The sequence below is a fragment of the Mchenga conophoros genome, linkage group LG13, assembly GCF_057382185.1.
Source record: "Mchenga conophoros isolate Kocher_MC1m ecotype Shallow Benthic linkage group LG13, M_conophoros_male_GT1.1, whole genome shotgun sequence".
NCBI classification, from domain to species: domain Eukaryota; kingdom Metazoa; phylum Chordata; class Actinopteri; order Cichliformes; family Cichlidae; genus Mchenga; species Mchenga conophoros.
In genome coordinates, this window is record NC_140538.1 from 27,612,032 (window position 1) to 27,900,389 (window position 288,358).

Here is a 288,358-nt window from a genome sequence, read left to right on the forward strand (position 1 = left end):
ACTGATGTGGTCCACTTTTTTGGTCTTAGTGAGGACTCGAGCAGCACAGTTCTGAATGAGCTGTAGCTGTCTGACTGATTTTTTAGGTAGACCTGTAAAGATGCTGTTACACTAATCAAGCCTACTAAAGATGAATGCATGGACTAGTTTTTCCAGGTCCTGTTGAGACATCAGAACTTTTATTCTTGAAATATTCTTGAGTCTTAATGAGTTTTTCTAAGTTTAGGTCTGCATCCATCACTACACCCAAATTTCTCGCCTGGTTTGTGGTTTTTAGATGTATAGATTGAAGTTCTCTGGTGACCTGTAATCGTTTTTCTTTGGGACCAAAGACTATTACTTCAGTTTTGTTTTTGTTTAGCTGGAGAAAATTGTGGCACAACCAGTCATTAATTTCCTCAATGCATTTACCAAGAGCCTGTACAGGGCCTCGGTCTCCTGGTGACATTGTGATATATATTTGTGTGTCATCTGCATAGCTATGATAGTTTATTTTGTTGTTCTTTATAATCTGTGAAAGTGGGAGCATGTAAATGTTAAACAGAAGGGGTCCCAAGATGGAACCTTGGGGAACTCCACATGTGATACTTGTCTGCTCAGATGTGAAGTTACGTATTGATACAAAGTATTTCCTGTTTTCTACGTATGTTTTGAACCAGTTTAGTACAGTTCCTGAAAGACCTTCCCAGTTCTCCAGTCGTTTGAGTAATATGTTGTGGTCAACTGTATCAAATGCTGCACTGAGATCCAGCAAAACTAAGACTGACATTTTTCCACTGTCTGTATTCAGACATATGTCATTAAACACTTTGGTCAGAGTGGTTTCAGTGCTGTGGTTCTGTCTAAAACCTGACTGGAAGGCATCGTAGCAATTATTCTGTTTTAAGAAGTAACTGAGCTGTTGAGAAACTGCTTTTTCAATGATCTTACCATACAGCTCCCTGACTGGTGATGTAACATTTGACTCCAATCATCCTGAACTAGGCATGCATTTCCTTTTTGGCAGAGAGGATGAGGAAGGTTCAGGCATGTCAGGCTACTCTCAAACCACAAACCAGGTGTAACTAACATGTAACTAACAGATCCATTAACATGCAGTATATTGTTGGAATTTTCATTGCTACTTCTAATCTGCAGAGTTATTTTTTTAGTTGCTATATCATAATATCATTAAAAAAAACTTTATTGGCACATTTGCAAACATATAGCCTACTTAGTTCATCACAGTTTCACAGGCTAGAGTTGCACTGGTTCATGAGGCCAGTCAAGCCTGTTTGAAACAGCTGCTGGCAGTTTACTCTCTAAAAAGAGTTTGCGATGCCTAATAAACTAAGAGTTGGACAACAAGAACACACAACCTGGCAATCTAACAGAATTAAAATTTTAACTGTTGGGTGGCAATAATATACTCATAGCTATAAATAAGTTTAAAGTAACTTTGAGAGATTTTTGGCCACTAGAGGGCAAAAACGCAAATTAAACCAAGTTACTGAACTCTTGACCATGTTTGTGCCGTGATGTCCTTTGGAGCATTTTTAATCAGATTATCTATGCTAATTTGATAACTAATCACTCCACCGTCTCATTTAAATATAGTCACTCTAAAAATTATGCTAAAATAATGCTATTCATTGCTAATATCAACATTTGTGGTTGTCTTCAACCTTAGCAGTGGCGATGTGCTGGTTGAGAGATGAGGTCTGGCAGGAGTCTCTCGGCTATGATGTTTGCAGATGACATAGTGATCTGTAGTGAGAGCATGGAGCAGGTGGAGGTATACAGTGGAGAGAAGACTAATGAAAATCATTAGAAGCAGCAACACATGTATATGAATGAGAAGAGGACAGGTGGAAAGGTGAAGTTGGAAGGAGTAGAAGTAGTGCAAGCGGATGAGTTTAAATACCTATATCTGTACAGGTATGTTTATACCTGTACCTAAAGAGAGCAGCTAAAAGAAGAAGGAGATGACAATGATGATGATGATTATCTTTGATCATAGGTCTCTAAGCTGAGCATATGGAGCATGGTTTCTTGTATAGTAAATGACTGAAAGCTGGTCTCGAAGCTGAAATCAAGACCATTAAAATGAATGATTTTAGTAAACAATCTAAATAACTGTTATTTGTAGTTTGCTTGACTGTAATTAAACATCCAACATTAAGTGTACTCTGCTCTGCTAGCAGCCACAGTCAGGCACCAAATTTTTTTCTAACCTGTCATGTTCTAACATGTTGTGTTACACAATTGAAACTATAATTACTCTTTCCATTGTGTGTGTGATCTTTCCACAAACAGAGACAACCCTTGCCAAATGCGGATACTCACTCTTTGATCTAAAGATTTCGTATTTGGGTTTTGGCAGAAAGAGTTTGGAAAATTTCACATTAACAGACTGCCGACCAGATCAGTGTGTATCACCCTTTTGCCAAGGGGTCCTAGACACACAGCCAAACCCACATATAACAGATTTTTGCGAATGAGAACAGTTTATATTAGTTTGCTTTTTTCCTCCCTGGAATCACAAAAAAAATGTTTGTTGACCACATATTGGGATTCATACAGCATTAGCTCTCCTGAAAAGTCACTTATGACTGCTACTTTGGGTTGAAAAGCACCCCCCAATTCAAGTCAGCAAAAGTCAAACAAAATTAGTGTAGATGACAGGGTCGTGCACGCGTGTTTGCATGCACCATGCTGGCAGCTCAATTCATCATCCAAAATTGGAGACAGAGAAATTCTTTCTGTCACCTTTTAGCTTCTGAAACATCTGGCAGAAACACAGAAAGCAGACTCCTTTGCATCACTCACAGATCATCATGTATTAATTACACGCTTTCTTTTCACGCAGCATGATGTGATCTCCCCTGATGGGTTTGAGGGAGCCCAGGACCATAAATAGCCCACCCTACTCAAAGGTAGTTTGAGGTCAACAGCTTAGAGCAGGCACATGACATGCTGGATAACAGCTCAATGAGCTCCTGTTCTCTAAGAAGTAGAGTAAGATCTAACCTCACTGAGTAAGCTAAAAAATCACATACAATGCTATGTTGCATCTGATTGCAATTACTGAGCATCTAGCTGTGCAGCGATAACACAAGGGAACTGGGGCAATCCTCAAATGATGAAAGGATGGCTCATAAGTTATTATGTTAACAGCATCAAGCTAGTGTGGCTGTGTGTTTGGGAAGGGGGACCGTGGTCACGGATCACTAATGGTCTTTAAAAGAGAGGAGAGAGGTTATTGCCAAAACGAGAGAGCTCACAGCTGTGTTTGGCATGGGAGAGTGCGTGGGTGTGTGTGTATGTGTGTGTGTCTCTGTTGTGTGTGTGCTTTTGCGATTCCCCTGTTGTCATTTACTTGCATGATTGTATGTTTATTTTTATGGAGTCTCGCCATGTTCTGTATTCGTGAACATGATATGCCACAAAATAACCATAATCAGTCATTCAGACACACAGAAGGATAATGATAACATTCAAAAGGAAGAAATTAGTACCAGTATTATTGTGTGTGTGCGTATTCTGAAGTGTGTGTGTGTGTGTGTGTATGTGTGTGTGTGTGTTCACACGGCTTTAATTAAAAATAATGGCTCAGAGCACCCTTGAAAACAATCCGAACTTTTGCACAAAAATATAACCACACTACTGCAGACAGCTAAGTAGCATTTTGGGCATTTAAACTATGTCGACTGCTGGAACATTCACAGTCTGACTGGCTAATGTTTATCATAAAGTTCACATTTTTTCTCCAGTATGTGTTTAGAAGACGTAATGCTGGGCTTGGTTGACTGAAAGTTAATAGTTTTTTATCAGGGGAAGCCTTAAAGAACACAAAGCTTTTTTTTAAAAAAAGTTAGTGGCTCCCTTAATAGGTAGAAAAAAAAGAAAAAAGGAGACAAACCAAGGTAGAAAGCTGTAGAACTAGAAAATTAAGTGAAAATCTTCCTACAAGCAGAGCTAAGCAGGTTTATTATGATATGACAAATTAGGCCAATGCTATAAGAAGCTTTTTGATTTTTGTGGAACTAGCAAATTACATTAGCCTGTGAGGTCACCACTGACATACTAGCCAGCCAGAACATGCTAGCATTGATGCATCACAATTATAGACAGATGGACATAGCTTTCAGGCTGGAAAAATAAATTCCAATGCAGAAGTGGCCACTTCTCTGGTTGGCGATAGCAGTAGTTCCAAAAAAAACGACCAATCCTATTGAGGTTTTGCAATCACATAACTGTTAATCACATAATGTTAACTTGTCTGCCATTTTTGACACGTTAAAGGGCTGGAGATTGGTCCACAACCATCTGGAAACCACTGAGGAAAGAAAGGAAAATGTGAGGAAAAAAAATGTGTATTTCCCAACAGGTTGGCAGAAACCTCCTTATAAGATAAGATAAGATAAGATAAGATAGAACTTTATTAATCCCTCGGGTGGGTTCCTCTGGGAAATTCGATTTCCAAAAAAGCACAGCACCGACAGAAGTTACAGAGTTATACACACACACATATATATAAATACAGAGACAATATAAATAAAATATACGAAGGGGATAAATAGAATAAATAGGAATAAAAATAAAAATACAAGTGAATTGCACATTTCAAGTATTGAGTCTATGATTGCTTTGATTGCTAACAGATTGCCAAAGTTGCCCATAGTAGCATCAAAGATGTTGACTTGCACTTTTTCATGTTTTGGTATAATGGTTAACAAGTAGTTGCAGCAACCACAGCAGTCTGCTAAGGAACAACACAAACACGTGAAGGTTTTTGATGCACCATCTTTGCGACTGATTTCACCCAGCAACACCAAAATCTCCAGCAACCATTCGCCAACCCTTTGGGACTTACATATTTTTCCCTAGTGAGTCGAGGAGTGTGCATGTGGCATCATTTGAGGAACCTCCACAGAGATATATGGGAAAATGGCTTCCTAACTTGACCTCGATGAACACTTTCCTGCTCAGTTTATGGTATCAGCCACGTATAATCCTCCTTGTTAAACGAGAATTATCCACGGTATGATCATCGGTAACGATTTGTGATTGTTAGCCAGTGAGTGAGCGGGTTTCACAGTCAGACCTAGCCCTTTTTGGCACATCCAGCTTTTTAAAACCAAGATGGTGACAAGTGGATGACATAACAGTAAGTACGTCCATGCTTTATACTGTTTATAGTTGAAAGGCTCCCCCCCCATAATTCCATTACACTAAGGATTCAGTTTTATTATTAAATTCAAGAGTAGCAAAAAAAAAAAAAAACCCAAAACCCTCAAAAGCTGGTAAGTGTTGCTACCTTCCTCATTCTAACTTCCAAAGTGTGGAAATATGAACGTCACTTTCATTTTAAATGCATGAAAGGACAAGAGTAAACAAAATACAAACTGTACTCAGGTCACAAACCAGCATCTGCTGTTGCTAACACACTGCACATGCAAAGAGCAGGCTCATTTTGTTCCCAGGAGCCGGAGAGATGTAAAGGCTGAGGGAAATCTCATACATTTGCAGAGTCAGACTTGTAGCACCAGAGGCTCCATTTCTACCAATAAATGTTTTTATAGTAGACTCACTGTAGCCACAACACTTAAATTTCTTTCTTTAGTGGGTTGTAAGGGACTAAATTATGTTGTGAAAAAAGTGACGGTACTTTCAGCTGCTCTCTTATTTCCCAAGGGATCATTACATTTTACACCAGATGGCCTTCCCACTGCAACCCTCCCATTTGTGTGGGCCTGGGACTGGCGCTTGGTTACGCTAGCTTGTGACTCCTTAAGTCTGGGTTTACATCTCCTCCCTGTATTTAATCAGGGATCTTTCACATGTAAGGGGAATATGTTAACCAGTAAGCCATGGAGCATCTTTCAGAAGACCGTCCCTTCAAAAGTATTTCTGCTAATACATGAAAGAGCCAGTTGTCATCATGCTCTATCGGACTATTTCTGCTAAAGTTTGCAGCAGTTTTCTCACAGCTAGTCAACGAGTAGAAATGGGCATAAAAATAACAGAACAAATATGTGTGGAGATCTGTGTGCACAAAGATAACAGCACAGGTAATGTGTTCCATGAGGGTCAGTAAATACTACACCACGTTAGCTCCAGGCAGGTTTACCCCAAGGGGAGAATGTAAGGAGGGGTTAATAAAAATTTGTGTGCGTGTGTTTTGCCCGTTGCTGATAAAGAAGTTCTACACGCCGGCCAAAAGCCCCTCCTTCTGCGCTCTGGGTAATGGAAAAAATTATGTTGGAATTCCAGACTGCAAGCAAGTATGCGCACTTTGACCCTGAGCTCTCTGCGGCTTCAATTCACTTATCTAAAAATAGGCAAACCTGGAAATAATCAGTGTTTTTTTACATGTCTCTAAAGGAGCAGGGATTTGGCCTTGTAATAATGGATTAACACTCAATCAACATGACGTTTTGTCTCCAGTGGACTTTGAAAGCAGTCATGCACACTGTATGTATGTATCCCAAGAGAGTCTGCTTTGTGACTATGGGAATTTAGCATGAGAAAGCTGTTTCATTTGGTGGGTGGGTGGGTGGGGGTGGGGGTGGGGTGTCTGTGTGGTGTTTTGTGCCAGAGACAGAGAGGGACGCAGAGATTGAGTGTGTATGCGGCGTTATCTCTGACTCATTCCTGGGACAGTTTATGTCTCTCTGATATATTTCCATATGATTTGCATAAAACATCTGACTACAGGGCTCTCAGGTTGTTTGAGCAAGCCTGTTATATGTTTCATTTACCGAACCATAATTTGTATTGACTGGGGATAAAGTTCATTTACATGTTATAACTAAGCCTGTAAGCTTTATGCAAAAGTATTTGAAAAACTCAAATGAGTGAAAAATTAAAAAACAAAACACTGAACACACTGCTGCCAACTTTTAAGAATATCTGTCACCAAATGTTTGATTGTACTCAATAATTGTAAGTACATTTATTGGGAGTAATGACATTTATTGGGGAGAGTTTGCAAAAATTAATATCCCTTCATCTGCTTTACAAGGAAGTTTGTTTTCTCATCAACTTCTCACATATTTTTTTGACTCTGTCATTGGCCTCTAAGGTGTCCAGATGCTTGAACCACCTCAGCTGGCTCTTTCTGATGCGGAGAAGCAGTCGTTCTACTCTGATTGCCTTCAGAAGGACCAAACTCTTCACCCCGTTTCTACAGAAGAGCCCAGAGGAAGCTCATTTCTGCTGCTTACATTCTTTTGGTCCCTGTCCAGAACTTGTGGCCATAGATGAGCATATGAACGTGAAGTACTGTGCAGAATCCGTATGCCTTAAGAAATCCTTAACTAATAGGAAGAAATCCAGCAACCACATAGGACCCACGACATGCACCTGATACTTAATGTACTTGGAGTTGGACCAACTTAATTAATGAATTAATGATGATTCAACTTATTTACTAGTTAATTTAACTGAGGTGATCCAACCCATGCAAATTACATTAGTCCAACAAAAATGCTGATAGAAAACCATTTATTAATCTTTTCCATGATTATTTGAAGTTCATATAAAGAGTTGATTTAAAGAGTTAAGTCTAACATAAATGTTTAATTTATAACAACTTTCACATAGTTGTCACTCCATCTCCTATCTTTATCAGGGTTATGGGGGGATGTCATGGGCTGAGAGGCAGGGTACACCTACACCTCTAAAGTCTGACCTAACCCCACTATCTGCCTTTGGACTGCAGAATTCAATTCAATTTTATTTATATAGCGCCAAGTCACAACAAAAGTCGCTTTATATTGTACAGTAGATCGTACAATAATAGATACAGAGAAAAACCCAACAATCATATGACCCCCTATGAGCAAGCACTTTGGCGACAGTGGGAAGGAAAAACTCCCTTTTAACAGGAAGAAACCTCCAGCAGAACCAGGCTCAGGGAGGGGTGGGGCCATCTGCTGCGACCGGTTGGGGTGAGAGAAGGAAGACAGGATAAAGACATGCTGTGGAAGAGAGACAGAGGTTAATAACAGATATGATTCAATGCAGAGAGGTCTGTTAATACATAGTGAGTGAGAAAGGTGACTGGAAAGGAAAAACTCAGCAGCCTACGTCTATTGCAGCATAACTAAGGGAGGATTCAGGGTCACCTGGTCCAGAACTAACTATGTGCTTTAGCAAAAAGGAAAGTTTGAAGCCGAATCTTAAAAGTAGAGATAGTGTCTGTCTCCCGAATCCAAACTGAAGAAACAGAAGAAAGCTGGAGTACAAGGAGAGAACCCACTCAAACACAGGGAGAACATGCAAACTCCACACAGAAAGGCTGATGGTGCATCAGGTTGGGGCCTACTATGCATACTATTCATACTACCTGATGCTCAGGCCCTTCTTGCTGTCAGGTAACAGAGATAACCACCGCACCACGAGCTGATTTTCCTGTGGTTTGAAATCTCGTGTGATCTTGTGAATTTCACGTGTCCAGGCAACTAACCACTCTTATGGCATTTTATCACGTCATCTCAATAACAATAAATTGAGTTGTTGAATTTCATGCAGATCGTAGGTGACTTAATTAATTTAATTAAGTTAGACTCTTGTAAATGTAATAACCACCCAATTTATTTATTTTAATGCAATTGATCAGTTTATTGAAGCCTCATCAGAAATGGATAAAAAAACACACACAATAGAATACTATCAGTCATGGACTGGCCTCCCCAGAGCCCAGACCCCAACATTACTGAAGCAGTGTGGGATCATCTTGACAGAGAATAGAAAAAAAGGAAGCCAAAATCCAAAGAAAAACTTTAAAAGTTCTTCAAGAAGCCTGTAGAACTATTCCTAAAGATTAAAAATATGAACAAGAAAGTGTATCTAAGAGAGTTCAGGTTATGTTGAAGAATATTAGTGACCATATAGCAGATGCTGGCTGAAGCTGAAAGATTGTTTTTGCCCTATTTACTCTAATTATATGTAGGTCTGCACATTTATGTCTAATTAATGTTTTTGCACATGTTTTTCCATTTTCCAAGTAAAACCAAGAATTAGTGGTTGCCTGAGACTTTTGAACACTACCGGGAAATCAAGAACTTCACTTTTACGCTCAGCTCTTCAACAAGGAACTGAAAAAAAAAAAATCAAAACTAAAAATGTAACTCTATTACCTGAACCTCTTCTATTGAAAACACACTGAAACTCATCATAAAAATATACTTCATACTGTGCATACTACCTTTTTGATGTACTAAACAAAACATGGTTGTGAAATCCCTAGAATCCACGTTCCTTCCTCATCTGGAAATTCTCTGCTTTAATGGGCAGACGTAAGTATATGTTCTGTGTATTTTTTATTGTGTGTCATCATAGACAAAACAAACTATGAATTCCAACCTTTCCAGTTCATCTCACCTGGTTTGGCCACTTGACAAGCCAAAAGAGTTCCAGTTTAACATCAGGGTCAAACGGCAACTGATTATCTGTTATTCTAGGATAGTAAACAGTGTGTAAGCTGTACTTAAATAACAAATAATTTAACCACAGACAGGATATATAGGATCTTTTTTTGCTTTGCCTCTTGTATCCAGATCAATAAGAGTTTAAATCAGAGAGCAACAAGACTACACTGACTCCTCTTTGGTGTAGTCTGTGACTGGAGCAAAATAAATAAATGATGTTTTAATGGATTGCATTCACTACCTAACTTTGTCAGGCTGCTGTGTGGTGCTGGGTAGGTAAAGTAGAGGGAGTTTGTCAGACGTTTCAGTGTAAATAGCTGCGTGCTGCTGAAAATAAGTATTAAGGGCACAGAGAGAGGGAAAAAATACAGCAACAATGTAAAAACACTGATCAAAGCAGCTTTAAAATTGCAATAATTGATATTTCTAAAATGCACAATGGATTCAGTTACATGCATAATGAAAAAAGTTACCCAAGGAGACAAAAGACCCTACTGATGGATTCTATCATTTAACTCTTTGACAGTTATTATGTAGAAAAGAAAGTTTAGCATTTAATTGTATTGTGTCATCATGTTTTTGTTCCATACAGCTTTGCACCCTATCCCAATATGTACTAATTCATTAGGTGTGTAAGTATTAGGTTGCTAGTACTGGATTGGACCTCCTTTTGACTTTACAACTGCCTTAAATCTTTGTGATGTAGATTCAATAATGTGTTGGAAACATTCCTTAAGATTTTGCTCCATATTGATGTGATAGCATAATGTGACAGCACACATCCATGATGTCCATCTCCCACAGCAGCTTTATTTGATTGCTTTAGCAGAAATCTGGTGACTGTGGAGCTGTGAACTCATTGTCAGGTTCAAGAGACCAGTTTGGGATAACCTAAGTTTTGAGATATGGTGCATTAACTTGCTGGAAGCAGGTATAAAAAGATGAGTACAGCGTGGTCATATAGAGATAGACATGGTCAACAGTAATACACAGGTAGGCTGTGGTGTTTAAGTGATGCCTAGCCCTAGAAAGGGGCCCAAAGTGGTCGAAGAAAATATCCCTGACATCATCAAGACTCATCAAACCAGGCAACCACGTTTCAATCTTTTCATGTCCAATTTTGATGTGTCTGCGCGAGTTGTAGCCCGAGTTTCCTGTTCTTAGCTGACAGGAGCAGTATGTGGTCTTCTGCTGCTGTAGGCCATGTGCTTAAAGGCTGGACATGTTGTGCATTATGAGATGCTCTTCTGCGTGGTTTGGCTGCTTATTTGAGTTATTGTTGTTATTTTCACCCAGAAAACTGCTGCTCATGGGATATTTTTTGATTATTCTCTGCAAACTCTAGAGATGTTTGTGTGGGAAAATCCCACCAGATCAGCAGTTCCTGAAATACTCACACCAGCCCATCTGTTACCAACAAACATGGCACGCTCAAAGTCACTTAAATCAGCATTCTGATACTCGTTTGAACTTCAGCAGCTTCTCTTGACCATCTCTACATGACTTGATTTGCTTTGTAATGGGCTGATTGGAGATTTGCAATAACAAGAAGTTGAATAGGTATACCTAATGAAATGGCCAGTGAATGTTTACTGGGGAAAGTACATATAATTAAAATAGAAAACATGATATTAAGCAGATTCTTGGATCTTCCTCCCAGTTGTGTCAGAAAGGTCATCTGGCGTGAGAATCTGCCAAATCAAACATGCGGAGCTACCTGCTGTGGTGACCCCCTGTGAATAAGGGAGCATCTGAAAGCTTATATCATTTGTTTTATTTGTGTCCCCTCATTTCATCCTGTACATCCTCACTTGTAAAGCCAAGTGTGAGTAAGTGAATAGACTGAAATGTGGGGAAAACACGGCCACGTTCTGAACATAAGAACATACAGGGCAGAAAAGCTAGCTGGGGGTGGCTTCAAGTAACCCTCTCACATTATTTCAGTTGGGTCAGTACATAAAATTAGCTTTTTCAATTTATTTTTCTTCTGGTTTTTTTATATCCTGCCTGGACTGTGCCCTGGCATATTTCTCCACCTCCTCTTGGCCAGAGTGGATCCCACTGCGAGGAAGCCTATTTTGGAGCTCCCAGTGGGTGCATTATAATATCGCCCCATACCAATTTATCTTCCCTGAGCAATTAATTTGGAGCATGTTATTCTGCTGGGACAAAGGTCAGTTATTTTCTGAAAGAGGCCTGAAAGATGGCCTAAATCATTTTTAGTTTAAAGCGGGACTGATTGATATACGTCTCCCTGCTCTGGCATATTGCTCTGGATTCTAAATATGTAGCTTCAAACTAGATAGATATATTCTGAAAAGATGCAGCTGTATTAGAAGGTTTGTAGCTACTTCAGGGCAGAAAAGCAGATAAAAAAAGAGTCCTGAGATATAAACTTTTTAGAGCTTTAAAATCGAAACATAATATTTCATATTAGCAGAGGTTCAAACTATTTGTGCTATTTGAAAGGTGCTGCTTGTAGCAATCAGTGAACATAGTGTAGTCTCCACTCTGCAGGACGTTTTTGTGTCCTTCATCCTGTTGTTTTGGTTTTGCTTCCTGTTTTATTTCTCTCTTTGTACTCATGACATCTGCATTTCATCTGCAGCAGTGGCAAAGTTTTGATTATCAAAGTGTACACTAACTGCAGAGAGTTAGAACAAGGACTCCACACTTAGAGCCAAAGGAACTCAAGGTGATGTAGCCTTACTGTGATTGGTCTAGACCCAAGTATAGGTTAAGTGGTCAAAACTATGGAAATATAGGGGTCCTCCATACAGCAGAGAAATGTCAGTCCACCCATTTCATTCTGTTTATCCAGTTCAGCATCATAAAGAGGCAGGGTGTCGCTGGGCTAACACACAAAAACAACATTTTACCCCTACAGCCAAATTAGAAACGCCAGTTAATCTAACCCCACTAACTGCATGTCTCTGGACTGTAGTGAGAAGCTGGAGTACCCAGGGAGAGCCAAGGCAGTCTCCAGACAGAAAGGCTGCCGTCCTGATGGTGGATTCAAACTGTGAGGTAACAGTGCTAACCACAGCACCACCGTGCCGCCACGTGCTAAGATACATCAAGGCTGTGAAAAGTGATTACAAGAAAGTGAGACAAAAACAAGAAGTGGAATTGCATTATCAACCACTTACCAGTTATTTCATCATCTATTAGCTGGAAACTGGAAAAAACAAAACAAAATGTCTTTGAAGTAAATAGTTCCAAGTGACCTCGCAGTAGTTCCCAAAACTGCTAGCAGCAACCAGACATGCTCTTTAGGAACTGGAGGAGACCAAAACAGAGCTCAAAGGAGAGTGCATAACGAGCTGAAGTTATGAGGCAATAAAAGGTTTACCAACATGTTCACCACAGGATGATATCACAGCATTGTCTTTGTATGTTTGGCCCAAATGGACATAATGGGGCTTTAAATGATCATTTTCCAGGCGATCTCTCTGCACGAGCCTTCGGGAACCATTTGTTATTGAAGAAACCAATAAATATTTTCGAGTGATCTTTTTACCCTTGATGAAAGATCAAACATGAAACTGAATCTCTTCTCTTCTCCTGGCCAAGGTGGAAGCACTTGCCAAACCAGATCTTTGATATTCCTCAACAGGGTAAGTTTCACGGTGTCATCTCACGCCTCGCTTTTACTCGTAACATCATAATTGTGATGATGGCTTATGTCACAAAACCGCCGTGTTAGAGGCATGCTTTTCTCCCCTCCCTAAATAGTGTCTACTCATAAGTACTTCTGCGTCACAGGCTCGGGGCCATTCACCTCACTAAAACAACTGCCGTTTAGCAACAGCAGCCCATCCAAAACACCGAGGGGGTTGCTCTCAGGGCCAAGTTCACCTTTCTTACTCATTCCAGCATTAATTCAAACTAAAATTGGCAATATGTCAAGCAAACAACCCCGTGATTCAGACTTGTAATGAGACAACTGTACTAAATATAAACCGCTGGGATTAGGCCCTTTTTTTATGCTGCTTGTCAAACACAAAGCTCCTGAAGGTGCTGAAAACAGGCCTGTGTGTTCCTAGGAAACGGCTGCTGCCAAAACGGGAAACAAACCATGCTCTGTGCTGCTCTCCAGAGCCTTATGTAAATGTCCCGGCAGAGCGGGGCTTAATTGACATCAACCGGTGGCCTCGGCCCAACTGGAAAAGATCACACTTCCACGCTGTGACCAACAGGTGTTTGCTTTCCAAGGACATTTTGGGAGTTGCTTGTGTGAAAAGGTTGCTAATGTAAACTATTCAGCAGAAATGGAAATTGCAAATGTACTTTGGGCTGCCCCTCGTTGCACAACTGGGCATTGAGAGGAGGAGCTGAAACTGTCCATTATATTACCACAGAATCGGGAAAGGTAAGGCAAGAGGTACACAGGCTTAAAACAAAGCTGATGCTTGCATTCTTGTCTACTCCCAGCAGATGGCGGTAGAGATCAAGGCTCTCTACAAGGTGTGGGAGAATTCCCCCCGATTCCAAATGATTCTGTCGTTCACTGTTAAGCAGGCTATATAGGGGAAAAGAGCACGAATCCACATGAGGTCTGATTATCTTCCTACACTGATGATATTTGTAATCCAACCTTTAAACAGAGCCGTCTCTGTATGCAAGAGACGAGGCTGAACATTTAACTAACAGCTGTGATCTTCAGGCCCTCGGGCATTCTGAACAGCACGACCTCAGGTGCTAATCTGGATTGCAGTGCAAACCTGTCATTATTCATATATATTTGTCACATTATGATGTGAACAATATCAAAAACGGAGGACTTCAAGAGCAGCTGAAATCAGGGAACAACTGATAAACCTACTTTAAAAACAAGAGCATCATTGAGCCCTTGTCGAATATAATGTCCCAGTTTTTTCACTTTTTTACAGTTATATATTGTGTGAAAGAGTTGTGAATAACCTCACTATTGTTTTATTTAAACATTACACAGTATATCAGCTTTCTTTAAAATGTTGTTTGCTCAAAATTATTAAAGGAACACTTTGTAAACACATCAGATCTCTTTTGGGGGGGAATCACGCTGGACAACTATTCTGATATGGATATTGTGCTAGGAACAAAAGATGCCACATCATTTGATGGGAATGGAAGTGATCAACTGAGAGAGGGCTGAATTTAAAGTGAAAAAATGATCCAGCGGACTAGTTCATCGTAACCTTCAGAGGTCTGTGTGTCTCTCTGACCCAACAATGAACGGTGATGTTCTAACATTATCTTCGGCTTCTCCAGACCCCTTCACGTCTGTCGCACATGCTCAGGGTGAACCTGATCTCATCTGTGAAAAGCACAGCACAGCGGTGATGGACCTGCTGATGCTGGTATTCTATTGCAAATGCCAGCTGGGCTCTACGGTGCTGGGCAGTGAGGATAGCCCTCAGGCCATCCTCATGAAGTCTCTTTTTGATTGTTTGGTCAGAAACATTCACACCAGTGACCTGCTGGAGGTCATTTTGTAGCTCTGGCAGGGCTCATCCTGTTCGTCCTTGCACAAAGGAGCAGATACGAGTCCTGCTGATGGGTTAAAGACCTTCCATGGCCCTGTCCAGCTCTCCTAGAGTAACTGTCTCCTGGAATCTCCTCCATGTTCTTCAGACTGTGCTTGGAAACACAGCAAACCTTCTGGCAGTGGCACGTATTGATTTGCTATCCTGGAGGAGCTGGACCAGCTGTGCAACCTCTGCAGGGTCCAGGAATCTATCCAAAAGCAAAACTGGAGAAACAAACAGAAAAGATGAAGAGAGAAATAAATGTCAGTAAACTCCACCTGTGAAACCATTTCTGTTTTGAGGTTGTCTCACTGTGGTCCCTCTTCTGCACCTGTTAATAATTTCACTAACACCAAAGCAGCTCCAGATCAATATCCCAGAAGTTTAACCGACCTAATGCTAAATTCTGATTAAATAATGTTCCTTCAATTTCTTGAGCAGTGCAGATTTCAACACATATTTATGTCTGCTGCTACTTGTGAGTGGACGCTGTGAAAGGCTTTTTTTATATATATATATCATGCTGAAGGCCTTTAGTGAAAGTAAAATTTGGCTTTTTAGTGTTATGATACTAAAGTGATGTTTCACCAAGTGTTTACTTTTTCTCCTATTTTGTTACCCCTCCACACGTTGAAGGACTCAACTTTAAAATGAGCACTGAATTAAAAGGAGAGAAAAAAAACAGCATCTTTTAGTAACTGGTCACATAGCACAACACTGATCCCAGGCACAGCAGCAAATCTAGAGCAGAATAGCTCAAAGGAGTGAAAGTGTTGCAGTGGCTGCACCTGTAGAGAGCTGTGCATAAACGAATTTCCACCAACATCACTGAACAGAAGCAAAACTGTAAAGAAGAGTGCGCCGAGACTCCTCTACAATGATGTAAAATATTAATAAAGTCATTCAGAAAACTAATGCTTCATGTTATTGGTGCTAATGTTGTTCCACAAGCTGCTGAATCATTTGGTGTACTTATTATTTTAGATGACTGCAGAGTGCCCTGTGAAAGCTCTTATTCACATATTTGACTTGAGTCAGAGTCAGTGTACACAGCTCCTTCTATTTACCATGTGAGTTGACTATAGTCGTTAATCTAAAGACTGGACTGTTACGTGGATGTCTTGCACGTGCAAAACTCAAAAAAGGGTTAGTTCAAAGTGAACAATATTCCTGCAGATAACACATCTGGTGAGGAAAGTCTCAGGTTTGATATCCAAGTAAAGCAAAGCATCAGCATCAGGCAGGCAGTGGGTTTTTTGCTCTCCTGTAATTTGCAGATTGGCTTCTGAAGATTGGGATCTAAGTATTTCAAACACCTTTGGGTTTTTGTGGTGGGACACACTGGTGGGAGCTGGAGAGTGCCACTTCTGTGGCGGTGCTATGAAGGTATTTGAACTGCGTGGTACGTGTCAAAGTAACGCCAAGACCCAACATTTCCCAGCAGAACTGTGCTGTGACGGCGAGGCCAGTGCTGTGAGCTGGTTTTAATGTCGCGCTAATTATCACACTAAACTCATATTTAGTGCTGTGCACGGTGTGCTCATGTGCTTTTGAAGTTGACTGATCGAGTTAAATATTGAACCTGTCAGTTGTCCCTGTGGTACCACTGGGTGGCAGTGTTGGACCTACTCAGAACCATCCACTGGCTGATGAAAGACCTGTGGTTTGCTGTGAAGACTTTCATTTAATTGGGTGCAACTGCGCCACTGCATGCATTGATTGTATTGATTGAATTCAGTCAGTCTACTATTAGCTGTCCTTGTGAACCTAAAGTCAAGACAAATGGACCACTGTGCGGTTATAAATTATTCACTCGTTAGTAAGGACTGAGAAGTTCTTTCAGGAAGTATGATTCATGGTAACTTAAACAGCTTTTGAGGGGCATCACTGAGAAGTAATGGCTGGTGTCCAGGAGTCACTGCAGAGATGTGTGGCTAATGCCCACACTGACCAGAAGCCCATTATCCAGACCAGAGGAGGGGGCGAGATAACATCCTGAGTGACAGGTCTGTGGCAGCTGTGCAGTGAAGGAGCCCCCCTACCCCAACCCCAACGCACACACCACCCCATCCTCCTCACCCACCCCCACCCACTCCTCATCTCTGAGTGTCCATTCACAGAGGGAGGCGTTTGTTACTGCGTGACAGCTGTCACGGCCCCCTCTCGCCCTCGCCACTTCCTCCAACACGGCTTTCCACATCATTACCTCTCACCATAACCTGCTGTCCTTCCAAACCTGGAGACTTGTCAATGGAAGCGGAAATATCTGCATATCAAGAAGGACTTCAGGAGCAGCGAATAAAGGCGCTCACTTTGCAACTCTGCAGCTATTCACAGCAACGAAATAGGAAAATCATAAGTGGAAACGCAAACACACAAAAAAGGCTGGATAAACATAAGCCTTGATCGGTGCCGGAGGCAAAGAAAAACAAAAGAAAATCCAGCGACTTGAGAAGTTCGTACCTTCTCCAAAGAAAATCCAAAGAAAGGAAAATGTCACAGTGCACACATTTAGTTTGACTGACAGATGACATTTGGGAAGTGCCGTGCAACTAGACTGCAGCAATGAACAGTTAGCAGCAAATGTGTGACTAGGAAAAGTGAAGGTGTGCAGTCAAACGCCAAAACAAGCGGATGTGGCTGCAGATGTGACACTTGCTCGAGTTTGTAGTCATAAAAACGATTAACATGATTATGTTTAGTGGGCATCACCACCAGCAGTATTTGTGCCAATCAAAGCAGTGCAGCTTGTGATCATTCATTCCTTGACAAACACCCACAATAAAAGTATACAGTTATAATTCTTATGCTTGAGTTGTTTATACCGTTCAGATTGAGGATTGTGGAGCAAGCATCACAAAGTTTCATCCTTGTTAAGTAAATTGACAAAAAAAAAAGTCAAAATCATTTTTTTATCTTGTGGCCAGAAGGAAAAAAAAATAGTAATAGTTAAAAAATTTTTAGAAGCTATATATATATATATATATATATATATATATATATATATATATATATATATATATATACAAAATCGACATCACTTCTGGGTGTGATGTGGAGGTGCCTTAAACCTGTAATCTTTCTAATCGCCAGCAGGGGGCAACTCCTCTGCTTTCAAAACAATTGTGTGAAAGTTTATGGGAAAATGGCCACCGACCGCTTTACTCTCTGACCCCAGAAATCACAGAGTTTTCTCTACTTTCAAGTTCTGCTGAATAAAACTCTCAAATGATGTTTCTCATGAAATCAGACAATATAAAGGATGTTCTTTACTCTCTTTTTCTGAGCCTGGTTGCTCCTGAGATTTCTTCCTGTTAAAAGAGAGTTTTTTCTTCCCACTGTTACCAAGTGCTCCCTCAGAGGGGGGTCACCTGATTGTTGGGGTATATAAATAAAATAACTGAAATGAATTAAATAGATGAGAGGGTGGTACATCGACACATTTGCAGTGAGGAAGCAGTTGTTGCCATGCGGAGTTTTGAATTTGTAGTTTCCTTGTTTGAGGTCTTTATGAGTTCTTTATTCAACTTAAAGCTTTGCTGCTTTAAGTTGATTTCCATGATATTCCTTTAGATGCTGCCTGTTTGTCTTCCAGTGTTCCCTGAGTGAAGGTAACCTTGTTCCCTTGTATAGTTGTATTTAGTGTCTAGTTTCACTTCCTTTGTCATTTTACTTAATTAGCTCTTAATAAGCTCACTTTCAGCTCTGTCAGCCAGAGTATTTAAGCCCTCTCTTTCCTTTTACTTCTTGACAGAGCATCTGTTTTCCATCCACTGTGGTCTGTCTGTTTTAAATTCTGGTTTCCTTTGCCTGTGGACTTTTGTATTCTGTGGATTTTTCACCAGCTTTAATAAAGGACTCGCTTTTAGTTATTCTGTCTGTCAGAGTCTGCATTTGGGTCCTAATCCTGCAACCCTTGACAGTGGTGGTGAGAAAGCACAGATAGAGTTGTCGGGCAGCTTTAAGAAAGCAGATGTGGTATTTTTATTACAGGATGAGTCAAACCCTGAGCTGCATACAGCACTGCTGTGTTTCACAACATAGTTATTCAGGGTTGGACCATATGGGTCTTGGCATTTTATTAAAAACGGAATATCTTTCCTGTTTCTGTCATACATCCTTAATGTGACCACAGCTGGATCTTGTAATATTATACGAGGAGCTTTTATTACCTTATGAAAAATATTTGGTCACGCCTGCATTTTTATTTTTTCCATTGGAGAAAACATACTAAAAAATAGCATCACAGAATAACCTGATTTAGAGGCTTCAAGTATTGGGATTAGCCTTTGATAACACAGAGGTTAATCTTTAATTGAAAAGGAATCCGTGCAGTTTTATTAGGTGATAAACGCCTCCACCCAAGGCTGTAAATGTTCTGTGGGACGGCCAGCGCAGACCACTCCTGTCCTGTGCCTACCACTGTATTGTTCTGTATGATGCAGAGCAAACTAATAGAATAAAGAATAAACTGTGAATCACAGCATGATTCAACATGGCTTTTAAACAGACACTAAATCCTCTTTTTCAATAACCTAGTGCGTGTTGCTGAAGCCTGAGGTCAGTATTCAGTAAGCGAGAACCTTTACGGTGAAACTCACAAACTTCAGGAATTTAAAGACGTTTCTTTCACTGAATAAAATTATCCTGGTTACTATGCAACAGTTCATCCTGTCTCAGCCACAGGTTGAGCCACTATTTCACGGATGGCCACAATGACACAGTCACAGTCTATTAGTCACGGCATGCTTCCCGCAAACTCTGAGACACCTCATGCCACACCTAGCATGGGTTAAAAACGGGATGTGTGTGTGTAACCCATTACTTACAGTCTTTGTGCTTTGTAAAATGATAATGTGTAAAAAGAAGAAAGAAGCCTGGAAGGTTAATCAAAAACTACAGTACACGAGTAGGTGAGGATACTAGAGCCACAGTTCATATTGAGATTTTCTGATATGAAATGTTGTTGTGGATGCTGGTTTATACCTGCTTTCCTTGAACACATATTTTTTTATTCATTTATGACGCAAGAAAGAGCTGTAAAAGTGGCACAACAACAACTAAACAAAGGCAAATGAAGTGTCAACAGCTGATTCAATAGCCTGTCGCTTGTAAGACTACCTTTAGCTGAAATAACTTGAAGTCATTCTTTTCTGTGTGACCTTATCAGCCTCTCACATCACCGTGGATGAATTTTGGCCCACATCCCTTGTGTTGTCCTCGGGTCAAAAATGACCCCTAGGTGAATGGCAAACAAGTATATGGGAATCCCGAGGACAACACAAGGGTTAAATCATTACTTCCATTCATTGAAATTTGCAGGCATTCACTTATGCATAGCTCTCTCAAACTTTGACAGTAAGACAGCCTCACATTTGACTCCACGTTTGTGTACAGAGATGTTCGTGGTTGACTGAGTGACTGTAAGGTACCCTGTGACTGTAAAACAAGCTCAGATCATCCCTCCTACACCACCGTGCTCGACAGTTGGTATCATTTTGTGCTAATATGCTGTATTTGGTTTGGGTCAGATATCGCTTCTTTGGTCTCGTCTGTCCAAAAGGACCTTATTCTAGAAGTTTTGTGGTTGTTTGCAAACCTAAAACATGCTGCCATGTTCAGACTTTCTTTTGGCAGCCCTTCCTACAAGGCATATTTGTTCAGTCTTTTTCTAAATGTACTGTCCTGAACATTTAACATTTAGCATGCTAACTGAAGCCTGTGGAGTATGAGATGTAGTTCTTGGGTTTTCTCTAAACATTGTGTGGTCTAAAATTGGGGTGAATTTGCCGGGTAGATGTAGCATGAACCCGAATGCTCCAAACGAGAAAACTCTCAAATCATCTGCTTTAATAGAAATGGCCACACTCGCTGATGATCAGATAATCAAGTGCATTTGATTAGCAGCAGCTCTGTGCTACTTAGCTCCTTAATTAATTAGGAGACAAGGATGTACAGGTTTTTCAAAGGAATGCAAAGAGTCGTGTGCCAATTTTTTCAACCTTACTCACAATAATATAGAAAGAAGGAATGAGTTTACAGCAAATACAAATATGATTCTTGTCAAGTTTATTGTTATTCAAAGTCAGGATTCAAACTTAATGAATACTAAATCAAAACATGGCAACAAGTAGCCTTGTAACACTGTAGCAAGACATTTTTATGTTGTTAAAAGTTGCTGTAATTACACAAATGGTCACCAAGAAGTGTATTTTAGATGAGCTGTGTTATTTCTATTATTTCTGCCTTTTTTTTTTCTTTTTTTCTTCTTTTATTTCCTACACCAGGTGTTTCTGGTAGCTTCTGCCTGCATGCACGTCCTTATTCTGTCTGTAAATACGATACCTCATGTTTACATTAACAGTTGGCTCACATCCACGTACACAGTCTTTAAGGTCAACAATAACATAATAGCTTTTGGTTGAAAATCAACAAAAAAGTTGTATAACTTTGAAATTATGACTCTTACAAGTGTAGTGAGTATAACCAACACATGGAAAACACCATATAAAGATTTAACATATATCACATTTGACCGCTGAGCTCTCCGTCACGGTCACCAGACTGTTCTGAAGGTCAAAGTGATAATAATGCTATATAAAGCTATTTAAAACCATGTTGTATTGTTTGTACTGGCAACATTTAGGCAATGATGCAGGTATATGGGGATTCTAAATGTCACATTATAGTTTGCATCCAAATAACGAGTCACATTTTACCTGATTTCACATATTTTTTTCCAAAAATGTGTCGAGAGAAAGAGCACGAGGTGCCTAGTTAGTTAGAAACATACTGTAGTACAACATTTTATAATACACTCAAGTTATTTATGTCCACTTATTTATTTATCAGTACCTTTTATTCATTATCTACTCCTACATAATATTTATATAGAAAAAAATAATACTATCCCTCAAAAGTAAGAATGAGCTGCCTGGGCGGAGGTTTGCGCTCCTGGAGTGCTTCTTGTTTTTGTGTTTTCATTTTATCTTGTAAAGCTCCTTGAATGACTGCGGTGTTTGAAAGGTGCTATTATAAATAAACTTGTCCTGTCTTGCCTGCAATCAACTTTTATTTAAGCAGACTTTATTGTTGTGAGTGTAAACTAAAACGCCACAGGAATGTTTGCTTGTTTTAACTGCCCAGCACTACACTGCATGTTTCTTTACATTTAGGGAACAATAGTTCCCATATGATTGGATAATTTCACTTTAAATTAAGTTCCTTCTTAGCTTAGACTAACGTTAAAGCCTGAACCGTTCCAGCGACTATAGCAATTTTGAGGCTCGCCGAACAACAAAACCCTGCTAACATACACTAATATCTGGCTTTTATCCTCAGCAGGAAAGGGTACAGTCACAATTCTTTCCTGTCTAAAGTGACTCCACAGCCTCTGTATTTCTACAGAAATTGGTAAATGGCCTGTATTTATATAGCGCTTTACTTAGTCCCTAAGGACCCCAAAGTGCTTTACATATCCAGTCATCCACACACTGGTGATGGCAGCTACATTGTAGCCACAGCCACCCTGGAGCGCACTGACAGAGGCGAGGCTGCCGGACACTGGCGCCACCGGACCCTCTGACTAACACCAGTAGGCAACGGGTGAAGTGTCTTGCCCAAGGACACAACGACCGAGACTGTCCGACCCGCGCCTCGAACCGGCAACCTTCCGATTACAAGACAAACTGCCAACTCTTGAGCCACGATCAAAATTGTACGTAGGGGCGGCTGTTGCCTCCATCAGTACCTTCTACAACCCTCTATGATCCCAGCCACAAATTCCATATGTCCTTGTTAAAGCAGTGCTCAAACATTGTTGGGTCTGAGTGAGGCTGAAGGAAAACACAGTGAGAATATCTCCTGTAACATGGTCACTGACCTTCATGCTGTATTGTGTCATTTACTGACCCTGCATAAGGACATGGCTAGAAAATAAACAAGAAGCTGGTGGAAAAAGGAGTCATTCACCTAGGAAGTGTGTTTAAGAAAGCATGTACATGCCCATCTGAGGGTTAAAGGGGGCACTGGCATATTTAAAAAAACAACAGCACTCCCTTCAAAATGTTTAATCCTTCCATTCTTAAACCACGCTTACCATGTATATAACTGACGGTGTTAATAATGAAAGACTGGCTACAAAACAGAGAAAAACTGACTTGATTCTTCAGGATGTTGCTGCTTCATTTTTTCCCCTTTGTTCACCATCCTGTCCTATAAAATTCCACTCTGAATAAGCTCACAATCACCAGGTGCATGCATATGGTATGTTTGCTGTTGCATGAGCATTCGTTTGCACATTCTTGTGTGCGTTGAGAAGAGCAGCCTGTGCACCGGGGGGTGAATTTCATTAAGATATTCCATTTCACCTCAGCTGTAGAGGGAAGCAATGATGGTAATTAATTCAGATCTGCTATCGAATTAAACACAGATTGCTCCAGATTTAATTGGGGGGTAATTAATTGCTGCTCTGATTAAGGGTGAATCAAAGATACAGTGCGTGCATTCTGCTGGATTCATTTAAACATGTGAAAGATGGCTGTAGCTGATATGCAGCGCCAAGTGCTCTGTGCTGTCAGCGACAGCCATCGATTTCTTCCCTGCCGATAAAATGTGCGTGTGCGAGTCACTCTTCTGGGGGCTGGAGCTGTCAATGAGATGAGTGGAAAACCTGTCAGGCAGCGAGGTGTCACTTAGATACCGCCATGGCCCGAGGTAATTCTGAGTGAGAAATGGGCTATGTCTCTGCTGGATTTCACCGCCGTCCTTCAGCCATTAGAGATGAAAGAGACTTCCCTTTGTGTGTTTCACTGCCCTCCAACAGTGAATTTTCCTCTTCAGGTTTTCATACACGTGCACGCCACTGGGAAACATTTAAACTTGATTAATTCCCGTGAATTTGTTAGCTTCCAAATGGTATGGCTTCCATGAATATTCAAACAATCCTTTATTTCTTTTTAATTTAAAGATGTATCGCTAGAATGTAAAATTCATATTCAAGGTGAGAATTAGTCACATGTAAACTAGCAGAACACAGATGAGCTTAGAAAGTAAAATGTGGTAGCTTAATTCGAGTGTGTCTGCCACAGCGCAGAGCCCAGGGGCCGTCACACTCAAATTAATAAAACAAAATAGTGGGTTGTGCATTTCAACCAAGCTACCAAATCAACAAATTGCGTGCACAAATTTTCTGAAGAAATAAGCATTTCGAAGGCTCTGTTTTGATCATTGTCTCCAAGAAAGTAGCATCCTGTATCCTGATATCTGGACATGAATGTGCAGAATTTGTAGGAAAAGCAATGTAAAAGAGAAAGCTTTCACAGGGCTCTATAAGAATTAAGAGGGTGCGTATGAACTATTAGCCGCTAATTGAACACACTGGATTACCAAATCATCATTAAGTGAGAAAAAAGACTGAAGAAGTATGACTTGTTTAGAAGGGTGGCGAGGAGATGCCTATTTCCTCTTAAGAGAACATGGCAGCACAGCTTATCTTTGCAAAGCTCTGTATGAACAAACCATAGGACTTCTGGAACAATGTTCTTTGGACAGATGAGAGCAAAGGTGAGGTTTTTGGCCTGCATCATGTTTGGAGGCAACCAAATACAGCATATAACAAACACCTCACTGTAATTTTTTTGGCTCAATAGTGTATGTTTTTCTTGAATCCACTCAGGTCACAGTTCAAAAATCACTGTAAACGTTTCCTGAAAAGCACCAGACTGAGTGAAAAGCACTAACTGAACCTCATCTGACATCTCAAAGCTCAAAGCAGCAATTACAGGTAAAAATGGCAATCGTTATCAGCAAGGTACACTTCGTTCATGTTGATTTTCACCTTTGTGAAAGAGACTCGTTGATGAGTGATACTGATCCCTGTTTAAAATCTCTGTGTTTTTCACATGGACAGGCAGAGATAATGACTGTGCAGCTATGGGTATGAACACGCATGTTGGCATTTCCGGGAAAAACAGCCCGCAATCAAGCCCGAAACACTGACTCATCAGCATACTGTAGGGAGAGAAAGACAACGAGAGAGTAAGGAGGAAAGCTTAAACTTGTGCTTTCTTCTGCACATTTATCATTTCTTCATGTCAGGTATTATCCCAGTGAAAGCATGCAGAACTTTTCAAAGGGTTTACCACAGTCCCCAGTGTAGATGTCGGCATGCTTTTCCAGCTGTGGAGGCTGGATATTTAGCTACAGTTGTGGAATAAGTTGAGCTGCTTCTTTTACCCGCTGCGGGGAGGGCGGTGGCGCACAGAAGACTTACCGAGCTGTCGTTATTCTTCTCCTTAGGAGCAGCATCTGATGCTGATCTGCCATACAAGGCCAAAGAATGTCAGATATTGGGGGAGGGGGCAGGGAGTGTATAAAGAAAGCTCTCTTGCCTTCAGGATGCACGCATTTACTCTGCACGATTTTGAGCTGACAACCACATGCGCGCGCAGATACACACACACACGGAAATATTGAAGAATCAACAGTTCCCAGGCCACAGGAGGTGGAAGCTATGCAAACTCAGCTGCTTTGACTTACAATAAGAAAGTAAGCTCCTTGGCTTAACCACAGCCTGAGCAAAGATCCAGTTTCTTTTCTTGCAGAAAGCTGAGTTGAGACCTTAAAGTGCCGGAGGTAAATACATGGCTGCTTGTACTTTGCCTTATTATGTAATTTAAAAATAAATAAATAAATCTGCACCAAGGCTGCAGAAGTGCTATAAACCTCGAGGGCTTTAGGGACTTTTTTATATTAATAATGACGAGAAGTGAGAGTTAAGTAAATCTGTCCAGCCTAATGACAGGCCAGTTTGTGCTTTTGGACAGTGTTGACCTTTGTGAGAATCAAAACTGCAGCTTCCTGCCAAAACGCAGGAAGCTATCGTTTTAGCTGTGCACTAATTTAGACTGACACACTGACTCAACATGGTTTGCAACTGTGAGAAAAGTATGGACTGTACACTTGATCTAATTGAAGTTCCCTCTAATCTGACCTTATTTAGAAGGAAGCGTAAGCCCGACACAGATGCTAGAGCTGATTGAACTCACTCAAACAGGCCCTTGTGATTCTACCAGATGCATTGCAGATGTATTACATTGTATTTTGAAAGCCTCCCAGAAGCAGCTCTCTGCTCCCGTTTTGCTAAAAATATCCTACAAATCTGGGAATGTTTTCAAGTGCTTTAGACCGGCATGCAGGGTAAAGGGTGACTAATTTTTTTAAAAAGAGAGAGACCTTACCCTCAGGCCAACTAAGCCTGAGGCATGATGTTAACACTGTGACAATCAGTGACACCCAACAACAAAGAGAAACCTCCTGACTCGTGAATTACTACAAAAAACCCCAAAAACATTTATTACATGTTTCAGATTTTGTTGAAAGGGTGTCAGCAACGTCCTCTTAAACTGTATCATTCAGTCATTAGCCAGCTTCATCCTGTTGATTTTTCCATGTACCCTCTTCAGGTTCTCGACGTACATTTTCTGCCTGGATACAGCTGAGCGGCTGGCTAAAGTCTTAATTTACCCGTTAGCTGTACTATAGTCACACTTACAACAGTCAGGGTTTGAAGGGTGTTGTGCAATAAGATGGCTTTAAACATCAACCTGAAGTGTGGCTATTTGTGTTATCTAATCCAAACTATGACCAGTTTCAGTTTTGCTCATAGATCATGTAAATTGAGCTGTTTAACAAGGAAAAGAAACAGTAACACTTTATAATACGTCACGCAACTCAAGGCAATTTCCCTGTAATTGAATGGAATGTTAGCATTAGCATTAGCATTATTTAAAATTGCAGTGTAATTACATTTACATACAAATACTTGAAGTTAGGTACACTAGAATAAGAAAGATTTTTACAGGAAGTAAAGAAGAAATTAAACCGTAAGTAAACCTAAATAGTACATAAGTAATTTTAAGCAAACTTCTAACATATTCAGTACTTTTCCAGGTGTGGACCATAATATGGAAAAGAGCCAAGCGTCACACTCACTGCCATAATTTTAAGAACAGTGTAAGTAAAAAAGGACAAGCCAGTAATAGAAATCCATCGTGCACATCAACATAATGAATATTAAAGATCGATGTAAAAAAATTATAGCATGCTGTTGATGTAAGATGGAAAAATACAGTTTTTCTGCAAGATTACCAGGTAATTGCGCACTACTTACAATGAGTTACACCATAGTTAGATACGGTCTGCTTTCCTGTAAAATATCTGGACGTTAGGCAAGGTTAAAGCACTCGATATTACGGCTCAGGCCCTAAAACAATCAGCATACTTATGATGTAAAAACGTGAAGTATTGTTTGTTTTCTTCTAAATAACCAGGAAATTATGCATTATTTAAAATTACTTACGCACCACTAACATGTACATGCAGTATAATTATTTCTTTATTCCTGTAAAAACCTGAGTTGTAACCCTTTTTTTAAATCTTACACTGTTTGCTGAATTTTCTCCTCATTACCTCTGAATTCTTTCAAAGACACTTTCTGCCGCAGTACACAGAGCAGAGGTGTTCAATACGCCTGGTCAGCCATTCTTCTTAATATTCTCAGAATTTGTCGTATGGAAGTCCACCTTAAGAGTCAATGATTAAGCTGATTCGTGCAACAGATGGATTATTGGATTTATCTGCAGTCCGACCATTTGGTTTATCTAAGCCACAGTCAAACACCGTCTTACTGAAACAGGCTCTGGTCAATTTTCTAAATAAAAGACTCGAACAGACGAAACAGTCAGCTTGTGAAACTCTCCCAGTGTGATATGAAGCCATGCAAAGGATGGAACAAAACACACACACACACACACACACACACACACACACACACACACACACACACACACACACACACACACACACACACACACACACACACACACACACACACACACACACAGACTAGTCCAAATGTTAATGATTTCCTTATGTATAGACTGAAGCTCTTTTGTTTGCTGCAAACAGTCTTTTTGTTCATGCAGGTTTTAGATAAGCGGTCCACCTAGACCTCGTGAGACTGGACTGGATGCTTCAGTGCTGTTGTGTTATAATTCTGAAGAGGCTCTCTATTTTTAAATTTTGATTTGATAAGACCTTTTCCTGCCATTTCTCAGATCTCTATCTGAGGACGGAGAGATTTACTCTTTGTGAAAGCTCAGCCAAGTGTCTCCTGAGCAAAGAGCTTAACGTTGTTTAGTTTGGCTTTACACTTGTGGGTCTGCTATGGACAGAATTTGGAGATGTTTGAGGCCGAAGTAAAAATAGCCAAGAGCTAAAGGGGTCAAATTAGAACCAGATTAAAACAATACTTCGAACCCAGTTCTTTCAAAGGGTTCTTGCACACCATAAAGTTTGTGATGGTCATGTAGGAGCTAGCACTGCCATAACTGGTACTAGCACCAGTCTGCTAAAGAGTGTGCATAGAGCTCACCGTGAAACATGGAGCACATGAAGGCAAAATGTGGGATTTATATAAATAAATCTCATACTGGATGAAAAGATACAGCAACAATCACATGAGAGCTTTAAAGAAGAAAACAGGGATAGCTGTGATCTGAACGGGCATGTTCCCTAATGTGATTTAAATCAAAGATGATGGGAGTATGTTAAAGCGGAAGGCAGCGCAACAAAAAAAAACCCTCCAGGAAATAACAGCTGAAAAGCATCATCTGCTCAAAGACATGCAAAACATCTCAACATCATGCCCAAGAGGCTCCAATCTGTCCTCCAAAATATGAACTAAATATGTCAAATGTAAGGTTTCATTTGATGTACTTTTATTGCAGTTCTTTCTTAAATCTGGACTTATTCAAATTAACTGGCTTAATTAGTTTTCTGCTTTGGCCAGAGCATTTAAATTGGACACGGCAGATATGCAATCCCTTAAAATCTTGCACATTTGTAGATGTTTATTGTCATTATCTTATTCTCATTGTGATGACAAGCCACACATGGTGATCTCCACACCTCACCACCAGCTGATTCACTTTAGTTTAGTCAGAAATACAAGTCAGAACATCACACCTTCCAATGTTTATATGGCGTGCACACATATTAACACTGCAAGTTCAAATTTCTGTTTTATGTGATATTAACAGAGGTGGGACCAAGTCATTATTTTGCAAGTCTCAAGTAAGTCTCAAGTCTTTATCCTCAAGTCTCAAGTCAAGTCTCAAGTAATGTCAGGCAAGTCAGAGTCGAGTCTCAAGTCACTGGTGTAAAAGTCCGAGTCAAGTCACAAGTCTGAAACTTTGAATTTCAAGTCCTTTCGAGTCTTTAAAAAACAAACGAAAAAATAATGTTGCAGTTATATGCTAAATGTAAATATTAGACCATGTAATTTTAAAATCTGTGTTTTTCTCAACACATGACAAAATAGTGAACTTAGAAAATATACACAAATTGTGAAATTGCACCTCTTTAAAATGCAGCTCAATTAAACCTAGCTCCAAGTATAATTGTCACCGACAGTTCTGAGATAAGCTGCATGTTATTCTTGGATGCGGTTGTAGGACCGGCTTTGAAATTGCATGACAAAAATATCATACATAAATAAATGATTTTTTTTTTTTTAAATATCATTTAAAAAAAAAAACTGCATCACCAACGTAGCCTGGACAACATTTGCTAGTTAGATGAAGTCAGCTATCTCATCTTAGCATATTTATATGCATATTTATAATCATACGGTTCTTGGAGTGAGTGCATACACTCATGAAGTTTAGTAACTTCAGGTCACTGCAACAAGCCCAGGTACAGTTTACCGACGGATGGGTGCAGGACCTTGAAATGCACCGTGTAGAACGAAAGACCATCGTACGTATCATAAGTTTACCAGTCTCACAAATCGTCTTCATAAATACACATTCCTTAACCGTTTATTAATAGGACCTTTGAGCTCAACGGTAATTAATTAGTAGTGGAAATAATTTCTGGTAGCGTTACAGAAATGTAGCAGTGACAATAATACTGTATGCTGTAATCGTACTGGGCAATTAGTGATACAAAAAACCTGTTTTATCCTGTGAATAAAAGTATATGTTTTTGTCAATGTACCATAATAACAGAAGCGAAACGCAATATTGTGTCAGGACAATTCATTATTTATGCACAATAAATAAAGGAGCATAGCGCGACCATTTCTGTTCAGCGCCAGACTTGCTTGTAACCTATATCACCAATTATGTTATGAAAATGACGTATTAACTACTAAAAAACACTGACCTTCGTGTAAATGCTTGGAGCAGACTAACCTGTGAGCTGGAGTGTTCTGGGATGTTATATTTGATCTTTGAATGGCTGCAATCCAGACCATCCGTCGCGTCTTTGTTACTTCGGAAACATGGCTCGAACAATTTCTCTTCAACGACATAATCCGATAACAACCGATCTCTTTACCCGTCGGCTTCCCGTGGCTGTCATGCGACCGGCTATTGCAGTTAATAATACAACGGCTTCTTGACATTTTTGTGTTTCTTTTTATCGCTGTGTGACTGATTTTAATTGAAAGCCTGCGTGCGCTAGTACCGCTTGCCACGAGTTCCCAGAATCCTTTGTGGTTCTACCCGTGAATGACGTCACATTTTCAATCTCTATATAATATGCATGTTAAATTTTATATTTGGGGTAAAATATCAAGTCTTTTCAAGTAAATCGGTTCAAGTCCAATTCAAGTCCCAAGTCATTGGTGTAAAAGTCCAAGTCAAGTCACAAGTCTTAGAACATTTTTTCAAGTCAAGTCTAAAGTCATAAAATTAATGACTCGAGTCTGACTCGAGTCCAAGTCATGTGACTCGAGTCCACACCTCTGGATATTAATACATCTTTCTTTGTTTGAGTTACCTGGGGTTTGGCATCTCCTCCTGTCTGGCAAAAGGTGTGTCAAAGGGCTGGGAGAGCTGAAGTGCCACTACAGCCTAATCGGATGAAACCACATGCTTCATTGCTGTGGGGGGTATCTTGAGTTTAGTCTATTGAGTTGACCTCTTTTATTGGTCTGCCTGTTTAAGTTTTGGTTTCGTTAAATATCTTTTCATACTTTTGGGTCAATAAAACCCCTTTTTGAATTAAACACCTGTGTCCTTTATGCTTCACTGCTTGGTCCCTGACACTCATCTTTCACCTCCTCCAGCACTTCCTCCTCACCTCAAGCCTCATCTTGTAAACTCAAGTCAGGGCTCAAACGTGCATAAACATGCTTGTTTATTCCCGATATTGTCGCAGTTACTAATTGTCAGCAGATCAGACATGTCTCTGGATAGCTAACAACGAGCCGGCTACACAACAATAGCTGGCTACAAGCTAACAACATGCAAATCTGTTGCAGTCCACAAACACAGAAATTCACAGCCACTGCTTATACATTGTTTTGTAAACAGTGGCTGTGAGTCCAGTCAGGATAACTAGTGCTTAAAGTATATTAAGGCGCTGTATGAATGTATTATTAAATGTAGCCTGCAGCTTAGCTTCGATTGCCCAGTGGAAACAGAAAAGCACTGTATAAATGTCATTCCAAATGGCCAGTCCACTTACACATCTGACCAATAAAGGTTTGGCCGAGCCAGTAAACCCTGAGATTACAACCCTTTATTGCAAAATGAATTGAAGTGTAATCTGTAATCCTTGGTGGCTCCGTTGTGTAGTGGTTTACACATCTAGCTTCCCAGTTTGATTCTGGGACGGACATCCAGTGTGAAAATCTGCCAAACCAAACACGCCACACGCTGTGGCGAATGCTTGTGAATAAGCTGAAAGTAGCTCTACTCTGTCATTCTTAAATTCACTAAAGGTGATCTAATGATGGGTTTTCTTTAATAATGTGGCCCGATCAAGTATAAGATCACAATCATTACCTGGATAACAGGGACTGCTTGAGGGTGGGATTTTCACACCAACACTCTCATACTTGAGGTCTCATTTGGTGGTACTGTTTCCTGTCATTCATCACACATCAAAGCATCAATCTGACAGTCAATGAGATCATACAAAGAAGCTGTGGGCCACCTGAATCAGTGACTGATATTACACATTAATGCAGTCGATCCTGACTGCAGCCATTTTCATATTAACACCTGTAGCAGCACAGGCTTACCCGATAATCGAAAGGCAGTTAATCCCAGTGGATCCTGTTAACCTTACTCCCACACACACACATACACATACGCCCCCACCCATCCTGAACCCCTGGCCATGTTAATTAGATTGCAGTCTGTTTAGTGGAGAGAGTTTTTAAGAGCCATCCGGAGCTCCAGTAAGCGCCTGTTGTGGCGCTGCAATGTTAACAGTCCTGGATTAGTGAGACAATGGAGGTGGTGCTGGTATCAAGCTGTGAGGAGGCAGAGTTCACAGATGGGATCAGCATAGCTGCGGGGCTGGGCTGCACACACACCGATGCACTCACAAAGGACACGAGTTCAGTCTCAATGCTAGATATGAAAAATCTACACCCACAGCACACACTGCTGTTTCTGTTTTTGCACATTTAAGCTAGCATCAATCACAGCGCCACGTTGCTGAATCACAGATAAAACTGTTATAGGCTCTGACACACACCCAGACTGTACACACGTATGTTATCTAATCCATTCTTTACAGACACCAGCTCCATTGTCAGGTATCGCATTATCACGTTGCGCAATCGCAGACAGAAACCGTTCTTGATGTAACATCCTTAAGCTAAACTCCAACCCTCAATCTGTACAGTTCACTGAGAACATTCTGTGTGTGTGTGTGTGTGTGTGTGTGTGTGTGTGTGTGTGTGTGTGTGTGTGTGTGTGTGTGTGTGTGTGTGTGTGTGCCTGACTCACTGCGGGTGAGTCGATGATCTTGGAATGTCCTTTTCTATGGTGCCAGATGCTTTGGATGTTGGCAACACGCTGTGGTTCAAAATAATCGACAGATAAAGTAGGACTAGAGCAGCCTGAGGGCACACAACTATTGAAGGATAAACTTTGAAAAGCCAAACAGAAAGAGATACCAGCAGATAAGCAATGCTGTAAATACTAGCACATGCAAGGAATGTGTGACCATGGACCAGAAAAATGACAGATGAACGATGGGGAGATATTATTACAATGCTGATCATGCTGCGTGCCAAAAAAAGAAAGAAATCCACCACCCTCAACCCACAACGTACACGACACCTTCTCACGCATTTCTGTCTAATATGTGTCAGCCCGTTTCATCGCTGGCACAGCTTTCTAGAGGGTAATTTGATTGGCGCACAGGCTTTAATCATGAGTTACCTTGCACCCAGCAGCTGGTGAATTTATAATCAAATGCGGTTAAAATTTATTTACAAATGAGCCTTTGGGGTTTTATTAGGCTGCATAAGCAGCCGGGTTAGGTGTGCCTCATTATAAAATGACACAAACAGAGGAGGTCAGATCATTTCACAAAGGAATTGTGATCATATTTCTGTCATTGGCTGCTCTTGCCGTATTCATAGGCGTGCCTGACAGCCAGTAAAACCAACAAAGTAATAGCTTTGACGCTCGTAGAATATAGTTAAAGCCATATATCATGTACCGTAGTATTTAAATTAGAATATACAGAGGCTTAAAAGCTTAAACCAGCAAACTGAAAGCAGATTTGTCCTTCCCACGGTGTCAAATACTGTTGCTGGTGTATCAAAGGTGTCCTTGGGCGCAGGTGCTTTGAGCACAGTGCCTCACTCCCTGTTTCTCACATACTGACACACTAATGTACCCCTGGGCGTCACATTTAGGCTACGTCCACACTAGCCCGGATAGATTTGAAAACGGTGTTTCCGACTGAAAACGCTCCGCGCCCACACTAGCGTTTTCAGTCGTTTTCACAAAGTTGTGCGTCCACATTGAAATGGCCCAAAACGCTTACGTTCCAGTCCTGCACATGCGCAAAGCAAGTGAGAATTAAAGAATTAGAAGAAAAGCTATCTGGAGCATGTACAAACTGATATTAATCTTTTTTTTAGGGCTGTCAAAATTGAGAGCAATCAAAACAACTGCTGCCCTTCGCTATCTTTGTTTAATTGGTCACATGACTGCATCACATGACTAAAATGCGTCATCGTTTAGAAAGTCTGCATTTTTGAGTGTCCACACTGCGCCGGGGCAGCTCCTTTTTGAAATGTATTCGTTTTCAAGAGCGTTTCTCCTTGAGGAAAACGCCGTCTCAGTGTGGACGGGAGGCCAAAACGGAGAGAAAACGATGCGTTTTCAAACTGCATTAGTGTGGACGTAACCTTAAATGCACTGGGTAAGCTTTGTTTTTCAGTGATCAGGAGGAATGTGATGAGAATCACAATCGTCTGTCAGTTTTAATCAGTTTGTTTTTAGAGCCTAACCAGCAACAAGTAAAAAACCTAACCCATGATATGAGCCAGTAAAAACCTAAAATATGTTTTTAAAAAACAAAGCACCTTTACATAGGACACCAATTATGGCCTCCTGGCTGACAAATTTGTGATCACCCTCCCACCCCTCTGGAGAACAAGACCCTCGGTGAGTGTGGCGGGGAATACAGGATATTGCTGAGTACAGGGGCTGCAATACAACATTTGTGGACTTGGGAAGTTGGGGCGGCACACTGGTAGAGGAAGTAAATTGCTTCTTTGTACACATTCAGCTCTTTCCTACTAGTACCTACTCAACTCGACTGGTTTGCCACAGACTAAATGCCAACGATTGGCTAGTCAGTGGTGTCACTTGATAAGTCATGAGAGCGACTCCTTCACGAAAATTAAAACTGCCCTTATTGAAACTCGATAACGGTAATCCCCCCGAGACTAGGGATGGGTACCGGTATCGGTTCTGACATAAATGGTAGTAACCAGACCGAAAAGCAGCGCACATTTCGGTGCTTTTTTTCCCTGAGATGTCATACACTTTGGATTCTAGCCAATCGTTTTACCTTTGCAAGCGTAGTAGGCAGGCCCAGGTACGTATGTTCTTTTAGAGCAGAGCTACAGATTAAAAATGCCCAAAGCGAAGCGGTAAAAAGTCTGGCTGTACTTCACAGCAAAAGATGCAAACTCAGCAGCCTGCAACAAGTGCTTTAAGGTGATACTGTGCAAAGGAGGTAACACCTTGAATCTGATGAAACACCTAGCGATGTATAGCATTTTGTTAAAAGCCGAGAAATGCGAGACCTCACACCGAGCACATCTACTGCGGGTGTGGTGCCTGTTATCGGACCCGGAGTTAGCAACATCCCCCAAAAACCCGAAGAGTAAAGTCCTGGCCCGTAGCCCTGCCAGTGTAGCAGAAATGATGAGGATGATGATGCAGCAGCAGCCACCGTTCTTCTCTGGGCGAGTAGCTTAATGTTGTCCGTGTGTAATTTACGTTGAGGCTAACCACGTTATTAAATTAATGCATGTAAAGTGAACTAGCAAACACCATCGTAGTTACATGCGGCTGTCTTCTTGTTTGATGGCAGATGCTCCCTTCACCCTGGCCAAAAAGGCTAAAATGACCAAAGAAAAAGTGGGAAACAGCTAAACATGAGAGGTTTCTAGACAAAATTGGTGTTTTAAGCACTGCTTCCAGCCAAGAGTGAGACCATATATGCCCTATAGCTGCAGAAAAGGCTAACATTGTTATCTTTTTACAAAAAAACAGCTGAACATGAGTGTTCTCCATTCTTTAAGCACCGGTTTGAGCACCGTTTAAGCACCGGCACAGTTTCAAAAGTACCGGTTTGGTACTGGTATCGGATAAAACCTAAACGATACCCATCCCTACCCGAGACTCCAGAGCCCACACACTAAAACTACAAATACACGAAGACGGGTCTGACAGGATTCCAGGCAAGGTTCTAAAAGCGTGTGCAGACCAGTCATCACATGTCTTCACCAGTATATTCAACTACTCTGTCGCAGGCCTTCATCCCACCCTGTCTGAAATCTGCAGCCCATGTAGCTGCAATTGCTATAGGCAAAGCTTTCATGTGAGGGCCATGAGCAGGGTTTTTGTAGAGTGGAAAACTGTTCTTTTCCAGGCTCAAATGAATGCACAGCATGCATCTTCAATGGCTTTAGAAAAAACCAATTGGATGCACAAGGTTGAATTTAATTTAGATTTTCCAGCGTAAACAGGATTTAGTTGACAGCATTCATTGGATTGACCAATACTCAACATAATGAAAAAGTCAAAGGAACTCAGTTTATTTATTAACGTAAGCTGTGAAGGTCTCTTGGAGCCATTTCTTCTAAACAACTGTAGACTCATCAGTTTAAACTGTATGTAAGTACAAGTCATGGATGTTCTGGAAGGAGACACAAAATGTCACTATCTGAGGAAAGAAAATTAGTTAGGATGGGACCACCAAGCCTCAAGTCTGCCATGAACTGGAAACTACTGGAATCCTAACAGTAAAACTCCAGTAAAACAACTCAATTTGTGTCCACAGTAAAGTGAGTTTTATATCGCTATGGACTGAGAGAGTTCCAACCAAGAAAGTAGGCCCTGCTCCAACATCGACACCTTCAAGCTCGACTGAAATTTGCAGCTGCCCGCGTGGACAAGCCAAATGGCCTGTGGAGAAAAGTTTTATGGTCAGACAAATGAGATATTTAGCCAGTGGTACTGATGCATTGCACAAAAGTGTGTGGAATAATGAGATAATAAAGAGAAAAGACTCCAAATGCTTCAAATTCACATCGGTTCAACAGATAGACGGTTGAAACATGGACACAATTGCGTATTTCAACAGAACAATGATCTTAAACACGTCTTAAAACCAAAGCAAGCTGGCTTCCGGGATGACCTGCCCAAAGCACCAACCTCAACCCAATCGAAATATTGTGGAATCTGCTTAAACACCACATCAGTGCCAGGTAACCAACTAATTTAAATGAATATCAATTCTGGTCAAATATATATCCAGAATTATCCATCCAGAGTTTTTTACCCTGAGTGGATCAGAGATGATCCAACCTGGAAAAAGGACTTTCTCACAAATCACCCTCAGACAGTGACACTAACTGAGAATGTGTTCTTTGCAAGGCTGTGTGCTGAATCCACTGCTATTGGCCTTTACACCCATGACAGCAACTCGGGCCATCCCAGTAACACCATCATCAAATTTCAAATGACACCATGGCCACTGTACTCATCAGCAGAAGGGGATGAGTCTGCCTACAGAGAAGAAATCCTGAAAGTGTCAGCCTGAAGTTCAACAAACAACCTCACACTGAAGAGAAAAGAAATCATCTTTGACTTCAGGTAGAACAGCGAAACCCCGGCCTCTCGCTACATCAATTGCAATTATATGGAGAGGGTTCAAGCCCTCGAATTCCTGGGTACCTTCACCTCCGTTGACCTATCCTGGACTGTGACCTCAGCGGTCACTACATAGGCACAGCAGTGACTTCACTTCCTGAGTGCTCAGGAAGAACAAGCTGGGTTGAAAGCTGCTGGTGACCCTTTACTGCTGACATATTGCATCACAGTGTGAGGAGCAGCGCTAAGACAGAGAAGAGGGAGTGTGTGATCATCAACACACCAGCAATTTCTGGCTTGTGCAATATCCCAGAAAAATGCAATACTCCCTTAATGAGCAACATTGATCTCATATTACTAGAAACTCCGTGCAGTGTTGTCTATTACTGATAAAGTCGCTCAGTGGCCATGCTACTCCCTAGCATGGCTGTGATTTGTTACCTCACTTCTATCATATTTAGCAGTTTTAATTACTTTTTATAATTACTGTGCAAATCTTCTTAGTTTTACCTGCTCTGCTATGTATGCTGATATAAACTGTATAATGGCAACAAAAGGTTTCTAACTCTAATTCTCTGCTGCCTCTGCACCTCTGCTGCAGAAGACGCCAGCGCCATCTGACAAACAGAAAGGAAGCATTTGATGTCCTGACATGACAACACCCCTGATTTGCATGATAAAGCGTCACGCAAAACGCAAGTGAGGCTGATGGGAACGGTACGCTTTGAGCTGACGTGTCCGTAAAGCAAACTGATGAGCAAAGGTATTGACCAAACGGGGCTGGAAAAAAAATCTCAGAGGACTCAAACGAGATGGAGGGGGTTGGGGAGAGGAAAAGCGCGTGCAAAGATTAATGGCAGTGCATATTATTTTCTGCCAGTCAGTCAGTCGGACCTAATGACGAGTTCTGTGACCACTGATGTGACCGTGTTCTGGCTCTTGGGAGGCAGGAGAGTTTTATTTAGCAAACACAGGGGTGTGGTAGATTCGGTGTCTCGTTGAATTTCCTGTTTGCAGAGCACGCTCGCTCACATGATGGTGTTCCAGTGCTGAAAAAGGGACAACTTTTACTTACTGTGCAAAAGACAGGCAGAAAATTTCCATCTGGGTTTAAAAAAATCAGAGTTCTCAGTATCACAATGACTTCTTCAAAACATATTCTGTATTATTATGCTACATATGGACATAAAAGACAGAAACACTAGACCAGAGTGCTTTAGAATTACTTTTTCTACATGTGGACGATCAGAAAAACAAAACAGAAGAATTACCTCAGTAATCACTGTCACGTATACATTGTAAGTGCTATTTAATTTCACTGTAGACCACAGTGTTAGTTCTGACCTTTAGCTAGATCTTACACTGGACCCTTGAACCACCTCTAACAGAAGAGTTACATTACAACTAGGTTACTGATTTTACAGCGAGAGGACATAATCATTCATTCTATTAACTTGACTCTGCATAATGCCCTTTTCCTTATCTTATAGTACTGATAAATGGCAAGTTATTGTAATTAGAAACTTGTTTCCCCCCTATCCACACTCACATTGTGTTCTGTATTTGCTGTGGTACAGATGCTCAGTAAGTGCCCCAGTTATTCAGTTTTAATATACCGAGGAACAGCTTTTCCCCCCCGAGCTGTGGCCTCCATCCCCTCTCACACTAACTAGCTTGCACTGATAACAACTTTCATGACTGCTATTGCACCCTATCTAATCACTCTCATCTCTGCTTTTCGCGGATGATGTGGTTCTGTTGGCTTCGTTGGGTGATGGCCTCCAGCTCGGTGGGAATGAGGATCAGCACCTCCAAATCTGAGGCTTGGTCCTCAGCTTGAAAAAGGTGAAGTGCCCTCTCAGGGTCAGGGACGAGTTTCTGACCCAAGTGGAGGACTTTAAGTATCTCGGGGTCTTGTGTAGGAGTGACAGGAGAAGGGAGCGGGAGATCGACAGATGGATTGGTGCTACGGCTGCAGTGATGCGGACGCTCTGTTGTGGTGAAGAGAGAGCTGAGCGTAAAAGCGAAGCTCTCAATTTACCGGTCGATCTACGTCCCTACCCTCACCTGTGGTCGCAAGCTGTGGGTAGTGACCGAAAGAACGAGATCGCGGATACAATTGGCAGAAATGAGCTTCCTCCAAAGGGTGGCTGGACTCAGGAGGGGCTGAGAGTAGAGGCACTGCTCCTCCACATCGAAAGGAGCCAGTTGAGGTGGTTCGGGAATCTGACGAGGATGCTTCCTGGGCGCCTCTTGGATTAGGTGTTCTGAGCATGTTCCACCTGCTCATTCCTCCTTCATTTTAAAAAACGTTGAGTCTTTTTGCACCAACAGCAAATAAAAAACACTTTCCGAAAGAGGTCTAAAGCAACAAATCAGACTCAGATTTCTGACTTCAAATGGCAAAGCGTACTGATTAAACCCACCAAATGTGTGATCAGAAGCCCGAGCTTGTGCTTGCTACCACTCAGGTTGCACGCCGCTCACGCCCAATGCTTTTAACATTTAAGATCCAGCTTTAGCTATTCGTGAATCAGGCGTGACCTTTTCACTGTTCTATATTTTTAGCTGCATTTCCTTGATAAAGCATTCTTGATAAAGCATTCTCAGCTGCCCCCAGAGGGCTGTTATGCAATCATTAGTCATCGTATAGTCTAGATTATCCTGTCATTTTGTTTTTCACACAGATGCCACAGACTCTCTTCCTTCCTACGGTGACACTGGCACGCCAGTGGTTTAAGCCCCCTGAGGATGTTTGCCCGGCTGTGGTTTCAGTACAGAAAACCAGTACAGTCTGAGGACAATGGAGGAGGTGATTAACAGGAGGTTGAGAAAGAAAAGACAGACAAGGCCAGACGGGAAAAACAGAAGGCCGAGTGCAGGGAACAAGACATGTGAATCATCGGGATGATTGTGATTAATAATTAAGTCAACGTCCTTTAAGCAGAATTATGTAGAGATGCTAAAGTATGCTTCAGGATTTCTCCATGTTTTATCTCTCCGTATGAATGCCCATCCCCCTCTTTTAGTTCCCTGCAGTGAGAGAAGGCAGGCTGGTGAAGTTGGGGGCAGGGCGACTCCCTCTCCCTTCCTTTCTGTCTCTGGAGCCCGTCGACAGCTGCTCAGGGAGGCCTGGAGCTGCTGCCCATGGCTGAGCAGAGCAGAGCCCCGGCCGTATCCTGGAAGACTCAGTGAAGAAGTCATGCGTGCTCACGGCCGCGAACTGGGTGAACCTGAAATTTAAAAAAAGAGGCCTGGACAAAAGAAGTCCTGGTGTTTACTCAGTCTGTCTGCCTGTGTTAATATTTGAGGAAACCCTGTGCGTCTGACGGAACGGGAGGGAGACGTGACACCGCTGTTTAAAGTCCATCATAAGTGACGGCCGCTTCCTGCCAAGGCCTGAGCAGTGATTACCCAGGTCGCACGGTTTGACCCTCGGGCTGTAATGGAAATCATCAAGTGGAACCGCACCCAGATCCTTGAGTAATGTATCTAGTGTCTTCCTGGAACTGCATTAGGCAAGTTTTGGGAACGGCTGCATATCTGGCAACCGCAAGCTGAGAGAAATTCAAAAATTGCGTAACGGTGCTATTGTTAAAGAAAATGTTAATTATTTTCATAGCCAGCACTGAAATTTCAATCCTCCCTTTCACCTTTGAGTTAAATAAGCACAAATAAATTGCAGAAAATTACCCATATGTGCGGTTTATTATTCCATTTATTGAAGGCAGAGGAGGAGGTCCGAGTGGGGGGGCGGAGTGAGGGGCAAGCTGCTACCGAATGCAAATAAGACACTGAAGTGATCAAAGCCCAAATGATTAAGCTGGATCAATAAAAACGACTCAATTTAAAGAAGGTAGAGGGGGGGAAAAAGCCTGGCCAGCAAACTTTCCGGGCCATCGATACGGATGACAGAAGTGAGAAATGACTCCGGGGCATCAAGGACAAAGGAGGCGACAGCTCTCCTGTGCATTGCTCTGGAGACGTGCCAAGGCCTGTTTTTGAAACCACCATGCCATTTGCCTCGCAGCACCAGGGACAGGTGGGACGTGTCAAATAAACACCGAAGACATGTCAGGCAGGATGGTTATCATTTTTTCAAGGGTGTAAATTTAGAAGAACACATCTGCATCTGTGCTGAGAGCAAAGGTGTGTTCTGTGTTACATAAAATGTCGACATTTTATTTGTGTAATCAGTCCAAGGGAAGGTAAAATACATATGGATTGTTTCATAGGTCCCCTTTCTATGGAAGCCTTAGCATGATTTTTGTTTTAGTGGTAGTAGTATAAGGACTGCTTTTACTTTACCCCCCCTTGTTTGCTGTCAAGGATATCTACGTTAGACAACATCCACTTCCACTGCTCCTTGCTGACCACGCCTTGCCACAATCTCTCCTGAGTAAGCCCAAGTTTTCACTAAGTTCCGGAGGACAATTCCATTAACATCCGCATCATGTTACCGAGCACGAGACCACCCAGCGTGCCTAATCTGCGGTAGCAGACATGTTGTCTGAACAATGTCAAAGCAGGTTTGCTTTCTTAGGCTTGCCTCTAAGTTCTGGGTCTGCTCCTGCGAACATCCCCTCACACACAGCTCTGACAGGCCAGCCTTTCTCCAAAGTTAATTATGGCCACAGCTTGCATGGAGGCATATCATTAGCAGTAATTGCACCCAGCATCCCACTGCCATGTGCCTTGCGTTTTTTTTTTTTTTTGTCCCAGATTTACATCGCACTGATGCATGAATGAGCAGCACACCGTTCCACAAACTGGGAATGAGTGCACGGAGAGGGCAAAAAGGATGCGACTGGAGATCACTCTGTGCACAAGCATGTGCTCACTGTTGGCTCACGCTAGTCAAAGGAGGAAATCAGGGTCTAAAGCTGGGTTTCAAATAGGCTGTGGTAAAATGGCACATGTAGATGGATTGTGCAGTTTTATGTAAAGTCTAGGAAATACAGAGGATTACTGAGAGGCAGCATTTGTTGTGTAAGCACACACATGTGTGTAGGTATACGTGTTTCCATAATAACAGGGGGAACGCTGTTCCCAACTGCTCTGGTTGTGAAACTGCTTGGAACATAATAAGCAAATCTAAATGCAATTAGCCTATTTCATCTGTGCAGTCAGCGCAGGGAGATGACTGAGGCTCATGTGCCCGTGTGCTGCCATGCTCCATCTGAATAGAGATGAGGTCCTGGGGTTATGTTAAACCTGCTATTGTATCACACAGGATAGTTCACAATAGACTCTAGAAATACACAGAGTGCTGCTTCAGAGATATGTAAATATGCACAAGGATGTAAAGAAGTTTGATACCAATTTGCGATGTGTTGACACCTGCTGTGGTCCCAACAGATTCTTGGATTATAATCATCTTCAAATGTATTGAACAGTAAGATACCTCATCTCTGGAATTTGAAATACATTAAAAATGAAAAACAATCTGCAGCCAAGGAGTGAGGACTCAGTGGGCCCATCTGGCTTTACTTCTGACACTCTTTACTGCTGTTTAATGCTTATTCGAGTGCTCATTGATTGGACCACACCAATTTCAGGCTTAACATTCAGTCTGACCTTACGTACGTTTGATTTGGCAGATTTTGTCATTTCTCCCTCCACTCACCCCCAACCGGTGGTTGCACCTCCCTGAGTGTGGTTCAGCCAGAGGTTTCTATCTGTTAAAGTAGTTTTTCCTTCCCACTGTCGCCAAGTGTTTGCTCATGGGTGTAGGGGGAGACATTTGATTGTTGGGGTTTTCTCGTGAGGTGACTGTCGTAACTCGAAACTTCTTTCTCCTAGCGTTTTTCCCGCTCTGAGGGGTTCGCTTTTCTGCAAGGCCGCCTCCATTCAGAATGATCAAGGGCGTCATTCAGGTTGACGCTGATCTTCTTCACCTCGTCTTTGACTCGGTTCATCCATCGCCTTTTTGGTCTGCCAGCCTTGGGGGCTGAGTCGCAGTGCTTCTTGCCACCGAGTTTTCGTCACTTCTGACCACGTGCCCATACCATTGCAGTCGCGCTCCTTGCATCTTCTCCGTGATTGGCGCGATGCCCAGCCGCTTTCGGATGTCGGTGTTCATGACGTGGTCCCATCGTGTCAGGCCCAGGCACCATCACAGCATTCGCATTTCCATTGTGTGAAGGGTCTGTTCGTGCTTTGTGGTGGCCAGCCAACACTCTGATCATAAAGGGTCACAGGGCGCACTACGGTCTTGTACATCTTTAACTATATAAATGAAACTGAATTTAATTTTTATTCTTGATATCGGTCTCGGTGCAACCCTAGAGGGGCTTGTGACCTAGCACTTCTTGGGTGAATGTGTAAACTACTACACACTATGGAGCCACTCAGTCTGACCTTAAATACACTCAAACTGGAGAATAAAGACGGACCACTCTGTATCCCACTGATTTATGGTCTGTTGTTTTGAAGCTTTGAGTCTGGCACTTTGGCCATTTTGTCTTTTTGAAATAAAGTATGACCACATATGGACAAGAGGGGAGGAGGGTCAGGGGGTGTGGTGGGTTATCAGCTAATCTAACCATAGCTGGCTAGCTCGGTTAGCAATATATATCACAGTGAAAAATGAATTACTAATGCTGGTTAGTGAAAAACAGGCATTAAACGCAGTGGTTAGGGCAGTCACACCTTCATAACCTAAGCCTGTAAAGTTGCGTAATTTTGTGTGCTTTTTAACACAGCTTGACATTAAAAAGGTGTGACAGAAAAGCATTCACTAAATCAGACAACATAGACAGCATGACAAGAATATACTTCGAACTCAAAAGTGAGAATCAAATATAGAAACATGCAAATACTAAAGATTAGCACCCAAATAAGCATTAAACAGGAGCTATTTTAACATCTAGCACTACTGCAGTTATTTGTTGCATGTCAGCAAGTACACAGAGTACACATGCTCACACAGTATGTGTACTCTGATTAGTCATCAGGGCGTGAGTAATGGTATGAATCACATGCATTTTCAGGCATGTTCATTACTGCTGCGCAGCAGTTCTTTATCTGGTTTAGTTAGGGTTAGATGCCCATGTGCAAAGTTGCACACATGCACGTTTGTGCTGATTGCTTTTGTTTTTCCTTTGAGTTCTCAGGGCCACAGGTACAGTTTTAACTCTGGTTAGGCATGTTGGATGTGTTTATATACATGGATTTTCCTGAACAGTCAAATCCTGGAGAAAAAGGATTCCTATAATATTGGAAGATGCATGCCAAACTGCTAATTGTGAATATATTAGAGGAGATATATTCCCATTCAGATCTATGTGATCCACACTGAAAGGCGATATTGGCTGCACATCAATGAAAACCACCCCCACCCTGTCAAATCTCTCCACAGTGGTCACTGCTGCTCTGTCTGCAGGTTCCACCTGGCAAACAGACACATCTTTGTTAGACACGTTTTGCAGAGAGAAATGTGTGTGTAGCTAAGGCTCAGAAAAATGCCTGCATGCATTTGTCGCTAGTGCCTCACCTGCACAGAGTTCAACAATAAGCAACTGCCACTGAGCCAAAGGCAGCCTCAGACCTGCCTGCAGGAAAAAGCAGACTTAAGACAAACTTGAAAAGCCAGCAGAGATGCCGCAGCTATAATAAACAGAGTTTCCTCTGTTTTACCCCACGGGGTTTTGGGTAAAGGGTTTTATGGGTTCTGTTTTAGGGGTTCTATGTTTTTGTTTCATGTTGCTAAAAAAGAAATCGATGGATTTTGATTATCAACCAACCCTTTGTTTTTGCATGACAACAGCAGCGAGCGATCTCACTGAATGTCAGACAGAAAGTGAGAAACACTATAATGACACAGTTTCTGTAATGTTGCCTGTTTACACCAACTCAGTGGATTTGTGAGTGAAATTAAGGCTTTCAGTTTCAATTCAATTCCTTAATTTAATTTAACAGAAACATAGCAGTAACTAACCCTAGCTGTTTCCATTTCAGAACTCTGCAGGCCCTTTTTGATGTTTTCTGGCAACTCTAATCTTGTTCTTAACCTCCGATTTCCACCTTGCTGAAACCCCTCTGCATTTCCATTCATGAAACGGTCTCTTGATTGTAGACTTTGATAATAGCACGAGAGAGTTCTTGACTTGGCTGGATATTGTTTTCCTTAACCATGGAAATAATTCTGCGATCATTCTGTAGCTTTTCAAGAATGTACCAGACTGTAGATTTGACCCGTCCTGGGTTTTAGGGTTTTTTTTCCCCCAGCCTAATGATGTGTTCCTTCACTTGCATCAGTAAAAAGCAACCAAATAGTTCTACACTGGTAATCAACTGAACTGAATCACCTTTACCTGCTGACTTTAGAATAAAAATAATGGGGGACCAGTCCTCAACTGGTCATGAAACCTCTTGTTAGTCCAATTACTTTTATAATAATTCTCTCAAACCATTTTGCCTGATTTAAAATCCATTTCTTGTTATTTTTTTAAACAAAAAACAAATAGAATAAACTTTTAATTTTCCAAATAGCAATGGACCTAACCGTATGTTCATTAAGAAATGTTGCAATATACATTTTCTATAAAATATATTACAAAGGTAAATGGACTGTTCATTGTCAGGTGAGACTGACATCAACTTTTAAATATGGAGCTGAGAGAGGGGTCTCTAAAACTCACAAATTACCAAATATTGGTTTGATTTTCACAATGCCTCAAAAAAAATAAAATAAAAACCCCTCATCTATCACCAGCAGCCAACTGGGTCAGTGCATGTGGGACTGACCAACATCCCCCAACAGGATATGATGCATTACTTTGTGATTTTTAGAGTTACAAATACAAACGGGGTAGTGGACTGTGGTCGATATGATAAAGTAATTCAAATGTCCATTAACTGTATATTTAAAGGAACAGGTACGAGTCAAAATCCTGGTCAAAAGCAGATCTGTGGGACTCTGTCAGGCACTTGTGCAATTTTCCGTCTCGTGGCAGCTAATGACCTTTAACACCCATCAGTCTGCTTCTTGAATTGAAGTTTCATACCTCCCACCATTTTTTTCTGGCCTCTTCTTGTTCAGTCAGTGAGTTTACTTGGAGGGTGCTTAGGTCCCGGGGAATAGAGTTATGAAATGTTTGGCAATAGACACAGCAAGTTTAGAGGTATGAAATAAGAGCAGGCGTGGGGGGGAAGGGACATGTACAGCTGATCCTCTATAGTAAAATGATCTGATCAGGAGATAGGCTGGTCAATGTGAGGTGACCCGCCCGCACTAGTTATGCAACAAACATACTTAAATCCTCCTATTTATGACATGGAGGCTCTAAATTAAACAGGCATCATATGATAATAACTGAGGAGGGCAGACAGGAAGGAAGACTGAGGACAGCGCAGAGAGAGCCCATCAATAAGACAGTGTTTAAAGTTTAACCATCCAGGCATTACATGTCTTTCCACTCAAACCTTACACAAGCCTCAGTTTATTTTCAGGGGTTTGAAATTACTCCTATGTTACACGAGGAGAAAAACAAGAACAAACCAAAGGCTGTAAAACCAATTTTAGCAGCGCAAGGTGTTGCCAAACCTGAGCAGAGACCACAGAGGAATCTACAGATAGGCTGTCGAGTTCCAACCTGAAACAGAACTGAGGCCTTGTTGAGGCTGACAGCTCAGAAATATTAAGAGCAGCAGCTGGACATAGATGTAGTTATGAATCTTCTGATTTCACACAATGTCAAGCTATTCTTTGAAACATGTAAATCTGACACACTGAACAATGGATGCCAGGGGATAGAAGCCATAACCCATCCATCCACTTACTTCTGCTTCCTATTCACTGTATACTGGTTACAGTTGTGCTGATGAATATATTACTATATAGAACAGAAGCAATACATTCACCTTTTGCCCTTCACATACCAGCAGTATATGCACCATGAAAGGTCATATAGGAACTGTGTTGATTAGTCATTACTTATTAAATGTATTCTTAATTTTCAGACTGCTGCAAATTTTCAACTTTGCTGAACTAAATGAATAAACTGCACAGTTCCTTCAACCCACAAAACTGAGCTTTAAAGGAAAAGATCAAATTACTAGCAGGCCTCTCAGGAGGTGTGAAATTGGACGAAAGAACATGACGGAAACCCGCTGGTTCTGTTTAATACGTGTTAAGACAAATCATCGATTCTGCTTTTCATAATAAGGAAATCCGCGTGAACCCTGTGAACCCTCACGCGTGAATATTGAAATTTAGTCTCTGCCTCTGTGCACGTTTAACTTCATCGGTGCAGTTTTGGACTCCACTTTGTAACAAACTGAAAGCAAATCATTTTATAAATCAATAAAAACTTAAAACACTTTTATTGAACTTTGTGTTTTTTCCTCGAGACAACAAGCTGGTTGATGCACACTGGATTTGAGCCAGCTTAAAACAAAACAAAACAACAACAACAAAGGACTGAAATATAGGACCAATCCCGCGAGATATAAAAAGACTCTAGCATCCGACTTAACAAGAGTCACACACTTTCCCACAAAACACTTATCAGATCAAGGGAATTTTGTCTAAACTTTCAAGCCTCAAGCTGAAATAACTCTGATAATATTGCTACAATATCATCAGACGTCACTCCTGCACTTCTGAAGTCAATTAATGGACTGCAATAACATGAGGTACCACAAAAACAGGAGCCCTTTTGATCATCAATGACAAAGTGACAAGTATTGCTTGTATATTTTATTTTATGTACAGTACATGTAAAAAAAAAAAAAAAAGTAGCTAATATTATTGACCAACGTGGGCAACAGTAGACAGCCATGTTGCTCATATGTGGGGAAAAATCCTGTCGACCACTTCCCCTCTCAGGCATACGTACGTATAGACTCTTAAACTGTAAGGCTGCCTGGGACCTAGCTGCGCTTGACTACAAACCGTCAAACTGCAGATTATCAAAAAAAAAAAAGAAAAAGAAAGAAGAGTGCATTAAACTGCTCCCCTTTAAAAATACGCTTCGCTGACAGCAAGCCTCGATGGGAACGAACAGTTTCCAGGCGGACAGAAAGCAGACGGACCGGTCTGCTGAGTGTGACTGCGCGCAACGTTAAGTTACGTTTTTAAACACCGACAGGGCTGCCTCGCCTTTCCCTCCCTTCCCCTCTAAATCCAACTGTGCTGCTTTCAACACAAAAGGTCACTAAAGGTCAGCGGCGCAGTCGGTCTGCTTTTGCCTGATGTCTCAATATAACTGCTCCAACTAGTAGCAAGCAGGTTTTTTTCCTTTTATCTTCAGCACACTCAGCAGTTGAATTCACAGTATTCTTACAGCATGTTATTTTTTCTTCTTCTCCCAAAGTCACTCATAAAGCTTTAACTGATAATGCATAGGGGACTTCTGACGCGCTTGTTCGTCCATGTTTATCCAGTGGATAATGTTAAAACATGGAGAATTTTTTTTGTAGTGAGAGAGAAACGCACCCAAGTCAAAATGCGAGAATACAGTGTACACAACCATCTGTGTCTGGTGTCCCCGAAATTGTACGACTAAAAAGACAAAAAAAAAAAAAAAAAAAAGTTGTTTTGTATCTCCAAGGCCATGGATAGTCAACCACAAAGACTTTTGAATTCCCCTGCAGCCTAACAGGGCTGTATCTCGCAATAGTGTTTCAGACAGTGAGCTTACAGCAGGCCACCAAGGTACAGATAAAGTGCTTTTTTTTTTTCTTAAACGTGACACTTTTAAATAATTAATAATGATTCTCAGGGAAAAAAAACAAGCAAAAAAAACAAAAGCGTTGGGAGGGGTAGAGTACGCCGACATGACACTCGTAACGTTAGAAAATGAAATGGAAAAGAGACACGACATGAATCAGGAGAGGAACAGAGTTCAGTATAAATACATCCACAAATCCAACTAATGTCGCGGAAGGCTACGAGGATGAAACACTGTGATCGCTAGCTGGAAACAGTCACTACTGTCTCTGGATGGAGCTGTTCACATTTTCAGAGGAAAAGAGGTTTTGGGGTAAGACTTTTTTTCCTTTTTAAACTTGTGTCCGAGGGATGAAGGAGGAAGAGGAGGGGGAGCCTTCTTGGCTGGAGGAGGGGAACCTTGGAGCCAAACGACGACGGCGGCAAGGCCCGCGATAATGACAGCAGCAGATTGGGAGGTTTTTGCGAGACTGTAGTAGAAAGGGTGAACTTACTGGATCATAATAAAACATTACAGACAATAAATACATTCAGGTCCTTGTAGTGTTGTTATTCGGCTCTATTGAAATATGATTAAATCTAGGAAAGGGGAAAAAAAAAAAAAAAAAAGGAGGAATAGTTTATAGTTCAAAGAAGACCATGAGATGCCAGGCCTTTATATTTTTTGCTCCCTTATCCGGTCTCAAGAACACTCCACCTTGGCGGCCATTTTCCACCAGCCTTGTGAGAAAAAAGAAAATAAAATAAAAAATGAGAGGGCGTATAAATAGTAGCCGTGGCAACCACACGTACTCCCTCCTGGGTCTTGATGACATAGTCTGAGAATTCAGAAAAACCTCGGAGACTTGTCTTCAGTCCTCAGGCTCTATGCAAAAAAAGAGAGAGAGGCAAAAGGGGGATAGACAATGAGCAAACAAGGCAGGTCATGCATCCGGTGCAGGTCATTTTTAACTGAGTCTGCAAGAATCAGCAGTGCGTTTGGTGTTGTGCTCAACATGTTATATCAGTCATGTGAAACCTCTGTGTAGCTGACAGAGGAAGAAAAACGCTTCCTTTATGAGGTCTGGAAAAGGCACCAAATATAGGCTTGCCTTAACCCCTTACTGTTTATCCTCTGCTATAACCAATTCCCTCTTGGCTGCTGTGCTCGTAACAGAGTAAACAGTGGGGTTGGAAATGGTCTGTTTGCCCCTTCTATCACTCAGAGACAATATTTAACATTTGAGTGTATGTTGAGGAACCTGCTGCTTGGCTACCCAGGCTAGGTCACCACACTTGGACGACAACCAAATAAGAGATGACTTTAAAAAAAGAAACAACTTATGGTCATGCACTCTGATTGCTTGAATTGAAGCAGTACAGCCTGATGCGAGTCCTTTTCTGAAATGAGCCTTTTAAACAAACCATCCCTGTTGACAGGCAGCCGCACAGCCTGTGCCTTCATTAGAGCTTGTGTTAATGTTTGCTCTGCTGCCTCAAACACAGCACCTGTTTCAGGACGTGAATGCAGCGAGGCTGGCACGACACAGCTCAAAGTGTTTGGTACTAGAGCGGGTTGGAGCACAAGCTCTTTTTCTTTTAGCTCAGCATTCTGCCCTAAAGTTTAACATGCTCATCAAATTACAGGTTTCACAGATATTTGAGGGAAGAGCTGGTGAATACAGCCGGAGAGGCACAGGGAATATTTAACAATTGTCATTGCACGTGTACTACAAAATTGTGGGGCTCTATACTAACTGCTCCAGCATAAAATATAAAGGAATAAATAGCAAACAGGAGAAATATATACAATCAAGAGGGACACAATTGAAATAAATTAAAAACATACACTTTTAGCTTGGCTGTACATTCTTTCTGGTGTGTGCGCTTTTTTTGGGGGGGGGGGGTCAAATCATAGAATCAATGCAAATATCAAAGTTACTCAATTTCTAATAGTTTAAGAAAGAAAAGGTTCATATTAAAAAAAACAAAACAAAACAGAAAATGCCAAAAACTGAGAAACGTGCCGACTTACTGTCAATCAACTGACTCATGCATGCAGCCCGTATTGTGTCTGCACAGCCAACATTTCTACACTGGCAGCTCTTGCTCATCTGCACCAGCTCTGTGCTGTAATTTGTTCTTGCTGAGTCAGACTTGTTTCTCATAGTCAATCATTGTGATTAAAACTACCAGTTGGGCCACTGATGACTAGACCGAGTTTTTTTTTGTCATCTAAAAAAATAAAATACAATCTAAAATACAAGCAGCCAGTTGGTGTTGGTCCGTGTGTTTGTGTGGGCCTTGTTTTTTTGTTTTGTTTTTTTGTGGGGGAGCACACAACGACAACACCAACTGGCTGCTTGTATTATCTTCTTAGGTTCACTTAAAGCATTTCCTTCATCTACCATGTAGACATTGTTTGAAAAAAATGCAGGTGATCGGTAACGATTTCTGTAATATTCTATGTTTATAGTAGAGCTGGGCGATAGAACGATAACGATATGTATCGCGATATAACTTTTACTCGATAGAGAAATTAAGCTATCGCGATAGACCTCGCCGCTCTTGTCCTCTTAAGAAAAAAGAAAAAAAAAAAAAAAGGTCAGCCAATCCAAATTAAGTAGCGCAGAGCCGAACCAATCACAGCCGCAGCGTCACGTCGCGTGACTTGTTACGTACAGCACAAGTGCCAAGCCGCACGTGTGTTTGTTTGGGAAGCAGCCAGCGGGTAATGGAGCCAGCGGGTAATGGAGGAAATGAGTGTGCCGACTAGAAAAATCAACCGAGCGTGACCGAAGAGAAAACAGATGATGGTTCCAATGCCGGAGAGATTGTTGAACGGAAGAGCCATAGAAGTTCCGTAGTGTGAAGGTATTTTGGCTATTTCAAGTCTGACAAAAAACAGAGTAGCGTGCACTGTAAATTATGCCGAAAGCAAGTCTGGAAATACAATAAACTGGTGCATGCGTCACACTGTGCGCCACGTTATTGTTTCGGTGAAATGAATTTCTACAATACTGTTAATTCTACTCTCTGCAGTGTTTAAATGCTTACATATACACACAGTTACTGTCCCTCCACACATACGACTCTGTTCTGCTTCTATGCCCCAGCTTTGTTTACTTTTTCCCACCGAGGCTTCTAGACTTCTGATTGGCCAACATTTCTGCACGGTTAGGAATCTAGCGCCACCTGCTGCTTTGGCATGTTCATAGCAGCGTTTTCCTTCATTTCTCCCTTTATGTGTGGACGGGATTATTTTTTAAAACGAAAACGGAAAATCTCCGTTTTCAAAAATACCCGTGCACGTGTGGACGTAGCCTCAGTCTCTGACTGGAAGCGCTAATTCGTCATTCGGCTTTTGTCAGACTAAAGTAACTGTTAAAACTGTTTGAAAAGCTAAACTATACAACAAGGAGAGATTGAGAATTTCCTTTTAGTTCTCAGTTTATTTGATATTGACAAAAGTTAGTCAGTTTTGTCTGTTCTTCTGTAAAACAAACTAAGATTTATTTTTAGAATTAATATTTTGTTTCTAAGTGGAATTGACAATTTAGTCTGTTTCATTTGTTCTATTTTGAAACTTAAACGCTTTAGCGGCTGCCTTTTGTGTAGTTTACAATATTTGCCTTTATTTATCTGAAAAAGTCTCATGTTCCTTAAGTACATCTACCCTGTTGAACTTATTATGGGAAATAAATACTTAAATAAAAACAAGCTGCTGATTATTTCACATTTTACTTGTGAGCAACGGCACATTTAAATCTTACAAATATAGTTATTTGGCTTATATCGTGATAGATATCGTTATCGCCTGAAATGAAAAAAAACATATCGTGATATGAAAAAATCTCATATCGCCCAGCTCTAGTTTATAGTATACCCCTTTGCCCAACATAGTTATAGAAGTGATACAGGCACATGTAAGTGCTATGAACTCACCTACGTGTCGCAGTGAGAAAGCAGTGACGTAATCTCCGGGCTCATGTGACCCACGGCCTTGGCTGCCTCCAGGATAGCTCTCCGGTACATCCCTTTCTTCTTCCGGTTGAAGCGGGACCTGAAGAGCTCTCTGAAGGGCGACAGTTTGGCAACAGAAAGCTGGGAGGTTGTGGGTGAACCGAACCACGCCACCTTGGCTTGGGGCCACTGGGCCTCGCAACTGGCTGTCTCCTGCTTGCGAGTGCCGCTGATGCTCAGGACGCGTGCGGGCCACCAGGGGAAGCCGTGGATTTTCCCCCACACGATATCACCCACCGCTATGGCGTGACCTTCTTCTGTCACACACTTTGTCATGCTGCGGGTGTGAAGCCGCACTGTGAGAGGCGGCACCGTCTTGCAGTCGTCCCGTGAAGGTACAGAAGATGAGGTTACAGAGAGGTCTTCACCAGGCGCCAGATCGCACAGCTCTGGTGAGGTGCCGTCCGAGCTGAAGGACTTTGACTCGTCCAGGCTGTCGCTACTGCACACCGACAAACTAGAAGAATCCGCTTTACGTTTACGGAAGTTAATGAGAAGGGTGAGGTCGCTGTGGCCGCGATCCACCTCCTCACCTGAACTCCCTGACCACAATTCCAGAGAGTTCTTGCCTTCTCCTGAGTCTTCGGAGTGTGGGAGGCACGGCCCGGGCCCCCTAGGGCTCCGTCTCCTGGTGCCTCCAAGAAGTTCCGCATCATACTCAACCACGCTCTCCTCAGTGTCCCTCTGAGGGGGTCTCAAACGGATCTTTGGAGAAGGTGTGTCCTGACCTACATTTGCAAAAGGTCTTGTTAGTTTGAGTTTGGGAATGGACACAGTGAGGCCAGACCTTGTGGCATCTAGAATGTGCCGCTGTTCCTTGGTGGCATCAGAAGTTGCCTTGTCGTTTTCCCCCACGCCATTCTGCACCAGCTGTTTGGGGCAGAATGGTTTGACTGAACCGTGGACTCGCGCCGGGATCTTCATAACCTCCCCCTTGCCCTGTGGAGTGCTGTAGGAGATCTTTATGACGGGACTGTGTGGAATAACATCAGTTCCAGGGTACTTCTCCCCATCAGCCTCGCACCTTTTGTCCTTTCTGAGACGCTTACTATCAAGGCTGGTGCCATTTTCCCGTCTTTTAGTGTCCTTGGCTGTGACTGTGTCCTCTTTTCTTGACAACTTATTAGGAGTATCCTTGTCGTAGCCGTCATCGTCACTTTGTAGTGAATTTTCTTTTCTAGAGGTCTTGGTGTTGCTCATGCCATCTTTGCTGTCCTCGTCACTATTTAGCGTGTTCTTGCACTTTTCACACAGTACCTGCCGAGGCCGCAGACGGATAGTACTTATGGTCATACGGCCGGGCTCTCGCGTTCGCCTCTTCTTTCTCTTGATTGGTCGTGGAGGGGGTTGAGGTACCCATTGGCTGTAGGTGTGGCGCACCCATAAGGGCTGGGGGAAGGGGGCTCCTTCAAAATAAGGAGGATAAGGAGTCTGTCCAGCTGGCACTGGTGTGGGAACGGGGCAGGGTAGAGGAGGTGTAGGTATGCTGCTTTCAGGGAGAGTGTTTTCATCCTTTGGTCTGTGTGAAACCTGGCTGGGAGATTTGGAAACCGAGTCCTCGCTCAGAACTTCTTGGATTTCAGAAGCAGGTTTAGATTCTTGGCAGTCCCCGAGTTTTGTTGTGAAGTCTGGTAGACAAAATAGCCCGGTCCTAAAATAAACGAGAGAAAAAAGAAACAGTGTATAAATAGCTGTGGATCTTGTTAAGCTTTATACAGCAAAGATGATACAGTCGTGCTAAACCCTGAGAATTTTTACTTCAACAATCCCCTCCATTAGAACAATATGCCTCAACATGTGACACAACCTGAGGCAAGTAGGACAGCACTGAAACAATAAAAGAACAATGTTCACATTGTCGAAAAAAAAACAAACATATATAACTAGTTTTGGTTTTACTTTGACGCGAGACATTGATGTCACTCTCCCTGTCACCTGGGTGCTGAAGGTTCTTAACATGTGGGGGTTGGGGTTTGTTGTGCAAGCAGACAGACAGTTATCTGTGCCTCAGCCTCAGGCCACAGAAGCAACAGTGCTGCTGAATTTTCCCTAAGTGATTTTTATGTGATTTTTGCGTGTGTGTGTGTGCTTTTTTTTTTTTTATTTTTTTTTTTTATAAACACACTGGGATCAGCAAACATGTCCAGTGAGGTCCTAACTGCCAAGAAAGTCTTTGAGAGGTGGCTGGCAAGCAACAGTAACATAGCTGTGCTGCCTTAGTCAGGAGACAACAGACAAAGAGACTACAGGATGCCCGAGACCACCCCCTCCTCCCCAACATCTGACTGAACAAAAACAATCCCATGAATCACTCGGGATTCAGAGAGGTAGGGAAGGAGCCAGGAGATTTCAGTTTGTTTTTGCATCCGTGTCTACTTGGGGCTTATGTGCGGCAAGATTATTAATTAGTGCACATTTGGGGAGCCTGCTTTCCTCCCCAAGAGAAGTAGTTGGCAGGCATCTCCAAATAATAGTCTCCTGGTGAGGCTTGTTACTCTTAGCTTTAGGCTCCCATAACAAAATATGCGCCCCTATAGCTGTTGAATATCACTCTTTACTCTGATTGACGCAGCACAAACAAGGCTGTATGTAGTAGGGAACACACAGTAATAGTTAAGCGCAGTACAAGGACGCAGAATATGGCCAGGCATGATTCACCACACTGTTGTCTTTTCATGCTGTGGTGGAGATCTGTCAGAATGATAGGGCAAGACAATAAGATTAAAAAAAAAATAATGCAACAATCTGTTTGCATCGGACAATGACAGGAAGTGTATTGCCATGAGCTGAAAAGGAGGAATTAGTCAAATTTTGTCAGTGACAAGGCCTAAAATATAGGCCTATTTTAAGTTATTCCAAGGCCGACCTTTTCCCATTTGGGTGGGTTATTTTCAGTACAGCATGAGCTCTTGCACGAAAAACCATCTAAGCATACTAAGGGGAAAAGCTGGTCAGGTTCTGATTCTGCTCGTCTATAAATAGCCTAAAGCCAGTGGCTTTTAAGGTGCACAGCACCAGGAGGAACACAAGGCTTATACATGTGACACACAACAAGAGGGCCTGATAAGACATGACACTGGTACATGTCAAATTATACTTGTATGGTTCTCTTTTGAACAGACTGTGCTTTCTATCAATAGCCCCATTTTTTATGTTTTGCTTTGTCAGAGGCTAAGATGGACACAGATAAGACCAAAGCTTGATTTACCGAAAATGAGACACAGTTGTGATCATTCAAATGTATTTTAATAATTTTCTATTGTTTCTGCTAGTCAGAAATGACAGGTTATAATGTTGCTGCCTTTGAATAAATTTCAGCTTACTGTACTCAGACATTTGCCTACAAAACTAGTGCACATTCACATTTCTGTACAATTGCATGATAATAAAACAGATAAAAATAAATAGTGTGTAGCTAAGGCCTGGCTATTTTACTGGATTCGCTTTAGCTGCTCTTCCCTTGATTAGGCTAACAATAAGCTATAGCTGAACCCACTGACAGTAGATATTTTTCAACAGAAGTCACTAACAGTCTCTACAGGCTGGGCTAATGCCTTTATATAGTTTTCCTCCATCGTAAAATCGAGTATTTCGCCGTCTTATTATAGGCAAAAATGACATCACTTTAACATTAGCCGAGAAGCTAGCAGATAGCCACCTTGTCAGCTACAATAACCTGCAAGCCTTTTGTATAAAGGCCTAGGTCGCTAATAGTTAGCTTTGACTTAGCATCCAAGGTAAATTAGCCGTTAGCAGTATTTAGCAAATAATTTTTAGACGATAATATATAAAAGAAGTTTAGAAAAAATAGTGCTCACTTTTTGTTGCAATCGAGTAAAATCCCCGTGTAGATCCTTTCTCGATAGGTCAGCGTCACCACCAGTGTATCGTTAACTATTTGATCGATAGTGACAGGTACCCGAGAGCCGGCCCGCAGCTCCTCGGCCACAGCCTCCATGTTTCCCGGGGTGAGTTGTCCGGCTCGGCGGTGCTCGATCCCGGCCAAGGGAGCCACGGTCGCGTCGGCCAAAGATCCGTCTCCCCTTCGCTATTGGAGCAGGAGGCTACACCAGGGCATAAAATGACGCCATCACCCCCACCAAGTCAATTACAACAGTACTGCCACCGCTGACATCACGCTCTCTGTGCTACAGGAGCAGAAAATCTCTCAAGACAAGGCCTACCCTTTCTCTGTCTCACTTTGTACTGCTTGATGCCATTCATTACCCCGGCACTTTTCGCTTTTTTCCCCCCTCTTTTAAACTCAGCAGCAGGTTTATGGCGTCCGTCTTCAAAACAAATACCACAATTACACATGAAAACTGAAAACGCATACAAGCATTTTAAAATAATATGTAATCAAAAATTAAAACTGATGATGACAAAAATGGCAATTAAATAATAATCACAAGATGCAGAGCCAGCTGACAACGATTATATATAATGTCACACACGCACACAAATAAATAAAACATTTAATGTGCTATTTGACAAAAACCTGCCACTTTACTTTAATGTATCTTGTTGTAAATTACATTAATGAGGATATTATTATCTATTTGGAGCTAAAAACGTCGAGTTCCCCTTTAAAATGATCTATTTTAAGACTGGCTTAATTTACTCTGCATGTAGGTAATACATGCCCGGTGAGCCAATAACGCTTTTTCTGAAAAGCTTATTTTGACACAATAAAGTATTTATTTTATGTAAGTTAAAGTTAACATGATTACTTTGCTTAGTGGAGAGAGCATCTTGCAGAAGTTAAAAGAAAAATAGAAACACACCAGCTGTGAACTGGAAACTTTCTAAACACTCCCTTGCCAAGTTAGGATTTGAAATGTTTACCTTATAGACTTGTGCAAACACAATATGATTCAAAAGGATTTAGTCGCTTTATTGATTTATTTCCATATCAATTAAATATCACAAAAACTCAAACAGCAGGTGTGTAGTCTCTGTCACTTATCAAGGAAACCAGGCCAGGTGTCCCCAGTAAAGATCATGAAAGTTTTTTCAAGATCTCGTCCTTGAGTTCTCTTCCTCTCCAGGAGCTGCATCTGTAACTTCCTCATCTGTCAGTCAGAAAAGTGGAGTTTAGATCAATAATCTATATTAACCTATATAATGAGTTGCACAATGAATGGGAATTATACGTCAGACCTCTTCCACATCCTCCATCGCTGCTGCCATCTGCTCGCTTCTTGTGCCCCTGGGATTCCTGCACCTCTCCTGTATCTTCTCGGCACGGGCACAAATCTGCCGTTCCAGGTCCCGGGCCGATCTTTAGGGCCGTGCAGTTCAAAGGTCAAAATCTATATATACAACACTATACAGGTGTTTAAGTATTATAGCCTTTACAGATATAACCCAAAGGGTTACTTTCTCTGTTTCCTTGTATCAGTAAAAATAAAATAAGAAAAGTGGCACTGTCTTACCTGGTTTATCTGTTTTTGCAAAAACATAACATTGTTTAAAAGGAACAAAGAAATCTGCTTATGTTCTATAATGTGTGCAGTCTGTCTTTGTCCACTAGGTGTCTCTAGCTTTACATCTTTAGTAGCAGAACTCGCATCTGCTAAACCATGCAAAATGCCATTTAGTGGGTACTTGTGGAGTTCTCGTTAGGCTCATTGATGAGATGATTATAAGTTTAAACCACAAGTAGGACAAGTACTCTTCACAGAGACAAATGCAGTCACTGTTAAAGCTTAGAGGTATACTGGCAGAACTAACAGCAGACCCAGAGCTTGTCATTACCTGTCCCCTTCACACCTGCCAGATGTCCGAGGAGCACCACTGCTGTCCTCAAAACCAGGTTTTGAATCTACTTCTGCTTCCTGAAACAGGGTAAGGAAGTACTTGTTACATTTACCTGTGAAGCGATACAACTCTTGCAATGCATCATACAAAGATGTAGCCTGTGGCTGCACTGTGTTCAGTTAAAAAAAAGAAAAAAGACTTTTTTCCTTTACAATAAATTTTCCCTTATGTCGGGCTGATCCCATGCAAACATAATGGGCACCCTTTCTCCACTATATATATATGTATGAAAATGGAGCTGAAAGTCAAATGATAGATTTATAATGTGTCTCCCTGTGTATATCAGCACTGATGGCTCCTCCAGCATGCTCCATTACCGCCAGTGGAAACTGTTGCTGTCTCATCACCACCATGGTGGTGCTACTGTCTGAAAACCCATTCACTCACATCAAAATGATTCATTTAATGGCAATATATCTATGCCTCTCTCCTTTAACCAGTGTGTCAGAGGTGGTGCTCTAGTGCCCTCTGGTGGTGGGCAGGATGACAGCTGAAAACCCAAGCACACACAAACCTCACGCCTTTTTTGTCTTTCATGCTTCTTCTCTTTGTGCTCAGACATTTTCTTGTCTTGTGAGATTCTGGCTTGTGTGCAGCACTTCCGAAGAGACACTTGGCTTCTACAGGAGAGTCAGATAACAATACACTCTGTAACAGATCAGAGACAAAAAACCCAAAACAACTCTTGTTCTCCAGGCCGAAATCTGCTCACTTTCTCTTCTGCTCGAGAATAGCCTTCTTCTCGTTCAACTCCTTCATTGCAGCCTGCTTCCTTTCCTCTGGCCTCTTCCAAGGAGGCGAGTCAAAAAGGGGGAGCTGGGGAATCATGCCGGCCTTGGTGGCTGTCTTTTTTCTGAAGAATAAATTCAAACAAACTGCTTCATATTTATGGCTCGTCTGAGCTCTGGGCTCTCAGCTTAGATTTTTATCACCTGGTTTCCTCCACAGACAATGATATTAAAAAGTTGTTTTGCCATAATTTTACAAAGCACACGGCCACAAACTCTGCCCTCCACTCCACGGAGGGTCAAGGAGTAAAATAATGTTATAATGGTAACTGAGATTAAGTGATTATTAAAGATGCTCTCAGTTTTACAGCAGTTGCTCCCTTAAAGCCTCAACTTCACATTAGTTTTCCAGCTCAACTGTTTCCAAAGTCTATGAATAATCTCGTTTAAAAAAAAACCCTCAGTATTGACCATAATAATTCAGATTTAAATTTTACCTTTGATAATTGAGTAGTTGAAAATGACTTGGCCCCAACAGATATTTGCTATCTGGGTACATTATACAAAAACAAAGGTACAATTAATTAGATGCATGAAGTTTTAAAATCTCAATGAAAATATTTAACAAATGCATGTCCAATGCATATGTTTCATCCCTCTTATGAAACAACAGTGTGACATTTTGCATGTGTTTAGTTTCTAGTGTATGGAGTTGGAGGGAAATATCAATACTCCTGTCTTATTTGACAATTAAATTGAACCCTGGTATGTTTTATTAAACTGTTTAAGTGGTAGATGTTCATTTTAAACATGGCCAAATTTTCAAATAATGAGGTCAGTGCATATGTAATTCATTCCTGTGAACCAGACTGTTCTGAACAATCTGTTTCAGGATGTTTTTCTACTCTGATGTCATTGAGTGGGCATGGCTGTTTTTGGGGAGCAGCCAATTAGAAGAAAAGGGAGGGAGAAGAGAGCTAAAAAAGTTTTGTTTTCAGAGGATAAACTAAGATAAACAAGGATTACTTTGAGTTGCGAATGATAAAAGGCTACTTGAGTTCAGTCTGAGAATAAACATAGAAAGAGAAATGTGCCTAATGGATTCATTACATGGATACATGGATGAACACATCAGCCAGTTAACATCAGGAGTAGTATAAAGACTGGAAACAGCTAAGTTAGCAATGTCCTGCACTAATACATGGAGCAGCAGGACCAAAGTCCACTAGTTATCATGTTATATCTGTTTAAAAACTATAGCGTAATGAGACAATAAGCTATTTTACAAGCCGGTTGTATGTGACTATTATCGTGCAACCAGAGAAGAATGCAGAAGGTTATAGGGCTTAAGAGCCAAGAGAGACATCTCTGAAACCTATCCCAGCTTTCAAGAGGCATGGTGCTCCCTGGACAGAGTATATGACTTCTACAGAACTAATCCAAGAGATATTTAAGAGTAAATAACCAGAAAAATGTGAATTTCTATCAATTAGTTCATGAGCTAATTGTGGAAGGCCGAGATTTAAACCTTTGGAGAGAACCATTGTGATTCCGTCTGTTTCTTGCTCTTTGCTAGAAGAAACTCTCTGTTGGCTCTAGCCTCATAGGTAATTTACAAATCTTACACAGGTACCGACCTTCTCTGCTAACTCTTTGAAAAAAATAAATAAATAAGCACATACAATGCACCCAGAAAGATTTACAGCCTTGTTCAACATGTTTTCATGTTACAGCCTTATTCCAAAATTAATTTAATTCATTTTCACTCCATATGACAAAGTGAAAAACATTTTCTTCAAATTCTTGCGAATGTATTAAAAATAAAAAACCCCACACAAATATAACATGCACTTAAGTATTCACAGGCTTTGCCATGACAGTCAACATCGAGCTCAGGTGCACCCTGTTTACACTGCTCATCTGTCAGATGCTTCTACAGCTGGAGTCCACCTGTGGTAAATTCAGTTGTCTGGACATGATTTGGAAAGGCACACACCTGTCTGTGCAAGGTCCCATAACTGACAGTGCATGTCAAAGCACAAACCAAGCCATACCCAGTACCAAGGAACTGTCTATAGGCCAAGACGGCATTGTATTGAGGTACAGATGTGGGGAAGGGTCCATAAAAATGTGCTCAGCATTGAAGGTTCCAGTGAGAATAGTTGCCTACATCATCTGTAAATGGAAGGTTTGGAACCACCAGGACTCTTCCTAGAGCTGGCCACCTGACCAATCTGAGCTATCAGGGTAGAAGAGCCTTAGTCAGGGAGGCTACTCTGACAGAGCTCCTCAGTAAAAGGCACATGACAGCCCACTTGGAGTTTGCTGAAAGGCACATGAAGGACTCTCAGACCAAGAGAAACAAAACAACAACTGGTACTGAACTCTTTGGCCTCAATGTCAAACATGATTTCTAGAGGAAACCAGGCAGTGATCATCAACTGGCCAATACCATCCCTACAGTGACGTGTGGTCGTGGCAGCATCGTGCTGCAGGAATGTTTTTCAGCATCAGAATATGGGAGACTAGTCAGGGACAAGGGAAAGATGAATGCAGTAATCTACAGAGACATCCTTGAAGACAACCTGGGGGCGAAGGTTCATCTTCCATGAGGACAACGAACCTAAGCACAGAGCCAAGATAACAAAGGACCACTTCAGGACCATTCCTTGAGTGCCTTTGAGTGGCCAAGCCACAGACCAAACTCAAACCTGATTGAACATCTTTATAGCAATCTGAAAATGACTGTGCACTGACGCTCCCCATCCAACCTGATCCACTCTGATCGAGCCTAAGAGAGTGCAAAGAATAATGGGGGAAACTTCCCAAAAATAGGTGTACCAAGCTTTCAGCATCATACTCAAAAAGACTTGAGGATGTAATCACTACAAAAGGTGCTTCAACAAAGTTTTGAGAAAAGTCTGGTAATACTTATTTACATTTTCATTTCTTCATTTTAAATAAATTTGCAAGAATTTCAAGCACATTTTTTCTCTGTGTCATTATGGGGCATTTTTTCCCACCCAAACATCTTTTCTTACCTCCTGCCAGAAAGGAGAAGTTTGGGGTTTAGGTTTTTATCACGTTGTGGTATTGAGCCCAGCTCAGCTCTGTCCAGTAGGATCAACTGATGCTTGAGTTCCTTGAACCTCTGCAGCTCCTCCACATCCCCTGACTCTTCCTGCTCCTCCATACCCCTCAGCTCTAACAGCTGGAGTTTCTCCACTGCTGGCAACTCTAGGAATGAAACAACAATGGCAGCTACTAGTGCGGTGTGGGGGCAACAGATACTGCAACATTCGATACTGTCTGCAGCTGCAGTGGCTGGCAGGAGGCATTTAAGAAGCTAATTCACACAGGTAAATCCACTCCTTTAAATATCTGTGTGGAATGTGGAGGAGAATGTAACCAACAAATTTTTATTCATTTTATAGTAAAGTAACTTCTAACAAGAATAAATGTTCAGTTTTAACACAGCTAAAGGTGGATAACAATACAGCGTGGAAATTCAAACCCACTACACTCCTTCTCTTGGCCAATTAAATGAGAAGAGATTTACATCTGAAACTCGGGACCCTATCTTTGTTAATAACCTTGTAAGCAGGGAGATAAATAATTTGATTGAGGGTTCTGTCTCTGCTTATTGTGCAGTAGCAGCAGCCTCTCCTGTTTCAGCCTTCTCACAGTGATTATCTCCAGACAGGGCTTAGTGACAGAGAGCTCCTGATTAGAGCCAACAGGTTATCGATCATTTCCATCGGGCTAAAAATATTACAGAGCTGGAACAGTGAAAAGGGAGGAGGCGCATGATGGTGGTGGTGGTGGTGGTGGTGGTGGGGAGTCGGCTGAGCTGCACGCGCCGTCTCCAAGGGAACAGGAGTCACACTAGAGAAGCGGTACCAGGGCAAGGAGCTATTTTTGTGAACGCGCTGTCCTGCCTTTGACAAAAAGAGCAGATGGCTAGGATGCACGTGCATGCTGCTTGTGTTGTTCAAAGGTAAAGTGCCTTTGACTCACCTGGAGGGTTCTTCCTTGTGCTGACTGGCCGGTGAGCCAGAGCACTCCTCAGGTACTGGAGGATGGACTGGAGTCCCTGCTGCACAATCTCTTGTGGAGGAAAGTGGATTGGGCAGTCCCTTAGGTTCAGACCTTTGAGGCTAATCACATTTCCTGCAAAAAGGCAAATAATGACTCATTCATAAAGACGTACACTGAATAATGAAGAGGCTTACATTACTCATAATGTACCAGCTACCTGTTAAAAGAGATCCATTATGTGTGTCTTTATTTTCTGTCATGTCCATGAATTTTTATGTCCATGAATTTTTATGTTCATTGAAATACTTATTCTTTGAGTGTAAGTGGACGATAACACGCCCCAAAACAAACAAACAAACAAAAAAACTGTTTATTTAGGACAAATGATCAACAAAGAGCTGTTCAGTGACCCAGTGTAAAATAAATAATGATTACTTTGAACTGTGAATCATGCAAAACGACACTAGTGGAGTCCAAGGAATTAAACTGCGTAGCTTTAAACAAGCAAAACCGGTCCCCTTTAAAATCCTGTAGTTACTGCATACATGTAATTCACATGTCAATATGTATAACTTCCTTTCTGAAAATTACAACTTTTTTTTGATAAGGAGGGACCACTCACCCAGTTCAGGTGGAAGTTCAGAGATAGGATTCCCTTCTAAGAGCAGTGTTTTCAAGCACCTACATCCATAAAAAGACAGATTATGAACTGTTTGAAGGGGTTAGGCCTTCGTCAGAAAGCATCTTTGCTCTTAAACTTGAATACACGGACAGGAGGAAAGTGTACAGGCCACTCTACAGTCATATTGTATAAATATCCTGAAATGCTTTTTAGGGCCTGGGAATCTCATTTCGCTACATTTAGATTTACAACTGTAGCACTTGTGTGCTTATCATAAAGTGTTCAACTTATGTTAATAGCTTTGAAATGTTAACAGTGATCAGAAAATGTTCTAAAACATGACATTCTTATAGTCCCATAGAGGCCTATGCCTTGGTTTAAGAGTAAATTGTAAGATCAAAGTTGTCCAGATAAGTTCAAATGAACACGTGCACATTAGACTGGTCTATAATTTTTTTGTTTTTTTAAATGTTGCATACAGTACCTGTGCAAGCCAATTTCAGGTGGGAGTGACTCAATTAGGTTTTTCCTGAGATCTAACCACAGTAGGTTGGGCAAGCTGATAAACACGGAGCCTGGAATACTGCATATCTGGTTGCCTTCAAGACTCAAATACTGAAGATGACAGAGGGAGCAGTTAGTAATGATGCAGTGGTAGAAACGTTTTTTCTTCTGCTTGAAAGCCACTGGAGCATACATCATGTAGCTGGTGTGTGTTTAGAGTCCACACTGACCTTTAGCTTGCTATTTCTCAAAGGACTGTCTGGAACATGTTTCAGCTGAGATCTGCTCAGACATAGCGTCTCTGTTGAATAACATTCAGCGGGCTCCTGTGGATCGGCATCCTTGGGAGGAGTGCGGGGGATCGGCGCTCTGACAACACTGCTCCCAAAGACAAAGCTAAGCTGCGCACCAGGAAGCTCAGCCTCCTTCTCCGGGGAAGTCATTGCACAAAGGAGGCCGAGACGCTTTACTGGTATACTCAAAATACACGAGTGTCTTTTTGGCAGAGAAATTTCTTGTTGTTTGTCTGTAAAAGACAAAACCGTCAAAGTTTTAAATAAATGAAGAGACGTCGTCTAACTTGGGTACGAGCTAACTAACTAACTAACTAACTAACTAACTAAAGGACAACATTAGCCCACCATTATGTAACTGTTCAATAACTGTGTTAGCTTACCTGCTATTTCAGCACTACTACCAATGTGAACACGGCTCAGTGTTATCTAAAAACAAACACTTTATAGGTCGGAAAAAACTACGAAACTGAAAAATGTTATGCTAACTTTTAGACACGTCTCGCGACCTGACGCTGTAACCATAGCAACGTGGTCAACACAAGCTGGCAGCTGTCCACGTGCAAAACAAGAACAAGGCGACTAACTTGATATTTCTTCAGTAAAATTTTTGTATATATTTTTAAGTTAAATGTTTATATACTTTATTTTATGCAGAGAAAAAAAGAAGAGCAAATGATCTAATGTGCACACTGTGTAGATAACGTGTTAATCCCGTTCCACAGTCAGTGAACCGACTCCACCCATCCATTTTCTAATGAGATTGTGGAATAATTCACTGAGGTTCATTTGGGCGGCAGGATAAACACGGCTTCCCTCTGTTGTGAACGCGAGCCGGGAAGCCTCCACTCTGTCCTGAGCCATCCTGGCTTTACGTCCACACACCGCTCCTAATGTATTGATTTGCACGACAGTCCGTGATACAGAGTTACGTCGACTATACTCACTAGCCAACAACTGTCACACTACTCTCGCAAGAGTCAAGTTAGTGAGGATACTAATTAGTAGTTTCCGGTTATTGCTTTCAATATAAAAGTCTAATGGACAAGCGGCAAAAATCAAGTGGTATCCCATTATTAACGTATAAATAATTTTTTTTTATCGAGATTTTGTTCAGTAGGCTACTTTTGATGGCCATTGTGACACATTTACCTACACTTGCGATCTAAATTTGCTGAGTCGAACTGGATGAAAAATTTTTATGTATTAATGCCACTTCAGTTTCTGTATGCAATTTAAAATCTCAAATTAGAGGGATTTGACACTACCATTACTACATTATTATTCTGGCTAATTATAATAAACTACATAAAAGAAAAAATGGGTGTGAAAATGTGTTTATCTCAAATAAAAGTAGAAACTTAACCCCCGAAAAGAATAAAGATAAGTGAAATGATTTAATGTACTTAGAAATCTACCTAAATGAGATAACAAATGTATATTTGTGCTTATGTTTTTTTAGACTGGGAAAAAACAATAAAAATAAAAATAACGGAAAACAATTAAACTTACTTGAAAACTAACTGAAACTAATTCCAATTTAAAAGAAAAAATAAAACACTAAATTAAAACAAAATAAGTGAGGATTATAAAACCATAAATACATCGTCTAATAATTTTGAGGCGATTGAAAAGTCCTTTTGAGCTTTTATTTTTTACAGTTAACTGACTCACTTCCGGTTAGGGCTTCTCCAACTGAGTCCCTCTCCGCGTAGTCTGTACTCTTCAAGCCCCATCAAACACGAGTCCGTCGGTCTGGCTGCGCAAGGCAACTGAACACTACGAGCACCGAGTGGTTATTCCAGCCCAAACCTCCAACTTAGCAAACAGTGTTAGCTCTAAATATCATCCCTGTCCGTCGGTAAGCGCTGCACTTTGCTTTCCGCTTCCTTCTGAGGACTTCAACTCGCGCTGGTCAAATTGTCGGCAGACCAAATACGGGAGAAATAAAACGAAATAACGGACACGTCTCGGCTGAAATGCACGGCTGTTGTTACTGTCTTTTAAGGAGGAGGGTGTCCGACACAGAGCTGTAGTTTCTCTTCCAAGAAGGCGAGGAATGCAAGCTGAGCATCAATGTTTCACTGGGGCAAGTGGAAGAAGAGGATGGGAGCCAACAGTTCTTCAAAGAGACCCGTTTTTGACGAAAAGGAAGATGGTAAGTGAAGGTGTCACCAAATCTCTAGCAAATAGTGGCACTAACAACTTTGGAACTTATTATTGTGTATGTTTCACTTACGATGGCATTTTTTTTTCACGGTATCCCTCCGCTTGGCACAGGCTCAGTTATCAAAGTTCCTGTTAGGAAATTAAACGCTGTCAAAGGAGTTTAGACGGAGTTTGGCTGCTCACGGCGAACAGACAGTGTTCATGTGGGAAATTTTCAAGGCTTGAAGTCAAACTTTCTACTACAGGAGGCAGCAGCAACAATAATCATGACAATAATAATAATAATGATTAAATGTACATTTTCATCACATGACCTGATGCTGAGTGCATATACATGGAAAGACCCCGAGCAGGTGAAATGAATCTTACCAGTACTATCAAACTATAACTTGGACTGGGCGTTTCACTCTTTTAATATTGTGGACTATCTGTGTTTGTTGTTTATAGCTCACAGTGTCGGCATTTTAACCTCGCTTAAATTGTATTATCGCGATATTTGGCGTGGAACTTTTAAATAATGAAATATTAATCAGATTCTTCTGAATTGTCTTTTTTTCCGTGTCATTTTCGCTTTCTTTTTTCTTTTTTGGGTAATTAATTTTCACTCTGAATACAAGTTAAGAACAGTTACAGTTATTTAAGACATTAAGCCGTATGTCATTTCATCACCTTTAACTTCAGCACTGGTCGAGAGTGGCATCCTTAGTGTGGAAGTTTGTCCACTATGATCATCAAAGAAAAATGTCAGACCTTAAAAAATCCCTCACTAGTATTCCAGCAATCATAATGCCCACTTGAAAAAAACAAAACAAACCTACAGATTTAAACGAATGTCTTTATATTTTAGCACCAGTGTCCAAAAAAATGAAAACGCACATTCACCGAACTCGATATGAAGCTGTAAAAATCCAAATCTCAGACCAAATGTATGTGCTTTAGTATTTTACGCTGACCTGGCCCTTAACTTGCATTTATTTTCCAGCTGCATCTCTCCTCTCTCTCCTTATACCTCCACCTTTTTGTCTTCATCGTCCATTTCAAAGGGCAGACGTTAACGTTGGAGAGGCTGGGAGAGGGAGACGCGTGTCTGTAGCTATATGTGGCGAGATCATAAAGGCAAAAGGCGAGAGCGACAGATATGGAGAGTCCGTTGTCTCGCTAAAGCCACAGTCCTCAAAGCACAACCCCCCCCCCCCCCCCCCCCACCCCACCCCACCCCAAAAAACACAGCTCTTGCCACTGAAGCGCAGTATATACCTCCATGCTCACGCTGCGGGGAAACACTTTAATGCCTGAACGAGCTCTTTGGAAATATTGTGTGTTCAAAGACGGAGAACTAATTGCATAATCAAGACAAGATTATAGTGTCATGCGTGGAAAGTAATGTTAAGTAATGTCTTGTCAGTGTATGGGGATATAAGCCTCTTGGAAATGAGCCCAATAAGCTCAGCACTGGATTGCTGAATCTCTGATGATGGACTGCAGGAGGGGGGAAAAAATCCACTGTTGCTGCAGAACTATTTGGCCGGAAAACTTGAGTAAATGAGGTCATTTCACTGCAGGGATATGGTCATATGCTCTGTGTGTGTGTGTGTGTGTGTGTGTGTATGTGTGTGTTAGTACTCCCCTTTTGCACACAAGGGTAACCCAATTAAGTCTACAGCTCTTGCCTTTAGGAAAAGTGTCCAGCTGTAGTTCAGATCACTATCAAGGGGAGTGGTTACTGGAGTGGCCCTACGGCATTTGCACTCGCAGCAGTTAATCAAAGCCAGGAGAGATGTTCTTGAGCGGGCTGTGCACATTTGGCTTTCTTTAGCTTTTCTGTGCGATTAAAGGGAAACTTTAAGGCTGAGGTCAGAACCTCTTCAAGACTGTGTCGCTGTGTTAATGTGTGATTTGTTTATGCCGAGTGTGAAAAAAGGGGGAAAAACTAGAGATCAGCTTCGTCTTTATCCTCCCATCATCAGTGTAACGCAGGTGTCACTTAGGCTTGACCTACAAAACACCAGCAGTGAAAAATTCAGTTGATGGTCTTAATCACCGGCTGTGTCACCACCGCTGTGATTATGCGTAGAAGCGTAGACCGAGGCCTGATCTTAGGTGGCAAAGATGCATTCGATGTTAATTATGCAATGTTGTCATTACGGGGATCTGCTTGAGAGCGCGCTCGCTTTTCATGCAGCAATGAAAATACTCGTCTGCTGAGCACAAAGGGAGCAGTAGGCATCGTGGGTGGAGGGCACATATGCATTAAAGAGAGACAACTGTTAATGTGAAACTGATCACCTTGAACATTTGGGGAGCGCTGATTCGGCACCGCCTTCGTGAAGCAGCTGGCTCTCTTTTTTTTTTTTTTTTTTACCCCGAGCCTCGATAACAAACGGAGCAAAAGATGCGCTGCCTTCTGGATGCTGACTTAGGCTCTAGATGTATGGAATCAGAACGATGCCACCTTGAAACGAAACCGAAAAATGGATTGAAACCGAAAAAAAATATTGTAACTGAAATAAATGTACTGAAAAATCTTGTATTGAAACCGAAAAAAAAATTGATAGTGAAAAACAATTAATTGAAACTGTAATTTTTTTGTTTTCGCTTACAAATTTTTTTTTTCGGTTTCAATCCACTTTTCGGTTTCAAACATTTTTCAGTTTCACTCTGCTGGCACTGTTTTGGCGTACGGGGGCGCGCTGGGGGGCGGGGATTCCGGCCCGCATGTATTTGCATATATTATAATGCTGACCAATGACTGGAGAAAACACTGACGACGCGGCTGCGGTCACGGACAAACTCGCACGTGTCTGTTCGGGAATGGCAGATTCCGAGAGGTCCAGTGTTTACATTACCGACTATTTCAAAGTGACAGCCTGAGGTGTTCTTCAGTAAATTGGACTACCGGACAGGAGGACCTGAGGCCCCACCGCATTAATTTTGGTAAGTTAAATGTGTTTGTAAGCTAATCCGTAATTTAGGTCCTTAGCTAGCTACCTAAGGACCTAGCTAGCTAAAATGAGCACTCGGCTGTCGGGGAAACTAGTTTTGTAAAGTTCGTTTAGCTACCCCGTGCAGGTGAATGAATTTACCCTGACTAAAGAAATCAAGAGAAACGCACCGGGCTGCTCAGTGACTAACCACGGTTACTGTACTTTTATTATGAGTATTATACTGTAAGAGCAACAGGCTGGACTCTGCTTCTGCTCCTGTGCAGAGCTGATTATTAAATATGTGCAAACAGCAGCATGTTTTCTGTCGCTTTCCACATGTGGAAGGACATTAAAGCCAACTTTTAAATTCCCCTCATTAGTCAATAGCTACGGATTAAATAGCAAAGCCCGATACTTATGTACTGAAACCAACTACTTCCGCTTGTCAGCTTAACTTAAAATGTTACATTTTTCCCCTGATTATTTTTTCTACTGAGTTTGTTACAAATATTCAGGTTAAAAAACTGTCCAAATTATTTTTAATGAATTATGTTCACAAAGTCACATGTTCAGTACTCTGTACAGCTTGCATCCTTTAGGACAAATAATTTGAAACATTAATATTTCTTGTTCAATACTGAGCTGATAACAGTATGTCTGTATGTTGTGACCAGGATGCAGCAGCAGACTGAACCTCGACTGAAACCTGCTCCATCATCTCATCTTTGCAGATGTCCATTTATAAAGCATCAACAACTCAAAGGTAAACATGATATTAGAAAATGTGTTAGTATATAAGGCCTTTAAAACAAATAAAAAAATAAACAGCTGTCGGCAGAACTGTAGGACTGAACAACTTCAGATCCCGAGTGTGTGAGGCCGGAGAAGGATCAGCTGTATTTCAGATTTGAGAGATAAACTTTATATTTCAGTTTGTGATGATTCTGTTCTGTTTGTGATTACAGGAGCTGTCCTCAGATTCAGACCTCAGCACCACCCAGTGACAGCAGACAGATCATCCTATGTCTTCAATCTTTGTAGTAACTCCAAAATTAACTGAAGAAAACAGTACAAAGGTTAAAGTACCACATGTGCTGTCAGTGAAAGCTGCAGCTGTTTTTTTGATAAATTTAAAGACAAAAAGTCAAAAGGATTAATCACCCCTGTAACTGTGTCACTATACATCAGCATTAACAGGACCTCAGTTTGGTGTTTCAGAAAACTGCTGATCTCAGACCTGCACAACTTCTGTTTTAAACACTGAATGTACTCAGCTACATGAAAAGCACGTGATGTTTTCTCTGACACAATTAAATAAAACCTGATTAAAGTCAAAGGTTGTTACTTGTATTTGAACTAAAAACTTGTGATCTGGAATTCTTTCACTGTTTTTTGACAATAGTGTTATTTATCATAAAGTAATTCAGAGTCATTCATACCAGAGTAACCAGTGAGCACAACATATATTTAACTTTCTACAGGACTTAAAGATATTACTATAGCTTATAGCTATTACTTAACTGCACTACTGTATAGTTCTGTGTAAATAATCATTCTGTACATATGATTTTTAATCCTACAACTGTTTATAATTTGCATAGTTCACATTTCTGTATAACTGTATATCTCAGATTTCTGTAGTTTTTCATATTTATATCCTGTACATAGCTTGTACTCACTACAGCCTGTACATACTTATAGTTATAGAATATTCACAACATACTTCATACCGTGTACATTGTAACACACCATAATAGACCCATTTCTGTAATATACTTACATATCTATACTATTGCTAATATATCTATATCATGGCTAAAGCACTTCTGGATGGATGCAAACTGCATTTCGTTGCCCTGTACCTGTGCATGTGCAATGACAACAAAGTTGAATTCTATTCTATTATATTATGTAAAAGTCCAGACCCTCTGAGGATTATCTGAGTACTTCTAACATTACACAAAGCAAAGGTCTCCATCAGTGTTCATGAAATGCTGGGTTTATCCTTCTTGTGAGGGAGCTGCTGGTGAAGATCACGAGCCCTGCTTGATCCTGGCGATGAGTTTCAGTCTTCCTGGTGTTTCTGAAATGATGCCTCTCACTGTGGGTCAACAGAACTTCTGGCACAGGACAGCTGTAATGAAAGAAATTGAAGTTTTGGAAATGCCCTATATGTGAGAAGCAGATTTTGTATTTACTTTTCTTTTGCCAATCAAGATAAAGTATAATTTTCACCATACAATTACTAACCTTGTCATCTCCTGCACTGTCTGTTTTGGGCTCTGGGCTCCTCCTTCCCAGCGCTCATGAGACTGCTTTGCTGCACTGTGGTATGAGGTGCTAACCTGTTGACAGTGTTGGGAAGGTTAATTTTAAAATGTATTCCACCAAAGATTATAGAAGTAATGTATTCTGAATACTTTACAACTACATGAATGTACTATTGCTGTGTGATTTATTACTATTACTGAAGGCTACTCGCCATACCAACACCAACTAGATGTTAAAATCTTAATATAAATGAGTAACAGTAGGTGGACATTAGGTAAGGCTGCAGCGATCTCGTGTAGAAAACTATTCAGCGCGTATATAAAACAGGTCAGCGGCTCCGAACCGTAGTAAAGGGACCTCTGGCTAATACGTCCGGTTCGTGTCGGGCTCATAGCGGAAAACTAGCTTTACTTTGTTGTCTGGGTCAAGTTTGCTAGCGAGAGACAGAGAGAGGCGTTGAAAGGCTGCTTATTGTTTCGGAGGAAAACACGAACACAGTGTACAGTCGAGTCCTAATAGCTTACTTACAGCTGGGCTCGTCAGGCACTCTTTTTGGCTTTAGTGGTTATTATTATATTTACATGCTTCCAGCTCCCGTTTCTGCTCCGTGACAGCTGTACTTCTCCTTTTTCTCCCTCCTCGCTCACAGACACATAACGGGTATGGCAGTCCATTCTCCCTGCAGCACGGACTACACTGCCCGTGAGGCTACATTGTTTAGGGCGATGCCTGTAACACTCTGCTATTGCCTTCATATTAAATCATTTTTGTATAATAATTTTTAGAGGCTCTTATTGCGTGTTTTGTTTGGGTTTCCACCGGCGTGGAATTACCAAAAATAGAGAGACCATAGCCTAACATATGAAACAGGTAAATACCGCCATGTAATCCATTTATTTCAACAAACTAACTGTATTCTCAATATCACCTATTGAACAGTAATTGTAACGGATACATTTACTCATATTTTGTATTTTAAATACGTAACGCCGGTGCATGTATTATGTTACATGTAACCAAAATTGGATTTTATCATCTAAAAAAATATAGCCAGAGTCCGCCCTATTCTCTCTCGGGCCAACACGGAGATGCTGATGCATGCTTTTATTACCAGTCGCATTGATTACTGTAATGCCCTGCTCTCTGGTCTTCCTAAAAAGAATATTTCAACTTTACAACTTTTGCAAAACTCGGCAGCTCGTGTGCTGACGAAGACCAGAGGGCGGGCCCACATTACACCAGTTTTAGAATCGCTGCACTGGCTCCCCGTGTGTTTCAGGATCGATTTTAAAGTTCTTTTATTGGTTTTTAAATGTCTTAATGGTCTTGGGCCTTCTTATCTCTCAGATCTGCTTTTACCATACGAACCCTCGCGGACCCTGAGGTCCTCTGGTACTGGCCTTTTAATCGTTCCTAAAGTCAGGACACATACTCACGGAGAGGCAGCTTTTCAGTGGTATGGTCCTCGTCTGTGGAACAGCCTGCCGGAGGAGCTCAGGGCCGCAGAGAACGTACATGTTTTTAAGAACAGGCTCAAGACCCACCTTTTTAATTTAGCTTTTACTTAGCGTTTATTTATTTTATGCTTATTTATTCTATCCTGTTATTCTATTATTAATTTAGACTTTACCTAATATTTATTGATTTTATTCTTATTCATTTTTTAACCTTCTTACTCTATTTATATTTATATTTATATTGTATCCTGTTCTTATTTATTTTATCATTTTATCCTGTATATAGCCTATTGTGTCATATCTCCAGTGTTTCCTCAGAGGGCGCTCTCTGCACCGGGGCTGTGATCGACTGTGGCTGCTGGGTCTCTGGGGGTCCTCTCAGCCTGGCTGGGGGGCTCCTTTGCCTCCCTCCTGCTGTGTGCCCAGCCTGGAGGCTGCGGTCTGTGACCGGCTCCCGGCTCCCTGTTATAGTGTTTCCTCACTTGGCTCATGCGAGCCCAGCCCAATTTTTACTCTTTAAGTGTGCGCGTGTGTGTATGTGTGTGTGTGTGTGTGTGGGGGGGGGATATGTGTGTATTCACATCATTTATGTTAATGAGAGTGTGGGGAGTGAGTTGGAGGGTGGGGTGGGCTGCTTTTAACTATGTAAAGCACTTTGTGCTACATTTTTTTTGTATGAAAAGTGCTTTATAAATAAAGATTGATTGATTGATTACTGCCCAACACTGCCTGTTGAGATCCTGAGATCCGCTCCTAGAACACCGGCCTCCAACTCCTGAAGAGACACGGGTGTCCCTAAATTTAGCAAATATTAGCTTCAGGCTAGCTTGCTACGACGAATAGGCTAATACCAGCATTTTACCACAACTTCACCAGATGTAGCTAAAAAAACTAAACTAATGTCCAGCCCAGTGGGACAGCAAGAAAAGATGACAAAAAATGATTACTTACTTTCGGTTTGGAGGTTCAAGCTGAAATTGAAGCAGCCATTGAAAGACGGGAAGAGAGAAAGATGGCAGCTTGGTCAGCACTAGTGGCCTCTATAATATATGCAAATACATGCGGGCCGGAAACCCCGTCCCCCCAGCGCGCCCCCGGACGCCAAAACAGTGCCAGCAGATTGAAACTGAAAAATGGTTTGAAACCGAAAAATGGTTTGAAACCGAAAAAAAATGGATTGAAACCGAAAAATGGTTTGAAACCGAAAAAAAATGGTTTGAAACTGAAAAATGGTTTGAAACCAAAAAAAAATGGATTGAAACCGAAAAAAAAATTGTAAGCGAAAACAAAAAAATTACAGTTTCAATTAATTGTTTTTCACTATCAATTTTTTTTTCGGTTTCAATACAAGATTTTTCAGTACATTTATTTCAGTTACAATATTTTTTTTTCGGTTTCAATCCATTTTTCGGTTTCGTTTCAAGGTGGCATCGTTCTGATTCCATATAGATGTCTCTTGCTGCCTGTCAGGTCTCTTAGAAACAGTATCCCTTTGGCTTCTTGGAAAACAGCATATGGCATACATTAGGCAGTAATATTAGAGCAGCTTTTGGCTCAGAAGGCTGCAAACATAATCAGGCGGTCAGGTTGATGTCGAAGCGTAGCTGCCAGAAGGGCTTTTCTGGCAGGTAGTTTGATTAGCAAAGGGAGCCTGTGGAATTGATTGAGGTGCACATCCTGCTAGTTTGCGACTCGCTCGAATGCTCTTTAACAACAGCAGAGAGTGTGAGGAAAAAATAAGAGAAGTCGATGTTTGGAGAAATGGTGATGGAGTCTGCTCCGTCAGACATTTAATCATGCATTTTATCACCATTTGAGAGCAGTCTTTCTTATTCATGAGCATGCAGAACTTGTTAAATTCGAAACTTGTCCTTGCCAACCTGCTAGGCTCGTGAAGTTGTAAAGTAAAAGTTTGACATTTTGGAAAATGGCGATAATTTGGTTTCTTGCCAAGAGTTAGATGAGAAGATTGATACCGCCCTCAGCCCAGTTATCTCTGCTTGGCATAAAGCTTGGGGAATTGCTGAGCCTGCCTCAGACACGGGATTTCTCACAGATTTATATTCTGTGGAGATGTGTGTGAAAGTGTGCCATGAAAGGAGGTGCACATGCTTTTTTAAATCAACCATAAATAACTGAGCAGTTTCATGAGCTCTCTCTTCAGTGAGTCTCTCATGCTCTGGTTGAATGCCGGCTCCACTGTAGCTGAAATGTAGCTGGTAGTCCTCGTGCTCTTCATCTTTGGTAAGCTGGGCGAGGCGGTACTCCTCACCTCCTGCTGCAGGGTCTGCTTAGAGTGTCTCTCCAGCCAGCTGAACATCATCGCTATAAATAAGATAAGATAACCTTTATTAGTCCCACACGTGGGAAATTTGTTTTGTCACAGCAGGAAGTGGACAGTGCAAAAGTTATGAGGCAAAAATTAGAATACAATAAGAATAAATACAGTACACAACTGTACAGAATAGAATAAAATAAAATACTATATACAGTAGAATAAAATAAAATAAATATACAATAAGATAAAAATAGAATACAAATACAAATACTATATACAACTGAGTAAAAATACAACGATGACAGAAAGGATTATTGCACTTAGTATTATTGCATATGTATGGATGTGTGTGCTTGATCAGTTAAAGTCTTTATTATGGAGTCTGACAGCAGTGGGGAGGAAAGACCTGCGAAATCTCTCCGTCCCACACCGTGGGTGCCGCAGTCTCCCACTGAAGGAGCTGCTCAGTGCTGTCACAGTCTGCTGCATGGGGTGGGAGATGTTGTCCATCAGGGATGACAGCTTAGCCGCCGTTCTCCTGTCACTCACCACCTCCACTGGGTCCAGAGGGCATCCTAGAACAGAGCTGGCCCTTCGGATCACCCTGTTCAGTCTCTTCCTGTCCCCAGCAGAGATGCTGCCGCCCCAGCAGACCACGCCATAAAAGATAGCAGAAGCCACAACAGAGTCATAGAATTTCTTCAGGAGTGGGCCCTCCACTCCAAACGACCTGAGTCTCCGCAGCAGGTACAGCCTGCTCTGCCCTTTCCTGAGTTATGAGTCCAGTCCAGTCTATTGTTCAGATGAACACCAAGGTACCTTGAACACCAAATAGCCCGAGACAGTGGAGTCTCTCAGATCCTGTTGAATGTTTGGGACTAACTGGTTTAACAGCTACTGAACTTTCAAAATGGGATGTAATAAGATGTAAACAGATTGCTGAAAGTTGTTTTGGAGAGATGAAAACATAAAGTACTCAAAGGAGTTGTTAAATATATTTAGGTACCCAATAATACCCAAATCCACAGCAGATGGCTGCAGGTTGTTTCTGCTCAAGGTTTCTTCCTGTTAAAGGGGATTTTTTTCTTTCCCACTCTCTGTGTTTTTGCACACAGGGGGTGGTCTGATTGTCGGGGTTTTCTCTCTATTATTTTAGGGTATTTATTTATAATATAAAGCACCTTGAGATGACTATTGTTGTGTTTTGACACTATATAAATAAAATTGAACTGAATTGAATTAATATAACTGGGCGGCTTGGCTAAGTAAAGTCTGCATGTGGAAAAAACTGCAACACCTCAAGCATTAAAATCGCAGCTTTAGATTTGGCCAAGACGTAGACATTCACACAAACATGCTGGTGTTATATATTTTTTGTATTGTTTACTGGATTTAAAAAAAATGTGTCAGTTATTCAGAATCCAAATATGACAGTTTGAAGCCATTGTTTATCAGAAAAACAAAGACTTTAAGTAGAATAAGCTACTTTTGGCTGAATCCTTATTCACAATTGTCACCACAGCAGATAACTCCACATATGTGATTTGGCAGGTTTTTACTAGAGATATTTTTGTATTAGGTGAATGCGTTACCCACTACACCATGGGAATATTAAAGATTTTAAGTCAATTAATGAAGCAAATCAGATTGAAACAATAATAGCTGAATGAACCAACAGCATCTAGAATGGGTAATTGCTGTAAAAGTTGTTGAGTCAGTAGGAGCTGACAGCTGGCCAGGCTCTAGACAACGACTCAATTCACTCTCTCCAAGTCCTCGTGTGAACTGGGAGCATTCAACTAGTCTGAGTAGCTTTGAAAGAGGACACTTGTTGTGAATGCGCTACAGTACTCGGGGAAAAAGTGCAGAACTGGCAAATGCCTGTTTCAGTTCAGCGTCAGCACGGAGTTGGTGAACTTGTTATTTTCGCTCCGGAGCATCTACAAAGTCTTTAAACTGCGTTCGTGATTATGACTGCAGAACATGCTGTTAATTGTGTTGTCTGTTTGTGGTGGTGTTATATTGTTGTATCCGTTTGATCATTCATGTAAAGCCACAGGCAAATTTCCACTTCTGTGGACACTGAACTTTTTTTGATGCGCGTGTGTGTGTGTGTGTGTGTGTGTGTGTGTGTGCACGTGCACGCTCGCACGTCTGTAGCTTCTTTTTCCATCAAGGATAAATGCACGAGGCACTGAAAGCAGATTTGGTTTAGGATAAAGATAGATGCAGGGAGGGATGGCTGATTATTTGCGCTGAATACTGAGGCGCTCACTTTGTTTCATCTCTGTTGCAGACTCTCAATTTCTCTCACTGTCTTTTTATTCCACTCAACTTCATGGCTGCCTGCAGCTACTGGCCTCTTGCCACAGTGGCAGTCCACTGTAATTGGCCTCAGCAGTAAGTTACGCAAGATGTGGGAAGACTGTCCTGGTCATATTGCAGTGTCTTCTGACTGCTGAGCACGGACATTGTTCAGCATGTAGTATTCAGACTGAATTAATCTCTTGGCTGGCCATCATTAAATGCATACATCAGTTTATTTCCAAACTACTACTATGTATTCACAAGGAAACGTGGAATGAAGGGATCACACAGGTGCCAACATAACTCATTGTAGCATTTATTTAAAAACAAAAACAAAAAAAAATCCTGAGAGACTGATGCCATCTAACATAAGTTTACTTATCAACAATCGCCTTGCTCTTATTTTGAAAGTCCAGTCGCGGCTGACTAGCTTTTCACTGTTTTTCCTTGCTGTGGCTGTCCTGCATCTCATTTAGCTGCCCCTCCAGTGAATGTCTTGTCCCAGGCTTAGATGGACTCAAACTCCAGCATCTTGGATTGCAGTTGGATGGTTAATCTAATCAGAACTCACTGAGGCTGCAGAGCAGAGCGAGCATTACCATCAGCAGTCTGCAAGACTCTGTTGCAAGAGCCTCACAGCTCTGCTATGTATTTGTCACAAACTAGCTGTACTTGCAGTGTTTAACAAATTCATCACACCACCACCTTGTGTAAGGGTTTATGCCACAGCTGCCTAAAATTAACACTACTGGTAATTCCCAAAATAATTTTTTATGTATCTGTAATGGTTAATCCAGCAGAGAGTGCAAGCTCCGTAAAATAAATGTAAAAATATAAAACTGCTGTTATCCACGAATTCCTGAACAAAAATTTAGGTTTAGTGGTCGAATGTTACGCTTGATTAATTTCTTGAAGCTGATCTCTAAAAATTAGTCGAGTGTATTCAGGAACCACAGCAGCTCAGCTACAAAGTGTCAGACCATGTAAAGGTACAGAGCACTGATGGTAAGTCGCCAGCTCTCTCTCTGAATTAATAATTGCCTATTACTAAACCCGGCATTAACATCAGCATAATAACTGTGTTCCAGGGCCTTCATGGCATTCACGGCCGATGCAGGATGACTCTGTTCCAGAGTAAAGACACAGTTTGATGAGTTTGGTAAAGTAACTAAAACTAGAGATCGCAAGCCAAGTCTACATCATCGTCTGACCTCGTAAATGCTATCTGGATGAATGGACAAAAATTCCCACAAACGCACTCGGGAATCTTGTATAAAGACTTTCCAAGAAGAGTGAGAGCTGCTATTGCAATAGGGAACCAGCTCCATATTGATAACTGTGGATTTAGGATGGGATGTCATAAAAGCTTCTGTGGGTGTAATGTACACACGGCCCAGTATTTTGTCCATTAAGTGTAGAAAAAAATGACCAATTTAGACCACATTTATTGCCATTACGTGATTATATTATTACACTATATGAATAGAATCTGTCACATTAAGATGTGGTTATATATATATATATACGGTCACGGTTCGATATTTTTTCGATACAAAAAAAATGTTCATGCCTTTTTAATTTGTCATTTATTAAAATTATAAATATATATTTTAACTCAAAAGTACAGTTTTTAAATTTAACCCTAACCCTTGTGCGTGTTTTTTATTTTGACAGTGAATGCGCACCTGCGGACCACTTATGTGCAGCCCTGGTTATTTAGCTCGTCATATTGCAGCCACAGAAATTCTTTTGTCCATGAAACCATAAAGCTGCACTTTCTTTTTGCCTTATAGTCTCATTTGTCATAACTTCTCCGTTTTGTGGTAAGCTTTTCTTTGGCTGTCACTTCTTCACCCTGACCTGTCTTATTTGGCTCAGCAGAACTAAAATATATATTCTGCTGCTTTTACACACACACGCACATAAGTTCAGCGATTCTCTGCGCGATCAACCTCTCACATGTTTAAGCTGCGGGAGATTTCACTTGTCATGTTTGCATAGTAAGCTAACGATTGATAAGACGATGTCAGAGGAATTGGTGCACAAATTATCATCACTCACAGATCAGTGCTGTCGCTCTCTATACACAGTTCGCGCGATTGCAAAGTGAAAGCAAAAAAACAAGCGCAAATTCAAACGCGATTTCAATATGTCACATATTGACAGTGGCTCACCGATGCCAATGACATAATTACCCAGCTACATTTCTGAAAGAATGCAAAAGCATTGACATATATTTTTCCTTCCTACAATAGCCCGACGGGCAGGGAAGAGATAGATTTTGGTAACCCGACTGAAAAAATCGCTAGCTCCAGGACGTCGGGCTAGCGATATTGCAAGCCCTGTATCTGATTGAGGAATCACTCATCTTTGGAAAAGAGAGTTTATTACAGAGAAATGTCTCTTTCCAAAATAAAAGCTATACTATCCGCTTCTTCTGGGCTATATTCTCAGCAGCATAAGGAGAATCATGTGCTAACAGCTGTCTAAATGACTCGGCTAAAGTTAGTAGCATGCTTGTTGTTTTTGTCTTTGCACTAGGATGATGTCGGCGTAAATGTGCAGTCATATTCGTTGTGTTCCCACTAGTGCTTTCAGGTTAATCTCGTTGAAATGACCTGAACGCCACAACACGGCAAATCTCCGTTAACGAGCTACCGCCGATCGCCCCGTGCATGGGGCTAGACGGCCAACACGTTAACGAGCTAACTGCGCTAACACACTAGTTCCCACCCATGTAATTGAGCATTGCGTGGCACATCCAACATACTGTTTTACTTTAGTCCATGACTCGCTTACCTTCAGGGTCATACGTCACATGAAAACCAAAATAATTCCAAACACCAGATCTGAATGAGGGTGAGAGAGGTCCATGTTGCAAAGAGAGCTTAACTTCTGTCTCGCTAGCTTGCCCTGCGCTCTTCCTTCTGACTATGCTGTCTGTGTTGAGCGCTCAGTGGATCTGCGCTCGACAGTGCAGCCTAGGCGGAGTAGTCGAACGCAGATATACTGAGCGCTCAACACAGACAGCATCTTCAGAAGGAAAGTTGATAAAATAAATTACAAATGTTGTATTGTTCGATACATATGCGTACCGAACCGAAAGCACTGTATCGAACGGTTCAATATCGATACGAATATCGTTGCACCCCTAAAATATATGTATATATATATATATATATATATATATATATATATATATATATATATATATATATATATATATATATATATATATATATATGTATATGTATATATATATATAACACCCAGCACGCCCCTGCGGGCGGTTTATCCTTCAAGCTCGGGTCCTCTACCAGAGGCCTGGGAGCTTGAGGGTCCTGCGCAGTATCTTAGCTGTTCCCAGGACTGCGCTCTTCTGGACAGAGATCTCCGATGTTGTTCCCGGGATCTGCTGGAGCCACTCGCCTAGCTTGGGAGTCACCGCACCTAGTGCTCCGATTACCACGGGGACCACCGTTACCTTCACCCTCCACATCCTCTCGAGCTCTTCTCTGAGCCCTTGGTATTTCTCCAGCTTCTCGTGTTCCTTCTTCCTGATATTGCTGTCATTGGGAACCGCTACATCGATCACTACGGCCGTCTGCTTCTGTTTGTCTACCACCACTATGTCCGGTTGGTTAGCCACCACCATTTTGTCCGTCTGTATCTGGAAGTCCCACAGGATCTTAGCTCAGTCATTCTCCACCACCCTTGGGGGCATCTCCCATTTTGACCTCGGGACTTCCAGTTTATACTCGGCACAGATGTTCCTGTACACTATGCCGGCCACTTGGTTATGGCGTTCCATGTATGCCTTGCCTGCTAGCATCTTGCACCCTGCTGTTATGTGCTGGATTGTCTCTGGGGCATCTTTACACAGCCTGCACCTGGGGTCTTGCCTGGTGCGATAGACCCCAGCCTCTATGGATCTTGTACTCAGAGCTTGTTCTTGTGCTGCCATGATATATATATATATATATATATTTTTTTTTGATTGTTTGTTTTCTGTGTTTTTTAGTTGCAGTTGCATAGCTGGCTCCACTTATGTTAACAACGACGGACTGCTTGTGCGTGTCACATCTAACAGTGTTTTTACGTGCGGCTGTCTGCACCTGATGTTCGCGTTGACAGCTCTCAGTCGACCTTTTTCGCAGCGTTTTGACTCATCATAGTAGGAAAATTGCTGGTGTTACTAATACCTTTAGCAGTAGCTTTGGCGTCTTTAATCGTCTCGCCAGGCCGGGACGCTGTTAACAATGAGCCGGCATGAACGATATCTGGACTTCAGCTCTCATTTATTGACACTTGCACTTTTCCCAAAATAGGCTCCACCAAGAAGGATTTCTAAGCTCATACTGTAACGTTACATGTCACCTTTTCCCAGACGGTTGCTTTTTCATTAAAGATGAGACCTCTTTGCTGGAGACGGGCTCATAAAAGCAGCCTTGTTTTGTCCCTTGCTCTGGTCTTATGTAATCTTGTTTGCTTCAGGTGATGCGCAGGCGATGACAGTTGTAGCAGCCCGGTTGCCTGAGCCAAGGAGTCATCAAAGAGATGAGCTCAGCTTGATGCTGAGGTGGCAACAGGGGGAATAAAGGTCTCTCTTCCTTGTCGAGGTGTGTGTATGTGTCTGTGCGGGGAGGACGGATTAGGACAAGAGGAATGCAACGGGCTGTCAAAGCGGCTGACAGTTTTGTCTTTTCGTTCTGTTTTTCTTCTCTGTCTTTTTAAACACTGAATTTGCTCTTTCCCGACCTGTACAAGGAGAGCGAGTACACAGAGCTGTGTTGTTGACCCCGAAGTCGCTCTTCTTTGTCACAGGGAGATGAAAGACGAGAATTGATAAAAGGAGCATGTAATAAAGTCAAGAAAGTGTTACCTCTGGGCACCCTTGCAGGAGTCTGTGGAGTTCAATATTTGACTTCAGCTCAATATTCAGCTCATTCCCACCGCTTCGATTGCTGTGCTAAATTCATGAAAGACGGGACAGAAACGGGACTCTCCCGCCCAATTCTGGGGGAAACCTTATTGAAACTCTAAGTACATTTCCACGGTGCCCTTGCTCATGCAACCGCACACCAAATCGCAAATCACAAAGTCGCCTGACAGACTGACTGATGTAAACTCTCTGTAGTTTGTAATCCCATTATTTAATTCATTACTTAGACAGTGTGTGTGTGTGTGTGTGTGTGTGTGTGTGTGTGTGTGTGCTATATTTGACTGTGTCTGTTGTGAGGCATCTGTGCAGTGACTAAGTTCCAGCATACTGTTTAGCAGCCAGCTCAAATGTTATTGCCCATGGAAACCAATTAAAACCAGTTTTCCGATAATCTGAGCATTGTTTCTATGTCAGGTGTATGTCAGGTGTATGTCCATTGTTTTAAGGAGGAAAAGTGGTTGGATGTGTGCAAAAAAACTCTTAAAGTGTGTACGTGTTTTCCTTTTTGTTAAGTACTTTAAAAAACTCCCAACAACAACAGCAGGGGGTTGCCGACTGTTCATGAAGTGCCTCCATTACTGTTGCTGTGCTTGTAAAGCTTTTCATTCTGTTGAGGCACAAATGCAGTTTGCAAGAATCACCGTGGAAGATTTAACACTTAAAACTCAATGGCTCCTTGATTTTTAGGAAGAGGTAGATATTTTCCAGTTTTCCAATTTTTTTGTTTTAGCTGTAACTATTGGAACTAAGACAGGATCTCATTCTTGTTTTCTTTGAAGGATTTCCACTTGGAGCTTTTTGATGGCTGTAGCTATCTTTGACTTTGCATGCTACTCCTGTTTGTACAGTGGATCTGCTCTCACAGCAACACATACCCCCTCCAGCTCGGATGCTTGGTAGTTGGTAGCAAAAAGCTTTATTGTTTTGGTAGTTTAATGATGGCTGGTAAGGATTTTAGCAGAATTCATACTTATAGTACCTTTCAATTTCTTTGTCATTACAGTAGGCAGCATATGTCCTCAGTAGACCTGTGAAAAAACTGATAACCTTACTTAAATACTCATTTGCAACACTACTGATGCCGACATTGTCGCCTCCTCCAGATGACACACAACTTCAAACATTAGTGCTGCAGACAGACAGGAGCACAGCTCCTGCCCTTCACCAGTAGCTGAACTCGTGACCAGTAGCACCAACTTGGCAAAGCATCTTAAATACTTTTGTGAGATCAGTAAAGCTCATCTTTCAGTGACTTGAAATATTTTTGATTAAAGCCGTTTTTGAAAGGCTTTTTTAAAAAGCTCCATATGAAGTTCAAAAGCACAGACGCAACCTGTTTCACGGTAGAAATGTCAGTGCCAGTGGCATTCATTTCATCTTGGCCTAAGATGATATCATTTAACATTTTTTGACAAAACGATTACCATATTAATTTTCACAATTCAGTTCTATCATGCAGAGGTTGCTGCTGTGACTTTTGTGCTCACTGTTAATGTTTCCATTTCAAGCTCTCATCTGTTAGCTTTGACCATAGTTTCCTATTTTGGCCATGATTACAACGGTGATCAGCTCTACTAACAACAGCACTTGGAAACAACAAGCTTACCATCTTGTTGTTTTTTTTTTTTATATCATCATCATCATCATCATCATGAAGAGCAGAAAATAACATAAAATCAGACCTCCAACATTACCCGTTACCTCAACGATCACCTTTTATCAGCCTTGTGGACACATGAGTATCAGAGTGCAGAAAAAAAGCATGAACTGTGGTAAAATTGCCGTTTCCTGGCTTGGTTTCAGAATTTATAACCCCTGCTCATCAATAGGTCAGCAGATATTTGTTATAGCAGAGAATAACTTTCCATCAGTTATAGGGCTGGGCCATATTATACCATTCACGGTAATACCGGTATAATGTTAGGCAACGATAGGAAAATGAAATATCGCGATAGAATGGGAGTAAAACGCGCATGCGCAGTGCCTTTGTTTTCATACGCACATGGCCGATTGTTGAGTGAAACAGATGAACCAGAATTGGTTTGTAAAAATGGTGCAACTTCCGTGATGTGGAACTGGTTTGGTGTTTGTCCATCAGATACACAACAAAGCACATTTTTTTGCAGAACATGCAAGCGGCCGTTGTTATTGTCATATTTGTCGGACTAAGATGCTCTTAAATCTGGGAGTAATCTGGGTCCTAAACTCCGTATCTTCAGGTCAAACAACACTGCAGCATCACTTAGAGTTAAAAACTGTCTAAATTCTTTCATCTTTAATAAAACGATCAGCATTGCTGCTTTACCAGGTGTAACTATAAAGTTTAACTTCCAGGCATCCATGAAAACAAAAGTTATTACATTTAACGGAGTTAGAAGTTCGCAGGAAGCTAGCGGAAGTTAGCTCGCTAGTTTCGCTAGTTACCTAAGCATGATATTGCATGTTCTGACTGAGAGATTTCTGAAAAAAATCAAACGTACAGCTCTGCTATCACTTCCAACATAAATGAAGACAGGAAACTAAACAGCAGCGACGTTTGCAGGGTTACTGAAGTTGGGCTAGCTGGTATATAATGATGTGCTACGTGATCGCTAGCGACACAGCTATGTTAGCATAACATAAACAGTGAAGCTGGAGGACGAACACTAACACTTTTCCACTTATAAAAGTTAACGTGAAGGTTCTTCATGGTTAGAGACAAATGCAATCGCATGGCAGGATGCTGTAAACGGACCAAACTTCAGTCAGGAGAACAACTGAGATAATCCATCCACAATACGAGGTTAGTCATTACTATACTGCAACAACATGGGAATAGAGCAGCTGCCAGAGAATTCAACATTAATGAATCAATGGTACAGAAGTGGAGGAAGCAAGAAGAATGAGTTTAATAAAGTTTGATTTATCTGACTGCTAATGTGCCTTATAATCCCGTGCACCTTATGGTCCGAAAAATACGTACTGCACACTGCAGTTTAATGTTGCAAAGCACCTCTTTTTAACTTCAGTGGATATTATACATGGTTATGCTCAGTATATGTCAGCCTATTTCTACTGGAAATGCCTTTTGGTTAAACTTTCAGCAAGGAATTTGCATTTGCACTGTTACATTTTTATAAAGCTTTAATGTACATAAAAACCAGCTTCTTGTTTAAGTGAAAATAAATGGAAGGTTGTCTTTTTGCGCTAGTAATGTTGTGGAGTTGTATTTTGTCTCGCATCAATTATATCGTCGGTTATATCGTTATCGCAAATTTTCAAATATATATCGTGATAAATATTTTTGGCCATATCGCCCTGCTCTAATCAGTTATTCTGCTACACACCATACAAATACCTAAAAATCTAAATCCACATTAGTGCAGTTAAGCTTCTGAATCTTCTTTAAGCATCACACTACATTTTCACTGTCTGTCCTAAGTGTACAAGGAGTAATACGTCACACTAAGTCCAGTTCAGCAGATGTCCCAGCCTCAGGCGCACACAGTCCTCACGGCAGTAAGCTTTTTTTGACATCCACAGACCCAGCAGGAACCCTGGGCTTGCACATCTCAGAAAAACATAGCATTTCTTCCTGTAATAATTGAAATAACCATTTAAAAACGGCATTTTCTGTTTCCTCAGGTTATCATTCTATAATATCAGAATGCTTTGATGATATCCAACATTTCAGTGTGAGAAATATGCAAAAGGAAAATCAGAACATCAGAAATCACATTTTGTTGTGGAAATGTCATCATGTGTCCTCATTAATGACATTGTAGCTCATAGTAATGAAACAAATAAAAGTACCTTATTATATAATAATAATAATAATATTATTGAAAAGCACCCCAGTACTGATATTCCAGAGAGTGAAAACAACTTAGCAGACATGTACACTTTGGAAAAGGATGTTTCCTAAGTGGTAAAAACTATGAAAATGTGCCTAAGGCCATTAACAATACAGAGTTGTACGAAAATGCAGAAAATAATAGATTGAACACAGGTTCAGTGAGAATACACACAGCTGGGAATCTACTGAAATCCACTGTATAATCTTTGTTCCAGAGTTTGAGCTTCGCTTTCACTGATGTCTTATATGAGACTTAAGATTTTAACAGGAAGAAACCTCAGACAGAACCAGGCTCTGGGAGGGGCAGCCAAGTGCCGAGAAGGGTTTGAGGGCAGGAGGACAGGACAAAAGGAATCAAGGAGCTGTATGGATCAGCTCTCTGGAACGAATTAATTTGGTTTCGTGATGTTTAAAGATGTGTTTACTGTGCATGGTGAATTTGAGTTTCATAGTTGTGAAGTAAATTTAGAAATGACAATGAAACATTTGAAGTTTGTCTGCATGCATCAAAAAAAAATATTCACAAATGCCAGTGAAACACTTTCACTTGAGTCCTTTATTTCTGATATGCAATTAATTAAATTTCAATTTCAGTTACAATTTTGGCCTCCAGTAGTTGTTAAACCAGGATATTTAAGATCTGATGATTGTGCTGTGTTCTGTCTTGTAATCGCTGACTCGTTTTGCCTTCTGGCACGTTCCTTTTCATTACGTTTGCATCTCCATAAAAGCTCACTTTTTTCCAGACTGTGGTGCATTTAGTTCAGTTCACATTTATTTATTTGTTTGCTTTTTTCATTTTGGATGGTAATTCAAATTCAAAGAAATCTGCTTAAATAAAAAAGACCATTTGTTTTTGTCTTCAAATTGAATGAATCCATTATTTTGTTCAGTGTGTGTGAAAAATTATTTTACTTAATGTGAAATAATTGATTAGGGAGAGCTGCTTAAGCCAGTTTGCTTCATAGGTCAGCTTGTAGCTGTGATTAGTGGAAGCACACCAAACGGGCCAGTTACTGGCCTGTCAGCTCGCCTAAAATAACCCTTTTTACTGGGGCCATCATGCCATTGCTTATTTCAAACCCTAGATATCTAAAAACATAAACCATCTGCTAAACTCTTAGCAGGAAGTGGTTGTGGTACAGAGGACACAACTGCTGAAGACAGACACCAGCGTTAGAATTCAGTCCTGTCTGTGGCTGGGTTTCGACACCAAAAGCACTTTGATTAAGGTTTGGAAAGATCCTTGTTTTGGTGAAACCTGAAAGCCATTGGTGCTCAAGAAAATAGGGTTTTTCTGTGTATTAAAGATGAATACAACTTTAAAAGCCAAATACAGGGAGTGCAGAATTATTAGGCAAGTTGTATTTTTGAGGAATAATTTTATTATTGAACAACAACCATGTTCTCAATGAACCCAAAAAACTCATTAATATCAAAGCTGAATGTTTTTGGAAGTAGTTTTTAGTTTTAGCTATTTTAGGGGGATATCTGTGTGTGCAGGTGACTATTACTGTGCATAATTATTAGGCAACTTAACAAAAAACAAATATATACCCATTTCAATTATTTATTTTTACCAGTGAAACCAATATAACATCTCCACATTCACAAATATACATTTCTGACATTCAAAAACAAAACAAAAACAAATCCACGACCAATATAGCCACCTTTCTTTGCAAGGACACTCAAAAGCCTGCCATCCATGGATTCTGTCAGTGTTTTGATCTGTTCACCATCAACATTGCGTGCAGCAGCAACCACAGCCTCCCAGACACTGTTCAGAGAGGTGTACTGTTTTCCCTCCTTGTAAATCTCACATTTGATGATGGACCTTCTTCAAGCAGTGGTACAGGAAGAAGTCCTGTACCACTGCTTGAAGAAGGTGTCTTCCAGAAACTGGCAGTAGGACTGGGAGTTGAGCTTGACTCCATCCTCAACCCGAAAAGGCCCCACAAGCTCATCTTTGATGATACCAGCCCAAACCAGTACTCCACCTCCACCTTGCTGGCGTCTGAGTCGGACTGGAGCTCTCTGCCCTTTACCAATCCAGCCACGGGCCCATCCATCTGGCCCATCAAGACTCACTCTCATTTCATCAGTCCATAAAACCTTAGAAAAACCAGTCTTGAGATATTTCTTGGCCCAGTCTTGACGTTTCAGCTTGTGTGTCTTGTTCAGTGGTGGTCGTCTTTCAGCCTTTCTTACCTTGGCCATGTCTCTGAGTATTGCACACCTTGTGCTTTTGGGCACTCCAGTGATGTTGCAGCTCTGAAATATGGCCAAACTGGTGGCAAGTGGCATCTTGGCAGCTGCACGCTTGACTTTTCTCAGTTCATGGGCAGTTATTTTGCGCCTTGGTTTTTCCACACGCTTCTTGCGACCCTGTTGACTATTTTGAATGAAACGCTTGATTGTTCGATGATCACGCTTCAGAAGCTTTGCAATTTTGAGACTGCTGCATCCCTCTGCAAGATATCTCACTATTTTTGACTTTTCTGAGCCTGTCAAGTCCTTCTTTTGACCCATTTTGCCAAAGGAAAGGAAGTTGCCTAATAATTATGCACACCTGATATAGGGTGTTGATGTCATTAGACCACACCCCTTCTCATTACAGAGATGCACATCACCTAATATGCTTAATTGGTAGTAGGCTTTCGAGCCTATACAGCTTGGAGTAAGACAACATGCATGAAGAGGATGATGTGGACAAAATACTCATTTGCCTAATAATGCTGCACTCCCTGTAATACTGCCACCACTACAATGAGATATTACAAGATTAGTACAACATAAAGGCTATTGTTAACAGAAGCATAAACCTCATCAATTCATTGTCAGCATGTTTTACAAAGTCTGTGAAGGCAACCTGTTTCTTACAGACTGAGTTTTTTAGGTAGCTGATTGAGATCAGAGGAAGTGACACCGTTTTTAATATCACTGACAAGGGACAGGATGGGCATGGTGGTTTGGTGTGCCTCTTTGTTGTCAAACCACCCAGAGTCACTCTTCTTCTTTGTGTTGCTGTTTTGGGATCAGTTGTGTTGGCAGAGAGTTTGTCACACTGCATGCATACACATAATACACTTACTGAGGGAAATTGGGGCAGAAAATCTAATCTTGTTTATGTCTCTAAAACCCAGGTTTACTTGCAGTTTGTCAGTAATCAGATTTCTGCCCAAGCCCAAGGGCTTTGGGTTTAATTATTTTGGACACTAAACATAATAATCTTCCCTTTCATCCAGCTGCACAAAGCAGTACTTTGCGTGTCTTAAGTCTGTCATGCCACGTGCTCTTATAAAAGCTCACTAAGAAACACTTTTACACAACACATGGCTGAAAATCAGGTTTCTCCTTCACTGATCCACATATTTAACCATTTTTCCCTTAATCTCTTATCCCTAATTAATAAGTTTCTCATTTACTAGTGCTTGTTTCCACACATGCAGATTTACCGATTTGCTATAGTGGCACCCAAAAACACACATCCCTTTTCTCATTCTCACCGAATTGTGACACTATTAAATCTGACACAGGCTCCTCCCTTCCAGCTGCCCCACATACCCCAGGGGGAGGATTTATGCAAACAAACCTGCTTCACTTCACAAATCAGAGGTTTGCATAAACAGCCACAGTGCTACTTACAGGTGTAGGCGTTTATTTGAAGTTAGAAAATCTGGTTTGGGCATCACCTGACTGTTGAACTGAATACACAGCTCTGTCCTATATACCTGTAAAGACTTACAGAAGTCAGGTGTATCTGGGGCAAAGCATGAAGTGTCGTGCCACAACCTCAAATCAGAGCTGCTAAGGTGAAAAAAAAAAAAAAAAAACCCTAAAAACTGGGCCACAGTGTCCGTGTCCTTAAATACGGCGCTATGCATGTCACGAGTCACCTCAAGCACCGTTTGGCATTAGTTGGTCTGTGCTTGGCTGTTTCTTTTCTTTCTTTCCTTTATAAGATCTCATTGCCTTCTGTTGTTTCACTGTAAGTTATACTTATACGGGTTCTTTCTTTAAGTTAATACACGCAGGCAACATATGTCTGCATATTAAATAGTTCCTGAAATCACACCATCCCACTGAAGCACATACATTTCTGTGTTAATGTGAGGACAGCTGGCATAGGAAGTGAACATGCGTTTTTCAGCCCTTTGTGTACTTTTCACCTTTCAGGGGTTAAAAGTAAAGAGTGTAGTTATCTTTTTTCCTACATCAGTACCTCTACCTTAAATATATCACACTGCTGGACAGTATAGAGCTCTATTTATAGTACATATCTCATTTTTTTTGTCCTTTATCTTAGAGGCTCTTTGTGACTGCTCTTCCTATCCCTCCACTACATTCCATTTCCCACTGTGCTTTAAATAGATCTCTAATGTATCCCTCTGCTAACAGTCGAAAGGTTAGTATGGCATTTTAACCCCAGAGCGCGGTCCATTTCTTCACCACAATGTGTCACGGCCCAGTGGTTTGTGAAACTAGGTCCCACTGAAAAAGCACGGAGATGGTGGTTGGGGTTGGCTGTTGAGACACGGCTCTTAATAGGGACTGGTTACAAGAAGCAGGGAGCAGCTGTCTACACACTGACTCACACATCAGCTTTTGTAAAGTGTTAACAATATAGTGGAAACTCTCTCAAAAGTGTAGGCAAGTTTAACATTTCCTGAAGTGTTATGTAAAAATACTAAGAAAAAAAGTTGTTGTTTTTTTAAAATAATGAAGTTGGTGTTAACATATCCAGATCAGTTACAAATAAGAGGAGAAAGTTGGCGATTTCTGTTGTGTCAACGATCCCTGGCCCTAAGGAGCCAATCAGCAGCCACACAGGCAAACGTGACCTAGTCATATTGCTCCTCTGACAATGTAACACTAGTTATAATGTCACTGCTGAGGTTCATATAGTAGAGGCTCATGACACTTTCATCTGTGAAATACCCTAAAATCTGTTGTAATCAGGGTGCTGCACTAAATCCACATTGTGCTTACTTTGGTTACTTGCTAGGTCACTAGATTTCTGCAGTGGCAGTTTGCATGGAAGATGCTGATTTGCCAGAAAACCTTCTCCAGCTTTGCCAATAAGTATGTGACTCGAGCAACCTACTAGCAACTAAAGCAACTGTAGTGCAGCAACCCCAGTGCGTAAAGACTAGTCAGTGGCCCTCCACTAACAAGTGCAGGTATAACATGTTACTATACTCTTCGGCAATCACAAAGTCCCAGGTTTATATTGTTAACCGGTAAGTGACAATGGGTTTTGTTTTACAGAGTAATGCAGAATTGATGTAGTAACTAGTGTAATGAATTACTTTCTAAACCGTGAACCACCGGTTGCTATCAAAAAGTGTGAATTCTGTGACTGGTGGTTACCATGGGGTCTCTGACGGTCTTTAGGCCTGCGTGAATGCGGCTTTAGCGATCATTTTCACTACTGCTGGTCTGAGGCGTAATTGTAAATTGCATATATAATTGGCATGGCATTTGTTCAGTGCTTTGGGAGAATCAGCTAGAGATATTAATAATACATGTCAGAACTACAACCTGCTGTGATTTTTATCCTAAATGAAGCATTTTAAACCTTTATTTGGGACTAAATCCCCTAACTATTGATTTGAATGGTTATTCTGAACATGTTGTTTTCATGTCTCACTGATTATTGTATGGGAACTTGTGATAAATAACTGCCTTAATGCATTGCTCCAGGGGCTGTTGGGTAGCAAGTCTTACTCTTAGGATTGTGATGCAAGAGAACCTTTGCTAAGAAATGCTGGTTTCCTTATTGCTCAGTCGCAATGCAAAGAATCCCAACCACAGTAACATTTTATGTCAGTCACTTAATAGAACCTGAATTATCTAGTTGTTGTTTTTTAAATGTCAAGGTTAAAACTGAGTGTTTTCATTATTAATCCATCTGCAAATTTCTGTAAAAATGCTTGTCCTTCATGGTTTTCAGAACTGAAAAAACTTCAGAAAATCCCAATAATGTCGTTTATAGAATAGTTTAAGCTTTAAAAGGCATCCAGCTGTAGAAGCAGTGGTTGTAGTTTTGCAGTAACTTCACTTTAAGCGGTTATACAGAGGCCTACCTGGTTTCATGATGACCTTTGAGGAGTCATGCAGGGCTTTTCAGTAAATCCATTTTCCTGTCACAGTAGAAACTTGACTCCATGCTGCAGGAGAACACTAACATTGACTTAAAGTGTAGACAATCTATATTTGTGGTCTGGCTCCAGATAATCATAATTATTGGATATAGATAGTAAACCTAACACAATGCCTTCCCTGTGTTTTATTAATGAGAGAAGACGAGATGAATGCACAACGTGCAGATTCTGGCCCAGGAGTTGTGAATCACACAGAATTAATTATGCCAATGCAGGGACTACATGATGTGCCACCACCGTAACGTAACAGACACACACACACACACACACAAAAGGCTTGATTGCCATGGTAACCTCAGAAGTTTTCACACGGTCCAGATGATGTTTCTTTGTGACAGTGCCGTGCATGCGAGAGTCCCCATGCTGCAGTGCAGAATTATCATCTGAAGTGTTCTCATCTTGCATCCTCTTCGTCTTGACTGCCTTAAGATGTATGATACAGCCTCCTGCAGGGAGTCCAAATTCACGTCTCCTTTTTCATTCGCTGCAGCATGGCTCTCGGTTTACAAAGATTTACTCGACATCTGTGCGAGTTCTTCATATCACATTCAAAGTATACTCTTGTAGATGCACCTTTGTATAAGAGAAGTAGCCTAAATGCTACAGTTGCATTATCACTGCATTGTCTTTGATAATAGAGCTGGATCTGTATCGGTACAGAACAGTGACCTAATTTGCTGGCTGCAGGTTAAATACAGTTTTCTGTCCTGTTCTGTAACCTGTAACTATTTGTAGCGATTGTTCCCTGTGTGGTTTGCTCAAGTTGTCCAGGATTTTATTAATTTGCTGTAATTAAAATTTTCTTTTTTAAAAACTATAATTTTTTTTCTCTCTGACTGTCCTTCACAGATTTGAGTAAATTTATTCTTCTTTCTTTTGATGGACTTTCTTTTGCGGTCATATTTAAATGACACTTCTGAGGCTACAGGCCAGAACCAGTACTTCCAACAAACAGTCCAACACTGGAGACTGTCTCCACCAACAAAACTTACTAGAGCGGCAGCTGATACCCACTAATACTACAAATAGCCCATAAATCTGTGGGAAACACTGATGTCACTTTCAAACTTTCCACAGTCAAAATCAATGGAGAAAAACTTGAATCACAGCATCCCTACTGGTAAACGGGATATTGATTGGACTGTTCTGCAAAAAGCAGGCTAGACAGAAACAATTTACCAGATTATTGTATTTTTCCCTCTTCAGAGGAAAATGTGAATAAGATGCGCAGGTTCTGGAGTAATTGCCTCATTCACGTGAAGGCAATCAAAGAAAGCAAAAAAAAAAAAAGGAGAAGCAGAATGAACAGAAGTCTGGACACATCCAGGAGGTAGACGTGGTACACCAGATGTACGGACCAGTCTCTCCAGTCAGGGAGAAGAATGTAGGAGGTGAATAATGGTTGTAGAAGTAAGCGGGCATGTCTGCTTAGGGAGGGACACAGTAGTTCCTAGCAGCTGATAATGAAACACTTAGTGAAACTTTGGCAATTGACAGGCACATCCCTGACCTTTCCCTCCATTGATCTTCTTTAGCGTACCAGCTGGTCAATTCCATTTTAATTTGATGAGTAACCTTAGGAACTAGGTATGGTGTGTGAGTCACATGCTCTAGGAGTTGTTTTTGAATAGAGGTTCATCACATTAGCGAGGCGTGCATATGCACAGAGCTATAAAAAAAAAAGCCTTAATGGCTGCATTCATTTTCTAGCAGTGTGACTCTTTTGTGTTGTCATAAAAGCTGTTCAGCAGATGAAGATCAGAAAAGCATGACAAATTAATGCACATGCGAGGAGACTCAAATGATAAGCAAACGCGGGCATTAAGTGCATGGTTGCACGGACACGCCCTCTGCATGTACCTCCATATCCTTGTCCAATTATCAGTTGAGACCCATGGCTAAAATTGTCACGCCTGTAAAGACAATGAGCTCCTTTGTGCTTGTGAATATTCATAAGGTGCTCTGTTTAGAGAGCCTCCAATTAGGCTGTATTAGCACTCCAGTGTACAAGGAGAAAATGATGATGATGGCTGCTCAGTGATGATAGTGATTTAAGTAAACAGATTCATCAAATGTGGCCTTCAGCAGGCTGCGGATGCACTTCCCTGTCGTGTCAGTTTGAAATTGAAGGAGGCGATCACTTGCTTTTTGTGTCAGTAGTTTTAGAGTAAACTTTTGCTGCATACAAGTCTCCTAAGTAAACAGGAAAACACCGAGCTTTAAGGAGCTCCTTTCAGAGGCGGTAGTCTCATCTGTATAAACAAGTAATGTATCTGTGACCCATATTTCTCACAGACTACCAAATACGCTTCAAGTTGTGCAAAGGCGTCTTTTGAGCACGGTCTAATAACTGGAACTCCTTGAAATGAATCGCGCAGCAAACTTTAACGATCGCCCTTTCACAACATGCAGCTTTTCCTCTGCTGTTCAAAAGAGTCCCATCCATCAATAAAGATCAAAGAAAATCAGTGGAAGATCAAGATCGCTCGAGAAATCCTGGATTCAAAATGTGCTGAAATTGTGTAGTACAGTCTTCTCCTGTGGCCTCTCAATTCCATTCAATTTGATGCTCAATATCAAAGAGTGTAGGGTTGTCCCAGCAGCAGCTTCTACTACTACAGACCGTGAAATATGGCTTACTACTGCCATAAAATATTCAGTAATCATGTGGGAGAAGAAGCTGCTGTGAAGCAAGCAGGTCTTACTTGGTTGCGCTGTGTAGTGTCACATGCACAGCGAAGAGTCACATGCACTCACACTCTGATTCTTCTACCACAATGACAAGTCGCACAAAGCACGTAGCCCTCATCATCCAACAGTGCGTGCTGCAGATGCAATAAACCTGGCATATTGGTTCTGTGCACTGTCTATGCAAATGGAAACCTGTCTGCAAAGCGCTGAGAAATGGCTTGTACATGCACTGATAACATAGCACAGAGCAGACAGCATAGGATTGGATTAGGAGCAGAAGCATATTCTCAAAAGACGTAACAGGAAGGGATCGATGCTAGGAGGTTTTTTGATCCCACTCCAATGGGCTCGTCCACACAGCGTGCATTCACTCAGTGTGATTTGATGGCTGGGTCGTACTCTAAATGCGCTCTGCATTAACATTTCAGGGTTCACTTTCTGCAGCGAGCTGCTTTACATCCTAAAAGGGACTCGGCCGTACCTTGATATTTGTTCATTATTACAGATATTTCACAACTCATTTTCCCATTTTGATTTATGTGTTTGCACGAACCCAGGGGCAACTGCAAACTTTTCATCGGTGTATTGCATTATTAAACAGAGAGCATGTCTGGTACATCGGCACGCAAACTGGGCAGTCATTTATCACAACGTGAATCACCTCTATGAGGTTTCCTGCTTGATTACAAACACAATGGTATCCTAAATGAGAAATTGGTATTAAATCCTGGTGAGAGCATTCCTCAACACTATGTAATGTGGGATGTTTAAAAGGCTTTTAATGAACAACATTCCCAATCCTAAGAGTTTGTGAGCAACAATTGGCAACAAAACGCCCACAAAAACAGGCAACTACCCAACTCCGACCCCAACCCTAGTTGTCCTAAATAACTAATAAGTAGTAGTTTAGAAAGGGAATGATGCCTCCTGATACAGATTCTAAATGACTGACTCTTAGTGAGATCTAGTATTACCAGCTCAGCATCTTTGCATTAAGTGGCGGTACATAGACGAGTCTAGAGTTGGATAGTCTTCTCCACAGTTTTATCGTGAAACTATAGTAAGGCTAATTCAATTAAATTTGAATCTGATAATATTTGATAGCAGCGATTCGATGAATTAATGGGCAAACGTTCTGAAAAGCTTGATCGCCAGGCTGTTGGCGATCACTCTGACCATTGTAAATCCCTGAGATCTTCCTTCATTGGTGTTCATATATTCAAGTTTTACTGATATCAGCAATATTATGTTGCATCCCCATTAGTGTAGTGCTTCGCCTCCTTCACAGTTCTACCCCAGCTGGATCCATGATAGTCGAACAGTATCACAGTCCAGTTTATTGATTATGTGATAATTCTCCTCCACTTTGGTATATCCTCTTTGGGGAAGTCGTGGTGAAATCTGAGGCCTCATAGTAGAAGATGAGATCTCGTGTTTATATGTGCAGATGAATGTACTGTATCTACTCAAGGAATGCAGTAGTTGTGAAATTGTAGTGGATACTGATACAGATTTTTAAAATACCCATTTTGACCAAAGTTGATACCAATTTTTAAAAAACATTTATTCCCTGTACGGAGCAGGGGGAAAAGGTCTGAACAGTCTTTTAAAAAGTAAAAATTTACAACTTCAATTCCAGAAAAGTTCTGATGCTTTGTAAAATGCACTATGAGAGTTACAAATTCACAATGAAACCTAAAAAACACGTGAAATCTTTAAGCAGACAAAATCTAGCAATTTAAGAAAAAAAAAATGATTTGATGGCACTAACAAAAAAAAACAAACCAAAAAGTTAGGGCCTTCCCTGACCTGTTGCTCTAAAACCTGTAGATATTGTTCAGCACTGATGGTGCAAGCTGTCAGTTCCTTAGGCATTAATAGGCATGTCCACACCAACCGAGATGTAGGCTTTTGAACTGAGTGCTGATAACAAACTGGATGGTCCCTCTTCTCTTTAGCCTAGAATGACCTCATTGTTTTGTTAAAATGATACATTGTCTCAGTTTAAACATTTGATAGGTCTTCTATGTTCTACCTTCACAATTCATTGCGTTCAACTTTTATTTACATTTTTACCAGAGTCTCAACTTTTTGGGGCTACTGGGGTTATATTGAACACCATCCAAGACACAAATGATGGGACACACAAACCCTAACAGTCCTCTCAGTGGTTGTACCTTGAGCCTAACTGGTGTTTAGTTATTCTCTCCACTATCTAATAGTGCTTCTCAGAAGAAAGCTTGGGGTGTAAGGTTAGAGGAGATAATCATTTCTTCAACATTTTCATAATTACAGACATGAAACAAAAGGAATTTTTGACTAAAGTATGGGAGGTCTTCCCATTCTTAACATTTTAAATACACTTCTATGCCAGGATGAAACTACGACGCCGTAAACCAGCCCAGCTAATGTTTCTCAAGTAGACGATATTTCATAAATAACGCAAACTTGCGTCCCTCGTGATAAACAGCCCCCAGCATCTGTTTATACTTGATTCTGTCAAACCTCTCTTATCTGTGGTTACTTACATATGAGTGGAACTCATAATTCATCACTCTGGATCGATTGCCACCACTCCTTCTCTCAACAACTTTTTTTTCTTTCTTTCTTTCATGCAGGGAGCAGCAGCTGTGATGGTGAATAAATAAAGTATATAATAAAATAATAAATAAAGAATAATGAACCTCTGTGAAGATTACATTATCTCAGGGTTTATAATTAATGTCCAAATATGACTATAAAACCTTTGTGCTGCACATTAAAGTCATATTAGCTCTTATATATTACTGAAATGTTTGCATGCCTCAGCATATTCCTCCTCCTCTCCTGTGTTAAATACAAACTATGCATTTAACTGAGCTTCAGTTTGCTTTGGATTTTCCTTTAATAAAACCCTAGTTAAAGAAAATGGCTTTGAAAGTTGTCTCTCTAACTCATTATCTCCTGGTGTGTTATTAGCAAGGTTAATGATCGAATTGCATAATGTATTTTTCATCATGGTCAGGAAGGTGCCCTCCTCGTTTTCACCTTTTTCACCTTCCCTGTTTTTGCTTTAATCATCCTCTGTGTTACAGTTGATTCTATTGAGTGCAACCATCATAGAAACAAGTGGAGTTTTTCATGAGCTCCCCGAGCTACTACCATCAAGGTTATTGGATTTTATTTTTGTTCATTTTTGTTTTGAAGTTGCTCCGGAGCAACAAAGGTGCGAGAACAGATCCACGCTCCGTGTTGCAGAGTAGTAAGCGATACAGCGTTTCTCTGAATGTCATCAGTAGTGACGGAAAGGCAAAGACACGCTGACGGACGATTAGATGGTGTTTGTGGACTGAGATGAGCTATATGGAGCAGCTCTGGTTCTGGAGGCTGAAATCATATTCATTTTCTCCTTATATAGCTTGAGGTGATGGAGCACTTTCACAGCTCGGGCTAAGATGAAAACAAGCAAAGAAAACGGCGTTAGAAAATGTCTGCTTCAAGCTTAGATGCATTAAAGCATAAGAGTCAGGGTGCATTTGCCAAAAACATCCATTAGCAGAGTTTAGAGTTATATTAGGTGCACCGCTAACAGGTGGTGGAAGCTGGGTTTAACTGTGACATTAAACTCAACATCTGCATCTTAAAGTGCTTCTATAATGCTGCTTCTTATTTTCTGTCATAGATGCAGTTAGGTCCATAAGTATTTGGACAGTGACGCGTTTTTGGTATTTTGCCTCCGTACGTACCGACAGTGAATTTGAGATCAAACAATTAGGATGTGATTGACGTGCAGGCTTTCAGCTTTAACTCCAGGGATTTAACAAAAGTGCTACATTAACTGTTTAGAGAATTACAGCCATTTTTGTACACGCAAACCCTTCATCCTGCTACTTCTATCAGCAGCCACATCATCAAAAAACACTAGTGATAAACTAAGACTGGCAGCCATATGTGCTCATGCCATAGCATTTCATCCACCGTCTTTGACAGATCATGATCTGTTTTCCCTCCTCCAGACTCATCCCTCAATTGTAGTACAAGTTTTTCTTGGTTTCATCTGTTCAAATAATATTTTTTTCCAGGCTTTTAGATTAATCTAGCCTTTCTTTTCACGGGTAGCTTCTCTTTCATTGGCAGTGCTTTCTTTCTTTTTTGAAATGTATCAGATTAATAATTTAGGAAACACTTGAGAGTTTTTAAGAGTTTGCCGAGCAACTACATTTACCTGCTTAATTTGTCTGGAAATGACGATGCCGGAGGCCTCACCTTCCCGTGAAACTGACATCCCATCTGAAAATTCTGGACTTTGTATGAAAATGGCTCCAATTCCTAATCAGTTCATGCAAAACAGGCGTTGAATTAAAACATGTGCAAGCAGTACAAAATAAAACTTTGCCAAATCAAACATGTGGCGCTGTCTGCTGTGGTGACTTCCTTGTGACAAGGGAGCAGCTGAAATGATCAAAGTATAAGCACTACAGAATATAAAGTGAAATTTTTGCAGAAAAACCTAATGAAATTCTTGATGTTGATTTTTCTAGTCACGTTTCATGTCATTAATAAAAGTATGACTTTCCATGAGAGATGGAAAACTATCCCAAAGATTTGCATAGTAGTATATATGACCACACACACATCCACACACTCTCACTTTCTCTGTCACCTGACATGGGTTCTATGCCAACATCAACACCTCCACAGGAGCCAATCCCCCCATCGAGGACCCCTGTGGAGCCTGCTCAGCATATTATCCTTGTGTTTCAGGAGCTTACAGCCCCCATAGGAGGAATAGATGTTGTCATTCTCCCATTACCTCCATAGTAAGTCCATTCACTAACATTCACTAAGACCGTTGTCTTTTGTGCAGCGTCCAGTGAAAACCGAGTGCGGTAGATAGAGGCAGCATGCTGTTTGCTGCAGATACTTTAAAAAAAAGAAACCAGCCTCATTCACCATCATCTTGCTTGTTTCTCTGGAGTACCACTTGTGACGTGGCACAAATTGAAAATACAACCAGCAGTCTTCTATCGATTTTAAGATAATTTTCCCAAGCGTCATCATAGAGTAGATGAAGGTAATTGAAGCCTTTCTTGTGTCGTGTGGATGTACTGTGAAGAGTTCCCTTGTTTGTTTAATGAATGGATGTCCTCTGTCCTTTAATCATCTGCTTCAACACCCGCTGAGGGAGCTGTGTAGAAATCAAACACTTGAAGAGTGCATACAAAAGTGCAGGACACTCACTGTGAGTAGTACGAAAGTACTTTCATTAAAATCACATTAGAATAGTTGGTTACACAGAATTTGATTACATTTCACAAGTAAATAAAAAGCTCCCTGATGTACAGTGGGGCAAAAAAGTATTTAGTCAGCCACCGATTGTGCAAGTTCCCCCACCTAAAATGATGACAGAGGTCAGTAATTTGCACCAGAGGTACACTTCAACTGTGAGAGACAGAATGTGAAAAAAAAATCCATGAATCCACATGGTAGGATTTGTAAAGAATTTATTTGTAAATCAGGGTGGAAAATAAGTATTTGGTCAATAACAAAAATACAACTCAATACTTTGTAACATAACCTTTGTTGGCAATAACAGAGGTCAAACGTTTACTATAGGTCTTTACCAGGTTTGCACACACAGTAGCTGGTATTTTGGCCCATTCCTCCATGCAGATCTTCTCGAGAGCAGTGATGTTTTGGGGCTGTCGCCGAGCAACACGGACTTTCAACTCCCGCCACAGATTTTCTATGGGGTTGAGGTCTGGAGACTGGCTAGGCCACTCCAGGACTTTCAAATGCTTCTTACGGAGCCACTCCTTTGTTGCCCGGGCGGTGTGTTTTGGATCATTGTCATGTTGGAAGACCCAGCCTCGTTTCATCTTCAAAGTTCTCACTGATGGAAGGAGGTTTTGGCTCAAAATCTCACGATACATGGCCCCATTCATTCTGTCCTTAACACGGATCAGTCGTCCTGTCCCCTTGGCAGAAAAACAGCCCCATAGCATGATGTTTCCACCACGATGCTTCACAGTAGGTATGGTGTTCTTGGGATGCAACTCAGTATTCTTCTTCCTCCAAACACGACGAGTTGAGTTTATACCAAAAAGTTCTACTTTGGTTTCATCTGACCACATGACATTCTCCCAATCCTCTGCTGTATCATCCATGTGCTCTCTGGCAAACTTCAGACGGGCCTGGACATGCACTGGCTTCAGCAGCGGAACACGTCTGGCACTGCGGGATTTGATTCCCTGCCGTTGTAGTGTGTTACTGATGGTGACCTTTGTTACTTTGGTCCCAGCTTTCTGCAGGTCATTCACCAGGTCCCCCCGTGTGGTTCTGGGATCTTTGCTCACCGTTCTCATGATCATTTTGACCCCACGGGATGAGATCTTGCGTGGAGCCCCAGATCGAGGGAGATTATCAGTGGTCTTGTATGTCTTCCATTTTCTGATGATTGCTCCCACAGTTGATTTTTTCACACCAAGCTGCTTGCCTATTGTAGATTCACTCTTCCCAGTCTGGTGCAGGTCTACAATACTTTTCCTGGTGTCCTTCGAAAGCTCTTTGGTCTTGGCCATGGCGGAGTTTGGAGTCTGACTGTTTGAGGCTGTGGACAGGTGTCTTTTATACAGATGATGAGTTCAAACAGGTGCCATTCATACAGGTAACGAGTGGGGGACAGAAAAGCTTCTTACAGAGGACGTTACAGGTCTGTGAGAGCCAGAGATTTTCCTTGTTTGAGGTGACCAAATACTTATTTTCCACCCTGATTTACGAATAAATTCTTTACAAATCCTACCATGTGGATTCATGGATTTTTTTTTTTCACATTCTGTCTCTCACAGTTGAAGTGTACCTCTGGTGCAAATTACTGACCTCTGTCATCATTTTAGGTGGGGGAACTTGCACAATCGGTGGCTGACTAAATACTTTTTTGCCCCACTGTATGTTAGCGTGGATATTTATACTATAGCCATTTATTGACTGAACTGCTGGCACTTTACCTTAGCCAGCGTAGTGGTGGTCCACTATATGTTGGGATTTAAAGCCTCAGTGACCTATATAGCTTCTACAATTCTTTTCTCTCATGAAGGGATGGTTACAGGAACGGCTATGTCCACAATAATTACCCCCTCAGCATGGAACAAGGCCTGTAGTCCTTTACCCCTTTATCTAAAGAGCAGCTCCTTTCACCAGGCTGGATAAAAGGAGGAGGAGGGGGGACTTTTGTTTCGTTTCCCATTACCCAGTGACTCATACTTCGAGGAAGTGCTGTGATACTGGGTACATAGATCGATGGTTACTAAAAAACAAACTTAAAAAGAAAAACAGTGGAGGTGGATGATTTTGATTGTGTCATGGTGAACTGCGTAAAATCATTTAAGATGCTGAATGAATATTTGTTAGGTTTCATTTGTGAATAGCATCTGACACATCACGCCAGCAGCGTGTCTCAGTGCCGTGTGAAGGTTGGCCTCCTTTTATTGGAGGCAGATTCAGCGTTTACTCAAGTCTTCGGTGAAAGCATGAACCCTGTGAGGAGAAGTTCACAGTTGATTTAATCTTTTCATAACCCTTCATGTTTTTTGACTGATGTTAAATTGGAAAGAAGACCAAGTTTACTAGTGTGGAGCCATAACACAAGGTAAATTTACCAGCCACTTTGTTAGATACATGTACGGAGCTGCTTGTTAAGACAAATATCTAATCAGCCAATCACATGGGAGCGACTTGGTGTATTTAGGCATGTGGACATGATGAAGTTTAAACCAAGCATCAGAATAGGGGAGAAAGGTGGCATAGCTGTTGATGCTGCGCTGACTATTTCAGAAACTGCTGATCTGTTGACTTTTCGGTGACAAAAAGAGAAAATATCCAGTGAACGGCAGTTCTCTTGGGAAAACTGCCTTATTGATGTCAAAGGTCAGAGAAAAATGGCAGATAGGAAGGCAACCGTAGCTCTTACAACCATTTGTTACAACCAAAGAATGCAGAAGAGCATCTTGCACAACATGTTGAACCTTGAAGCAGATGCGTTACAGCAGCAGAAGACCACACCATGCACGCCAGTCAGCTAAGAACAGGAAACTGAAGCTACAGTTCTCAGAATTTGACATGAGAAGTTTGGAAAAATGTTGCCTGGTCTGGTGAGTCTCGATTTCTGCTCTGACATGCAGATGGTTGGGTCACAATTTGGCATAAATAGCATGAAAGGATGGATCCATCCTGCCTTATGTCAGCTGTGCAGACTAGCGGTGGTGGTGTCACTGTGTGGGGGGTATTTTCATGGCACATTTTGGGCCCCTTAGTACCAACCAAGTAGCAATAATACTAGTATTAACATGCTGAACATGTCCATCTCTTCATGAGAACGGTGTACCTCTCCTCTCATGGCTGATTCCAGCAGAACAGCGTGCCGTGTCACAAATCTTAGATCATCTTAAACTGTTTTCTTAAACACGACAGTGAGTTCAGTATACTCTAATGGCCACTGTCGTCAGCAGATCTCAGTCTAATAGAGCACCTTTGGAAGGTGATATAGGAATCATGGATGTGCTGATGCATTCATAACTTGATGGACCCTTATTTGTAGAGCAAATCCAAATGCAGAGTTACAAAGTGCTTCAGAGTTTGAATAAAAGCCACACGTTAAAAATAACTTTACATTTTCAAATCAACCATACAGTCATACTAACATATACACATGCAAATGGTTCCAAACTATGATGTGCTTTGGTCATCAGCCAATCACCTTAAAGTTAATTTAACTCCCAACATTCACAGTTTGGTTTCTATTCTTTGTTTTAAGTCAACCTTAAGACAACCAGTTGTGGCGTTCAACCTACATACTATTATTAAGCTGTATGAAGTAAACAGAGATAAACATGCCAATTAAAACTACAAAGCAAAACAAACTCATAATGAACTTTGAGTAACCAGTTTTTACCCAACAAACAACAACTGGAGCACAGCCAAAACATCTGGTTGGAGCTGTTAGATCTTTTGACTCAAGGAGTGCCAGAGCACAGACATGCTGTGTATTGAGATGCTTCAATTCTGGCTAAACATTATTGATGAATCATTAGTTTGAAAGGGCGAGTCTCTCCTGGAAGCCACTCATTATGTTGCCACGTGAAAGTGTGTGGAGGAAAAAGTTTGAGAATCAAAGAAGAGACCTCGAAAGAAAAGTTCAAGCACAACTTACTTTGTCGCCTCTGCAGGCCTGGAGCAGGTGTGAATATTGGAACGTCACTTTGGTAAAGGCACAAAAATTGCCAGACAGCCTCCTCACTTCTGATGTCACAAACCTTAGTACGGGAAAGGGATTTCCAAACCTGTTTATCCATCTGCTAATATATGCTATACTGGCACAGGACCCAGATGAGAAGCTGAATCATCGCTCTCGCTGGGAGAAAGACCTGGTGAATCTATGAAAACACTGCGCTAGATTAAATTTTTATTTCATTTTCTTTATCCTTTTTAATATTGCACAGAGCTACATTCATGCTACAGTGCCTCTGTGTTTTGGACCTGAGGTGCAGTCTGAGCCGTGCCATATGAGGGGATTAGCTATGTACAGAGGGAGCGTATCAGACTGTCTCCCAGACAAACTACAGAAAACACACCCTTGTCTTTGAAATCACCTGGCAAGGCGGGGGCCTGCCTTCTCATTCAGCACTCAGAGGCTGGTTAGCAATGGGTCTGCCTGGAGGAGCCCAGTCTGTGTCTTTTTTCTCCCATTATTGCTCTTTGTCTACACGGAGAGGGTGCTGAGTGACTTATAAGGAGAAGCTGCATGAGTTGGCATCACGCCTGCTGTTACACATGCGCACACACACATGCACATGCGCAGAGCAGAGGTAAGTCTTAATCAGTAACACAGATGACCAGAAGGCAGGGGTGGAGGTCCATCAGTGACCATCTTCATCCACCCACATTACCACAGCTGGAGTCTGCACGTGCAGGGTTAACCTTGAACAGGAAACCTGGCAGTGTACAGTGTTTAGAAAAGTGCGTATTTCTCTTTTGTTCTGTGGTTTTGGCATTTTGGCTACATATTTTGTTTTTTGTACATATTTTTATAAATCTTTATGTTTATTTACTTTGTTATTTTTTTAAAAAAATAAAATTTTTATATATATGTTACATTTACATTTTCGTGCAGTTTTTTGTATCTGTTTTTGTATTTTGGTATCTTTACCTGTCTCATAAATTCAGGGCTACATCCTTTCTATAGACAAAGAGCTTATCTTGGAGCCTTCAGCTTCTTCTTTAGTACTTTCATAGGTGGATGTAGGAAGTAACAATAATATGTGATGATAATCTGTGATACATGAAATAATCTTATATTAATAGTAATAATGCTTGTGCAGAGGTTTCATTGTCCTTATTACCACCACAGCTCTGCCTCGCAGTGACAGTTTAGTTGCAGTTTCGAGGCTCATTTGTGTACCAGCATAAAGACTTTCCTCGCAGTGAGCTGTGATCTCAACTACTGAGCTGATGCATGCTATAGTTACAGCTGGATATTTTTTTCTCTCTTTCGTAAAGTGTTTTCATTAAACAGACTCATTCATTATTAATTGTTTTACATATTTTGTCTTTTATGAACGTCAACAAAAACACTGCTTAATCCCATTATCCAACAGATAACCACCCATTTCTCAATGCAGTGATACGCTTGAATTAAAGTACTAGAAACAATTAAAATACACTGTAATTAGTACTTTTAACAATTTGATAGATGCCTTTTATTATATTTTTAACATCAGCATGTTGAAGGACTTGTTGAGAAGAGAGTGCTAATTTATATGCTAAAATATGTTTTTCTGCTTGGTCAAGAATATGAAAACACTTTATTATCCTCTAATAGATTTTCTAAATGCTTGGTGATCGCAGGACACACGTGGTTGTTTGTGTAATGTTGTTCACACTAAGAATTTTAAAAGGAAACTGACAGTTACAAAACTTTTTTTCGTTTATTTGTATTTGTTTTGTTGTTGTTGTTGTTTTTTCTGCATACCATGTCCAGCTTTTCTGTATAAAGTAATGAAGAATCTTGGATTTGGTGCTTAAAACTTCGTGAAACTGTAACCGTATTTCATTCACCATAAATCACTATCTGATTTTGAATAGTTTTCTTATCAGATACAGAAGTCTAAAACCAACATTTCTCTGCCTGGGCTGCCTTGTAGCTCTGCACGTTGTCTCTTCAATGTGTGACCCCCTCCCTCCCCGAACAGTCGGGGGTGAGTGCACTAACGTGTCCGGTGTTGCCGTTTTAATGAGTGTTTGCTGGAAAACGAAAAATACAAGGAGTCTGCAAGATGGATTTGTACGTTTTCACAATGGGGGAGTTTGCGTAAGTGCTAGTAAATAATTTTCTCGAGTGTGTACGTTACACATGCTAATTTTGGAATTGTTTTTATTATTTTGCTAGCTAGCAAACTCCGGGATAAATGATTGAAATGTACTCAGTGTGATGCAATACGGTGCCGCTATTATAACAGTTAGTTATTGCAGGGTAATTTATGTAATATGCTGTGAATTTAACCAAGACTACACAGCAGTAGCAGTATTGCGAGTTACTTCCCCAAAGTGAATGCTTTAAACGTTAGCCCGATGCTTAACTAGCCAACTTAAGGCTTTCTGATTAAAGGCTAAAAGCGGCGTTGTCACCGAATAAATAGAATATTGATTATATTTTTGTGTATTGCTGCAGTTTTTTCAAGTATTAACTTGGTGCTTTTGGCAACCTTACGGGGAAATAATGGTAATATGGCTGATCCATATGGACACAAAGAATATAGACTTTTTTATGCTACCGAAGTTCCCTCGCTTTCATTCAAAATCTGTTTATCGTTAAACAACTTAAACATAATTGCCTCAAACTCACATTAAGGCCTGTGGGACACTATCAGCCACTGAAACAGTAGACAAATGAATATTTCATACCTTAAGGCTGCCTGTTTGTTTAAGGGAGATGAACAATACATTATAATTGTATATAATAATATCACAGATGATAGATTTAATAGGTTTTTGAAAGATGCTTGTGCATTCAAGTCTTATATGTTGAATTGAACCGAGTATGTCAACTGTTCAAAGCTTCTCCCAGTCAGTGCTGTTCTATGTGCCTGTCTTACTGTACATGATGTTATTAGCACAAACACTTTAAAGGTGATAATTTAGGACTTCAGCAACACAGACTGCAATGTAGTTAAGCATCTTACAGTTAGTTTTGAATGAATCAACTTAAAAAACAACACAAGCCAAGATCTGTCTCCTCCTATTTTTTGTGTCACACAAGAAAGAAGCATCAAGATCTGATGAGAAGACTTATTAATTTGGCCTTTGACATGGTCTTACTGAGGTGATGCGAAGTGAAATATGCATCCTTTTTTGTGCTGGCCAAGTTTGAAAATGGACCCTGAAAATGGTTTATGAACCCAGAAAAAGTCACACGTGGAGTTAAAACCTCTCATAGCAAGTTAATCATATTCAATTAGTTTGATGCTTTAAGCACAGAATTTAGTCACACAGTCAGGACAGCATCTGGTTTACCTTCATCGGTAAACATGTTTATGCAGTACATAGTAACAGTGTGGCTGAGTCCTCTGGTTCAAATCAGTTCCACTACATTTGGAGATGTAAGTCTTAACCTGTCACATGCATCGGGAAGGAAAATACAACCAACATTTAAATGTCTTAATTAGATTTATTTTAAGTGTCGTAATGAGCTGCTGAATGTGAAAGTTAGCAAATGTTGATTTTACTGGCCAACAGTTACAGTGTTGGCTAATTACTCTTTACTCTGAGTTGTTGAAACAAATCTTGGCTGTTGTCTGTTGTTGGTTAATCGGATTCCTGAGCGCTTGTGTTTGTGCTCAGCCAAAGACGTTGTTTTTGTTGTTTTTTTTTGTTTTTTTTTTAAATGTTGAAGCAGCTCTGCTCTCCATAGCATTTATTTGTTGGAGGAAATGCGTTTTGATCATCCTCATCTTCATTTCCAACATGATATTCTTATTCTTTGACTCTACTAGAGTAGCTTTGCACAATTCACAGTTCAAAAAAAATGCTTCTTTATCTTACACAGAGCCCCTCTTTTTCTCCTCTGCCTGAAAAACAAGGGTTTTGGCTTTTTTGCCTTTAAGCTAACTTTACTCATATTGGTTAATATTAAAAAGACTTGCTATTAATGATCAAGGCTTTTTTAATATCATGGATTGGGTGTTCTTTTTATTTATGCTTTTTCTGGGGTCTATGATGGATAATTTGGAATTAAAATTGCATATATTTGTGCTTATTATTTTGTTTATTTATTACAGAGGAAAAAACATGACACTCTTCCTCACCACTTCATCCAACCATGTCCTTCAGGACTCATTTTAAGCTGCGTACAGAGGGATTCAATCAGTCTGCAGAACACACGCATGCATCTGCTCCAGTGGCAATGAATGAAAACATCTGGCTGTGTTACTATGCATACTGAAATAGGAAAAAAAAACCTAAGATGAATGAGTCAGCGCTCTGAGCTGGATGTCTTTCTGAAATACAACTCTCCTGGTCTTCATGTGAAATGTCTTTACTTGCTCAAATTTGATCTCGTAAAAGTCGATCATAAAACTTATGGAAGAGTGTCAAATTTTATTGCGATCTAGATCAAACTCATTTTAGATATTTGTTTCTATGTGCTGCGTGTGTTATTTGTTATTCAGATGTGAAGTTTAAAAAAGTTTAGCTAAGTCTTCATTTAACAAATGTTATTTCTGGGGTTTTGTTTTGCTTGCTAATCGTCGATACTGTGACGGTGTGTCACTGCACAGATCCTCCAGGGAAAATGTTTTTGCTTTTTCACATTTTGACTGTTGTGATTCATTATTTCTACTTTTCCATCTTTCACATGTTTCATTATCCAACACACACATTATTCTCTCCCACTGTGCTCCTACTTTTTAATTCTTTGAAAAAAACATTTAATCTTCACAGTACTGCCAAAGTGCACCAATACATTGTGAAGTGCACATAGAGTCTGGATTTCCATTTCTCATACAGTACCGAGCAAAAGTCTTGAACCACCCCCTCATTTTTTTTGTATTTTGCCAGGTCAGTCTGTGTTAACGGTGTTATTAACTGCATTCTTCAACTAAAGAAGTGGGAACAAATTATGTGGGGTTTTGCTTTTTTGCAATAGGCCGAAAGTAAATGTGTAAAGATACAATTTAAAATTGGTTCTTTGTTAAGTTTTCTGGTCCTTTCTGTGATTTAGGTGTGTGTTTATGTTTGAATGTTTCATAGATTAGTGTGAAGGGTCTTAACAGACAAAAACTGGTCAAATACAAGCCCTGGATTAAAAATCAGAAACACTTTAAAAAGCCTGGAGAGCTATTCCTTAATACCACTTTAAAAATTACAGGGAAGTCTGGATCCCTGGAAGCAAATAAAGAAATGAGGGATGGCTCAAGACTTTTGCACAGTGCCGTACATGTCACGTTCCCTGTTTTATAGCTCAGCTCAAACTGACACGTTCTCACTAACTGCTTCTCATTTTCTCCACAGTAAACTTTGACCACTTCCAGATTCTGCGGGCCATCGGGAAGGGGAGCTTTGGAAAGGTAATGTGGTCTCCAATTTTCATGCGACTTGTATATTCTTTGCCCTTAATTACCCACCACAGTCGTCATCTCTAAAGAATCAGAGCAAACTAAGCTAAATGTGCTGGGATTACACTTTAGTTCTCGTATGCTGCTTAACAGAGCCGTCCTCTTTTTGCTCATTTAATAACAGTTATAAATGCAGCTTATGTAATTATTTCTATAAAGTCAGAGGAGAGCCAATTTATATTTCATCTCATTCAATCTATTGGGAATTTTGACCCCACGTCTCAATTTAATTACAGAGTAGCACAATTCTGCGGCTCTATTTGTCATCGCGCGGTTGGGCTGAATAGAGGCAGGAGGAGAACTTGGCGTGTGTGTGTGCACGCTGCATTTTGTGAAACTAAATTACCCACAGTTCTTTTCAACCTTGTCACAGGTGCCAATATCACCGTTGGTGGCCATTGTTGATAAAACAGTCATTTTGGATTAACTTGTGGGCCTTTTTTTTGCCTCCTGCCGAAGAATTCCTTTGTGTACCAATTGAACGTCTGGATGAGACTTCAGTAATGAATTCAGGACTGTGTGTGTGTGTGTGTGTGTGTGTGTGTGGGCGGTCGTGCAGGCAGGCGGGCGTGTGTGTGTGAGATAAACTATTCCAATCTCTGGAGCCCCAATTGTGTATCTTCATTTTAAATCCCAAATATCACTGCTAATATTTGTTCATTATACTTGTGTCTGTGCACGCCTGTGCAAATTCTTTGCTCTCTACAAAAACACTTTTTCCCTCTAAAAACATGTCCCTCTGTAAGTCATTGCCCAATGCTGAATACATTACCATGTGAATTTATGTTAATTTTTACTTATTGCTTTGTTCCCTCGAGCTGCTGTCACTTCCCTTATGATACTGAAGTGGATCCGCAGTAAGCCGGGAAGCATTATCTTTTTAGAATAACAATTTACACTCACTCTAGTTTCTTTGAGATGAACGCCACATGTAAATAAGTTTCATTCACATTGTCGGCTTTAAAATTCAAACTTAAAGAGTTTGTAAGTAAACTGGCTGAGATGAGACACGGACGATGCACCGGGTCCTCGTCTGAGCGCCGGCTTTCAGCTGTGCTGCATCTCTCCCCAGCCATGCACGCACAGACACTGTGCTACATTTACACAGTGAGACAGATGCTCACAGAGACGTCCAGATACATTTTGTCCTCGCTGGAGGTCATCTTGTGTGTGTTTTTTGGCCCACTGTGGCCTCACACCGAGCTCCTGCTGTTTTTTTGAACACTTTAACAGCACCAACCTTTAGCTTCCTGTTGAACACACTTAAGTGGGGGAGGTGTAGGAGGTAGTAAAACAGGTTTGGTTATCCTAATTTATAGTTGTCTTTATGTTAAGGATTAAAATAAAATTCACAAGAGAAAGGTGTTGGTGTGTGTGGTTGGGAAGAGAAGGGAGAAGCTAGAATGAAGCACAAACAGAGGGAGGTGTTTGCCTCTCGCTGTAGCGCTGTGAAACATGATCTGTATATTGCAGCTTGTGTAGGTGCTCCAAGAAAATGGGTTCATCGGCATGCAGCACTGTAGATGTGCACGTATGCACTCGAGAAAGAGAGAGAATGCTTGTGTTGCTGAGCTCGTTCTTGCACAGCGGGGAGATGTGAGGTAGGTTGGGGCTACCTCATAACTTCCTGCTGTGAGGCTGCCAGAGGGGAAAAAGAGGAAACCGCGTCCTTCTCCTGAAACGCTCATTTTCCTCTGCTCACTTTTCATCTTTACAAGCCCAGCACTTGGGTGTGTATCTTCTTGCAGCAGGCCTCTCAGTCTCACTCTTGTTTTATAAGAGCTCCTCCTTGTGTTATCTAGCTTAAAAGCTTGTGCAGACACCACTTTGACTCTTACTACAGAAGACGTGCTCTGCCCCTGACTAAGCACCGCAAGGACTGATATCGCACTCTGGGACTTAAAGTGCCCTAATTGACAGCTGACAGATGCGCGGTGAAACCTTTACCTTCAGTCACCAGTTTAAAAAAAAAAAAAAAAATGCACAGGGAGGCATGCCTGCTGGCAGCCAAAGATCCTGCATCAAAATTCTCCGAGCGTAGCCGCTGCTACAACTGCAGTCTGAAAATGTAAGCTGATCCTGGCATAATGACAGCGTGGGTTTGGGTGTTACAGTTTGTACCTGAAAAGTCTAATTTGTGCCTGAGTACAGGAGTACAAATAAAAGCTTGGGTCCAGAACTGAATTAGAGATAATGTAGGGCTGTTTTAGGTCCGAGCCGCTAACCTGACAAAAACGCAACACAACTGCTGGTAAGTGCGTGTTGTTTAAAACAGTTAGATAGTTGGAGTAGCAGGTCAGTGCTTTTAAAGGTTTATCAGAAGCCAAAACATTTTATAGGTGTGAAATATAGGACTGTGCAAAAGTTTGAGCCACACCTTATTTCTTTTTAACTTGCTGGGTAATGGGAAATGGGTGCATCAGTTTAAATTTGGAAAACGTACATGAAAATACACTATAAAAGGCAAAAACAGAGTTTACATAATGAGCTTGAGAGTCAATATTAGGTATGAGCATCTTTATCTTCAGCACACCCTGAGCTCTCTTAGGCACCTTTCTTTGGAATTCCTTTAAGTAGTCTTCAGGAATACTTCTCCGGGCTTCTTTAAGGACATTCAGAGCTCTTCTTTCGATATTAGCTGCCTTTTTGTTCTATTCTCTGCCAAGATGATGCCACACGGCTCAGGTCAGTCCATGAATGATGGTGTTTTGTTGTGTTTAGTAAGCTGCTGCCAGTCAGACGCTTTCCAGATGGTATTGCATGGTGCATCAAAGTCTGGTGGTACTTTTCTGAGTTCATAATTCCATCAATTCTGACAAAATCCCCAACACCCTGGCTGAAATGCAGACCCAAACTATGACAGAGCTGTACAGTACAGAGCTTTACAGGTGGTTGTAGACATATTACCAGCAATTTGAACCAGAAATGTCAAATTTTGACCTGCTGCCACTGATTTTAGTCCAGTTCTTGTGTAATTTGGCATCTCTCAGCCTTTTCTCCCTGTTTCCCTTCCTTGATGATGGCTTCTTGACAGCCACCCTTCACTGATACCATGAGATGAGGCTTTGGTGAACACTAGATGGATCAACTGAAGGACCAGGTGCATCTTTCAGGTCCTGTGTCAGGTGTTTGCTATAACTTTCAAGTACTGTTCCTCTGGTGTACATAGATTTTTCGGCCTGTCCTCTTTTTTTTCTGTGCCCTACTTGTCCAGGCCAAAGAAATGGGAAGAAATGGTGTGTTTTGTGACAGGGTGCTAGTAACAAAATCACTAACAATACAATTTAAAATTGGTTCTTTGCTAAGTTGTGTGCTTTGTAAGTGGTTTTCAAAAGGAAACCAAAAATTTTGCTCTGGAAGTGATCAGTACAAGGACTTGACTGAAAATGGGTGAAAAAGCAGTCAATGTCCAAAGAAAAACTTTAAATAACCTTCAGAAAGTCTAAAGAAATGTTGCTCAAGAAGATCATCTGGCTCAGTACAGGCAAAATATAAAGAACTGAGGAGAGGCTCAAGACTTATTCACAGATAATCAATTAAGTTAATCAAGCTTCATCTGGAAGCAGCCTCCTGGCTGTAAGAGCTTCTTGTTTTTGTCTCATTAACTGTCTGGTGCCGTTCACAGTAGTCTGCTGTGACGGGGACTTCGAGGACTAATGTTACAGGGAAATCATTAGGAAAGTGCTTTGGACTGAGCTTTACTGAAAGCTCTGTTTCCCCCCTATTGGAGTGCTCCACCACCTCCACCCCCCCTCCTCCTCCTATTCCTTCTTTTTATACGTCAGTGCAGGTACCGTCTCCCTCCCTCCCATCCCTGGCTTTTTGTTACATAATGCCTAGTGGCTGTGCTCACTATTCAATTCAAGTTGGTTTAAGAGAGATGGTAGTTTTAAAAAAACACAAAAACAAGCTGTTTTGGTAAAGTATAGATATATAAATATATAGGATTATTAAAGATAAAATATGGCGTTAATTTTGTTTGAGTTCCTATCATGACGGCTAGGCCTGTTGGGCCATATGAGTCCTAAGAGTAAGAATAATTTCCTGCTCTCTCTTTTCCTCTCTAACTTTTCCCTGTGTGCATCAGACTTTCGCCCCCCTCTTCTTTGTCACTCCAATGTTCTCAGCTCAGGCTGCATAGGAAGCTGGCATTTCTCTTGCTGGGCTTATTAAAGCCTGTGCTTTAGAGCTCTGGAGGGGGGCTAACACTCGAGGGGGACATGACAGTCATTGGCAGTGACAGCAGTTTAGTGACAGCTTCCTAATGTCAACAGTCACATGGACAGGTAAACATCTAAACAGATAGAACAGAGGTGGATGGAGAGAGACAGGGAAGGTCAGAAGCTGTGGATGAACTCAGCCGGCGGTTCCTGCGTCTTCTTTCCCTGTGCCGTGCAGATGCTTCAGTGGGAATAAAGCCTCATTAGGATGGAAATGGGAAGGCAGACGAACAGAGACAGCTGCTGGAAATGAGTGGGAGTAAAGACGAGATGGAGATGAGGGAAACTGACACCGCAAGAGGCTGTGACACTCATCATATCTATGGAAAGGTCAGGAGGGGATCAAGCCTTCAACGTTTTCAACTTTTTTCTGTATTTTTAAACCTCCGTTGGGCTCCCAGACGGCCAATCAGTCCTCCTGTCTCTAAAGACTGACAGTAGCTACTTTTTACTTCTCATCCCTCCCTTCTTTGCACCTCTCAAAACCAACTCTCATCTTTACTTAGATGAAAGTTGGTTTTGCAGAGTTCATCTTGCAGCTCAGCCACAGCATAGCCCTCGGCAACCAATTAGCCTAGAAATGCGCGCTCTTCCATTACACTACACCTCTATAGGTTTCACCGAGTAAACCTACACTGCACAGCAACATAAAGAAGAAGAAGACGGGGCCATATGGTTGGAATAGCTGCTTTAACATACCACGCAGAGAGCTTGATATTCCCTGGTTTATTTATTTCAACGGTATGATTTCAACCATATTTTTTTTATCTACAAGAAATGGACCAGCAGATTGTGAAATCCAAAAAAGAAAAAATAGGCCATTTGGAGGCGTTAATATTAACATTCCTGCCAACAAAATATAACTTATAGGGTAGAAAATGAGAATGGCAGCATTGCTGCGAGCCAGAAAGCTGTCATGACCTCTAAATTCTCCGCTGGAGCCTGAATCTTATTTCATCACCGCCCAACTTTGCCAAAGTGTGCCTTCGTACATAGACGTATTAATCATCAGGGTATTCTGGGTATTGCTGCATTTCTACTAATAATAGGGTTAAATTCTTGGTTGTCTTCATTATCATTCCAACCACTCTTCCCCAGAGAATAACACAAGTATCAGTATTCTCATGTACAGCATCATTATGTACCTTCTACAAACAGGAGAGAGAGCTTTGTTCCACCTCCACATTTTTTTGATATCTGTGCAGAAGCATGGAGAATGGATTTCAAAACTGTGACAGTAGCCAGCGTTTTTCTTCAGATAAGGTTACATTTTCTGATTAAAACTGATAAGAATCTGCGATCAAATAATTCTCATTTGACATTAAAAGGTCAGATAAGTTTTTCCGTCTGCCTGCAAACTTTGTGTCCTTTGATCAGCGATGCCGTGCCCTCAGGCTGGACCTCAGGAAAGATAAGAGTCTTTAAGATATTTATGTCTTTGCAACCTTTGAAGATACTATAAATTGAAATTTTAGGTGTGAGTGCCTTCAGTATGACAAAATTAAGTAACAAAACCATCCAAAAGAAGGGTGTGAAGCTGACTTTGTAGTTAAAGGAGTTATAGGGGTTGATTTTCTTAGTCTTTGGATGCGCTCAACCACATTTACCAGAACAAAGTGATCTGAAATTGATTTAAAACTTTCCATATTTAGAGTTGACTAACTGCTTATTCCAAACTACCAGTACCTGATGAGATATGAACTGATACTTTGTGTCGTCATTGCAAAACTGTTGAGTTGTTTGCCACAGAGTTTAGTGTAACAGAGTAACTCTGTACTGCTCTTTATTTTTAGGGGGAAGTTGGCAGCACAGTAACTGCAGCTTCATTAGCTGATGCTGTGTCCCATTTGTCAAATGTAGTGGTTAGTCATCATCCTAAAGGCTATTTGTCTTTGTCAGCTTGGAGATAAGAATGAAATAACAAGTCTGCCAGCATGATGTTTGCATACTGCTTATGTGCTGTAGTAAGAGCAGAAAGCCTGCCAGTTAACGTAGGCAGGGCTTACCAACACAAATCAATCAATCAATGCCTTTGTGAAAGCTGTAATACTGACGGGTCAGTCAGCGGTCGGTCTCACAAGGGAATGAATGTGGAACTAAGTTACTTTTGCCCAGAGAAGGACACCTCAGCTAGAGAGAGGACTGGAGCTGTGACCAGTCAGGATTATGATGATGTCAAATACCTGTAGTTAACAAAGGTAGCAAACTAGGTATATCGCACATTCTCAGTGAAAACAGCGATCAGTTTTACATCTTACAGACTCACTTTTAATAAAAGTCCAAATTCTCCTTTGCTGGATTATTGTTGGTATTACTTTCATAATAACAAAAGCATTCCTTTATTGACTTTTCAGGATTAATCCATTATTTTTGGCAGTGGTGTGAGTGGAAAAGCATTGAAAAGCACCTTTTTTTTTCTTTTCTTTTTTTGTTTGTTTTTCAGTTACGGGCTTGCCCAAACTTAATCTGGTCTTTAAGTCTGACATCATTGGTCGTTTCAGGGTCCAAACTTCGCTTCAGTCAAACGAACACTGCGGCATCACTGAGCGTTAAAAGCTGTCTAAATTCTTTCATCTTTAATCAAGTGATCGGTGTGGCTGCTTTATCAGGTGTAACAATTAAGTTTAACATTGAACAGCGGTAATAAAAACAGAGAAAGGCCAACAGTGATCACTGACTTCTTTTTAGGGGCTTGTTCAGATTAAATACAGCAAGATACAAAGCATTAAAAAATGTTAAAAACACAACGGCCTTAATAAACGCAGAGTAGTTTGGACCCGAAAGTCACTTAAAGAGCGGATAGTGACTGCTGGCTTAATTGATATTTAAATTTCCTGAACAGTGGCATCAGCTCCAAACTGACATGGCCAAAATGTCAAGTGTGAACTCCACCAAATATGTTCGTACGGACGTAGCCGCCGAGAATGAAAAATTAAGCCAAAGGCGAAGTGCCTGTGTTTATTTATTTTAAACTCCCAGCAGAGGGAAACTTCTCTGGTTGCAAAGCACTAGAGAAGTCTTTTGGAAACTGCCTTCAGCTCTCTTGCCCTGTCCACATTTTCCCGATGAGTTTATGGGCTCAGTCACTAGTTTCAGGTCATGATGAATAAATTATGAAGTACATTTTGTAACTAAAGGTCATCATTAGAAAAGCCAGGAAGGACAGCTATTCAGGGTATGGCCAAGCTTCAGGCTTATAAGGGGACTTAACAGTGGATGACATCACGATGGCTACGTCCATGTTTTATATAAAGTGTATGTTTCTTGTTTTTGTGATATATAACAAGATAGCAGATGGCAAACTGCGAGTTATATCATGTTGATGAATATGTATGAGATATTTCCACTCTTAATGGAGCACTCAGCTACACCTCAGACAGCTTCAGTAAACCTATAGTGGAGATGAGCCTTCAGGCCCTTTTTGTGCATCTTTGGTCTCCATTACCTTCTTTGATGCATGTAATCCTCATTATGTGGTCCTTACATTTCCTCGCCTTCATACACGAACGGCTTCAAACGTCTGTTTTATATAAACTAGAGGAAAGCACAGACAGGCAAGTGTGTCTTTACAATTTTTGTATTAGTTTATCATTGTGTATGTAAAGTGTTTCTTAGTTTAGTGCATTCAGCACAGATCCTCTTTTATTTTTTCCTCTCTCGTTTCTGAGAGGACAACCGGTGTTTCACTTTAATGTGACAAATCCAGATTAAATGCATCCACAGCTTTTGTCTGTGTTTCTGTAAAATCTTGTGCTTTCATTTCTTTGTTAAATTTATTCTGTCATAGCAGTCCCATGGATATGGCTCATGACGAGAACTGAAAGATTAATTAGTTTGGCAGTCAACAGTACTTTAATCTTTCTACATTAAATCACTATAGAACCACACTGATTTGCTTGTTTGCAATTTCCTGTCGCAAAGAGGCAGCGGCTGCTGTCTGTCAGCGCTTCAGAACATCTTAGAACCAACAGTTAGCTGGTCTGTACATTAGTAAAATAGGGCATGTATTAGGGTTGGGCGATATGTAAAAATATTCCAACTGACAATCGTCAGTCCAATAATCAACAAGACCTTTTGATGGGCGGACTGATTCATGCATTTACAACACAGAAGAAGTCCAAACATGGACGAACTACTTGCAAAAACAAAAATAAAGTTGCCAGTTTGGGATTTCTTTGGCTTTAAACCGGATGAAAGAGGTTTAAAGGAGCATGTTTAAACCAGATGAAACCTAAGAACGTAACCAAAGTGGTGTGCCGCTTATGCAGACGTATAGTGCGAGCACGACTATCTTGCATGAGCATTTTATCTGTCCATGTACAAATGCTTTTTTCTGAACATAGGCTACTGCCTTTTTTTCTTTCTGTTGTGAGTTTGAGTAAATGAAGCGCTACATTTGGGCGCACTGTGAGCTGGGTGCATTTGCTCGCAGATGAAAAAGGCTGCTGTTAAAACAGCGCTCCTATTATTATTATTTTTTCTGTTGACTGCTTCTATTAGCTCCATCGTTATTAGCAAACTTACTCATGGGCAAAGAAATAAATAAATCGTCCTTGTACAAACAATGGACGATAGGCTCAGCCTAATCTACATTGTTATTTTCATCTTTGTTCATCAGATTTTTTAAAATTTAAAAGTGACACACTTGATAAATATCAGTCACTTGCAGTCAATTCCATCTTATATGTTGATATGAAGATATCATTCAACACAGCCAGTTGTGACCGATACCAACATTCAACCAATATGTTGGTTTATTCCTAAATGATAAATGGGACTGAAAAAAAGTAGTGAAACCAACTGGTTGACTGGTCATGTACATCCTTTATCTACTGTCACTGTAGCCACAGCGCCAAAAGTTCACTGACTCGAGCTAGTCAGATATGCAGAACGTGCCCTTAAACGATGAACTGAACTTTTGAGGTGTTAGTCAGACAAATAGGGCTTTTGAAGATAGCACTGCATGTTGAAAAGTTAATACATTTCTGTAGAGTTTTGTAAATGATGCCTAAAGCAAATCATTTCCTTTGGAGAGCGAAGCGCTCTCAGTCTGCTAGAATAATGTGTTGTTATGCAGGTGTGCTTGTGCTGCAAGTGCCATCATTTATATGTATTTATATCTGTACTTGAGACTGTTCTTATACTAGAGAAGAAAATGTATCCCTCTTTCTTTTCTTTTTCTTTTTTTTTTTTGCTTGTATCACATAGCTTCATTTTGCACAGCTAAGCCTCAGAGAAGTCCGGTATTAATGGTCATGCCTGCCGTCTTCCCGCAGCTGAGCAAATGGATGGCCGAGCTCAGTAAGCACGTTCATTTCCTGCAGGCTGACAGCAGCCGCTGTGGAGCAGGAGACATCCAGTGGAATGAACCAAATGAAAGTGCAAATTATTCTTTCTTCTCCCAGGATGACATGTTTATCCGACCCTGAAACTGTGTTTTCCTCTCTCGACTCACTCAAAGCACTCTTACCAGAATGAAACGTGGGTGAGAGGAGCGTGTTTGGTGCAAGGGAGTGGGCGCATTTGCACGTTTCCGGGTTACCCTTTACTTAGGCACGTCTTTCTAAATCATTCTTACCAACAACAGGCGTGAGCTGAACGTTAACCTGAGGCAATGGAGAATGCACAGTAGATTTCTGGAGAACTTAATAGAAAAGACACGGGCTGCCCTCCTTCTCTTCCCCCCCGTCATCCCTCTCTGGACCAGTGGCCCTCTTGTCCATGTTTCCCTCTCTGTCCATGTTTCACCCGTGTGCCTCAGTTAGAGGCTTCTGGCCGACTTGGCACTTACCTGACCTAGAAAACACAAAATCTGCAGCTTCCTGACTGAGCCCACTAAATTTAACACCCAACCTTTTTCTCCTCGCTGCAAGCCTTGTAGTCCCTGGAGCTTTAGGCCTTCTGACAGCAATTGATAGGACTGCTAACTATAGCAGAACAGTGGAGAGGACGAGGCGGTGGAGGACGGTGGATCGGAAAGGTAAACAACATACAGCCATCAGTGGGATTTAACAGGGACGCTCTGCTTTGAAGCGCGACATGAAAGGGCTTTTTTGTTACCAAGTGATATGTTCAGCTAATAAGCATTTAATAAGTGCATGTGTTCAAGGAGTGCGTAACATTGAGATTAACCAGAGGGAGGCCTGGGTAGAAAAGAGCCGGAGGCTGAGGCAGATGGTTGGGGTGCAGAGCTAGATCAGTATTTTTTCTTTTCTTTTTTTTTTTTTTTTTTTTACATATGAAAGATTTAGAGTGGAAGAAGGCAGATTTGGATTTATATACTGAGATATAAACTCAGAGTTTTAGCCTGCAAAATCACAGAGCGAGTGGCTGCAGGTCAGTCTCCTCTGAAATGTTTAGGGACTGATTTCATCAATATATTAGTTGATACAAAAAAAGGTGAAAGAGTGGTAGTCTGTCTCAAGACCTCGTATCTTATTATTAGGGTTTAATAATGTTATTATTGCTATCCTACACTAAAAGGTCATTCGTGGTTCTTGATCTAGCCGTTGGCAATTAATTTTCCCAAATGGCCACATGAGAAACTAGGACTGTTGTGAAGGGCTGCAAAACTAAGCTTATAAAGAAATAGAAGTGAATATTGTGCAGAAACGAGTTGGCTTAGTGACCTTCCACAACTGGGACTGTTGTGGAGGGCCATAACTTTCCCAGTAACCATCAGTCAATCTGAATAATATACAGTATATTTGTGGGTTACAAAGATTAGTTTCATTGCTCTACTAATAGAAGTGCATTGGGCCAGCACGTGCAGTACAAGGACCTGAAACTGAATAGAATTCAGCCCTTATTAAATGTGTCTTTTGCTTTTTAAATTGTTCTTTCCAGCAAGTTTAGTTTTCTGCTGTTTGTCCTAATGAGCACTCTCTTCTTTATAAATTCAGTTCAGTATAATGCATAAAAGAATCCATAAAATGGTAAAAATATATGTTTTGAGAGATTGTCTCCCATTTGCGGTTAGCGGTGTCATCTACAACAGATGGTGAACTATAAAACAACAAGAATAAAATTTCTACAGTTTGTTTTTAGTTCAAGCTCTTAAGTTGATATGAATTCATGGGTCTGGGCGTATGAAGCATATTTAAACATAATAAAACCATCGCCAGTGCCAATATGAGAGCCAACCACTCTGAATTACTTTTACTCTTATACTTTAATGCAGCGTGTAAGATTTTATGATGCTAACTGAAAGCATTTAGCGTCTTATAAAGCATCTGCTTTATCACCCTTATTGATGATAGTTTACAAAATGAACATCATGACCTCCAAATAGCGACTGAGACCATAAACTCATCAAGAGAGCATTTTCTGAGGTCTGAGAACAAGAGAGCAGAGGTCTGTCTTAACATGGAGCTCGTTTTGCAACAGGACTTGGCCCAAGTTTAAGGTAATTCCGCACTGGCTTCACTTTTCAGACCCTGAAGATACGTCCATCTTTTATAGAAAGTTTATGGCCACCATAAATCATCTTGTAATGCCTGGGGGCACTGGTGCCAGGGTTTACAACCTCAGTCATGCTTTAGATTCAATTGTGTGTCCTTAAGCAATTCTCTTAAACTCTGAGCTTTGTGCTTATTATTAAGGCGCTCTGCCTTACTGTGATGTCTAATATATATATATTGTAAAAGCCATGAGTAATGGTACTACATGTGATGCGATCTCTTCTCGGTGATGGATGACACACATTATTAAAAGATAGTAATGAACTTCCTGATTTGCTATTTTAAGCATCGTTTGAGGCTCTTGCCAATAGACCTGTCAGTCTTCACTGTTTTCCACTCATCTTCTTTCATAATTCTTTATTAAGTTAATAAGGAATAAGGGAATTGAAAAAGCTTCTCATGGTGTATTCGGCTCTTTAATACAACTGAACTTTTTTTTTTTTTGTATTTACCTCCTTGAGTGGAGACGTGCTAGGTTACATTCAGAAACCTTTCCCCCCTCCTTAGCTCAACTAAATCCAGCGCTTTTCACTCCAGAGACTGAATCTTATATTCTTTTTTTTTTTACTGTGAATTCTCCAGTGCCCCGTGGAATCATTATCCAGTGACCTCCTGAATTAACATCCTCCACCCGTTCGGCAGCTGAGGTTAGAGCTGGACAGATCATCTCAGTGGAATATATAATTAGTCTCATGATCTGTAGATGGGTCGTACCAGCAGATAGGTCACATTGAGTCCCAGTGGAATTTTTCCCAGCAAATTTAGGGAGGCTGCGTTGTTTAAATAGAAACCTGAATCGTGGTTTCGTTCACATTTGAACGCTTGAGACACTGTAATACACAGCAGCTGCTGCACTGGCCTTTTCTTCTACGGCAATATTAATTACAGCATCCTTGAATAATCTCTTTCACTTGGCTCTGTGCAATGTGCACTCTGCTGAAAAATTAATGAATTTATGTTGCTTTTTTTTTTTTAATGGATTACTTCTGGTTTTAAATCAGAGTTTACATGTAGCTGCTCCCTTCAGAAGCCCCACTGTTAATCTGTAATTGCTGCTCGTATCGCCTCATTAAGGATTCTCAAGTTTCTAGAACATATGGGTGAATAACTGAGCTGCCTTTATTTAGAGTGTTGGATGTTTTCATGTGCTGTTCAGTCGTAGGTACGTGTCTCTTTGCTTGCCAGGCGCCCCTGGCTGACCCTACGGAGATCAACTCCAGGAAGCAGCCCGCCAAGCTCCTTGTTATTAGTGTCATTCGCCTCTCTTCGTCCTTATTAAATAATGATTGTGCTGCAAAAACACACACACACACACAAAAACAAAGTTGGTTTCATGCTCCAGAGCTCAAAACTATTAAAAGTGAGCATCTGAGCTGTTGTGATGCAAAGCATGGATTCTGTGAGGCAGAGACAGGCAGGTGCTCTCATCTGTGGCGCTACTCCTTGCCTTTAGATTCCCCCTGCATCCAATAGCTTCTAACAGCACTTAGAGAAATATACGGAGAAACGGCGTGGTCCCTGAATTAATGCTTATTGTGTGTGTCTGTGCGCTCGTCTGGCCACCTCTAAAAAGCGCTCTGTAGGAGAGATAAACAGGTGCTATGTGCAGCTGGTGGTCAGAGATTACAGCCAGCGTTGTGACAGCATCTCACCCAGAGCCAGCGCCGCCGTCCTTCCCGCTGCTTGGAGACATGAAATCTGGAGCCGAGTCTAAACCCTGGACAGAGCTCATATGAACAGCTTTTTTTCTTTTCAGTTGTGTTTGCTCATTAACACTACCCTTCAAATCCCCTGGTGCACGAGACTAAAGCGGTCTCATAGCTGCACTGCTGAATTCAATAACACTCGGACTGTTTCTGTATGTTTGCGATCAGTAAATGCAGCTGGCTATTTGTCACTCCCATAACTTGCTGGGCTCAAAGGAAACACAATATAGAACAGTTTTCCATGTTGACAAATCCCAGTGAATTAACACAAATTGTCTGTGTATCCAAAAGCTCATATTGCTCGTAGCGTTTTCCACTGACAGATTTCCTCAGTAAATACTCGCCGCTTATAAACTCTATTTACTCACTTTTAGTGATGTTTGTTGTAAAGTACAATTCCTGCTGATGGGAATTTTGGTTTGTTTTTAAAGAAAATAAAATACATCATGACCTTTATTCAACTGGATTAAAAGGTCAAGTTCGTGAATGGTTTTCATCATACCTAAAGTTTTAGATCTGCACAAAATTTAATCAGGTGGTCCCTCAGGATCTGTCCTAGGTCCATTACTTTTTAATCTTTACATGCTGCCACTTGGTACTATCATGAGGAATCATCATATATCATTCATACACAGTTGATCTTACCCACTGTTCACAAATTAAGAAGCTGCGTTGGATCTCTTGAAAGTTTTTAGAACGGAACAGAAATGAGGTGGAAATATTTGTTGTTGATCCACAAAGTCAAAGACAGAAGACGTATTCATGTTTATCATCTCGTTCTCTGAAACACAAGCAAGTCAGGAATCTCGGGACTATTTTGGACCGCTCAGTTTTTACAATCATATTAGTAAGGTCACCAGTGCCGCTTCCAGATCATTTGACTGATCACTGAATCCGATCTGAGGGTGTTTTCACTGCGGCCCTGTTGTTTTTGTTTGTTTGTTTTTAAAGCTACCTGCTGACCTGAGGTCAGTTAAAGCTTCTTTCTTTGTTCCGTGTAATCTTGTTTTTTTATTGTTTTTATGTTCATTAAATTCAGTTGTTCCACAGTTTCCAACCACTGGCAATTGCTCGTGCGTCCACTAACTTCCTTATACATGTTTGATATGAACATTCAACATAGTAACAGTGCATTTTTTAGACAGTAACTACAGAAAATGTAATAGATTGTAGGGCTGCTCGATTATGGCAAAAATGATAATCACGATTATTTTCACTGAAATTGAGATCTCGATTATTTGACGATATTTATTTAACAATAACAATGTATTGAATAATGACTTTAAAGATTGTCAAAAAATTATATAAAATAGTGTGCAAATACTGATAACAGTGCAAATGTTTGCAATATAAAAAATAAATGAAAAATGTAAACATCTATGTTTAGTGAACTTTGCAGTGTTGCTCTGTGGTGCAGCTACGACACCGTAGCAAAGTTTACACACTGTGTCTACTTGATCCACGTCTGACTCCGCAAACCCATAATGTTTCCACACCACTGAAGTTTTTTTTTACCTCTCTTTTCAACCAGCGGCAGTCACTCTCCTCTCCAAATAACTTCTGCTTAGCTTTCCGAGCTTCCCTCGGGTCCTCTTAATCAGCGGTCCCCGGACCGGTACCGGTCCGTGAGTCGTTTGGTACCGGGCCGCGAGAGTTGAGGCTCAGGTGTGAAATGTATAGTTTTCAGGGTTTTTATCGGTTTTCAGCGTTATTTTGTTATCATTTTTTATCATTTACTCGGTTTTCCTTGGTCTTTTCACGTGTGGTGTGAATAAATTTTCTTTTTTTCGGTACTGGTACTAGTTTTATTTTGTTGTATTTATCCACGACACCTTAAAGGCCGGTCCATGAAAATATTGTCGGGCATAAACCGGTCCTTGGCGCAAAAAAGGTTGTGGACCGCTGCTCTGACACGTGTTCGAAATGCAGAGAGGTGCGCTCGATTTGCCACACGGAGCAGCGCGAGAGTAAAGCACGAGGGAGGGGCTAATAATCGGCTCAGTCATTTTTAATGATCGTTGAAAGCCCAGATCGTAATCGTGATTAAAATTCGATTAATTGAGCAGCCCTAATAGATTGAATTTAAAAATTAAACTCTAGACTCTCTAGAATTAGTTGGAAGTAGCAGACTGGGACTAAGAGCCATAGTGTTTGGGGAAGTCAATTATGTGACTGCTGCTGTAGGGAGCAACCCCAAAGGCACTTTTAATACAGATTGTGACAAAGTGGGTGAGAAGACCATTTGTCTACATTCTTAGTTAACATTCTTGTTTTGATTTAACCATATTTCACATGTAATCTGCAATAGGCAAACATCTACTATCCCGGGTTTGTTTATGTTCTGCACTTTTACAGATTATATAATATAACATCTTGGTTTAAATCAATTCATGCAAGTTTGTTAAGTTAACATGTTATTTATTTCAACTGTTAATTTGTATTGTTTGAACTTACCTTTACCTACCTGTCTTCCAGAAGCAAAAGGAGGAAATGTAGTTCTACTTCCTGCTTTATACCTTCTGGGTTCATCTGAGGTCACAGGAAGAGACCAAGGGCAGGAGGGGAAGAATTCTTATAATTTAATAAAGTTGATTTTAAAGGGTTTATAAAGAAATAGATTTAATGTTGTGATATGTATTGATTACACCAGAGTTTATGTTGCCAGTCAAGAGGAGTAGTAGAGGATGAATATAATCATGTTCATCTCACCTACCTACTGAATGGAATAGTCCAGAGGAGAAAGTGTTTGATTAAGGGGACTATTTAAGCAGACGAACTCAGGTGTTTCAGAAGAAGGGTTCAGGTCAGTGTAGCTGTGTGCAGTTTGACCTTAATTTCCGTTGATTTAAGTTCAGTTATGTTTATTTGAATTGAGTTAATTATAGAGTTGAGTTTCTTATTTGTTTCTTTGTAAATATTCTTGGGCCACAGAATGGTGAATAAATCACTTGCTACACTGGACAGCATCAGTCTCCTGCACTTCTTTGACCGCTTAAGTCGAGTCCTACCACACAGATTTTTATCATTTTATCTGAACGTCGATAGATTTAGCCGAACGGCATCATCAAAAACCCAGCAACATGTCTTCCAAAACTGTGTCTGAGATAAAAGTAAAAGCTTCCAAAAACTCTCCACTGTGCTAGTTTTTGCTAAAGGATCCACAGGCATGTTTCTGTTACTTTTTCAGTTTTAGGAAGTTTAAATAAGGCTGGGAAACACGTTGCCATTTTCCAGCCAGCTGCTGTCGGTCCAGGCAGTGCCACTGAAGCAGATTAAATAGATATTTAAGTTTAAATGTGTTCACGAAATGCTTTCTAAAGTTTCCTGATCATTTTGTTTATGCTGAAGTAACATTTCCTGGGACTCATTTATTAGGCAGCACTGTTCTTTTCTTTTTTCTCTCTTTTTTTGTTTTTGGATGACTCTTGCTGGCTGGAGGCTGGTCAGTCCAGAGCCTGACGTGGCCGCTGTGCCAATTTATTAGCCAGCTCTTCTCCCAGATGCGCAGCTGGCCAGCCAGCGGACAGATCTGGCACCGTCCTCAGATTTGCCCCTCTTCCGCCCTGCTTGTTTGAAAACAAACTGACCTTTATCTCTGACAAATATTCAAAGCAGTCTGACTAGCAGGTGTTCCTAAATTAGAATTTAACGAGAGCCTGGCCAGCAGTGTTAACGATAGGCTGACTCACACCGACCGTTAGCGTTTTAGAGATAATGTTACAGAATAATTAGGAACATATGAGTGTCCACGACTTCTCTGAGAGAACTTGTCTCAGAAGGTATCTCTTTATGGCACCTCAGTCCCACACTCTGCAATTGCGGGGATCTTCCATCTCAACTGATTTAATTCTAGGTGAAAACGTCTCCATTCATATGCAAATAGCTTGCAAAACATTCCACCTCACACCTCTCGTCTCCAAATTGTCACTTTTTTCTGCTCCATACTAAACTGGTCTACACTCTATGAATAAATGAATAAATCCTTTTTAAAAGTCATCATTTCACTCCGCTGACCGGCTCCTGAGGATTCCAGATAACACGAGGGTAGTGGAAGATGACTGATAATTTGATATCTGATTGGTTTGGAAATGTTGTGTTTTTACATTCTACGATACTGACACACAATCACCAATAAATACATTTCAAAGTAGCTTTGTGCAATGCAGGGTAACAGAATATGGTCAGCACAGAAAAGCGTGATGAGGAAAACATCCATGCAAACTGATTTTTCATGTATAAAGTCGGACACTATTTATAACCTTCAGCTCCCCCTGTGCCTCCGTCGGCTCTCTTTGCAGATGGATTATACATGAACCCAAAACTGTAAACCTTGCGGTCCTAAGCAGCAAGCTGTGAACCTGAGATATTTATCAATTTGTACATTATAAACATAATGTGCCGTAGAAATATTGTTAAAGTAAAAAATGTAAAGAGAAACTGAACATTTCTGAGATTTCACTTGCTTTGCTTTGGTGACCTTTCAACCCTGAACATGAGAACAGATTTCAGTCAGACCACTTACATTTGAAATGTTGCATCACAGCAGCAAAAACAGTCTCCAAGCGCATCACATCCCACAAATATGATAAACACAGAAACTGGACGGAGCTGAAAGAGAAGGAGTTACAGTATTATTTTATTTTTTGCTTTTCATGTGCACATTGAAAAAAAAGTGCACATCCAGCAAAACCAGTGAAAAAATGTAAAGCACACGATTCTTAATCAGCGCTGTCATTAACTGAGCACATGCTGTGTACAGCCATTCATCATCTTTACTGTTCTCTCAGTCAAGACTTCAGACCTCAAGATTTCACATTTACTGATAATTTTAATCATTCGACACGCTTCACTTGGAATATGTAAACTAATGAGAACACTTGTTTTTGGGTAAGTCATCACATCAGATTGAATCAGATCACATCATCACGTAAACATGATGATATCTTGTATAATGTGGTGTATATGTTATATTAGAAATCATTATTATTTCTGCAGATCATATCAGTAAGGAAGCTGAATAAATATTGATTGATAACGGGGTCGGATTAAATACGCGTGCACTTCTTCTCACTCCTTTTCGATATGGAACTGAATCAGGTGAAGCGATATTAAAATGTATTTTGCTTTATTCTGTGAAGCGTTTTTTTTTTCCCTTTTCTACGCTAAACGAACTTCTGTGTATTGTTTACATGATCGGTATTGAACACAAAGCCATGTTGTGCAGGAGTTGCGGATGGGGGACCGTTTGGGGGGGGGAAGGAAAAGAGAAGAAGCAGCACTTTCTTTAATAACACTTATAGGAAGTCTAGAGTATCTCTAAAAATTTATTGTGCTTCTTGTTTGAAGAAAGAATCGGTGTAAGCGCACCTGAAAATCCCGCTTTTATCTCTAAAAACCTACGAAAAGGATAGAACGACTTTTAAGTAACTACACTGTGGAGTCGAGGGGAAACGCAAACATCTAGTTTCTATTCTCCAGTGTTGATCTTTTCTACTTTAATAAGTAAGATTCCATTTTTGAAACGGCTTTCTCAAAACGAAATGTGGCTGCCTTTATACTGTCTGTTTAATTATGTTCTATAAAACCAACATCAGGTACAAAACTAAATAAAATTAAATAACTTTAAAATTTGCATCACTGAATAAATTTTGTGACACAAACCGTAGTAAACTTAATAAATCATGTTTTTGAAATTCTGTCTTGAAATTGATGTTATTGTATTCCACATTGGTGTGCAGTAATATACCAACAGTTTTAACAATAACAGCAGACTTGGCAAACAAACAGGAGACGAAGAAAGGGTTTGATGAATGTTAGCTACGATGAGCTGGTGAGCGTGATGGGAGGGGGGGAGGCGGGGGGTGAACTTGAAGATCCAGATGGAAGCAAATGGAGAGGCAGCGAGTCAGACCTCTGTGCTCCAGGGGAAACCACGAGTACAATTAAGTAGATGATGTTTTACACAGTAATGGCTTTCCTCCTGTCACTGTTCACATAATGTCTATTTTAACACCTCATTAAGCTTGGTGTTCAGTCTTGAAATCATTCTTTCCCAGCAAATCAAGAGGAAAAACCCTTATTTCATTGGCAGAAGTATGTAGCTTCTTGAAGCCTCTTTATTTGTTTGTAATGCAAACATAATTTAAACATAGCAGCGAAGGGCTCGGTAACTCATTTCAGGACGGTATCATCATATTTGTGAAAAGTGTTGCAGCATGCACAGCTGCACAAACATCCATCTGGATGGAGGCGAGGGATAGTTTCTCTTCCCTCTGGCATTTTTTCCCTCTGTTTTCTAAGACTGAAAAAATAAGAAAAATGCTGTGAAGGGTGTTTTTTTTGCAGTGCATCAGGGCCAGAGTGCTATGTAACAGCCATCTGTGTGGATCTGACTGTAACGAGCAGACCTGCGAGAAGATCCTTGGTGGACAATTCAATCCAGGAATGGCTGAGTGTCTATAACAGAAATAGGGAGGGGGGGTTAGCATTAAATGCTTCACGTGGTTGGCAAATGTTACAGTCAGTGCAGCGGTGGCCAAAACAGCTGCTTAGATTTTGTCCTTTAGGTAGTTGGACAGTGACTGATGCTGAGATTTATGTGGTTTTTCTAAGTTTCACATTCACTGTGTTAGCATGCACACAAGATGCCATGTTGTTGGAAGAAATCCAGTTAAGGAGGAAAATCAGAGGACATTTTTAAATGTAGGTGGTCGGTAATCATATTCCACCCCGGCCCCTTCCTTGGCTTTAAAACAAGGCTGACATCTTTTAAATGTGTTTACAAGGATGAGTAATGGTGTTCCTGCTGACCTGCTGCCACTGTGATACTCTCCCTGTCTTTTTGTCATCCACACACACACATTTGTTGGAACCCAGATAAACAAAACCAAGACGACGGTCTCTAATAGAAATCGATAAAGATCGTGACAGTGGGGTGAGGCTGGCTCCTCTCAAATAATGGATTTAATTAGGGCTGAACGATATATCGCATTTGCGATAATATCGCGACATGATCAAGTGCAATTTTCTAACCGCAAAGGCTGCGATTATACTCTGGACATGTCCAAATTCATGGGCTGCATCCTCCTGAGGCCGCATTTGTAGACCGATTACGTCACAGCGACGCGCCGAAGGCTGTCCAAATTACTACCATATCCCAGAATTCATAGCGCGGCCCAGCCAAACTCCAGTTTCCAGCAATGGCGGCCGCTACTAAGTTTTAAAATTACTCATACTAATCTTTCTGGGTCACAAAATAAACTTTTAACATATTTTCAGGCGAGAAAGTAGTTGTGTAAACATCAAATATCTGCTCGGTTTATCAAGATATCCCATATTTGCAAAAGTGCTTCGACGTTTTCAGAGGCGTCTGCTACCCACCAGCTCGACAGCTAGCCGGGAGCTCGAGGGTTACTGATGCGGCCGAGAACGGCACAACTCCCGGCACATCATTTTCAGATCACCGCGGAGTTTCGCTGCTCGGGTTAAACGTAATATATAAGTCACTTAGACAACCTAAAAATGTTATTGTTGGGCTTTTTTCAGTGTTTTGTTTGTTCGTGAGTAAATCGGTTTGGCTGAGATTAAAGTTATTAGATTAGATAAAATAAAACTTTATTAATCCCCCGGGTGGGTTCCTCCTTGGTTTTCACACAGCTGACTAAACGTCAAACAGAAAACTTATTAAACAGAAGTATGAGACAGTCGAGAATTTACACCAGTGTCTGGTTATATTTTAGATAGCAAGAAGCAGACGGCCGAGTTTATTAAACTCCACCGAGACAGCGGTGACGCTAATCAGAACTAGACCGTCCAATTTCACGCCTTTAAATTTTAAAGGCGTGTTTGTGTGTGTGTTTATACAATTGCTATTATGTTTGCACTTTATGTGTAATGTTACTGACTGCAGAGATCAGTAAGATGTGTGTATTTTTTATTTATTAGTTTTATTTATTTAATATTATTTTTTAATTGAATGACTGTCTAGTAGTTCACAGATGTCGAAAAACTGAGTGTGGTAAAGCCACTGATTTTGCTTATGTATATTTCTGCAATCTGCACATTGTACTGACTTTCATTTTAATGTTTACACCAGGGTTCCTTGTCAGCACTTTATGCTCAGATGTTTGTAAGCTAAAAATAAACTATTGTGTATGTTCAAATATACTGTTGTGATTGAAGAAGTTAAATAAAAATGTCAGTCATCAATTCATGCATCACCTCATGTCATCATAACAGAGGTCTGTCTTCCAGGAAAGAACAGTTTAAAATTAATGTAATATAGTATTGGCCATACTATACAGGGCTTGCAAAATCGCTAGCCCGAGGTCCCGGGGCTAGCGATTTTTCCAGTCGGGCTACCAAAATCTATCTCTGCCCTGCCCGTCGGGCTATTGTAGGAAGGAAAAATATATGTCAATGCTTTTGCATTCTTTCGGAAATGTAGCTGGGTAATTATGTCATTGGCATCGGTGAGCCACTGTCAATATGTGACATATTGAAATCGCGTTTGAATTTGCGCTTGTTTTTTTGCTTTCACTTTGCAATCGCACGAACTGTGTATAGAGAGCGACAGCACTGATTGATGAGTGATGATAATTTGCGCACCAATTCCTCTGACATCATCTCATCAATCGTTAGCTTACTATGCAAACATGACAAGTGAAATCTCCCGCAGCAAGCTTAAACATGTGAGAGGTTGATCACGCAGAGAATTGCTGACCGTTATGTGTGTAAAAGCAGCAGGATATATATTTTAGTTCTGCTGAGCCAAATAAGACAGGTCAGGGTGAAGAAGTGACAGCCAAAGAAAAGCTTACCACAAAACGGAAAAGTTATGACAAATCAGACTATAAGGCAAAAAGAAAGTGCAGCTTTATGGTTTCTTGGACAAAAGAATTTCTGTGGCTGCAATATGACGAGCTATATAACCGGGGCTGCACATAAGTGGTCCGCAGGTGCGCATTCGCTGTCAAAAAAACAAAAAAAACAAAAAAAACAAAACGCGCACAAGATATGAAGTTGCAACGCGTGCTTGCATACATAAGATTTTCTGGAGGAGGACAGACATTTGTTTAAAACTCTTAAAGATGTCGAAGAAGCTCCTTTAAGCAATTACTTTAGTGTTCCTCTACCTCCAAAGAAATGTCAGAAGGAGTCCGAACCACAAAAGAAGCGCGTATTCTCGGAAAAGTGGTTGCAGGAGGTGAGCTGGTTTCAAACAAATGATGAACGCACAGAGATGTGGTGTGGAATGTGCCGTGAAAATCCCACTCTAGCGGACAAAAACAGTGCTTTTTATATGGACGCAAACGCGCGTTGCAACTTCTTATCTGGTGCGCGTCTTTTATTTTGACAGCGAATGCGCACATGCGGACCACTTATGTGCACCCGTGTAAATAACATAATGTTCTGCCGGGTGTGTTGTTGGTTTTCTCTCGATTTCTGAGTCGACAAGCGCCTTTGTTACTGGGACCAGTCATTTTAAGAAAGGCCCCCATTAGAAATGCAAGAAATGCATTATTGCTCAGTCTGCAATATCTTTCCCAGAACAAACACCAATTGCAAATAACATACTAAAAATAAACCTGAAAAATCTGTTTAGAACAGTGTACTATGTTGCAAAGAGTGAACTACCACTGGCAAAATTTAGCAGTCTTTGCAAACTTCAAAAAGCAAATGGCCTCGATCTTGGTTCCACATGCCTCTTACCCGTGACTTCAGTGGAAATTTCAAATTCAGGATCTGACACAGACTGATTCATGTCCTACACAGTTCTTACAAGTTCATAGAAATTTCTGTTCAATTAGAACCAAGTATTTGAGTTGATGATTGTAATTTTTATACAATGTTGTAATTTGTTTTTCAACAATTTTTTGATTAATGTTTTGTTTCCTTTACAATATTATACTTTAATGTATAATATTGTAAAGGAAACAAAACAGGAAACAAAACATCAATCAAAAAATTGCTCTCTTTTTTATTCGGGCCACTTACATTTATTTTGGGCTACCAAAAACTGAAGAGTCCCTGCCCGAAGGGCTACCAGGGATTTTGAAATTTTGAGAGCCCTGCTATATGATGTATTGCTTGTCTTTGTTTAATAATACAGAAGACAAAGACCTTAAAAAATAATCGCATATCGCATCGCAATCGCAATATTGGGGCAAAAAATCGCAATTAGATTATTTTCCATAATCGTTCAGCCCTAGATTTAATCCAACTTTACTGTGTTTGTTCCTTTTTGTAGCACATGAAGCAGCTCTCCACCGGCTGGAAGTTCTGGATAAAGGGAGCCTGAAGCTAAAAAACTAAATGATGTAGAGAAGTAGTTCACCAACCTGACCAATGAAGCCAGCCAATAGGGAAACCACGAGATGGGAAGGGCATTGGGTAGCTGGTTAGCCAACATTGAGCTTTCAGGATAAAAGCAAGGGAATTATACAATTGGATATCATGTCTTTTTTTTTTTTTTTAGATGACAAAATAAAAGCATTTTTTAAGAAAGATGCTAAAACAAGTCGCCTATTACTTGGGTGAGCCGCCAAGTTAGCATATTTGTCTGCAGGCTTCATGTTCGTGTGATATAGAAGAATTCGGTTTGAAGAAAGGCGATATTTTTGCAGAAGCTACTGTAAATGTGTATTCACCCTCTGGCTCATTTAAGCATTTTACTGACGGCGTCGCGCGTTGGTGGCATCCCTGCTCAACAGTCATGCAAATTAGCCCTCACCATCCTTTGGAGACGGCTAGAAAGCCACATCAAAAGGACTGATTCTGATTTCTTGTCTTCAAGTCTGCTATGACACAGCACACGTGTAATGGGTATGTGTGTTATTGAATGTTGTATGTGTTCCTTCTCTCCTCACCAGCTTTAAATCAGTCTTCCTGGAGTGAGTTTTATACAAAGATGAAACTGGAAAAAACAGGCAGAAAACATAGAAGATAAAGGTCCAGCGGTGACCTGCTAAGCAGGACTCTGATCTGTTTTTAATGACTGCAAGCTGTAATGTTATTGTAGCGACCCCTCTGGAGTCCTGTCCTGTTCCTGACCCTTCACTGATACTTCCTGATAAGAAAAAGAAAAAACTGTAATCAGTGTTTAAATAAATAATGAGGTGATTTGTTTGGAAGTGGTTTCTGTTGTTGTCTCCCGTGTTTTCGAAAATGAAGTTTATTTGAGCTGCTCGGTTTATGAGTGCAGGGCATCCACTCAGGTTATCGCGTTAATCAGCAGCTGAATGATGCCGTAGGCTGTTTAGAAAACATTTTATTCGCACAGCAGCGTGACCGCATTTGTACACCTGCACGAAAAGCAGCTAAATATTTATATTATCTTGTACTAATGTGCCCAATTTTGTTTCTCTGTCTCTTCTCCCTTCCCCCCCCCCCCCCTCCCTCTGTTCTGTCCTTTCCCTGCTGCAGGTATGCATTGTACAAAAGAGGGACACCGAGAAGATGTACGCCATGAAGTACATGAACAAACAGCAGTGCATAGAGAGAGATGAGGTCCGAAACGTCTTTAGAGAGCTTGAGATCCTACAGGAAATTGAACATGTTTTTTTAGTAAATCTCTGGTGACTATCCTATGTTTTTACACTTTCAGTGTGGTCGGCTCTGTTTGTGTCGGTTGCCTGCTTCGCCTGTCTGTGCGCTCCGTGCGTCCGCCCTCAAGTGATTCCCAGTAGACGTGTGCACGCTTGCTGTAAAAATCTGTCGCATCCTTTAAATAGAAGCACTCTGTTTGAATGTTATGTGTTGCATGTGGGTAAAAAAAAAAAAAGTTTAACTAAAGCTTGAACAAATTCTCCTTCAGAAACCAACAGCTATTAACTTAAGAAACGATTTATAGCAGAGAGATATTCTGGGATATTAATTTTGGCTCTGAGCCCATGAAGCACACATTTGATAATTACTGTGGTTTGAAATGACCTCACTCTTCCCTCGAGTATGATATGTGGGTGAATGGAGGCTGCGTTCATTATTCAATGCTCATCTCCGGGCGGGACACATTTCTAAATGTAATTGGGGACCTGGCACGGCATTCACGCCGTATTACACAAAGCACTTTGCTCCTCTGTAATTGGTAGAGCGGTTGTGCACGTGCTCGTCGTCTCCGAGCAATCGCTGCCAGAATATTCCCACGTTCCGTGATGGATTGATTACGCGGAGCGAGACAAAGCCGTGTCCGGGGCTCGTTCCTTACCAAGTTGTGAATGATTTAAGATCAATCTGCAGAATGCATTTGCCTGCTAGATACTCTTACTTCACTACAACAAACTGAGGGCATTTTAATGAGCGTACAGTAGTAGGCCTGTTTATTTTTTATAATTCCCTGCAGGAGTTTATGGCTGCCAAAGCCTTCTGTGTTCTAGTTTTCTAGTTCTGGCTGTGCTGCTCAGCTCACCCTCACTCTCTCTCTGCAAGCAGCACTGTTTTAAATACCCATTAGTGACAAGCATGCTGAACTGTATCTTTGTGGCTACGTGGGATTGAGAAGTTTCACACCTCCTCTCTCTGCATTTGAGATGCTCCAAAAAAATGGCCTGTCCATCTCACCGGGAGCACACAGAAACTCATACTCGAGCAGTTCCTCTCGTTTCCAAGTATAATTGGTCCTATACTCAAAACGCCATAAGTCTTCATTCTAATTGGACCATTATCTTTGACACGTGTTATTTTAGGACGTTGAGGATGATTTTGTAAACAGATTTTGCAGACCTGTAGCGGTATCCGTGCAAGCGGACGGTTTGTGTTTCATCTGCGAGGAGTTTCTGCCTCTGCTCCTAATTAATGGAAGCCAATTGAGCTTTGTCACTTCCACGCATATTAAAATATAATCAAGAGCAGTAGTCTTAGTTACTCTACACCCTGAGACTCAAACACGAGTTCCACTGGAAACATTAGTGAAAATTGCAGGGAGGTCATTAATAGCTCCAATAAAATGTGTTGAGAATTCATTTGTGATTATGCCAAAAACAATAAAGTGTTTGTAAATCGAGACGAGCGATTTGAATAATAAACATGTAAATGTTGCTGCTCAGTTACAAAAACGTACATGTGAATTTTTGGTGCTTTTCAGCTGTGATCTGTAAATTGTAAAGTACATGTAATGAGAGCAGCTTTAATGAAGCTGAAAAAACTGAGCCACGCTGCTGAAATTGGACTTGCTAAGCTCGGGCCGCTCATTATCTGTTTTATAAATGGATTAGTCATTAAATGAGGAGAATACAGGATCGTGCCGCCCCCCATTTCTTTGTTTTGTGAGGAAAACAGGAAATGGGTCCAGATTTATTGAAACGCATGTAAATATAATGAATCAGAATCAGAGAGACTTTATTTATCCCCAAGGGGCAATTAAGAGGAAAAAGAGTTTGCACAGTTTGGTCCTATCATCACCTTTATTTTAAAACACCACGTGAACTCTCTTAGGCAGCTCTCTTCTAATTTCTTTAAGTAGTCTTCGGGAATAGTTTTCCAGGCTTCCCGAAGGACATTCAAAGCTCTTCTTTGGATGTTGGCCGCCTTTTGTTTCCGTTCTCTGTCAGAATCCTCTGGAACAGCCGATCTATGGCTGATAAAGTTCCAGTGTGCGTTTCCAGGTATGCTTTTACTGCATTGGCAGTTGTTTGGGATCATCGTCATGCTGCAAAATAAAGCTGTTGCCAGTCAGATGTTTTCCAGATGGTACATAGTGGATCAAAATCTGATGGGATTTTTCTGCGTTCATCAGCTTTTGGAGAAAACGGTACAGGCCGAAACGAAGGCCCAAACCATGACAGAGCCTCCGCTGTTTTACCATGGCTGTAGACACTGCTCCATACATGTTGACAGCAGTTTGAACCAGAAATGTCAAATTTTGAATCATCACTCCATAAGAACTGTTGCCACTGACTATCAGAGTAATCCTTGTGTAATTTGACATACCTCAGTCTTTTCTCCCTGTTTCTCTTCATTAAAAATGGCTTCTTGACAGCCAACATTTCACTGAGACCATGTCTCAAATCGGTTATTTGCCAAGTTGTCTGTTATGTGTAGACATAACAGTGGTTTATCTGTCTTTTTTATAATAAATGATTCACAGCTCAGTGTTAATTGGCTTAACAAAACAATAATAATAGGAAGAAATAAAAATGTTGCTGGAAAAAATGGTGAAACACTTAAAATGACCTTCAGGAAGCCTGAAGAACTATTGCTAAGAAAGTCTGGCTTCTTGGAAGCAAAATATGAAGATATGAGGGTTGGCTCAAGAGTTTCACACTAAAGTCTTGAGCCAACAAATTGTCAGATCTTTAAAGGAGGAGGATCTTTCACTTGACCTATGATTTCAGCTTGCTTTAAAAAGAGCTGTTATGTGTTATATGGTCTGACCCATTTATGAGATGAGACTGTATCTGGCCCACGAACTAAAATTACAGTCGTCTGACTTATTTTTGTCAAGTCACTCTTGGAAAGAAGTTCCAATGATGACTGTTGGTTGGATCAATAGGGATTCTTGAATGCAGTGTTACCGTTTGAGCATTTTAAGTTGTTTTTGTGATGTGTTGAAATCTAATAATGCCATGAAATGTTTCAGGCAGTCTAACTTTTGTCTAAGTGCAGTAACAGACAGACAAACAAAGGTGTAACAGTGAGGGATCCAGAAGGCAGGAGTACTTTGTCAACAGGCTGTTGCCATTGCTGTTAGATGATATGACAGGCAGATATGTGTAAATATGTCTGGATGCAGCTGTTACCCTGAACTTAAGCAGCTGCGTTGATGTTTTCAAGCGTTCAGGTTTGCAGACGTCTCTGACGCTTAGAGAGCGAGAGAGGTGTTTTCTTGCAAACCTGTATTCAGAAGATTACTTCAAATACAGGTTTGTTTAGTTCCTTCCTTAATAAGCAGTTGGATTTACGCTGGACTGACGGAAACGTCTAATCACAAGAAAGTTCAGATATTTCCCTGAAAGCTGGATGTGAGAACACAGTGACACATAAAGCAAATCAATCTACTGCTTGAGTCTCTATCGCAAGTTTATTTCTGTCCCAGTTTACCAGACGCTTTGTGAGCATCTGTGCGTGACAGGATTGTTTTGCGATGCACCTGTATGCATCGGATAAACTGCTCCATTTAGCTGCTGCGTGATGCAACATCTCAGCCAGGCAGGTAATGAGAGAGGACCGATGAGACGTCTGCCTCATCTTCCCGTCTCCCACCTTACTGTATAGCTAAGAAAATAATTGGTTCCCTGTGTGGGTAGGCTGATCAGACAGTTGCTGGTATCCATAGGCTTATCAAACAGAACCATACGATTTCTGGTCCTTGGAATTTGGGCACTTCGGTGCTTTAATAATGCATATGTGATAGAGCAGCTGAGGGCATTTTGGGAAATGCCTATTTTTAAAAAACAAACACACAAACAGATCCAGCTTACAAGAAACGCCTGTTTTGATAAGCTTCACAGGAGTGCTTTTATTGATACTGTGCCAGGAGGGAGGCAAACAGATAGTCTTAAAAAACGCAGGAAAATCCACCAAACGCCTGTCAGATGAAGATGACTTCCACAATCACACAGAGAGGAGGAGGAGGAGGGGGATTATTATGAAGACAGGAGGTTGTTTTGTCAAAAAAAGAGAGATGTGCATAATATAAGGATTTGTTAGGTTTCCTCCAGCTGATACCTACACAGCCTGGCACGCTGCGTCAGGAAATGGAGGTTTCGCTTTCATTGAGACGTCGTTGAATTCTCCTGTGCGTTTGAACCGCTCCGTCCGTAGCATCACAAGAAATTCATTAAGAAGTGGTCTTCTGAAAGCCCACACTGAATCCCATCAGCCGGGGGAAGACTGCTTTAAGCTGGGCGGATGTCAAGTTTGCAGCCCACAGTAATTGCTGCGACCATTCCCTCGCCGCATAGAAATGATGTGTAGGAGTCAAGGGTACGCTGAATGGATTACCTTAAAGGAGGAAAAATTAACTATCATCTGCTGCACACTCCAAATCCACATAAATCCTTGTAAGGATTTGCAAACCGTGAGAAGATGCCGACTTCCTCTTTTACTCGCAATGTTGGAAACTCCAGAGTGCAGGGGTCCCCACCCTGAAGCAGAGAATAACTAACAGTAGGGTGCAGAAAGGAATTTGATCCCCTGGTCTGTACATCATAGTAAATGTTTGGTTTTCCCTTTAATGCTCCAACCAATTCTCCCTTAAGGAGATGCACCAGTGACCAAATGGACGTACATCACGGCAACTGTTGTCAAAGAGCTTCCCCACTCTCTTGGGATCATCTCGAAGAATGTAAAAGGTTGAAAAATCAAAACAAGGGTGAGTCATCTGGAGCAGCTGCGTGAAGTGTTTTGCCTCATGCATCCTTCCCTCCATCAGAGTCATATAAAGCAAGCGAGAGCAGCTCCGAGGATGGATGTGCTCTCTCCTGTTCGGCCTCCATTAGGAATATTGATTGCAGACCTGGATGGAACAAGGCCTCGGGAGGCCATGGAACAAATTAGCCTCTACACCTCCAGTCAGCAGTTATAACAAGCCCTATGAGGGGCTTTAGTCTTTAAATCATCATCATAAAAGACGAACTGCGAGATCTTTTCTCTAATGCTACAGTAACACGAGAAACAGCAGTGGTCGGAGACTGCTGCAACCGCGTGCTTACAGTCTTGTTGTCTTTGAAATGGTTGCTTTGAAGATGGGGACTAGGCTCGCAGCCACTTGCAGTCAGTTTCTTTCTTCAAAGCGACTTCGGCGCATCAAGACAGTAAGAAAACAGCAATAAGATTAACTGCAAAATTGCATGGGTGCTCAGCAACCCTGCTTTTATATAGGAATATAATCAGAATACAAGCAAATTGAGTTGAATCCCCTATTGCAAAGAGACGCTTAACAGACAAGTTCTTATCAGCATAGACTGACTCAGATTGATTGCAGTGTGTCTGCAATCCTTCGCCAGTCTGTGTGACTACAGTCGGTTTGAGTGGGGTCATGGTTGTTGGAAGGCAGGCTGCCTCCCCACAGGTGTCCTCTGCAATCACTTTGTATTGAAAGTGGTCACATTGGTGCGGCTGAGCCATATTTAATAAAGCATGCTTCCAGGCAATATGCAGACTCAGACACATCTGGGCCTATTCTGGGCTACTTTTGGCACTTATGCCTCAGTTCTGCCGAGTGTTTTGTGGTCTTGCCGTAATGTGGTCGGGTTGAATATAGATTTCTACAAGTATAATAATTATATCTGACTGTAAGTGATAAGCTGGACTAGATGTAGGTAACGACAAGTCATCTGTGGGCCAGATCTGACCAAAATGCCACAACACATCTGACATCTGGCTCATATAAGGTTGACATTTGGTTCAGTTGAGGCAGCCAGACTCAACCTGACTCAAAGTTATAAGTCAAGGCCAAATGTGGCCCAAAGAAAACTGGATGATGAGCATTTACTGCGGTCGGTAAGGTTATTTCGTCCTAGACTTGCCAGCACTAAAGGACTTGGGACTTTTGTTCAAAGTGCCCTACACACACTACTCTTAAAGAAGAACTTTTTTTTTAGGGCATAGGATTTAAAGTGTACCTTGTGAAAGCAGGCCAGTGGAGGTGTTTTGTCTTAAGGTGAGTTGTTGGAGGCAGTGCTCACTCACACCATTGGAATCCTCAAAGGACCATGCAAAAGTCTTGTGACTGAACCACACGGCCAGTTTGAGCCATCTCTATCATCAACTTTATGTAGGCCATCGAAACTTTGTAGAGCGGTTAGAGCCAACAGAATCACAAGCTCTTGCCTCACTCTAGCTTTTTCCTCAAAACTCATTCCACTGTCTCTCTATTTCCCTCTCTCCTCCCTGCCTCCCCGGGCTCATTTGTCATTGTGGCCTGATTATTTCAGCCTGTTCCTTGTACTCCTTCCAGCCGGCTAACCTTCTTCTCTTAGTCCCCGCAATCGTGGCAACCTAGTCCTGTCCCGGCCATTTCCAGCATGTCCTTCCTCGTGGTTTTGGACAGTCATGGCTCTCCCTAGACTCTTCTCCCAAATAACTGCTAGGCATTCATTCATACTCGAGGGTTTGTGCAGCAATTCCTCTGTGCTCATTAGGAGAGCGGCGCTCAATAAATTATCCTCATCTCAAGTGCAGCAGAAGCACATAAAATGAGATTAGTGGTTAAACATTATGTTGACCGTAGCTATATTACAGTGAATGTCTCCAAGACAAATATGAAAGAGTTAAAGGTTCCCAAATCTAAATTTGTTTTTTGTGTGAACATTCGATCAAATAACTGCATCTTGTGCAAAAATATTAGCTCAAGGCGCCCAAGTCGACTTCAAAACTCTCTGTCCTTTAACGCAGTCTCGGTTTTGACGCATAAAAATAAATAGAAGTAGTTGAATGAAGCAGGCGAAATATTCAAGCCCTACATAGTTTCCTCTCTTCTCTACAGCAGGGCGATCGCTCTGTGAAGCTGGCGCGCCTGTTTGGATTTTCCTTTTGCAAAGTCACAAACACTATCGGCACTTTGGCTGGCGCGTCCTCACCCCTTAAGCTGCCACCACTGCGACCAAGACCGGAGCAAGTGCCAGAAAGGAAATTGGAAGGATGGATGTCTTCAAATACTCTCTTCAGACAAGTGCTCTTCAACTAATACACCTCACTTTCCTTTCCAGGGTAGCTCAGATCATATTTCACAGCAGGAGAAGCTTTTATTTAAAGTGTCAGAACTGCCGAATTTGTGGATTTCACACTGTGTTTATTTGGAGCAAAGCCCCCCTTAACGAAAAAGAGAGAGAAAACTGTTTGTGTTTCTTCTCCATCCCGTGCTTTGTGAGAGTCTTAAAGGTGACAAGGCTTGTCAGTGCTGGAGCTTTTCATATGCTCCAGTTGTCAGCCTGTATCTGACATCTCCGTGTCACCTCAGTGAAAGCGGGGAAGGAAATGACAAGCAGTCCAAGCCTCTGCAGTCTCGCTCTCTCTCTCTCAGGAGCCCTGATATTTAAGCGGTGGACGAGGGAAGCTGAAAGTTTTGTGGTACGCTGAGATAGCGAGTGCCACCTCAGCGGACGCTCGTGTGTCAACTGGGTTTGAGGAATCGGGCTGTGACAATGAGGTGATAAAAAGGTGACAGTGTGGAACCCCTGCCAAAAGCAAACAACATCCTAGGGCTGGCCATCTGCTGAGGCCAATATTAGTTTTTTTGTTTGTTTTGGGGAGTTTAATCTTAAACAGGTCAGGGCAGCTTTGTGTGCTGTGCATGATGTAGGGTGGCTCTGCTGTCGTTTCCTATTGAGTGCAGGCTGCAGTGGCACGGAAGTGTATTGGAAACTTTCTTTGCCCTGTTTTGCAGCACCTCTTCTTTTTTTTATTTTTTTTTTATTTATCCTATCACATGAATGTCGAGGGTGATTCATCAGTTAATCGTGTGGTGTTTTAAGGAGAAGAGAAAAAGCCAGCAGTTCTGCAAATGGGTTTTTCCTTCTGTGGATAAGATTGAATGATTTCAGCCTCTGCAGCAAACTCCCTTTCTCTCTCACGGAGCAGCAGGAAATTGCACCTGAATAGGAGCAATCAGAATGCCCCCACCCCCAATGAGTGTTCACAGCCAAGCCCAAAGATACAGAGGGAACCTGTGAGCTATAAAAAGAAATGGTATCGCCACAGCATCAGAACTTTAATGGGAAAGTAAAGAATTGGCTCAGCGGCAACCACATTAAGCCAAGTTTGATGGAAGGAGTCACCACGGATTGGTGTGTTGTCCCTCCTCTCCGGGTCTATTAAGATATTATTCTGCTTTTATTTTTCTCAGATGAGAGATTAGATTCTGTTGTACAAAAACATTTGTGTTCACCGGTGTGGCTTAATGTTTTGAAGCTGAATTTGTGGAGTGGACTGTTACAAATCCCCACCTGGATCACTAAGAGGCTGTGTTTTAATTTGTTGTGCATGACCAGTAAGCCTGATTGACAAAAAATGTGTAGCAGGTGACGAGCTAAGTTATTGTCGAGCTTTGATGTGACAGTGACGTCCTCTGTTTTTGCATTCTGTCCGACAGCTGGCATGGATATTATGTTGTGGCTGTGAGGTGTGCATGTGCCATATTTGTGCATGTTTGCATTTGCTTCTGTGCAGATTCGTCCGCCGACCCTTCGTGCTTCTCATCAGCATGCGTGTGTCTGATAATATTTGCACATGTAACGCACTCTGTGTCCTGCATGAAAAGCATACTGAGCATGTTTGCGGTCTTGTGTGCTCAGTCTTTGCGGTTGTTTGCGCAGCATGTGTTTTCCCACACTGGGCTGTGACTGAGGGCCGTCTCATCCCACTGCACCCAGGTACTCGTTCCAGGACGAGGAGGATATGTTCATGGTTGTGGACCTCCTGCTGGGAGGAGACCTCCGCTACCACCTGCAGCAGAACGTCCAGTTCAGCGAGGACGCAGTTAGACTCTACCTCTGTGAGATGACGCTGGCGCTGGACTACCTGCAGAGCCAGCACATCATCCATAGGTATTTCTTTTCATTTCATTTCAAGGCCTCCAGCAGCTTTCAAGCTGTTGAAAAGTCTATGGCTATAAACAGTGCATGAAGTGTTCTTTTATATGGAAAACTCTTTCATAAATTTGCCCTTCAAACCCTTCTGAAGGTTGTTTCGTAAAGCAAAGTTAAAGCTGCACCCTTTTTTTTCTGCATAGAACTGCAAGATTGCAGTGGAGTAAAGGTTTTGGAGGTGGAAATAACAAACATATCTATGTGCATAGAGAAATGCAAATATGTCCAGCAGACAAAGTCAAGTAAAAAAGGCCTAAGTGTGCACAGTTGGGTCTATAATTATTTAGGAAATTAGACATTTTGTGATTTTGCAGTAGATTTTAATTAAAACAGGTGGGATGTGATTAAAGTGCAGACCTTCAACTTTAATTCAGAGGGTTGAACAAAAGTATTGAATTAAATGCTCAGGAATTCAAAGTCTCCTGTTTTCAGAGGCTCAAAATATTTTTGGAAAGTTGACTTTCAATCAGTCCCACAGCCAGATGAGGTCTGTTTCCTCATTATTCCATGACGAATTATGGAACAGATCATGATCTGACGCATACCACATTATCTATCAAACACTGTGGAGTCAGTGTTGTTCCACTGGCGTGTATGCCTGCCTGTGCAACCTGCTCACTAATGTTTATTGATAATGTGACTGCTGATAGAAGCAGCACGGCTGGACGATGCTTCACAGTGTAAATGGATGGTGACCCAAAGCATACCGCAAAAGCAATCCAAGAGTTTCTTGAGGCAAAGAAATTGGATATTATTCACTGGCCAAGTCAGTCACCTGATCCCAACCCTATAGAGCAGGGGTGAGGAACTCCTGGCCTCAGGGGCCGGTGTCCTGCAGGTTTTAGATGTGTCCTTGATCCAACACAGCTGATTTAAATGGCTAAACTACCTCCTCAACATGTCTTGTTCTCAGAGGCCTGGTGATGAACTAGTCATTTGATTCAGGTGTGTTGATCCAGGGTGAGATCTAAAACCTGCAGGACACCAGGCCTGGGCTTCTCCACCTCTGCTATAGAGCAAAGGTGTCAAACATAAGACCTGGGGGCCAGAATTGGCCCAGTGAGGACTCGCACTGGACAGCTTTGGAAAATGTGAAGTGGGGCAGAGTTTTTAACTGTATTTTCATGAGTGTTACAGCTTTTCCAACTGATAAAGATGGCCATTCATGCTACACCAAAGTAGATAAGTAATAGATAAACAATTAAATGACAGTGTGGGGGAAAAAATCCTCTTTTCCCCATCTATTATTTCTGCTTTTTTCATTTATTTTTTTCCCACAGTGGAAAATAAATAAATTTTAAATTCTTACAATTTGAGCCCAAAGAGTCGTTCTGACAGATTTCATTCAATTATTACAGGAACATTTCTTAAAAATGGCCTTTGATTTCTTATATTACTTTATATTATATGTTTTAATATAAAGGGATTTAATGTGACTACTGTTGGGTCATTTGTGCTATATAAATAAAATTGAATTAAATTAAATTGAATAATAAGATGTCTCAGGGGATAAATGTGTAGCTAAACTTTACACTGACAGAAAGGGGAGTTTCACTGGTCCCACCAGTTTTAGGTCATAGTGGGCTGTATGTGACCCACAATATAAAGTCACTCTCTGCTGTAAAGCACAGCACCAGGCAGAAACCACAAACAAACGGGAGACTGTGTATAAAAACAGCTGTAATTCCTAAACAGTTAGTTTGGTGCCTTTTTTAAAACCCTTGAATAAAAGCAGAAAGTCTGCACTTCAATCACATCGTTATTGTTTGATGTATAATCCACTGTGGTGGTGTACAAAGGTACAAAAATATGACATTGTAAAAATGCTTATGACTATATTTTATATACTGCTGTTTACTATTGTATGCGACTTTTTTTGTCCTCTGAACTGAAAGAAGAATAAATTGACCAGTGTCCCAGACACTCCAGTTTTTGCCTTGAAGAAAATAAAAACATTTCATTTCCAGCGTGACATTGGATGTCATGCCTTCTGGGTTTTGATTCACAGCGTGTTTACCCGAGAGAGACAGACGCATTAAACTCCCAAATACACCCATAAGACGCGTTTGCAATGCTTTCCAAATACATTAGATGCTGCAGGGCCAGCCAGCGAGAACACGTAGCTTAACTGGATACAGCGAACTAGAATTTCCCCTGTGTGGGGAAAAAAACACCGAAGATCAGCTCAAGGTTGTGTCTGTAACTTTCAGTATTCAAGAGGTTTTGTTTCATTGTGTTGTGCTTCTGCACGTTGCAGCAGTATTTCCAGTTATTTTTGAATGTGAGGAGTCGAGCCTCACATCGCTCTTAAACACCAGTGAGTGTTGTTTTCTGCTCTGAAAGGTTAAACATAAAAAGTCACAGCCCCTTTCTTTGCATTATATGTTTATCTCCAGGTTTTAAATGTGACTCATTTGTTTGAGGATGGATATTTTTGACCCAACATTTATCTTCCTCATCTCCTTCCACTTGGATCTTACGGTTTTGAATCGTATTCCCTGTCCCTGGTTCAGGGAGGGCTCTTCCTGTTAAAAGGGAGTTTTTCTTTCCCACTGTCACCAAGTAATTACTCATAGGGGGTCGTCTGATTGTTGGAGTTTTCTCTGTATTATTGTCGTGTCTTTACCTTACAACAAAAAGCACCTTTGCACAAGATCTGATGTATTTATATATTCATGGCCACAGTATGGCCGAGAATATATGTTGCCCTTTAGCACAGATTGGAAACAGGGTTTTGTGGTCCAACAAAAAACAAAATCTATTATTGCTTTCAGCATGTTGCAGTTTAAGTGGTCTGAGGGGAAACCAGACTCCTCTACATCCCCTGGTCTGTTTTCAGGCTTCAGAAAATCTAATCCATTAAGCAGCCTTTGACCATCACAGCTCTTTTCAGACTAGATCAGGAGAGTTTTTAAGCAATACAAAGAGAGAAATATTCAATGCACAAAGTAGAATTTAGTATTGCAATAAAAGAAGATCATTTTAATGTAAAAGAATGTGTTAAAAATCCCCCTGAAGTTATAAGAGGCCTGGAGCAGTGAAGAGCTGCAGGATGTCCATCTTCAAATTCTGCAATACTTTGTTTTATGTTTTAGCCTAGTGCAGCTTTGACTTTATCAGAGGCCTGTAAGAGAAATTAAAATTTAATAACATATAACATATTGATACAGCAGCCGCCCATTTACAGTTGGTGCAAACAGTAGCAGCAAGGTTACTCAAAACCACTTTATGCTGTATTACCCTGGCCCCCCATTTGTTAAAGAAATCAAATTTAAAATTTCAGTCGTTACTTTTATGACTGAGATATAAAGTGGAGTCATACGGAGCTTTGAACCCCTTATTTTCCACCCAGACCCTTCACGTTAGACTGAAAGGCTTAAAACAAAGTGAATGGCGTACATTTATATACTTAGATTTAGATTTAAAGCCGTGGTCCAAGCTAGCTTTTACTGTGAGAGCTACTTAGTCAGTGCCTCAGTTTGAAAGCTTTCAAAAGTCCAGTTCTGTTGTCAGATATAGTTATATTATAGTTTTGATGGCTAGTTTAAAATTCTGTGGAGTGCTTTTTTTGTAAGTTATGTTCAGCATTAGTGTCCAGAAGGGCAGTAAAGCTGGTTGTGCTTTAAACCAGGCCCGCTTTATGTGTCCCTGCAACAGGAGTATGGTGTGATTTGTTATTTTCAGTGAGAGTTACTCTGCGACTGTGATGTCTGGTCTCCAAAACCAAAGAAATGGACAGCTGATATCACAGATGCAGTCTCTGTCTTTTCTCTCATTTTAAAGTTGCCATTTTCTGTTATTTTTTTGTGAAACACCATAGTTTACATTCTACACAACAAGCATAAATGAGCCATACACAAGCAAATATATATCTTATATTCAGTTTCTCATGATTCTTGGTGTGAGCTCAGATTATAACCTTTTTTAAGGCGCTGAAGTCGCTGTTTTTATTTACTTTGCACACCTAAGGATGGGTCATATGGGTTTCTCTGTAATTGTCCCCATCCTTCATCCACAGTGGACTCAGTAAACACAGCTCTTTGTCCAGATATGCTGAGCGCAGCTGTAAGCGTGCGTGCAGTCCAGTCAGTGAAAGAGATGCATCCCTGCAGGCTGCAGATTTAGAGCCACAGATGGCTGAAAAACTGTTTGAACCTTATTCAAAACCTTATGTGGGCTGCATGTCTTCTTCCAGCAACTGTGTGTGTCCATATGCATGTTTGTGTGTGTGTGTTATTTATGTTGTGGGGACATAAATCTGTGTATATAGTCACACTGTACAGACCTGCCTCCCTTTTGGGGACAAAAAGCAATTCCCCCAAATCATAGATGATAAACATTTTAGTGCTAAGATTTGGTTTAAAGTAAAGGTAGCGCATTAATGTGAGGCGTCTGAATGCTGAAATGCACTGATACACTGAAGCATACATCATATTTGGCATCGTGATAAAAAATAAAAACACCTTTAAGGAGCAGAATTAACAATAACATAAAAGAATATGGAAGGAAAAGAATAGTTTGACTTGCTATTGAATTTGCTTTTTTTCACTAAGAGCTAAAGAGGTTTGTCACCTTCAGGTCTGTGCAATACAGCTAAAGCCGGAGCCTGAGCTTAAAACTCCTGCTCGTGCAATCTAAAGTTCATTTTTAATACATTGTGATGCACACAAAACTAGTGGGTCAAAAGTTTCAGACTGACAAGATGACGTTTGATGCGGCTTTCTCTGGTCTCTGCAGGTTACCTTATAGCAGTAAAGCCTTGTTTAGGATTTGCTTGACACCTATCACTTAGTTGCTAGTAGATATTCAATGCTCCGAGTGACTAGGTAACCCCTCAAGCTGTGTTTTGTCATTCCTCAGCAAATATTCAGAAAACAGTTTCTGGGCATGTGCCGAAGTGAAGCGAGACGGTGCTATTCTCTTCCTGTATGCGTACGGCTTCTTTGATATGTATCTGTGGCTCTCTTCAGGTTCTCAGACATGGCTGTCTGCAGTAGATATGCATCATTACACTTCTGCTGGCAGCCTCACGGAGATGGCAAGTGTTTTCTGAAAGTGAAGCCAGAGTTTTTCCCCTCATTGTATAGTTGGCAAAGCATCTTCATCACATACATTTTAAGTGGCTATAAATAGCAGCTAAAAAATGCTTCAGTGTTTTGTTCGTCCTCTTCTTAACGTCATGTTTTCTGCCATTGATTCAAGTGTGTGTGCCGTAATCTAGTGCCTTTGTATCAGTGCCCTCCTCCAGCACAACAGGTTTCTTCTACCCTGGAAGTTTTTGACAGGAGAATACTCTACAATTATTTTGTTGCACCAACTGAAGAAAAAAAAAAGAGGGGGGGGGGGTCTCTGGTCTCCTAGCAACAGTCAGCTGCCACCATGCCCAAGGAGGTAAAATTAGTCCTGTGAGAAGAAAGGAAGTAGAATTGGAGAATCCCTTCTCTCTCTTCTCTCCTTTTTTATCCACTCTGCAAGTTAGATCACCTCACGCTGGATTGCTTTGTTCCTGTTCAAAATAAGAAATCACTTGGCATGCAGCTTCATGTTAGACTGATGTCTCTGTGATTGCTGCAAAATACATTAAGTGAATTCCGTACTTCAAACAGCGTGGCACGATGCTGTAGCTGGCACTGGTGCAGGGATTCCTCCTGTGAACATGCATGCTTTTCCCTCCTGCTTTGTTCTGCTGGATCAGTCTGCAGCACCACCACCTCCGCTCCCCTCTACGAGTTTTAGCAGATATTCACGTCAGTCGCACAGTCACCGTGAACACACGTGTCCTGTGGGGTATGTAGATGCTCTCTGTAGACCGCATGTATTCTCCACACCAGCATGATGTACGGCATAATTAAATAAGCTGTGCGCGCTCTGTTAATTGCCCGTGGAGTGTTTGAAGGGCTGGAAAATGTCAAGCTGTGTGTGTGTGTGTGTGTGTGTGTGTGTGTGTGTGTGTGTGTGTGTGTGTGTGTGTGTGTGTGTGTGTGCGCGCTCCTGGATATGTCCAGGGCTTGGGTGCTCAGTGTAATAAGCATGTGCAGACAGACCTGTTAGTCCCTCTGGACAAACCTCTCCCGGGGATCAGTTATGAGTGTGCTCTCACGCGCTCCGAAATGCAGGGAATGAAGGAATTTTCTGCTTGTTGACACAGATGTCCAAATCATGTTGTTCAAACATGTAATTCACACATGCATCAGCCTTCAAAACACCTCCCACACGCTTTAGCATCTACACATACTGTACACGTCCAATCCTGGTCTTTCCCACTTGACCACAAACTATGATGATGGGAGGTGCTGTTATGGGAGCAGATTAGACAGTTAGCAAATGCTTAAACTCACGAACACTTTTACTAATAACAACAACTTATAAAGCACATTTTGAAACGCACATTTTAACAACTCTAGCATGAACACTGCAGTTTTTGTTTTTGTTAATGACGCCAGGGTTGGCAAATGTTTTCGGCCATATTCGGAGGGGGAGGAGTCCATAATTACCTTACTTATAGTAAAATGGTCTAAAGGGGAGCTGGGTCTACTGGGTGTCCTCTCAGTTCTGATTTCAGGCTGTATAAAATCCAGCACATGACTGGAGCTGGCATGATTACAGGTCTTTTTAGACTAGAATAGCTACCACCAGGGCCACAATGAAATAGACTCTCTTTTTTAAGAGAGATGTATGAGTGAGGCTGTTTTCAAATTCTCAAGTTGTGCAAGAGACGCATGCCAAGCTTATATCATGGAGTTTTTCCAGCTAATTTATCCCTGATTAATTCCTTCCAACATTTATAGTAGGAAATCTTTCAAACTTCCTGAACTGCTCACAGAATCATTAGATAACTTCAGACTTGCTTGATGATTGCAACTATGATCACATCAGCATCTTTGTATCAGCCAGGAATAAATAAGAGGCTGTTTAAATTGAAGCTGCGGTGCCATTGGATAGCTTAGATCAGAGGTCTCAAATCTGCAGCCCCAGAGCCACATGCGGAGATGTTTCCAATCTCTAGTGGTTCCATTTCATTTCCACAGAAATCCAAATGGAGACGCTTAAAGGCGGCATCGATAACCCACATGCTCCGAAGGTCTATGTGATGTTATCCATAGGGGTTTAGAAAGCTGTAGGTCAGTTTACCTGTACACAGCAGAAACTCAGTGATGTGCTATTAAAATGCAAGTAATATCCTCTACTGATATTTGCATCAACATGTTTTAATGTGTACGTATTCTTTGTCTTTTTTAGAGATGTCAAGCCAGACAATATCCTATTGGATGAACAAGGTAAGGGTGTGAACAGTTTGCTCTGTTTATAAGACAGGATGTAAAACAAAACAGGACTTTTAGGCCTTCAGTATGTATCGTAGTTGTATAAGAGCACATTTAGACCACAGACCTGTCTGAAGGGCATATCACAGTATTCTTTGTGCATTGTTTATTTATTTATTTATTTATTGTCAGATACCTGTTATATTTTGTCATATGGCTCTTAATGAGTTTTATTCTGATTATACTATATGTATTCCTGCTATATGCACACATTCAGTTTCCTCAGGTCCTCCTATTTCCATGTCATTTAAAAGCAGCAATGTTAGGACTGTGTCGTATCGATGGAGTGGATTCAGCAGCTTTAAAGCCTAACTATCTTATCACATTGGATGACTTTAAGCTGTGTTTCTTTTTTCGACTGCATGTGATTCTAATGCTGTCTGTACCTCCCTGTGTGTGTGCGTCTGTGTTTTGTACTTCTCCTCCTAGCTATACAATAAATATGTCTGTCGTGCATTTGTGTTTCTCAAAATCCTTCTATCAGCTTAAGCTGACGGAGGGATTCTGAAAAGTGCTTGATCATCAGGGGAAAACAGAAATTGTACAATAAATAACCCTTAGAGACGGCAGTGACGTTCCCAATCCGCTGCGACGAGTACGACACCCCAGAAACGACCCCAAGAAGGTCAGAGGAGTCGGGGACATCGGACTGACACACAAAATAATGAGGACACTTTGTCTTTGCATATCACATTCCAGCTTACTGAAAGGGAACGTTGTGTCCTCATTTGTTTCCTTCTCTTGTCACATGTGAAAATGTTTCCTTTTGATGTGAGCGCAGATGTTTATTTAGAAAATGTTGATGGATTTTCGTGTTTCCTCAGGTCACGCTCACCTGACGGACTTCAACATAGCAACAATAATAAAAGACGGAGAGCGAGCCACGGCCTTAGCTGGAACCAAGCCCTACATGGGTAACTAAACATTTATACTGTGCATGAAAAAGAAAGCTACAAGAAAAGGGGGCCTAGCGTAATTAAGTTATTCTTTTCTTTGTAATTTTAAATGCTCAGTTGTACCATTTAACTGTCTCGGTTAGTTAAAGCTCCTAGAACTATTTGCTAGAAGGTGCCAGACGCTGTTCCTTCAATTTCTGAATACATTTTTACGCTCTCATTATCACTAAACAGGCGTGTGTGAATGATATCAAAGAAATTAAACATCCTGTTGATTTGTGAAATTGGGAGGCAAATGTTCCACTATTGTATAATGCGATTGCCGAGGAAAAATGTGCTTTTCTTATGACATTTTTGCAAAGGAATGCTCCATGCACAGGCTGTCATTATACAAGCTTTTTCTTCAGTGTCTCTCTGCTGTGCTTTCAGCCCCAGAGATCTTCCAGTCTTTTGTGAGTGGAGGGACGGGCTACGCCTTTGAAGTAGACTGGTGGTCACTAGGGGTGACGGTCTTCGAAGTGCTGCGCGGATGGGTGAGACATTGAAATTGCAGTTTTTATGTTATCGGGCTGCAAGAACGAGCTCGCCTCCATTCATTCGCTCGTCTTTCTCTTCCTCAACTTGCTGCTTTTCCTCCTTTTGTCACCTTGTCTCTCTGCTAGAGGCCGTATGACATCCACGCCAGTAACTCGGTGGAATCGCTGATTCAGCTCTTCAGTACCGTCAGTGTCCAGTACAGCCCAACCTGGCCCAAGGATCTGGTTTCACTATTGAGGAAGGTGAGTGGAGGACGATGGGGCATTATTAACTTACACTTACACTTCAGTCAGCGGTCCCCATCCTTTTTTGCACCACGGACCAGTTTGATGTCCAAAAAATTTGTGTTATTTTGTAACACGTCCTCCTATAATGTGCCAACAACATTGAGAGTAACGCCCTCCTCTCTGCCCCTTAATGGTCTCTGGTCGCTAATGGTGACGCGTAAATATTTCTTTGAAATAGGGTTTGGGGACCGCTGGAATAAGGGACTAAAGCTGAACGTCTGTCATCTTTCAGTTAAATTTCCGTCCAGCAGCAACTACTAGATCTGCAAGGATCTGTCTGGACTCTGAAAATCAAATTAGTTAATGTGAATTTCTATATACATAGTCAGTAACATCGATTTATCACTGCTAATTCTGTATTATCACAAAAGGATTGTATGTAACTTTACTGAGTCCATGTTATTGCTGTCGCCTTGAAGACGGCGAGCTCACTGCTAGTGGTCGCTGATTCGTCTTTGAAGCAACCATTTCAAAAGCAGCGAGTTCGCATGTTCGTTGCACACGGTCGCGCTAACGTTTGGTTGTATTTCAATCTCTAACTGTTGTTTTCCACAGTGTAACTGTAACACACAGCACCATCCTACTATGCAGCTAGTGCAAGAAAATTTGAAAAAGGTATCATAGGAACAACTGCTTATCCGTGATGTAATATGACCCTCTTCACAGAAAGCACCTTTCTTTCTTCTATTACTCTGTCACCCAGTGTGCACAGCTCGGAGACAGATACTGTCTACAGATTTATTTCCCTCTGCCTTTTTAGTTTAAAGAAGGAGTATAAAAAGTAACTAAATTTAGATACAAAGTTGCCAAGTTAGCAACCAGTGAGGTGAACTGAATCCGGTTGTTCAGTGATGATGCGACGAATCCTACTTCCGGGCCTAAAGTAGTCTGCGTTTAATATGGCTTTTGTGTTGTTAACATGTTTAATGTTATGTATTTTCTTCTATTTGATCTCAAAAAGCTCCTAAAACAGTCAGTGATCACTGTTGACCTCCCTCGGCTTTTATTACCACTAATCATTTATTTAAGCTCAGTTTTTAAACCTTAGGATGTAACTACAGCCCAGCCCATGCAGCAGTATATGAATGACTAACCTCGTATTGTGGATGGATTATCTCAGTTGTTCTCCTGGCTGAAGTTTGGTCCTTTTACAGCATCCTGCCATGCGATTACATTTGTTCCTGACCACCGAGAACACTCACGTTAACTTTTATCGAGTGGAAAAAAGTTAGCTTGTTTATATTATGCTAACATAGCTGTGTCGCTAGCGGTCACGTAGCACATCATTATATACCAGCTAGCCCAACTTCAGTAACCCTACAAACGTCACTGCTGTTTAGTTTTCTGTCTTCATTTATGCTGGAAGTGATAACAGAGCTGTACGTTTTAATTTGTTTCCAAAACCCCGCAGTCAGGACATGCTATATTGTATTTAGATAGAAGCTAGCGAGCTAACTCCCTGCTAACTTCTAACTCCGTTAAATGTCATAAATTCCGTTTTCATAGATGCCTGGATGTTAAACTCAATTGTTACACCTGGTAGAGCAGAACGCTGATCATTTTATTAAAGATGAAAGACTTTAGACAGTTTTTCAACTCTCAGTAATGCCATAGTGATCGTTTGATATATGGATAATTTCTACATTTACAATAAAATAAATATCCAATTGCTAAAACTGAAAAGCAAATATCTACCCAGTAAACAAATATCCAAATTGTCAAATATGTATGAACAGGCTTAGCGATGAGCTCTATTCTGACGCTCAGAACGACAAAGCTCACTGATCGCTCTCAGCAAGCAGTCCATTATCTCTCATTATTAGCAAAGAGCAGTGTTTTTAGTTGGCTCAGGCCTTCGCCTTGCTGGCAAAAACTTGTAATCTTAATTTTATGGCTTGTCTTTAATCAGGTTCACGTCTTCTTTACCAGCTGGTGTTTGTGCCAACATCTCTTTCACTATGTCAGTATGCATCGCTTTCGTCCAAGGTTTAGGAGAGAAGCTATAAACATTCGGTTTGGACATTTTAATAAAATGTATATGAGCTAACTGATAAATGGAAAGGTTAGGAATGTGAATGCCAGTCCCAGGAAACTAAAGTTACAGTTTTTAATTAAGTGAAGGCAGATTAACTCTGACCCATGTTGCCTGAGTGCAGATGGTCTTCCTAAGAAAGAGGAGCAGGATGTAGAGGTAAAAAAAAGTCAGCGGAGCCAGTGGAACTGATGGTGCAGGTATTCTGTGTGTGCGTGAGTGCTGTGGGGAGGGGGGATGATCCGAGACCCCGAGGGCAAAGAAGGGATGGAGAAAGAAAATGACAGATGGGATGAAAGCACAGAAACTGAGCGTGTGGGTGAGAGACGAAACAGTGCATGTGTATCTTTGTGTGCTAACTTATCATAACGAGTGTTTTAGTCTAATATTGAGACTGAAAATGTTTTCTTAAAAGCGAAAGTGTGCCAGTTGGATGAGATAACTCGCTCTGGATCAAATGTTAATAAGATAAGATAAGATAAGATAACCTTTATTAGTCCCACACGTGGGAAATTTGTTTTGTCACAGCAGGAAGTGGACAGTGCAAAAGTTATGAGGCAAAAATTAGAATACAATAAGAATAAATACAGTACACAACTGTACAGAATAGAATAAAATAAAATACTATATACAGTAGAATAAAATAAAATAAATATACAATAAGATAAAAATAGAATACAAATACTATATACAACTGAGTAAAAATACAACGATGACAGAAAGGATTATTGCACTTAGTATTATTGCATATGTATGGATGTGTGTGCTTGATCAGTTAAAGTCTTTATTATGGAGTCTGACAGCAGTGGGGAGGAAAGACCTGCGAAATCTCTCCGTCCCACACCGTGGGTGCCGCAGTCTCCCACTGAAGGAGCTGCTCAGTGCTGTCACAGTCTGCTAATAATTCTGCTCCAAACTTTCCTTGCAATAAAAACCCACCTTATTCTGCTTTGCATCAGCGTGCTGTCATCTAAGCAAGCAAAACTGTTCTGGAAACTAGTCCTCTCCTCCCCTCTGGTGATATTTCTGTAGTTATTTGAAGACAAGATTTTTGAGTGGGGAAGGAAAACTGTGGCTTGTTCAGGAGGATACTCTTTGGCAGAGTGTAAGTGCAGAGCAGGAGTGCGTGCATGTGCTCTGCGTCTGAATGACTGAGTGTTCTGGACGGAGCGACGGTCTCTTCCGCTCTGCTGCTGATCGATTACCGTGTCTGGACTCCACCGAGACTGAGCTAACTGGCCCTGCAGGAGAAAACTGAATCAGCCTGTGACCAAAAGAAGAAGAAAATAAAGCGCAGGAAGCGAGCTAACACAACAACAAAAACCACATCCCATTGTCATCTCCAGCGTTTTACCCCCGAGGTGAAAAATGAAGCACATGGCATTCCATTTAAAAACACAACTGTATCAGCACCAGCTCTTCTTTTCTCCCTGGACTGTGCGACTCCATTCATGTGTGGTGTCCATCTGTTCTGATCAGTGCAACAATTCTGATTCAACCTGATTGGAGTCAGATTTGATTAACAATTCCTCCTGTTGGTGGATTTATTAGTAAAGGTGCATTCGTCCTCCTGTTCAAATGTAGTGGCAACATAATTATTAGTTTTCTACAGAGAAGGAAGAAAAATTATGTTTTGGTCAATTTGTTTGTTTCCCCATAAATAATACCACATTTGTAGATTGAGCAGCAGAGTTGAGTATGTGGGTTGCGCCCATGAAAAACTTGCCAAACCTTCTCTTGCTAGTGCCAAACAGCTTTTTCTGCTGTTGGCTCTTCTTTAGAGCTCCTGGTACCCCAGGTGCTGACAGTCAGGGGCCTGATTGGTCCTGTTCATCGATGAGTCGGGAGTTTTCCCACACCTGTTGGGTTGTACGGTCAAAATGTTGCAGTGTTGATTGCTGCACCAATAAGGTAACAGTGTGGAGACAGTGCGGTGGCGGTGTGGGTGGCGTCTCCCTCACTGGAAAAATGCGACTTGTCATTATTATAGACAATCTCAATGCAGAGATGTCTCCAAGATGAGATTCTGCAGCCAGTGGCAATCCCATATCTCCACAGTCTGGGACCGAACTCTATCCTCCAAGATGACGACACTCTCCGCAGATCGAGGCTTATCATTGACTAGGATGGAATGACCTGCCTGCAGTCCTGACCTCAACCCCACTGGGATCAGTTTGGATGTGCTGCTTGTGCCAGAGTGACTAACACAACCACATTGGCTGATTTGTGACAAATGAAGAATAGGATGTCATCACATAGCAGTGTGTGACCAGGCTGGAGACCAGCCATCCAAGCCCCTGTTTGTTAAAAGAATAAACTGTTAAATTGCCAATATCTCTTTATTGTGTTTCTTCAGGCTTCAACCATCCAATCTAAAAAATGACACCAGCCAAGAGTCAGTACCAGACGTTTTATAAATGAAAGACTTTTATAAATGAAAGAAAGATTGTAGGAATAGTCTTAACCACTTGAGGTGAGGGCTCTTCAAAAAGAAATGAAGCTGCATTTGACTCTCACACTACCATGATCTGAAAACCTACACAGACAGATTATAAGAATGTATAGTGATAAAACGCAAAACCAAAAAAGCAGATTTCATGGTTTCTGTATCTGCATGTCAGAAAGCCAAACGATTGCTATTAGCTAGATAAACATGCAAGATCAAAAGGTTTTGACAGCAGACGTTTAAGATAGTTGGGGCACAAAAATGAAACCGATACAGGGTCCTGGTAGTGTGCAGGCTGGCACGCTATCGTTTACTGGGACACTCAATGGGAATACGTGTTTATTAAAAAAAAATATTTTAGCTTTCGTGCTGTTGTAACTGAAAAACAGTTACTAGTTTCCGGCTTTAGAATAGTGACCAAAAATCACATCCTATATCTCTTAAACGATTTTCCAAATCTTCCATGGAAAGCATCAAAAATCCAATCTCCATCAGGAGTTTTCATAAGGATTTAGACCAGGGGTGTCCAACTCCAGGCCTCAAGATCAGGTGTCCTGCAGGTTTTAGATCTCACCCTGGGTCAACACACCTGAATCAAATGACTAGTTCATAACCAAACCTCTGGAGAACTTCAAGACATGTTGAGGAGGTAATTTAGCCATTTAAATCAGCTGTGCTGTCACGTCTAAAACCTGCAGGACACCTCGAGTCCTGGACTTGGAAACCCCTGGTTTAGACAAAGCACTCACACTTTGGTTGATGTCTGTACTGGTCTGTTGTGGTGCAAATACAATGTTCTGAAACTGGACTGGTTAAAGTGCAAAGTTGTTTTGTCTTGTTTTTTGTAGACTTTGGAAATTTGCACAGCCCTGTGAATAATTTTGCTTTATATTATTAAAGTCACAAGCAGAGAAAAAAAACAAATATAGGTCTCCAATGATAAGTGAGATGAACTGCTCGTCACATTGAGAATGGTTGCTCAAGCTCACCCTCACATCCGCTCTCATTTTCTCTTCCCTTTGAAGAGATGATCCATTTTATCTGTTCCTTTTATTAATGCAAGACTTCCAGCCTCTTGGGTTTGATCATTTTTATTAAAGCTAATAATCTTTATTTATAGTCTTTTTTTTAACTCTTGCATTCACACAAGGCAGCACCTCTACCAAAACAATGTAAGGTTCACAGTCCTGCGGGTTTAACATATCATTGAGTTCAACACATACAAGCATATTAGTAAGATATAGCAGATGAAAAGGGATGGCAGGTGGTAAAAAGGAAAGGAGGGAAAAAACAACTCATGTAAGGGTTTTATTTCACCTCCCGTGGAGATCAGCCTGGCTGTGAGCGAGGAGAGAAGGTGCGAAGGTGATGTTGCTACTCAGAAAGTGATGTTGATGAAGTGTGTGTGCGTCTTTTCTTTCCAGCTACTGACAGTGAACCCAGAGCATCGTTTCTCCAGCCTGTCTGACATGCAGACCGCTCCCTACCTCTCTGACGTCAACTGGGACGCTGTGTATGAGAAGAAAATGGAGGCTGGATTTGTTCCCAATGTTAGTGTAAAGCCATCACATACCTCGCTCTCTCTCACACACAGACTGAAGCACTCCTTCATGCTTGCTGATCATAATGAGCATTTTTGGCAACTAAATAATGCACGCTGGCATGCAGCGTCTTTGCGGTGCACTCACCTTATATTCCTGCTTGCATGTCAGTGCATTCATGTGTGCTGTTCCCTGTTGATGCTCAGAGCGCGTGCACTCTGTGGTCCATTTACGATGGATGCTGCTCCTGTGTTTGTTTCTAATTATCTCGCGTGCATCTCGCTCACACAGAAAGGTCGCCTGCACTGCGACCCCACCTTCGAGCTGGAGGAGATGATCCTGGAGTCACGTCCTCTTCACAAGAAGAAAAAGAGGCTGGCAAAGAACCGATCACGAGACAACAGCAAGGATTCACAGTCTGTAAGTGACACGGTGCTCTGCACAGAGCTGCTGCGTCCGTTCTTTTATCTCATGAAGCAACACTTAGTGTGATACCTCTGATACCAACAGCTTTGACTTTTATGCATAGAAGGCACAAACTAAACCATTAGTTTGCAATTAATTTGCTTCTTAGTGAGTCGTGAGCGCTACCACTAAAGAAACTTTTTAAAGCAGTGTGTTGGTAGCTGCTGGGAGTTTTGATTTGATTTTAATGCTTAGAATATACATGATCAGGCATAACAACCTGTGACATGATAACACTGATTATCTGTTCATCATGGCACCTGTTGGCAGCTGGGACATATTAGGGAGCAAGTGAACATTTTGTCCTCAAAGTTGATGTTAGAAGCAGGAAAAATGGACAAGTGCGAGGATTTAATTAAGTTTGACAAGAGCCACATTATGATGGCTAGACAACTGGGTCAGAGCATCTCCAAAACCACAGCTCACGTGTTCCCAGTCTGCAGTGGTCAGTATCTCTCAAAAGTTCCCTGATCTAAAGAATAGTGAAAACCGGAGAACTGGTAAACACTGTAACCAAATAAAAGTCAATAAAAATAATAAAAAGGATCCCAGTCCTCAGAAAGGCAAAATGATCTCCATCTTCTTTCATATTTAGTAACCAGAGATGAAGTCCTCTTAGTAGTTATATAACCTCTGCATTAAAAGCACTATGTTCTGTTAAGGAGGAGGATTTTGGAGTCACGAGTATGAAGGTGGAATTGTCACTGCATCTGTTAAAAGGCCTCTTCTCTTTGATCATACAAAGGGATCATTTTCGTTTTTTCATCTTCAAAAGAGTTATTTTCTCGTAGGCACCGATATGATTTGCTGTTTACCTGTTATTTTGATCTTTGTAGCCTTACCTCCAGCAGATTAGTGTGGTTTTTGCTTTGTACAGTTAGGTTTTTGTTAACTTTTGGACAATTACACATCTTCTATAATGTAGCCTTTGTGCAGCACTGCAGTAGACTTTGAATCCCAGTCCTTGTATGATTGTGCAGACTTTCAACTTAAGATCAAAGGGGTTTAACAAAAGCATCGCATTAACTGTTTAGGAATTACAGTCATTTGAATACACAGTCTCTATTTTTAGAGATTGAAAATACAAAGATTGTTTTTAGTACTTGGATGAAGCCTAGAACCATGGACGTCACCCATGGCCTTCTTGTCAAGTGTAAATGGTGGTTTTGCATATTGTGATAAGTCGCGTGTTTTTCCATTCATGAAAGCATCTCTCAGTTGTAGCCTATGAAAGTTAAATGCCTGCCTCCTTGAGAAGTTTTTGCTCGGTCCTTCTCTGATAGGCTCATTTTGTTTTTTTCAGCCTGATGATGGGCTCCTTCATTTCTATGTCAATCCATTTTTACAGAGAGTTTCAGTGAAAAACTACCAAGTAGCTTCCAAGTCCAACACTTGGAATCAGCTCCGTATCTTTCATCTGCTTCAGCTCATGAAATAATGAGAGAACCGAGCACGAAACATCTCATCAATAACCTGCTTACTTTTGAGCCTCTAAATATGAATTCTTGCAATTCCTAAACAACTAATCCAAAGCTTTTTTTTTTCATAACCCTTTAATTAAAGGTGAAAGTCTTAACTTCACTGAACAAAATTACAAAATGTGTTTGATTGCCCAGATACTTACAGACAGACTTAACTGTCATTGCTAAAAGCGAAAGATTATGAAGGGAACACCAGAAGAGTCGTGTAAATTATTTTTACCCACTGCATTACTCATTGGTACAGTTTTTATAAAGAGCCCGGGCCATTCCAGGATAACAATGCAGCTCAGGCTTACCTTTGTCTCCGCTCTGTCACATCCTGTCAACACTGTATATTTTTAGATTGGCAGTGAGCCAGCTGGCATTTTTTTTCCTCAGCTGTAGTGAATTACCTGTGCTCTTAGCTCTGTGATACAGTAGAAGGATAAAGCGAGACACCTGTGTAATCATGCTCACAGAGGCAATACAGTACAGTTTCTATATCGTTGAATACTTGCTGTCGATCCTTGGAGTCTCAACCCCCACCGGTCTCGGCAGTTTGCGTCCCCCTACCTGAGCCCGTTCTTCCTGTTAAAACAGATTTTTTTCTTTCCACTGTCACCAAGTACTAACTTGATTGTTCGGCTACGCTCACACTGCAGGCGAAAGCGCATCAAATGCACCTTTTTTGACCCTATGCGACCCATATCCGATCATGCTATGACAGTTTGAACAGCACAAATCCGATATTTTCAAATCCGACCTGGGTCACTTTCATGTGTGGTTTAATCCGAGACATATCTGATGTCTTAGAAAGCGACTGCTGTGTGAATGTTCATGTCGCATTAAATCCGTCTTTTACGTCACTGACATAAGACGGACGCCGATTATCAGCTCTGGAGAAGACAAACGAGAAAGCATGGCGGCCATTGTTAAAGCACGTGCTCTCTTTTTTTCTCAGTGTCCTTCTTTCTCTAATTAATCTCAGTAGCCGCCATTTTTACTTTCGTAAACAGAGTGCGTTGCATGTCTTCTTTTGCGCATGCGGGCCGTGAACCGTTCACACTAGAGCGTGTTTGCTGTCACATTTTATTTGTCGTGTGAACAACCAGACAAAAAAAATCAGAATTGAGCATTAAGACCTGCAGCGTGAACGTAGCCTTAGAGCTCTCTCTCTATTTCTCACTTTACAATATAAAGAGCTGTTGTTGTGATTTTCCACTGTACAGTTAAAATTGAATTAATAGGCTGTTCTGTTAAAGGATGAAATGAATAATCCCCAAAAAAGAAAAATTATTGCAGTTTAAATGTTAACAATTTGAATTTCAGTTCGAACAACTACAGCAAAACAAAAGGATTTTGAGGTAGCAGATGAATAGCAATGCAAGATATAAATGTCCTCCTCATTTTGCCTTAATGCGTGATGAGGTCTGCTGTCTGATTTGTGTGTGCTGTGAGCAGGATCAGTGTAACTGCAGCAGTGCAGTCTCTGTTTCTTTGCTTTGGTGTTATGTTTGATTGAGACATTATTTACCACAGACGGGAGACGTCCTCTCTGTATTTATGAAAAGCAGCCTGCACCCATCAGACGCTCCTCATGACATCAGCGCGTGTGCGTGTGTCACGTGTTATCAGGGCTGATGAACATGTGCAAAGAGCGTGCACCTCTAACAAGAGGGTTGTGAGGCGCTGTGTGTGGAGCACATACATGCGTGTGTGCCCGCTTGCGTGTACTCATACTGCGTTATTACTGAGATTATTAAATTATGAAGCCTTCGGTGCCGTTGTCATGGCCCCAAGTGCTTTTGGAAATATGAGCTTCTATTTTCGTCTTGGGCCAAACATCCAATTTGAGGAGAGCTCACAAACAATTCATGACTTGTTTAAAAGAGCAACGAGGGGGAAGGATGAATATCCCTGGGAGGTCACGCACTTGACAGATTGAAGTTGACGTCAAGTTTTGTTTTGTGTTTTTTTTTAATCTGCGGTTCTTGATGATGCTGATGATGATGAGGTCGATGTGTAAGGTGACGATGAGTGTGCTTTGTCTGTCATCTGCCTGCAGGAGAACGACTATCTACAGGAGTGCCTTGAAGTGGTGCAGCAAGAGTTCATGATCTTCAACCGAGAGAAGTAAGAGAACAGAAGAGCAGCAGACCGTCTATAACACGGGCTAAAAGCAGAGGTTTCTTTTTTTTATTCAACGCAGCCAGAATGAAATTAGCTACCATTAGTGTCATCCTTTTAGAACGAATGCAAAGGACAGAAACATTCCTGCCACTTGCCTTGTTTGCCCTTTAAACAATCGGATTGATATCCTCAGCTGGAGCTAAATTTAATCTTCTTTCATGTTTCTTTTCTTAGATTGTGAGGCAACATAGGGGTTCATTTGTCTTTGATCTTAAAGCTATCTCGCAACCTCTTATTTTTGGGGGGCAGCAATCATATATTTAGAAAACCAACGGCAGTAATTTAGCTAAATTAGTGACACTTTAATTACAGTTAAAACTAGATATTTTGCCCATAAACCCCTGAGACAAGAGGTTGGCACATTTTACTGTTTCTTTTATTAAATTGCATAAAATCCATGCACAAAAGACAAATTGAGACTTTAAAATGATATAGCAGTTTAAGGTAACAAAGCATCTTCGTCCTTGTCCTTGTTTCCCTTGCTAGAATCAACAGTCAGCTTAACAGTTATGTCACAATCATGTCAATCAGGAACCAATGCAGGCACAGGGAGAACATATAAGAGGCTCAGTTGATCAGGAGGACCAAAGCAGGTGCTGTCTTCCTGCTGTAAAGTGTCGGCATTAACCAGTATGCTAGCATTCAGTCCTGTAATAATACATAGTTTCAAATATGTTAAGGTTCTTGTTTTTCAAGGTGCTACTGGTGCTGAGAAACATCTGGGGGGGAATGCAAAAAAATACAAATTTCTCACAGCCTGTGCTTGTAGATATTATATCAAACTTAAACGCCTTTACTGTTTAATCATGAAAGTGTCTCCTTTTACATTTTTCCCCATGCAGATGTTTTTGCATGCTCATTTCATAAGATTCATGTAAGAAACGGACAAAAAGTAGAGTCTTACACAATGTCTGACTTGTGAAAATAAACAGTCGTGTGAAAAAAGTTCCAAAGGACTCTTTGCAGTCCTATAAAAAGCTCAGTACATTGTTCCCTCGTTTATCGCTGGAGTTAAGTTAAAAAAAAAAAAAACTGTGATAGGTGAAAGCTTTATTTTTTTCACTCACTACACACTTTATACACTTTTCTCAGACGGGTAACTCAGACGGTAACTTCTACCTTCCTTTAACATGTCCACAAGTCCAACTTTTTGTGCAATGGTTAGCATCTTCCTTGACCTTTTGGGTGCTACCGCAGGTGACTCTGACGGTGCAAAGCGTTTCGTCGGCATTGTTGTGTTTGTTGGGGAGAAAACTTACAGTACAGCACTTCACAGTCACACTGCTAGCAACAGAAGATTTATGTATTTGACAGGCTGAACGCATTCTGTACTGTACAGGAGATACGGCACGAGATTGATTGACAATGGTCTACAGCCAATCAGGACGCAGAACACAATGTGCTGTTTAAAAAAAAAAAAACCATGCAAAATTGCACCAAAAAAAATGTACAAAAGAGCGAGGCCGCGGAAGATTAACCGCGTTATAGCGAGGGACCACTGTACACCCTTACTGCTTCCATAGGAATTAAGAGTATAAGTAGCTGCTGCACTTGATTAATTAGGCATCAGCAAGTATGGACGCCTGTCTTTAGGTGTGGAGCATTCACGTATGTGACAATGCCACAATCGTTCAAGGAGTCTTCCATGCAATGCTCAGCGAAACTGCAAAACACCTGCATCTCAGACTGTACAGGCAACAGTTAGAGTGTTAAATGTTACATTTCATGACAGTACGATTAGAAAACGAGGGAGCAGGGATGGTTTGTTAAAAAGGGTTGCCAGGAAAAAGCTTCATTTCACTGGATGCAGAGGTTTGCTTTGGAAAGTTACATCTGAACACACTACAACACTTCTGTAATCATGTCTTTTAAACATAGAAGACTAAAATGGAGATGTTTGGCTGTAATGGATAGTGCCATGTTTGGCCTAACCCAAACCAGCTCATCAGCTCAAACTCCTTATAATAACGGCCAAGCACGGAGGTGGAGGGGTGTTGATTTGAGTTTGGTTTTTGGAGTTTTTTTGCAACCATGGGACCTGGATACCTCACAGTCCATGATCTGCTCTGTAAAACAAAGTATTCTAGAGTCAAATGAGACCATCGTGTCAGCTAAAGCGTGGCAGAAACTGGGTCATGCAACATGACAACGGTGCTAAGTGCATCATCAAATTTACAACAGAATGGCTAAAAAAGAAAGGAATCAAGGTGTTACTATGGCCCAGACCTCAAACCAACTAAAATGCTTTGGCAGGATCTTAAGAGAGCTGTCCATAAGCAAACAAGGAAGAAAATAAGGTTAGATTGATAGGTAAACAATTAGCTCGATATTAAAACCCATAAAAACCTCCCAAATATATCAATAACAACAACAATATGGATCAAGTGTAATGTCTTGTATGATCAAAATGCTGAGGATGCCACTTTCATACGATAGTATAAGGAATGTACCTTGTATGAGTCACATTATACATAAATATTTACTACATTTCTTTTCTGTATGGGCGACTTCATTTATTTTTTCCACCTTTTTCCCCTCTGTTGTGTTTGTTACGTTGCAGATACAGCACACAATCAAACATTTCTGACTGTGCATACTGATTGTTTGACTAATCTGGAGGTTTATTTAAGACCCGTCTGATTGTTTTGACTGCTCCAGTTTCTCCTGCTGTCAGACGTTGCTGCAGCGATATCAGTGTATTTTCCCCCCTACGTGGCCATGACATTAATGGCATGTTACTTCTATTTATAATAGAGGGCATAATGTCTAGAATTATGTGCAGTGATGTGCATTATATAGTAAAGTCTAAAGGCCTCTTGACTATTTTTCTGAGGATTTTATAGCTCAAAAGTTTGGAAAAATAATTTAATTACACAACATGGGGGCATATCTCGGCTGCCATCATAAATGTGGTGATTTAGTTTTATTTATATAGAGCCAGTTCACAGTTAGTTTATCTTGAATGGGTTTGTGTAGTGAGATAATAATATTAAAGACAGACTCAAACTATAAGATGTATCCCCTCTGAGCAGGTACTTGGTGACTGCGGCAAGGAAGAACTACCTTAGAACAGGAAGAGACGTCCAGGTTAGAGGCAGCCACCTGTAGCAGGCGATTGGAGAGTGAAGGGAAGGAGAAGAACGAAAAGAAGTGCACCTGGCAAACATGCACACATATTCATGAGTCACTGTGTTCCTCAGGTTGAAAAAGCGTCAGGAGGAGGGTCAGTCAGAGGCCGGGAATTATGACGCTAGCGGCGACGGGGACGGAGAGGCAGAAAGCGGAGCCGCCGATGAGGACGCGAACGAGCCAGAACCAGGACCGGAAGCTGATCCCGAGCAGGCTCCCGAGTCTGCCTCCAAACTGAGCATGTGCGGCTCAGTGTGTTCCTCCCCCGGCAGCTGCTAGCGCCACATCGCCTCACAGTGACGATGGCAGCTCTCTCTGGCGGCTGCGGTGTTTGTGCCATGCCAACAGATACCTTCTCACCTCTCTCTCATGTCGTAGCCTACAGCGGAGAAAAATGACAGCGGGGCAACTTGGCGCACAGCAGCAGCTCCCATAACGGTTCCCCTCATTTACACCCCCCGCCCCCCATAGCATCTTTTTGGTAAGGCATGAATGAAGCGGAATCCCAGAGAGTCCCTGCCTATTGTACCTACCGCCCTAGAGTAAGCTCCAACTTCTATGCAATGTTACAGTATAGCATGACAAAATAATAAGGTATCACTTACTAGGAGGTGTCGTTCCATAAGCAGAGAGCCACACGAGCATGATGACATCCCGAGCAATAGCAGTCTACGGCTTTTTGAATAAGGTTAGTGGTTTTGGTGGAGGTGCCTCCCTTTATTATCCCTGTTCCAGATCCGATGGGGGACGACTGAATTATTCATCACACGAAGGCACTCGGTTTATTTTATTGCCTGTGTCTTCAGTTCACTCTTCCCCCCCTTTCATGTGATGTGTGCCCTAATTTGGAACATTTTTTTCCTCCTGGAGCGCCTTCCTCTTGTTGCAACACCTTCCTGTGATACATTTCCAGTAAGTGTTGATGGCTGTCTGCAGTCAGCAAAGACAGTGTGACTGGTTTCATGTTGTAAACCTGTTTAAAGTTGTGCCTGTCGATGATGATCGGTATTTGTTAATCACACCGTAGCCGTGGATGCGTTATAGGGCAGATTTTCCTCTTTTAAGTCTTAACCAGCTAGCTGTTTTTTCTTTTTTCCCCTTCAGGCCTTTTTAGGAGGAGAAGGTACTGAAGTTAAAATCAGTCCAGCAATCAGAATGAAAAGTTGTGCTTGTCACTGTGTCCAAAATGCTTACGAAGATTTAGTATTTTAGCCCTGCACCAAGCTCTGACCCAAAGAGGGTTCTGAAACTCAGCTCACTGCCAACAATGGCATCCTTTACACATCTATAAGAAAGCTCTGTTTGCTTTACTAGTCTTCATCATCTTGTTAAGTGCTTAGTTTAGGATAAAGATCATCTCCCTGTAGAGGTTGGTTTGGGGTAGCTGTGCCCTGTCGGTACATCAAACTGCACAGATGAGCTACTCTTTGATTGTCGTAGTGAGAGTGGTACATTTTAGGGTGGCGCCGTTAATCTCAGTCTGAGAATATGTAGCAAAAGACCACCTTAAAAACCTGAAGGCCTAACAAATTGAAAAACCGTGTAAATAGCATACAGTGTAGGTAATTAAACTGACCACAGTTTTATGTGGGACTGCTAACTCGACGTGTAAACTTAAGGAAGAGCTGTGTGAAGCTTCACACCACTTCATCCCGCTCTTCTTTCCAAGTGTGCAGGCACAACTTGTAGGCAATATATGCCAAAGCTTTTCTACCATTTGCAACCATTTCTAAGGAACTTTGAGTGTGTGAATGTATGTCTCTTTATCCCTCTGATAACATAAAGTCAGTTATTTCTGCAAGTGAAGACATCGTAATTTATACAATCATAACGTGATGATGTGCAAACTGTCTATTTCAGGTAATGCATCTTGGGAAATACACCTGTTTGCTGTCTTGATGCAGCATTTCCACCAGTAAAGCTGTTTACCCCGGCAGCTTTGACTGACCTTTGGGGGTTGGAGCCACAATTTAATGTTGCACTCAGTTAATTTTGTGCCATTGCCTGCTGTAATGTTAATTGTGAGGTGCAGACAGAACAGTGTTGGCCTAAGTGCATCTCTGCACTCCCACTCTGCTCGGTCAACGAATGGTCTAGCCTCCACAGTGTAATTAGAGGACATGAGTGAAATATCACATGAACAGGTAAAACAGTATTAGCTACAATATTTGCTTCACTCTTTATTTACTTTTGCCTAAACAGCCAACAGAAACAGTTAATGCCCAGCTATTAACCAACTTGATGACTGAAGCTTTTGTATTTTAAAAAAAATTTGTTCTTGTGGCCAACAGGGGGATTAATTTAGGCCCAGTGGCTTTCCAGGGAAGATCGATACTCATGTCTTTGTTTTAAATAAAGAGCTAGAGTCAGGTAGTGATTAGCCTAGCTTAACATAAAGAGTAGCCACAGGGCAAAACACCTTACCAAAACCTGTAAAAGCTTAGAAGTTAACATTTGTCTTGTGTGATTAATTCTTATATAAATATTAATGTAGTGTTAATGTGCTCTGCTGGTTAAACAGCTAGATGTAGTGAATGAGTGGTCCTTAAAGGATGGATAAAACGTTCAACATGTAGCTACACCACTAACTGGGCTGCTGAACCACCAATGGTTTGATTTCGGGCTGATGGTCATGTGACAGGCAAGAGTTGGGATTTTGCTGGCAGGGCAGCTCTAGCTTTGTAACGTCTTTCTGTTTTTAAAGCTACAAATAAGAACTTGATAAATTCTGTGTTAATGTTCTTTCAGTGTTATAATGTGAGAGTTGCCTAGTAACAGATTGTTCTAACATAATTATGAAAAAAAGCCAAACTCTGATACATTTTATTCAAGTAATGTCACTTGATAGTAAAGTGTTACCAGTTGACATGTTTCAAATGGAAACTTGAATATCAATCTAACATGAAATATAAAGCACACAGAGCTCCGTATAGTCTACTGTAATAATACATAGCTTATTAATTCAGGTGTGGGCTTCTTCACTATTAGTCTCATATGACAGATCGATGTGTTAGCCTAGCTCACAATGAATATTTTTTCTAGGACCTGAGTCGTTTTACTCACATGCAGTTTCGCACATGCAGGGTTGAAAAATATTTACAGTGTTCACAGTAACTCTGATATGATGTGAACATAGCATTAACCTCTATCAAAAGAGACAAAAGACAGTATCATATTTGGCTTATGACATTAGGGCTGCTCAATTAATCGAATTTTAATCACGATTACGATCTGGGCTTTCAACGATCATTAAAAATGACTGAGCCGATTATTAGCCCCTCCCTCATTTATCCGCGACACCTTAAAGGCTGTCTGTGAAAATATTGTCGGGCATAAACCGGTCCGTGGCGCAAAAAAGGTTGGAGACCGCTGATTAAGAGGGCCCGAGCTTGGAAAGCTAAGCAGAAGTTATTTGGAGAGTGACTGCCGTTGGTTGAAAAGAGAGTTTAAAAAAAAAAAAAAACTTCAGTGGTGTTGCACACTATTTTACATTATTTTTTTAAAGTTATTGTTAACCCTTTAAAGCCGGTCAGAGCAGCACGCTCCGTTTTGCGTAACTATTTTTAAATCCCTGTAGAACCTGAACCGTGTAAGCTAGCGCAATAATTTGTTTTGCATATGAAACCGGAGGAGTTGTACTTACATCTGATGCCATCAGCTTGTCCTCGGTCACGGTTTCGTTCCACATATAGCTTTGCAAAAATTGCATAAAAAGCGCTTGCAGGAACAAAAACATAATATTCCAGAAACAGCTTTGCCGTTCCTATCAGCTGTTCGTAACACTTCCCACAGTGAAATGATGCACATGCTGTTTTCTTTGCAAATTTGCATCATAGGATTGTTTTTTGTTTTTCCTGCAGTATATAAAAATTGGTGTATCTCCAAAATAAAACTATGAAGACACTCAAAATAAATTTCCTGTGGTGGGAAACTATTTTTTTGCAACTTTATTGTATTTAAAGTTTTGAGGGATAAACCTCTTAAATTTCTCCAAGTAGAAATATATGTAAACAAAACAAAAGCGATTTTCAATTTTTTTTGTAGTTTATTGCACTTTTTTGCAATTTATGTAGTTACTATGGACTTAATGCATACATATTATTAAAATATGGGCTATAACAGTTGTATTGATGTATAGCAACTTGAAATGCTCCCACAAATGGCACTACAACATGTAAAAAAAATAATAATATAAGCTCTGGTGGACTTGGTTCTATGGTAGGTCTTAAAGGGTTAAATAAATATCGTCAAATAATCGTGATCTCAATTTCAGTGAAAATAATCGTGATTATCATTTTTGCCATAATCGAGCAGCCCTATATGACATGTTAGCTCTTAGCTAGCTTGCTAACATTCGACGCTAGGATACGGAGACTTGTGATTACAGCTTCTTCACACCAGCCTTTTTAATATGAAATACCAGGTAAACATGTTCTACAAATGACATTAATGAACGTTCTGTTATTTTAACTTTGAAAAGCTTTAATTAATGTGATAAGTTGACCTATGTTTATTTAGCATTTTATGTCAAAATGGCTGCTGTGTAGTCACCATAGCTAATTTTAAGCTAACCTAATAGCTGATACTTTCAAAACGCAGGCTGACTGCTTGATAAAGTTTTTTTTTTTTCTTAATAAAATGGATCTATTATTAAGCGCTTGTTGAATTTTTAAACCTCCAATAAAACTCAGACAAGTAGGAAGTTGATAAAATGACGTAACTTCCACTGTTAAGCTAGGCTAACAGTTCCCCAGCTCTAGCTGTACAGTTGACGCTCAAACGTGACAGATGCTTTGACCTTGTTCCCAAAGGGAAAGCAAATAGGTGTGTTTCCCAAAAGTAAGCTGTTTCTTTAAAACACTACATTATGATTAGATTAAGAAGCTTTCTTAAAGAGACATGAAATGTTATCTTCCAAGTCTGCCAAAATGTGTGAGAAATTGAATAGTCTTGAGCCCTGTGCTTTTATTTTTGCATGTACCTTTACAGTATAAGCCTGTTTTTTGCCAAAGCCTGGAGCTTGAGCCCTACCGGCTGATTTGTGCATGCACAAGCTTTTGGCAATAGCATACCTCGACGCTCACCTGATTATCGACACAGTCCAAAATCAGAGTATAACCGGCCTGCGTGACTGTTTACTTTAAGCTGTACAAATTGTATAATCCCAGTGTTACATGGACGGCATGATATTTTAGATGATATGCAGTACCTTTTTGACATCCTGTAGGTTGTCTTAATGCTTTGTTCCAAGTATACAGGCTCGTACCCTCATGGTGAGTGGAATGAGGTCAGCAGCTGTGTGTCTGTTGTGGATTAAGTGTTGCATTGTTGTCTCTGCAGCAGAAGATGAAGATTTGAAACTGGGGCATGTTTTCACTTCACCTCAATACAGAAATTGCTGCATTAAAAAAGAAAAAGAAAAAAAAAACAAAACAAAACTGATTGTCTCCATTTGTGGTTATTTCTCAGACTCTGTCGGCACAGCATCAGACTCACCGTAGGCCTGAGGAGTGTGTGGAACAATGTGTTAATTATGTAAATGGAAAATATTTGATTTTAACAGTTAATTTAGGCGTAACTTTTCTCAAAGTTACACCAAACTAATCTAGGCTTTCGTTCCTTGATATCAGTGATCATTCCTACTTGGATCGTGCGTGCAAACCCTCCCGACATATTTCTTCATGTATTAATGTTCTGTGTTTTAAAACAAGCCATCATGCTATATAGTTTGACCAGCAGCAGCATGTCTCAACCATTTTCTCACCGACTCTTTTGAGATTCTGTAGGTGTCTTAAGTCTGTGGTTACAGTTTGAAACTCAGTGCCCCGTCGAGAAAAGAAATCAAGAAGAAAAATGTGATCCATGCCACTCGTTTCCTCCCTTATGATCCTACTTTGCATAATGTTCTTGTGCTGCAGGATTTTTACAGGGAATCAGTAAAAGGCCTTGTTGCTGAAACGGAAACTGCTCCGTGTGTTCAGAAAACATGCTGCTTCAATCGCTTTGATAATGAAAATAAATCTCCTTCCAATAATTTGGCGTGTGTGTCATTTTTACCCAAATGCAGCTTTAATGGCAAAGTTTGTTTGCAGACAGTAGGGGGCAGTGAAGAGCAGGGGCATGTACTGGGTGAACAGAGGCGTCCCTGGTGAACTGATCTCTAAATAGCAGCGTACAGTGAAGAGGAATCTAGGACTGACTAGAATAGAGACAAGGCTGTCACAGGATTTGTAAGTATACATAATGCAGAGGCTTGGCTTTGTTCAAAACAATTCCTCTTTTTTTTTCTTTTTTTTGTATGATACAAACTTCATATGGAAAAATATAGAATAAATGCATAGACAGTTTCTCTTTAACAAGAAAATTCAAAGTCCACCCTATATGGATGTCTGCTTGGCTCAGGACTGGCTTCTCTCTACTGGATCTTCAAGGATGTCCACAGCCGTCTTTCCCACATTGTCCATCAGGTGGCGCCACTTTGGGGCCTCAATGGCATCCAGAAGAGCAGCCAGCTCAACCTCCAACTTTTCAACTGTGTCCTCCACTTGCTGCAGGAAGCGTGACACATGCGTGGTTGACAAGTAAATAATACATTAATAAGTTGTAGTATGAATAATAGAATCATCACTGATGAATAATGAATCTGAATGAATAAAACAGTTTCCCAAAACAGCTGGTAACGCAAGGTAAGGTCTGAGTAGGACTGGGGTTTGCTGGATGAGATGATGTAGAGATCTGGGGCCCGTTCTTCGTACGTCGCTTACTACATCCAAGATCAAATGAAACATCCAAGATCAAATCATCGCGCTAACCGTGAGCTCGCTAATCCGGTTCCCCGAACACACCTGCTGTTGACGATTACTACAGCTGGACGCAGGAATGTGACATCACTGGGTGTCGTAAAAGGGGCTACGCATCGATAGTAGAAACATTGATCGGCAACCCGCTGATTGGTCGGCGAAAATGTCCAAGGGGCGTGCTCGGTATTTTCCGGCAGCAGAGCAAGAACTCATGAGTGAGGGATTTCAGGAGTTTCAGAGTTTAATTAAAACGCAAGAGAACACTGCAAAGGCTGCAAAAGCAAGGAGAGAGGGCTGGCAGAAAGTTGCTGACAAATCAAACTCGTAGGTAATTTAATAATAATAATAATAATGGATTGGGTTTATATAGCGCTTTCCAAGGCACCCAAAGCGCTTTACGATACCACTATTCATTCACTCCCACATTCACACACTGGTGGAGGCAGCTACGGTTGTAGCCAGGCTGCCATATCGCGCCATCGGCCCCTCTGGCCAACACCAGTAGGCGGTAGGGTAGATCTATCATATGACACTATATTGTCCAATATCATATGGCATTATATTATATTATAATATGTTATATTATATCCCCTTTCACATTAGAGCCACAACAGGACCCACAAGAACATGGGAACAAGTAAAAGTGGAATACAGGAGTATTCTACAGAATGGTAATATTTATCTCTTAGATTGCTTTGCGTCTCTTGGGAAGGTAATACTGGCCTGTAATACTCTGTTAGTTTGTTCATAACAGCAACCAAGAAAAGGGCAGAGGAAAAAAAGACAGGTGGTGGTCCTGCACCCCCTCGTCAACAAGTTGGTTAAGTAAATAATACCCTCACGGGAATATCGATATCTCTCTATGAGCACACTGTCGCGCTGAGCTAAAGGATCCTGTCTGTCCCGCAATATACGCTGAATTCTGAGGACTCTCCTTATCAATCTTGCACCTTCCGCAATGGGTGGCTCGCGTATACGGACAGGACATGGCTGCGACAGGCTTCCCAAATCCACCTTCGCTTTTATAGCCGTGGTCTCTCATCTTGATTACACGAAGTAATTTACAATTACTACTCTGAAATATGAATTACATCTGTAATAATCACATACATGTAATAGAATGTTAATAGTACATTTCCCTTTTTTAGGGAATGACCTGTATGTATCTGTGTGACATCAATAAAAGGATCAAGTGCTGCATTATCTTTAGTTACATTGATAATATTTATTTATGGTGAAACAGTGGAAAAATATCGCTGTTGCTTTCGTATAAATGAAGCGGACATACCTGCGTGGCCGCGATCTAATCCTGTTTACATAAAGTAAACCTGCTCCCGAGCAGGTTTACGCTTACGGCTCTGTTGCTATGACAGCAAGTCCCGGATGAGCTTCGGGGAACCGACTGATCCAGGATCACGCGAAATCGTCAACAATCTAATCCGGCTAACCTACTTAGCGAGGTACGAAGAACGGGCCCCTGGAGTAGATCACTAGTGTATTAATAATGTTATGAAAAAGGAAATGTTGAGGAATATTGGGCATTCATTCTGTCAAAACCAAGGAGGGAGGGACTTCCAAACCCTGATGGTTTCAAACCACTGAGGCCTAAATGTGAGGTTAGATTAGAAACTACACCTTCTCCACTACATCCAGGCGGTGGTGAAGATTCGTGTGCTCCTGACAGGCGCTTGAACGCACTGCTTGAGGCAGAAGGTGGGGCTCAGGACCTGAAAACACATTAGATGTATACTCAGTGTTACAGATGCACAGTATAAGCAAACAAGATATAATAATGAATCATGAAAGGTACTTAATAATATGCTGTTTTTAACACCGTATGAGAGACGAGAATAAGGAGATGAATTTATTCCTGTGAGCTTAACAAAACTTTAGTCACACACTACAGGAACTAGCCAGCTGATTAGGAGAGCTGAACTAAAAGACGGATCACTCATCTGTTTTATATCAGCTCAGAGTTGTGTAATCCTAGGCTCACTGTGTTCACGCAGGATTGGAGGTAAATTAGAACAATGCAACTGCATGCAAAGATAATGCAAAAGCAGGCATGTTTTTACGGGACATGCAGCTGCTGGTCACAGTTTAATTATGCACGGGAAGCACATCATTTAAACATGGCAGTGTCTTAGCAGTGCATAGCCATAAGATGTGAAATCTGCCATTTACCTACAACTCTGGGCTTAATAGGGCTGTTATCCCCCCAAAGCATGAATACATTTAAAAAATAGAGCAAGCCTCAAATAATAACCACATGGGTGTGGTTCAAACTGAATATTCTTGCCAACATACTGTAGCTTTACGAAGAATAATGTACAAACTCTTGCCTCTTGTTTCTAACATCATTGTAACCACTAAATAAGAAATAAAGGCACTTCCTGTCAACATTGCTCATATCTATGAGTCCAAAGTGTTTTTTATACACAATATTTGGCAACCTAAAACCCTTTGTTGGCAAACCGTGTGGAGTTTACCACATCATGGGAAATGTTAACAGTCTGATGAAAATCTTGATGGGTCTTGATAATCATTCAGAAATAAAACAAAATCCAATTAAATCCAGTTCGTTCCTGCTTTATGAGATAATAGCCGTACTTGACGGGTGGGTAAACAGAGTTCGTATCTTGTGGCCATGCATTACTAAGATGTTGCCACAGTGCCTTATTAACTTGTGGTCAGGACTTCATTATCACATTCTCATGTATTACTGACTCGTGGTGAAGCAAAATTTTGTGGCTACCCACTAATATTTCTTCCATCCATGTCACCAAAAAGGCTCTGGATTTGTTAGCTTGAGTGGCAGCTCGGGGCTTTGTCAAACTGTTTCAAAAACCGAGAGAGAAAAGGAGTTAAAAGACAACAAGACTGGAGGGAAATATGAGAAGAAGAAGAGTTCATGGTGAGGTGAATTAGTCTAAGGACAAAAAACACTCCCAAACTGGCGTCTGTGCTAGCTAGCTTGCATCTATCATCATCTCTACATTTGTCTCACTGAGTGTTTGAGGATGAAAATGTATTTCCTGCTCTGTCTGAGAGGTTTTAGAGGAGCTTGTGGCTGATTTTGTTCCCTTCAGACAAAGCCAGTTTCATTATTTCTTATGTTTTCCACTATTTCTGTCAAGCTAAGCTAAACAATTGACTGTAGTTTGAAGTTTTCTTACTACAATGATCGTACCATATGAATGTATATGCATCTACAGTCACGAAAGTCAACAGAGTTTTGTTTGACTAAACACTTAAAAACATGGTGACCAATTAGAACTGAAGTCCTTATATATCATAGACATACGATAATAATTCTTTCTAGCCAAGCTGAAGACAAACAGGACTTAAACCCTACGCCAAGTACTCCTAAAACTATGTGAAACCTTTCGTTTTTAATTTTTTGTGTTGTCTCTGTGCCGTTAACATTCATATTATAGAGAATATTAATATATTTCAAATATAAATGAATTATTCTGAAGGTTAAATAATCAGCCTGCAGATAAAACCTTCAGATTGCCTGCAAACGTGTGAATCCAGTAAGATACCATGTGTACTTTAAATGCGATTTTAAGTTATTGATGGGTGCTGTGTCCCTAAGCCCCTTGAATGTGTCTTTTAAATCTATATGTTAAATGCGTGCAGCGTTTGGCCATGCAAACACAACGGTACTCCATGTAAACAAGCTCAAGAATTACACGTTGGGTTTAGTTTGTCTTTAAAACTGAAAAGGTTTCTGTGCAGATTGACTTTATCTTGCAAAGAAAACAAATATCAAAGTTTATATTATTGTTACATGTCCTTATAAAGAAACAAGTCTTTGCCATCTGATGTACATCTTTAATGTAGAGCTGAAAACTAACCAGAGGAAATGTGCTTTTAGCTTATGTTGTTTATCTGCTCGTTTCCAAATGCAATGCTCCTTTTAACAGTTTATATTTTCTTGAATTATGTGACTCTTTAGTTAAACAGCAGCCGATTGATCAGGCCTACTTGAAGGCCACAGTTAGTATGCTGAGGAGACAGCCGTGATGCTTGGTGTTAATTCGCTTCAGCAGGCCAGAGAGGGCCACATGCATTGTCCCAGGCATTTCCCTTCTCACACTTAAGTTTCCAATTATCTGTTTCTCTTTGAAGCCCGGGTATTTGGGGGACGCTTCCGTTCACTTGCAGCTCTCTGCTTCTTTTTTTAACGTCTTCTTATCGGCGACAGGCCAAGCTCCCCTTGATAGTATTTATTCTTTATAAAGTAAAGTGACTGTCTCATCCACTGGCTGAATGCTTGCAGCTGTGAAGTCACTCTCATTTAGAAACAACGAAACACTTGGTGTGAATGTAGACGGCTAAGGCTTGACAGCATGTTATTGAGAATTAGTGATCTTTATGAAGTGTTTGGCTGACCCTGACCCCTAACTAAGTATTGTAGTTAGGGGTCAATTAGTCATTTTTTCTTTTGTGGCCAACACACAAAGAGTTGTACTCCCTTGTTCAGCTGTACCTGAACATCAAGCTGCCCTGATTTTACCACAGCCTCTCATGGAAACATTTTTACAAGCACCATTATGGTGTCCAGCGAGTGCCAAGTTCAGTACATGCAGGAATCGGGCCAAGAAAGAGCGATGGATGATGGAAGGTACATTAAATTCATCAGGCTTCCCAGCAAGCGGACTAAGCAGATGTCTGCCTCGGTGTGTGCTCCGCAGTGGGGGTTTTGTTGCACTCACTCTTGTGTATGAGGACTTGGCAAAGCTCGCTGCTTTGATTTGACAGTGACAGATGAATTATGAAAAGTCTGCAAAAGACATGAAGTTTTCCTACACTGGATCTACACTAAAGAGCCAGATGTGAATTTATCAAAGTGGCGGTTCTCGCTGTTGCATCTCACAACAACCACAATCTTTTGTTGTAGTGAATGTGCTGCTGGTTTCAAAATCAAAAACAACAGGGGGAAGAAAGGGGGATCTGGTTGGGAGTGAGGGGGGCTGAAATCCCTCCAAACCACAACTGCGCTTCCATCTAAGTGTCAGCGTGTACACAGCGCAGCCTGCTCTTTTAGAGTAAAACTTGCAACGGGGAGCTACATGCTGAAGTTTGTGATGTATGTGGCGCCCACTGAGTCTGCCTTTTTTTGCAGATGCAATAAAAAGGGGCGGATGCGAAATCGCCAGCTTGTGTTAACAAACGGCAAGAAGGCATTTGTTCCTGTTTATGTTGGCATGTGCTTTCAGGCCATCTCGCTGAAGACTGTTTTTCCTCTTTCAGAGCTCTTCCAAGAGGTTAAGAAATGCACATGCACACGTAAACACACATCAAGAAAACACACCACAGGAAAAGCAAACACAGATATGACGATCTAACACAGCTGCAGCTGAGGACAAAGGTCAACTACCTGGTGTGTGTGTTGAGCGTGTTTGTATGTGATGCTTTGCATGGCTCTCTATAGGAGAGCAGGAGTTCAGCTGAGTGTAAAATTGAAAAGTCAATACAGGTCAGAGCTCACTGTTTAACTGACAGCCACATTACTTTTAAAGTTTAAGCTACAAGTCAGCTGACATTTCAGACCTTTCCTCCTTACTCCACACTGCTGACATCCAAACTGACACTTTGGTTGGGTAACTTTACCTTCTCCTTTCAGTTTAAAACCTTCTGCAGTACTGGTCTGTTGTAGTAAAGAGAGAGCTGAGCATAAAAGCACAGTTGGTGATTTACCAGTGGACCCATATTTCTACTTCTACCCATGGTCACGAGCTTCTGGCAATGACAGAAGGAATGAAATTACTTCCCCTGGGGTGGTGGTACTCTCAAATAGATATAGAGTGAGAAGCTTGGACACTTGGAAAGGGTTCAGAGTAAAACAGCCTCCTGGAAGCCTCCTAGAAGCAGAAGCAGGAGAGAATACATCTCTCGGCTGGCTTGGTCTTGGTATCCCACTGGAAGAGCTGGAGGAGGTAGCTGGGAAGCGGGAGGTCATCCCTGCTTACACGTGAATTATACTTCTGCGTCAGATCTACTTTGTACCTAACACCAGAACCAGAACCCCATTTTAACAGCCTTCTATGTAACCTGACATGAACCTCCTGAGAAGTATAACTACACGCCAGGTCGATGCATACCACAATGACTTGAATGGTGTGGAAGGTTGGTGATACAAGATTTCAGTTACTGCATAAATTAGGACAGAGATTTCCTGTAGAGGTTTAAATCAAGCTATGGATGGATGGATGGATGGATGAATGGATGGATGGATGGATGGCTGATGCATGGATGGATGGATGGATGGATGGATGGATGGATGGATGGATGGATGGATGGATGGATGAATGGATGGATGGATGGCTGATGCATGGATGATGGATAGAAGGATGGCTGCTAGATGGATGGATGGATGGATGGATGGATGGATGGATGGTTGGCTTGATGGATGGTTGGCTTGATGCATGGATGATGGATAGAAGGATGGCTGCTGGATGGATGGATGGATGGATGGATGGATGGATGAATGGATGGATGGATGGATGGATGGCTGATGCATGGATGATGGATAGAAGGATGGCTGCTAGATGGATGGATGTATGGTTGGCTTGATGGATGGATGATGGATGGATGGCTGGTTCGGTGGCATGCAGTGACTCCAGTTTAGTTGACACATCAGTCAGCTGAATGCTACTTTCAGCTGACTGTGAAATAACTAAAGACAGCACTAGCCGTGCTTTGCTTGAATATAATCAGCTGATTGCACTTGACTTCACTTTTCACTGACACTTCCATTCTTTCATGTAAAAACAAACGAACTTGAACTATTTTCAGCGTGTTAAGTTCATCAGAAAAGCCATCTGGTTTCTGTGCGTACAAGTCAACTGTCACGTCCACTGCTTTTGCCTCTTGCTCTGTGACAGTTCAACTGTTTTCACTACTTTTTCTTTTTGTAGCATTTACATCTTTTCTTTTTAATATAACTATTGTATGACCCAATTATCTTTTCATACTTAGTGTGTGAAATAAAGTTTTTAGATGACATCAACTGTGGTCTGTGTGTTTGTGTGTGTTCACTCTGTTTGCTTCCTGCAGTTGGCCATTCTTGTAGTATGAAGTCAGTGTAATTCACACTCTGAGGCTGTCACACACAGATTTGGCTCTGAGGGATTGTCCCACATATTTCTGAATTTCCATTAGATTTCGGTGACACTGGAACACGCAGAGCTCAGAAATGCTGGTTTGAAGCGGCAGATGAACACGATACATGAAGTGATCGTTTGAGAAATACTCGCAACGTATTCGCTCAAGTGTAGCCAGAGCTGCAGTTAAATTAGTAACAGATGTGCTGGCAAAATCCCGAACACACTCAAACATGCATGATGTCAGTTTGGCGCTCATGTGAGCACGCACACACAAACACACACACACAGACGCACACACATCTGTAAACCTCTAAAGTCTATTGCACTGTGCTACAAACATGTAGTAGGATGGAGATGATCGGATGTATCTCCACTAAGCTGATCCATAAATCAGTTTTAGCAAATCAAAACGCTGATCTCTGTTCTGTGTTCTCTGACTCTTCCTGTTTGACCTGTGACCCCCACCTCCACCACGATACACACCGCACTTACCTGCTGCGGCATAGCCAATCAGGAGGAGGAGGAGTCCAATCGAGGAGCCGGAGGGGCAGCTCATGATGAAGACAGAAACCTGGCGGGCAGCTGGTGGCAAAGAGTGAGGAGTGTGAGAGAAAAGAAACAAAGAAGTGAGAGCCCCGAAATCTCTTTTAACTCAAAATTAGGATAAAAACCCAAAGATTTCTGCTTCCATAAAGCTCTTCCCTTCTCCCTCTCTGCCCCGTGTTCGGTCCTTTGCTTTCTAATCCTTCCCTCCCTGACTTGGTTGAGCTCACTTTCCTAATGAAAACATTAGAAGCGGGACAAAAAGTTCAGATTCTGGGAAGGGGCGGGAGAGATGTCTGGGGAGGGGACTCCTCTTTTTCAGCTGCACACTGGCAAGCCTTTAAACAAGGTTGTATTTAGTTTTGAGTTACTGGCATTCATCCTAAAAAAAGTACCTGTGGAGGCTTGTTGTTTTTGTTTATATGGAAGATAGCAAACTAGCCACTTTATTAGGTACAGATGAGGACAAAATTATTAGACGACCCCCCCCCCCACCAAATTTTCCCAACTGCTGTTTTAAGAGAACAAGGGACTTTCAACACAGTATTTCTAAGCATTCGAGTTTTCTTTAGAAAGCATAAATGATTTCTTTTTGCACAAATATCAGAATCATTTCAGAAAAACACCCAAAACTTCAGGAAAGGTTTGAGCTGTGAGATAAGAAAGCACCAAAATAAAAAACAGTTTAGGCTTAATAAAAGAATTGGTGATGCCCAGAAAGCAGGAGATAGACACACAAAGTTATCACAGCATTTCCATGCATCAAGACGTGGAGTGAGAAATATCATCAAGAAATTCAAAGAGAGCCACACAGTATAGAAGAAGCCTGGCAGAGGGAGCAAAAGATTTCAAAGACTGGAAAGAAAACTAGCGAGAGACGTGTCTAATGACAACTGTTAATACACTCGTGAACGACTTAGTCAAGTCAAGAATTGGAGTCTCAAAGAAGACACAGACCGAGAGAAATGCCTTCAAGCCAGACTAAAGTGTGCTAAGGACAACCTGGAGAAAGGGTATTCATACTGGAAGCATGCCCTTTCGTCAGATGAGATGAAACTGTTTATGTTTGGAGAAAGAACAATCAGAAGAACACTGTCCCCACAATGAAACACTGTGGCGGGAGTATTAAGCTGTGGGGATTATTCAATGTTTCTGAAACTGAGAATCTCATCAAAGTTTGAAGGAATCATGAAGAAAGAAGGATATATGAAGATTTGATTTGATTTTGTCTTCCAACGCAACAGCAGCATGGGCTGGGATTGCTCAGGAGACAACTGCTAAGACACTGCAGGCTGTTATTCAGCAAAAAAGGACACATAATCGACCATTAGCGTCAGGTGGGCTAACAGCCAATCACGTGGCAGCAACTCGGTGCATTTAGGCTGTTAGAGATGATCAAGACAACATACTGAAATTCAAACTGAGCATCAGAATATGGAAGGAAAGTGATTAAAGTGATTTTGAATGTGGCAGACACACAGGACTAAGTGTTTTGATATCTTCTGATCTTCTGTGATTTCCCCACAACCGTCTCTAGGATTTAAGAACAATGGTCCAAAAAGGAAAAAAATATCCGGTGAGTTAAAAGTTTTCTGGGTGAAAATGCCTCGTTGGCATCACAGAATAGCAAATAGGAAAGCAACAGTAACTCAAATAACTACTTGTTACAACCAAAGTATGCAGAAGAACTTTGTCTTTTACCCTGTCTTCCTTCTCTCACCCCAACCGGTCACAGCAGATGGCCCCGCCCCTCCCTGAGCCTGGTTCTTCTGGAGGTTTCTTCCTGTTAAAAGGGAGTTTTTCCTTCCCACTGTCGCCAAAGTGCTTGCTCATAGGGGGTCATATGATTGTTGGGTTGTTCTCTGTATGTATTATTGTAGGGTCTACCTTCCAGTATAAAGCGCCTTGAGGTGACTGTTGTTGTTAAATTTTTTTTTTTTTTTTCTAAATGACATCAGAAACAGCAGTATGCGACATTACGTGATGGCAGAGCTTCAGTTCATCCTTTGTCATTTTTTTTTTTTTTTTTTTTTTTTTAAATAAATAGGACAGGGGGAATGAATGAGAGAGAGAGGGGGAGAGAAAGAAAGAAAACCAAAGGGGAGAAGAGACGGTGAGAAGGGGGGGGAAGAGAGACAAAAAAAAAAAAAAAAACTCCTGGGTCACCTGTATGGAGAAAAAAACAAAAAACAAACAAACAAACAAACAGAGGAGACAGCAAACAACAAAGAGCAACATAATAATAGAGAAAACAAAGCACCATCACAATAAACTAGCTAGTCATAGATATCAGTATTTACTAAGTAATAAACGATATTGTGCAGCACGCAAGATAGACAGCGCACAGTGTGCTTTGAGGCAGCAGCCAAGAAAGCTTTAGTCCGCGTCTGTGAATACCCATGTGTGCATACCTGTGTGGATCAGCATGCTTGCATTCCAAAGGTTTCTCCATGTAATGATCTGCTAGGGAGTGTGGGGGGGCCACAGCCCCGTCCTCCAGGGTGTGAAGCGGGTATGGAGGAGTTGTTAAATTGAATCGAACATCTGTGAATGCACAACTTGAAGGAGATGAACTACAGCAGCAGAAGACCAGGTGCTACCTTCAGTTCACATGGACCAAAACTGGACAATAGAGGAATGAAAAAAAAGTGTTAAGGTAGTTCTGAAGACAACAGGACGTCCAACACGGTATCATCAAGGTGTACCTAACAAAGTGGCCAGTGAGTGTATGTCCCGAAGAACAAGATTTCAAGGTTTTATTTATAACTCATAGCAGTACTGTATTACACTGATTTACATCGCTACCCTGCAGTGCATCCAATCTTATCTCTATCCAGACACAAGGTAAGACTGATGTAGACAATTTTCTTTTAATTTCAGTTTTATTATTTAAACAGTTTTTTGATTAAATCAAGAGAGGGTCTGAGGCTATCTGATAACATCCACCAGGAGGTTATTTCTGTTCAGCAGGAAGACGAAGAAATCAAAATCAATTCAGCAGCAGACAATGCCCTTTGTAATCGCATTGATTGGTTCCTGTTATTCCCAGTAAACTGACTTCTCCTGCTCTCTCTCTCTGTGTCGATGACTCACACACATTGCCACACACAAACAGCAAAGACTGTTACGCATTATCTAACCTTATTAAGCCAGAGTGTCTACAGCCTTCCTGCTCTGTGCTCATTTCTTTGGCCGCTTAAGCAGATCTACAGGTTAAGAAGCAGAAAACAACATTGGCGGAAAGTGAGCAAAGGGCTCAGCGGAGAGAAAGAGAGTCAGCGGACATTTATGTCTGTTAGCCAATCCAAACCAGAGATACAGGCCGAGGACACGGGGAAATATAGCTATGTGTCTCACACATGGTCAGCCTTTACAGAAGCATCAACAGGAAAACGGGATAAGAAAACTGAAAGGGGCAACAACACAAGGAAAGAACAATAATTTCATCCTGTCAGAATAAATTTAATACGCCAGAAATCAAAAACAAACTTTTATATGCTGCATATTCAAAAGCTTGGACACATTTGATAAAACATAAAGACAATTTCCCCAATTGCTATTTCATTTATTTAGAAAACACAACAGCTGTAAATGTAGCAGTAAGCCTTAATATGAATGAAATCCACACACAAACACACATTATATGTGTACCATTAGAATTTTAAAGAACTGCAGTTAGAACTGGAATTTGGAGTTCCCCTCCCCAACCCCCCCTTTTTACAATCAACAGGCTAATAAATGTACATATGTGTCAGAGTTCACCCTGTGACCATTTAGCTAATGCGTGTTTTCAGGCATCAGACGCAACGTAAAGAACAGAGCATCTGCAGAAGCTCACAACCAGAGGATCACAGCCGGCATCACGCTGAGCCACCGTGTGACAGACTGCTGGAAGCGAGGTCACCTTCCCACTGCCTATTTCCGTCCTCCTGTCCATACGTCTCTTTGTTTTCTACTGCAACGCCTGCCAGTAGTTATGATGACCAGATGTCACCACAGTCGTGGAGAGATTAAGAGGACCCTCGGCGGTGGTCATTTCATCGTCTCCACCTCGACACGGATCTCATTATTGCTCCTCGCTGCCAATATGTGACCTCAGCTCTCTGGCATACACCATGTTTTTGCCACTTTTGTAAGAAGCTAAGTCTAATCTGAGTGAGATGTGTGGTGGTGTGTGTGAAGTCTGGTTTAGAGACAAGTCAATAATTGGCCTCTGGGTTCCCTGGATTGTTGCAATCCCACTTCGTGTTTGCTGTGTTTAAAAAAGGAAACCTTTTCGCATGTTCTCACTATTCAGGTTTGTACTTTAATTACTTTGCACACTAGATCAGGATCCTCAAGCTTTTTCAGAAATGGACTCCTTACAGTATAAAAAAATAAAACGAGAGGACCTGTAAGTGTTGCACCAAAACCTTTACAGAACACATGGCGCCCTGTTTGCTAAAAAAGTACCCTAACTTTTTTTGTGCGTCATTTAACTTCTTTCACTCCACAATACACCTGAGTTAATAAGTTAAAGTTCACAGACCCTAACGCATGCTCTGTGTTCAGTCCTTACTGCAGTCATTTAGGAGAAATTTGACTGGGGTTGCGTTGCCACATTGCTACGTCAGTGTTTTGATATGCTAGCACCTGAGGAGAGATCACTTACTTTGATGTCTCAGCGACAGTGATCAAACTAAATCAATGTAAACAGTTGTTGTCGTCCATCTATCTTCTTCTGCGTATTCAATTAAGGATCATGGTTGGGATGGAGCTGTCATAGGATAGGCAGGATATCTACTGTAGGCCATTGTGTTAGCCATTCACAATCAAAACCAATTTCAGAATCCCCTTTAAACCCAACGTACATGTCTTTGGACTGTGGGAGGAAGGAAGGGTGTGCAAAGAAAACCCACACAGATGCAGGGAGAATGTGCAAACAGTTGTATTCAAACCCCAAAACGTCTTACTATGACAAAGCACCGCTAACCACTACAGCACCATCGTCCAACGTCCTAATGGATATTAGCTTAACCTAGCATTGTATCATCTTGCATGATTGTTGTTGTATTTTTTTTCACCTTTCATTTGTTTACTGATGAATTATATCAAAACAAACGGATGGAGCCACTGCCACGAAACATTTTTGGAAAACCTTTTGAAGCCTCTAATTTGACATCTTGGTTGTCCCTAGCTCATTTTTATTTTATTTTTTTTTAAACCAGAACCATTATCTGCTAACGTTAGCACGTGTGCACTGCAGGAGGCATCGTTTCCCAGTGTAGGATTATAACTTTCGCTAGCAAAAACTAGCATATGTGTTGTGGTGGTTTATTGCTACACAAAATGTGCTCACTGAAAAATTGCAGAGCTTACTCCTTATAAAGTATTTTAGAACAACCAAACACTAAGCATGCAGTACACTATGGCCTAAATTAGCTTCTGGTCGTTTGGCTAATTTTGTATTCGAAGTGTTTATAAAGCCCTTGTCAGAAATGGGATGTATAACATTGTTCCCTTTGTTAGTTTTATTTTAGTTTATTTTTTTTAGACATTGGTCACTTTGACTTTCCTTATGGCTCAGTTCAGATTGTGATGAAAGTACTCTGCAGAGATATAGTGCAATATTTGACATACTCAAGCACAAATAGCCTACGTTGTGATCTTATCTCGTACCTGTTCGAGTGGTATTTCATGTGTATGTCAACAGCGATAAAAAGGAGCTGAGAGTTCAAACTCTAGCTGTTCTGTCGCAACTTAGAATTTATGGATTGAAGTGGGTGTAAATGACTGTTAGTTCTCAGCTGCCAGTCCACCTCTGGATGTCTTGGAGAAGACGGTTTCCCCAAACTACCAGCTGGCAGACACTTCAGACGAAGCAGATTGGCAGATTTAGTGTGTATAAGCTGAAGGTAACATGAGACCAGTTATGTTGTATAGGTTTCACTTTCCTTGAAATATGGTTTTACAAGATGTCATTGGACCATGAAAAACATTAACCAAAATTGACCATTTGCAGTGAAGTTTGGAAAGTTGCAAAACTGATTGCACAGAGTCCCAATTCCACTTTCCTAACTGTTATTGGAGCTTTTTTCCACACACAGCTGTCTAAAAAGGCAACAACTCATTAAGAAACTAATTGAAAATAAGCTTATCAGTTGCCAGTGAGACTCCGGTGACTGCTGGACACACTGCTGCTCTTCAGGTTTTAGATTTTGATGCCTGATCAGAGCTGAACAGAGTCTAAACCTAAGCTTTCCCTTTGGCGTCTCATGTCTGGCAGCCTGTCTTTCTACAGTTCTACCATGTTCAGCTGTTCATTTGTGGTGCCAGAACATAGTCTCTCCTGTTGCAACATCCTTTTTCACTTTCTTACAGATGTAAGCACTTACATCTGACAGCTGAATGGAAAATCTCCTACAGTTTCCCTCCCTGTATCTCATAGAGGCTGCAACAACTGCATCACTTCGTGATACTAGAAATGCCACATAATGATGAAACTGCTGCAAGTGTCTCTTTTTTAATTGATTTTGGTGGCTAAAAAATCATGCATTTCTGATCCTCCATCTATTGTTGTCTCCTCTGTGTTGCTGAGCCTCTAGATCACTGCTTCCTAGTTAAACCCTAAGTCTGTATCTATCTCCTTAGACAGTCTGATTAGCACTGCGTCACAAAAAGGGGAAGTAATCTCAGTGCGAGCACAGGAATAGAGCTCTGGGAGGGGCCGTGCCACCGGAGAAGCACTACATGGCCACCGCGCACATGTCCATGGGTAATCCCTTCTTAAATAGCCCCTGGACAGGAAAAGGAAGGAGCTAGGGCGTGGGACATTACGCCGTGGGAGCAGCACCAGTCAGTGTCCTCTTATCCCTCGGACACAACACAGCAGCAGGGACAGGAGAGGGATTCAGATACAGACACTTGTTGGACTCTAGGAAGAAGGTCCTCTAACCAGGATGAACTTTGCCGCTCAATTATTCTACTCGAGCCATTTGAGCGAGCGACTTGAGCGTTTGTACTCACCACGGCCGGCCCTTAAAGACAGCGAGGAGAATGACCCCTTCTGGCAGAGGTGGGAAATTACCTGTAGCCTTCTTCGGAGCCCCAGACCTCTCCCCCAACCAGCTCAACCCTCTAGATTCAGATCTACCCTCAGAATTTTGAGGTAGCTCCTCCTTAAATGACCTCCATTCCTCATCTGCTGTGTCCAGTCTCTTCTTCAGCTTTAATTATAAGTGAAACTCAACAAAACGCACCAAATGTTCATGCTTGGCTGTTGCAAACCCCCAAATCAAAGATCCACATACTCTGGCCTTCTCCTTCTATCTCTCCATCTTCTCCTTGCTCGTCCTGCCAGCATCCCAACCCGTGATAGGCTACCCTCTCTGCTTGATTCTTGACCATAACATCCTCTTTCATTTCAGGATATTGTGACAGATTTAGAGAAAGGAAGGAAGCTTTGATTTTAAGCTTTGGTGGAAAACTGGCATTTCTTTGTGCCGCTGATAAATTACATCACATTCAGGGTCAAACAGATTTTACAAGTACTCCCTCAGTGTTTGACTTATACGGAAGATTACAACCGTCAAGATTTAACAAGCAAACTGATCTTCCTCTGCCTCTTTGAGCACATTAAAAACTTCTGGAGCTTTTCGTGTTATAACCAAAGAGCCAAAAACAAAGCAGCCGACGAATGTAAGAAAGCTGTTGAAGCGTTGCCCGAAAGGATGCAGAACTGCACACTCAGTGATGCAACATCAGGAATACATACAGTCATGTAGTGCCAGGAGACATTTCCTTTCCCATATGATGAACTTTTTTTATTCTTCAATCAGAAAAGGAAGCAGCTCAGCAGCCAGACAGGGCATTTTGTCTTTAAAAGGACATAAAGAAGCTGAGATAGTGCACTGATGAAAGCCTGGTGGGCTTAAATATCTCCTTCACTTTTAGCTTTGTCCTTACTTTTTGTGGGGATTTTTTGTGCTGTTTTATAATAAAATAAGCAACTTTTTGTTTTTTACTGTTTCAGCGCTTCATCTTCCCTTTTGATGAGGCTTTCTGAGGCTGCCATGTTGCTCTTTGCCCTCCTTTGATGCTGTTTTTGAACTCTGCCTTTGAAGCAAAGCACCCTAATCACAGGTGCAGCCTTGGACTTTTCTTATTCATAGCCGTGTTAAGAGCGCACACTGTGTGCTTGAATAATGGGGCTAAAAGAGTGAAGGACAAGTGGGGAGAGAGCAGTAATGGACCCAGGAGGCGAGGTGAAAGTTTGCCGTATTGTCTACGGCAAGATCATTGCGATATAAATAGAGCGAGATGTTCTCTGTATAGAGAGCTGGCACCACTGAAGGGTATTTAGACCATTGTTTGGGAAAGCTACTCCACCTGGTGGCTTGTTGATGTTATTGTAGAACTGCGCGCTCGCAAAAGCACCCTCGTCAGTCAGTTATCTTATTTTACCTCACTGACGATGATTGGAATGACTCCAACCTGTTTCAAAGTTTCAAACGTAGCTGGTAACTATATGTGATCTGCTTTACTGAGTGACTGAGTTAATCCCCAATGAGTATAATCCTATTACTATGTCTATGCTGTGTAAAAGGCCTCTGCGCTGACTGTTTGACAGAAACATCCCGCGGGAGTCTGATCCAGTTTTGTGTTGTGTCATTTGAGTAAATCTGCCCATACCCAGCCTAACTTTAATAAGCTATTTAAATGAATCGCGCAATTTGATTAGCTCCAACGGCCGTTTATAAATCATTCTGTCCTGCTATTACCACTAAATTGCCTTTTTAATCGCTTGTGTGTCTCCTAAAAGAGGAGCCGAATGACCCAATGAATCATAAGGTGACTTGTAATAGTAATCCGTCACCGAGAGTGGAAGCAGGGTCGACGTGAAAGGTGAATCAATTCATCTTAGCCTGAAGAATGTGAGCGGACCGCCGGTGAGAGTGGTCGTATCGACGAAGCAAAGTGGGAAATTGTCACTTTTTCAAAGTTCTTACATCCAGTTACACTCAAAAAACATTTATGCATTACTCCTTATGCACTTTGTTGATACATATTCAGTTTATACCAAGGACTTTCTCCTTAATGATTAATTATTTGAGTAAATAAACCTTTTATTTTTTATATTTCAGGTGAATTATACTAAGAGTTATTGCTTCATGTCTATTGTTAATAAAACTTGTAGCTCTAGTGATGATGTATACTTTTAAAATGTGGAGAATATCAGCTGATACTGTCTGCCAAAGGCCTCGCAGCGCCGCCCTACATTCTGGCTGACATCCAGAGGATAGAAATTAGAATTTGTGCAAATACACTTTTGTTAAATTTGTTTTCTTAAGCTGTTGGTCCGGTTTTAGTTTTTCTTTATATCTTAAAATTGTGTTAATTTGTCGTGAATCAAGTAATAAATCAGATCTGATGCTTGACAGATGTACTATTGTACTGTATATAGTACTATATGTACTATGTTACTATTTCCGAAGCATACCCTGCTGTTGTAATTTTTAAAAAAAGTCCCGATCCTTCAGAAACAACTGGTTTAACACTGGAAACCAGCTACAAGCTGATTGCAAAGCTACTCACTGTGGAAAAACATGCAGCTGAAAACAGTAATTGGTTTTAAAAGTTCCCTCTGGTGGTGCATTTACGTACTTGGGAGAAATAACCTTTATGATCTGAGAGCTAGTGGACGCCAACAACCTGCTTAATTGGAAAAGCTATTATATTCACATCAGCGTTCTCACATCTGCTCACTTTTTATCTTCGGGGTTTGGAAGATGCAAATCAAATCTCGCTGCGCTCCAGCTCATGACTGTGTGGTACTTTGCTAAAGCCTCCGTGTGTTATTTTTACTGTGTTAGCTTGCAATAGTATGTGTGCAGAAAATTAAGAATTTACACTGTGAAAAAGACGAGTGTAGGATCAGGAGCTGTAGTCTTATGGTTTTAAAAGAGAAGGACTCATCAGCTGTGCAAAAGCACACTTTAGTTCTCTGAATATGATTTGATATGGTTTTTAAGTGACACCCCAATGCCTGCTTGTGGTTTTCAGAGAGGAGTTGTATCTGGGCCCCAGTCAGCCCGGCAGCTCTTACAAATATGGTCCCGTCAGTAACGGCACCGTGGGCCGCAGACCCACCCTTATTGAACCGGAGCGTCTGAAGGACTTTGGTGTGGAAGAACTTCTCAACGGTGATGTGAAAGTCCACGAAACAAAAGTAGCGATGGCTCCTGAGGTTGTCCTCATGGACCCCCCCAAAACCAGACGAGTCAGCGAGTTCAGGATGATCCCGAGACCTCCTGCCCAGTACCTCCGCTTTGAGGACATCAGCGCAGCAGCCTTCAGGATCCAGTCAGGGATCCAGAAGACGCCTTGCACGGTACACTAACACAGAATAAGTGCAGGAGAACGTGCAATAAGGTGACCTTTGACCTTTGTTTGGGAGCTGAAATCACTTCCTTCAGTTTCATTCCTAAGGAAGTTTGCTGTAGACAGACCACAAGAGGGTGAACTAATATCAGAACTAGTCTAAATGGGATGCAGATTTTTGCTCATGGAAAAACTGAACAAAGCCTTCATGGTCTGCGTTACTTTGATACATTTGAAATTGATGATTTTATGTTAGAATTAAGTTGTGCAGAGTTTTTTTGTACCAGGTTGTAAACAAGTTTGTTTTTGCTTAAAAATGGGAAATTCTAACATTTGGGTTATCAGGGATTCATTTTAGAACTTGCCTTAAGTTAAATGTGATCTCACAATAATGTAATTGATGTAAATTGATGGAGTGATGAAGGCAGAGTCTCTCTAGAAGAAGGCCTCGTCACCTCTCTCCATCTCAGTAGTCACCAGGAAAAAACAAACAAAAAAAACCCTCTGATATGTGCTTTTGCTTTCCCCAAATAATCCCCCCCAGAAGCAGAGTTATTACGTTTCTGTTTTTCATTCATTTTCATTTACATTTTTAGGTTAGGTGCATTTAGTTTCAGTTAGTCTGCAGAGTGGGTTTGGGTCCTTGGACGTTATATTTCTAACATCATCTTCGCTGATTCAAGACCCTCCCATTCGTTTCAAGTCAGGAGTGCCATGTCTCTCTTTTATAATGTCTCTGCACATCTCTGCATTTTCACTGTGCGTGGTTGTGTGTCGCTGCTAATAACCACAAAACGCCCAAAGAAAAACTCTTTTAATTGAGGCTTGCTTCGACATAACTACTGGTGATGCAACTGTTAGCGGGACAGGTGATAATAACTAAAGATCACCCAAAGGTGAAGCCCTCGTGGGGACATCATCGCTAATAATGCACTGCAGCTTTTAGCCAAATTAGGAGGAGCCCTCATATCTGCTTCATACTTTATATTGCATTATACCCACCAAGTGTGAAGCAGATTGGATTAACGGCTGTTGGCAAAAAGCAAAGAGCAGGCAGAGACTCCTGGAGCTGGACGAGCACCAGCATTTAGGGGAATTCACGCAAAAATAACAAAAAAGTTGAACATGACTCGGGGCAAAGACCATGGATTTCATACGCCAGGAGTAATTATATGAAGTGAAAACTATTTCAGCATGCATGTGAGCACCTGAGTGGTTATATAAAGCCAGCTTAGCAAATCTATCTTTAACGGGTTACTGCTGCTGCAGGAGCTCTTGAAATATGCTGCTTCTTTTGTGTGCTCAGTACTCCAGATTGTCCAAACAGTACGGGATGGAGATCTACCTGAAGAAGGAGCACCTGCACTACACCGGCTCTGTGAAGGAGAGAGGAGTGCTGTACCTGCTCACCTCCCTCACACAGGTAGATTGGGGCGGGGGAGCTGAAAAAGACGCTGTAAGGATCCACTGAAGTGTGCTCTGCGTGCATATTTGTTGCATGTGATTATATGTCAGCTGTGTGTTTCTGTGCTTGCAGGAGCAGCAGAGGATGGGTGTGATCGTGGCCACTGACTGTAACTTCTCCATGGCCGTGGCGCACCACGCGGTGGATCTGAAGATCCCGGTGTTTGTCATCATGCCGTCAAGTTGCTCCTCGCCCCGCCTCAGGATCTACAGAGATTACGGCGCCATGGTTATCTCCTACGGCAGCACCGGCCGCGATTCCCAGAACCACGCCTGCCATCTGGCTAGGGAGAATGGATACCTCTACCTGGAAGAGTCAGTCTAACATTCATATTAGGAGCTGGAATGAGAGTTTCTGTCTGTGTCTTTGCAGTACTAAGTAATGTTTTAGTATCTTAACATAAGGCTGCTCTTCCTCTCTTTGCTGCTGAGCAGAGATGAAAATGCAGCGTACCTGGCAGGGCTGGGCACTGTGGGCATGGAGATCTATGAACAGGTGCCCAAACTGGAGGCAGTGGTCATTCCTGCTGCAGGACAGTATGGTCTACTGGCTGGCACCGCTGCGGCCATCAAACACCTCGACTCTCGCATTCTTGTCATAGTAAGCAGACATTGAGAAGCTCTTTGAATCTTTACATCTTCACTGTATGCTCATTGCTTGAAGTCCCATCTCATATCACTGGTTACCGATAGTAGATCCTATAGTAGCTCTACATCCTTTTTATTGCACAATTGCTTCTAGCTCCCTTGTATTGACACAAGTGCCTTTTTCATTCTGCACGGGTTACGAAACAAGGCGACTGTATTTGAAGTGGTTTCCCTTGTTTCACCGTCTGCCCACAGCTCTGAGAGCTGTCGTGCTGTTTGCACTTAAGGCACAGAACAGCCCTCTTGCTCTATTTTCAGCTATAAAGAAATATCCTGGTACAGCTTGTGTAGCAAAGCTTTCAAGCAAATATATTACCACATTTGACCCAGTAGTGAAAACATATATATTATGCAACACTGAGGCTGATTAGGGCTCCCAGTCAGTCCAGAGATGGTCCTGTTTTAATATTCATACAACATTTTCACATTTATAATTAATACTGTGTATACCATTTTATAATATATTCATATATTCACAGTAGGAAAAGTGGTGCGCATGCTAAATATAAGGCACTGCAAAATAAGTGCTAGTCTATTTCTGTTATGTAGTCCATAGTTCTTACAGGACGAACTGCCGTAAGATCACTAAAGACTTAGTGATGCCGGTCCTTTGTGTAACTACCTATGAATACATGTATACACAATTAGCATTAACATTCAGTCCTGATCAGCCTGTCAGGTTGCCTGTATGTTAAATATGGATAGCAAACATGGTAAACACTACCATGCTCAATGTTAGCATGTCAGTATCATTTGAACATGCTAATGCTAACATTTAACTCAAACTGCGACTGTGCTTCAGTGACTCTGTTTGCACTGTTGGCTCACAGGAAGAGGTTCCCGGGTTCAAAACAGCCAACACTGTTTTTTGTCCACCATCCAAAAACTCAGTTCCAAAAATGCTAGCTTGGTCTTGCCTACGTCAATCCAGGACACTCTGCAAAAGCGACCTCAACAGTTTTACTCCACAGTGAAATGCAGGTTAGAAATCATCATCATCAACACATGAGAACAATAGCTGACCCACCTTTCTTCAACAGGGAGTTGAACCAGAAGATTTCCCTTTGCTGCTACAATCTCTGAAAACGAACGGTCCAATCAAAGACATGCACAGCAACCCCAATAAGAAACTTTATGGAGGTAAACTCATTTCCGACTTGTTCTGCTGAAGTCACGTACCACACCTTCCCCTCATGAAGGGGAAGATAGTAAAAAAAAGATTATGTGCACATTATTTATTGTTAGAAACTCCTTTGTACTTTTTTCCCCTGCAATAAAGGAGCTTGTGATGATCATCTGTCTCTTCTCAGATCTCATGGAGCATTCCCTTGGTGTTAACACCTTTCAGCTGGCAAAGAAACTGGTGGACAAAGTCATCACTGTCAGGTACTGCACGTCCACATTACATTTATAGAATTAAACTTTTGTCTTTTTTTAAATATCTGACTTCACTGTACAGATGTATTATTACTCCCAGAACACAAATACCTCTTTTACACTGAAGTGGTGCTGGTGCAGAGCCAGTTTTGGCTTGGTGCTGGCTCAGTCCTTCAGGCTTCACACCAAAAAGGCTGTTAACCTTTCTGCTGGAAACCCTGTGGTTCTCTGTTAGGCACAATCACACATCAATGGAAAAAGGCATAAAAGAGACTGCTGTTCAAGTGTGTTAGGAGAGAGAAAAACACCAAGCAGCGTTTGAGACACGGTGGACCAGAGCCATCGTCGACACATTGGTGAGACAGGAGATGGCCTAGGGTTCAGAATTTCAACAAACAATCACAAGAAGTGCATCTGGTGTGAACACAATCACATTTCATTTTGTCTGGTTATGGACTGGCTCTGAAGATTCAGATGTGAATCACCTCAAATTATAGGCCCATCATCTTGTCAGTTATATCTTTATGGATGTTGGGGCCCATGTCGAAGTCTAATTTTGGTAATCGGATATCGAAGGAGTGCATTTTTCTTTCCTTTTCTTACAGTGAGGAAGACTCTCTGGTGGCAATGCTGCGGTTTCAGGAGTTTGAACGCTCCACTGTGGACACAGAGGGAGCCATGGGATTGGCTGCCATTTTGGCCAGCCAACTACCAGAACTAAAAGGCAAAAAGTGGGTCAAGTGTATTAATTTCACGGTTTCCTACCCGAACCATGTAATTTCTCTTTACTCATCAACCTTCTAGTTTTCAAACAGTGCAAATTCCCACTTTAAAAAAAGAAATATATATATTTTAAATATAGTCCTAACTCTGAGGGCTCAATGTTTTCCTTAACGCCTGAAAAGCTCACATTCTGGCAACATAACAATGTCAGCAGTGCTAATCCTTTTGACTGCAGATAAACTAAGCCTTCCTCTGTGTCTGCTGCAGGGTGGCTGTGGTGGTGAGCAGCGCTAACATGGAGCTGGAAGTGGTGAGGCAGTGCATGGACCGAGCTTTGGTGTTGGACAACCGGATCAGTAAGTTCTCAGTGCAGCTGGGAGAGTGGCCAGGAGACATGGCTAAGCTGCTGGATGTTCTGACCAGAGAGGACGTCAGGTAGTGTAGGAACCTGTTCGGACTTAATCGGTTTTGTTTTTAACGTTGCCCTGTGCCACCTTTAGTTTATTCATTCCTTCGCCTCTTTTGTCTTTTTCCTCCCAGGTTGTTGGACGTCTGCCATCGTAGACACAGCGATAAGTCAGAGCTCTTCAAGGCAAAGGTAGGCGACTAATCTGTCCTCTTCACTTCATTCTCTTTCCTCCTCCTCGCCAATCCGCTCATCCACTTTTCCTTTATTGCCGTGGAACTCTTGGCTTGGAGTTGTCAGGGAGTTGGCGGGAATTAAAAGACCAAAAATACAAATACATTTTTAAAAGATAGAAAAAAGTAGCATTGCTCAGTTCAGTACCCACCTACAGCTTTACTCGGTCTGGTACAACCATTAGCCAATTTTGGCTGTTGTTTTAGCAAGTTGCAAAGACAGTGTTGCTATGCAACTGAAACTACTGAGTCAGTTTGATGACTTTAAGACTTACAAACATTACATATAGTATGCCTTTATTTTTTTTTAACTTGGAAAAAAAATGAAGAAAAGCTGCCGGGGAGAAACTGACATAACTCGACTGATAAAACTTGGGCCATCGTAGCTTTTTTAAATAATGGATTTGTTTTATTCTCCTTCATTTCTAAAGCTCAGGGATGGAGCAGACTTATCATGTAATCTCCTGGCTCTGCATTCTTACCCCCACAGTCTCCACTGACAATTTGTACTGCTTATTCAGAGCAAGTGTCAGGAGGTGAAAGGTGTTGCATAATGCAACAAGCAAACCTCTCACTGCCCTAATTCTAGAGCGTGTGTGAGACGGAGAATGACATAAGAAGACTAACTGTATGTGTGTGTGTTGACAGGTGGAGTGTGTGGTGGAAACCAGGGATAAGATGCAGAGTGCTCATCTGCGCAAGACGCTGAGCGAGCGCTACCCCTCTATATGCTGGCTGGACCGGTGATCACAGCGAAATCCTAAACACAAAACTAGACTGACTAAAAACAGATTCCTGCCGTCGGGATAACACATGCAAACCATTCCTGCAACAAACACACACACTCTTATGATATGCAAGCTCTGTTATATGAGACTCATTAAGAGAATGCTTGGTCAGCAAAACCTTGAGATTATAGTGCAAGTCTACATGTTCCTTCTATTACTAATGCTGCTTTTGTTCTTCTTCATCATGGCACCTTAAATATACTGTGAAGCGGTTAAACTGCATCCCAGTTGATGATGCTAATTCTAACTGAATGCTATTCAGACTATTTTTATAGTGGTTCCCAACTTGGGCCATTTAATGGGTTAACATTGGGCTGGCACATAATAAAGTATTTTTCTCTGTGTTTTAAATTACTGTAGAGCCACCAGTAGCCAAGATCTTTCTTCATTTACTCTTATTATATAAGCTTTTTATGTAACCCTCAAGTGATTAAATAAATCTGTAACAGTGGATAAAGCTTTTTTTCCCAGTTGTTGGTAAAGCATATAAGCTAATTACAATTAAAATATGTCCCTATAGAGAAACAGTTCTGCAAAAAAACTATTTGAGTGTGTGTCGAGCCCTCTGGGTCTTCATTAACGGCTGTCATGGGTGGCCACGCTTTAGTCTGTGGTGGCCAACTCGTGGCTCCACCCCCTGGCAGAACGTGGATCAGTCTGCATTAGCTAAAGGGTGGAGTGTGACTCCTGTAGCGCATGTACAGCTTCACTATATAAGGTCTATTTTTCATTGAATGTTCTTTTTAAAATGCTGTAAATATTTCTGTATTTGTACTGTCCACAGTGGCAGTTTCAACCCTCCTAAAAGTGTTCTCCAAATAAAACTCTGGACAAATGAACTGTAACTGTGTTTTCACATTTGTGAAGTTTATATGCAAAGTAAGGGACTAGCTAGACTAGACAACTAGCTTGGGTTTTTCTTCAATGCTGGTGTACTTTCACCAAAAGTAAAAGTAACACAGGATTTAAAAATAAGTAGTGTCTGCACTGTCCAACTGACTAATGTCTGGGCAAAGCTCTAGTTGAGACTGGACCATTTAAGACAAGCTAATGCTCTTAAGTTTGTAAGCAGAGGACACTGTGACCCCGTGCTACTGCGTTAGCCTGATTTGGCCCACGTCACACACTGCTTTAGCCCACGTCATACACAAACACCTTCTTGTCAGAAGATATACATTCAGAGCTGTGATTGATGAGTCCAAGGCTTCCCGAAACGGTTAAAGCTCCTAGCCAGGAAACGATAACTTCTTACATCAACAATTATTATTACTTAGCTAATTGGGCTACATAATTAACATAAGTAGATAAGCTACATAATCTACATACAATCATTTAAGTAAATGTTTAATTAAACATCTGACCCAGACATAGGGAGGGGGGGGGGGGGTGTGTTTACAAGCCAGTGTACTCCTAATGCTAGTACCAGACTTGGATAAACTGGGAGGGCTCCACCAGGAAGGGCATGTGGTATAAAATCTTATAGAAATCAAATACATTGATCATAAAGAATGAGATTTCCATAGCAGTTTGGTCAAAGCTCAGGTTAACAATGACCGCCTCTGTTGGTCAGAAGGATTCTGGTGGAAACTGTAGTACTGTTGGCCAAAGACAAAGAAATACCATCTTAAGGGCAAGAGAGGAGGAAAGGCAAGAGTGTGGCGGTTTAAATATATGACTGGTGAAGAGGGAGATGATATGATGGAGAGAAGAAAGGCAGATATATTGGATGGAAGGGAAGCAAAACTAGGAGCAGTGGAGGTTGATTCAAGCCGTTCTAACACGGTGTAGGTAGGAAGAGAAATGGAGTTGGGGTAATTTTGAAGGTAGAGTGTGTGACTAGTGATTGTGAGTTCAAAGCTGGAAATCAAAGGGGTGATGTTGAATGTTGTCAGTGTGTATGCACAAGTTGGCTGTCAGAAGATAAAAGAGAATTTTTGTGATGAAGGGGTAGAGAGTGTCCCCAGGGGGAGAGATGAGTGATTAGAGCAGATTACAGGGGACGTGGAGGTGAAGGGAGCAGAGGTGATGATGTTATGGTGTTAAGGAGAGAAATGCAGAAGGACATGAGTGGATTTTACAAAAAGGACGGAAAGAGCTGTGGTGAATACTTCAAGACACACAGGTACACACAGTTATATCTTCCTGCACTCTTTTAGACTGCAAGAAGTGCAATTTGGAACAGAGAGGCAACTGGAAGATGGTGACAAGGGAGAACATAGCAGCATCAGATGGCAGTCTATAGGAAACCTTTGGAACTTTGGTAAATCAAGAAGATTAGAGCATGTCTGCACTTGACAATTTTGGCTGACCTGGTAATTTTAGTACAGATTTTACAGGAAGATTTCTGGGACCCCAGTTGATGCTCTAGCAGATTCAAAGCATCGAGACAAAGTTCTTCAGTGAGCTAAATATGGATCAGGCAGACTATATCATCCCAAGCAGATTCAGACAGATGGGACAGGATGAACTCTAAATTATCTAATACCTAACAATGAAAATGTTTTAACTGAGCACCAAACAAAACACCTTTTTCAATCAGCCCATCATCAGAGGGTTTATATTAAGCAATCGCACACAGTGATAGTGGATAGTTCTTGGAGTGTAACATTTCAACATGTTCATATGGCAGATCCTAGTTATTTGGATTACATAACTTACTAGGCAGGATCCAGCAAACTGTGCTTGCAAACTGGACCAAAAAAATGTTCTCACCTGTTTAAAGAGTACTGAAAATAGTCTTTTTGTCATAATGGGCCTTCATCTTAGACTGAGCATGTTTTTCCTTTGGCTAACTGATGGGTGTAGTGGAGTTCTTTCAGAAACTGAAGGCAAAACTTGCACAACATGTTTGAAGTGTCTGATTGAGTCTTTCTAAAGATAATTGAGACTCTAAACAGCAGTTTAGGTAACAGTTGGATTCATCTCGAACACCTTTCACATGAAATTTGAGCCTTGGTCAGTTTAAGGAACTTTTGGTAAAGGTGGGGGAGGAGAGAAAGAAGGAAAAAAAAAAAAAAAAAAAAGGGTATAGCCTCTGGGAATCTTGTCACGATGTGTAGATGTGGCTTTAGTTTTGGGTAAAGGATCCACATAATCCAGTATTACTCTAATAGTCTGATCAATTATGTGAAACACTAGTCACACTCAACTGTGCATTAGATTTGTTGCTCATGGGCATGATCATAGAACTAATATACACACACGATTTGAGAGGGTCATGATCTCCAGTTTAAGATGATCAAATAGCAAAGTTTGGAGACTAAAGTATATAGTTAGGGCTGGATCAGGTGACCCTGAACCTGTCATGTTGCTATAGGTTCAGACTGCTGCAGAACATAATGTGATTCACTGAGGATGCCCCATGTTTATACACCACAACAGGAGGTCATTACGTTTTTGTCTTGAGACTTGTTAAAAGGATGTTCTTCCTTCCCGTTGTTACCTAGTACCTGCCTATAGGTCATTTAATTGCAGTTTTCTCTGGACTACTGAAAGGGATGTACCTCACAGTATAAAGCACCTTGAGGAAAACTATTTTGGTTTGCCACGACATAAATACATCTGAACTGAATAAACACAGAGGTGAGACCACTTTTTATTAATCTCAAATCACACAAATGCTATTTTAAAAAAAAAAAAAAAAAAAAAAAGAAGAAGAAAGAAGACACCCCACAGTGGATTCAGTTCACTCATCCTTCATTTTGTAGTGTCAACATTAAGACTATGAATCACAGCACTTTAATCTGAGAAAGGCAAATTTAACAGCATCTCCCCTCTTCATATAATCCAAGAGCACTTTTGAGGATGATGGCAAAATACCATCTGCAGCAAACCTGTCAGGCATCACGTTCATCCAAGCAGCAGAGAAAAGAGGGAACCCCCCCCCCCCCAAAACCAACCCACCTGTACTGCACCATGTCTTTAGAATTATTTTAAAAGACACTATTAAAGAAACTGCTCAAGAGTATTGCTCCATTTCATGCTCTCCAGCAGGATCTTATAATCAAAGTGAACAGTGGAAAGACTTGAGGGCCCAAGAAGGGGTCTCTAGGCTCAGATGTGTTGTTCTGTAGGCCTCTCCTGGTAAGGTCAGTCCTGCTTGGAACGCTCTGGGTCGTACTTAATTAGCAGGTGGAGGGAGGCGAAGCCGAACAGAAAGGTCTGGATAAACCACAGGCACCGAGTGGACATGTCCTTGATGCCTTTGTTACTGCAGGAAAAAGTAACTAGTGTGTTTAGGAAGTAGATTCATCATATGCGCAATGGTTGTTGAACCCTTAAACAGAAAATTATGCACAATTTGAATGCAGCTGGCCATTTTGTTTTTTTAATTCAAAAATGTACATGTTGACATGAAATTGGGCTAAAAAATTAGATTGCAGCACCACCTACTGGATGTTAAAGTTCCTGCATTCTTACCTGCACAACTTCAGTGCAACCAGGGCCTCACAAAGATGAATAGCACAGGTCAACCACCACCTGAAACAGGAAAAAAGGAAGCTCAACTCTCCAGTGATAACATTTAAAACTAGGATAATGCACATGCTTCCAAAAAGGGGAAAAGACCCACAAGTTAACAGTGAGGACTTTTCTGGTCTGAAAACAAGTTTCCCCTCATGCTGTTCCAATCACCGAGTGCTGATAAGCTTAAATTGATCAGTCGTTTCATATTTCAAACCAACAGTGTCTCGATGATGGCTTCCAGCTGCATTTCCTTTGAACAGACCGACTTGGCAGCTGAGTCACGTGACCGAAACCACAACAATACATTAAGCTCTGATTGTTGTCCTATTACTCCACAGCATGAGTGCCAATTTGCAACCTATGAATGTGGCGTCAACGATCCACGTGTGTGTGTGTGTGTGTGTGGTTGGGGGGGGGGGTGTCTGGGTCTGGTGATTTGCAAATCATTAGAAAAATGTCGCTTTAGATCTCCTAAAGTGATTGGCTTTCATTACAAAAGCTATAATGACCAAACCTCATTACCAGAATTCTCTGTTTGGATGTTTGCAGGAGTCAGTGCTTCATTACTTACCCTTTGTACAGTAGGTCAGGATGGTTATACGCAAGGTTTTTGGAGAAGGTGCCAAATGGACCAAGGAGCTCAAATGGGACTACATCTGGTGCAAACACTGTGCACTGGAATCAGAAAGAAGGAGTTTAAAACACTGTATGCAATAAACAAAACTTCCTTCTAATTTTTTGAAGGGCAATATCTTTAAATAAGCAATCATTCTGAAGGTCTTTTGAAGTTTTTTTCCCTGCTCAAAGAAGACCTTTGGAATGTCCTTCAAGTCTTGAGAACTATTCCCAAAGACTACTTAAAGAAATCACATGAACGCTCGGCCAGGAGAGTTCAAAATGTGAAGACTACAGTTAAGCTTTGTTTTTGCCCTATAAACTGCATTTCCATGCATGTTTGCACGTTTTTGTAAACTGCCATACTTCGGCCCAGTGTTCTAAAAAAATTAAAGAAATAAGTAAGTTTAAAAGATGGGTGGCTCAGGACTTCTGCTCAATACCGTGTGAGAACTTTAGTTTGTTCAAAGACATCTTTGTTTCTAATGACTGTATGACATAAGCTCATTTCATGGCATGCATATGACCACAGTAAGTCGTATTTTTTCCTGCTGAAAGTCCCCTCCATGGTGCCCAGAGTTGCCAACATCAGACTCTCTCGGTGCTCACAGGCAATGACGTGCCGTTTTAATGAGAAGACTCCACAGTGGCAATAATAAAGTGTATCATTTTATTTTCCTGCTGTGTAACGGTACTATGAATGACTCTTTCCAGCAGTTTAGACCATGACTGTAGCCGATTTATGCACTACAGAGTGCAGCCTTGTTGTGCATTTAAACTGTTATGCTCCATCTACCCCCGTTTGAGTCATTTCTCCTTAATGGCAATACTTTGGAAAGCAGGCATGAATCCTTTGGGGTCACTTTGCCATATTTTCTTGACCAGACAAAAGGTTAATTAGCTACAAGCTAACCCCAACACGTACAAACTAGCTCACCTGTTAGCTTAAGCGCCCCTTACGTCAGTGTTCACCGAGCACGACCGAGGGCAGCCTTGATGAAAGAAAGCTAACGTGAACTGAGTTTTGAATCAGCTGCTAATGTTAACACGTACAGTGGACTTTGAGCTGTTTTTTTGACCTGTGTCACACCGAGAACTGAATGAACCTCAATAAGATTAGCCTTTTACATCGACACCCTTGGCAATGACTCCATACAATAACCTGCCGATATTTAAAAATTTTCCCCATTTAAAAATTCATTAGCAATCCACAACAGGGAGGACTAAACTCTCCCCGAGCCCCCAAGTTTTCAGAAAATTAAAATTACCCGGAGTACATATTGTGGAACACAACTACGGGCTCCGCGAGCAGTTACAAATAAGAGAAAAAAGGCTGACGGTAATAATATCTCAGTTGTACCGAAGTAAAGGTGATTTAACGAACTTACAGCGAAATATATCAGCGCCACTGATACGGTGACCATCCAGAAGAGACGTGCTCTCTGAAAATAATCGCGTCCATCACTTGTAGCCATCGCTGCTGCTGCTGCTGTAGTTCTCCGTTGCCCCGTACAAATATGACCGTGCAATTAAACCCGGATATTTAAACCATCCGGGCAGTTTTTTTTCTTTTTTTCCCTTTTTTGTAGATTACTACACAAACGGGGAAATTTTACTGAAATAATGACAGTTATCGCTTTACCTTTAAAAATATTATTTTTAAATTAATTTAAGTCGACAGGATAGTTTCATTAATCAGCGGACTGTCCATCCGGTAGCCCAGGTCATTTCCTTTGGAAGGCACTTTGAGCAGTGATGTTACGTTAAAGTAGGAATAGGTTGGGGGGAGCTCTCACACTCAGTCACCAGACGGCACTCGGTATCCAGCTGTAACTGTGGGGTCCTGGGCGCACTGATGCGAACCCCCAAGCCTCCTCTCTGTCGCTCTCCATCTCTGTCACTGTTGCCTCCCTGAAACGCGTAACGTTAAACGATCCAGATCTGAGAAAGAGGAAGACAGAGGGACATCTATGGCTCATGCTTTCCTACTTGCTCTGCATTACTTTGAATGAAAGAATTATCTTGAACGGTCGGCATTCAGACTGAATGATGAATTTTGAAAAATTGCATTTATAAATTTTAGTCCTATAAGTGTCACTATATACTGAGTAGTACTGAAGAAATGTAAAATTAAATATTATGTGGAAAAAAAGGACTCTCTGCAGTCCTGTGAAAACTACAGTAGGTTACCCCCATGATTTATGCAGAACCACATAGACTAGCAAAACTTCACAGAAATCATTTTCTTTATGACTTTATCAGCTTCTCACTTATCATTGTGGAGTACATTTGGCCCACTCTTCTGTACAACATTACTTCAGTTCATTGAGGTTTGTTACAGCTTTCGTAAAGTCCCACCACAGCATTTAAGACAGGTTGAGGACTTTGACCAGAGCATCACAACACCTCAAGCTATTATTTATTTTACAATAGAATAGAGTAGTCTCTTTATTATCATCCAGAACATCCACCAGTTAGTGCACATCAGAACAAAATTTTGGTGCATTTCTAATTCTAAAGGTATAAAATATATATCTAAAAAAGAATCTTGGATATATGCATGTAAGAATATGATGAAAAATGTGTGTATATACACATTATTAGACACATCTAATAATTCCAATCATTTTACTGTAGATTTGCTGCTTGGGATTGTTGTCCGTTTGCCTGGTTCAGTCTGGCCCCAGCTTTAGCTGTCACACAGAGGACATCACATTTGACTCTAGAATACTTTTATATACAGAGTTCAGTGATTGCAAGGTTCCTATAGTATAGTTTAGTTTAGTTTAGTGTCGCTTTATTAAAGACACTCACGGGTCCATAACCAAACATCTCCACTTAATATCATTAAAGTGAATTATTTTGGTGTTTTGGTCCCTCTTAAAAATGAATTACATATGCTGAATAAAGTAAAAGTTTCCATGGAAACATAAATTACATGATCAGAAGCCAAACTGTAATATAAAACTAACAAAAACAATAATGAATTGTGGTCATTAATATGTTTAAAAAATAATTGTTTTGAGTTTAATTCTTGTAGTTTCAAACTGTTTATTTTATTATTTTACATGTATCTTGTAAGTTTGTGGCATTGCTCATCTACCTAGCTACAGAGTTTAGCCTGAACATATAAACTGTTGATAATTATATCAGTTTAAAAACTTCTCCCTGCTTATTTTTATTTACTTTTTTTTTATTCGGAGGAGAAGTACTTTGCAAGTTCTCTGAAGGCATTTTGAAAACGTTTTGAGGTGAGTTTGGCCCATTTCTTGGTCAAACAAAGGTACATTAGCTACATGCTAACCCTCAGCATTCACAGACTAGCTTGCATGTTAGCTTCAAGTGCCTGAAGCTAGGCGAGGTAAGCTAACATAATTCTAACGATGTTTTCGTATCAGCTGCTAAGTTCTGCTTCTACGTGGACTTCAGACTGTTTGTTTACTCTGTGTGGCACTGAGGGCTGAACGGAGCTCGATAAGATTAGCTGACTTGGCAAGGATTCAAACTGATGTGCTGACATAAAACCTGTTAATTACAAATCTGGTGATAACAGTGATTTTCAGTGAATTTCAGAAAAAAAAAACACTTAAGGAAATTTAATGCAAAAACAACTTTAAAGTAAACTTAAAGGCTGCAGAGCAGAAAACAAGGGTGATTTCAATTTTACCTTAATACAGCTGATTTAATGAGTTAAATTACCTTATTTCAGTGTTATATAATAATCACATCAACCACTTGTACCCATGACTGCAGTCTACTGCTGTTCTAGTCCATAGGGATAAACCTGCGGATGGGCTGGGAGGGGGTTGATGGCACAGTGCTAGTAGCCTTTTTTATTTTTTCATTTATTTTTAAATCAGCTATTTATTTATTCTATGTAGAAAATTACACAAAGGGAGACAATGCACTGCAGTAAAACACAAACATCAGTTGGTTATAAACCTGTTTGGTATTCTTTAACAACCCTGGAGATACACTTACACTCCAAACAGGGGACTGTCCGGAGCATTACCCAGTGCTCTGAGGTTGTTTTGGCCTCCTGTGAACAGCTACCTCGGGGCAGTGATTTAAAGCAGGAGTGGGGAAAATCTCAGAGCCACACGCCAGGCGCACTGCTTCACCCGCGGTCACAGCGGCAGTCACCTGTGCGCACCCCAAGGACGAGCACAGCTGAGGCGCGCAGCCAGCCTCTCTGCCTCCGGCTGCCTGATTCGTTACTCTTAGCGCTTGATGAATTGATCGGAGTAAAGGTCATTTAAAAATAACAAAAATAAAACGCTAAAAAATAAGTGTGGGTAATGCATGAAGAAAACACTTGGTCTGCGTGTATATAGCTTGTTATTTTTTTATTTTTTTATTTGAAGTTTTTAAGTTTTAACTTCTGTTTAAAAGGTGCGCTTTAATCGTCCTGCATGTCAGTGTCTCAGCATGCATGTCAGCATGTGTGTGCGCTATCATTTCTGCAACTCTGCTGAGTTTTGAGTTTTTGCATTGCCCTGAACACCTGAATAAATGAATTAACTTGAAAACTAAAAATTCCAGTTTATGGGTTGTCTCTATAGCTGCACAATGGTGCTGAAAATACCATATAAAATGAAATATGTTAATAATACATATAAATTCACAAATGATTATGTAGATCTTTGGCTTAAGGATGGAGACTGCGTGTGCGTCACTAAAATGCAACTCATTCTCTCTCTCTCTCTTTTTATTTATTTTTTTAACTACTAGACATCCAATAATCTCAGTAAAGCGATTTTTCTTTCCTGCCTCAATAATCACGGCAGCCTGGGTATTGTGAAGACTAAATAACGCGCAGGGTAAAAGCAGCAAATGACCGGCTTGTCCTGCTTATGTTAATTATACAGGTTATATAGAAAAATGACTGAGTCACGTTTACACCCAAAGGAGCTGCTCAGTCACAGAAATCCATGCCATGAAGCTTCCAGAGCATTTTTTTTCCTTCTTTTTTTTTTTTTTTAGATAAAACAAATAATGTTACTTATTTCTTTTACTCACTGTGCGCGCTCGGCTCTCGGTGGCCCCGCTGCGTAACCTTACGGGGTCTGCCACTTCACGGCGGAGTTGCTGTGGCTCCTGGACGCTTCCAGTTAGCAGTAACACCGCTTACAGCTGATCGCGGAATAACTAGGAGCGAACACATTTCATCAACTGACTCGTTGCAAAGGTGGGATCCTGCTACAGAACCACGCTCAACTCAGCAAGACCTTCAGAAAGACGCATTCTTCCACAAATGTCTAGAAAAGTTTGATGATGATAGAATATTTCCCAAAACAAAACAAAAAATTATTGCTAATAATAAACGAATACCAGTAATTAATGTCAGTTATAATTAAAATATAACCTGAATGTCTTACTCCGCGAGTTTGTTGGGTTTTTTCTCTTTTGTAGAATTTTACATCTGTGCTTTTACTCATCTACAAAGCTACGGAGTTTAGACTGAAACTGATCACCCTGAGGTGAGGTTAAAGGATTTTTGAATGTCTTTAGACAGGTCTGATTCTCTAGTTGTTTTCAGTACTTGTTTATAGCTGCCATAATATTTCATTGCGAAGAATTTAACATATAATATCTTTGAGACAAACAGTGGGTGTCAAGAAATGACAGCAGTCATGTTTTAAAACTATAAACCATCACATACAACGACAGTTATCAGCATAAACAGACACACTGGATTTATATAATGCATTGTGCTAAACTAGCTCTCCATTAATCCTTTGTGAATTTATAAGCTATATTCAAACCAAATTAAAATCAGTGCAGAGATACACATAAAAGTGTTGAAGTTTTTTCTTATGTAATTGTTCTTTTGTTCTTGCACATTTTACAGCTTTTACAGCAGAATGCATGCTGTTGTATCCAGAATGATATTTGCCTTCTTTTAAATAAACAGAGCCTTCACGGAAAACCACTGGGCCCACTGTTGCCTCACAGCAGGGGGGTCCTGGGTTTGAACCCTGGCACCCTTTCTGTGTGGACCTTGCACTGACAAAAAAAATTGCTAAGTTAATGTTGACTGTCTGAACCGAATACATTCTTGTCAAAGAGATTGTTGATCTCAAGAGTTCCACTTTCTGGTTAAATAAAGGTCGATGCCTAAAAATGTACACGTTAGCTATGCTCTGTGCTTTAATGCACCTTCCATCATGGATGCTGGCTATTGAACTGCACTGATAACAAGTCAGATGTCCTTCTCCTCTTTTGCACAGAGAATTAAAGGTTGATGTTATATATATATATATATATATATATATATATATATATATATAAAATGACTTTTATATTATGATTGATCAGATCTTATTACAGTTTTCCTCTTCTTCTCTCTTTTAAATTGTTGTTGCACTGTATGATTTTAACCTGTATTGAGAAAGAATTGTGCTAATGTAACTACTTCCACTAGAGAACCATGTGTGTTTTCTGTACACTGCAGCCTGAAGACCCAGAAATCATAGACATGGGCTGTTTATTTATTTAAAATCTTCTGCTCCAATTTTCTTTTTCTTTTTTTAATGTTTTCCTGATATGAAATGTCAAAATTGCATAAAATTGTAATTTTTAAAAAATATTATATATATTTTTGTATAGAGAGCTCATGTTAATTTGAAAAAGTCATACTTTATTTTAGTATTCTGAAAGATTTCTGTACCCATTTTTTAAAAATGACCTCTGAGACTTATGTACCTTTAGCATAACCATACATTTAATTTTTATTCAAACTGCAATCCCGTAATTCCCCCTGTAGATTTTTCTTCCAGTATTACGTTACATCAATTATAAAGAAAGTAATAAAAGGTTGCATGTGTCTCTTGTGGAAATAAACAGAAAACCTGCAATAATGCAATAATCAATAGTCATAATCGTAGCATTAAGATTGCAGTGAATCGCTCCCCTATGCTGTAATGCACTTTTTTACTGTTTCATTTTTTAGAGGCTCTGCAATTTAAATGACTAATAAGCTGATCAGATGGCTGTTTGTGGAGCTCGCTGTAGGCATTGTTATCAAACTAAGACTCTTTTCCATTAGTTGAACAACCTGTAGGCTGATCAGCTGCTTGGCTGGCTTTAATCACGTCGTCATTGTGTGCAAACTCACTCATGGCATTTATGTTCAAAGACAGATCTGCATTTCATTCAATTTAAAAATAAAAATCGGATTTATTCCAGCTCTGCTAAAAACATTACCTCACACTGGTCATGGTGGAAGGTCCCATCACTTTGCAGTTTGATAATGGATGTGTGATGGGATTTGGATATAGGACCCACAGATAAAAAAACTAAGGGGGACTTGATGGAGCCGGTCTCACACACCGAGACATTGATTCTGCTCCAGGAACAGATAACCACTAAAACGTCGACGCCTGTATCAGATAGCTCACAGAGACTTCAAAGTTGCATTGTGTTTTAATAATGCATACTACAGATCTTGGCACTTTGCTCTCTGGCACCGCATATCTTGATTTTAGAAAAATCAATAAAATCTAGCTGCGGAAAAAGTGTCCAAACACTTAGGCAAACATTTGAGGGGGGATGCATAGTAAGTGCAGGAGGTAATATGGGATTTAGTTTAAAGACAGAAAAGAGAGTTTGACACATAAAGGTTAAAGGTCACTGCATCCAAGGCCTGGACATGTTAAACAATCTGCCCCCCTCTCCCCACCACACACACACCCACACACACACCAATTACTGAGGCTACTGTTGGACCAGGACAATTAATCAAGAAGGTCCTCTTTGTTTTTCCTCTTGTGATAACAGCTCAACTGGTGCTTTGCATATGAAGAGCAAAGCAAAGACACTGACAGACAAGCTTCAACTCAGTCCTATTTTACAATTGGACAAAAAAAAAGTGTTTGTTCTTTTTAAGATTGTTAATGTTTTGATTAATCATCAGGAGACTGTTTAAAACTAATCACATGACTCCCTGCTGCCATATTTAGATTAAAGACGAGTGGCTTCTAAAGTGGCCTCCTTTAAGTGAAAATATAACACTTTATCCTTCTGATGCACATTTCACTGAGCCACATTACTGGAATGAAACCACAGAGCACTAACACAAATAAAATATAACACTAACACAGTAAAAATATATGCAAAAACACAAACTAATACATAATAAAATATATAACTGTGTATAGATATAGAAATATGTGCACAGAAAAGTTGCTGGCTAATCTTCGCGCTCTATCTTGCTCTGTATGTTTCCTGTTTCTTGGCCAGCCATCATGTGCCGACAAAACACAAACAATCACATGCAGGTCGTATTTTAATTAACTGGTTTCGACGATCAATCAACTTAGGTGATAATGGGTACGAGGGTGGGGCCGGAGTCAAGGGGTGGGGGTACTTCGAGTTAGCCATCCAGCTGTTGTGATGTCACCGGGATCCCCTGTGGAGCCCTCAGGTGACAGCCCATAAAAGGTGACCAGAGGTAAACAGGGGACACTCAGAGACACTTCGAGGGAAAGACGAGCGACCTCCATTCTCAACTGCTGTACATCCAGAGATCCATTCTAGCTGCTGCCATGTGGAAGGACTCAAATGGTAAGAGCTGCTCTCCAGATTTGAAAACTTAGAAAAACTAAACTGTGTGTTTTCAGGTTTTTCAGCAAAAAGCACTGTTTTGCATGCTCAGTCATCCAGGTTGACAATTTTTAAAATCCCAGAAAGTTGAATCTGTTCATTGGGACGCAGCGTTTCTCATCCAAGTGATGTCTGGAGACTGAAAGAGTCACTTAGATGAGTGAAGAAACATTTGTCCTGCTGGAAACACTGCACCTGGATGAACAGTCAGCTTCCTGGGATACTGCACAGTGACTCACTCCAACAAGATCACAAGAAAGCTATTAGCTGGATTACCACATTTTACATCTTTATGTAGCTGCTAAGATAGTACAGCAAGAAAATTGGTCTTACATCCCGTCTGATCTGATGGAAAAATCTGCTTTCGCTCCTTTCCACAGATGACGCCAATCCTGTGGCCTTCGACAACGGCTCATCTCGCACTGCCAGTCGCAGGAAGAGGACCAGCTTCTCCAAAGAACACGTGGAGCTGCTGCGCGCCACCTTCGAGACTGACCCATACCCTGGAATCACCATCAGAGAGAGCCTGTCCCAGACCACAGGCCTGCCCGAGTCCCGCATCCAGGTAAATATTTGTTGATGGAGCAAGAAAGATATAAAGATGAAATAAATACAGTTTGTAAGTTTAGATTAGGTTAGGATTTCATTTTTGTTTAATAAAATAACAATAATTATGACATTATTTGACCTCCAAGCTGGTTAAAGACCCTCATGGACTTTGTACGTCTTCCGCTGTTGCTGTGCGGGGACTTGATACCGCAGTCACTGTATGTCTTTATCTGTTGAGATAACACCAGCTGTTTTTATCAGGAGCTTATTTGAGGGAAGAGACACACTGACAGCTGATAGCTTCTGCTTAAAAGAGAAAGATGATTATTAACACAGCAGAATGGAGTGCTTTAGCTGTAGCTCACGTATTTTTCCTTCATTTCCCGTCCAGGTGTGGTTTCAGAACCGAAGAGCTCGCACCCTAAAATCAAAAGGATCCAGCAAAGACCAGTGCCAGTCTCAGATCCCAGCGGACAGTTCACAGGCTCACCACCACACACAGGCCTTCGCACCTCAAATGCAGCAGGTGTTTAACAATGGACAGTTTCCTCCTGCCTTCAATGCCACCGGAGCGTATGGACAGTGTGGAGCCGCGTATGGGATTCAACCAGGAAGCTCAATGGGCAATAACCCCAGCTCAGGCCTGTGGGAATACATGCCTCAGCCAGGCTGCCAAAACTCCACTGGGGTTCCTGCATGGCATCAGCCTCCCATGGAGATGGTAAGCTACAACTCAAGCTCCAGCCAGGCCGCCTCCATGTACCCAAGTTCAGACATACATGAGCTCCTTCAAATATTCAAAGCAGACACTCCTGATTCTGGATTCTTCAACAGCAGCCCAACGGATTGTCTGGAAGTTCCGAGTTCGCAGATGGGGAGTATTCCGACTCCAGCACCTCTTGAGTACGGCAGGGATGCAGGACATCCGCCAGTGGTCCAGGATAGCTCACTGCCAGTGCTGTCATTGCAAGATATCATATGGGAGCTGAATGAGGAATGGATGGGAGGAAATGGACTGGACAACGGAGTCACTGGAGAGGAGCCCCCTTACTACTGATGGCTATGATGAGTATTTTTAATGGCTCAAGTGTTTAACGTAGGATCAATAGTTTCAAAATATTTTTTAAAAAGCCATGTTTTTACAGTATTTACTGCACATTTTTAGATTTTTTTTTTGATTTTCTTCAAGTTTACTTAAAATATATATATATATATATATATGTAAAAAAAAAAAAAGAACTAAACAAAAATCAATAGTTATATTGCATAATAGTGTTTTCTTGGCTTCCCCTTTCCAAGAATGTACTCTCAGCTAATTCATGACCAGAGATTTGGCTCTGCTCACATCTGCACAGCCGCTGCTGTCCAGATGTGACAGATTTGGTTTGAAGCTGGGGAGGAAACTAGGTCACATTCTACAGCCAGTAGATGGTGCCTGTGAGTTGTAAATATGAGAAAAAGGGGATTTTCTTTGTGTGCAGAAACATTATGGAGCGTAATATAAAAACGTGTTAAATCCCAATGAATGCTGAAATTACATGTAATCTGTAATAGGACTTTATTTAAAAAATAATTACAACAAAAATAATCTATAGATGATTATTGTATAATGTTTCCATTTTGATTGATTAATTGTAAGGATCTGATAACAGAGGATGTTGTTTGCTGTAAAGATTCTGAAGCTCTGTGAGGTTAATTATTGTTTTGGGAAATGAAGATGTTGATATAATATATTTGATTCTGTTAAGCTTTGTTCTTATGTTACATGGCTGATATATAGTGTGTGATAATATAGAATATAGAAAATATACAACTATGATTATGATTCTGTTATTATGTTCGCATGTTTTGCCAATAAAGTTTATTCTAAATGAACGTTCACATTGCCTCCATGACTCATAACTTACAGCATAGTACTGTGACATCATGGTATCCTGATACAGTGATTCTTGTTCTGTAATTTCTACTTTGTTAGTATTTTTTTTTTTTTGCCTTGAATTCAGTTTAGTTTTAGTTTATTCGTTTTTTTTTAAATTTTATATTAGTTTAGTTTTTCAAGTTCAAGTTGAACAAAGATGTTTTTTTCACAGCTAGTTTTAGTTTTCAGTTTAGTTCCTGTTAACTATAGTGAGCGGGTAAAAATATCCACCCAGTTATTTGGTTTTTATTACAGGCTTTTATATTTATCAGCTCTCTGCCTGTGCTGCCTTTCATTTCTCTTTTTTTCACCTGTGAGTGTCTTCTTGTTCATGGCAAGGAGGTTAACTTCTTTTCTACTTTAATATTTTATATGTGATACAAGCAACCATGAAGCGCTGAGTCTGGTGACGGAATCGATTTACATGGCTGCATTTTTTTTGACAAAAACACAGATATTTGTCGATTATTGCATCACAAGAGGAGATTAGTGTGACCACTTCAGTCTAAAACACAATCAACCCATTTTTCCAGAGTTATGGTGTTGAAGAGGTGAGAGAGAAGTATTTATTTATTTATTTATTTTGCAAAACATGATGTCAGTGAACTTTAACTCCGACCACCAGTTTTCCGTCAGGTCATCCTTGAATCCAAGTGAAAATTTGTGTCAGATTGCCAGAATTTAGATTAATGCAGCTTTATTTTACTGTACAAAAAATATTCAAACATAAAGGCACTAACGACCAAAAACTAGAAGCTATAAACAAGGAAATAAAGCTAGGAAACTGGAAAACAAAGACTGGAACAGAGAGCTAGGAATTACCACAAGCATGGAGGAAATCACACAGTTATGTGGGACAAAACAACAACAAGCAGAGGAAGACAACGGGCTTAAATACACAGAGGGGTAACGAGGGAAGTGGAAACACAGCTGGAACAGATCTAACATACTGAGACGGGGAGGAAGCAAAACTGAATGCACTGAACACGGGGCAAGCAACTATCAAAATAAAACAGGAAATATGAGACACACAACAAGAAGCCAACTGACTGAACACAGAGAGGAGAGGGAGCGAGAGACACGACTGGAACACAGATGAATAAACACGGAGACAGAACTTATCATACACGATAGACATGACAGATCAAATACAGGGAACGCAGGAAGAAGACAGAGAGGCATCAAAGGGGGAAATGCAAAAGGAACTAAACGATCTAATCAGAACTCGTAAGCACAAGAAAACTAAAAAATAAATCACTCAGGGAAAATAACTAAACTCACAATATAATTTCAATATTTACATTCTGATGATGTAGAAGTGTATGAATCAAATATGATGGTGGTTAAACGTAGTACTGTTAAGTGCTATAAATATGCAATATTCCAAATCGCCAACAGGGGGCGACTCCTGTGATTTCAAAAAGGAGTGTTTATACAGAAGTCTTTGGGGTAATTGTCTGCAGATCTGTGATGAGTTGATGGGCTTTATCTCTAGTTTCACTTCTATTGAATACAACATGAAGTTTATTTTGTAAATTATGTTCCCTGTTAGAGCCAATCCGGTCTTTAAGTGATGACATATGAACCCTGCTTCCGGGTCCAAACTACTCTGCATTTATTAAGGCTGTTGTGTTTTTAACATGTTTGAATGCTTTGTATCGTGTTCTGTTTAATCTGAACAAGCCCCTAAAAGAAGTCAGTGATCACTGTCGGCCTCTCTCGGTTTTTATTAGCACTATTCATTTTAAAGCTAAAACCATATGAATGTGACTACAGCCCATTAAACTAGCAAGCGAACTCCCTGCTAGCTTCTAACACCGTCAAAATTCTGTTTTCATGGATGCCTGGAGGTTAAACTTAATTGTTACACCTGGTAGAGAAGCAACACGGATCATTTGATTAAAGATGAAAGAATCTGGACAGTTTGTAACTCTCAGCGATGCCGCAGTGTTTGTTTGACGTTGGGACCTGAAGCAGAGTTTTGGCCCAGAATTGACTAATGATGTCAGACTTAAAGACTGGATAAGGACAATAGAGCAGGGCATGCTTGTGGTTGGGTCTTCTCTGTAATTTATACACCACATCCCGTGGTGTATCCCTCAGTTTTGGAGTTTTTGGAGACAGCAAAATTGCTCCGCTTGAAACTTCACATTGGGTAATCACTAATGGGTGACGTTATGGTAGCTACATCCATATACAGGGTTACACCAGAAACCTCTGGATGTTGCAGTAATATTTAATGTTGACAGCTGAACCCTGGGGGACCAATGCTGGCTACACTGTGAACTGTGCACTATGGATGTCGTTCTCCTGATCGGATGCGTTGGCTAGATATTTGAACTTTGTGGACTCACTGGGGGATTTGAGGGAGACCTCTCTCATCACCCGTGTTAATCATAGATATGTAAGTAAGATCATGTTGACGGGCTGTAAGCTATCTGAAATTTCTTTTCTTACATTTTGTTTGTTGGTCTGTAGGAACAGTCCATAGTGCCACATTTTATATTTTCACAAAGAGCCACTCTGTTTACTTTCCCCGAGCACCAGTGACCCTAAAAGCCAAGGTTAACCTGTCAGGTCAAGATAAATTTAATTTCATCATTTTATATTCTCTGCATGAATGTCCTGTGACTTCCTCCGACCTGATGACCTGTACACATGTTTCCTTATCAAACACGCCAAGGAAAAAGCCCAGGATAGTACACAGGATGTCAGGCTCGAGGCTTTGCACTGTTTTTCCTGCAACAGTGAAACGTGCGTATATTGTTTGTACTGTTTTGGCCTCCTGCCTTCATCCTTAAGATGAGAGGAAGGGAGTTGTCCTTTTGTTAGAGTCTGGCGTGGGTTCCTGTCCCTTAGGATAAAAAAGAGACACACAATAGGCTAAGACGCAGGAGGCAACGTGGCTCTTCAGCCTGTTGTGGTCCCTAAAGATAGATCAGCAGAGGAAATGTTGCAGACTGTTATTGCCGAGCAGGTGTTCACAAGCACATGATGCATAATAACAAGATGCAGACAGCTGAGAGTAAAGAATACTACTACTGAACCAACGTAGGATTGAAAGCAGTTCTTTTTGTGTTTCTCTTTCAACAACCGTCCCCCCCCCTCGAGTCCTCAGTAACAGACTCAGCTTATATTGAAAAAGTGATATAAAGTGACCCTGATATGGCCAGCTTTTCAGGTTTTTAAACTTATTTCATTTCTCTATTTGAACTACCCCTCAATAAGTCTTGGCATGGATATCAGTTATCTGTTCCCCGAAACAGTAGCCGATCACTAAGAAGCTAAGTCGTCAGATCATAAGTGATGGGTTCCCAGATTGTTTCAGCTGTCCCCCTATGGGTGTGTTTTGAGATCCAGGAAAGAGCTATTATAAAAACATAATTCAAACTTCAGTCCGTCCTTGTGACTGACGGGATTAAACAGGATGAAATGGCAGTTCTGTCCACTGACACGACTCATGAGGCCAAGCTAAAAGTTTTTGCCAGTTTGTTTGCATGTTTGGAAATGCCATTTCCCTTCTTTTCACTTATGTAGTCTTGAGAGATCAGGCCATAAAATATCCTGAAGACGTCATATTATTCCAACAGAGCACTTCACTCTGAGACTGCAGGTTTACTTGTGGTTCCTTTGAGTTTCTAAAAGTAAAATGGGAGGCAGAGCTTCCGGCTGTCAGGCTCCTCTCTTGTGGGACCAGCTCCCAGTTTGGGTTCAGGAGACAGACACCCTCAGTACTTCTAAAATTAGACTTTAAACGTTCCTTTAAAATCAGTGGAAATTATACTTGCATTATACTTTTGTTTCTTTGTAGTTTTGTATCTTGTTTGTATCTCCTTCAGTGACAGACTGCTGCATCCTAGATGCATGAAGGAGTGTTTCCGCAGGTCCTTCCTCCCTGCAGCTGTCAGACTGCAAAATCAAAACTGCTCCCAACAAACAGATGTTTACATCAGCGCTGTAATTTGCACTAATAAACCAAACAACTAATACTGTTATAACTTGCACATTATTTTCTCAGTGTATATACACTAACTTATTGGAAGTTAAATGTACTTTTTAATGCACAGGTACAATACACAATCTGTACTTTTCTAATTATTCTAAATATTCTTAACTATTTAAACATCTTTCAATTTCCTGCTCTGTTTGCACACTACAACCTGGGTTTGCCACATATCTGTACTTTAATTTTAATAACTGTACAGTACTGTTTTGATAACTATTGTCCATGATGTAAATATGTAAAAATTTTGTGTGTTTCTGTTCTATGTCCTGTGTCCTATTCTATTTGTATATGTGGTTTTTTTTATGCTGTTACAACCAAATTTCCCCCTGTGGGACAATTAAAGGATTATTCTATTCTATTCTATTCTATTCTATTCTATCTGTGCTCCTGCTTCTGTCTTCTCCCTCCCTTCACACACTAGACCTGTTTTTTGCTGGAGGTTTCTTCCTGTTAAAAAGGAGTTCTTCCTCGCCAATGTTGCCAAATGATCATAGGAGACGCCATGACGACTGGGGTTATCTCTCTAATAATGTTTTCTTTGCCATAAAATATAAAGAGATGAATGTTTTTGTGAAATTGCTTTACATAAATAAAATGATATTGAATTGAATTCAGCAGATGGTGCTTTGATACTCGGATCAGGTGTGCAACACGAGTTACCATGGCAATCTATCAATTCCCTGTCAAAAACGTGTATCACCTTACTAATGTAATGATGGATGACACAGGGATTGTTCTTTGTTGCCATATGGAATAACAGTCCATGTATTTAGATTGAACCAAAATGAACGACACCAGGGCCACACAGAATCACATCATCCAGCCTGTTTCATAATCACAACACGGCGAATGTGTCTACGATCAATCTTACTCGAGGCCATTGCCATGACTGCCACTGCTCCATGTTTAGAAATGCAAGTGAGAAATGTTGTTGATGTTTGTTTTTCTTGATGAAAAGCTGAGCTACATATTTCACATGATCCTTTGGCAGCTCCCCCACACGCTGAATAAATTTATGAGTCAACCACCAACCATCAGATGTTTCTGTTAATGGGACCTTGTTTGGAAAAAAAATATTTATGGTGCTAATCATCTGTCTCTGTTTGCTGTAAATGACTTTGCTTGTTTCTTCTCTTTTTGCCCTTATAGTTAGAAGTGATTGCTTAACAGAAGCGGTTCCTCTAAACCTAAACTTGGTTCCACTTGGTGGTGTGCAACATCATGAGGTTTAGCATCCGTTTCAGGGTTAGGCTACTTCCAGACATAGTGATTTCCACTCGTAATCAGCTGAGTTTTTCATGTGATGAGGGTTGTGGCCACATCTGACGCTGGAAGTGTCTAAGACCAGTGTAACATGGCATGACCCACATTCTTGTGAAGGTACTTATATGAGAGATTGTAGAGGGTTATCAATTAATGCATGCAAGCTTGGTTTGCAAGACACAGCTATAAACTGTAAAGGCACATATACATTATATTGCCAGAAGTATTTATGCACCCATACAAATCACTAAATTCAGATGTTCCAGTCATGGCCACAGGAGCAGTGGAAACGTGACACCAGGTAACATGGCCATGGCCACTCTCTGTCTGGTGATCAGATGGATGAGTCTGGGTTTAGCAGTTGCCAGGACCACACTGTGCCAAATGTAAAGTTTGGTAGAGGGGGGATTGTTTTTCAGGAGTTGTGCTCAGCCTCTTAGTTCCAGTCAAAGGAACTCCTAATAGTCCAGTATACCGAGACATTTTTGACAACTTCATGTTCCCAACTTTGTGGCAACAGTTTGGGGTTGGCCCCTTCCTGTTCCAGCATGACTGTGCACCAGTGCATAAAGTCAGGTCCATAAAGACACGGATGAGCCAGTTTGGTGTAGAAATACTTGACTGGCCTGCCCAGATTCCTGCCGCCAGAAAACATTCTTCCCAGAAGAGTTGAAGTTATTATAGCTGCAAAGACTCGGCAGACATCATATTAAACTCTTTGGATTAAAAATGGGATGTCACTCAAGTTCATATGTGTGTGAAAGCATACAAGCAAATACTTTTGGCAGTAAAGTTTATGTGTAGATTTCTGCTAAACAACACAGAAATAATATGCCGGAGCTTCACTCACCAAAACCTAAGCACAAATTTCTTAGAGTAGTGTACCTCACAGTTCCTCCTTATGATCTATAAGATAATGCCAGATGGTGCAAACAGCAAAAACACAGTGGAAAATCTTCACTCTGTAGAGTTGTTATGAAGGTAGAAATCAGCTCTACATAACAAAACCATTTTTTCGCAGCAGGCTATAAACATGCTACTTGCTGAATATATGGGAGTCTCAGGGGAATGTGTTACGTTTTTACTAGTCTGAAGTTGCCATTAGAGGAAGTGCAGTTTCTGGCACTTCCTTATTGGCTTCATTTCTGGCTGTTGGAGGTTGCCACTTGAGACTTCTGGCCTCTTTGGTTTTTCTCTGTCTGCGGCATGCGTGCGATCCAAAGCAACACTGTTGTTCCCAGTAATTAATATTTACAGGGCGCACATACAGAAGCTCACATCAAGCAATAAAAATGTGACAGTTTCTAAGAATGGCCTCATTTTGCTCCTGCTCACCAGACACACACATGCATTCACAGGCGTTAACAGCTCCGATGTTGAGCAAACTGGGGGCTGACAGGCGTGTGAGTGATGGTCCTCAGCTGCCCTGGCAGTTCCAGGCATGAAGCCTAGTCTTCACTAAAAATATGGCCTGTAATTTAACCAAACCCTCCCAGGGAGTCCGAGAAGGCTACGCGCGCTAAATTAGGAGCTCATCTGAGCACTCTGTGATTGCACTGCACCACTCTCTCCGCTTTACACGTCTCCACTGTGACTGATGTTGGTCACTCTCAGAGAAGGAGCTCTTGTGAGTGTTTGTCTGCATACATGTGTACTATACCATCTGAAAGATAGTATCAGGAAACTGGATAAGAGACGTGAGAGTGAAGAGTTCTAACATTTATTTGGTTTTACTAAAATAGAACAACAAACCGCTGTCCAGCCAGACCGATGTAACACGACACAACTGACTATGTACATTAAATGCATGTAATCATAATGTCATTTTGTCTGTTGGGAACACACAGATTTACAGGCTGTGACATGCAGAATTTAACAGTGGAGCATATTTTATTGCAGCCTGCACCTCTAAACTTGGCTCCTTACAGAAATAGAGAGTTGATATTAAATGTCATTCACACAGAAAATAAGGTCAGCAGCTCACTAATGAACTCCCCGGCAGCAAAGTCTTGAGGTACCTGCCAGCGCTGATATACTCTATGGCTGAACACAATATGTGTCCTTCGTGAAATGTCCTTAAAACATAATGGAAGCTTCACATGATTTTATTTGCACACATTGCCAAACTGTGAAGGCTGGCAATGTGTCCATGGTGTACCCACCTCCTCTTGCCTGGCTGGGATAGGTCAGAGGGGAAGCTCAGAGGACAGCTTTTCTGGAAATCACCCAGGATTTTTAAATTCATACTACAGTTGCATGTTCTAGGAGGCAAATTTCAAATTCGGAATTTTCATTTTAATCGTCTCAACTGCTTAGAAGCATGATTGAAAGCGAAAGTTTGTTTTTATGGTGTCCTGTATCTCCTCCCCGTTGCGGTAACTGTTTCAGCTGTTTCAGCTGCTGACCTGACCGGTAATCATCTGTGGGTTTCAGGGGTGACGCATCCATAAATCAGCATCTCTTCGCGAGAGGCACGTGTCTCACGTCAGGAAGTGGGACATATCTCAATATGTGGAAGGTGTGCACACGTGGTCACCCAAAACACTCAAACGCATTGATTAACATGTCGAACATCAGTCAGGTTAAAACTGCTAAAGATCCATGATGATAGACAACATCCAACTTTATGCAGGTGTTGTCACTTTGCAGTATGAAAGGCGCCATATAGCAGCTACATCTGGTGGGCGCTTGGCTTGACTGGAGGCTATAATTAACCTTGTCATTTAAAACCCACTGATATCTACCGGAAGTGAAATCATAACAGTGGTTTCATGAATGCTCCTCCTCCTGCCACCATCCAGCCCAACGCAGGGAGCGGTGCCTCCAATGTAACACCTTCAGCAGGAGTACTACATGTATGAGGTAATTGTTGTTTGGTCATGTGAGCCGCTGCAGCAGCTGTCAAATGTGATGATAGCAGGAGAATCCTCGGCACCGCCCCCTTCAGCTGATTGGACGGGTCGTAGTCGCCTAGGGACCATCAACCAAGAGATCATCTTATAGAGGGAAGGGGTGGGCGGTTATAAAGATTAGTTTGAACAACACACGGAGATAGATTGAAGAATAGAAACTATTGATGTTGTAAAACTTTACAGTAAAGCCTCTGACTTCTGACATCTCACTTTAAATGCCTGCAAACTGGTGTTGTTGTGCTACTGTGGCTTGTGCTTATTTGCTGACTCTATTATTATTATTATTTTCTTTCACACAATCAGTTTCTAGATATGAGACGTTTCCTGCCAAACTGTGACTTGGCTGATTATAAATGTAGATTGTGTTTTCACTTGAAGATGGTATCTGGTTGGTGTGGTTATATTTTACTGCTGTTCTGCTGCTGCACTGCCTCATCTCACATTTATAAACTCAGAAATAAAACAAAAGATAAGGTGTGAACATGGACTGCAACAGCGCTATCAAATGTGTGGTCTAAGCGAGACGAGCTCTTCAAAACAAACTTGTCTCTTGTTGCACCAAACTTTTAAGATTAAGAAGTCTTTAGCTGACTTTGGGATTCCCCTTAGCTTTCTCCAGGTCTTGACTCTTTAAATGCCCACAAAGCAGAGACAAAGATTTGGAGAGAGAAGAAAATAGGCTGCACATGTGCCTGCTCACTCCTTTTCACTTCAAAAAGAGTCGCTCCTTATTAAGATGGCTAGGGGTGCACTAATTCAAGGAGACAGCCCACACCTGGCCAACTGCATTGCAGAGGTCAAATCTGTGTGCCTCCTTCACTTCTTTCATAAACACATGCCTCCTCCTGTGGCGTCTCCATCTGCAGCTCCCCGGTCCCATCTCACATATCGCATATTCCATCCATCCCACACACACACACACACACACACACACACACACACACACACACACACAAACACACACACACACACACACACACACACACACACACACACACAGCAGGACAGTAAGGATGGATCGTCTATTCATCCTCGCAGCCACAAAGTCATGTGAAAAGCAAACAGAGAGAGAGGGAGACGCCTAAATTTAGAGGCTGAATGTTGACTTAGACTTAGGTTACACCATTTCCAAACCGACAGACTGGGTATATTCTTTCATTTTATTAACAAGTGTTCAGTGACACATGCATGTCTGGCCAACATATATCACTACTGTCTTTATTTAAAGATTTATTGATACTTTAAAGGAGGTTTAATGTAAAATTCTTTCCATGGACATCCTACTGTGAAGCTTATAAGCCAATAAACTTTGTACCAGCCTTGGATTGAGAACGATTCAGATGGTGTGTGTGTGGAAACTAATGGTAAGTTTATCTCAAAAACAGGATATTGTTTTATTTCCTGTGACACCCCCTAACAGAAATCTAATGTTTGCACACGGGATCCTTCTAAAGAAGCGTAAATAGTGTAATTACTCTGTGATCCAGGCATTCACAGCAGGCGGACTGTACTTTATCCGGAGCCCCTTGGTTTTAAACCCAAGCCCCGCCTCTTCAGTAGGCTAAGCGCACCCACCTTATCCACCAGCGGCACAGTGCGCCAGGGAGCAAGAGCGCAGGCTGCACCGTGGAGCGGGCATGGTAGACATGCAGTACCGGCAGACCGCTTCTCCCAGAAAACGCTTCCGATATTGGGTTTAAGGAGACAGCTTATTTGAAAGCCGGCTTGGGCCGAGGGGATCTTATTCTTTCTGACAGTCGTACAAAAAATACAATTAAAAAAAGGAACTCATTGACATTTGGAAGAACCTGATGGGTAGTGGGGAGGAGGGGAGAACGATGCAGTTCCAGCCCGACTCGGTGAGCCGCGCAGTCCGCCTCCGACGCTGGTGATGCCCGCCGTGCGGGGATCACCGCCCAGCAGCAGCAGCAAGAGGAGGAACAGAAGGAGGAGGTCAGGATAACAAGGGCGTCAGGGGCCGATGATGTCGTTGGGAAGGTCGGGATCATGGCAAACGGAACCGGTACTATCATGTTAAAATGCGTCGTGGTCGGAGACGGTGCGGTGGGTAAAACGTGTCTGCTGATGAGCTATGCCAATGACGCCTTTCCAGAGGAGTATGTACCCACGGTCTTTGATCATTATGCAGGTAGGAACACAGTTCTGCTGTTCGCCTTTATTATCTCATAATAGCGTGACATGCTGAGCTGCTGCCGCTCTGTGCTCACTGATAATTGGCCACATGCGAATCTAAGAGAAGAGAGATTTTAGAGACCCCCACCCCACCACTCTTCCTCCAACTGCATTGCATCTGTTGCTATAATCAAAACCACTTGTTTGTCGTCTTCATAGCACAGAGGGGCTGGGACCCCCCCACCCACCAGCACTCCCCACCCTCACCCCTTGGTTCCTCCTCTAAACTGCTCTTTGTCATTTCCTTACAGTGAGCGTCAACGTCGGGGGAAAGCAGTACTTGTTGGGACTGTATGACACAGCTGGTCAGGTAAAGTTTATTTTTTCCTCTGGCTCTGTGCCAAGCACGTCAAGGACACGCACACATGCACACATGCACACACGCTCCAGCTCTATCTCGGTCTCTCCATGTGCTCCTGGGACCAATAACTATCCAACAGTGCCTTGGAAACACCCACAGGCTTCATATTCAGGCCAGGCACTAAGCTGCAACAGGTGATGGGTTTCGCACATGGCTTTAACTGCCTGAGTGTGCTGTGGCGTGGACAGTGATGGCAGTGAAGGGGTTTCAATAGTTCTATTATGTGGAGAACAGGGCTCCTATGTCCAGTAGTGATGTCACAGGTTTGTTAATAGGGCTGCTTAATGCATGGGCCTTTTCTTTACAATGTGCCATTCAGTGGGCAAGAGTTACAACTGTAATACACACACACACACACACACACACAAAATATTGTGTCCCCTCAGCAGAAGAGCCAGTGTACACACAGATGGAGGAAGCTACTTGAAACACACAGCACACAGAAGCTCACCGAGGTGTGCGTATAGGAAAGACCCTGAATTATTTGTTTTTAGTGTAAAAGTTGTCATTTGGTTTTTATGGCGGTTTTGGTTTGATGTGAATAGCTAAGCAACAGCAGCTAAAGAGGAAGCAGTTAGCACATCAACTCTTTACATGTTAGTTATGTCAAAATTTGGTGCTTCAATCTTTGAGATTTCACACTATGACTGTATGCAAAGTCTTCATCAGTGTTTTTCATTATTGATTATAGGAGATGGTTATCAGCAAATTAGCTGAAAATGAAAACCAAGAACTAAAAAAGAATTGTATTCAAACACAATCTGTAGAAACATTTGCAGGTTGGATGCCTGTTTGACATATACTGACAGTGTAGTTTGGAGACTACATGAACCTGTGTGCCAGTGAAGCTACTTGTATCCAGGTGTCCCAGTAAAGGTGATGGGAGGTGTTGGGTTTAACTTTCGCAGGATGTCGTTGAAGCATTATGTTAGGAAAGAAGCTGAAAAAGGCTCCAAAAAGAATTTCTAAAGGCCACATTGGCAGGTACTACCAACCTCAAACTAAGCAAAAATTGTGCCTTTGAAACTAAAATAATATTTGTTATTCACTGGGAACTAGGGCTGTGCGATATGACCAAAATCTCATATCCCGATATAAAGCCTCTATCGTCCGATAACGATATAAATCACAAAAAAAATAATAATTTTCTGTAAATTCTGTGAATCTCGGGTAGGTGAAGTGTTTCCAGTTGGGCGTCGTGTACCTGGAGTCGAGTGTTTTAACAGATGTATGAAACTACACATTTTTAGACATAGGTTGTAACGGCCGCCGTTTTCTTTGTGAGTATTTATTACACGGCGTGCTGCGGGGAAAAGCCTGTTCTAACGTTTGAGTCTAAGGTTGATTTTTTTAGCACCTGACGGCTCTTTTTTTTTTTGCTTCTCATCCGTCAATACTCTGCATACTTTTTCACGTGATTCCGTTTATTTTGAAAAGTCTCAACAGAATCTTGAGGTTTATTGTGAAAGGTTTATGTGGAAAATAAACTAGCGGACATGCGATGGTTTTACCGTCGTTGTTGCTAAAGACAACCAATAAAAACAGGCGCTTGTCCGTCAGTAGTGTGGTTTCTATTAAATATAAGAGAAAGAGAGAACTTTAAGAAATTAATATAGCCACTACAGTGACCATCAAAACCATGAACAAACAGTTTATTTTGCGACACCACAAAACAAACGATAGCGTAAAATGAAACATAGATGTTTTTATATCGTCATCCGATATATATCGTTATATCGAACAGCCCTACTGGGAATGATTAGACCGTTTCCAAAAGACTAATCAACACCTAATCAACCATTTTTAACTGCTAAACGACTTATCATTTGCTGGCTTTACATGGAAGTTTGCAGTGGACCTTTATTTTTTTAAGTCGTTTCACAGTGAACTTTGACTGTTTGTTCTAACAGATCGCCATTTACATTTTCGATGGTAACTTGCAGGCTCTACCTGAGCAGATTTAGGCGGCCCATCTACCTGCAGAGAGCATCTCTTGTCAAATGGGGGCAGTCAAAAAATATGTCGTACAGCCGCTCTGTGGGCTACTCTTGTGCTTTTGTCGGTCCATGAGTCAGCCACGGAAAAGAGCAAAGTTACAAACAGACAAAGAGCTGACGTCAAGCTGAGTGTTTAAAAACAACACTGTCACTGTCTGCGCTTTTCCTGCTGCTTCTGTTCCTGACGAACTCCGCCGCTCCGTCTCTTTTCCGGCCCACTTGTCGGCCGGTCTGCATTTGCTTGACGCGCAGCATCATCCACACCGCGTACTGTGCAGTTGGGTTTTTGGAAGAACTCACAGGAGCACATTTGTGGTGGTTGAAATTCCAAAAAATATCTCCTCAGGTGGGCACAGACACAGTAGCTTAAACTTAAGCCTAGTTTAGTTGCGCAGTGCCTCACCTTTGGTAACATGTTCTTCTATGTTTATTGTTCAGTGACGTTAGTGGTCCACTGATCCAACTTTTCCACCTCCGATTCGGTACAGATACCTTGCTTTAGCGTATCTTCTGATACACTGTTACATTAATAAGCATTTGATGATCTCTGCACCTTTAATAATGAGATTTGACACTTAAGTATATATGGTTCATTATGGTTTGATGACCGTTAGTGTGGGTTCTGGAATATTCCAAGTAAATAATTATGTAGGCATTTATTGAACTGGTAAGAAAATAAAGCACAATAGGCTCAAAATACAACAAAGAAAAAAAAAATATCAACGTTATTCACCTTGATTAAATTGCACAAGGATTAGGCTTTAACCTCCTAGGACCTGGCATTTTGGGTTATTTAGACCAAAATACTCAAGTTTGCTCTACAAGGGCCTGATATCCACTTACGAGGACATTATACTGCTACTGTTCTATCGACATTTTAAATGAATATCCTCATATGTGGCTCTCATTTTTCTCAGAAACAAAAATTAGGTAAAAAAAAATCTGGTAATTCTTTGTTTTTACATTCATCGTCTCCCAATCAGCCCAAATATCAATGGAAGAGTTCGGGTCTTAGGAGGTTAATGAAGTTGATGACCAAGTGTTGTTTTATCCCAAGTGCAGTAAAACCTTCCAAATAAGCGTTTCACAAACTGTGACGACAGTGTGAGTGAGCAAGTGATGTTATCGTCATCTCTGTTTGTTTTTCTTTTGTTTTTTTTTAGTTGTGCCAACTAACATGACCGAGGCTACTTTGGATGTGCAGTAAACGTGTGCATGGTGGTGGGAGCATCGTGGTTTAGGCTTTCTTTGCTACCTCAGTCTGGATGCTTCACAGCCATTTTGAGAAAAAGGATTTCATAATTGTGCCATCAAATTTTAAAGAACAGTGTCAGGGTAGCACTTCATGGCCTGAATCTTTGGAGAGGTTTGGTGAAAACACGAGTAAATCATCAAGCACAAAAAAACAAGGAAATTAATGATTTTAGGAATTACAGAGTCAGTTTTATCACATTACCTAATTAGGATGCCGTGGCATGACCTAGGGAGAGCTGTCCAGTCAAGACATCTAAGCAGTACTGATGAACTCGAAACTGTTTGTTAGCTCTAAAATTCCCCCATCATTGTGAAAGTCTTATTAGCAGCAACAGGAAATGTCTGATCGAGGTTCTCCAAATCGCTAAATTCATGAGATCACTTTCTTTTTCTATAGTCTGCTGTTTGGACAGTGTTATTAGCTTAGTCAGATCATGTTTGTGACTCAGATGACAATCAGGCCACATATTATGTGTAATGCGCTCAGAAATCCCAATAATTTCAAATGGCAAAAGCTCTGAATGGGCCTCTCTTGTATCATTTCACGATTTTCAGGCGTTTCTATGGCTAAAGCAAAGGACTAAAGGCACCCTGTAGATTTTTAAACCTCCAGTAGTGATTTAAAGCAAGAGTTTAGTGTGTGTAACAGATTTTTATTTTGTGCATGTACAAGAACCAGAAAAGCATGTGGACAGCTGCATAGACCTTCCTGTGTAGGGTATGTCTCTTTCCTGCTCATTAACAGTTGGCAGCTCAGAATAACCTAGCAATAGTTCAACAGCTGAGCAGTAGAAGAAGAAGGCATGCTTACTGTATATTGCACAACTCATAATACTCAAACACTGGCTGTGCAAATGAGGAGGAAGGAAATGGATTCAGCACTTTTTTTTAGACACGAGACTAACACACAGTGTGCTTTGGTGAGAAAAACTGAATGCACTCAACTATGATTTTCTTGCGTTAAGGCCTTCTGGTCTAACTTCAGCTGCACTGCAGGACAGCGAACAGTCAGTCGCCCATGATTAACCTCCTCATACTTACAGCAACCTAAAACTACACTCTTGCCAGAAGCTGAGTAGTTATTAACACTTTCCTCGTGACCTGTTCTGATGTGATCCATGCAGCAGAGAGACAAATGCAAAGCTCAGAAAGGTCAGCTTTGGCATATTTAGCTGGTTTCCTTCACAAACCCTGATTTACACACAAATCTGTGAGTGGGAAAAGATCGCAGACAGCCTGCATTTTTCTTCCCTGTCTTAAACAGCTACCTGTGGCTGCGCTATAATTTTCCCCCAAGAAAACAGATGGTAGAAGTGTTACTACTCACTTGTGAAAAGAGGAACACAACCTTTTGTCTATTCTGGCGTGTTTGATAGGCTGTGTGTGTGTGTGTGTGTGTGTGTCAGAGGAGGGTTTGTTTTCAGCTGATTCAGAGTGTCTCTGAAATGGAGAAGTTCTCCCAGATGTCTGCTGTGGGCGCCGCCGGCCTCCCAGAGTAGAGTTACTGCTCTCGAAAATGTGGCCCCTCACGTTTCTCCCGTGCCTCCGCCCCCGACTCGGCTGACCTCTTTATGTGGAGCAGAAGGCCAGCTGGTAATGTTTATAGCTTCAGCGTCTGATCAAAGACTCGATGCCCCCAAAGAGAGGAAAGGGGGAGGAAAATAGTGTGTGTGAGACAGAAAGAGGAAGAGAGAGAGACAGATGCGGGAGGCTAATCAAGTGTGTGTGTGTGTGTGTGTGTGTGTGTGTGGGGGGGGTGTGAAATAGCTTTGGTTAAATTCAGACGCCTCTGTTTCGTTTTCCTTTCCATTTCTCTCCTGTTGATGTAAAACTCGCCCTTCATTACGTCCACCTCTGTCCTGCGCTACACGTGTTCATTTGGCTTCGATCTCCCTGCAATATTTATATTCCTGGCGTAGGCTGGAGCTCCCATAATGCTTCGCTAATTCCCAACGCCTATCAGCAACCTTACGTACGCATTGGGGTCGCGACTCTGTGCTGTCACGTTGGTGTCACATGTCACTCAGTGCCACATAATCACAGCTCGGCTCTGAACCCAGTGCCGCTGCGCCGCATCTGTTGTTGCTATTGCTTCCCTGCCAGTTATTGTCTGCGTCTCTACTCCAAGCACCGCCTTTTGAATTATTCCATATGGAAGGTCTGTGAAGTCTAATTTGCTGCAATGTGGCGAGGGAGCAGAGGGGAAAGTCTTTACTTATTCATTCATTCATTCATTCATTCATTCAGTCATTCTGCTGCTGCTGCACTCAAGAAAATCTAGCACCACTGGCGAGGAGGAGCAGGAGGAAACAGGAAGTGGATGCTAAGTGCACTAGAGCCAATGGAAACGACACTTAAGGACAGGAGCTCAGGAGCTGCGACCCCGAGGGATCCGTGTCTTACTACGCTATTAACTTCCACTTTGTAGTTGGATTGTTGCTGATTTGCTCAGCATGTCAGATGCACTTCCTATGATCACTTTCACATTTCCTGTCCAGGCTTTGGGTACAGTCTGATGAGTCTTTTTTGACTCAGCAACCCAAGGTGGCCTAGTGACCCAATAGGGGTGAAAGGATGACAGGTGGGGACGCGAGTGGGGTTTGGAAGAGGGGGAAACTGGTTTTACTCAGCCATGAGCCGGTCACCAGTCAGCTGCTCCAACACAGAGAAACAGGAGTGCTGTGGGCACGCCTCAGAAAGAGATTTTACACTTCAGAACAACTCTAGTGCTATTCTCTTGAATGGAGTCAACTAATTTGCACATTGCCTGACGATTATTAGTGATTAATCAGTCAGTTTGCAACTAATGGATTCTCCTTTTAATAAAGTATCAGAATAGTGAAAAAAGCTCATCACACTTTATAAAAATCTAAGGCTAAATACTGAAATGCTAGACTAGAGCTCGACCGATACAGGATTTTTAAAAGTGCTCTCTAGTGGAAAACCAGATCCAAAATTAACACGTGATTGAAAGGTGTTTGTTCCATTGCTTTACTTTAGAATTCGTTACATTTAGTTCTAAATGCTGCTGGTAACGTAAACTTGCTTTATTAATATTTACTTTGTTTGCACTGTGGCTCAGAAAGTGTTCCTCGATGATGAACGCGACCGCACGTTCAGGACTTCTTAGCTCTGTCCTGTCTTGTTTCAAATGTCACATCATATGAGGTTGACATAGTTGGAATTTTTGAACCAATGACAATAAAGGTCTCAAAGCCTTTTTAGGGTTTTTTTTTTCTGCTTTTATTGGGATAGTGCAGTGGAGAGAAGACAGGAAGGCTGGGAGATCAGGGGGAAGGCATACAGTAAGTCCCAGCAGGCCTCAGGGTCTGCAACAGCCTTTCAGTTTATGGGTTGCTTGCTTTACCCAGTGAGCTGTACCAGTGCCCAGAGGTCTTGAATCTTGAAAAAGAAAGTCTTTGTTGACCTTTTGGAAAAATTAGCAGGAGTTGGCTCATTATATCACTTGGCTATGCTGTTGAGACCGGTGCATGAAAGGGTGTTGATAAATGAAAAAAACACTGGATATTCTCTGTGGCTTTGAAACTTGTGCTTGGACTTTGATTGAAATACCAGACTACAGCTTCTGACTTAGCAAAGGGTGTGTAATGCATTTTTCTGCCATTTGGATTGGCCTTTGAAGTCAGCACCAGGATTTACATTTTGAAATGATTTAACTCTCTTCTTGTCTTTGTGAAATCTGCCATGATGTGCAGCACAGCTGGCACCCATCTGGCTTGTAGCTTACAATGCCAAGACAGCTTGTGTATTTACAACACAGGCATGTGCCCTCTCTGAAAACAACATGAAAGACGCATAGGACTGATTCCCAGCATGTACATAGTGTTGTGATCCCAATACGCCAGCTTCTCTGGAGGCCTGCTGTGAGTGAATAGGTGATGATTTTCAAGTCTAGAATGAAAACATCTGTCGGTTTTCTTCTGCTCATCCAGTTCAGGGATGGATGTGGGGATTAAGGATCCTGTCCTTGTTGTCATAGGGCAAGTGGTGTGGTTCACCTAGGACAGGTCACCAGGCTAACACCTGGACACAGGCACAGTTAATCTGACATGCATGTCTTTGGACTGTGGAAGGAAACTGGAGTACCCCGAGGCAGACACAGGAAGATGATGCAGAAAGGCCCATGCAAACCAGAGGGTTTGAATCTTCCTGATGTGGTTTGACAGTGTTAACCACTGCACCACAAAGCTGCTTATAGTGAATATCTGAAAATGCAAAATGGAACACCAAACACCTAACCAGTGACCACATATTTGGGTAGGTGTCTGGTGTAATTATGGGTCCCAGTCAAAATAACATGAAAAACAACTTTGCAGTTAGTGGTAATATGGATGGAGTCAGTTATTTTCGCGTATACAGGCACTGGCACAGTGTTTAGTGTAGGAATCCACTGTTAGGGGGGGAAGAGAATAAAGATATAATGCACCAATGCAAACCAGTTCAGTGCTATTAAGAAGTTGGATATGGTTATTGTCCGTGAGAGGGGGGCAGAGAGGGGAGGGGGCAGAATTCAGGAGCCTCACAGCCTGTGGATACAGGCTGTTGGCCAGTCTGGATGTTCTGGCCTGTATAGACCTGTACCTTCTCCCTGAGGGCAGCAGGTGGAAAAGGTGGCGCGCAGGGTGATGTTGGTCCCGCAGGATACTGTGCACCCTCCTCAGACAGCGAGTGGGGAAGATATTACTGATCTCTGGCAGACTTGTTCCAATAATTCTGCCAGCTTCTTTCACCACCCGCTGGAGTGCTTGCTGGTCAGCCTTGGTGCAGCTGGGGAACCACACTAGAAATCCATGCGTCAGAACGCTGCTGATGGCACAGTTGTAGAAGTTCAACATCAGAGGTCTGGGAATGTGTGCGCTCCGCAGTCTCCTCAGGTAGTAGAGGCGCTGTTCGGCCTTCCGTGCAACTAAGGTGATATGGTTGCCCCAGGACAGGTCCTCGGTCAAAGAACAATTTCATTGTTCTTTGACAATGACAATAAATAAAATAAATACTAAATACTAAATCATACAAACTGTTTTTACTAGCTGAGTAATGCTAAGATGAGTAAACTCATATTTATAGAGAAAGTCATTGGTTTTCCCTTTGGTTCCTTCTCCAAATTTGTTCATTCATTTGAGTGAGTAAGTGCTTGGATTAGTGGATTATCCCTTAAGGCCATAACCAAAATGCTCCATTATCAAAACACACTGCATCCTGTGGTAAAGAATTGATATACATTTGGACTGTCAGTTTTATATATTAGTGTTAATAAAAGCTTTGTTCTTTCTTTCTTTGTTGTCTATTTACTGCTGTCATTAACATCTATAAATAGAAACGCTGAACAGCCAACTTTTTGAATGAACTATGGCAGGATGCTCTCACTGTACAGGCATGAATGGACAGAGTGCATTAGAGCTTCAGTCCGTGATTAATGATCATTAATCGCCATTAGTGGGAGTAGGAAAAAGGCACCACCCCCTCCCTTTTTTTTTTTTTGTTGCTGTTTTTTTTTACTCCCGAGGTGAAATAAAGTATTTTGAAATGTGCAGCTTGGCAGATCGGAGTCGGAACTTTGTGATCAGAAGCGTCTCTGCCTGGGCTTGCTTTCCCACCCGGCAGCCATGTTAGAGCGAGCGTCTCTGACGCTGTTGATATAGGCGGTTTATAGAGCCCCGAGGAGGCGATGGAAGTAGAAAGGGAGAAAGATAGAAGAGAGAGAGAGTTGTGGAGATGGAGAGGAGGAGGGAATGACTCACTGATATAGCACTCATATGTCACTGAGTCAACAGAGCGCAGTCACACAGCCGAGCGCTCACAGTGGCTCATTGAAGGCGCTGAGTCTGGCCCTGATGGAAGTGTATGGGCATGTATAGACAGACGCTGATAGAGTTTAATGTACACATGCACAAGCTGCTCCTGTTCCCCTTTTTTTCCCCCTCCATCATTCCTTTCCCGCTGATCATAATATTTACGGTACACTCCCGGCTAACTTGGACAGATCGTTGTGCAGCGTGTCTGCGATGCGCTCATGAACTGCTGGACTGAACTAATAAAAATGTGGGACATATTTTTAATGGAAACTTTTATCCAGAGCACCTTCACGGCAGCGATGGTGTAAACAGTTCTGTTCATTAAATCCGGGATTGAGCGCTGGAGACGTGTTGGACGATACACTGTGAAGACTCTGAATGGCTGCTGTGTTTGCCGTGCGCTGAGGAAACTGTACAGAGATGGGTATCAAACAAGCTTCGGGCCTGTTTACAGTAAACTGCTGAGCGGCTTCCACTGCGTCTGCAGCTTGTGGGGAAATCGGATTCATTTGTGCAGGCAAAGGTTACAAACACACAGGAATAAGTACATGTGACACACGAGGTGTATATATGGGACCAGACGAGAGCTGCTGGATGATGCGAATGCAAATATTATTTTTGCTGTCCCAAAGGAAATAAATAATCTAAATGGACATAGTGTAGGATCTGATGGAGGTGGACAATGTCCCCAGCACCACCACCAAAAGTAAAAATGTGAATTTCAACCAGATATCTAGATCATATTTAGATGCTATTACAGAAATGCAGGTGCCTATGCCTCTGTGAACAGAACATCCACAGCCGACAGAGTATCAAAAATCTGTTTATGCCATTAAAAATTAAACAAAAAGGCATCTTTTTCTCGACGTCTCTTCACTAACCTGATAAGATGCTTTCAGTTTTTAATCAATATTATCTGGCAAAGTCACCTTCAACATTTTTCAGTGTCTTTGCTGGGCGGGTAGAATTTGCTTCTCTCTTGTATTACTTTGAAGCAATCGTATTGATAATCAAGCGCCTGATCAACGGACTCCTCGCCGTTAATGCAGTTGCACTTCAAACAGTTGCCTTGCCCGTTAAATACGTGTATTTAAAAGACTAATTCAAAGTGCTTTAATTCTGCAACCCTCTACGGGTAATAATCGAAACACGTACTGTTAGAAAGAGCGGATTCGTGAGTTTGACGTGGTTGAAAGTTGGTAGCAGTGACCCCAGACGTGCTCGCCAAGGTATGAGACGAGTCTGGAGGGGGGACACTTGTGAACATCCTATGTTTTGTATGTAAAACATTATATTAAGTCATGTATTTTAAAACATTTGGCAAATTTCTCTTTCCATCACTTTTAAAGAAATAACCCTTTTAAAATCAGATGTGACCTCGAAGGCTGTAAGAGCAAGTTAATGTCACTATCAGCTCATCCAGGATGCACTAAATATTCATCGCAGCACCCTTACACCAAAACAGTCTATGGATGTGCCATTCTTAACAAGATCTGAATTGTTACCTGATAACACTGCTCCCGTTAATTCAAATAAAGTCGCTTCTAGGCCCAGAAAAACCAGGTGTAATCTTGGATTACAAGAAGAACCAAAAAATACTTAAAGATCTAAAACAGTCCAATCTACCTGCAAGCTATGAGTTGGTGTGCAGGGAACAACGGGTACTGTTTTAAAGACCAAAGCTGCTCACACCAAACATCAGATTTTTTTCATTGTTTATTACTATTTTTGTATCAAATGAGTCATTATTAATGGATAGGCATGACCTGACAGGTTTATTAAATGTTGGCTAACCCAAAGAATGAAATACCTGACAAGTCATGATCCTTAATCATAATGACGCTGAACATGAAGGTTAAACAATTCAATATTGCCACATCTCAGTGTTGTAGCAGTGCCCAGAATGAGTTCTACACCTTGATATGCACTAAATGTGTGTAGTGCAGGTTAGTAATGCACTTTGAGGTCGATGTTCTCAGAGTATTTTTTAAATCCGGTCAAAACTGAGGCAGCAGACACAGGAATATCCCGATGTCATTTCTTATTTTAGGTAAAGCTTATGAAACACTGATAATACAGCTCACCGGCATTTTCTCATTAGTTGCTCAGTATGATGGTTTTTCCTTCTTACTTGTGAAATAACATGTCTGTTGGAGACGGTTTATTCTTAGATAATCCTGGTAATAGGCTTTAAATTTATTTTTGTCAACCACTGGAAATATCGCTCTAAAGTTAAGAAATTATATACCTGGACTTCATGTGTAACATGCTATAGCTGACAGTGTGCAAATAATTGCAAAATCTGACAGCTGAGAAACTTTCCATCAGATCATTTTAGTCATGCTCGTGTTTCACCTTTGCCTAAACTGTATAACATGTGTCGTGCACAAGGTTTAAAGATTATTCTTATTAATTTTGCTCTCAGGTTTGCTACAAGCACCGGATAGTTTGCACTCAAAATGGTTTTATCGGGTGCGGAGGTTCAGCTAGTGTCAGGTAAGATGACACAGGAAATGTACTTAACTTATTGTGCTGTCAAAACACTCAACCAGCCAGTGTAACAAAACTCAACTCCCCCGAGCACTCTGAGGCAATTTTTTACGCATGAAATAAGGACATCTTGAAAATCAGGTCGGAGTGTTTACCACATTTATAGATGTCTTTTTTTCAGATGTGGCACACAGCAAGAAGCGCTCTGCTTTAATGTTTTGTCACTACTGGAAATGTTCTATGTGTTTTGGTTAATGGAGAAGCCTGAATAGAACCTGCGTGAGGCAGCGTGCATGATGCCAGTGGTTAATCTGTTAATCGCACATTGATGCAATCCAAGAATCCCACACGCTTTGTGCTTGGGAAGTCACAGGTGAGCAGCAATCTCCAATCCGATTAGCTTTACGTGTATTTTTATCTGGTATTGCAGAGAAAAGTTCAGGGTTGCGGTACCTGTGTGAACATAGCTTAAGAAAAAAAAGCCTCTAAGAGTTGTTTGAAATCCCTGCATGAGCCCCATCTGTGAAATATCGCACTCATTTGGAAGTAAGAGGATGAAATACTCGTAAAGTATTGAATTATATCCACTTGACCTATTCCAGTGAGGCATTGTTGACTAATGCACAACATGAGCACAGGGCTTGAAGATTTGTATGCTTATTTTATCATCTGCTCCAATTCAATATAAAGTCTGTATATCTTAAATCCATTACCCGGGTGACAAAAAAGGAGGACGCCTCTGCCTGGCTGATGTACTGCTGTTTGAGGAGTTTCCTGTCATTCTGCTCATTTGCAAAGCCATTCCCAGCGGTTTGTAATTGAGTTATAGGCGATTTGGTGATAGCACACTGTGCTGTCTGCTTTGGCAAAGAATTGAACTCGCTGAAGGCATCAAGATGAAAGAGTTTAATTCCAGTGTTTGGTTGTCCTTTTGCAGCATCTTGGTCAGACGTTGTATTCAATCTTCTTGAATTCAGTGTCGCAGACAATAAAAGTGACAGAACTGAGACTGATTCACTCAGTCAAGTTGGTCTGGTTGAGTCATATCTCCTTACGGGAGATTCATTGATTCCCCATGTCTCTAACCAGCGGCAGGAAAAACGTGCCATCAGTAGACGTGAGATAGGTCGTGAATATTTATATGAGCGCAACTCAGACACTATGTCGAAAAGACTTCATCTTTGGCGAGGACAAGGGAGCGCCTGATCTGGCTCACAAAGGGCAGTGTTGCATTGGTGAATTGGTCATTTACACCACACAGATATCGCAGATGGCAGTGTGTCTGGTTCTCAGCATCTTGTGGTGATGCCTTGTGCTCAGCTCGCATTAGAGGACTGCAAATGTGATATAATAACTGATTGTCTGTCAGAAAGGGAACTCTCACATTAACGTCATCTTCTTGGCATTCGTTTCTTGTTTTAACTCGGACCCTAATGCACATAACACGGCTCAGGAGCCACTTTGGCACTGTGTAGCTCTCTGGTCATCATTCTGAGCTCATCTCATAATCCTTTAATAATCGATGAGTAAGAGTTTCTCAGATGTGAGGAACAGGAGTGAATCATATCTTCTGATTGTTAACTGGTGCTGCTCTGTCTTCTCCCAGGAGGACTACGACCGCCTGAGGCCGTTGTCCTACCCGATGACCGATGTCTTCCTCATCTGCTTCTCTGTGGTCAACCCCGCCAGCTTCCAGAATGTGCGTGAAGAATGGGTGCCCGAGTTGCAGGAGTACGCTCCCAGTGTCCCTTACTTGCTCATCGGCACGCAGGTTGGTTCTGGAAACACGTAACAGACGCTTCCCATTCTCAGCTGCTTTGCGCATATGTGGTGGATGTACCTGCATTTGTCATTTCTGACACGCTGGAATGAAATGAGGTTACCAGAGAAGAATACACTGTTGAGCTCATACCTGATGTTTTCAGATAGAGATGAAAAGGAATGAAAAATAAACTCAGTTACTTAGACATATTGAACAAACTTTAATCATTTTCATCCAGTATCAGTCTGATCCTGACTCAGAAAGCTAGACCAAGTACAACAGTGACAACGTGGAAGTCCACTTTATATACATACATGGAGGTGGTGCAACTACACTTTCCTTCACAGCTTTGTTATAGTTTTTTGCTTTATTGGTGACAGTGGTGTCGCTGCCGGTTTCTCGCTCTCATTCTTATTAAGCTTGGCGGAAGACTTATTTTACTGCTCTTATGGTAACATTATGTGCTGTCAACGGCCTGATTAACATTATTTCACTTCACTTGTATCCTGTCAGTTCCACTCTACCCACAATGTATGTGTGAGTGTGTTTGTTTGTTTGTGTGTGTGAGAAGATGCACATACAATCAGGGAAAGGGGCATAAGATCAGTGAAAAAATGCCTGTCGTCATTAATTCACTAATAAATATTATTTAAATTAAAAATTTACTTATTATAAGTAAATTTATATTCCTGGATGTATTTATTTTTTTTAGGTTTTGTTTTTATAAGGTTATGTGAGCAAGTGTAAGTCAAGTCTAATGTTATCTTACATAAAGGAATGATTCTCAGTCGCTAACATAAGGATGATTAGCACAAGCGAGATTACATAATTTTAGCGTTAGCACAAATGCCAATAGCTGCTGTACATTAACAAACATGCTGGTTACTCTAACATGAATATATATAATATGGAATATAAAAACAGTAAAAAAAAAAAAAACCAAACACACAACAAAAAATGAAAAAACTGGGACACAGTTTTGTAAATTTTACCAGAAAGCTTTGTTAGCATGCTAGTTGCATCCTTGCAGTTAGCTACAGTGACAAAGCAATCTCTCCATTCCTCCGTCTGTAGCTGTCAAGTAATCCTCCCGCTGTGCTTCTGTCTCATAATCCGCCTCCTTTGTCTGTGTTTACATTCACACACTGAGCTGCTGTACTTCACATAACCCTCGTGTCTCTTTTCTAAAAGCATCTGATTGACATCTCTGCTGTTGTAATAAGAGCTCAGCTGAGGAGCTGACGTATGAGAAATAAAGGAAAATTTCACATTCAGAAGACAGCAGAACTTTGCTGTGGTATTAAAAGTTGAAGCCATTATTTTATTAACAGGTAGATTTTCATAAAATAAATCAGCACCTAGCATAATCCATCTATCCATTCTGCTCCGCTAAGCAATTTTTTTTTTCACACCAAACACCATAATATCAAACCTATTTCTTTATAAATGACTATAAACAAAATATTGTATTAGATTACACATAAAAAAGACAAATGATGATAACTGATCAACTGGGAAAACATGAAGCACCTTCATCCATGTTAAATGTGATCTTTAATTGCAGCCCTAATATTACTTAGGCAAGGTATCTTTGAGAACGGTGGGAACATGACAAAACATCGCAGCTGCCCATTAAAGAGGACTAAGACACAACTAAGAGTAGGCGCATATCTAAAAGTACAGGTGCTGAAATAGACAGTAGGTGGTAGCATGGAGGAATTAGATATTAGCTGTCTGGCTAATACTGTAGTACTCCACAGCTGACTCTAGATTTATTTGTGTTTCTCTGATTCATGCAGTTATTTAGTTATATGGGGGATAAAAAAGTGGTGTAACCTACCATTTACCAAGAAAGTTGAAAAGTGATAAAGAACAATGTATTTTCTTTTTCTTACACTGTTTTCTTCAACTTAGAAATTAGCCTATTTCAGTATAAACACCATCCAGACTTTGTTTTTTCTGCTTTGCACTGGTGTTGTGATTACATCATGAGTCATGCAGTGTATTAGTTTGGTGATTAACTCATGAAATATATTATCAATGCATAAGGTTGATGTAAAATGTATGTATTAACCCTCTAATTTGCTTACCATCGTGTCATATGTCAATTAACTGTATCCTTCACTCTGATTGGTAGTCGCTTCAATCGTTTGCTTCAAAGTTGAGAGATGTTTAACTTGGGAACCGTGCTTTTTGCAGTGTATTACAAGTTGGAAGTAATGAAGTTGGTAAAGTTGTTGACTGAAACATTAAAGCTTTGGTCTGTAAAACCAAAACACCGAGCTGAAAGATGCTAAAGTGATCAGTAATGCTGAGGGCAGATGTAGATCCGAGTCTGGAAGAGACCATTTTCAAATTCCACAATTATGTTTTTCAGCCACTGTCACTATAAAAGTACTAATTAGTGCAGCTTTAAGCCCAGCCACTCATGTAGTCGGGGAGCTGTGAAGATGAGCCAAAGAACAGAAGAAATTATTTATTAAATAACAGCAAAAATATGGAACGGCCAGTACAAACCTGACCAACGATCTCAGGCTGATTTGTCACATATCGCTTTAGGCGTTTTATGTCCCCGTGTTAAATGTGAGGTTTAAATCTGTTAAAGAAGCAATTAACAGTTTACTGATTCTTATGACACAACATTAATCCAGAGCATTAGCTTATTTCTTAAACCTTAAAAGTCACGGCCAATATCGCGCTTGCTTAAAACTGAGGGCAGTTGATGTTTACTGCGCTGTTATCAGTTCCTGCTATAACTCACTCGCCGCTCCACTGGCTGGATGCTGATATGTGCACGCTGCCGCAAATCTCCCCAATCAAGAAATGGGTTAATGAAGGCCACTTCCTGTTAGCTTTAGCAGTTGGATTCGTTGATTGTAACAGGTTATTACTGAGATATGGACGGGCTGTAGGTGGAGAGCGTTCCAGTGAATAAAAGCAGAGTGAAGAAACTTGTGGTTGTCTGTGAAATTGCTTTGCACAAGAGCAGGAAGTGTGGGCCAACATGGCTGTGTTACAAAATGAGAGCTCGCGCTGTCAGTTACAGCTCATTCCTATGTATAGATGCAATGATGAAATCCCTCTGTGTTACGCAAATATGAGCTATTAATAAAATCTATATCATAACAGCAATACTAATGTTGACTCAGCTAAAAGAAGCGTATCTTTTTCAGATTGATCTCCGTGATGACCCCAAAACCATTGCCAAACTAAATGACATGAAGGAGAAGCCCATTGCCACCGAGCAAGGACAGAAACTGGCAAAGGAGGTTTGTATGCCGAACTAAAGGGAAGCTTCTATTTTCACTTTCGCTGTTGCAGAATTGAGCTGCCCAGTCCAGTTAGATTCCTGTGTGTTGATTTGACCTAGGAATGTCTCTTTAGAAATTCTTGGAATCAAGACCTTTGCGCATTCTTTGAGTTACAATGAATCCGGGAATACATTCCGAACCAACACAGATGTCCAGCAGAGTTCGAGACTCTGCACCATAGATACCAAAGGCGATCTGTGATTAATCACTCCTGTCAGAGCATGAATAAGGCTCAGTCTTTCAAAACATTACTGCCTAGATTCATTTTAAAGTCTATATTCGTGCCGTTTTGGCAATGTAAGATTTCAATGCGATTCTCATCTCATGGAGTCATGAAGTTTTCTGAGGCCTCAAGGAAACTTGGAAGAACATGTCGGGTCAAATTAGACCCCTTTTCCTCAAAGTGAGCAGCATTTTACCTTGGGTATTGTTTCCTATAGTTGCTGTTGTAGGTAACCCATCTTCCATAATCCAACTCAAGATTAGAATTTTTTTTTTTTTAAAGGGTAAATTTCAAATATTTTTAAGAAATAGTTTATCCAGTCATGTGAAAAATAACTATTTCCCATATTTGAAGAAGCAAAAGTGATTCTAATTGAAAAAGTACATAGTAAAAATACATCCTAGTCCAACAATTGATGCAAAACACTTTGAGGGAGTGATAGATTGCAGCTTTTCCTGTATAAATAAAGGTCTATTGCTTGCTTTGCTGTTTGGGATCCCATCATGCCAACATCTAAAGAACATTTTGAGGCCTTCAGAAGCAAAGTCTGTAAGTCTGGTAAATTATTTAAAGGAGCTCCAAACAGTTCAGAAAGAAAAGAAGGAAAAAAATCATCCCATTGTAAGGAAAAGTAGTGTGGATTTCATGACTGGCTGCCCTGTTACATTCAAGTCAGTAACAGATATTTTGATATAAAAACCAGTCTGATGATCTAAAAATTCCATCAGAAGATATAAAGGGAACTCTTGCAGCTCCTTTGTTAACACGTCATGTGCCTTCACAGTTCTACACTGCAGACAGATTTCACCTGGGAGCAGTGCCACTAATGGTATTTGCTGTTCAAAAAGAGCTTTAAAGCAAAGCTACCGTTGGCCGTTGCAGAGTTCAGGCCTTCTAAAATAACCGTGCTCTGGACGGTCAGATCAAAGATAAATTTGTTTGGCCACAGTAAAAACAGGCATTTTTGGTGAAGATCAAAGTCAACATTTTAGAAGAAAAGCTGAAAAATCATGATAGTGAAAATGTTTGAGGTTACTGTGATTCCTTTGGACAGTACAAAGGAGTGACTCGACAAAAGAAATAAAAGTGTTTACAAATCTTTAATTTGGATCCCCAATGAATGCTAACCTCTAAAAAGCTCGTTAGTTAGGCGCTAAAGAGCTGTTTTTGGTCTAGCCGTTTTGCAAAGCAATTTTTTACACAAATCAGGTGTTTGAAGGGCCTTTTTTCATATTGGACATGAAATAATAAATGTTTCTGGCTTTAAAGGGCTAACTTATTTATTCAGTTATGTGAACATTCATCGGGCTGTTTTCTATACTTGAGCGGCCTCCATAAACATTCCTGTACTGGCCTTGCTCACTTGCCATTAGCTTCTAAAGTTACCCACTAATATCAACCATAGCCAAAGCAAATAATATATGATTACACTGCTAGCCTGATACAATTATAGCATTCAGTGTTTCTAGCTAGCAGAGCTGCTGCTGAGCCTCTTCCACTCTTATTACATTTCCTTTTTAATGGATGGGTGTCGTAGCATTGTGGCAGAGGTGATCCAAAAACCCAGACTGGTAAACAGATACTCTTAGACACTTTTATAGCTCTAAAGAAAATATAAATCTTTAAAAAAATGGTGAAAACTGTGCTTCTCTGTTTTCCAGTTACATCCATCTTACAGTTCATACTTTAGGACTGCTTAATATCCAAAGGTACAAAGGTGGCACTTGCATATAAACCATAGAAAAAAGCTGTTAAATAACAAACATGTCAACTTTACCAAGAAGCACGAGAGAAAATGGAGATAAGTTATATGCTACATAGATGTATTTGAGATCAGGAATTTAATTTTCTTCTGATCTTTAAGCCAATCACTTGCCAGATATCTCTATGTCAATGACCGGACCTCCATTTTTTTTCTTGGATGAAGCCCATAAGGGTGAAAAGTTGGCATGTTCGTTGACACTGGCAGACTAAATTGGTAAAGTTCAGATTCATCAACTTTTTCCTGATGTTTTGTGCAAGTGACGTCTTTGTGCCTTTGGGTATTTAACTCTTTGATAGTGCTACAGTTTGGCATATCTACCAATCTACAAGAAAGTGAACATTTTCCAAACTATTTTAATGTCAGTGCCGTTTGAACGTTGCGTTGCTGTGACTGACGATCCCTCTGTTCTCTTTAGATTGGTGCATGTTGCTATGTGGAATGTTCAGCATTGACCCAGAAGGGCCTGAAGACGGTGTTTGACGAGGCCATCATCGCCATCCTGACCCCCAAGAGAAAGAAGGGGTCTCTGAAAAGGAGACTGGGGCCTCGCTGCATTAACTGCTGTCTGATTACGTGATTACATATACTCAGAGATCATTCAGCAATCAACCACAAACCAAACCTGAACTGAGAACAAAAGACTGGCAGAAAAATGCACAGACAGCAGCTGAGACAAAAGAGAGGACTGAAAGGACAAAACGAGAGCCACTTTGGAGCTCTTTGATGGCCATAACTCTTTCTTGCTGTCCAGCACTGGGGTTAGGGTTGCAGTTTACTACCAAAGGAGCACAAAGCCCAAGTCAGTCTCTTCTTTTAAAAGACTTTTGCCTCAGAAGTACATTCTTTTATAACCATTTTTAATCATTTTTCTGTATAGTGTTGTTGTATGCTGTCATGTATGGACAAAAAAACAAAAACAAAAAAACAAAACACAAAATGACATTGAATGACTAATGCTACATTTTAAAGAGCTCATGTCATTTCTGTTTATGGGAGGTAGATTATTGATTAGTATATTTCTAAATACAAGATCAGATGTGCAAGAGAAAAGACCAGAAATAATGAGCTATTGAAAGAGAGGCTGGCTTTAGTGACACTGTGACGGTGTCCAGGATACTTTTCTGGACATAAGGGCCCAGTTCTTTTTGTTTAAAACTTCTTCCAAAAAGATCTTTGGCCCCAAAAAAAGTCTGTCTCCAATTATTTGTCGTTTGAGAACCTGCTAATGAAAAACCACACAAGATTGTGTTGGGACAAACGCAGTTCGGATGTCAGATTTTGGATCTAGGACTGAGTGATCTTAAAGTTTGAAAGTCTTGTTTTTTGCCTTATGGAAAATGGGAAAAAATGTTCTATAGCGTGGCATGCCAAAACATTCGGAAAGTTAAGTTGGGAGTCTGATGTCTTAATCAGAGACTGAGGTTTATTATCCATTTTTGAAATCTATATAATCCAGAGTTTATGAAAAGTCAATCTGTGCAAATAACACTTTATGAGCTTATAAATGTATTTCCTTTATTTTCTGTTATTCTGCAATAATTCTTTAATCGACATTTAAGGAAGTTCTACAAAGAGAAAAGGAGACGAGGGATCTCATTTCAGAAATGAAACTCTGATTCATATCAACGTCCAAAGACTCCAATGCACACGCTTTTATCGAAGTCCGATAGCTGAGATGACCCAATGCTGTACATCTATTGCACAACATGAAGCACAGATGGTGACACTTTGTTTCCTAGCAAAGCCAAGCACATTTCTCTGCTTTCAGAAACTGACCCCATCCCAGAATAGACCGACTGAACCACAGAAGATGCACATTGCTCTATCGGGCACAAGTATGAGCGTAGCACACCATCTTCAGAGTTTATCAAGTCGACAAAAAGTGGTTGGGATGTTTCCTTGAACGTCCCGAATTTCAATTCTTTAGGAAGTGCACAACTGATCCAAACTTCTGAAGTGGTATGAAGGGTTGAAGAACTAGCTGCAACAGCTGTTAGTTAGTAAGCTGTTGCTAATCCTACTTATAAGTTAGGTCGTTACATTTTGGAGATGTGTTCATTACTACATCAAGTTGCACCACAAAAAGTAGTTGCATACAAGGACATTTGTTGTCACTAAATATTTCCACCTAATGGCCTAGTAGCTGCAAAATAATGTAAGATATGTCAGCTAGCTGAAAAGGCTAATGTTAGCTTCATAGCTGACATATTTGACCATATTTCAAAATAATGTTTATTAAGCTATTTATAAGATGAGGAAAATTATCTCTTACACTTTCAAATAATTTCCAAGTTACAAAATGTTATGCCAATAGCATTAAATGTCAAACATATTGTAAATTAGATCAGCATAATCACCGATTGGTGCTTGTTTTAATGTAGCAACTACTTAGCCTTCTGAAACTGTTGTTTTGGGCATTTTTGATAAAGTTATGTGATATTCTTCAGATCGTATCACAACCATTTCAACCCAAATGACTAAAGCCTTTTCAAGCTTAGATGATTTTTTTTTAAATGTTAAATGGTGCAACTTAGTTCGGCAAATCACCAGTTTGAAACTAGCCATTAGCGACTTAGCTAGATATATGAATAGTTGGAACAACCCATGTGCAGGAGACAAAAAGTCTTTCAAAAAGTCTGAATCAAAAAAATAGTGTTTTAGGCAATAAGGTCCTGAAATGAAAGCCAGAAGAGATTTAAGGAATTTTTGACCAGCACCCATGGACTATCCCTGTCATTTAAGCGATCTCGTAAAGAATCTGTCACCTGTGAATTGCATTACAATTTAAATAGAATTGGAGATAATAATTAAACTTTAGGATCTAGAGCAATTACTCCACCCATTCCCCTCCACAAAACAAAGTGTATGCAACAAAGGTCTCCAGCCAATATGTTTATAGGTATGTAACAACTGGAGGTTGGGACTGAACTTTTCTTGCAAGACAGACATAAAAATGCCAGTGCTTCTTGTTTTTATGCATTTGTTATTAGCTTTTTAAAATCTTTAAAAAGAAAAAAAAAAGATTTTAATCAAAGGTGCCAACTTGCTGTTAACTTTCTGTTCAGAGTCAGATACAATGTTTGATTAAAGCTTTAATGTAAAAGGTGCTCCTCCTCTCTGTCCCAGCCTGCGTTGTTGTAACTGTCTTTTTGAGCAGCAGACGACTGCAGGGTGAACAAGCCTTCTATCTACTGGACAGTTTTGCTTGCTTATGTTGTGTGAAGGTCCACCCTCAGGATCCAGGACCTATAAGTGCCACAGCCACCGATGCATTCTCCCGTTGATGCTTCTTTCTTCTCAATAAATGTGTTTACTGTCTTAAAAAGTCAGCTTGGGGATTTAACTTGGAGTGGGCCAGATGTGATGTGGGATGCATTTGTGGAATAAACCTTTGCTATGCTTATGTTCATAACAGGTTAGATAAGAAGGTCAGGAGAAATAGATATTAAAAAACACACACAGCATTAATGCATTAAAGATTTACAGTGCTGTGAAAACATATTTGCCCACTTCCTGATTTCTTATATTTGCATAACTGTCACACTGTCACACATATGAGATCATCAAACAGACTTTAATATTAGAGAAAGGTAACCTGAGTACAAGTTTTACTCTTGTTAAAGTTTTAACTCTTGTTAAATCAGGAGTTATCTCCGATTGATCACATATTTTGTTTGGAAAGTTTAGTCCAGTTTCTCTTAATTAAATTATGTTTTTAAAACTGCAATTGGTATTTATGCTCTTTATATTATATTCAAATAAGTTTGCTGATCTGAAACGTGAAAGCGTGACAAATACACAAAAAAGTTTGCATCTTTTATTTTGAAACTTAAAAAAGGAAATTAATCCGTTTATGTTTAAATCTATTTTTGAGATTATAAGATGAATTGATTTATCTCTTGGGCAGGAGCGCCACTCACTGGGTGCAGTCTATATGTTCCTCTCTGTGGAACAATTAACTTCACTTTACATACACAGTTTAAAATTTTACTCTGTTTATTTGGTGTGGAAATTTACAGTATCACTGGATGTATCAGTATATGACAGTACCTCATAGTGGAACATATTTAACTCATAAACATTTATGATGCTGCTAAAAAATCAGTGTTCAATAATTTATTCATGCAAACTTCAAACAACACATTTCCATTCATTTTTGTACGAGTTCCTTCACTGTGATATAAACTATTTTATATTGAAAAAACAAAGTTCAGGCACATATGGCTGAAATTTTTTTTTAACACTCTGAAATCGAACATAGCACTTTTTTACAGTCTAAGTTATTTGCATGTCTCTCATTATTGTGCACGTATGGCTAAAATTTGACGGTACACATTAATGCAGTTTAAAATTTCCAAAGCATGATTTCAACTGAAGAAATTATTTTTTTACAAAACTGTTAAGTAAAACTGTGTAGATCTCCATATTATAGCTCTGAAGGGGATAAATCACCTTTTATGTGACCCGTAATATCGAGGAGCATTTCATCTCAGAAGTTAAGACTCTTTATTAATGCTTGGTATCACTTTCATGCATGTTGACCAAAAAGCCACAGGGTTTCCTTTACTGGCAGAATTACAGCATCCTTGTACACTGCAAAGATGAGTTCATTTAATAATATATATAAAAAAGTATTGTTAGATTTAAACAGGGGACAGTTATATTACTTTGAGTGTGCAGTACTTAAATAAGCAAAGTAATATTATAATATTATACTCTATCAACATAACAAGAGCTCTTTCATTTTAGTTTAAAGTAACTTTATGCTAGTGTATTTTAGAAAATGTTACAATAAATGAACTACAAAGATCACATGTTGAAAGTCCTACTTTATTTTTTAAAAAGCAAATATAACTGTACAAAATATTTTCTTTGCTTTTCTGTAAACACATAGAGATTTCGTTTTTGTCAAATCCTTGTATACCACACATTTACAGGAGCACTGGTTCCATTAAAAACTGAACTTTAGCACTGTTAGCTAAACATTTACATTGTAGTTTGCCACAAAAACACTGTAAACCTGAAACAATTATCACCACAGTACTTCATGAGGAATTGAAGTCAAATGAGTCTTAATGTTCGCCACTGTAAAGGTACTCCAAACCTGTTAAAAAATCAGGTATGTGTTATTCAATGAAACTGGAGAGCGCTGTTGCCCCACAGTAAGAAGGTCCAGATTTCAATTCCACCATCAACCCGGTTCTTTCTGTGTGGACTTTGCATGTTCTCCCTGTGTTTGAGTGGGTTCTCTCCAGGAAACTCTAAATTCTCCATAAGTGTGAATGTATGGGCCCCCCGAGGAGAATGGATGGATGTTGTCATTTATTGCGTAACATCTTCAAATTCATGAAGCACTGCTGACCAGCTCCAGCACCTCTGCAAACAGAGTTGACAGAACAGGTAGGAAAATGGATGGGACATATAATGCGGTGATGTTGAATGTTTAAAATTTTATTTTGTAGTTTACATGAAGAATTTTATTCACTTACAAAATGTAAAATATAAGATGTGGATGTCTAAACCTAGTTCTCGTAGTTAAAATCTGATACTAAGGTCAATTATAGTTTTTTTGTTGGTTTTTTTTTAGCTTTTTTAAAGATCTCACAAACAGACAGAGGATTGTCATGTGGAGCTAAAAAAAGCCTTATAAAAGGCTCTAATGCTAATAATGCATGCATTGTTAAAGTGAAGCACGTCTGCTCACATCCCATATGAGTGATTCACATAAACTGGAAACAGGCATGTTTGTTTTTCTAACATCCTGTGATAAAAAACAAAACCTCATCTCCTCCTGCTCTAATTTCCTATGACCATATATGGAAATATCATCTCTTGTTTGTGTATTTTCTGTGTATCTGAGTAGTTTGACACATCTACTGGAGTCACCAATTCCAAGACATATTTGATATATTAAGGAGAACAAATCATCCTTCAAATAAAAAAAAAATGATTTCATTTGCTTCAGCACACATGGACACATTTATACAACTAGAAGCCTAGAAAACACAACCCGGTGTGTGGATACTGTTAGAGTCCTGGGGTAAAGCTACATTCAGGGAAATGTTGCATCTATTAATGTGAAAGCGGTATGTGTTTTTTCTCCTCCTTCAGAAGCAAGACTTGGGTATGATTTTGGTCTCTAACAAATAGATCTCCTCACCTGCTGGTGTTGACATGTGCTAGTCACAGACTTCTAACTTTTGATCGTGCGTCGTCTGCACCATTAGTGCTGACTGTCACGATGCAGAAAGTCAGCTTATTCTCATTGTTATGTAGAGAGGAAAAACTGATAAAATACCGAATTCTGATTAGAACTTTCAAATGCAGATACACAGCACATTATGTGTGTAGCAGGACTCTTTGGGAGCCTGGAGTTTCCCCAGCTCCAGTCTGCTGCCATGCACCTTCCTCCACCGTCTTCCCTCTGGCCCTCAGCACTAACAGACACAATGCTACTCTGACTGGTGAGGTCCCTTTCCAGCCACAGAGCTCAGAGCTTCATTATTCCCCTGCATGGTTGAGTTGCCCTTTCTCAACAATTACATATTCACTCTTCCTTTACCACCTTCCTCACCATGTGCCATTTCTACAAGCATGAAATGTACCTAATCTGTATTCAATTATTGTTTGAGGTCCACTTTAAAGAGATAAACAACACAGTAAAAGGCTTCATGGCAAAAGACTTCCTCTATTTTCTTCATGTCTCATTATCCAGGAAAAAAGGGCTTTGGTTTGGTGAAGTGCTGTGTGAAACGAATAAAACATAATTAAAAGAGTTTAATAATGAGTTGTCACAACACGTAGAACCTATTAATCTAGTCTTTATTGTAATTTTGCTGTAATTAAACTGACATTACTGTTTGATATGAAATGCTGCAGCAAAGCACTGAAAACTGGTGTGAGACCTACATAAAATGATACCCGATCAGCAAATTGCACTATAAAAGTCTGAAAAGTACATTACATATATAATCAGCACATCTGGGGAAAAGGGACTGTTTTGTTTCTATCCTGCTGCCACAAGATGGCAACCCTGCCTTTGTCACCGCATGACTAATACCCGAGCACTGGATATAAAGAACCATGCAACGCTTTCAGGACAGAGCTGAATTTGAATTTCTTCGCTGAGCTTGTTTAATTATGATTACATGCATTATTTATTTTCTAAAACTCCTGAACTTTGATCAATAAAATGTGTTACAGTTACATTAACAAAACACTGCATTCTGTGTATCTCTCTGAACAGACAATGAGATGACAAATCTGACATGGTTAAATAAACTGATGCTTACTGTATCAGTTTCACTGGTCCAAACAATAGATTCACCCAACTCTAGTCAAACATGCAGTAACTTTGCTGGGGGCCGATCATTTCTTTTGACATTTTAATCAAGCCCCACTTCACGAAATGTGATCTGCGGACATCACAAAATCACCCTTAACTGCTTCCCTTAATCACTGTACAAAGAAACAGAACATGAGTCCCCAAACACCAAACCTCTACTTGGTATCACCTCTGATCTATATCCAAATCTATTCCTGTACTCAGTGACTGCCCAGCCTCGAATATTAGCTGTCAGCGGTTATGGCTTAGTAGCTTACTGCAATAAATTAAAGTTTATTATGGCATTTAACTATATTCTCTCAGTGAGTACTTCATCGCTTTTAATTTCATGAATAAACATCACCCCCTGCTTTTTCAGCTACTCATAAATAGTCAGTTCTAATATGTTAGGTCTGAGCTCGCATGGACCTGTAATACACTACTATCACACCTTTCTTCTTCATAAGAAGCTGAATCACCGTAGTTAGTTATTATCATATCCTTTCTGTGTGGCTTGTTTGCTGCAGCAGCGACCTGTTAGGGAAGGTCCATGTCGACTAAAACAGTGTGAATCAGTCCTGGCTGAAGAATCAGTGCTAATGCAATTCTCTTTCATTTCCTTTCATAAGCGCAAATTGGATCAGTATCTCGGAGATGTAAAAGCTAATGTGCTCAGACGGCTCGTGATTTCCCTGAACTCACAACCCTCGGCTCCAGCGAACTACTACATTACTCACACAACTTCCACTTCCCCTTACGGCTTGTGTCATGCGCTTAGGAATTATCCATCTCCAGGAGATGATCTCATGTGTGGGTGTAAGTGAGTAATTTCTCCTCAGAGACTTTTTAATTGTTCTTTGGAACAGGTTATGAGACGTACTCACTGGTCTACAGCACTCGAGGTCATGGGAGGTGGGTTGTAACAGGTCCTTTAATTAATTTAACGCAAATTTCCACCACAAGTATTCTTGCTTGCCGCACATGCGGATGAATTAGGCTACTTTGTAGTGTGCTTTAAAGTCTAATTGTGGTAACCAAGCTTCGATTGTGGTCAGATGATGGAGGCAAATTATTTTAGGAGTTTGGATCACAAATTCTGCATCTAAAAGCCTTCAAAATGTCAGTTTATATTGGGTCTTGGGGTTTCATAACATATTTTAATTGAAATTAGTACAAACGTAAGACGTTATGCCTTGAATTTTCCAGGCACCCTGGAGTTTGAGGGACCTGCCTTGCAAAGCAGCCTTGGGTATGACCAGAATAAGAAGATTATTGGTGAGGCTAAATTAATTATTCTAGTTATTAGATTACATTCTTCACTTATGACTCTAAGAATAAAATTGTTGTGGAGTTAAACGGTTTGCCGTTATCCCGTGGTTTCATTCACCCCACAGGCTGCGAGGTGAATGAAGGCTCGTTGGCCGTCTTTTACCCCGTTGATATCAATGTGCCAATGGACCGGCCTGCCCGGGATACCACCAGCATCACTTCACCTCTCCACGTTTCCAAGTAGCAGCCCAGCAGAGAGCCCCATCCTCCTCTCTCCGTTCATTGGTGACACTTGATGCCCATCACGAGGAGCGAGCCGCGGGGCATTCCCTATCCGCGTGTTTCGTCGGAAGTGGTCGCCTTTTCCCTTTGCTCCATTGGACCGAGCCCTTGTCAGTCGGGATCCCTCACGTTGAGCACAGTCCGCCTCTCAGACTCTGTGTCTGCTCAGACTACCGTCATATTGGTTGCTAGAAGCAGCAACGACCACGGCAGAAAAGAAGACCCCCACCATAATGAAGAACGGGCTTCCACGGCGCTTAACGCACGATTTAGTTTTTTAAATACATTTTACATTAATAAATTAAATAGTCGGTATGATACCGTCAAGTATTCGTGTACCTTCAGTGGTTTCAGCCGACACCGTGGTCCGCAAGGGGGATATATGCCTGAGTTCTCTTAATAGCCATTTTTTGCAGACAAAGAGAGCTGTTGAATAGAGCTTTCAGGAGACACACGGGTAAGATATGAAATTTAGAAACTAATCTGCACTTCCCGAACTTGTCACGTTTGTCTTCTTAGCTCATTTAATAGTACACAGGACCGTCTGGGTAACTTATAAAAAAAAATGTGGATTTTTTTAACAAGCTAAAATGCTAACTCCGCTAGCTAGTTAGTTAGCCAAAGCTAACTAAAACGCTAGAAATTCCCGTTCTGGGGAATGCTAACAATTAGCATTTTTGACAGCTCACAAGCCTGGACAGTAACTTGATTATATCTTTTGCCAACTAAATGATAAATATCTCTAATATTTGCTTTTTTAAGCATTATATTTATATGACTGCAGTCCACGAGCTAGCTCGGCAATTATGAGCCTGGAAAACGTTTTCAATAGTTACGTTCATAGCCTGTACATAGCTTGTACTCACTACAGCCTTTACATACTTAGTTATAGAATATTCACAACATACTTCATACCGTGTACATTATAACATACCATAATAGACCCATTTCTGTAGTATACTTACATATCTATACTATTGCTAATATATATTGTAATATATCTATATCACTAAAGCACTTCTGGATGGATGCAAACTGCATTTCGTTGCCCTGTACCTGTGCATGTGCAATGACAATAAAGTTGAATTCTATTCTATTCTAATTCTACATTTAGAGGTGTCCGGGGGGCTGGCTGTGGTTCGTTAGCGGGTTAGCAAGTGAGCTAACTTGGCTGGGACAGGGAAAATGTGGGGCCTCCAGGACCCGAGAGGCCTTCCAGCCAGATCTATGAAGCAGCTATGATAACGTTTTAACGCGATTGTCGGATTTCTGTTGACTTTAATAGCACATGAATCTGTAATGTAGCCAACGATACTATAACGGACCTGTCAAGATTGCACTGAAACTAAGACTGTTTTTGTAATCGCATAACTTAAGGCAATTAGCATGGCATCTAAACGGATTTGGAAGAATATGTCTTTGTTATTAATTTGAGATTTTCTTTTTAGATTAACAAAGTATATATTTATTAAATGATGTGTTTGTAACGATGTACTAAGCTCAAACAACTAACAAAGGAACACGGGTGTCGAATAATTGCTGTGGAAAAACAGCGTTGATTCAGTTCAAGTAGTGCATTATTGAGTATGGATGAAAATGTTGCTTCAAAGGTGTATTTTAACCGAGAAGTTCTTCAGCGTCCAGTTTGTCAGGTTTTAAGCGATGGGGAAAAACAATCGGCGTGCTCATTCGTTTTGATGTTTTCTTATTGCATGGCATGTCCCACAAATCTTCTATAATGTGAGGAGCTACAAATACCTCATTAACTCTGTTCTGGTCTGGTCTGAGCAGGGGAGGCATCCTCCCTTAATCTTGTCTTCTCTCCAGACCTCTCTTAGATCAGTGTGGTCCCAGGAGAATGGGTGTGTTGGGTTGTCGGAGAGGAGAAGTAGCCTAGTTCTGTTTCAGGACGGCCGAAATGGCTGTGGACTGGATCACACTTGGTGCAGCCATTGTTGACAACAGCAAAAGTCAGAAGGTTCAGGAGGACTGTCTCACACTTGAATTGACTTTAATTGCAGACGCATGTCTACATTATGATATGCTCATGTGTGTGTTGTCTGTTCTTTATCAATTAGAAATATACAAAAGTTCTTTAATATTTGCTATCACACGGATTGGGTATTTGGACATATGGTGGTCTGTATTCTGTGTTAATTAAATGCACTGACCTGAAAGCTAGTGATTGTATGTTTGCAGTTGTTCAGTCAGTGCCAGCATGTCTGGTATGACAGTAGCCACACTAATGAGAACAAGGAACAGATAAGACTGAAGTACAAGTTGGCAGATTTTCAGTTATAGGTGCCAGTTTTCATGAAACACATGAGCATTGTGCTTCTGTGTATCTTAGGGTAATTGTTTGAATTAGTGTCACAGTGGACATAAAACTGTCAGACTAACCAGCAAACGTGTATTCTTTAGTTTTTTGTTTGTTTTTTCTTTTTAGCTGTTTGTCAAAGGAGATTTGGAATATGGTGCCAAGTTTATGATATAATCATACTTGTGCATGAGAAGTAGTTGTATAGTTATAGCTTTTGGAAGCCAGGGACTATGTAGTCATAGTTGTTGTAAACTTGAACATTGCATGGTTTGTGTTTTTGGGGCTTTTTGAACTGATTCGCAAGATAAAGAATAACTCTCACAAGCCGGGATGGAAAAGCTCTTGAGATGTAACTGATATAATATTAGCCTCACAGTTCCAGTTCAACTTGGAGGACACACAGCAGGGTGGGAGCATGCACTTTTACTTTGGAGTTCAGTGGTTTGTTCATTTTGACAGTCCAGTTACAGAATCAAGAAAACTTCTGGCAAATTTAGGTTGTGAGCAGAAAAACCGTTGTGTTCAAACAAAACTTTGGCAAATGAGAGGCTGTTGTTTGCATGTTTTGCTTTCTCAAATTGAATTGGCTGGACGCACAGTTCACTTTGAGCCATGTACCTCTTCGAACAAATCTTGGAGTGCCTTTCAACATTTGGCAGTTTAGACATAAAGCACTTTTATAAGCATGATCATTAGTATGATGTTTAGACCCACAATGGGAAAAGTCAAATATGGCTTTAATATCTATTCCTGAAGACATATAATTATAGTATGATTGCAATAATATTGTTGCTTTAAAAAGTTAAATTAGCTGTTTAGAAATTCTTAAAATGATACGTATCCCTCTACTACACTGGAGAATGCAAATCCTATAAAAATTACAACATTTTTGATTTACATAACTAATACTGATTTTGTGCTACATCAATAAAAGGCTAGTCTCAATGTCTAAAGCAGGCTGTAGGTTTCCACAGGTTTGGGCAATATTTGACCAAGACAGGTTTTTAAACTTGTTACAAATCCTGAGAAACCACCCTTTGAACACACATAACGTGTTCCACTTAAGTCTGTTATACTGTTTGCTACAGTGTATGTCATCTGATAACTTAAAGTGGATGAACTTATACTGGTTTATAAAACTGTGTTGCTATTAGGGCTGCCACAAACGATTATTTTGATAGTCGACTAGTCACCGATTATTTTTGCGATTAGTCGACTATCAGATCATCATCCATTGGACGTAAAACGTACAGCTTATTGCACCAGCATGCATCTGCTCTTATATAACTATCATTAGCTTACAGCTTTAAGTGTTTAAGGTATGTGCTAACTAAACATAAAGGCAAGATGATAGTTTATTAAATGTTAATGAAATCTGAAGATTGTTTAGGTGAAGTTTAATAAACTCAGCCGTCTGCTCCTTGCTATCTAAAATATAACAGGACACTGGAGTATATTCTCAAGCATCTCACACTTCTGATAATCAGCTGTCTGCTTGACGTTTATTCAGCTGTGTAAAAACTATAACTTTAATCTCAGCCAAACCGATTTACTCAGGAACAAATAAAACACTAAAAAAAGCCAAAAAATAACATTTTTAAGTTATCTAAGTAACTGATATATCATGTTTAACCTGAGTAGTGAAAGATGGCGGTGGGTTTGAAAACGATTTGCGTGAGCCTAGCCCCCGGCTAGCTATCGAGCTGGTGGATAACAGACGTCTCCGAAAACGTCGGAGCGCTTTTGTGGTGTCTTGATAAACTGAGTAGATATTTGAGGTTTACACAGCTACATTCTCGCCTGAAAATATGCTAAACATTTATTTTGTGACCCAGAAAGAATAATAAGAGTAATATTAAAACTAACTAGCTGCCGCCATTGTTGGAAACTGAGCAGGGCGCTATGAATTCTGGGATACAGCTTCTTCTTCTTCGGGGTTTAACGGCAGCTGGCATCCTTGTACATGCAGTGCTGCCATCTTCTGTTTCAGTCCGTTATTACTCTCTTAAATCCTGCTACTTATTCCTGCGTCTTTTGGGATCTTACAAAGCTTCAAACGACGCGTCTACTATAAAATTAGTCGTCGACGTAATCGTGACAAGTCGACTAATCGTGGCAGCCCTAGTTGCGATGCACAGCGGCTGTGATTGACCGTTACTCTCTTATGAATGTACGCTCATCGGCTGCTTTTTTAGGGACACCATTGGCTTACTAACACAAATATCTTAATCAGCTAGTAACATGGCAGTGAGTTGATGCGTTTAGACATAGGCATGGTCAAGGTAACCTAGTGAAGTTCAAACTGTGCATCAGAATATGGAAGAAATGTGGTTTAAGCGACTCTTGTCAGCTGAGAACTGGGGCTACATTCTTTTTTTTGACAAACTCACCAAAATTGGACAATAGATGGCTGGAAAATGCTGCCTGGTCTGATGCTTTTCCATTTCTGCTGTGACATTTGGAGGGCAGAGTCACATTTTGGCATAAACAACATGAAAGCATGGTTCCATCTTGCTTTATATCAACATTTCAGATGCAGTGGAATGGGGGATATTTGGGGCCCCTCAGTTCCAGCTCGGCATCGTTTAAATGGCACAGTCTGTATGAGTGTTGCTGCTCAGCATGTCTAAGCGTTTAAGACCACAGTGTACACATCTTCTCGTTGCTCCTTTCAATAGGATAACACACGATTTCACAAAGATCAGATCATCTGAAAGTGGTTTCTCGAACATGACAATGACTTCACTGCACTGAAATGGCTGCCACAGTTGCCAGATGTCAGTCCAGTAGAGCACCTTTGGGATGTCGTGGAACGGGAGATGTTCGTCCTTGATGTGCACGTGATGATTCTGCAGCGACTGTGATGCAATCACGTCAACATGGACTGAAATCTCTGGAATGTTTCCAGCACCTTGTTGACGTGAAGGAAAAAGCAGGTCCCAGAAACATCATAAGCTTGATTATGCAGACTAGTGGCTGAAGAAAGAACTGACCTTTGGAATTGGAGTTGTGACATCTGATTTCATTATCCAAGTAATATGACAGTTTTTTTGTAGTTGTTGGTAAAAACAGTGAAAAATGGCAGTAAGAATATCTGATACACAGGCAATGGCATCATTTTCACCTATAAAATGTTGCCATGATAGCTCAGATATAAATTCGAACCTCTGTTATGCACAAGTTTGGTTTAGCCTCTGCTGCTCTGACAGTGACAGATTAACTGTGTTTTGTTACTGTGAATAATTCAAACCTAAAAACTGAACTTTAATATCCCCTAAGAGCACCCAAGTCTTTAAAAGCCAAACCCTGTCAAATGTTTTTGACTTGGTAACTCAGTGATCAATATGCTAATTTAATCTACTCTGCACTGTTGGTTCAGATAAGATGCACTTGGCACAATAATATTTGTGTATCTCTGTGATTTCCATACAATGTGGAGATTTTGCATAAAGTGGAATTTTTATGTGCCTCGTTACAAGCGGCAGAGTAAAAGCTGTCGCTTACAATGACGTGCACAAAACTAGAAAGCAGTTCACTGACTGCTGTTGGCAGTTATTTTGCTGTGTTATAGGGCAATTTAAGTCTGTAGTGCTTTCTTTCTGGGAAGCGCTGATGGGGGTGACAATAACCACAGGAAAAAAAGGGGAAAAACTGTGGCCAAGAATTGATAAATTGGTTTTTGCAGTGGGCTCGGTGAAGGCATGATTTACAGTGGTGGGTTTTCCCCACTGCTGTCACTGTTACGGCAACAAACAGGAATGATCTCGTTTTCAGCGCTTGAGAGTAATGACCATAAACCCTGTGAAAACTGTTGTCGTAGTAAGATGCATTAGAATCAGTGTCACATACATAAAAATAATAATTTTGTAATGTAGTTGTGTCCACAACCAGCACCGCTGAAAAGTCGCTGAGAAGTTTTCTGAGTCTATTGCAGCAAAGACATTGGCTTCATTGTTTAGGGCAGAGGAGAGGCTTTAAACCCAGCTTCAAACAAACATTTCTAACCAGTTTAGACAATGTCATTTGTATGTTGCCGTTAGAAATGATGTGTAGTTCATCACTCCATCGCCAGTCAGCGGTAGTTAGACCGCAGAATAATCTTTTTTTTTTTTCTTCTTGCTGGCACTACCCCTTGAGCGCATTGAATACAGACATCCAGCAGAGCAGACCATGTAGAAAACTTGATCCGCGTTGTTGTACAGACACTTATAGAGCATGGAGTAGGGATGGGTACTGCAACCAGGTATTAAACAGACCCTAGGGCTAAATTATAAAAGACTGTAGTGTCAAAAAGCTGAAGTTATCATAATGTTTTGGTTTTGTTACTGGAGGCAAAAAACCCCCCCAACAAAACCAAAACCCAAAACAACACAAAAAACACGTTTATTATTGGTACATGAGGCTTATCTTTCTGTGCTCCTCTGTTAGTTATTAAGACATAAATCTGTGGTGCATTTTTTTTTCTGTTCCCTATTTAGAAGACAGTTCTCTCTTTCTCTTTTGGAGCCTGCATGCAAGGGGCGGGACACGGGGCAGCTCTGTCCCACACACAGAAAATTAAATGCTCAAAAGTGTGGCTGAACTTTGCCAGAGTTGATGCTGACATTGGTTGTTGCCACAGTTGCAGCGGTCTTTTAATGCGGAAACACAGTCAGTGTGTTGAAACTTTAGTGAAAGTACATCACGTTCAGATGAAGAAATGCAGTTTTTGACTGTAGAGCTGGTAGCACACCCACGATTATTCAAATTATCAGTTGTTTCATCTAAAATATGGACCTGGGTTAATGAGTCAAAGTCACTATTAGCAGGCTGAGTGTTTCGGGTGAGTGTGTTCAGTCTGGGATGGTCATCATCTGGACCGTCGCTCCCAATCCCCCAAATTTTTTTTTCATAATTTGATTGTTATGTTACTCCAAAAAAAAATCCCAATAACAATATTAAATCTTTACCTTATTGCTGGTATCACATGTAGTTGGCAGGTGAAAATTACAATGGGAAAATGCCAAATGGGAAATAACCCAAATATATTAATGAGATTTTAAAAAGGTTGTCCTGTATACAACTTGCTGCCAGACCAGTCGAAATATAAACCTAAACCTCTTTTATGTTCAAGTTGGGATTTGCCTTTGCTGTTTGTTAACAGTGAGTGTTTCACTGTTCACTGGTGGGCACTGCTATGCAAAATAAAACAGCCTATATAATGCAATCAAATCTACCTCGCAGCTGAATGTTGTTTACAACAAAGCAGAAAATGGCATCCCATGTTGTCATGTTTCTCGGTTAATAGATTTTGAAACTGATTCAAGTTTATGTAGACACAATAAGTCTGTAAATGACAAACAGAGCTCGACAACAGACTCGTGTGACTGTCTGGGACCTGTTTTCAACAGGACTTAAATCAAACCTTTATTTGTAGTGATTGTGGAGGTTTTATGTGTTAGTGATTTTATTTTTATTTTGGCTATTAATAGTTAAAATAACAACACAAAAGTGTTCATTAAAAATAAATTGGCAAAAAAGAATTGGATAAACAAACTTGACTGAAGAAGTAAAGATTGAGCTTATTACACCTCACCTTCTTAAAAATGGTGTATTCCAAATGGTTGTAACTAGATTTTAGTGATGATCATATTTCAGTTTTATATTTGTCCATCATCTTTATTATATTTATCTTGACTCCTGCTTCTTTAAAGTTGCCTTTTCTTCTGAGTTTATACAGTAACGCTCATTTCAAAAAGCTGCAGTGTTAATAGACTAATTCACAGCATTTTAAGAGGTATGTTGTTAAATGTTTTGTTTTGGGGTTTTTTAAAATAATAACCTGATCCATTTTATAAATAATTTTTGGTTTTCTGTTTCCCCAAGCCTCTGATTTAGTATGCTATTTTTATTGAAATGTCTTTAGTTTGATATAATATTGATGAAGTTTTAGGCATTTTTTTTGGAAGTTTTATAACATATAGTAGTCAGTTGTCAAGTCATGCTTTGAAGTCTGTTCATACATGGTTACTATATCACAGTCATTCATCATAATTTTGGCTTCATTTTTCATTATCCTAGTACCAGTTAATGTGTACTTAGTACAGATCATTGTTGGAAGGAGGAAGAACTGACTACCTGTGGAAAAATGGCAGAAAATTACTTTTATTATATTTCCATTTTTAATAATCATAACCAATTCACTGCACAGATGAGGTGGTGGTATAAAAGTTAACCTCTGCTTGCAAATAATTTGGAGTTGCGTTGTGGAATTTTGATGACATCTGCTTGAATTTTGAAGGCTGTTTTAGCAAAATAGAAAACTTATTTACCACTTAGTCTGCAACGTCAGGCTCTTGTTTTAATAAGCTTATCCAATGTCAATAAACTGCACAAAACATAGAGGGGGGGGGGGGGGTCTAAATCACATGAGATTGTTTGGTAATAACAATTGTGCAAATTGGGTCTTTAAATTGGAAGATGAGCAGTAGAGTGAAATATTTCACAAGTAGCTAGTAGGGCTGAACGATATATCGCATTTGCGATAATATCGCGACATGATCAAGTGCAATTTTCTAACCGCAAAGGCTGCGATTATACTCTGGACATGTACAAATTCATGGGCTGCATCCTCCTGAGGCCGCATTTGTAGACCGATTACGTCACAGCGACGCGCCGAAGGCTGTCCAAATTACTACCATATCCCAGAATTCATAGCGCGGCCCAGCCAAACTCCAGTTTCCAACAATGGCGGCCGCTACTAAGTTTTAAAATTACTCATACTAATCTTTCTGGGTCACAAAATAAACTTTTAACATATTTTCAGGCGAGAAAGTAGTTGTGTAAACATCAAATATCTGCTCGGTTTATCAAGATATCCCATATTTGCAAAAGTGCTTCGACGTTTTCAGAGGCGTCTGCTACCCACCAGCTCGACAGCTAGCCGGGAGCTCGAGGGTTACTGATGCGGCCGAGAACGGCACAACTCCCGGCACATCATTTTCAGATCACCGCGGAGTTTCGCTGCTCGGGTTAAACGTGATATATAAGTCACTTAGACAACCTACAAATGTTATTGTTGGGCTTTTTTCAGTGTTTGTTTTGTTCGTGAGTAAATCGGTTTGGCTGAGATTAAAGTTATTAGATTAGATAAAATAAAACTTTATTAATCCCCCGGGTGGGTTCCTCCTTGGTTTTCACACAGCTGACTAAACGTCAAACAGAAAACTTATTAAACAGAAGTATGAGACAGTCGAGAATTTACGCCAGTGTCTGGTTATATTTTAGATAGCAAGAAGCAGACGGCCGAGTTTATTAAACTCCACCGAGACAGCGGTGACGCTAATCAGAACTAGACCGTCCAATTTCACGCCTTTAAATTTTAAAAGTGTGTTTGTGTGTGTGTTTATACAATTGCTATTATGTTTGCACTTTATGTGTAATGTTACTGACTGCAGAGATCAGTAAGATGTGTGTATTTTTTATTTATTAGTTTTATTTATTTAATATTATTTTTTAATTGAATGACTGTCTAGTAGTTCACAGATGTCGAAAAACTGAGTGTGGTAAAGCCACTGATTTTTTTTATGTATATTTCTGCAATCTGCACATTGTACTGACTTTCATTTTAATGTTTACACCAGGGTTCCTTGTCAGCACTTTATGCTCAGATGTTTGTAAGCTAAAAATAAACTATTGTGTATGTTCAAATATACTGTTGTGATTGAAGAAGTTAAATAAAAATGTCAGTCATCAATTCATGCATCACCTCATGTCATCATAACAGAGGTCTGTCTTCCAGGAAAGAACAGTTTAAAATTAATGTAATATAGTATTGGCCATACTATATTGCTTGTCTTTGTTTAATAATACAGAAGACAAAGACCTTAAAAAATAATCGCATATCGCATCGCAATATTGGGGCAAAAAATCGCAATTAGATTATTTTCCATAATCGTTCAGCCCTAGTAGCTAGACTGTTTGTTCTGGGAAAGCACAGTGCATTTACAACAAAATGGTGAATGGCCTCAAGGATAGAAATGTATCAGCCAGCTGATTGGTCTAGAAGCTCATGGAGCCAGTGTCAAGAGAGGTACACACTTTGAAGCTGGCATCCAGTTGTAGGTTCATTTGGTGTTTTTTTTGCAGATTACATGTAGACCATTACATGGCTATTTATAGTCTTTGTCAGGTAGCTATTTTGCATGGACTGGGTTGTGAAATACAATGGACATATTGAAGTTTATTGCAAATTCTTTGGGTAATGCCAGCTGGGTTGTAAGCTACACCAGTGTTGCAGTTTGTTTTTTGGGGTGGGTATAGCAACCAATATTGGCTGTTAAAGGAGATTCGTTGTTCTGTCCTCATCTTTTTTCTGACAAAGCAAATCCATAAGTGGGCCAGGGTCCTAAGTCTGTGATAAACGTAGTGAGCTGCCTTGAGCAAATGTCATGTGCTGAATCTCAGCATGGTTTGCTTACCTTGCGAAACATTTTCTGTCACAGCTGATAGTGTTGAACCACGATGTGTTCGTTAGTATTTATAGGTAAACTTTACTCTGCATGCTGGTTGACATGATGTTTCATAATCGTTGGGTAACAGGTTTTAGCCCAGAAGAAGATTGAGTTAACCGGCCAAAAACAAAAGAAAAGATAGGAAGTTAGATTTGATGATTCCAGAGAGACTTGAAGACTTTTGTGTTAGTAGCTCACTAAATGCCTGTTCTTTTAAGTATGGTACAATATGGTTTCTGTGCTAATGTCTTGCACTTGTTTCATTCAAAGTTCACTGAAGATGGACTAAAATTATTTTTAGAAATGAGTAATTTGCTGTAATTCCGTTTAGCAACAGAGACCCTAAAGACCCTTGACAGATATATTTAGATTTTCTTTATAGAACATACAATATTTAGCAATTTTAAAATCATGGACAATGTTTGTTTGTTTTTCCCACTTTTTTCCAGACAAAAATAATGAACATATTACCCTAAAATGTATCCCTGCTGAGATAATGTAATGGAATAATCTTGTCACAATAAGTTATGAATTTGTTGTTTGTGGCATTAAATGTGTTGCTAATAGTGAAGTTGCAGAGTGCTCTGTAGTGGACGAACTGTGCGGCACAAACATGGTTGAAGGGTGTTTCTCCCATCTCTTCTTTACTTTAATTCTCATTTGTCTGTTATAAATGGGGAAACCAGTATATATGCAAATGGCTAATATCGGCACCATCAGGATCTAAACCTAAACACTAGTGTGAAGAAGTGCTAAGCTGTTTGGTTGAAGATACTGTTCTGGTATACGCATCTTATTGTTTTGCCAGTTGTGTGGACACTAACAAAGCCACGATGTCAAAAAACTCATCAGAAACAGGAAATGCTGTAGAAATAGTCGGTTATGAATTCCTTTAGGGCTTTGGCATCTTTGGCTGCTTCTCTATAGTAACTCTGCTCACTGTAAAATTTGGATTATTAGAATGCACTCTAGTGCTAGAACTTCCAAATCCCTGTCAAATTCTACTAGTGATAAATCAACCACTTATGTGAGAGTGTATGTGAATATACATGTGCCCTGTCTGCTGCTGTTACAGGGAAGGTTTTTGGTCAGGTCTAGACTGGCTCTGTAATACAGTACATACCAGCAGATCAGCTGTGAGCAGATCCTAGGTTCATTTATAGCTGTGGCCTTGTGTCCCTGCATGTCTGCCTGGCAACTCGTAACTCTGCTGTTCCAACAGCTCAAGCTCACCCACCTCCCAGACACTCTGGCCCCGTTATACTCTCACCATGTCTAATTACTAGATGCACATTCGTCTGGGGAATTTAAATGTAGGGCATTCTTTGTGTAGCTTGTACCTCAGTGTTAAATGTAGGTACCATTGCTGCTGTTGGGATGTTCTCACCTGTGAGTTAATCAGCTTTGTCTTCTTTTATATTCAGGTCCCAGGGGCTCCTATTAATGAAGAAAGTGGGCATCATGTGGAGCAATCTGAAGAGCAGATGCCAGACACTCTTCCACAACAACAGTTCAGGACCCCATGAAAGCAGGATTGAGGCAGACACTGTCCACTGTGTGGTGGATATCGGTCAAGGAGGCAGCTCAGGTGGGGCACAGGCATCAGGAGCCTCCAGCCCGTCACGAAGCCTCCTACCAGTGCCAGTGGTAACAGCAGGGCGCCGTCATCATAATTGTGTGTCGGACATACCTCAGATTGTAGAGATAACTATCGACAAGGACGCTGAAGATGTGCGGAGTGGGTCCGGGGGTGTTCCCTTGGCTCGCAGAGACTCCTACTCCCGTCATGCCCCGTGGGGGGGCAAGAAAAAACACTCATGCTCCACCAAAACCCAAAGCTCTTTGGAGGCAGATAGGCGGTCCGGCCGCTTACGCGGGAGTGGGAACCGTAGGGACAGGCGCTATGGGGTCAGCTCTATCCAGGAGACAAATGACTCTGTATCAGTAGGACGCAGTCTGAATGGTCGTTCTCTGCGCCAGCGGCTAAGTGATACAGTTGGGTTGTGCTTACCCCTGCCTGCTCGCAGGTGCTCACGTTCCTCTAAGAACGCCGTCACCTCCAAACGTAAGATTCACCTCACAGAGCTCATGTTGGAGACCTGCCCCTTTCCACCAGGCTCAGACCTTGCTCACAAATGGCACTTGATCAAACAGCACACAGCACCAGTCAGCCCGCATTCCTCTACTGCCCTTCTGGATGCTTTTGACCCAGCCCACCCCTCTCCCGAGGATGAGGAAGAACGTCTGCGCGAGCGCCGCAGGCTCAGCATCGAGGAAGGTGTGGACCCACCACCCAATGCACAGATCCACACCCTGGAGGCCTCAGTGCCAGGATCCTCTCTCTACAAACTGGGACCAAAAATGGCTCCTGGCATGGGAGAGGCCTCTGGGGAAGGCCGGGTCACAGGGGCCGGGAGCGCTCTGGCTGCTGCATCATCAGGAGCCTGTGGGCAGTTGTTGGGGGCTGCAGCGTCATCCCAGGACTGTGACTCTGAGGAGGATTCGACCACCCTTTGTCTGCAGGCCAGGAGGCCCAAGCAGAGGCATGCTTCAGGGGATGGTCACCTTAGCCGACAACAACACGGTCCCTGGAAGGTTCATACTCAGATAGACTACATCCATTGTCTGGTGCCAGATCTTTTAGAGATTACAGGTCTGCCCTGTTACTGGGGCGTAATGGACCGCTACGAGGCAGAAGCGCTGTTGGATGGGAGGCCCGAGGGCACCTTCCTGCTGCGTGACTCAGCCCAGGAGGACTACCTCTTCTCTGTTAGCTTCCGCCGTTACAATCGCTCCCTGCACGCACGCATCGAGCAGTGGAACCACAACTTCAGCTTTGACGCTCATGATCCTTGCGTTTTCCACTCTTCCACTGTCACAGGACTGCTGGAGCACTATAAAGACCCCAGCGCCTGCATGTTTTTCGAACCTTTGCTTACAGCGCCTCTTCATCGGACTTTCCCCTTTGGCCTGCAGCACCTGGCACGGGCCGCCATCTGCCGCTGGACCACTTACGATGGTATAGGGTCTCTGCCATTGCCTCCTGCCCTGCAGGACTTCCTCAAGGAGTATCACTATAAACAGAAAGTACGAGTTCGCTGGCTGGAGAGGGAACCGCCACTCAAAGTCAAATAGGGCGGCTTCTCCATTGCCTGTTAGACATGCTGCAGGAGGAATTCATGACTTTAGAAATTCCTCATTAGCAAAATGGAAGCTATACTGATATGGCTTTCTTACCGGTGGGGGATCGAGTTTAAGTGTAACAAGCTATACAAGATTCATTCTAAACTTTGTTTTAGTTATTACTTACATCACAAAAGTACATATGATTATATTCAGTATAATGCTGTCTGGCAAGCACATGTTTTTGCGTTGAACAGGTTGTTTTGACAGGGAGGGGAGACACAAATATCAGTGCTTTGTGTCTTTTTTTTTTTCCTTTCTCTTGCTTTGTGCTAAGTGTCTGCCTGATCCCACAACATCACCCTGCCTGTAGACCTGCATGCATGCCTCCCCCGTTCATCCTAAATTGCTATTTAGGCTTACATGGCTATGTTGTACAGCTCACTTTGTGCGCTCTTACTTTTCTTCCTTAGCTTGTCAAAGCACCTAGTGGAGCACCTTTACAAGAGAAGGTGTGTGTGTGTCTGTGTGTGTGTGGGTTGAGAGGGGATCTGGAGGTGCTATTTTGGTATACTGCAGTCAGAGCTTGTCCTATGGATAGAGCTACATAAGTCATATTCTTTGCCATCTCGTTGCATGCATCAGTGAAGCCAGAGATGAAGGAAAACAAGTGATTTCTAAGGATTATGCGTAAGTCCTAAAGGAACATTAGTTTCTCTTTTAGCAGTATCGTGAGTGATGCTTAATAAATCAGTTGACTGTGTGGCATTTAGTAAGCAAGCTAAACTTGTCAGCTTTATTCCACCTGTGTGGCATTGCTTTGGAAACATGACAGATTGTGAGGAAATCTTGTCATTGGTGCAGTTGTGAAAGCAGCCTGTCACTTCTTCACTGACCATAGGCAGTTTGGCATGTGGACACATGCACCCAGTTCAGTTCTTCCTGAAATCGAGGTTGATATTTTATTCCGTTTTATAGGTGCCTCCTTAAGCTCACGATCCATTTGTTGCATCAGCAATATCTGTATATTCAAAATATAAATAAAAATTCAAATATATAAATAAATCTCAATCCATGAATTCAACATATGTAATTACATTTGAAACATCAGTGCAGCTAGGCCTGGGTTCTTTTGGTTACAATAAAGAATCCTAACAAATGTCTTTCATAGGAAGTGAGAGCAGCTGTGTAAAGACTATCTCTTTAAGCAAGTCGATTTACAGCGTAGTGAGGCAGTAACGAGCCTTGTTCAAGATCGGGCTGTGTCATGAGACACTTCATATAGTTATAGATGAATGAAGAGGATTTCAAAAGCTCAGCAAGAATCTTCTAAAATAGGAAAGAACAACTCCCAGGATTAGACTGCAGTGCTACTTTCTCTCTCTGTTCATTGTCATAATTACAGTATTAAATGATGAGAACCCTCAACTCTTGAGAGGCGGGCATATCCTCAGTTATCTAGCCTGTCATTTCCATAATGTCTTATTAAGCGTAACCTGTGTGCCTCATACATGTCCAGTAATATGTTACTTTATTTTCCAAACAAGAGTGGGAGGTGCCTCAGCACGATCCACTCGGCTCTCATCAAATAGAACTGAAGATGGTCATAATGAAGAGTTGAAGGAGCAATAAGCTCAATATTTATTGTGCACATTAAAGATTTTATAATGGATAACATTTTAGTGGTGCTATGTTGATTAAGCTCTTGCAAATTATTGAAATAACTGTGTGCATTAGTCACATCTGTTCTGACTCTGTGCGCGCATTAGCCGTTCTTTCTTGTTGGGTCCAGAGTCAGTTGTGCTGCTGTAGCATGTTTCAGTTTAGATAGCCGACCTGTCACATGTATATTGTTTTCATCCTCAGCTTGTCAGACAGCTGTAAGGAGTGAGCTTTAAGCTTAACTCTCCACTGTGAGCATGTTGAATGATCTAACTAAGCTATCAGTATTAAAATCAGTTCATCAGCACAAGTATTTGTTCAGTCTCCTGAGTAGTTGTAAATATGCAATAACTGGCTTTTAAATAACTGACATAAGTTGAAATTTTAATAAAATGTATAGATGACTGAAGGAGGGCGAGATGGGTTGAGACTGAGTAGTTTCATTAGGGTGTAATCCTTCACATTAATGTTTCAAACTAAAATATTTAAAGTGAGATACAGATGAGATCATGATCACCGAGCCTACTCTGTCGAGCTCTCAAACTGCTTTTGTTTGTTTGCTCATGTCAGCCCACTCAGCTGTTAAAAGATGTAGTTCCCATCAGTAAGGTGAATCATGAACAAATATATAATTTATTTCTTATATTTGCATCTGTGACCAAAGCTCTTGCACAAACCTACATGTATTAACTAGTAGTTTAAAGCTTATGTAGTGTTAGACTTTAACTAGTTTAGATTTTGGTTTTACAAACAATTAATGGCTAGTTCCCTGCTACACTATGTAAGACTTAGAGCTACACCATCAACTCGCTACCAAATACCTTTCCTCTGCTAAACAGTCGTCCAGTTTCTATGGATTTATCAGATGAGGATTTTTCTGCAGGTGGTCACACGATTGGTTAAAGGACTTCACCAACCAGTATTAGCTTTTTCGGCTATTTAGTGAACTGATCAAAGTTTTACTTCTTGTTTACTCAAAAGTTGTAGTACTCTACTAACAGCACTGCAGGTCTCTTTGTATGTTAATCACTGGTGTTAGCTGAAGTGGCAGGCGTGACCCTTAAGAGTGGAATAAGGCTGACACTGGGTTTTCTCGCATGTGCACTTCTATGTTTGAGGTATTTTAGCTTCCACACTTAACTGTACAAATGAAACCCCCAAACTACGCATACGTCAGACCGTCTTTCTCACTGTGTCTTGTCTCTCACGCTGCAGCCTAGCAATGGCACACAGCTGCTACAGTACAAGTGCTGCATCCTATATGCAGACACAGATCAAAGGCCAGCGTTGCCATTCTGGAGCCCGCGGTCACTGTGCTGTAAGGTCCAGTCTGTGTTGCTTTTTCTTTATTATTATTATTATAATATACAAACCGTTCCCTCGCCGTCCAGCCACATCGCTGACATCACTGTGACGATGGTGTCCTGTTTAGGCTGAGGTGAACAATAAGGAGGGAGGGAGGAGATGTAGCTGGCTTGCTGAGTCCTGGCTTCCTGTTGCTGCAACAGCATGCTCACAGAAAGGACAAGGGATTTGTCTAAATAAATAGCACTTTAATTGTGTATTTGTTTTATGCAGAGCAGGCCGCAAGTGTTGGGGCAGTGACATGTTTGTTTAGTGTTTTTCCCCGTCTTTAGTCAGCATATTGGATTTAATCAAGCTGAGGAACAGATAAGTGTGTGGTTGGAGTTGTTGACCTTTTAGTCGACTTCTCAGAACAAAATTTACAAGTAGGGTCAACAGATTCAGTCTTTTGCAACTAATCCCTGCTGAACTGAGTGATTGCTTTCACTCTTATGTTGAGGATCACTGTTTGTCTGCTTTGATCCAAAACAGAGGAATTGCACTATCCACACCCCCGCAGGGATTTGACTACTCCAAAACCTACTGAGAAATTTGAATAGTTTTCATAATTTTTATACCATTTTGCTGAATTAAAGATCCAAAACAACTGAAAATGTTCCACTGTCCAAATTCTTGTGGACCGCACCGTGTGCGCGTGTGTGTTAGCTGAAGATGGTGAGACTTGGGTGGGTGTTACGAGGGGTGGGGGGAGCCGGTGCTCCTAAAATATTTCACAGGTGTTGTAGGGTGTGTTGATGGGAGTCGTTTTCTCCGCCTCGCTGAAGACTCGGTGCGTTTGTGTGTGGATGTATGTTAGCTTACGGACAGAGCCACACAGGGAGAGTTTCCCGTGGAGAGACGGGCAGAGTTGAATGTGAGGGGTGACGACAGTGACTCCTATGAACAACGCCTCTCTGCCCCAGTTCTCCCCCCGCCTCCCCATTTATTCTCAGGCAGGCCCATTGCAAGGAGAGTCCCAGGACCCTCTCAACCCAGTTTTCCCCATGGGAAATATCTGACATTAACCGTAGCACGTTTGCCATATAACTTGTAGATTTAGGTGAGAAAAAAACCAACGTATGAATGATGGATTTATGTAATAGCCTGATGAAAAGACATTTTATTCTTCAGTGGTGCATACACTGTCTGGAACACACACAGATTTGCACACACTATCAACACTTCTTCTAACAAATGCACTACCCCAGGTATTCACACACCCTCCCTTCCCCCCCAAGCCAGGGATGTATAAACATGGACCACATTTAGCCAGCGCCACGTTTCTGTGCAACACCCAGCCCACACACACACAAAAAAGGGAAGGTAAAGCTGTGTGTGTATATTCTGTGTTCTTAAGCCAAACAAAATACCACAAAAAAAGCTTAACATTTCATTAGTATGACACTATTGGGCTGCACTATGAGAGCCTTGTGTGTGGAGGCAAACCACAAACTCTGCTCTAGATGAGAGATGGTTGTCTCCTTAGCTGTCCCTTAAAATAATAGCAATACCCCTGGATGTAGGACATATAAACCAACCACCACCACCACGGTACGACTCATGGTGTCAGATCCTAGAGAAAAAGAGAGAAAAACAAAAATAAATAAGAGATTTTTAATTTTTTCATGTTCCCATATATAAATATATATATATTTTAGAAAGCTGGGTTAAGTGCTTTTATGCAAACAGAAGTATGAAAGAATTATTATTTTTCCTTATTACTGCTCCCTAATATGCAATGGAGTGTAGTGTAACAATGGTTGCAATCCTCTGTCACTTTAATGCTGTATGTGCACATTGGTTGCTGGGTGGATGTGGGTGCCGAGGCAACAGGACTTGACAGTGATGGGAACTAATGGTTGTTACTCTGCAGCACTGGGATGTTCCCAGACTGCCCTATTCGTTTTGGCCAATCACAGAAAGCCCTTTAAATCCGGGGCCACAGCCGCTGCCGCGGGGCTGACCAAACTGTCGTCAGACGAATATCGCCGTTCTGTTCTTTTCTGCTTTTCCTCACCCGTTTCTTTTCTTTCTTTCGTCTGCTGTCAGGTAGAATTCGGAGCGTGTAAATGGCATAATCATGTTCACATTTCACTGTCTGTTCTGTGTATCTGCATCACCATTCAAAGAGGAAAAAAAAACAGTTGTTTTTCAGTATAACCTGTTCATTTTTAAGAGCCGTATGATGCGACACTTGTAGCTGTCACTCTTGGTGCTTGGCTTATGCTTCATTGTCTTAATATTCCAAATAAAACTGTTAAGTGTAATCCACACTGGCCCATGATATAATGTGTATGTATTTTTTTTCCCCCTTTATTATTCCATCTTACATGTCCGGATTAGCCAAAAGTAGATTTACTGCAGCTCACTACAGTTTAGCTTGTCTTATTTTCCCCCACTCAAAACTACCAATCCTTAGTGTTGTCCCACCTGCCAAATCCTACTTTGTACACTCGTACAGGACACCATCCATGGATGCAGAGACCTCAGACTTTCCCTTATTACTCACTTATTCGAGGCAGACTCTGTGTGGATGCCCTGCAGTTTATAGGCTGACGTGTTAATCATAGCTCGCATCTCACCCAGTTACATTTTATGTTCTGGCCTCTTGGTATGGATGGTATGTCAGTCTGTTACACAGGAACCAATCAAAATCTCTGTTTTGTGTGTGACTCAAAAATACAACTTTCATTCAATTTAACAAATTATTCTGTCTCAGAGAGAACGGCAAGTAGATGAGCCAGGTAGCAAAATGTAAATAAGAAATAACTTGTGTTTAGCAGCCACCAGTTTTCACAGAGTGCACTTTATTGAAGTTTTCTGAAGTGAATTATTAAAAAACATCCAACACATTAGTGTTTAACTTTGACAAAGCCATTAAATTGGTTTAGCTTTGCTACTGAAGCTGTAATATAAAACCATGGTATTGATGCTAAAAGTCTCTCATAGGAAAAAAATATGACGAACAAGCAAAAAGCTCATCTTAAGTGTTGATAATTGTGCACATAAATCAAAATGTGAGATATGTGATTCCGTAGAAAACAGCTTGTGTGTCCCTGAGAGATGAGAAATGCTTTATAGAAAAACACAAACTTGTATCTAAAGCTGTTTCCAAAACCTAACCGAAAATCCTTTTAGGACAAGCATTACCACGTTTCACTTTTGACTTAATGACGTGGAATTTTATACAATATCTAGTTTCTTCTTAGTATTTTGTTCATTTGATATTATTAACATGTAGATCGAGTTTGTCTTTAGAGATTTAAATATCAAATTGAACAAAAATAACAACGTCAGCAACATGGATACTCGAGTAAAGTAATTTTAAGTGAATTCCAAGCATTTAAAAGTCTTTACAGATGAATGCGCTCATATTCTGCATGTTGTTTCACCTTGAAGAGGGTGTTTTGCTAAGGTGAGCACGTTCATACAACACCAACCAAGAAGACTGGGACTTCAGTCTGGACCCCAAAAAGAGCCAATGATTATTTAAGTTGTGGGTATTTTTGGAGGGTATAAATTATATATAGTTTGTAGCTCTGTGCTTTGGGCTCACCTTTGGAGCACAGCCTCTGCACGGTGCCCGCGGCCTACCTTCCTCACTGTGCCCAGCAGAAGCTATGCAGACAGACACGGCCAAGCTGCCTGGAACTTCACAGTTAAGTATTTGTTCATTTGAAATGAAGTATAAATAGCATGAGGGTTATCAGTTTCAAGTTGGCTACCCAACGCTTATGAATAATTGAAACTCACCCAGGAGGAGAGACGGGGTGAGGGCAAACTACCGTACATCTCAAGCAAGTCTCAGCTGACTCAAAGGACGAGCGACCAAACTGAGTAACAAACTCATAAAACTTGCTGCAATGCTGTCAAAACATATCCTCCCTTCTTCAGCCCTCTGGCACGACCAAAAATAGATACCAGGCAATAAGTCTGCAGCAATAAGTTGTGGAATCTGGACTTAGATATGGGTCACTGACAGGGGAGGGATGATGGGCATGAAAGTGCAGATGATGAAGGTCTTGTGAGTTTATCAACGAGCCAAACCTTAAAGATTTCATCTCTGTGTAGCCCGGTCAGTTCCATCTGAGACGCCGCCTCCTTATCAGCCCGGTGTGCCGGCCTCCGCTGCACACACAGCTCTATCTCTGCCAGTGCATTGAGCTGCAATAAGCAGTTGTTGGCACCGACATCAAGAGACACGTCAAGGGTGAGAACCGCCACACTGCAATCAAGATTTAAAGGGTTTCCTTTTTTTTTTACAGTTCTTTCTTTTTTCTTTATCTCTGCAGAACGGGCTGCTGTTCTCTGCTGAAAATAGTTTTTTCATTTGAAAATAAGGGTTGAAAGGTTGACATAGTACTTTTTGTTTTTGGTGGGACACACTTGAACAATGTGCATGAGTCAAAAGTAGAAAATGTTTTAGTGTAGCAACAGTTTACATTTGGCTAATACGCCTACTTTTTTGTCAGGTCTTGATGGCTACCATATTCATATCTGAAACCACAGCCAGCAGTCATTTAACTTAGCATTGCACCATAGACTGTATATGTATTTCTTTTAAGGCCACACTTTAAAACACTTCATTTACAGACATTCATATAAATAAAGTGGTCTTGAGCAGTAGTTATGATCAAGCTTGTGTTAATTCAGTAGTAATAACAGAATTTCTTGGGTTTTTGACCCTTTATTTGGACATTGGTTGCTTTTTCACTCCAGATGTTTTCATTTGCTTGTCTGAAAAAAGAGACAGAAGCAAGGCAGGACAAAAGAGACCATTACATGGAATTAAAACTTTTTACGCCTGCCATGCCTCTGCTCAAAATGTAATATATCTGTTAATGAGGTCAGTGTTATGTGTATTTCTAGCTTTTACTGTACCAGTAATTCCTTGACAGCCCCACTTTCTGAAATTATCTGCAATGCGTGGGGAAAAACTTTCCTCCTCTTACATTCTCTCGGGCTCAACTGACTCCTGTTTCACTCGTGAACTAGTTAGGCTTTTCATTTCCTCCGCTTCTCGTGCTCAGTGAGCCCACTTTTCTCCTCACACATACAGTGCTAAGTCCAGAGCTCAACACAGATACAGGCCACATGGCTCCCTGCATGCTATCTGCACGCAAACTGCAATAGCACTGGCTAAAAGAAGAGGGTGACGAAGAAGAGGAGCACAGAGAGCAAGACATAGAATGGGGAGTGAGTAAGAGACACTGCTGCTGCTTTCCCAGCTCTGGACTGCCGCCAAGTCTCTGGCGGCAAAGTGAGCGTTGACCTCCAGTTAACCTTGTGCAAATGCACACGCACAGATGGACACGCGCACACACGAGGCTCACATCCATATTTCATAGCAGAAATATATCCACCCGACAGTATTTTACACCCACTGTGGAGCTCACCTCCCAGTGGCTGACGGGGCTGAGGAGGGCTGGGCCTGTAGGCTGCTCCTCTTCCACAAGCCGAGCCAAGAGCAACAGGGCCAATCGCACAATCATCTGGAGCAGAAGAGTCGAGGCGGCTGCAGGGGCTTAGAGAGGAAGTTCAACCAGTCCCATTTTTCAGCCTCTGCTTTGCCTTTCCACACTTTAATCTGATAATCAATAACTCTGACTGCATCTGATACTGCTAGATGTTCAATAGAAAATCTTCCAAGCAGCGTAGAGGCAGATTTACCCTTTGACCTCTCCTCAGTCCTGGAAAGTTGACCACCTGTCCATTATCTTCAAGCCAAAGGTCTGGATTTTGCTCAACATAATCTGATTAAAACCAAACCACGATTAACATTCTTTAACACCCCTTTTCTTCATCAGTGCCTCCACCCCTCGGTTCAGGAGAAGCTGGACCACATGTGAACAGTTATTTTTTTGTTCTCTGGCAGAGGCCCTGGAAAATTCAGTGGGCATGTCCTGTTAATTCCTCTGTCTTTCCCTCCTCCTTTTCTCTTTCTCATTCCCCCTTAAAGCCTCCCAGATCCTCTCCTCATTCCTCTTTGTATATGTGTGCATGCCATATATATACACAGATATATACATATATAAATTCTGAAACTATCCTGTTCACAGAGCAGGAGTTTAGCCTGCTCAATCCAGCCTCTTCTTTCCCTTTCTCTCTGGCTCTCTGCTTTTATTTCTACCACTTTTCTTCTCGCCTGCTCCCCTGTGTCCTTCTCCTCCGGTGCAGTGTATTATTGCCGCTTGGCTGGCCTCTGCGTAAACCCTGGGCTCGTTTAGCAGCCCTGCTTACTCTCACCCCTCGGCTCAACGAGCCTCCAGAAAGTTCTCCTCGCTCAGAGCACTGGCATCGGGAGACAGAATCCGTGTATGTGTTTATGAAGTTCTGACAAATTCCTTCCTCCGTACTCCTTCTCTTGCTTTGCAGTCTTGACATGCGAGCATTATATTTAATCCTTCATTCCTCGCGCAGGCAGAGGCAGTGTGGTGGAGGAGCTATGGGGCCTGGAGCTGGAGCCATGGCCTCTGCGGTGGCTGGTGCACCATTATGGAGGCAGCAGGACAGGCGAGCGATGGTTCCGATAGGTCTTGTGGTAGAGCTATGGGATATGTGGTGAAGCTGTATTTTCTTATGGCTTAGTACTGCCTGGGTCATTGGCATTGAGAATACCGGTTACTCTGTAATTAATTGAAGTATAAATATGGTACTACCCTTCACTGGGTATTGGGTTCTCCAGTGAATGAAAGAAAAATGAAAAGGATTCAACGTAGCACAGAATTATATTTTCAGGACCCTGAAAAAAAGAAAACAAAATAAAGAAATTGTGGAATTATTACTGCTCAGTGTCAAACACACACAGGATCATAATTCCCTATTAAGGTTAGATCTGCAACTTTTTTCATCTTGTCAGTCTCGCAGTGGGACTGCTATCTGTGACCTCCTGCTAGAAAGACTTTATGCTCGACGTCTCTGAAGAAATGTGATGCCGTCTCTCTTCCACAGCATGTCTTTTATCCTGTCTTCCTTCTCTCACCCCAACCAGTCGCAGCAGATGGCCCCGCCCCTCCCTGAGCCTGGTGCTGTTGGAGGTTTCTTCCTGTTAAAAGGGAGTTTTTCCTTCCCACTGTCGTCAAAGTGCTTGCTCATAGGGGGTCATATGATTGTTGGGCTTTTCTTTGTATTATTGTAGGGTCTACCTGACAATATGAAGCGCCTTGAGGCGACTGTTGATGTGATTTAGCGCTGTATAAACAAAATAAACTGGCTGCTTGTGGTCTTTACAGATGAAGAGATGTAGACAAAGATGGTCCCTGATGATGATGATGAGGCTGTGTTACTAGGAATACAATGTAACAAGCTAATTAAAGGCAAAGATGGCAAAGAACCCATTGTGCTCTTCTATTAATGAAAAAAATCTGTTTTTTAAATATATATTAGTATGTGTATTTCATATTTCATACTTTTTGACCTTAAGTGCCATAGGTGGATAAATTTAGGTTGCACAGTCTGTGGCCAACAGCGCAATTCTGCTCTAATTAAATGTAATTAAAGCATGAAATTACAATGTATTTCTATTTAATTAACAAATACTTAAATGTATGTGCATGAGAATAAGGAGGTAACAAGTCAGGTTTTTGCAGGAAACGAAGGAATAATTATACTGTAAGTGTATTTAAGTAGTGTGTAAGTAAATTTTAGTGCTGCATGATTTCCTGGTGTTATAGTGAAAAAACAAACAATATTTCCCCGTCTTACACTGTAAGTACGCTGTGCTTTTTGGTAGTGAGGGTTGCACAGTAATCCATGTGCTATTCAGCAGTACCCTGACTGCTGTTAAGTACTGGGTTAGGATTATCAGACCTGCTGGTGAAGCGGCCCTTGAGGGTTGTCCTAGTTGAGAACAGTGCCAAGCAACATCTGTACAGAGGATGTAGGCGGTTCCTTCAACAGCCCTCACGTTCTGCAGACCTGGACCAACTGAGAACCTGAGAGGCAGTGATTCTGTTGGCTTCATTTTTCAATCCAAGAGGTTGTTGCATTTCATACAAACACAGCTCCAGAACACAGCTGGACTTTATGTCAAAACAGGCTAACTGCTGGCTCCCATAAACAGTAGCAAATTATAGAAAATAGCCTGTACTATAGCCAATATTTAGTCCTAATCAGTCTATGGGATGGATATTATTTGCTTCTCAATGCACTACAAAGACAGTATATCATGTTGTTCTAAAAAACTAATGCAGTCTGCACACTTTCACACTCAGTCATCTGATGCATTACAAATGTAACAATATTGATGGGACATAATTACACAACTTGTACATGTATTTGGTTCTTGAGGGCTTGTAGTAATCACACATGAATGCCGAAGCACGAACGACTTAAACAATGAAAAGCATCGCTGTCTCTGTCCTCGAGACAAAACGTCAAAAAAAGAAACAAACAAGGAGAAAAGAATGAGAGGAAAACGAGGAAGGAGAGTGAGAATCGGGGCTGCTGTGCGGTTTCCTTTTTGAGTTGGCTTTCCCAGAAGAGTGAATCAGCGAAGGGTGACCACAAGGAGCCCAGAGCCTTTTCATCTGGGCCCCGGGGTCTCTTCTAGGATTATTGGAGAAGTCTCTCAGTTTCCCAGTGACTCACACAGCTGTTGTCACACCGCTGGGCACCAGTTATACGACCGCAACCCACCCAGGTTGTGCAAGGTTCACTTGATTTGTTAATGTGTTGACATATTTTCACTGGCAGATCTGGCCTGGTTTCTACATATGCTGTTTACATGCTGCTGACGTGTGTTCTGTTTCATCTGGCAACTGTCACACATGTAACTCTGCTTCAGGAGTATAAACATAATATATGAGCTTCTGCCGTGCCGAGGGATTGTTTTGGACCAGCTCAAACGGATCCACTATAGATGATAATAGCATTTAGTTTTATCTACGTAATTTAAATTGTTTGTGTTTTTAAGAAAATGCTGACTGACCAGTCCTCCTTACAAAGCTGAGGCAATTTCTTTAGTTAGAAACTCCTTTATTTTTATGCTTCTCTGGGATTTTTACTGACATTTCTTGTAATCTTTGTTTCACTAGAAAATCTTGGAGCATCTTTTCCCTGCAGGGCTCAGCTTCACATCGTGCATGCAAACTTGCCAAAACAACCACAGCTCATTGAGCAACTCGGATGGCGTTGTCACTCATTGGGTAACTTGCTGTGGGGCATCGCTCTATGGTTAACCTTTGATTTCTGGTCACATCAAATCCTGTCTTATTCTAAAATAGTGTGACTCAGCGTGCAAACATTTACTTGGTGCTATAAGCGAAATCCAGATGTTATGCTGGTTCGCCCAAGCTTTACTTTGTAAACAGTAGTAGTTTTTGGAATTATGATGGATTGTTCGAATGCCTTCCAGATGATCAGAGACATCAATGGAAATCGATGAGTGAATTTATGGAGGAAAAGAAAATATTTGGGCGCATTCATATGAAGCTTTTGAAGCTTTTATCTGGTTTAACTGTTGAGGCTATACTTGAAGTATAGACTAATGAAATTCAAGTTATGGCTCTCTCAACATTTTTAAAGATAGGGGCTTCAAAATAAAAGCTGTTTCAAAGATGACAGCTTTTATTTTGTTACACCTCAGTGAAGCCTGGCACTGATCGACGATGTTTCTTTATTATTATCATCCAAACACACAGTATAAGCTTATTTAGAGTGAGCGCCATATGAGTTACTTTGTCCTACTTCCAGAGATTCATGTGGATTAATCCATAAAATAGTCCCCAACAGTTACACTACTTTTCTCATTAGAGGAACAAAAAACTGGGAAAGTACAGACAACACAAATATATAGACAGCACCACTGAGTTTGGTCTTTTAAGATGATTTGTTAACAGTGAAAAAAATGTAGGAAAACAAAAAAAGTCCTTTTTTAAAGCCATATTTCCTTGGTGCTTATGTGAGGGAACAAACAATGGAGTAATAACATATAATTACATCATATTTTTTCAGCTTTATGGTTCGGCATTGATTCATTGCAGTCAGACGTTACCAGTTTAGCCCTTAATGTAGTGTTCTTGACATTTGGATAAACTCTCTGCTAATTTAATTTGGCTGATGCTGCCGTGGTGTCCCAGTATCACACCAAAGACTGAGGAGTATAATATCATTAAAATAAAAAGAACTTAAAGGGAATATGTTTCCCCTGTTATCTGCTATGTAAATATATCTGCTACAGCGGTAGATGGTTATATTAAACTCAAAGTTTCGAACAATGAGGCCAGCATGTGTGCTGGCAATCCCAACTAGCCAAACCCTCAGGCTTCAGGCTGTTCTCTGATTCTGACAGATTATCTTTTGTTTGATCTGACGATGTCACTCAGACTGAATATCTGTCATATGGTCATCTCAGGCACACAGGCTGTGACCACAGAAATGCCACTTACCTTTACCTAAGTTTTTTGTTCATAAAACACAAGAAAGCTTGCTTAAAGAAACTTTGCTTGAGTCTGAGCTACAACAGCTTGTTTAAGACCAAGGATGAAATCTGGGGCTTCGGGGCCCCGTATGAGGTAAATGGGGACTACAGTCAACAGCAAATTATGTGAAGTTAGTAAAATCCAAGAATGAGAAATAAAGTGTTCAAAACTACCAGAATAAGTCTCCTTTAAGTACAACAACAACACCATGAATCATTTGTTAAAGTAGACTTTGTGCACTTACATCAGTACCCACACTACATATCCCTACACACAATTCAATTCATCTATCCAACTCTTCCACTTATCCTTATCAGGGTTGTAGGGAGGCTGGAGCCTATCCCAGCTACCATAGGGCGACTGGCATGGTACATCTGGCCACAGATTGCCAGGGCTAACACAGAGAGACAGAACACCATTCACATTTACATTCACACCAATGGGCAGTTAAAATCACCAGTTAACCTAACCCCACTAACTGCATGTCTTTGGACTGTGGGGGGAAGCCGAAGTACCCAGAGAGAAACCATGCAAACTCCACACAGAAAGACACAATTCAATTCAATTCATTTCAATGCACTTCAATACTATATTTTTTGGACCATAAGGCGCACTGGATTATGAGGAGCATTAAGCGAAAGAAAACAGATAAGTCAAATTTTACTCAACTCATTCTTCTTGCTTCCTCCTCTTCCGTAACATTGATCCATTAATGTAGAATTATCTCGCAGATGCTCTATTCCCATGTTGTTGCAGTATATTAATGACTAACCTCGTGTTGTGGATGGATTATCTCAGTTGTTCTCCCGACTGAAGTTTGGTCCGTTTACATCCTGCCATGCGATTGCATTTGTCTCTAACCACCAGAATCCCTCACGTTAACTTTTATTGAGTGGAAAAAAAGTTAGCGTTCATCCTCCAGCTTCACTGTTTGTTATGCTAACATAGCTGTGTTGCTAGCGATCACGTAGCACATCATTATATACCAGCTAGCCCAACTTCAGTAACCCTACAAACGTCACTGCTGTTTAGTTTTCTGTCTTCATTTATCTTGGAAGTGATAACAGAGCTGTACGTTTTCATTTTTCAGAGATCTCTCAGTCAGAACATGGCATGTTATGTTTAGATGGAAACTAGCGATCTAACTTCCTGCTAACTTCTAACGCCGTAAAATGTAATACATTCTGTTTTCATGGATTCCTGGACACATCCATCCATCCATCCGCTTATCCTTTCCAGGGTCACGAGGGGTTCTGGAGCCTATCCTAGCTGTCATAGGGCGAGAGGCAGGGTACACCCTGGACAGGTCACCAGTCTGTCGCAGGGCTAACACACAGAGACACAGACAACCATTTGCACTCACATTCACACTTATGGCCGATTTAGATTAATCAATTAACCTATCCCCACTAACCGCATGTCTTTGGACTGTGCGAGGAAGCCGGAGAACCCACGTGAACAAAGGGGGAACATGCAAACTCCACACAGAAAGACCCTGGCCTGAACTCAGGACCTTCTTGCTGTGCGGCAACAGCGCTAACCACCGTACCACCGTGCTGCCCCGTGGATTCCTGGATGTTAAACATAATTGTTACACCTGGTTAAGCAGCAACGCTCATCATTTTATTAAAGATGAAAGCATTTAGACAGTTTTTAACTCTCAGTGATGCCGCGATGTTCGTTTGACTTTGGGACCTGAAGCAGAGTTTGGACTAAGCGAAGCTCCTGACTACGGCAGCCGTAATGCTCTGACAATCCATCAAGCGGTGCAGCTTCGCAGCTTCGCCAAAGTCATACTAAAACATTTTTTGACAGATTTTTTAGCGCCGTGTACCACATAAAATCGGTTCAAGGTCAGTAAGCACAACCAGAATTCATACATAAGGCGAATTATAAGGCGCACTGTCGATTTTTGAGTAAATCAAAGGATTTTAAGTGCGCCTTATAGTGCGAAAAATACGGTAATATAGTGCCAATTCACAACAGCAGCTGGCTGGTATCGAATTTTGAGTGTGAGGAAAATGTTCAGATTCAGGTTCCGTTGTTTCTGTAATGCTCTCTCCTGCGTTAAGAGACTGCAAACCTCTGTCAAGCTGGAAGAAGCTGAAAATCCCCACATAACATATACGTGACAGATAAATATGGAATCTATGCATGCACAGATGTAGCCACTTATATTACTACACCAACACTTGCCAGGGTCACTGCATTCTACTGAGTCGCTGATGATCTGCACTTCTCCTACATTTCCCCTCAACATCTGCCACACTGCCTTCTTGCTGAATGTATATTTGTAGAGTGATAGCGCATAGACTGCTGTCCAAACTTTGTCTTGTGAGACGTCTTTGCACTGCATGTGAGGTCTTTGTGCCATATGGTCCGTAATAGCCTCCTGTATGATCTGTCTCTATACAAAACCTTGAGACAGATTTCTGTGGTTTAGGTTAAGTTACTACTTCTAACACCAGAAACAGATTTTGGATGTTAGAAGTCCTGAAAACACAAAAGTTGGGAACTTGTTTTGCAACCCTTGTTTTCCTTATGTTGGCTGGAAGATTTTAGAATGAAATGTAGTGTCTCAAAAGCTGATTGAAAACACAGATGCTTCACTGGGGAAGAGCCTTGCCTGGGCGTACGAGGAACAGTGTGACAGTGGAAGAAGAGCAGTCTGTTTGAGTCTGCTTGTGGTCAAAAGCAAAGCGAGCCCTGCAACAGGAAATGACAGAACTTTGTTCAGAGGCTAAAAATATAATGCCCGTTGTTAAGGGAGACTAGAGCTAGAGAGGCAGCGGAGTACAGCAAATATTATTTCAATTAAACTGTAGGCCCAAAACCACGGCTTTCTTTTCAGAGAGAAAAAACCCAGGTGGTTGCCAGGGGGGGAAGAAAAGTGAGGAGAGGGAGAGGTGAGGAGTTGAAGCTTTCACAAACGGAGACAAAGGTTGGGTTTTGGTGATGGCGGTGGCTCTGGGTGGGGCGAGGGGCTTTCTGAGTAAAATTCCTGTGAAGTTATGCCACAGCGACTGAGTCAGAAATGACATTTTGCTTTTTTTGAGGGGGGGTGTTTTTTTGCAATGGCTTCCTCCGCCCCTTTCCCTGAATTTACACTTGTTGCCAAGACAAAGAGGAGGGGGGCATGGAGGCCTGTAATGTTGGCATCAAACTGACACTAACATCACTGCAGTTCGCTTCCCCCCACTCACACACATGCGTGCATACACACTGGCACGCTCAGCACACCCTGGCACTCGGCGGTGCCGAGCTAAGAATGGAGCACTCCTTCGGCTCACGCAATGTGGTGTGGCTGAAATTTCCTGCAATAAAAACGTGATTGGGAAGATACCCATTAAAATGTGTGAGGAAAGAGCCGAGTGGCTGCCAGCTACGAAAGAATGAGGAGGCAAACAAGAGGAGAAGGAGGGCGGCAGCAGAGTTTGATGGAAGAGAAATGCTGGAGCACGAGGGATGAGGGAGGGATATTTTCTTTGCTGACCACTGGCTACCCTGCCACTCTTTGGTGAAAAAACAAAAAAACATTTTGGCTCCTTTTGCCTTCTCTCGCGCTCCTCTCTTTTTTTCAAATCCTGTTTTCATTTAGCACATGGCAGCGCTCCCTCAAACTCTTGAGTTTCCCAAACCAAAAGCTATTTCCTGATTCACTCCCTCTCTCATATAATTATTCTTCTGGACCGTGTTTCTCGCTTCTTTTTTCAGGCCTTCTTTTCCAGCACGGCCTGTTCTGTGCTCAGGGTGACATCACAACCTCAATGGGGCAAAGGTTGCCCAGCTCGTACTCTGAAGGGCAAAAGTCAGGGCTGCTCTCGCTCGTTCGCACATACTTAATTCCCGATAGCGTTACATTGCAAATTACACGCAGACCTGATGTGATTTTATGAAACACTTTTGCAGGAACATAATGACATTTGCCACAATCATGTGTCATTTATGGTTGGGAGCTTCATTTTAGCCTGGCAAGCAAAGTTTTATCACATGGTTACATGTTAACAGTCACATGGTTAATATGTTAAGGGCCCTTGTTAAAGACTGTGGTATTCACCCCATAAATGACCACATTGTTCCAGTTCATGCACACACAAACACACACAGACACACACACTGAGGCTTTTTATTCTATTCTGAATTACTCGTAATGTGCCCCCAAATTTGCAGTTAAAACTGCGACTCGGTCGGAATTAGGAGTGCAGTTAAGCCACTGAACCTGCGCTGTGTGTTTTCTAAGCCCCTCTGCCTGTCTGGTGGTGTTGACAGTGTAAAGTTGGGTGCACACCCACCTCTCATATTCTCTCCCTCCCAGCTGTGTGCTTCTGTCCTCTTTCCAGCTGTTTGGGTGTGGCTGCTGCTGCTGGCACCACGAGAAAGCTCCACAAACAGAGAGTTATACTCATTTAGTGACTGCTGGAGAAAAGGCTGTGAGAGGAAAGAGAGGCTGAAGATACAGTATATTAATGGACTGCATTTCAATATATTATGATTGATTATTATAGTTTTGTATTAGCAAAGGGTCAAATGACTACAGTGATGTTAAAGATAATTTGTAGCTATTAACGTACAGAAAATTAATATGAAACAATAAATTGTACATAAAAGATGTATGACCTGATGTAAGTACCATTAAGTCATCCAGTGTTTTGCATTATGGCCAGGGTTAAAGTTGGCTGGAACAATCTAACACCTTCAGTTAATGAGCAATTAAATCGCATTGGTGGATTAGGCAACACCGCTGAGTGACTCAAGTTTTCGTGTGCTGCAGCCTGGCGGTCCTCCCAACTGACGGCATGGAGATACGTGCTCAGTAATAACAAAATACTGGCATCCCACAGTCCTGCTTACACCCTCAACACATCCTTTGTTCTTCTCATCCCTGCATTCACGTTGCTGATGTCAGTTTTGGTCCTGGTGCTTTAGCATTTAGCTAACGCTACTGAAAAGTGCAATGTACTTGCTCAGCAAGTACATTTTGATACAATGAACATTTTAAGTGTGTTGATGTGCTTACATTTTTTTGTATTGTGAAACTTACTTTTGTCATTGTCATTCAAAGGTTGCATGAAAGTGCAGTAAGCAATTTAGTACATTTTAGTACTGGCCAAACTGGTTAGTTTGTAGTAGTATAGTAAAGCTTACAGTACTACACATGTTTGACTGGGACAGGGCAGATTGTGGTGTTCATGGTTAATTTTAGGCTACATCAAGTGAAATCAATTGAAATTTTACATGAGTTTTATGCTATCTAGGGCCAAGAAATCAACCAAGATTACTCATTTTTAATCCACTTATGTCTAAACCCACAAAACTTTTGTATGAGCACCTTTGTGAAGCCTTGTGCAGAAGCAGTATGGCTGGTCTCTAACTTCTAGGTGTTATGAGTATCGCAGGAAAGCTAGCTTGCTAACACAACTTTGCTAATATTCCCTCCTGCTCTGGCAGCCTTCTGTCAAATGTGTATACAAATAAAAAGCTAGTTAAAATGAACTTCTTTAAATTAGCTCCCTTCAAGGGTTAAAGGAAATGAAAGGGTGCATGCATGCCAACCCTCCCGATTTTTCCGAGAGAATCCCAAATTTCAGTGCCCCTGCCGAAAATCTCCCGGAGTCACCATTCTCCCGAATTTCTCCCAATTTTCCACCCGGACAACAAAATTGAAAAACCGTATCCCAGATTGGCCCAGCCAATTCCAGTTTCCAACAATGGCTACTACTACTTAGTTTTAATATTGCTCTTATTACTCGTTCTGGGTTGCAAAATAAACTTTTAACATATTTTCAGGCGAGAATGTAGCTGTGTAAACTTCAAATATCTGAGCCGGGGAGAACAGCGAACTCCCGGCACATCGTTTTCAAACCCCCGCAATCTTTCACCAGTCAGGTTAAACATGATATATAAGTCACTTAAATGACTTAAACATGTTATTGTGTGGCTTTTTTCAGTGTGGCTGATATTAGAGTTATTAGATTAGATTACATTAAATAAAACTTTATTAATCCCTCGGGAGGGTTCCTCCCTGATTTTTACACAGCTGAATAAACGTCAAACAGAAAACTGATTAAACAGAAGTGTGAGATGGTTGAGAATTTATGCCAGCATCCGGTTATATTTTAGATAGCAAGGAGCAGACGGCTGAGTTTCACTCCACCGAGAGAGCTCGTGACGTAATTCTGAAGGGTAGACCGTCCAATTTCACAGTCGCTCATTTCTGGTCTATCCAGCTTTTGAAGGACCCGGCCCACTTAGACTGCGAAGGCCGGGTCCTCAGGTGGACACAGCCTCTGAATTTGGATACCCCTGCTGTTTCTCAAGGTCTCAAGGTTGGCAAGTTTTGGTTTAGGAGTTTCACCAGAAGTAAAACATCCTTTACAAAATTGTTCAGTTAAGCTAGAAGCTAATAGCATCATTATTCTAGTGCAGCTTCTTTTAATGTTTTTTTAAATCCACAAAACAACAAAAAATTATATGAGCACCTTTGTGAAGCCCTGTGGAGAAGCAGTATAGCTGGCCTCTAACTTTTAGGTGCTAAGAGCATCACAGGAATTTAGCTAGCTAATGTGACTTCACTAATATTTCCTCCTGCTCTGGCAGCTCTCCGTCAAATGTGTACAAATACAAAGCTAGTTGTAAGTGACCTTCTTTAAATCAGTCCACTTTCAAGGGTTAGAGGAAATGAAAGGGTGAAGGAAACCCCTTGGGTGTGGTTTAGGAGTTTCACTAGAAGTCAAAACATCCTTTCCAAAGTTGTTCAGTTAAGCTAGGCATCATTCTTCTAGCGCACCTTCCTTAAATGTTTTTTTTTAAATAAAAACAACAACAAAAGTTTTCATTGCCAATGTTTCCTTTTTCAATTTCAGTTTTAACCTTTTAATGCCAAACTCAAATGTCACTATTCTGCCCTATATTCACAGGCTATATTTTTCCCCAATGCTGTGACTTGTTTCACCTGCTAAATCTCACTTTAACCCCGAATATGGCAGCAGCTATCTTTTTTGTAGCCGGATGTGAGGGTGAAGTTATCAGAATGTTACCATAGAGACGGTGGATATGTTTGTTTTTTCCAACAGTGAAGTGGGATGCAGACACTGAACTCTATAGTAACTCACTTTTGAAGCCAGTCTAAAATCAGTCACTGGAGGAAATGCAGATTGTGGCACTTAGCTTTATTTTTTCGGCCCAGAGGTGAACACCTTAGCTCCAGCTCCTCTTCATTGCTCATTTAGCATTAGCTCTACACAATTTTTCCGCTTCACTTCCTATCACCAAGCAAACGGGAAGCTAATTTCTGGTGAACATGGTGGAGATTTAAGCAAATAAAGAGTCAAGCGCAGCTAAATATTAGACTTGAGTTCTTCAGGTTGTCATAAAAGCATTTCTAATGTTGCTCTCCGTCTGACTGATATTTTAACAGGCAATTCAAAGCCTCCCTTCTATACAAAGAGCTTCTGAAAATATTTGTATCACAAAAAATTCAAGCATACAGGCGCTATAGAGTATCATGGATAGAACAGAATATTTAAGACACATCATACCTGTAGTTACTGTTTAACAGCAATACTTTTGTCCTCTAAAATTAACTCCAGACTAGCTGTCATGTCTAGTTAAACTTTGGTGGTCTTTTTATAGTCACAGTCATCAGCAGCAGAGCTAGTCAGAATTTCTTTACCTCATATTGGGTGGTCAAAGTTAGAGTCCAAAATGCCGGAAGCCATCCAGCTCATTCAGTTTTATACGATTCTCCTCTGGCAGAGTGAAAACTGTAGTACAAAAGATTAGTGGTATGATTCGCAGTCAGCTGGGACGCTGTGTGTCAAATAAATGTCAAATAAAATGGCCAAATCTGCTCACACTGTCCATTTCTACAGCCAGTGTTTTCTGTTTCTTGTGTTTTATATGAATGATATCGATAGTTTGTGAGCTTGGCTTCTAGTAGTGGAAAGGCTGTAAAACTGGCTAGCGTAGCACTCCGATCTTTTGGTTAACTTATTAGATGTAGGAGCTTTCCTGTATCTGTAAGGCCTGAGAGGTGCTCCCAGTGACCAGTGGTTTCTATCAATCAAGACAAACTGGCCCAGCAAAGTGGAACTTTTATATCATAAATAATCTGCTGTGGATCAAGACAGGGAACCTACAGAGCTGTAGGTGTCTCAGTTAGAAGGAGCAGCAGTATATTATTCATAATGCTTTGATTTATCAGTGTGTCTACCTTTGATTTTTGGCGTTCACTTCAGTTAAAAACTAATGGAAATGGACCTTGACAGTAAAAGTATTCCTGTCTCAGATTCCTGTGCATCAGATGATGATTTGTTAAAAAGCACATATCTGATCCGCAGCCTTTAAAAGCCCTCTAGCTTTCCTCCTCATGTTTTTCACTTATGGTGCTGCTAAGAATAGCCTGCAGACCAGACTACAATATGCACTGTAATAGCAGCAGAAATCCAACACTCGACCAGAGGTCACACAGTGTGCAAGCAAGCGCTGGTCCCACTTAAGAGGGCACACGTAGTCTGTGAGACAAACGATAGTCTACACATACATTAAGTTAGAAAACATGCATGTGTACATGAGGATAAGCACGCAAGGCATTCGAGTGTATGGTGAGCAGTGCAGTCAGCTCAGTGGTGTCGATATATCTGGGAGATATATAAGGGCCGCTTGCAACCTCTCTCTGATGACAAAGGCTGCAAGCAGCTCTTGTAGACCAGCCTCTGTCGTCATGGTTACACTCGCACACCCTGCTTTGAAAAGCAAGTTGTTGCACAACTCATCAAATAAAATATTTAGAAACAAAGTTGCACAAGAGAAATTGTTGTGGAATGAGATCTTTAGAAGTCAGAAATGATCCTATTAGCAATATTTTGGAATAATTAAAAAGATCTCCAGGATGTGGCCATGAACTGTATACAAAAGATGGTTGTAGCCATCATGATGTCACTCGCCACAGCATTTCAACTGGGTTGAGGTCTGGAGTTTAACTGGGCTGTTGCAAAAATCTTGATTCTTCACTTTTTCAGCCAATCTGCTGTACGCTTGCTGGTGTGGTCAGGATCATTGCGCTGTTGCGTGACCCAGTTTTGGCCAAACCGTAGCAGCTGGACCGATGGCCTCACACGTGACTCTAGAATACTTTGTTATACAGAGAAGCTCAAGGTTGACTCCGACTACAAGGTTTCCAGGTCCTGTGGCTGCAAGACGAGCGGAAATGATCGCCCCTCCACCATCATGATGACATTTTATATGAGGTGTTTGTGCTGATAAGCTCTGTTTGGTTTACTCCAAACATCCCCATTTTTTCTAGTCTGGCTGAAGGAAATTAACATGTTGAGTGGTTAGTTGACGCTCAGGGTATTTTGCAGTTTCTCTGAGCGCTGCACCGTCTGACCTTTTCATGAATTTGCTTAGACATTCAGTCCTTGGGAAGATTCTGTCACTGTGTTAATAA

General features: G+C 41.1%; 9 protein-coding genes and 1 long non-coding RNA gene across 12 annotated transcripts; 6 read left to right on the forward strand and 4 right to left on the reverse strand.

Annotated features, from left to right (window-relative positions):
- Positions 1-14,382: 14,382 nt before the first annotated feature.
- On the reverse strand, positions 14,383-57,056 carry pwwp2b (PWWP domain containing 2B). Of its 2 annotated transcripts, none has more exons than XM_085297581.1 (3): positions 56,629-57,056; positions 52,733-54,461; positions 14,383-15,150 (listed from the first exon to the last, which is right to left on the reverse strand). In XM_085297581.1, the coding sequence occupies exons 1-2, from the start codon at positions 56,766-56,768 to the stop codon at positions 52,733-52,735; spliced, it is 1,869 nt and encodes a 622-aa protein (XP_085153707.1). In that variant the 5' UTR covers positions 56,769-57,056; the 3' UTR covers positions 14,383-15,150. The 2 variants fall into 2 exon arrangements, with proteins under 2 accessions (XP_085153707.1, XP_085153706.1); XM_085297580.1 differs by lacking the exon at positions 14,383-15,150 and adding an exon at positions 47,822-49,673.
- A 610-nt stretch (positions 57,057-57,666) lies between these two features.
- LOC146561466 (leucine-rich repeat-containing protein 27-like) lies at positions 57,667-65,351 on the reverse strand. The gene is made up of 11 exons (XM_085297582.1): positions 65,199-65,351; positions 64,753-65,048; positions 64,503-64,633; positions 64,019-64,077; positions 63,376-63,528; positions 62,400-62,595; positions 59,343-59,483; positions 59,145-59,250; positions 58,568-58,647; positions 57,971-58,091; positions 57,667-57,882 (listed from the first exon to the last, which is right to left on the reverse strand). Exons 2-11 carry the CDS (start codon positions 64,963-64,965, stop codon positions 57,769-57,771), a joined length of 1,314 nt encoding a protein of 437 aa, XP_085153708.1. The 5' UTR covers positions 64,966-65,048; positions 65,199-65,351; the 3' UTR covers positions 57,667-57,768.
- A 794-nt stretch (positions 65,352-66,145) lies between these two features.
- On the forward strand, positions 66,146-172,751 carry stk32c (serine/threonine kinase 32C). Of its 2 annotated transcripts, none has more exons than XM_085297583.1 (12): positions 66,146-66,973; positions 110,398-110,453; positions 135,312-135,463; positions 144,197-144,370; positions 151,652-151,689; positions 152,559-152,648; positions 153,060-153,163; positions 153,293-153,409; positions 159,357-159,482; positions 159,765-159,893; positions 163,464-163,531; positions 166,789-172,751. In XM_085297583.1, exons 1-12 carry the CDS (start codon positions 66,892-66,894, stop codon positions 166,994-166,996), a joined length of 1,344 nt encoding a protein of 447 aa, XP_085153709.1. In that variant the 5' UTR covers positions 66,146-66,891; the 3' UTR covers positions 166,997-172,751. The 2 variants fall into 2 exon arrangements, with proteins under 2 accessions (XP_085153709.1, XP_085153711.1); XM_085297585.1 differs by lacking the exon at positions 66,146-66,973 and adding an exon at positions 106,844-107,200.
- On the forward strand, positions 69,703-71,141 carry LOC146561468 (uncharacterized). The gene is made up of 3 exons (XR_014894749.1): positions 69,703-69,918; positions 70,583-70,671; positions 70,874-71,141. It is a non-coding gene; the product is annotated as an uncharacterized LOC146561468 (long non-coding RNA).
- A 13-nt stretch (positions 172,752-172,764) lies between the features above and the next one.
- Positions 172,765-181,399, reverse strand: LOC146561469 (placenta-specific protein 9-like). Its single transcript, XM_085297587.1, has 3 exons — positions 181,125-181,399; positions 175,153-175,244; positions 172,765-173,265 (listed from the first exon to the last, which is right to left on the reverse strand). Exons 1-3 carry the CDS (start codon positions 181,186-181,188, stop codon positions 173,116-173,118), a joined length of 306 nt encoding a protein of 101 aa, XP_085153713.1. The 5' UTR covers positions 181,189-181,399; the 3' UTR covers positions 172,765-173,115.
- Positions 181,400-187,930: 6,531 nt separating this feature from the next.
- LOC146561470 (uncharacterized) lies at positions 187,931-198,018 on the forward strand. Its single transcript, XM_085297588.1, has 11 exons — positions 187,931-188,229; positions 191,217-191,544; positions 192,841-192,957; positions 193,072-193,313; positions 193,434-193,599; positions 194,687-194,786; positions 194,957-195,032; positions 195,629-195,754; positions 196,014-196,181; positions 196,287-196,344; positions 197,034-198,018. Exons 1-11 carry the CDS (start codon positions 188,114-188,116, stop codon positions 197,130-197,132), a joined length of 1,596 nt encoding a protein of 531 aa, XP_085153714.1. The 5' UTR covers positions 187,931-188,113; the 3' UTR covers positions 197,133-198,018.
- A 2,726-nt stretch (positions 198,019-200,744) lies between these two features.
- Positions 200,745-203,794, reverse strand: tmem254 (transmembrane protein 254). Its single transcript, XM_085297589.1, has 4 exons — positions 203,641-203,794; positions 202,209-202,312; positions 201,593-201,652; positions 200,745-201,383 (listed from the first exon to the last, which is right to left on the reverse strand). The coding sequence occupies exons 1-4, from the start codon at positions 203,725-203,727 to the stop codon at positions 201,263-201,265; spliced, it is 372 nt and encodes a 123-aa protein (XP_085153715.1). The 5' UTR covers positions 203,728-203,794; the 3' UTR covers positions 200,745-201,262.
- Positions 203,795-210,633: 6,839 nt separating this feature from the next.
- On the forward strand, positions 210,634-212,533 carry LOC146561472 (uncharacterized). The gene is made up of 3 exons (XM_085295845.1): positions 210,634-210,817; positions 211,237-211,421; positions 211,797-212,533. The coding sequence occupies exons 1-3, from the start codon at positions 210,799-210,801 to the stop codon at positions 212,460-212,462; spliced, it is 870 nt and encodes a 289-aa protein (XP_085151971.1). The 5' UTR covers positions 210,634-210,798; the 3' UTR covers positions 212,463-212,533.
- Positions 212,534-223,074: 10,541 nt separating this feature from the next.
- On the forward strand, positions 223,075-246,172 carry LOC146561473 (rho-related GTP-binding protein RhoQ). Its single transcript, XM_085297590.1, has 5 exons — positions 223,075-223,653; positions 223,949-224,007; positions 237,219-237,383; positions 240,548-240,643; positions 243,089-246,172. Exons 1-5 carry the CDS (start codon positions 223,512-223,514, stop codon positions 243,248-243,250), a joined length of 624 nt encoding a protein of 207 aa, XP_085153716.1. The 5' UTR covers positions 223,075-223,511; the 3' UTR covers positions 243,251-246,172.
- Positions 246,173-251,244: 5,072 nt separating this feature from the next.
- socs5b (suppressor of cytokine signaling 5b) lies at positions 251,245-270,765 on the forward strand. The gene is made up of 3 exons (XM_085297591.1): positions 251,245-251,272; positions 251,392-252,005; positions 263,785-270,765. Exon 3 carries the CDS (start codon positions 263,804-263,806, stop codon positions 265,493-265,495), a length of 1,692 nt encoding a protein of 563 aa, XP_085153717.1. The 5' UTR covers positions 251,245-251,272; positions 251,392-252,005; positions 263,785-263,803; the 3' UTR covers positions 265,496-270,765.
- The last annotated feature ends 17,593 nt before the right edge of the window (positions 270,766-288,358 follow it).

Bases quoted from the DNA above. Each gene is read 5' to 3' on its own strand.
- pwwp2b (XM_085297581.1), bottom strand. From the start codon at position 56,768: ATGGAGGCTGTGGCCGAGGAGCTGCGGGCCGGCTCTCGGGTACCTGTC. The intron at 54,462-56,628 runs GTGAGCACTATT...CGTTTATTTTAG, and splicing joins TTACTCGATTGCAACAAAAA to GACCGGGCTATTTTGTCTAC.
- LOC146561466 (XM_085297582.1), bottom strand. From the start codon at position 64,965: ATGACTTCCCCGGAGAAGGAGGCTGAGCTTCCTGGTGCGCAGCTTAGC. The intron at 63,529-64,018 runs GTGAGTGGTCCC...GCCTTTTTGCAG, and splicing joins TGAACTTCCACCTGAACTGG to GAAATGTGATTAGCCTCAAA. The intron at 57,883-57,970 runs GTCTGACGTATA...TCTGACTGACAG, and splicing joins CGATGGAGGATGTGGAAGAG to ATGAGGAAGTTACAGATGCA.
- stk32c (XM_085297583.1), top strand. From the start codon at position 66,892: ATGTTTCACTGGGGCAAGTGGAAGAAGAGGATGGGAGCCAACAGTTCT. The intron at 135,464-144,196 runs GTGACTATCCTA...CACTGCACCCAG, and splicing joins GTTTTTTTAGTAAATCTCTG to GTACTCGTTCCAGGACGAGG. The intron at 153,164-153,292 runs GTGAGACATTGA...TCTCTCTGCTAG, and splicing joins TCGAAGTGCTGCGCGGATGG to AGGCCGTATGACATCCACGC.
- LOC146561469 (XM_085297587.1), bottom strand. From the start codon at position 181,188: ATGAGCTGCCCCTCCGGCTCCTCGATTGGACTCCTCCTCCTCCTGATT. The intron at 175,245-181,124 runs GTAAGTGCGGTG...ATGTGTTTTCAG, and splicing joins GATTGGCTATGCCGCAGCAG to GTCCTGAGCCCCACCTTCTG. The intron at 173,266-175,152 runs GTGTAGTTTCTA...CGCTTCCTGCAG, and splicing joins GCCTGGATGTAGTGGAGAAG to CAAGTGGAGGACACAGTTGA.
- LOC146561470 (XM_085297588.1), top strand. From the start codon at position 188,114: ATGAACTTTGCCGCTCAATTATTCTACTCGAGCCATTTGAGCGAGCGA. The intron at 191,545-192,840 runs GTACACTAACAC...TTGTGTGCTCAG, and splicing joins TCCAGAAGACGCCTTGCACG to TACTCCAGATTGTCCAAACA. The intron at 194,787-194,956 runs GTAAACTCATTT...GTCTCTTCTCAG, and splicing joins CAATAAGAAACTTTATGGAG to ATCTCATGGAGCATTCCCTT.
- tmem254 (XM_085297589.1), bottom strand. From the start codon at position 203,727: ATGGCTACAAGTGATGGACGCGATTATTTTCAGAGAGCACGTCTCTTC. The intron at 202,313-203,640 runs GTAAGTTCGTTA...TTCTGATTCCAG, and splicing joins TGGCGCTGATATATTTCGCT to TGCACAGTGTTTGCACCAGA. The intron at 201,653-202,208 runs GTAAGTAATGAA...TTCCTGTTTCAG, and splicing joins CCTGACCTACTGTACAAAGG to GTGGTGGTTGACCTGTGCTA.
- LOC146561472 (XM_085295845.1), top strand. The intron at 211,422-211,796 runs GTAAATATTTGT...TTTCCCGTCCAG, and splicing joins TGCCCGAGTCCCGCATCCAG to GTGTGGTTTCAGAACCGAAG.
- LOC146561473 (XM_085297590.1), top strand. From the start codon at position 223,512: ATGGCAAACGGAACCGGTACTATCATGTTAAAATGCGTCGTGGTCGGA. The intron at 237,384-240,547 runs GTTGGTTCTGGA...TATCTTTTTCAG, and splicing joins ACTTGCTCATCGGCACGCAG to ATTGATCTCCGTGATGACCC. The intron at 240,644-243,088 runs GTTTGTATGCCG...TGTTCTCTTTAG, and splicing joins GACAGAAACTGGCAAAGGAG to ATTGGTGCATGTTGCTATGT.
- socs5b (XM_085297591.1), top strand. From the start codon at position 263,804: ATGAAGAAAGTGGGCATCATGTGGAGCAATCTGAAGAGCAGATGCCAG.